The following is a 288358-nucleotide window of genomic DNA, read 5'->3' on the forward strand; positions in this document are numbered from 1 at the left end:
ATAGAGATTCACCTTCTTATATGGAATGCATTGTGGAATCCAGTTGAATCTAAAACCTCTTTAAATTTTGACATAAAAGTTGGCATGACAGCATGCCAAAGACAAAAAACAGAATCACATACACTTGGGAAAATATTTCTAGTTGTTCTCTAGTGATATGACAGACCTGTTCATGCCTGTTGTTAAGGAGCTTGGTCCTAGATAAGGAAGAGATATATAAGGGATTCAATGTTGACATTTCCTCTCAGTTGCAAAGATCCATTGCTCTAGAAAAGGGAAAATTTGTTAGAAGTTATTACTCCCAAATCAACGAAGCGATATCCCAGTTTACCAGATTCCATATAGCCAAGGCAAGATAGAAATCCGTATTTCTGCTAATAGGAAAGAAATTCCACATCATCAGTGGAGAAAAGGAAGCAAACCCCTTCCCACATGGGAGGAAGTTTTTCTTTGCTTTGTTTTTAAGAAACAGTTAAGTTTTCAAGAAACTTGTATAAACTTTCAAAGAGATAATTTAGAGAAAAATGCATGGTCCTTCAGTGTGAAACACATGAAGACCTGTAAAAAAGAAAGAAAATTTGTATCTGAACATAAGTTAGATGTGTAAGTGTGCGTCTCTCTCCAGTCCAACTCCTTGCAATCCAATGAGTGTAGCTCACCTGGGCTACAATTCTGTCAATGGGATTTTCCAAGCACGAAACCTAGAGTGGGTTGTCATTCTCTACTCCATTAAGTTAGATGTATAAAGCTGAAGAAAAACATTACCCAAGTATTTTATTGCATCTTTTTCAAGATAAAGCAAGCTGCATAAGCTCTCTGCTCCAGAAAGTCTCTCTGAAATTCCAAAGTTGCACTTGTGAAAAGGGCAGGTTTACAAACTTATGGACTGGGATGAGTAAAGGCATAGAAAAGTCAAATTAAACAAAAAAGGGAAATGTTTAACAATCTGGATTATTTCACAATTCCTTGAGTCTTTTTTTTTTTCCCCTAAGCCCCAAAACAGAATAAATTCCATCCTTTACTGCTTCAACACGTCATGCAGGAGAAAAAGGTAAAAAAGAAGGAGTAGAGTGCCGAGAAGTGGGTCATAAATCTGTGCATCTGAATCAGTAATTTTATTACATTTTCATTTTTTTTCTAGAAATCATCTCCAAGAACTTCCTTCTAACTCTAATAATGCTGCAGATCTTGTGTTGCCTTGGTGATGTCAGTAAAGTGGCGAATGAGATAGTGTCCCTGATTATCCCTCAGGGCTCCGAAGAATCGATGCTTTTGAATTGTGGTGTTGGAGAAGACTCTTGAGAGTCCCTTATACTGCAAGGAGTTCCAACCAGTCCATTCTAAAGGAGATCAATCCTGGATGTTCATTGGAGGAACTGATGCTAAAGCTGAAACTGTAATACTTTGGCCACCTCATGCGACGAGTTGACTCATTGGAAAAGACTCTGATGCTGGGAAAGGTTGGGGGCGGGAGGAGAAGGGGACGAAGGAAAATGAGATGGCTGGATGGCATCACCGACTCTGTGGACATGAGTTTGAATGTACTCCGGGAGTTGGTGATGGACAGGGAGGCCTGGCTTGCTGTGATTCATGGGGTCGCAGAGAGGCGGACACGACTGAGCGAGTCAACTGAACTGAACTGAACTGAATCCAGTGTTAATCTTTGTTTTAGGAGATTCTAGAGATCAGGTATTGGCATGTTCCAAATGGACACAGAAAGCATACACATGAAGAACCAGTTGGAGATTAAGAACTTTAATCATTTATTCCTCCTGGACATGGTGTTCAAGATCAATACGTACTAGACACAGTATTAGTCTTTGTATCTATCACTAAAGTATGAAGTACAGGTTTATGCTGGTTTAAAGAGGGGATGGGTGTACATATGAGCATAAGTGACCATGAGGTAGTCATGCAGGGGCTGGTTGGTGACATTCAATGAATGTAAAGATGAGGACAATGAATCCATATTGTAGCATGCTGCTAGAACTATGCAGAACTACGGCTGCTGGTGCTGGATTTCAAAGATGTCTTCAACATGTTCCCCACTAGGTCCTTTTACCTATTCCACATTTTATGCTATCCCTCTAAGAAATGTTCAGGGAGGAGAAAATACCACTAGATTGCTGCCATGAAGCTAGAGCTAATGTATGTGCTGGAGTATGGACTTGGCCAAGCAGCAGTCTCCTCCATTCGTACTACTAATTCCAGGCAAACTGAAAATACAACGTTACAAGAGTAAAGCAGATAGGGCCCTGGAAAGTGTGCTTATTAACATTTTAACTGCACAGAAGAGACATCAGAACATAATCCTCCTCCACTTAAGCATTTCTGATGAGTTTCACACCTAAATGAAAAGATGTTTCTAATCATGTCTGACATCGCTGCTCACTGCACATGTCCACACATGACCAGTCATTCAAGCTCCCTTAAGCTCCATGTTTTATTCTTCCCCTGTTCTGTGCCTTATCAGGGTCCTTCATTTTGCCTGAATTGCCCTTCACTTCTTTCACAATTTCTCCTACCAAATGCTGATTTTTTTAATGCCTTCTTCAGGTGTAATTTCATCTTCAGAAGCTTTCTGAAACATTTATAAGCTTCCCCAAATATATCAGCATCTATAGTGTGACTACTCTCTCTCTCTCTCTCTCTATATATATATATATATATATATATATAACACATATTCATTACAATCATTATTCACTATCTCTTCTATTAAGACAAAGACTTAAAATAATGTGAATAGTACTTTATTTCACTCATTCATATCACTTATACATTCCTGACATAGGCATATATAGATTGTTTTTTCTGATGAATAGCCACAGGTAGGGTGAGAAGCCTGAAAAATACATTGTATACTGCTCATCTATGACATATTCATCAAAGAAATCTACACTAGACATTTAGAGCCTTAACATAATGTAAACGTCCAGATGTTCAATATGAATTTAGAAAAGGCAGAGGAACCAGGGATAAACTGCCAGCATCTGCTAGGTCATAGCAAAAGCAAGAGAATTCCAGAAAAAAAAAAAAATCTACTTTTGGTTTCCTGATGACATCAAAGCCTTTGACTGTGTAGATGAAAAAAAATCTGTGGAAAATTCTTCAAGAAATGGTAATGCCAGATCCCCTTCCTGGCTTCCTGAGAAGTCTGTATGTAGGTCAAGAAGTAAAACTTAGAACCAGACGTGGAACAACAGACGGATCAAAACCTGCAAAGGGGATATGACGAGAAATATTGTCACTTTGCTTATTTAACATATATGCACAGTACATCATGCAAAGTGCCAGGCTAAATAAAGCACAAGCTGGAATAAAGATTACCTGAAGAATTATCAATAACCTCAGACACTCAGATGATACCTCCGTTATGGCAGAAACTGAGGAGGAACTATAGAGCCTCTTGATGAAAGTGAAAGAGTAAAGTGAAAAAGCCGGTTTATAACTCCACTTGCAAGAAATGAAGATCATAGCATCCAGTACCATCACTTCATGGCAAATAGATGGGAAAAAATGGAAACAGTGACAGACTTTATTTCCTTGGGCTACAAAATCACAACAGACACTGTAGCCGTGAAATTAAGACACTTCCTCCTTGAGAGAAAAGTTATAACCAACCTAAATATCATATTAGAAAGCCGAGACAATTTTTGCTGATAAAAATCCATCTGCTTAAAGCTATGATTTTCCCAGTAGTCAGGTATGGATGTAAGAGTTTGATTATAATAAAAACTGAGCACAAAACAATTAATATTTTTGAACTGTTCTGTTAGAAAATACTCTTGAGAGTCCCTTGAACAAAAGGAGATCCTAGTAGTCAATCATTAAAAAAAAAAAAAAAATCAGTCCTGAATATTCTTTGGAAGGACTGATGCTGAAGTTGAAACTTCATTATTTGGCCACCTGATGTGAAGAAATGACTCTTTACAGAATACTATGATGCTGAAAATAAAATGAAGGCAGGAGAATATGACAAAAGATGAGATGATTGGATGGCATCATTGACTCTGTGGCTCTCAGTATGAGTAGGATCTGACCATTGTTGGTGTGGTAGGGAAGTGTGGCATGCTGCAGTCCATTGGGTCACAAAGAGTCAGACACAGTTCACTGACTGAACTGAATGAAAAAATAAACAAAAAACAAAAACGGTGCCTAATCTGAATGTGATTAGTGACAGTTATACTACAGCTACTGATACTGATGCTGAGGAGAATACAGAAGAATTAAGGATAATGATGTCAATGATAACAATTGCTTATACACAATGTCAGTTTGCTTCGTGTACTTCGTTGTCCATTCTTATGGAAATGTAATCCTAACAATAGCTTCAGAATTTGCTGCAATTTATTCAGGTCAATATTGTCTGAGGAAGCCTCATACTAAAACTTGCTGGACTTTAACAAGCAACTTCATTTATATGGCTGTTTCTTCACCTGTATACATAAGATATTGGATCAGTTTAGCAGTTGTTCACCTCTAAGCTTTAACCTTTTCTTCCTCAGATGACATTGTATACACCAGAAAAAATTTAAACTATTCGAGTTGATTTATGAAATGAATGTGGGCCTGCAAAACTTTGATTTCTAATTTTTCTTTTTCCTGCAATCTTTATAATCAAGACATCTTCCTATAACTTCTAAATTATTTTATGTTTGGCTATTTTCAATAGCAAACATTTGACTATTTTGCTCCTTAGAAACCTTCCAGCTCATAAGTATTTAGCTTTGTGCAGCTCCCATTGTAACAGGGTATGCAGTTTAGAGAAGGTTGATTTTACAGCCTGGATTAGTAGAAGTCGTCATCAAAGAACCATTCAATAGAATTGCGCCAAGGATCTTGAACTTTGAGTATGGTGGTTAGTCAGTGGAGTCCTCATTGTCATTGACCTATACAGTTCAGACACAAAAAGATATCTGCTTGCAATGTTGGAGACCCTGGTTCAATCCCTGGTCAGGAAGATCACCTGAAGAAAGAAATTGCTACCCACACCAGTGTTCTTGCCTGGGAAATTCCAGGGACAGAGGAATCTGGGGTGGGGGGGGGTGAGGGGCGGTACAGTCCTTGGGGTCACAAAAATCAGACACGTCTAAGCCACTAACACTTTCCCACTCTGTTAGTACTTTGGTATGGGTGGCTTACTGGAAAAGTATAGTGGTCCAGAGATCAGAGGTAGACTCTGACTCATGCAATAAATAGGAAGATCAATGGCGAAAAAGAAAAAGAAAGAAAAAGAGAACTCACCCAATGTGGCTTGCTGGGAAAACTGTACCAGACTATTCCTCTTTAATATTATACCAAAAACGTTCCTTTAAAAATTAGGCAACATTCAACTTTACAAATCCTGGCCACTAATACATGTAAAAGACTTCTTATTCTGGAAAACTGCCTTTGGTTACATGAAAGTCGCCTCATCTGAGAGGTGAAAATCCCATTTCCATTGGTAAAATTTTGACAGGGATAACATGGAAGGAAATGACTGAATAAAAAGTGAGATAAAGTGTAATGTAAATTGGTTTCCAGTTGAGATTTTACTTGCTTTTCCACTGCTTTATCTTGCTTCTCTCATTACATGTCTCCTGAAAATCTTCACCATTAAGTCCCATCAACAGCAATCACGGACACTGATTTAAGGGATTCTTATGGAAAATGTTCCCACCACAGAATAGAAAATGCATACCATTCACCAAAATAGGAAAGGGAAAAACATTCATACTCTAGCATCAATTTCTCTTAATGAGACATGTTGCTCTTTCTGCCATTTACTATCCCTGATGGAGACCTCTGAAATCTCTCTGTTTTACTTTTTTAGGTTCCTTATTCACATAAGTCATTGAAAAATATGTTTTCCTTAGAAGATGATGACTTTTTTTTAGCTGATCTTGGGAAGGACACCCATTGTTAATGATTTTAATTTGTAAATTATATCTACTTTTTCAGAGGGTTAGGATCTTAACAATCTTGCTTCCATCCAGAATTTCTCAAGATGAATATGTTTAATAAACGTGTTTTTTATTGATCCCATAAGTCCTTATTCAGACTTTTTTTTTTTTTCTAAATACAGATCTCTACTCCTGAAGCAAGGCGAGTAAAATCAAAATGAAAAATAGACATGGGCTCTGAGTGATTATTCCAATTGGAGTCCACAGTCTATCAAAAAAATTGAACAGCTCAACTAAAATAGTAATCTTATAACAATCTGTAAAGTGAGAAGAAAATTTCATGAGTAATTTAAAATCATATCTCAAAGGCCATTAACAAAAAAAAAAAAAAAAAAAAATCACGGAGAGCAGAAGAATGGCAGATTCACAGGTAGTGAGACCAAGAAGAACAGAACAAAGACTGAAAGTTCAGTATGACTGAATAAAAGGAACAGTGGGAAGATTGATAATTACTAGCTTATTGTGAACAATGTCAGATTCCTGATCTGTGAAGAAACAGGTTTTGTTTCGGGTACAGGGATCACACTTGATCATCCATGAGCTTGTGTGTAGCAGAATTTTATCCAAGAATGAAACGAGACAGAGAAAGCTTCTGACATAGACATCAGAAGGGGGACAGAGAGTGCCCACTGACTAGTCTAAGAGAGCTATATACTATTTCATTTCGTCATTAAAATAAATCCACAGAATTACTCAAGGTTGTAAAAAAGTTAACCAGGCCATTCATAATTTACATTTTAAGGTAATAGGATTAGAATCTACCAGACCCACTATCATAGTATACATTTTAATATCGTTTAGTCAGAATGCTTTCTGTTCTCAAGCAGGATACAGTGTTGTTTTAGGAATAATGATAATAAAAATAAAGAGATTGTCCTTTCCTACTCCTTGAGAATGCCAGGCGTCTATTTCCTCTTCAAGAACTTCAAACTCTTTCCCCTCCTCAGGGCCTCTGGACTTATTATACTCCTAATCGATCTGATCACATGGACCACGGCCGAATTTGGTCCACTGGAGAAGGGAATGGCAAACAACTTCAGTTCCTGCCTTGAGAACCCCATGAACAGTTTGAAAGGCACAATGATAGGATACTGGATGCGGAATTCCCCAGGTCGGTAGGTGCCCAGTAAGCTACTAGAGATCAGTGGAGAAATAACTCCAAAAGAAATGAAGGGATGGAGTCAAAGCAAAACCAATACCCAAATGTGGATGTGACTAGAGATAGAAGCAAGGTCTGATGCTGTAAAGAGCAATATTGCATAGGAACCTGGAATGTTAGGTCCATGAAACAAGGCAAACTGAAAGTGGTCAAACAGAAGATGGCAAGAGTGAATGTAGACATTCTAGGAATCAGTGAACAAGAATAGACTGTAATGGGTGAATTTAATTCAGCTGACCATTATATCTACTACTGTGGGCAGGAATCCCTTAGAAGAAATGGAGGAGTCATCATGGTCAACAAGACAGTCTGAAATGCAGGACATGGATAAAATCTTAAAAATGACAGAATGATTTATGTTCGTTTCCAAGGCAAACCAATGAATATTACAGTAATCCAGACCTATGCCCCAACCAGTAACACTGAAGAAGCCGAAGTTGAACAATTCTATGAAGACATACAAGATTTTTTGGAACTAACACGCAAAAAAAGATGTCCTTTTCATTATAGGGGACTGGAATGAAAAATTAGGAAGTCAAGCAACACCTGGAGTAACAGGCAACATTGGCCTTGGAGCACGGAATGAAGCAGGGCAAAGGCTAATAGAATTTTGCCAAGAGAGGGCACTGGTCATAACAAAAACCCTCTTCCAACAACACAAGAGAAGACTCTACACATGCACATCACCAGATGGTCAACACTGAAATCCGATTGATTATATTCTTTGCAGCCAAAGATGGAGAAGCTGTATACAGTTAGCAAAAACAAGAGCAGGAGATGCCTGTGGCTCAGATTATGAACTCCTTATTACCAAATTCAGACTGAAATTGAATAAAGTAGGGAAAACCACTAGATCATTCAGATATGACCGAAATCAAATTCCTTAGGATTATACAGTGGAAGTGAGAAATAGATTTAAGGGACTATATCTTATAGATAGATTGCCTCATAAATTATGGATGAAAATTCGTGACATTGTACAGGAGAGAGGGACCAAGACCATCCCCATGGAAAAGAAATGCAAAAGGCAAAATGGCTGTCTGAGGAGGCCTTACGTATAGCTGTGAAAACAAGAGAAGTGAAAACAAAGGAGAAAAGGAAAGATATCAACATTTGAATGCAGAGTTCCAAAGAATAGCAAGGAGAGATATGAAAACATTTCTCAGCAATCAATGCAAAGAAATAGAGGTAAACAGCAGACTAGGAAAAACAGGAGATCTCTTCAAGAAAATTAGAGTTTCCAAGGGAATATTTCATGCAAAGATGGGCTCGATAAAGGACAGAAATTGTATGGACCTAACAGAAACAGAAGATATTAAGAAGAGGTGGCAAGAATACACGGAAGAACTCTACAAAAAAGATCTTCACAACCAAGATAATCACGATGGCGTGATCACTCACCTAGAGCCAGACATCTTGGAATGTGAAGTCAATTTGGTCTTAGAAAGCATCACTACGAACAAAGCTAGTGAAGATGATGGAATTCCAGTTGAGCTATTTCAAATTCTGGAAGATGATGCTGAGAAAGTGCTGCACTCAATATGCCAACAAATTTGGAAAACTAAGCACTGGCCACCAGATGGAAAAGGTCAGTCTTCATTCCAATCACAAAGAATGGGAATGCCAAAGAATGACCGCACAATTGCACTCATATCACACGCTAGTAAAGTCATGCTCAAAATTCTCCAAGCCAGGCTTCAGCAATATGTGAACCGTGAACTCACAGATGTTCAAGCAGATTTTAGAAAAGGCAGAGACACCAGAGTTCAAATTGCCACATCAGCTGGATCATGGAGAAAGCAAGAGAGTTCCAGAAAAGAATCTATTTCTGCTTCATTAACTATGCCATAACTTTTTACCGTGTGGATCACAATAAACTGTGGAAAACTCTGAAAAAGATGGGAATACCAGACCACCTGACCTGCCTCTTCAGAAACCTATATGCAGGTCAGGAAGAAACAGAACTGTACATGACACAACAGACTGGTACAAAATTGGAAAAGGAGTATGTCAAGGTTCTATAGTCACGCTGCTTATTTAACGTATATGCAGAGTACATCATGAGGAACGCTGGGCTGGAAGAAGCACAAGCTGGAATCAAGATTTCCGGGAGAAATATCAATAACCTTAGATGTGCAGATGGCACCACCCTTATGGCAGAAAGTTAAGAGGAACTCAAAAGCCTCTTGAAGAAAGTGAAAGAAGAGAGTGAAAAGTTGGCTTGAAGCTCAACATTCAGAAAACAAAGATCATGGCATCTGGTTAAATCACTTCATGGGAAATAGATGGGGAAACAGTGGAAAGCGTGTTAGACTTTAGCTTTGGGGGCTCAAAAATCACTGAGGATGCTAATTGCAGCCATGAAATTAAAAAACGCCTATTCCTTAGAAGGAAAGTTATGACCAACCTAGATAGTATATTAAAAAGCAGAGACATTGCTTTGCCTACAAAGGTCAGTCTAGTCAAGGCTAAGGTTTTTCTGGTGGTCACGTATGCATGTTAAAGTTGGTCTGTGAAGACGGCTGATCGCTGAAAAATTAATGCTTTTGAATTGTGGTGCTGGAGAAGACTCTTGAGAGTCTCTTGGGCTGCAAGAAGAACCAACCAGTCCATTTTAAAGGAGGTCAATCCTGGGTTTCATTGGAAGGACTGATGCTGAAGCTGAAACTCCAATACTTTGGCCACCTCATGTGATAAGTTGACTCACTGGAAAAGACTCTGACGTTGGGAAGAATTGGGGGTGGGAGGAGAAGGGGAGGAAAAAGAATGAGATGGCTGGATGGAATCACCAACTAGATGGACTTGAATTTGACTGAATTCTGGAAGTTAGTGATGAACAGGCAGGCCTGGCATGCTGTGATTCATAGGGTCACAAAGAGTCGGACACTACTGAGCAACTGAACTGAAACGAAATGAATTGATGAATTGATTCTCTTTTTATCCTCTTTTCTTTTTTAGGAGAATTACTTTGTCAAGGAAAAGTGGTGTCCTTTTCATCCCATAACTACTTCCTGAAGTGATGGGGCTTCATCCCTAAATTTATCAGCATTTCTTCTAACCCTCATATTGAGTCTGTGGTCCAGAGGTGCCAAGTAATATTTGGGAGAGGCTGCGGCAATTGTAGCAGACTGTACATTTGTGACTTAAAAACTTTCACACAGTTAGAAACAAACCCTGTTATAAAGTTAGAGATGAAATATAAAATAGTCATTAAACCAAATTAAAGCCCAATCAAAATCAAGAGTTACATTATGTCCATAGTTACATGAGTCCATTTTAGGACTTATAGGTATCTTCAGATCAAGAATTATCACATAGGATTTTTGTGTTGAAGTCATTCACAGAGTTGAAAAAAGGCCTTTCCTTGAATTGAAGAATCCCAACAATGGAGGCTGCCTTCAACTGATGAGAAGGTGGAAAAGCTGAAACCTGAGTCACATAGTTAATTCTATAGCTTGAGGATCTATGCTAATATCTGTGCATAAAATTGGTGTGTCATTGAGAAAATCCATTTTTTTTTTTTTTTTTGCAGAGGGGTGGGGAGTCTGAGCCTCCATTAAAGGTACGGGTAAATTTTCAACTAATGGTTCTCTGTTTCCTGAGTTAGCTTATGTAGATGCCTCTTAATGATATCGTTACACTTTTTCTACCTTTCCTGAAGATGGGAGTTGGGTTAGTGATATTCTATTCATATAACTTTTCACACTCCTGCAGTTACAAAAGTTTTGAAAATGGAGCCACTGTTGCTCTGAATTGTAGAGTTTAAGATTCCACTTACATCATGAGAAGTCAGTACAGTAAGATTTTGTCCATTCCTTAAACTCAGGCTGTAACGAATACTGCTTTTGACATGAAAAGAGGTCTTTGAGCATGGTATACACAGGGTCTTTGAGGTTAGTAACAACAGGAACAGCATTTGCGCTCGACCCATACTTTTCCCATCAGCCCACATCCTAGCATTTACATTATTGTCCATATTAAAAAAAGGGTTCTGTATTATGAAAACAGGGGCCTGGATCTTGTTCAGCATATTCCTCCCCAAAGGGATAAGAGAGGCTCTGGCATTATTAGAAACCCATGAGGAAATAAAAGACAATCCGAGTTGCAGCTTAATGGATGAATGAAATAACAGCGTTTGGCTCATCCTGACAGCTCCATTATAACAGTGGATGGGAGGAAATTGGACCAGAGGCTTCAGTGAGTACAGAGAAACTTGCGGTGGCTTCCAAAAGGAATCAACAGATTAGCACCCGCACAGTGCTTAATACATGGTGTTCTTAAGATACTATTAAGATGAGGGCTTTTGTGTTCTCCCAATCCTCTTGAGAGTTTGATGACTGGGGCCTATATCTCAGAGGTCAGTGTCTCTCTAGTGTGGTCTTTTGCAGACAAGACAGGGAGCCAGAGGTGTCTTGGATGCCTGAAGGGAATCCCTCTGGAGATGCCCATCCCTTTTCACCTGTGTCTCTCTGATTTTTTTTCTCAGGCTGTTTCAGAGCAGTTCTAACAGACATTGTTGGGGCTTCAGTCTTTTGCCGAATTTTTTATCTCTGTTTCCTCTCCATATTCTTTACAATGATATAGCATCTGAAATGTTTGAAACAGTTGTTCAAGGTTTCAGTCCAGTTCAGTAGCTCCGTTGTAACTCTTTGCCACCCCATGTATCACATCACACCAGGCCTCCCTGTCCATCACCAACTCCTGGAGTTCACTCAAACTCATGCCCATCGAGTCGGTGATCACATCCAGCCATCTCATTCTCTGTGGCCCCTTCTCTTCCTGTCCCCAATCCCTCCCAGAACCAGAGTCTTTTACAGTGAGTCAATTCTTCACATGAGGTGGGCAAAGTATTGGAGTTTCAGCTATAGCATCAGTCCTTGCAATGATCACCCAGGACTGATCTCCTTTAGAATGCACTGGTTCGATCACCTTGTAGTCCAAGGGACTCTCAAGAGTCTTTCCCAACCGCACAGTTCAAAAGCATCAATTCTTTGGCTATCAGCTTTCTTCACAGTCCAACTCTCACATCCATACCTGACCACTGGAAACACCATAGCATTGACTAGACAGACCTTGTTTGGCATAGTAATGTCTCTGTTTTTTAATATGCCTTCTAGGTTGGTCATAACTTTCTAAGGATTAATTTTGTACAATTACTTGTTTTCGTAAATTATGGAAGACATCTGGAGCCAAATGAGAGAGAAATCTATTTTTAGATTAATTTATCTTTCTGTATTATTAAGGTGAATGTCAGTAAAATTATGGAGAGATTCCCGTAGTCTATATAGGAATGTACTAGAATTTCCTTGTCTCCCTATTCTATGTCAGCCAACTTAGCATAGTTTAAAATCAGTGGGGGGGGGGTGAGGGGTGCGATCCTAAGATGGTAGAGGAATAGGACGGGGAGACCACCTTCTCTCCCACAAATCCATTCAAAGAACATTTGAACACTGAGCAAATTGCACAAAACAATTTCTTTACTCTGGCAGAGGACAAAAGACACCCAGAAACGGAGTCAATTTTCTTCAAAGGAGGTAGAACAGAATATAAAAGATTAAAGGAGAAAAAAAGAGTTAGTGATGGAGATCCATCCCAGAAAGGGAGTCTTAAAGTGGAGCAGTATCCAAATACCAGAAACCCTCTCTCCGGCAGATCTGTGTGGTGATTTGGAATCTCAGAGGGCAACGAACCTCGGAGGAAAAACACATACATACATATATAAATACAAAAAACCCACAGATTATGTGGCTAACAACAACACTCAGCAGAGAAGTACGCCCAGACACTCGCATCTACCACCAGGGAAAAGGAGGCTGAACAGTGAAGAGCAGGCTACATTGCTTAATGTAAGGACCAGGCCTGAATGCCCTGAGGGCAATCTGACGGAGCTATCATGAGAAAACAACTTTAACTGTGTGATAGCTAGGTAAGGGAGTGAGGGGTGGAAAGGGAGGGAGATCTATCCCGCAAAAAGACCTAACATACTACAATGGACTGGAATGGGTGAATTTAACTCAGATGACCATTATATCTACTACTGTGGGCAGGAATCCCTTAGAAGAAATGGAGGAGCCATGATGGTCAACAAGAAAGTCCGATATTCATGACTTGGATGCAATCATAAAAACGACAGAATGATTTCTGTTCATTTCCAAGTCAAACCATTCAATATTGCAGTAATCCAAGCTTATGCCTCAATCAGTAATGCTGAAGAGTCCTAAGTTGAATGATTCTATGAAGACCTACGAGACCTTTTAGAACTAACACCCAAAAAAGATGTCCTTTTCATTATAGGGGACTGGAATGCAAAAGTAGGAAGTCAGGAAACACCTGGCAAATTTGGCCTTGGAGCACAGAATGAAGCAGGGCAAACAAAGACTAATAGAGTTTTGCCAAGAGGAGGCACTGGACATAACAAAAACCCTCTTCCAACTACACAAGAGAAGACTCTGCACATGGACATCACCAGATTGTCAGAACCGAAATCTGATTGATTATATTCTTTGCAGCCAAAGATGGAGAAGCTCTATACAGTTAGTATAAAGGCCAGGAGCTGCCTGTCGCTCCAATTATGAACTCCTTATTGCCAAATTCAGACGGAAATTGAAGAAAGTAGGGAAAACCACTAGACCATTCAGATATGACCTAAATCAAATCACTTATGATTATAAAGTGGAAGTGAGAAATATCCGGGACTAGATCTGATAGATAGATTGCCTGATGAACTATGGATGAAAGTTCGTGACATTGTACAGGAGAAATGGACCAAGACCATCCCCAAGGGAAAGAAATGCAAAGAGCAACATGGCTGTCTGAGGAGGACTTACATATAGCTGTGAGTAGAAGAGAAGCAAAAAGCAAAGGAGAGAAAAAAAAGATATAAGCATCTGAATGCAGAGCTCCAAAGAATAGCAAGGAGAGATAAGAAAGATTTCATCAGTGGTCAATGCAAAGAAATAGAGGGAAACAACAGATTAGGAAAAACAAGAGATCTCTTAAAGAAAATTAGAAATATCAAGAGAATATTTCATGCTAAGATGGGCTCGATAAAGGACAGAAATGGTGTGGATATAAGAAAAGCAGAAGATATTAAGAAGAGGTGGCAAGAATACACAGAAGAACTGTACAAAAAAAGATCTTCACGACCAAGATAGTCAGGATAACGTGATCACTGACCTAGAACCAGACATCTTGGAATGTGAAGTCAAGTAGGCCTTAGAAAGCATCACTACGAATATAGCTAGTAGAGGTGATGTAATTCCAGTTGAGCTATTTCAAGTCTTGAAAAATGATGCTGTGAAACTGCTGCACTCAATATGCCAGAAAATTTGGAAAATTCAACAGTGTTCACAGGACTTGAAGAGGTGAATCTTCATTCCAATCCCATAGAAAGGCAATGTCAAAGATTGCTCAAACTACCGCACAATTGCACTCATCTCACACGCTAGTAAAGTCATGCCCAGAATTCTGCAAGCCAGGCTTCAGCAATATGTGAACCGTGAAATCCCAGATGTTCAAGTAGGTTTTAGAAAAGGTAGAGGAAACAGAGATCAAATAGACAACATGCGCTGCATCATGGAGAAAGCAAGAGAGTTCCAGAAAAAACATCAATTTCTGCTTCATTGACTACGCCAAAGCCTTTGACTGTGTGGATCACAATAAACTGTGGAACATTCTGAAAGAGATGGGAATAACAGACCACATGACCTGCCTCTTGAGAAACCTGTATGCAGGTCAGGAAGCAACAGTCAGAACTGTACATGGAACAACAGACTGGTTTCAAGTAGGAAAAGGACTAGGGCAAGGCTGTATATTGTCACCTTGCTTATTTAACTTATATGCAGAGTACATCATGAGGAACGCTGGGTTGGAAGAAGCACAAGCTGGAATTAAGATTGCTGGGAGAAATATCAATAACCTCAGATATGCAGATGACACTACACTTTTGGCAGAAAGTGAAGAGGAACTCAAAAACCTCTTGATGAAAGTGAAAGAGGAGAGTGAAAATGTTGGCTTGAAGCTCAATATTCAGAAAACAAATATCATGGCACCTGGTCCCATCACTTCATGGGAAATAAAGGAAAAACAGTGGAAAAAATGTCAGACTTTATTTTTTGGGGCTCCCAAATCACTGCAGATGCTGATTGCAGCCATGAAATTAAAAGATGCTTACTGCTTGGAAGGAAAGTTATGAGCAAACTTGATAGTATATTAAAAAGCAGAGACATTACTTTGCCAACAAAGATCTGTCTAGTCAAGGCTATGGTTTTCCCATGATCATGTATGGATGTGAGAGTTGGACTGTGAAGATAGCTGATCGCCAAAGAATTGATGTTTTTGATGTGTGGTGTTGGAGAAAACTCTTGAAATTCCCTTGTACTTCAAGGATATTCAACCAGTCCATTCTAAAGGAGATCAGTTCTGGTTCATTGGAAGGACTGATGCTAAAGCTGAAACTCCAATACTCTGGCCACCTCATGCGAAGAGTTGACTCACTGGAAAAGACTCTGATGCTGGGAAAGGTTGCGGGTGGGAGGAGAAGGGGATGACAGAGAATGAGATGGCTGGATGGCATCACCAACTCTGCGGACACGAGTTTGAGTGAACTCCGGGAGTTGGTGATGGACAGGGAGGCCTGGAGAATTGGTGGCTGCTTTTAGGCCTACTATGGTGTTATCAGATTTTACTCTCTAGTCAAGGTTGTATCTTCTGTGATTCATGAGGTCGTGGAGAGTCGGACACGACTGAGCGACTAAACTGAACTAAACTGAACTGAAGCTCCAATTGTTTTCAAGATTTTGAATCATTTTCAGTATCATTTTTTGGAATTCTTTATCGTGTAGTTTCCCAATCTCTTCCTCTTTTATTTGGGTTGGTGGGCATTTATCCTGTTCCCTTACTTGTTGAGGAGGAGGAGTCTGGTGGTCTACAGTCAATGGGATTGTAAAGAGTCAGACAGGACTAGGCGACTTCACTATTCATTTTGTCTTGTTTTACTATTAGGATGATTGTAGTCTTATAGAATGAGTTTGGAAATTTATCTTTCTATTCAATTTTCTGCAAGAATTTGAGTAAGATAGGTGTTAGCTGTTATCTACATTTTGGGGAGAATTCATCTGTGAATTCGACTGATCCTTGGTTTTTGTTTGCTAGATTTCTGATTACAGTTTCAATTTCCTTGCTTGTGGTGGATCTATTAAGATTTTCTATTCATTCATGGTTCATGTTTGGCAAATTAGACTTTTCTACGAATTTTTCATTTCTTCCAAGTTGCCCATTTTATTGGTATATAGTTGCTGATAGTCTCTTATGATCCTTTGTATTTCAGTGTTGTCATTTGTGATTTCTCCATTTTTGTTTCTAATTTTGTTGATTTCATTCTTCCCTTTTGTTTCTTGATGAGCTTGGCTAATGGTTTGTCACTTTTATTTATGTTCTCAAGAACCAACTTTTCCTTCTTCTTTTTTTTTTCCTATGTTCTCTTTTTTTTTTTTTAATTTCTGCCCCAATTTTTAAGGTTTCTTTCCTTCTATTAACCCTGGGGTTGTTAATTTATTCCTTTTCTAGTTGTTTTAGAGGTGCAGTTTATTCAAATCCCTTATGAGTATACAGTGGAGGTAAGAAATGGATTTAAGGGACTCGATCTGATAGATCGACTGCCTGATGAACTCTGGACGGAGGTTCGTGACATTGTACGGGAGACAGGGAAAAGACCATCCCCATGGAAAAAAAAATTGCAAAGAAGCAAAATGGCTGTCTGAGGAGGCATTACAAATAGCTGTGAAAAGAAGAGAAGCGAAAAGAAAAGGAGAAAAGGAAAGATGTAAGCATCTAAATGCAGAGTTCCAAAGAATAGTTAGTAAGAAAGCCTTGCTCAGCCATCAATGCAAAGAAATAGAGGAAAACAGAATAGGAAAAACAGGAGATCTTTACAAGAAAATTAGAGATATCAAGGGAACATTTTATGCAAAGATGGATCGATAAAGGACAGAAATTGTTTGGACCTAAAAGTAGAAGATATTAAGAAGAGGTGGCATGAATACACAGAAGAACTGTACAAAAAAGATCTTCACGACCAAGATAATCACGATGGCATGATCACTCATGTGGAACCAGACATCACGGAATGTGAAGCGAAGTGGGCCTTAGAGAGCATCACTACGAGCAAAGCTAGTGGAGGTGATGGAATTTCAATGGAGTTATTTCAAATCCTGAAAGATGATGCTGTGAAAATGCTGCATTCAATATGCCAGCAAATTTGGAAAACTCAGCACTGTTCACAGGACTGGAAAAGGTCAGTCTCCATTCCAATCCCAAAGAAAAGGAATGCCAAAGAATGCTCAGACTACAGGACAATTGTACTCATCTCACACACTAGTAAAGTCATTCTCCAAATTCTCCCAGCCAGGTTTCAGCAATATGTGAACCGTGAACTCCCAGATGTTCAAGCAGGTTTTAGAAAAGGCAGAGGAACCAGAGATCAAATTGCCAACATCCTCTGGATCATGGAGAAAGCAAGAGAGTTCCAGGAAATTATCTATTTTTGCTTCATTGACTATGCCAAAGCCTTTAACTGTGCGGTCACAATAAACTCTAGAACATTCTGAAAGTGATGGGAATATCAGACCACCTGACCTGCTTCTTGAGAAAACTGTATGCAGGTCTGGAAGCAACAGTGAGAACTGGACACGGAACAAGAGACTGGTTCCAAACAGGAAAAGGAATACGTCAAGGCTGTATATTGTCACCTTGCTTATTTAATTTATATGCAGAGTACATCATGAGGAACGCTGGGCTGGAAGAAGCACAAGCTGGAATCAAGATTGCTGGGAGAAATATCAATAACCTCAGATATGCAGATGACAACACCCTTATGGCAGAAAGTGAAGAGGAACTCAAAAGCCTCTTGATGAAAGTGAAAGAGGAGAGTGAAAAGGTTGGCTTGAAGCTCAACATTCCGAAAACAAATATCATGACATCTGGTCCCATCACTTTATGGGAAATAGATGGGGAAACAGTAGAAACAGTGTCTGATTTTATTTTTTGGGGCTCCAAAATCTCTGCAGATGCTGATTGCAGCCATGAAATTAAAAGACACTTACTGCTTGGAAGGAAAATTATGACCAACGTAGATAGCATATTAAAAAGCAGAGACATTAGTTGGCCAATCAATGTCTGTCTAGTCAAGGCTATGATATTTTCCCGTTTTCATGTATGGATGTGAGAGTTGGACTGTGAAGAAAGCTGATCGCTGAAGAATTGATGCTTTTGAACTGCGTTGCTGGAGAACACTCTTGAGAGTCACTTGGACTGAAGAGATTCAACCAGTCCATTGTAAAGGAGATCAATACTGGGTGTTCATTGGAAGGACTGATGCTAAAGCTGAAATTCCAATACTTTGGCCACCGCATGCGAAAAGTTGACTCACTGGAACAGTCTGATGCTGGGAGGGATTGGGGGTGGGAGGAGACGGGGACGACAGAGAATAAGATGCCTGGGTGGCATCACCGACTTGATGGACATGAGTTTGAGTGAAGTCCGGGAGTCGGTCATGGACAGGGAGGCCTGGCGTGCTGTGATTCATGGGGTAGCAAAGAGTCGGACATGACTGAGCGACTGAACTCTACTAAACTGAACTAAGTGTGAAGTGCGGTTATTCAGTTGAGTTTTCTCCTGTTTCTTGAGGTAAGTCTGTAGTGTTATGAACCTTCCCTTAGCACAGGTTTTACAGGGTCTTATAGGTTTTGGGTTGTTGGGTCTTAATTTTTCACTCCTTTCTATGCATATTTTTATTTTTTTTTTTCCTCTGTGATTTTTTGGTTATTCAAAAGACTCCATATGTTGGCATTTTTAATTTTTTTTCCTGTAATCGAGATCTAATATTACTGCATTGTGGTCAGAAAGGATGATTGGAATGGTTTTAATTGTTTTTGAATTTACCAAGGCTAGATTTATGGCCCAAGATATGATCTATCCTGGAGAAGATTCCATGTGCACTTGAGAGAAAGGCGAAATTGATTGTTTTTGAGTGAAATGTCCTATAGGTATCAACTAGGTCTACTGGTCCATGGTGGCATTTAAAGTTTGTGTTTCCTTGTTAATTTCTGTTTAGTTGATCTATCCATATGTTTTAGTGGGATATTAAAGTCTTCTACTATTATTGTGTTATTGCTAATTTCCCCTTTCATACTTGTTAGCATTTGCCTTACATAGTCCAGTGCCCTATGTTGGGTCCGTATATGATTGTCATTGTTAGATCTTCTTCTTGGGGTGATCCTTTGATCATGATAGAGTGTTCTTCTTAGTCTCTGTTCATAGCCTTTATTTTAAAGTCTATTTCATCTAATATGAGTATTGCTACTCCAGCTTTTTTATATTTTTGGTCTCCATTTGCATGTAATATGTTTTTCCATCCCTTCATTTTCGATCACTATTTTATGTCCCGTATTTTGAAGTGGGTCTCTTGTAGAGAGCATATATCGTGGTATTGCTTTTGTATTCATTCTTCCAGCGATTGTCTTTTGTTTGGGATATTCAACCTATTTACATTTAAGGTAATTATTGATATTAGTATCATATTGCCAATTACTTTGTTGTTTGTGGTTCGAGTGTATATACCATTTCTGTGTTTCCTGTCTAAGATTCTTTAGCATTTGTTGAAGAGCTTGTTTGGAGGTGCTGAATTCTCTCAGCTTTTACTTGTCTGTAAAGGTTTTGATTTCTCCTTCATATTTGAATGTGATCCTACCCAGGATCTCTTTCATCACTTTAAATATGTCCTGTCATTCCTCCTGACCTGAAGAGTTTCTATTGAAAGATCAGTTGGTATTCTTATGGGAATCCCCTTGTGTGTTATTTGTTGTTTTTCCCATGGAGATTTTAATATCTGTTCTTTGTGTTTGATTGTTTCTAATTTACTGATTCGTGGAGCTTGTGTCGGTGTTCTTATGGGTGGAACTGTGTTTCTTCTCTCTGGATTGCAATGAAGTATCCAGTAGTGAGATTTGAGATGTCTATGCGATTGGAGTGACTTTGGGAAGCCTGTATATTGAAGCTCAGCACTATGTTCCTGTGTTGCTGGATAATTTGTGTGGTATGTCTTTCTCTGGAACTTGGTGACTCTTGGGTCATCTTTGCTTTCAGTGTAGGAATGGAGGTTTTCGGATCATCTCTTATCATTTAATATTCCCTGAAGTCAAGAGTTCTTTGCTGTTCTCAAGTTTTGGGCTTAAGCCTCCTGCTTCTGGTTTAGAGTCTTATACTTACAGTAGCCTCAAGACTTCTACATCCATACAGCACCAATGATAAAACTTCTAGGTTATTGATGAAAAGACTCTCCACAGCGAGGGACATCCAGAGAGGTTTGCAGTTACAAGGAGAAGAGAAGAGAGTGGAGGGAGATAGAAGTGACCAGAAGGCGGAGAGGGGGAATCACAAGGGGAGAAAGCAATCGAACCAGTAACCTATTTTCTATGTGCTCTTCACAGTCTGGAACCCTCAGAGAGGCTCACAGAGTTATATGGGGAAGAGAAGAAGGAGGAAGGAGATAGAGGTGAAATGGCTGAGAAAAAGGGAAATAAAAAAGACAGGGATAGATCAAGGTATTACTTTCTTCTCCACAGCCCAGAACACACAGCGAAATTCGCAGAGTTAGGTAGAGAAGAGAAGGTGGAGGGAGGAAATAGAGGCCACCTGGTGGAAAAAAGGAGAATCAAAAGGGGGAGAGAGTAATCAAGCCAGTAATCACACTCCTAGATAAAAATGGGTACTTAAGATTAGATTCGTAAAGGTAAAATATTGATAACTACCAAAAAGCAAATATCAAAAATCTAAAGTAGAAGTTGGACTCACAAAAATTCAGTATTAAAAAACAAAAGAAAAAAAGTATATTTTGGGGTTTTTGTTTTTGTTTAATATTGTAGTTTTGACGGCCTAACCTCTACTTTTTTGGATGGGTAAGGTAATAATATGTTATAAAAATGAAAATTAAAGGCAGTACAGAGGACTTAAAAAATAATTAAAAAAAAATGAAAGTAGTAAAAATACATCTCTCTGGAGCTGTTTCAGACAGTGTGGGCTCAGTTCAGTTTCAGATCGCTCCTTGTTCCAGCTTAGATCTTGTTCTCAAGATCTAAAGTACACCTCCAGTGTAGTTGTTGTTATCTACAGGGGGTATTCTGTTTCATCTGTCCCTTCCAACGTGGTTCCTTCTGTTTGCTTGGTTTCTTCTGTTCGCTGCTCTCTTCAGTGTCCAATTTCCACTCTAACATAAGGGTGAGAAGTGTTCTCTTATTCAAGCTCACTTTTTCAATCATGCTGTGAGGAGGGAGGAACACTGCAAACAAATATCAATGGCGTGTGTGGGGAGTGCTCGCAGTGCCTTGGACACCCTGGGTTTGCCCCTGCTCTTGGTTGTTTGCTTTCCTAGTCTACACTACTCAGGCTCCAGATTACTCTTCAGGGAGCGGGCCCCAAGTTGCGTGCACTTTCCTGATCTAGGCCACTCAGGGCCAGGTTCTCTGGTACTCCCCAAAGTTACAGATTGAGTTGGGCTTTTTTTTGTTTGTTTGTTACACTTCCCAGTCCTGAACAGCTGAGACAACAAGGTGTTTGGTTAGTGTCCTCTCCCTGGCAGTAAGATCACCTTATCTCTTCCCCGGTCCCAGCCTCTTGGTTTACTGGGTAACAGTGTGTACCATCTCTGCTGTGTCTTTACTGGGGTACTGATCTCTCGCTCTGGCACTCCTGGTGGATGTCAACTGTCTAGAATTCCAGGAAGTCTTGGTTAGCAACTGGAAGACTGCTCACAGTTTGATTGGGAATGCTGTCTCTGGGACTGAATTTGCCCCTTTCTTGCTCTGGCTACCACCCTCCTGCCCCCTCCTCCTGCGGTGGATGGGCTGGTCCACATCCGGCACATTCTGCTCTGGTATTTGCTCCGTCCTTTGTTCTGTGAGTGGGCCCGGCAGTATCTCAAGTAAGGGCTTTTCTGGGATAGTTCTCTTTCCCTTTCTCTTCGCACCCCCTCAGATTGCCCTCAGGACATTTGAGACTGGTCCTTGTCCTAAGCCATGCAGCCCACTCCTCCCTATTCAGCCCACTCTTCCTGGTGATGGATGCAAGTGTCTGGGGTAGGCACGTAACCTGTGGGTTTTATGTATGTATATATGTCTGTATGTATTGTTTTCCTAGGTACATTGCCCTCTGAAATTCCAAAACTCCCGACAGACACGCTGGAGAGAGGGTTTCCTGGTGCTTGGAAACTTTTTCCTCTTTAAGATTCCCTTGCCAGAACGGCTCTCCATAGCTAACACTCCTTTTATTTTATATTCTGCCCTACCTCATTTTGAAGAAAATTGGCAGCATTTCTGGGTGCCTGATGTCTTCAAGCCAGTGTTCAGAAATTATTCTGTGGACTTTGTTCAGCGTTCAAATGTTCTTTTGCTGGATTTTTGGGGGAGAAATTGGTCTCCCAGTCCTATTCCTCTGCCATTTTAGGATGACACCCCAGCCCCACCCACTGACTTTAAATTATTCCAAATTGGTTGACATAGAATAGGGAGAGAAGGAAATTCTGGTACATTCCTAAATAGACTACGGGAAGCTCCCCATAATTTTACTGACATTCACCTTAATATTACAAAGGAAGAAATAATTTTAAACATAGATTTCTCACTCATTTTACATCAGATGTCTGCCATTAGTTATGAAAACAGGTATTTGGGCCAAATTAAACCTTAGGAAAACTGTTACAGATATTTCAGATGGTATATTATAGTAGAGAATATGAGGATGAGAATAGAGGTGGGGCCAGCAAAAGCCTGAAGCCCCAACAATGTCTATTAGAACGGCTCTGAAACAACCTGAGAAAAATAACCAGAGGGACACAGGTGAAAAGGGATGGGCTTGCTATTACTGAGGAAAGGAGGGATATTTCAACAAGTTTTCCCCTCAGGCATCCAAGGCACCTCTGGCTCCCTGTATCATCTGCAAAGAACCACACAAGAGAAGAGACTTACCTCTGAGATATATGCCCCAGTCATCAGACTCTCAAGAGAATTGGGACCACACACATGTCCCCATCTTAATAACATCTGAGGAACACTAGGTATTAAGCAATCTGTGGGGGCTAATCAGTTGATACCTTTTGGAAAACAGGGCAAGAGTCTCTGTGCTCACTGAAGCCCCATGGTCCACTTTCCTCCTATCCTCTATTATACTAAAGCTATCAGGATGAGCCAAAAGCTATTATGTTCTGTTCAGTTCAGTACAGTAGCTCAGTCATGTCCGAATATTTGTGACCCCATGAATCACAGCATGCCAGGCATCCCTGTCCATCACCAGCACCTGGAGTTCACTCAAACTGATGTCCATCAAGTCAGTGATACCTTCCAGCCATCTCATTCTCTGTCGTCCCCTTCTCCTCCTGCCTCCAATCCCTCCCAGCATCATCAGAGTCTTTTCCAGTGAGCCACCTCTTCACATCAGGTGGTCAAAGGACTGGAGTTTCAACTTTAGCACCAGTCCTTCCAATGAACACCCAGGACTGATCTCCTTTAGAATGCACTGGTTGAATCACCTTGCAGTCCAAGGGACTCTCAAGAGTCTTCTCCAACACCACAGCCCAAAAGCATCAATTTTTGGCAATCAGCTTTCTTCACAGTCCAACTCTCACATTCATAATGACCACTGGAAAAGCCATAGCTTTGACTAGATGGAACTTGGTTGGCAAAGGAATGTCTGTTTTTTTTATTATGCTACATAGGTTGGTCATAACTTTCATCCCAAGGAGTAAGTGTCTTTTAATTTCATGGCTGCAATCAGCATCCACAGTGATTTTGGAGCCCCAAAAAATTAAGTCTGACACTGTTTCCCCATCTATTTCCCATGAAGTGATGGGACCAGATCTTAGTTTTCTGAATGTTGAGCTTCAATCCCACCTTTTCACTTTCCTCTTTTACTTTCATCAAGAGGCTTTTTCGTTCCTCTTCACTTTCTGCCATAAGGGTAGTGTCATCTGCCTATCTGAGGTTATTGATATTTCTCCTGGTAATCTTGATTCCAGCTGTGCTTCTTCCAACCCTGAGTTCCTCATGATGTATTCTGCATAGGATTTAAATAAGCAGGGTGCTAATATACAATCTTGATGTATTCCTTTTCCTATTTGGAACCAGTCTGTTGTTCCATGTCCAGTTCTAACTGTTGCTTCCTGACATTAAGATGAAACTAGAACTCTGTGTTATTTCCTCATGGGTTCCTAATGATGCCAGAGTCTCCTTTATCCCTTTGGGGGGTAAATATGCTGCGCAAGTTCCAGGCCACTGTTTTCATGAATATGGAACCTTTTCTTTTAAAATGAACAATAATGTGAATATTAGGGAGTGGGCTGATGGGAAATGTATGGGTAGAGCACAAATGCTGTTCCTGTTATTACCAACCTCATAGACCACACTCAAAGACCTATTCTCACGTCAAACGTTGTATCCATTACAGCCTGAGTTTAAGGAATGAACAAAATCTTAGTGTACTGACTTCTCATGATGTAAGTGGGATCTTGAACTCTACAATTCAGAGCAACCCTATTTTTAAAGCTGTTGTAACTCAAGGAGTGTCAAAAGTTTTAGGAATACAATATCACTTACCCAACTCCAATCTTCAGGAAAGGTAGATAAAGGGTAATGGCATCATTAGGAGGAATCTACATAAATTAACTCAGGAAACACAAAACTGTTGGTTTAAATGTACCCACACCTTTAGGGAAGGCTCATTCTGCCCCCGCCCAAAAAAGCGGATTATCTCAATGACAGACATTTTTATGCACAGCTATTGACATAGATCCTAAAGCTTTAGAATTAACTCTGTGATTCAGCTTTCAGCTTTTCAAACTCCTCATCAAGTGAAGGGGGTTCCCCATGGTGGGATTCATCACTTCAAAGAAAGGACTTCAACTCTGTGAATACCTTCAACAACAACAATAATATATGTCACTTTTTCTTGACCTGAGGACATCTAAAAATCCTAAAATGGAGTCATGTAACTATGGACATAATGTAACTCTTAATTTTGATTGTGTTTTAATTTGGTTTAATGACTATTTTATCTTTCATCTCTAACTTTAAAGCTGATTTGTTTCTAACTGTGTGAAAGTTTTTAAGTTACAAGTGAACAGGCTCCTACAATTGCCACAGCCTCTCCAAACTATTATTGGGGCCTCTGGTCTAGAGACTCTCAATATGACGGTTAGAAGAGATGCTGATGAATTTAGGGATGAAGCCCCATCACATCAGGAAGTAGCTATGGAATGAAATTGACAACCTTTTCCCATGGCAATATAATTCTCCTTAAAAGAAAAGGGGATAATGAGAGAGTTAATTCCTAGGTGGAATGATAAGTCCAGAGACCCTGAGGAGGAGAAAGAATTTGAGGTTCTCGAAGAGGAGATAGAGGCTTGGAATTCTCAAGCAGTAGGAAAGGACAAGCTTTTATATTTTAATTTTTCTCCTATATTTCTTAGTAAGTATTATATAACAACATTGTATCCTGCTTGGGAACAGTTTCTCCTTCTTGAAAACATTCTGACTAAACTTGATATTAGAATGTATATTACAGGAGTGGGTCTGGTAAGTTCTAATCCTGTTACTTTAAAATGTAAATTGTAGAAGTGGTCTGGTAAACTTTTTTACAACCTTGAGACATTCTTTGGATTTATTGTTATAACAAAATTAAATAGTATATAGCTCTCTTGCTTAGACTAGTCAGGGGCACTCTATGTCCCGATTCTGATGTCTATGTCAGAAGCTTTCTCTGTCCTGTTTCATTCTTGGATAAAATTCTGCTACGCAAAAGCTCATGAGTGATAAAGTGTGGTACCTGTTACTGAGGCAAAATCCTGTTTCTTCAGCGATCAGGACTCTGACACTGTTCACATTAAGCTAGTAATTCTCAGTCTTCCCATTGTTCAATTAACTCTGTTTTATTCAGTCACACTGAACTTCCATTCTATGTTCTGTTCTTCTTGGTCTCACTGCCTGTGCATCTGCCATTCTTCTGCTTCCCTTAATTTTTATCTTTTTGTTAATGGTCTTAGAGATATGATTTTAAATCACTCATGAAGTTTTCTTCTGACTTTACAGATTGTTATAAGATTACTATTTTAGTTGAGCTGTTCAATTTTCTTTGATAGATTGTGTTCTCCGATTGGAATTAACTATCATATCCCATATCTATTTTTCCTTCTGACTTTACTCGCCTTGCTTCAGGAGTAGAAGTCTCTATTTAGGGAGTAAAAAAATGTCTGAATAAGGACTTATGAAATCGACAAGAAACACATATATTAAACAAGTTCATCTTAAGAAAATCTGTATGGAAGCAAGATTCTTAAGATCCTAACCCTCTGAAAAAGTAGTATATAGTTTACAAATTAAAATCACCAACATTGGGTTTCATTCCCTAGAAGAGCTAAAAAAATTGTCATCATCTTCTAAGGAAAGCATTTTTTACAATGACTTATGTATTTCAGAGGTGTGTATCAGGGATAGTAAATGTCACAAAGAACATTTTTCATTAACAGAAATTGATGCTTGTGTATGAAAGTTTTTTGCTTTCCTATTTTGGTGAATGATATGTATTTTCTATTCTGTGGTGGGAACGTTTTCCATCAGTTCAGTTCAGTTCAGTTCAGTCGCTTGGTCGTGTCCTACACTCTGCCACGTTTTCCATAACAATCCCTTAAATCAGTGTTCATGATTGCTGTTCATGGGACTTAATGATGAGGATTTTCAGGAGACATGGAATGACAGAAACAAGATAACGCAATGATAAAGCAAGTATAATCTCAATTGGAAACCAAATTGTACTACACTTTATCTCACCTTTTATTCAGCCATTTGCTTCCATGTTATTCCTGACAAAATTTTACCAATAGAAATGCATTCTTACCTCTCAGATGAGTAGGCTTTCTTTTGACTAAAGCAGTTTTCCAGAATAGAGAGTCTTTTACAGGTTTAGGTGGCCAGGATTTGTAAAGTTGAAGGATACCTAATTTTTAAAGGAAGCTTCGTGGTACAATATTAAAGGGAAATAATCTTGTCGTTTTGCCAGAAAGCCACACTGGGTGAGTTCTCTTTTTCCTTCTTTCTTTCTTTCTTTTTTTTTTTTTTTTTCCTCATTGGTTTTCCTGTTTATTGCATGCCTGAGTCAGAATCTACCTTTGACCTCTGGACCATAGTATTTTACAGGAAGCCACCAATACCAAACTATTACCAGAAAAGGAAAGTGTTAGTGCCTCAAAAATGTCTTATTTTTTGTGACCCCATGAATCACATCATGCCAGGCCTCGTTATCTATCACCTACTCCCAGAGTTCACTCAAAATCATGCCCATCACGTCTGTGATGCCATCCAGGCATCTCATTCTCTGTCATCCCATTCTCTTCCTGCCCCCAATCCCTCCCAGCATCAGCGTCTTTTACACTGAGTTAGCTCTTCGCATGTGGTGGCCAAAGTATTGGAGTTTCACCTTTAGCATCAGTCCTTCCAGTGAATACACAGGACTTATCTCCTTTAGAGTGGACTGGTTGGATCTCCTTGCAGGCCAAGGGACTCTCAAGAGTCTTCTCCAACAGGACAGTTTGAAAGCATCAGTTCTTCTGTGCTCAGCTTTTATTATAGTCAACCCTCACATTCATACATGACTACTGGGAAAAGCATAGCTCTAACCAGATGGACTTTTGTCGGGAATTAATCTCTCTGCTTTTTAGTATGCTATTTGGGAAGGTCATAGCTTTTCTTCCAAGGGGCAAGTGTTTTAATTTCACTGATGCAGTCAACATCTGCAGCGATTTGGAGACTAAGGATATAAAGTCTGCCACTGTATCCATTGAATCCCATCTATTTGCCATGAAGTGATGGGACGAGATAATATACCTTCATTTCTTGAAAGATGAATTTTAAGATAGCCTTTTGACGTTCCTCTTCATCTTTATATCCTCTTTATCTCTTTTGAACTCTCCACTTTAAAAAAAATCAAGATTTGGTAGGAAAAATATTAAAAGAAGGGAAGGACAATTCAGGCAAAATGAAGGACATTGACAAGGCACAGAATATGAGAAGAACAAAACATGGAGCTTAAAGGTATCTGAATGACTGGTCATGTGTGGACATGAGCAGTGAGCAGGAATGACAGAAATGATTAGAAATGTCTTATCATATAGGTAGTGAAATTCATGAGAAATGCTTAAGTGGAGTCGTGTTAGGTTCTGATGCCTCTTCTGTGCAGTTAAGATGTTAATAAACATCTTAATAAACACAGATTTGATGACCCTATCTGCTTTAGTCTTGGAACGCTCTATTTTCAGCTTACGTGGAATTTGTAGTACCAATGGAAAAGGTGTTTCTTGGTGAGTCCGTACTCCAGCACGTACATTAGCTCTAGCTTCATGGCAGCACACTAGTCGTATTTTCTTCTCCCTGAACATTTCTTGTAGGGATAGTATAAAATATGGAATAGGTGGTAGTACCTAGTGGGGGATATGTTGAAGCCATCCTTGAAGTATAGCACCAGCAGCCATTGTTCTGCATAGTTCTAGCAGCATGCTACAATATGGATTTATTTTCCTCAGCTATACATTAATTGAATTTGACACCAACCGGCCCTTGCATCACTACCTCATGGTCAGTGATGCTTCTGTGTACACCCAGACCCTCTCTAAACCAGCACCAACCTTTACTTCATACTTTAGTGAAAGATACGAAGACTAATAACATGTCTAATACTTATTGATCTTGTTGTAAACCATGTCCAGGAGAAATAAGTGATTAAACTTATTAATCTGCAACTGGTTCTGCATTCCTATGGTTTCTGTGCCCATTTGGGACTTGCCAATGCCTGATCTCTAACATCTCCTACAACAAAGATCAACACTGGATATATTGTCCTATTCCTGGAGCCCTGAGGGATAATCAGTGTCACTATCTCATTGGCCCCTTTACTGCAATCACCAGGGCTACACAAGGTCTGCAGCATTATTAGAGTTAGAAGGAAGTTCTTGGAGGTGAATTCTGGAAATATAAATGAAAATGCAGTAAAGTTACTGAGTCAGATACACAGATTTATGACCCACTTCTTGGCACTCTACGCCGTCATTTTACCTTTGTCTCCTGCTTGAAATGTTGAAACAGTAAAGTATGGAATGTATTCGGTTTGGGGGCTTAGAGCTAAAAAATGGGACTCAAAACATTGTGAAGTAATTCACATTGTTAAACATTTCCCTGTTATGCTTAGTTGGTCTCTTCTATATTTTGACTCATCCCAGTCCACAAGCGTGTAAACTTGCCTCTTTCACAAGTGCAACTTTGGAAATGCAGAGACACTGTCTGGAGCCAAGAGCTTATACAGTTTGCTTTATCTTGAAAAAGATGCAATAAAATACTTGGGTAATGTTTTTCTTCAGCTTTACATGCCTAACTTAATGGAGTAGAGAATGGCAACCCACTCCAGGTTTCGTGCCTGGAAAATCCCATTGACAGAAGGGGCAGGAGGGTTACACTTATTGCTTTGCAGAGTCACACAGGACAGAACACACACACTTACACATTTACTTGTGTTCAGATACAAATTGTCTTTCTTTTTAATAGGTCTCCATGTGGTGTACCCTGAAGTTAGTAAGCATTTTTCTCTAAATTATCTTTGTGTATTTTTATACACTACTGTTTCTTTTAGAGATGCCGGCCCTGGCAATGCAGATGCGAGATATGCCGGCCCATGGCTGGATGGCATCACCGACTCTGTGGACATGAGTCTGAGTGAACTCTGGGAGTTGGTGTTGGACAGGGAGGCCTGTCGTGCTGTGATTCATGGGGTCGCAAAGAGTCGGACACGACTAAGTGACTGAACTGAACTGTTTCTTTTTCTAAAACAAAACAAACAAACTACCTCCCTTTTGGCAAGAGGTTTGTTTCCTTTTCTCCACTGATGTTTTGGATTTTCTTTCCTATTAGCAGAAATATGGATTTCTATATTGCTTTGGCTATATGGGATCTGATAAACTGGGATATTGCTTCGTTGATCTGGGAATAATAACCTAGAACAAAATTTCCCTTTTCTAGAGCAATGGAAATCTCTGGAATTGAGAGGAAATGACAACACTGAGACCCATATATATCCCTTCCTTATCTAGGACCAGGCTCCTTAATGACAGACATGATCGGGTCTGTCATATCACTAGAGAGCCACTAGAACTATTTTCTAAGTGTGTGTGGCTCTGTTTTTTGTCTTTGGCATGCTGTCATGCCTACTTTTATGTCACAAGTTAAAGAGGTTTTAGATTCAACTGTATTCCACAATTCATCCATACAGGAAGGTGAATCTCTATAATATTCTTTCACTCTGAGCCTCTAGACCTTGCCAGAGAATGTATCAGGAAGACTGAGAGTCCCGTTTCTGAGGGAGTTCTCAAGCATTAGTGAAGTTTCCCCAGGATTTTAGTATATTTCCCGTTTTCATACTATAATAAGTTTTATAAGATACATCAAGTGTGGTCACAATTGTCTCAATGAGTAACATATAAGAAGTACTGATAGAGGTATCTGGAGGCTCAGGAGAAGATGAATATGACATGAAGGAGATGAAACGATGCCCCTCACATTCCTATATTTCCTAGTGTCAGAAGTAATGGGATTAACTGATTGCTAGACTAAAACAAATGGAGATGACCAATAAGGCCATAAGTAATCCTGTCATGAGACTAAGGAATAAGTTGAAATGTGTCATTTAGATTTGGAATACAGCAGGATCTTAATATGTAGGCAGGATAATTATGAAGGAAGAAACTTAATGAGAATTAGATGGGAGAAATAGGAAGTTACTGATACCTATGACAAGTGACAGTAGTCTTGTATGGGTGTGAGAATTGGACTATAAGAAAAGCTGAGCGCTGAAGAATTGAATTGTGGGGTTGCCGAAGACTCTAACTGTGCTTGCTAAAAGAAATCAGTCCTGAATATTCTTTGGAAGGACTGATGCTGAAGCTGAAATTCCAATCATTTGGCCACCTAATGTGAAGAACTGACTCACTGGAGAAGACCCTGATATTGGGAAAGATTGAAGGCAGAAGGGGAAGAGGACAACACAGTATGAGATGGTTGGATGGAATCATGGACTCAATGGACATGAGTTTCTGAAATCTCTGGGAGTTGCTGATAGGCAGGGAAGCTATGGGGTCACAAAAAGTCACACATGACTGAGAGCCGGACTGATGACAAATGATATGTTTACAAGTTTTGCTGATTTCTCTCCAGAGTTTTCCCCACACTACTGTGTCAGTCTGCCAACTTATGGCTCACTTTCCCATGACTTTTCTTTATTTGCAACACTCTTCAGAAGTTGGCTTGTCTGTTCTTTTGCATTTCATCTTCCTTTCATTTATTTGAGTGTGTCTGGTATGGCAGGGGTAGTTACTATAAAATAGGCTATATTAAGTATCAGGAAGTCATTCAGCAACATTGGTACAGTTGGGAAAATTAGAAAAAATATCTAATACAAAAATGGGACTTACAAGTGTGTACTTTCTTCGTTTTGTATCAGTATAGAAGTATTCAAAGAGAAAAAAAAAAATTCCAGGACTGTTGTTTATGATTTTGTAATTGAAATATTATGAGGAAACTCCCATAAGCCTCTCATCCTTACAAATGAGAGGACAGACAAAATGGAAGCCACAATTGAAGAAAACTTACCAAAGTGATCACTTGGACAGAGTTTTGTCTAACTCAATGAAGCTCTGAATCATCCTATGTAGGGCCACCCAAGATGGTCAGGTCATGGTGGGATTTCTCATGAAACATGGTCTACTGGATACATTAACGTCAAACCTCTTCGATATTCTTGTCTTGAGAACCCCATGCACAGAATGAAAAGGTAAAAAGAAAGGTCACTGAACGGTGAATTCCCAAGGCTGCTAGGTGCTCAATATGAACGATTGATGGATGGAGGTTCATAACACTGTACAGGAAGTGGTGATCAAAATCATCCCCAAGAAGAAGATATGCAAAAAGGCAAAATGGTTGTCTGAGGAGGATTTTCAAATTTCTTTCTTTCTACCAAAGAAGAGAGGGAAAGACGATAGGCAAAATGAAAAGATATGTCCATCTGAAGGCAGAGTTACAAAGAAGAACAAGGAGAGCTAAGAAAGCCTTCCTAAGTGATAGATATAAAGAGACACATGAAAACAACAGACTGAGAAGAGCTACAGATCTCTTCCAATAAAGTAGACATAACAAGGGAATATCCCATGTAAAGATGGGCAGGACAAGACAAAAGGGTATGGACCTAAAGGAAGCAGAAGGTGTTAAGAAGAGGTGGCAAGGATTCACAGAAGAACTTTAGAAAAAAGATCTTATGATAACCACAGTGGTGTGATCACTCACCTTGAGCTAGCTATCATGGAATGTGAAGTCAAGAAGGTCTTACAAAGCATCACTACAACAAAGCTATTGGAGATGATGGAATTCCAGTTAAACTATTTCAAATCCCAAATAATTAGCTGTACATAATATGCTAGCCAGTTAGGAAAAATAGCAGTGGCTACAGGACAAGCAAACATCAGTTTCATTCCTATTTCAAAGAAATGTTACAGAAAACATTTTGAAATTTTCACACAGTTACACTCACCTCACACGCTATCAAAGTAATGCTCAAATTCTCCAAGCTAGTCTACAAGAGTAAGTACACTGATAATTTCCAGATGTTCAAGCTGAATTTAGAAGAGGCAGAAGAACAAGAAAACAAATTGGCAATAGTCATTGGACCATAGAAAATACAAGAGAATTCCAGAAAACACAAATTTACTTCTACTTCATTTATTATGCCAGGGACTTTGATAGTGTACATCAGAACAAACTGGAAAATTCTTAATCAGACAGAAATACCAGACTACTTCATCTGCCTTGTGAGAAATCTGTATACAGGTCAAGAGGCAACAGTTAGAAAGAGACAAGGAGAAATACACCTGTTCCAACTTGCAAGGAAGCAGTTAATGAGGCTGTATATTGTCACGCTGGTTATTTAAATTATATGCAGAGTACATGATGCGTAATGCTGAACTGGATGAAGCACAATATGGTATCAGGACTGCTGGTAGAAACAGCAATAACCTCAAATATACAGATAACACCACCGTTCATGCAGAAAATGAAATGTAGCTAAAGAACTTCTTGGCGAGACTGAAAAATCTGTCTTAAAATCCAACATTCAATAAATGAAGATTGTGGCACGCAGTCCCATTACTTCATTACAAATAGATGTGGAAACAATGTAAACAGTAAGAGACTTAATTTCCTTGCGCTCCAAAATTACTGCAGTTGGTGACTGTAGTCATGATTTCAAAGAGCCTGTTTCTTTGAAGGAAAACTATGATAGGGTTAGAAAGTGCATTAGAAAACAGACACAGTACTTTACCAACAAATGTCTATGGAGTCTAAGCTATGTTTGTTCCTGTAGTCATGTATGTATGTATGTGAGTGTTGGACCACAAAGAAAACTGAGTGCAGAACTGATGCTTTTGAACAGTGGTGTTGGAGAAGTCTCTTGAGAGTCACTTTGATTGAAAGAATATCAAGCCAGTCAATCCTAACGGAGATCAGCCACAAATATTCATTGGATGGACTGATACTGAAGCTGACGCAAAGTTCAAATTCAATGGAAAAGACGTTGATACCCGGAATATATTGCAGGCTAGAGGAGATGGTTGGATGGCATCACCGATTCAATAAACATGAGTTTGAGAAACTGCAGGAGTTGGTAATGAAAAGGGAAACCTGTCATGTTGCAGTCCATGGGAGTGACAAAGATATGAATCATCCACTGAAGATAACTCAATTAAAATATTTCTGAAAGACGTGTCATCTATGGGTGAATCATGGCTCCAGCTCTATTAAGTATGCTGTGTGTTGGAACAAATCTGATAGAGAAGTCTCCTACAAGTCCCCCACCCAAAAAGTACTATCCCCTGAATTTCTAAGTGGTGGCACTGAACTTGGTCTACTATAGTATTCTGAGGTCTGCAAATTGTTAAACTTGGCTGAGGCCAAAGATCACATTAGTTTGTTAAATATTTGAAAAGCATCCTCTAGGTCTGCAGGCAGGTTTGGCATTGTTTCCACCAAATTAAACAGTCAGATCCAAGCTCTAAAATCTCTTTTTGATTCTGCTGTCCATCTTCTTCCATCTAATCAACGACTTGTGGAACTCTCTGTCGCTTGCCCTGGAAATGTTCTGTGTTCTTTCAGTCTTAGTCATCTTCCAAGAGTGCATGTATATTGTCCATATTTTGAGCTGTCAGAAGATTGAATGGAAACATTTGAGAAATGGAAATTTGAACCTGCAAACAGGCCTGAACTGAAACTTCTTGATTAAGTTCCATAGAGGGAACCTGCACTGCCTTATTAGTGATTTGAATTCTATGGTCATCTGGGAGATGACCATTTTCTCTCTGAAACTGGCACTAAAGTCTTCTATATGACTTCACTTTGGTTGTACGACAGATCCAAGGTGTTCTCTACCTGGTACTGTTACCTACAAATATTATCAATTATGTATGTCTTGGACATGATGTGCTGGAGCGCAGACTCTGTCTTTTAAATTTGACTAAGATAGAAGGTCAAGAGGTTTAGTTTTTTTTTTCCCCTCTAGTTGGTGAAAATGAAGTTGCTCAATCGTTTATGACTCTTTGGGACCCCACGGACTGTAGCCTACCAGGCTTCTCCATCATTGGGATTTGCCAGGGAAGAGTACTGGAGTGGGTTGCCATTCCCTTCTCCAGGAAATCTTCCTTACCCAGGGATTGAACCCAGATCTCCCGCATTATAGGCAGACGTTTTACAATCTGAACTACCAGGGATGTGGCCTCTAGTTGATAGTGGACTTCAAATCTATTCTCTCCATCAATACTGGGGATATGTGTCTGGCATGGGCTGCAGGTGTTAGTGGTGAACTTGCCGGGAGCTGTGGTACTGCTGCTCATAACAGCCCTTTGTGTGGCTGAGGACCATCTATGCATCTCCTTTGGTTGGAGCCCTTCAGTTTGGATTGAATTTTATTCCTGTTTATTTAAGATATCTAGTCTAAAACCTAGAACGGTGGTCTCTTGGGTTTCTCAGGCATCTAGAGGGTTGGTGATAAGAGTGGCAGTCATAAACCACAAATCCTGCCATAGAGATGCTGATGCCAATATCCCTGGCCAATTGTCTGGTGTAAAGGGCAAGGTGGCTCCAACGTTTTGGGAGGATTTGTTATTCTCTAGGCTGCCCCATAGCTATTGAAGCCTAGTGTCTTGGTTTGGGAATGTTTAGGTTGGCATGGTTACCACAACTTCACAACTTTGTGATTTCCCCAAAGCAATAGGAAGCAAAACCTAAGCCACTACCACTTTTCTCCTAGGGAATTAAACATGATGTATGAAAAAGATAAGTGGAGAGGGTTGTGTATTTTCAATGTCAGCCTGTTTCCCCTTGTGTTTATTTTCTTCTACCAGTTCCTGTAAACTATGATCTTTCTAATATTTCCTATGTCATCTTTAACCATGAAGCAGGAATACATTTTAACACAGCTGAATCTCTAAAGAAAGAATGAAAACTCTTAAGGAGCAATAGGACTTTGTGGGGGTAATGAGTCAATGGACAAGTGAGTTCTTTGTCAGTTTCCATTCCCTGAAAACTTATGTAAGAAAAGGAGAATTCTTTTGGTATTGACAGATGTTTTTCAAGAGAAGTGCATATATTGGTTTGGTAAAGTTGCCATAACAAAGTGTCCTATACCAGGGAGCTTCAATAAATATGCTCCAAACTTCTAAGGTTCAAGGCAGTAATCAAATTCAGCTGATTTGTTTTCTTCTGAAACCTCTTTTGGATTTTTCCTGGCCATTTTCTGGTTTTGTCTTCACATAGTAATGTTTCTGTTTTTTTCTCTGACTGATCTGCTTTTCTTATAAAGTGCCAAACATATTAACTCAACTACCAATCTAGAGGTCCTATTTCCAAGTAGGGTCAGAAAGAACTGCAATATCCTCACAGTTTCACTAAATATAAAGTACAGAGAGTTAGAGCTTCAACATACGAATTTCGAGAGAAAACAACTCACTGTATAATATTGAGTCTCTTCTTTCCATTTGGTACTGATGTATATGCATCTGTTTACGATGTTCACACCAGTAGACAGGACTCCTGAACCCAGAAAGCAGCTGGTTAAAAAAAATGTGTTGTGCAGGTATAATATAGATGAAACCAGATTTCCGTTTTTGTTTGTTTGCTTGTTTGTTGTTAACCCATCTAGAAATCCTCACCACAAAGACATAAGGAAAGGAAAAAAATTATGTTTGTAAATGAATAATAAGACATAAGATGATGCTCATGATAAGGAAACTTCTAAAGAATTGTAAAGACAAAGAGATATACTCTATATGTTTATGCTAGCAAATTAGTTCATTACAGAATTTTCAAACTAACAGATAGACTTTAAATAAGATTTAATGACAACATTTTTTCAATTTGTCTAGATTCACCTGGTAATTAGGGTAGCCATCAGCCTTTCCTAGTACATTGAAGCTCAGCACTATGTTCCGGTGTTGCTGGAGAATTTGTGTGGTATGTCGTTCTCTGGAACTTGTTGGCTCATGGGTGACCCTTGCTCTTAGTGTAGGTATGGAGGATTCGGATGATCTCTTATTGGTTAATGTTCCCTGATGTCAGGAGTTCTCTGGTGTTATCAGGTTTTGGGCTTAAGCCTCCCGCTTCTTGTTTAGAGCCTTATTCTCATAGTAGCCTCAAGACTTCTACCTCCATACTGCATTAATGATAAAACTTCTAGGTTAACAATGAAAAGACTCTCTACAGTGAGGGACACCCAGAGAAGTTTGCAGAATTACATGGAGAAGAGAAGAGGGAGGAGGGAGATCGAGATGACCAAAAGGCGGGGAGGGGGAATCACAAAGGGAGAGAGCAATCGAGCCAGTAAACGATTCCCTATGTGCTCTCCATAGCCTGGAACCCTCAGAGAGGCTCACAGAGTTATATGGAGAAGAGAAGAAGGAGGAAAGACATAGAGGTGAAATGGAGGAAAAGAAGGGGAATCAAAAGGAGAGAGATAGATCAAGGTAGTACTATTTTCTCTAGAGCCCAGAATACACAGAGAATTTCACAGAGTTGGGTAGAGAAGAGAAGGTGGAGGGAAGAAATAGAGGTGACCTGGTGTAGAAAAAGGAGAGTCCAAAGGGGAGAGAATAAGCAAGTCAGTAATCACACTCCTTGATAAAAATGGATACTTAAGGTTAGATTTATAAAGGTAAAAAATTGATAACAAGTACCAAAAACCAAAGATTAAAAATCTAAATTAGAAGTTGGACTCTCAAAAATACAATATTAAAGCAAAACAAAATAAAAAAAATATACTTTGGGGGATTTTGCTTTTGTTTTTGTTTAATGTTGTAGTTTTGGTGGTCTAACCTCTACTTTCTTGGTTTGGGTAATGTAATAGTATGTTATAAAAATGAAAATTATAGGCAGAATTGAGATCTTTAAAAATAAAAATTAAAAAAAAAAAAGATTGTAGTAAAAATACATCTAGGAATTCCTCTGGCGCTGTTGCAGAGAGTGTGGGCTCAGTTCAGTTTCAGATAGTTCATTTTTCCAGCTTAGACAATGTAAGTCCCTTCCAGTGTAGTTGCTGTTATCTACAGCGTTTATTCTGTTTCACCTGTCACTTCCAACATGGTTCCTTTTGTTAGGTTGGTTTCTTCTGTTCGCTGGTCTCTTCAGTGTCTAATTTCCACCTTAAAATAAGGGCGAGACGTGGGCTATTATTTAGACTCACTTTTTCAATCATGCAGTGTGGAGGGAGGAACACTGCAAACAAATATCACTGGCGTGTGTGGGGAGTTCTTGCAGTGTCTTGGACACCCTGTATTTGCCCCTGCTTTTGGTGTGTGAGGTTTCCCAGTCTACACTGCTCAGGCTCCAGATAACCCTGCAGGGAGCAGGCCTCGAGTTGTGTGCACTTTCCTGAACTAGGTCACGCATGTTCAGGTTCTCTGTTACTCCCCAAAGACGCAGACTCAGTTGGGTTTTTCTTTGTACCCTTCCCATTTCTGAACAGGTCAGGCAGCCAGGTGCTTGGCGAGTGTGCCCTCCCTGGGCAGTGAGTGCGTCTTATCACTTCCTGTGTCCCAAATGCTTGGTTTACTGGGTGATAGACTGAACCATTTCTCGTGTGCCATGTGTCTCCACTGGGGAGATGATCTCTAGCTGGCACCCTCCCAATGGATGTCAACTGTCTAGAATCCCAGGAAGTCTTGGTTAGTAACTGAAAGCCTGTTCCCCGTTTGATAGGGAATGCTTTCTCTGGGACCGAGTTTGCCCGTTTCTTGCTCTGGCTTCCACCTGTCTTCCTCTTGCAGTTGATGGGTTTTCCACATCCTGCTAACTTTCCACTGGTATTCGCTCAGTCCTTTGTTCTCTGAGCTGACCCGGCAGTACCTTCAGTTCAGTTCAATTCAGTCGCTCAGTTGAGTCCGACTCTTTGCAACCCCATGAATCACAGCACCCGAGGCCTCCCTGTCCATCATCAACTCCCGGACTTCATTCAAACTTATGCCCATCGAGTTGGTGATGCAATCCAGACATCTCATTCCTGTCCTCCCCGTCTCCTTCTGCCCCCAATCCCTCCCAGCATCAGAGTCTTTTCCAGTGAGTCAACTCATCTCATATGGAGGTCAAAGTATTGGAGTTTCAGCTTAGGCATCAGTCCTTCCAATGAACACCAAGGATTGATCTTCTTTAGAATGGACTGGTTAGATCTCCTTTCAGTCCAAGGGACTCTCAGTTGTCTTCTCCAGCACCACAGTTCAAAATCATCAATTCTTCAGCGATCAACTTTCTTCACAATCCAACTCTCACATCCATACATGACCATGGGAAAAACCACAGACTTAATTATGACTACAAATCTGGACCTTGGTTGGCAAAGTAATGTCTCTGCTTTTTAATATATTATCTAGGTTGGTCATAACTTTCTATCCAAGGAGTAAGCGTCTTTTAATTTCATGGCTGCAATCCGCATCCGCAGTGATTTTGCAGCCCACGAAACTAAAGTCTGCCACTGTTTCCACTCTTTCCCCATTTATTTCCCATGAAGTGATGGGACTAGATGCCATGATTTTTGTTTTCTGAATGTTGAGCTTCAAGCCAATCTTTTCACTCTCCGCTTTCACTTTCATCAAGAGGCATTTTCGTTCCTCTTCACTTTCTGCCATAAGGGTGGTGTCATCTGCATATCTGAGGTTATTGATATTTCTCCCGGCAATCTTGATTCCAGCTTGTGCTTCTTCCAGTGCTGCGTTCCTCATTATGTACTCTCCATATAAGTTATATTAGCATGGTGACAATTAGGTTATTGAAATTTCTCCTGGCAATCTTGATTCCAGCTTGAGCTTCTTTCAGCGCCGGGTTCCTCATGATGTACTCTGCAAATAAGTTAAATTAGCGTGGTGACAATATACAACATTGACGTACGCCTTTTCCTGTTTTGAACCAGTCTGTTGTTTCATATACAGTTCTGTTTCTTCCTGACCTGAATACAGGTTTCTCAAGAAGCAGGTCAGGTGGTCTGGTATTCCCATCTCTTTCAGAATGTTCCACAGTTTATTGTGATCCACAGAGTCAAAGGCTTTGGCATAGTCATTGAAGCAGAAATAGATGCTTTTCTGGAACTATCTTGCTTTCTCCATGATCCAGCGGATGTGGCAATTTGTGTGCTTCAGCCTTTTCTAAAACCTGCTTGAACATCTGGGAGTTCACGCTTCACATATTGCTGAAGCCTGGCTTGGAGAATTTTGAGCATGACTTTACTAGCGTGTGAGATTAGTGCAATTGTGCGGTCGTTTGAGCATTTTTTGGCATTGCCTTTCTTTGGGATTGGAATGAAGACTAACCTCTTCAAGTCCTGTGAACACTGTTGAATTTTCCAAATTTCCTGGCATATTGAGTGCAGCACTTTCACAGCATTGTCTTCCAGGATTTGAAATAGCTCAACTGGAATTCCATCACCTCCACTAGCTTTGTTTGTCGTGATGCTCTCTAACGCCCACTTGACTTCACATTCCATGATGTCTGGCTCCAGGTGAGTGATTATGCCATCGTGATTCTCTTGGTCTTGAAGATCTTTTTTGTACAGTTCTTCTGTGTATTCTTGCCACCACTTCTTAATATCTTCTGCTTTTCTTAGATACATACCATTTCTGTCCTTTATCAAGCCCATCTTTGCATGAAATATTCTCTTGATATCTCTAATTTTCTTGAAGAGATCTCTTGTTTTTCCTATTCTGTTGTTTTCCTCTATTTCTTTGCATTGACCACTGATGAAATCTTTCTTATCTCTCCTTGCTATTCTTTGGAACTCTGCATTCAGATGCTTATATCTTTTTTCTCTCCTTTGCTTTTTGCTTCTCTTCTTCTCACAGCTATATGTAAGGCCTCCTCAGACAGCCATTTCACTTTTTGCATTTCTTTCCCTTGGCGATGGTCTTGGTCCCTGTCTCCTGTAAAATGTCACGAACCTTCATTCATAGTTCATCAGGCAATCTATCTATCAGATCTAGTCCTTTAAATATATTTCTCACTTCCACTGTATAATCATAGGGATTTGATTTCGGTTATATCTGAATAGTCTAGTGGTTTTCCCTACTTTCTTCAATTTCCATCTGAATTTGGCAATAAGGAGTTCATAATCTGAGCCACAGGCAGCTCCTGGTCTTCTTTATATTAACTGTATAGAGCTTTTCCATCTTTGGCTGTAAAGAATATAATCAATCAGATTTTGGTGTTGACCATCTGGTGATGTCCATGTGTAGAGTCTTCTCTTGTGTAGTTGGAAGCCGGTGTTTGCTATGACTAGTGCCTCCTCTTGACAAAACTCTATTAGCCTTTGCCCTGCTTCATTCTGTGCTCCAAGGCCAAATTTGCCTGTTACTCCAGGTGTTTCTTGACTTCCTCCTTTTTCATTCCAGTCCCCTATAATGAAAAGGACATCTTTTTTGGATGTTAGTTCTAAAAGGTATCGTAGGTCTTCATAGAATCATTCAACTTTGGCCTCTTCAGCGTTACTGGTTAAGGCATAGGCTTGGATTACTGTAATATTGAATGGTTTGACTTGGAAATGAACAGAAATCATTTTCTCGTTGTTAAGATTGCATCCAAGTCATGAATTTCGGACTGTCTTGTTGACCATGATGGCTCCTCCATTTCTTCTAAGGGATTCCTGCCCACAATAGTAGATATGATGGTCATCTGAGTTAAATTCACACATTCCAGTCCATGGAAATATGTTAGGTTTTTTTGCGGTATAGGTCTCCCTCTCTTCCCACCTCTCACCCCCTTCCTTGGCTATCAGAAGGTTAAAGTTGTTTTCTCATGATAGCTCCATCAGATTGCCCTCAGGGCATTCAGGCCTGGTCCTTAAGCTAAGCAGTGTAGCCCGCTCTTCGTTGTTCAGCCTCCTTTTCCCTGGTGGTAGATGCGATTTTCTGGGGGTACTTCTCTGCTGGGAGGTGTCGTTACGCACATAATATGTGGGGTTTGTTTATGTATATACATATGTATGTGTTTTTCCTCCCAGGTTCGTTGCCTTCTGAGATTCCAAAACTCCACACACATCTGCTGGAGAGAGAGTTTCTGGTATTTGGATACTGTTCCACTTTAAGACACCCTTTCTGGGATGGATCTCCATCACTATCTCCTTTTTCTCTGCTTTTATCTTTTATATTCTGTTCTACCTCCTTTGAAGAATATTGGCCCTTTTTCTGGGTGTTTTTTGTCCTCTGCCAGTGTAAAGAAATTGTTTTGTGCAATTTGCTCAGTGTTCAAATGTTTTTTGAATGGATTTGTGAGAGAGAAGGTGGTCTCCCCGTCCTATTCCTCTGCCATCTTAGGATCGCACCTCTCACCGCCCACTGATTTTAAACTATGATAAGTTGGCTGACAGAATAGGGAGACAAGAAAATTCTAGTACATTCCTATATAGACTACGGGAATCTCTCCATAATTTTACTGACATTCACCTTAATACTACAGAAGGAGAAATTATTCTAAAAATAGATTTCTCACTCATTTGGCTCCCGATATCTGCCATAATTTACGAAAACAGGTAATTGGACAAAATTAAACCTTAGAAAATTATGACAAACCTAGAAGGCATATTAAAAAACAGAGACATTACTATGCCAAACAAAGTCCATCTAGTCAATGCTATGGTTTTTCCAGTGGTCAGGAATGGATGTGAGAGTTGGACTGTGAAGAAAGCTGATAGCCAAAGAATTGATGCTTTTGAACTGTGCTGTTGGGAAAGACTCTTGAGAGTCCCTTGGACTCAAGGTGATCCAACCAGTGCATTCTAAAGGAGATCAGTCCTGGGTGTTCATTGCAAGGACTGATGCTAAAGCTGAAACTCCAATACTTTGGCCACCTCATATGAAGAGTTGATTCACTGTAAGAGACTCTGGTTCTGGGAGGGATTGGGGACAGGAGGAGAAGGGGCCACAGAAAATGAGATGGCTGGATGTGATCACCGACTCGATGGGCATGAGTTTGAGTGAACTCCAGGAGTTGGTGATGGACAAGGAGGCCTGGTGTGCTGTGATACATGGGGTCGCAAAGAGTTACGACGGAGCTACTGAACTGAACTGAAACCTTGAACAACTGTTGCAAACGTTTCAGATGCTATATTTTTGTAAAGAATATGAGGAGGAAAATAGGCGTAAAAAATTGAGCAAAAGACTGAAACCCCAACAATGTCTGTTAGAACTGCTCTGAAACAGCCTGAGAAAAATAACCAGAGGGACACAGGTGAAAAGGGATGGGCTTGCTATTACTGTGGAAAGGAGGGGCATCTCCAGAGGGGTTCCCTTCAGGCATCTAAGACACCTCTGGCTCCCTGTCTTGTCTGCAAAAGACCACACTAGAGAGAGACTGACCTCTAAGGTATAGGCCCCAGTTATCATACTCTCAAGAGGATTGGGAGCACACAAAAGCCCTCATCTTAATGATATCTTAAGAACATCATGTATTAAGCGCTGTGCGGGGGCTAATCTGTTGATTCCTTTTGGAAACCACGGCAAGTTTCTCTGTGATCACTGAAGCCTCTGGTCCAATTTTCTCCCATCCACTGTTGTAATGGAGCTGTCAGGATGAGCCAAATGCTGTTATTTCATTCATCCATTAAGCTGCAACTCGGATTCTCTTTTATTTCCTCATGGGTTTCTAATGATTCCAGAGCCTCTCTTATCCCTTTGGGGGAAGAATATGCTGAACAAGGCCCAGGCCTCTGTTTTCATAATACAAAACCCTTTCTTTTAATATGAACAATAATGTAAATGTTAGGGTGTGGGCTGATGGGAAAAACTATGGGTCGAGCACAAATGCTGTTCCTTTTGTTACCAACCTCAAAGACCCTGTGTATACCATGCTCAAAGACCTCTTTTCATGTCAAAAGCAGTATCCGTTACAGCCTGAGTTTAAGGAATGGACAAAATCTTACTGTACTGACTTCTCATGATGTAAGTGGAATCTTAAACTTTACATTCAGAGCAACAGTGACTCCATTTTCAAAACTTTTGTAACTGCAGGAGTGCCAAAAGTTATATGAATAGAATATTACTAACCCAACTCCCATCTTCAGGAAAGGTAGAAAAAGTATAACGATATCATTAAGAGGCATCTACATAAGCTAACTCAGGAAACAGAGAACCATTAGTTGAAAATTTACCCGTACCTTTAACGAAGGCTCAGACTTCCCACCCCCCTGCAAAAAAAAAAAAAAAAATGGATTTTCTCAATGACACACCAATTTTATGCACAGATGTTAGCATAGATCCTCAAGCTATAGAATTAACTATGTGACTCAAGTTCCAGCTTTTCAACCTCCTCATCATATATATATGACATATGGGGAGAAGGCGATGGCACCTCAGTCGAGTATTCTGGTTGGCTGCCATCTATGGGGTCGCTAAGGGTCGGACACGACTGAGCGACTTTAATTTCACAATGATATATGGATATATATATATATAACAACGAAAAGAATTTATGCTTTTGAACTGTGGTGTTGGTGAAGACTTGAACGTCCCTTGGACCTCAAGGAGATCCAACCAGTCAATCCTAAAGGAGATCAGTCCTGGTTATTGATTGGAAGGAATGATGTTTAAGCTGAAACTCAAGTATTTCAGCTACCTGATGCGAAGGGCTGACTCATTTGAAAAGATCCTGATGATGGTAAAGATTGAGGGCAGGAGGAGACAGGGATGACAGAGGATGAGACAGTTGGATGACATCACTGACTCGATGGACATGGTGGGTGGACTATGGGAGTTGGTGATGGACAGGGAGGCCTGGCGTGCTGCCGTTCATGGGGTCGCAAAGAGTTGGACATGACTGAGCAACTGAATTGAACTGAACTGAATGATATACAGGTAAATCAGATTAAAAACAATTCTTATGAACATCAATAGTATCTGAACGTGCACGACCAAATATAAGTATTAAAATTAATTGCAAAAGATTTTCTGGTGTTCTTGATACTGAATCCGATATTACTATTATTACAAAACATTTATTGCCCAAACCTGGGCATTTACAAATGAATTCTTGTTAAATTGCAGGAGTATCTCAAACTAAAGTACAGGAGGCTTACTAAAATGTCCAAATATATCCACGTGAGTGACCAGAAAGCCAACCTGCAACTTTAAAACCTTATATGATCGATGCTCCCCTTAATTTAATAAGAAGAGATTTACTTATGCAATGACAAAATCAAGTATATATTCCATATTTTTCCTACGGGCCACTGCTCATTTAATAAACAATATAATTATTAAAATAACTTTGAAATATGACGAGCCTATTTGGACAGAGCAGTGGCCCCTTACAAAAGTTGGACTGTGAAGAAAGCTGAGCGCCAAAGAATTTATGTTTTTGAACTGTGGTGTTGGAAAAGACTCTTGAGAGTCCCTTGGCCTGCAGAGAGATCCAAACAGTCCAATCTGAAGGAGATCAGTGCTGAGTGTTCATTGGAAGGACTGATGCTAAAGCTGAAACTCTAATACTTTGGACACCTCAGGAGAAGAATTGACTCACTGGAAAAGACTCTAATGTTGGGAGGGATTGGGGTTGGGAGGAGAAGGGGATGACAGAGAATGAGGTGGCTGGATGGCATCACCGACTTTGTGGACATGAGTTTGAGTGAACGCCGGGAGTTGGTGTTGGACAGGGATGCCTGGCACGCTGTGATCCATAGGGTGGCAAATAGTCAGACACGACTGAGCAACTTAACTGAACTGAACTGAAGGAACTACAATGGAGGATACACAATTGAAATTAAAACATATTGAGGAATCATGTTCTCCTTGGAATACTCCCATTTTAGCGATAAAGAAGAAATCTAACAAATGGCGTCTTTTAACTGACTTTTGAAAGATTAATGCATCCATGAAACCTATCTGTGCAGTGCAACCATGAATTCCATCACCTGCCACTATTCCTCAAAACTGGCATATTATTATCATAGGCTTGCAGGATTGATTTTTTACTATACCTTTACACCCGCTAGACCGAGAAATATTTACTTTCTCCCTTATCCTAATCATATCAGGCCTCACAAATAGTATCAATGGACTGCATTGCCTCAAGGAATGATAAATTCTTGCGCCATGTTTCAATGTTGTGTAGCCAAAGCTCTTGAACCTGTGCGAAAGCAATTTCATAACTATGCTATTGTTCACTATACGGATGATATATTGTTTTCAGCTCCTTCTATTTTAGAAACTCAGCAGATGTTTAATGTAGCTCAACAACACTTAAAAGAGTTTCGATTAATCTTTGCCCCTGAATAGATTCAATCCTCTGCACCTTACAATTACTTGGGATTTAATGCTATTAGACAATGTATCACTCCTCATCTTGCACAGACTCGTGTTGATAAATTATCAACCTTGACTGATTTTCAAAAATTTTAGGCATATAACCTGGAGTAGACCTACTTTGGGTATTGCAGAGTATCAACTGACTTATTTAACACTTTAAAAGGAGTTTCTGATCAAAATAGCCCTCGTTCACTCTCCCAAGAGGCACGAGAAGAATTCTGCATAATGCAAAAGAAACTGCAAAAGCAAATTCTTTCTCCTATCAGACTTGAGATACCTTTAGAGTTATTTACCCTTCCCTCTCTCCAGTCCCCTACAGGACTTCTTGCCCAGCAAGAACGCCTGATAGAATGGATATATACCCTTTTTTACAGGGACAAGATCACTTACACTCTCTCTTGATTTGATTGCTAAAGTAATTATCAGTGGGAAAAATAGAACTGGAGCTCTAATTGGCTCTGGTTCTTATAAAATTGTAATTCAGTTCAGTTCAGTTCAGTTCAGTCGCTCAGTCGTGTCCGACTCTGCGCGACCCCGTGAATCACAGCACGCCAGGCCTCCCTGTCCATCACCAACTCCCGGAGTTCACTCAAACTCATGTCCACAGAGTCGGCGATGCCATCCAGGTATCTCATGCTCTGTCGTCCCCTTCTCCTCCCGCCCCCAACCTTTCCCAGCATCAGAGTCTTTTCCAGTGAGTCAACTCGTCGCTTGAGGTGGCCAAAGTGTTGCAGTTTCAGCTTTAGCATCAGTGCTTCCAATGTAGTACCTATTAGTAAATCTCAATTTGAGAGTGGTTTGCAAACTTTTACTATCTTCCAAATAGCCTTTTGAAAATATTCTGGAAATTTTCATTTCATTATCCTTTAACACACTTTGCAATTTGTTCAAAAGTACTGAATATATTATCTGTCGCATTGTCACATCACAACCTACACCTCAAGCTGATGTTTTTTTATATCAGATCAGTTCAGTCGCTCAGTCGTGTCCGACTCTCCGCGACCCCATGGATCATAGCACATCTGGCCTCCCTGTCCATCACCAACTCCAGGAGTTCCCTCAAACTCATGTCCACAGAGTCGGTGATGCCATCCAACCATCTCATTCTTGGTCGTCCCCTTCTCCTCCCGCCGCCAACATTTCCTAGCATCAGAGTCTTTTCCAGTGAGTCAACTCGTCGCATGAGGTGGCCAAAGTATTGGAGTTTCAACTTTAGCATCAGTCCTTCCAAAGAACACCCAGGATTGATCTCCTTCAGAATGGACTGGTTGGGTCTCCTTGCAATCCAGGGGACTCTCAAGAGACTTCTCTAGCAGCACTGTTCAAAAGCATCAATTCTTTGGCGATCCGCTTTCTTCACAGTCCAACCCTCCATCTGTACATGACCACAGGAAAAACCATTGCCTTGACTAGACGGACCTTGGTTGGCAAAGTAATGTCTCTGCATTTTAATAGGCTATCAAGGTTGGTCATAACTTTCCTTCCAAGGAGTAAGCGTCTTTTATTTTCGCGGCTGCAGTCAGCATCTGCAGTGATTTTGGAGCCCCCCCAAAAATAAAGTCTGACACTGTTTCCACTGTTTTTCCATTTATTTCCCATGAAGTGATGGGACCAGATGCCATGATATTTGTTTTCTGAATGTTGAGCTGCAAGCCAACCTTTTCACTCTCCTCTTTCACTTTCATCAAGAGGCTTTTTCGCTCCTCTTCACTTTCTGCCATAAGGGTAGTGTCATCTGCATATCTGAGGTTATTGATATTTCTCCCAGCAATCTTGATTCCAGCTTGTGCTTCTTCCAGCCCAGCGTTCCTCATGATGTACACTGCATATAAGTTAAATAAGCAAGGCAACAATATACAGCCTTGACGTAGTCCTTTTCCTACTTGGAACCAGTCTGTTGTTCCATGTACAGTTCTGACTGTTCCTTCCTGACCTGCATACAGGTTTCTCAAGAGGCAGGTCAGGTGATTTGGTATTCCCATCTCTTTCAGAATGTTCCACAGTTTATTGTGATCCACAGAGTCAGAGGCTTTGGCATAATCAATGAAGCAGAAATCGATGCTCTTCTGGAACTCTCTTGCTTTCTCCATGATCCGGGGATGTTGACAATTTGTTCTCTGGTGCTTCTACGTTTTCTAAAACCTGCTTGAACATCTGGGAGTTCACGGTTCACACAATGCTGAAGCCTGGCTTGGAGAATATTGAGCATGACTTTACTAGCGTGTGAGATGAGTGCAATTGGTGCGGTCGTTTGAGCACTCATTGGCATTGCCTTTCTTTGGGACTGGAATAAAGACTGACCTTTTCCAGTCCTGTGGCCACTGCTGAGTTTTCCAAATATGCTGGCATATTGAGTGCAGCACTTTCTCAGCATCATCTTTCAAGATTTGGAATAGCTCAACTGGAATTCCATCACCTCCACTAGCTTTGTTCGTAGTGATGCTTTCTAAGGCCCACTTGACTTCACATTCCAAGATGTCTGGCTTTAGGTCAATGATGACGTTATCGTGACTATTTTGGTCGTGAAGATCTTTTTTGTACATTTCTTCTTTGTATTTTTGCCTCCTCTTCTTAATATCGTCTGCTTCTGTTATATCCATACCATTTCTGTCCTTTATCGAGCCCATCTTTGCATGAAATGTTCCCTTGGAATCTCTAATTTTCTTGAAGAGATCTCTTGTCTTTCGCATTCTGTTGTTTTCCTCTATTTCTTTGCATTGATCACTGAGGAAGGCTTTCTTATCTCTCCTTCCTATTCTTTGGAACTCTGCATTCAGATGTTTATATCTTTCCTTTTCTCCTTTGCTTTTCACTTGTCTTCTTTTCACAGCTATTTGTAATGCCTCCTCAGACAGCCATTTTACTTTTTGCATTTCTTTTCCATGGGCATGGTCTTGGTCCCTGTCTCCTGTACAGTGTCACGAACCTTCGTCCAGAGTTCATCAGGCACTCTCTCTATCAGATCTAGTCCCTTAAATCTATTTTTCACTTCCACTGTATAATCGGCGTCTCCAGCAACGCAGACACGAGAGACGCCATCCCCGGCGCAACCGACCATGCAAAGAGGCGCGGCCGTGAGGAGGTACCCCAAGACTGAGGCCAGGGCCAGTGGACGAGAGGAGCTACCCCACCTCCAATAGGCCGTGGCTGTGCGGGCGCAGGAGGGCCGAGAGGAGCTACTCCACCTTCAAGGTCAGGAGGGGAGTCCTTGAGGAAATACCCCTCATCCAAGTTAAGCTGCAGCGGCTGCACTTTCTTGGAGCAGCTGTGAAGAGATATCCCACGCCCAAGGTAAGAGAAATCCAGATAAGACGGTAGTTATTGCGAGGGGGCATCAGAGGGCAGAAACACTGAAATCATAATCACGGGAAACTAGTCGATCTGATCACATGGACCACAGCTGAATGTGGTCCACTGGAGAAGGGAATGGCAAACCACTTCAGTATACTTGCCTTGAGAACCCCATGAACGGTATCAAAGGGCAAATTGATAGGATACTGAATGAGGAATTCCCCAGGTCGGTAGGTGCCCAGTATGCTACTGGATATCAGTGGAGAAATAACTCTAGAAGAATGAAGGGATGGAGCAGAAGCAAAACCAATACCAATTTGTGGATGTGACCGGTGATAGAAGCAAGGTCTGGTGCTGTAAAGAGCAATATTGCATAGGAACCTGGAATGTTAGGTCCATAAATCAAGGCAAATTGGAAGTGGTCAAACAGGAGATGGAAAGAGTGAACATAGACATTCTAGGAATCAGTGAATTAAAATGGACTGGAATGGGTGAACTTAACTCAGATGACCATCATATCTACTACTGTGGGCAGGAATCCCTTAGAAGAAATGGAGGAGCCATCGTGGTCAACAAAAGAGTCCGAAACACAGTACTTGAATGCAATCTTAAAAACGACAGAATGATTTCTGTTCGTTTCCAAGGCAATATTACAGTAATCCAGACCTATGCCCCAACCAGTAACGCTGAAGAAGCCGAAGTTGAACGGTTCTATGAAGACCTACAAGACCTTTTAGAACTAACATCCAAAAAAGATGTCCTTTTCATTATAGGGGACTGGAATGCAAAAGGAGGAAGTCAAGAAACACCTGGAGTAACAGGCAAATTTGGCCTTGGAACACGGAATGAAGCAGGGCAAAGGCTAATAGAGTTTTGTCAAGAGAACGCACTGGTCATAGCAAACAGCCTCTTCCAATTCCAACACAAGGGAAGACTCTACACATGGACAACACCAGATGGTCAACACCGAAATCAGATTGATTATATTTTTTGCAGCCAAAGATGGAGAAGCTGTATAGAGTTAGAGAAAACAAGACCAGGAGCTGCCTGTGGCTCAGATTATGAATTCCTTATTGCCAAATTCAGACTTAAGTTGAAGAAAGTAGGGAAAACCTCTAGACCATTCACATATGACCTAAATCAAATCCCTTATGATTGTACAGTTTTCTATATAGACGGGACTAAAAATGTTAAAGCCTCATTCTGGTCTCTCGAAGAGTGAAACGTTCTTTATACTAAATCTCACTCTTCTCGACAAAATGAATTATATGCTCTCATTCAGGTTATTCACCTACATCCTTACCATATTAATATAGCTTATGATTTTTTATATTCAATATTTGTATTACAATCTATCGAAACTTCAATCACAAATTCTAATCAGTCTATTATTCAACATTTTATCCAACTACAATCTCTTATTAAGAACTGCACTTCCTCTACCCATATTACCCATATCCGAGCACATTCTTGTTTTCTGGCCCTGTGGCTCATGGCAACGAACAAGCTGATAAGCTTGTCGTTTTGCTGCTCCTGAAGAGCCACATGATCTATTTTGCAATAATGCTGGTTCATTCCACCAAATTTGGAAAATTCCATACTGCCTTGCTAAAGAAATTATTATTAGTTGCCCTACTTGAAGGCCCTTACATCTTCGATCTATTGCGCAAGGCATTAATGCTCAAAGATTACATCCTAACGAACTATGGCCAATGGGTGTAATGCATTGTCCTGAAATTTCTCGCTCTTCCTTATATGTCTCAATCGACACAAATTCCTTTTTAATATGGGTCACACCTCTTCAAGGTGAGGCTACACGACATGTTGTAACCCACCTGTTAACTTGTTTTCCTATAATGGGAACACCTAGTTTTATAAAAACAGATAAAAAAAAAAAAAAGCCCTGCCTATATTTCTTGGCAATTCAAACAATTCCTACAATCATTTTCTATTAAATATATTTCAAGCATCACTTATAATCCACAAACAATTCTTTTTTAAAACTGGAAACTGTAACATTTTATTTTTTTTTTTAATCGGAGGCGAGTTACTTTACATTAATATATTGGTTGGTGTTGCCATACATTGACACGAATCTGCCCCGGGTGTACATGTGTTCCCTTTCTTGAACCCCCAGCCCACCTCCCTCTTCCCCATATCCTCCCTCCAGGTCATCCCCGTGCACCAGCCCCGAGCATCCTGTATCATGCCTCGAACCTGGACTGGTGATTCAGTTCAAATAATATACATGTTACAATGCCATTTTCCCAAATCATCCCACCATCACCCTCTCCCACAGAGTCCCAAAGACTGTTCTATACACTTATGTCTCTTTTGCTGTCTCGTATACAGGGTTTAGGCTCCCATCTTTCTAAATTCCCTACATATGCATTGGTATACTGTATTGATGTTTTTCTTTCTGGCTTACTTCACTCTGTAAAATAGGCTCCAATTTCATCCACCTCATTGGAACTGGCAAAAATGCATTTTTTTGATGGCTGAAAAATACTCCATTGTGTAGATGTACCAGAGCTTTCTGATCCATGCATCCGCAGATGGACATCTCGGTTGCTTCCATGTTCTCCCTATTATAAGCAGTGCTGCAATGAACATTGGAGTACATGTGTTTCTTTCATTTCTGGTTTCCTCAGTGTGTAAGACCAGGAGTGGATTGGCTGGATCATATATCAGTTCTATTTCCAGGTTTTTGAGGAATCTCCACAGTGTTCTCCATAGTGGCTGTACTAGTTTGCATTCCCTCCAACAGTGTAAGAGGGTTCCCTTTTCTCCACACCCCCTCCAGCATTTATTTGCATGTAGACTTTTGGATAGCAGCCATTCTGACTGGTGTGAAATGGTATCTCATTGTGGTTTTGATTTGCATTTCTCTGATTATGAGGAATATTGAGCATTTTTTCATGTGTTTGTTAGCCATCTGTTTGTCTTCTTTGGAGAAATGTCTGTTTAATTCTTTGGCCCATTTTTTTAACTGGGTCGTTTATTTTTCTGGAATTGAGCTGCAGGAGCTGCTTGTATATTTTGGAGATTAATTCTTTGTCAGTTGATTCAGCGGCTATTAATTTCTCCCAATCTGAAGTCTGTGTTTATACCTTGCTTATAGTTTCCTTTGCTGTGCAGAATATTTTCATTTTAATTAGGTCCCATTTGTTTATTTTTGCTTTTATTTCCAATATTCTGGGAAGTGGGTCTTGGAGGATCCTGCTGTGATTTATGTCAGAAAGTGTTTTGCCTACGTTCTCCTCTAGGAGTTTTAGAGTTTCTGGTCTTACATTTAGTTCTCTAATCCATTTTGCGTTTATTTTGGTGTTTGGTGTTAGGAAGTGTTCTAGTTTCATTCTTTTACAAGCGGCTGACCAGTTTAACCAGCACCACTTGTTAAAGAGACTGTCTTTACTCCATTTTATTTTTTTGCCTCCTTTGTCAAAGATAAGGTGTCCGAAGGTGTGTGGATTTATCTCTGGGCCTTCTATTTTGTTCCATTGATCTATATTTCTGTCTTTATGAGAGTACCATATTATCTTGATGAATGTGGCTTTGTAGTAGAGCCTGAAGTCCGGCAGGTTAATTCCCCCAGTTCCATTCTTCTTCCTCAAGATTGCTTTGGCTCTTCGAGGTTTTTTGTATTTCTATACAAATTGTGAGATTATTTGTGCTAGTTCTGTGAAAAATATCGTTGGAAGCTTGATAGGGATTGCATTAAATGTATAAATTACTTTGGGTAGTATACTCATTTTTACTATATTTATTCTTCCAATCCACGAACACGGCATATTTCTCCATCTATTAATGTCCTCTTTGATTACTTTCACTAGTGTTTTATAGTTTTCTATGTACAAGTCTTTTGTTTCCTTAGGTAGATATATTCCTAAGTATTTAATTCTTTTCGTTGCAACAAAGAATGGAATAGTTTCCATAATTTCTCTTTCTATTTTCTCATTAAGTGTATAGGAATGCAAGGGATTTCTCTCTGTTGATTTTATATCCTGCAACTTTACTGTATTCGCTGATTAGCTCTGGTAGTTTTCTGGTAGAGTCTTTAGGGTTTTCTGTGTAGAGGACCATGTCATCAGTGAACAGTGAAATTTTACTTCTTCTTTTCCAATTTGTATTCCTTTTATGTCTTTTTCTGCTCTGATTGCTGTAGCCAAAACTTCCAGAACTATGTTGAACGGTAGTGGTGATAGTGGGCACCCTTGTCTTGTTCCTGACTTTAGGGGAAATGCTTTCAGTTTTTCACCATTGAGGATAATGTTTTCTGTGGGTTTGTTATATATAGCTTTTATTATGTTGGGCTATGTCCCTTCTATTCCCACTTTCTGGAGGGTTTTTATCATAAATGGATGTTGAATTTTGTCGAAGACTTTCTCTGCACCTACTGAGATAATCATATGATTTTTATTTTTCAGTTTGTTAATGTGGTGTATTACGTTGATTGATTTGCGGATATTGAAGAATGCTTGCATGCCTGGGATAAAGCCACTTGATCATAATGTATGATCTTCTTAATGTGCTGTTGGATTCTGATTGCTAGAATTTTGTTAAGGATTTTTGCATCTATGTTCATCAGTGATATTGGCCTGTAGTTTTCTTTTTTGTGGGATCTTTACCATGTTTTGGGATTAGGGTGATGGTGGCCTTATAGAATGAGTTTGGAAGTTTCCCTTCCTCAGCAATTTTCTGGAAGAGTTTGAGTAGAATAAGTGTTAGCTCTTCTCTAAATTTTTGGTAGAATTCAGCTGTGGAGCCGTCTGGCCCTGGGCTTTTGTTTGCTGGAAGATTTCTGATTACAGCCTCTAATTCCATGCTTCTGATGGGTGGGAAGGCCGCCCTGCCTCCCTACCCATACCCCGCCTGCTGGAGGGTGGTGCGGGCATCTGTGCCGCTTCTCTGCTGAGAGTTTCCTCTGGGCACTTAGTCTGTGGGTTTTAATTATTTATTTCATTATTAATTAAATATTTATGTATGTATGCGTTTTTCTCCCAGTTCTGTGGCCCTCTGAAGTTCCAAGGCTTGCCACAGACACACCAGTGATACCAGGTGTTTGGAACCTTATTTTTTTTTTTTTTTCTTTCTTTCCTTTCTTTCTATAAGCCTCCCTTCCTAGGACGGAGCTCCGTCCCTCCCTCTTTTGACTCTCTTTTTATCTTTTTTACTATTTCCTACCTCCTTTCGAAGATTATGGGCTCCTTTTCTGGGTGCCTGTTGTCCTCTGCCGGTATTCAGAAGTTGTTTTATGGGATTTAATCAGTGTTCTAATGTTCTTTTGCTGATTTTGTGGGGGAGAAAGTTGTCGCCCTGTCCTATTCCTCTGCCATCTTCCTGTGCTCCCTAAACTCTCCACAAGCACAAATTAAAAAAGTAAATATAGAGGGGGAATACACAGGATCATTTTTGTGTTCCTTATCCAGAGCAGACTTTCAGTTCAGTTCAGTTCAGTTCAGTTCAGTTCAGTCGCTGGCTCAGTTGTTTCCGATTCTTTGTGACCCTATGAATCACAGCGCGTCAGGCCTCCCTGTCTATCTCCAACTACCTGAGTTCACTCCACCCATGTCCATCAAGTCGGTGATGTCATCCAGCCATCTCATTCTCTGCTGTCCTCTTCTCCTCCTGCCCACAATGCCTCCCAGCATCAGGGTCTTTTCAGGTGAGTCAACTCTTCACATGAGGTGGCCAAAGTATTGGAGTTTCTGCTTCAGCATCAGTCCTTCCAATGAACACCCAGGACTGATCTCCTTTAGAATGGACTGGTTGTGTCTCCGTGCATTCAAGGGACTCTCAAGAGTCTTCACCACCACAGTTCAAAAGCATAAATTCTGTGGCTACAAGCTTTCTTCACAGTCCAACTCTCACATCCATACATGACCACTGGAAAAACCATAGCCTTGATCTGAGGGACCTTGGTTGGCAAAGTCATGTCCATGCTTTTTAATACGCTATCTAGATTCCAATGCAATATAATCTCTAATCTTAAAATTATCGTTAATGCAGCTTTGTTTGTTTTAAATTTTTTAAACTTATCGCAAGGAGATATTTTGACAAAAGCAGAAAACCGTTTCCTGAAACTGAAGGACACTTCTCTTCCTCTACCTATTTTGTATCAAGACGGGGTGACTAAACAGCGGATGTGGAAAATTAATATTACCAGGAAAGGGACACGCTTGTATTTCTCCAGATGGATCCAACGAAGTCATTTGGTTCCCTCTTCAGAAGATTCACCCAAGGAAGCTAAGATAGAGAGAAAAAGGTGAAATCCCCGGGAGGAGGAGATTTCAGTACAAGCCATGCCGGCTTTTAAACTTTCTAGGAAATGCCACACTCGACGTCATCGAGCTCATCATCCCCCTACTTGGAGACAGATAAAAACTCTTATTAATCAACCTGAAAATCTGGGTTCTCAACAGGAAATGACCTGGGATTCTGAGAATATTTTTGTGGCTACAATTGCTTTCCTTGCTTTTGCTTTCCCCGCTCAGGCTGACTTGAATAATCACACTTATAGGGCTTATATACCTAAGCCCCAGTTATTGCAAGTTGTAGAATGGACAGATATAGGACCTGTCATATCCACTAATGACAGAGTACATATGCCTCCTCCTTGGAGATTGGAGGGGCCGGCTCCTCTCTTCCTGAGGAAGATGGAAGACTAATAAACATTTCTCTAGGCTATGAAATCCTTCCTTTGTGCATGGGCCCAGGAGAATTATGTATTAATGTTAGTCAACAAAAGTGGACTTTCATCCTGCCTCCAAAAAAGAATTTCAGTACACTGCTTAGACTGTTTACCACCCTGTCCCTTTATGAAAACCATGTCAATACTACCAAATCTTTCGGACAAGGACAAAAGTTGAAATGTAAGGGGTTTACGTATAAGGACTTTACATATGTTCCTGTTTACTGGGATAGATGTCAAGCTAAATCAGGGAAATTAATGTTTTTGGCCAATTACACCATTGTTGATTGGGGAACCCAATCATCTAACTGCTCAGATGATCTTAATAATACAATGTGTGATATGCTACTCAAGAAGAATGGAAGATTACCAATAGTTCAATGGAAAACTTCCATGACAAAGGACTCTTTGGCTGGATTGACAGTGAAAGGGCAACTCCTCGCCCTCGAATCATCCTCAATATATGAATTGGACCTGAACAACAGGACATTTGGAAACATGATGCACGTACTTAAAAACTTGGAACTTGGACTGGATATGCCACAGGGACCAGTCGTTGTCATAGTAACTCTTCCTTCCGTTATAATCATTCATATTTTATACAAGCTTCCATCCCCCTTCCTTTTGTTATAGCCATAGGGAACTCACAGTTTAATAAGACTTTATGTTCTGTCACTTGTATAGATTGCAAATTGTATACTTGTCTAAATTCCTTTAAAATAAATGAATCCCCTTTGAGTCTTCAATCTCGGTGTAGTCTCTGGTTACCGAGTAGATCTCCAAATACCCTGGGAAGAAGGTCCCATGGTAGGACTTGCCTCCCGGTTACTCTCTAAATTACTCCAATGATCTAAGCGATTCATTGGATGGTTAATTCTTGGCATTTTGGGATTAATAGCCATTTGCATCACTGCTGCAGTTGCAGGCATTGCTTTACAAACCTCAATTCAAACCCAAAACTTTATTCAAATTTGGACTAAAGATGCTGATACTATGTGGGCCACCCAGGCTCAGATGGATGAGGATGTTCAGGGTAAAATACAAGAATTAAAAACAGGCAGCCAGTGGGTCAGAGAACAATTAATACATTTCAAAAAGCAAGTATTATTAAAATGTGATTGAAGAGTTTTGCATTACTCCTGTTTGGTTCAACAATAGTGCTTACAACTGGGAACAAATCAAGTTTCATTTACAAGATACACATAATAATGCTCCTTAAATATACAATTGTTGCAAGAGAAAATCTTTGAAATCTTCTCTAAGAGTCTATCCTCTTCCAAAAATTTGGAAACCTTACTGATCAGCTAGCTGATCAATTATCTGGGTTAGTCACTTGAGGATGATTTCAAAGCATTACACTTCGTATTGGATCTGGAGCTATAAAGCTGATAATTATCATGGTCATTAGTATCTGTAGTATACAGATGCCTTTCAACTAAAATGTTCAAACTAAACAGACTCAATTGGTCAGTGCCTTTTTCACAGAAGTATATGCAGTCACCCCCAATTATGAAAAAATAAAACAGGGAGAATCGCCAGGGGACGTTCAACTTTAAGGGATCCAATAGGTTTTCTTCCTTTGTGTAGCATTTCTCAAGGACTGTGTTCATTCTCAGTTACTGCAAAACAGGGACGAGCAGAGCTGCACGCAGTCCTCAGTACTGGGATCATGGGAGAGGACACCTGCTTGGATTCCCTTCAGTGTCTCCCTTCAGTGACCTTGAACGTAAAGGATTATCCATTTTGTTGCAACTGGTGGAATTTCATTATTTTTAATGGCAGAATAGTAATTTTATTATAGATATATAAACCTGCGTTTCTGCAAAAAAAAAAAAAAAAAAAAAGCACGCTAGTTTCACTTGAGTCTTCTGTCCCCTGCATCCTTCTTCTTGTCAACTCCAGTCACCAGATCCGGGTTTACAAAGACCGTGACGTGGGTTTAGTTGAGTGATGACACCATCATGATTATCTGGTCATGAAGAGTATCTTTGTTGAGTTCTTCTGTGTATTCTTGACACCTTTTAATTGTTGCTGTTTCTGTTAGGTCTCCAATATTTCTGACCTTTGTGGTGCATTTCTTTATATGAAATATTCCCATGGTATCTTTAATTTTCTTGAAGTGATCTCTAGTCTATCTGATTCTATTGTTAACCTCTATTTCTTGGCATTGATCAATGAGGAACGTTTTCTTTTCTGCCCTACTTATTCTTCAATATTCTACATTCAAATAGGTATATCTTTCCCATTCTCATTTCACTTCCACTTCTCTCTCTCCTTTTTCTTTTTTTCTTATTCTCAGCTAGTGTAAGGTGTCTTCGAAAACCGTTTGCCCTTGTGCATTTCTTTGTCTTGGGGATAGTCTTCATTGCTGCTCCTGTACAATGTCACGAACCACTGCCCTTAGTTCTACAAGAACTCTATTAGATTTCCAATTATAATCAAAAGGGCTTTTATTTAGATCACACCAGAATGATCTAGGGATTTTCCCTACTTTTGTTGAAATCAGTCTGAATGTTTCAGTATGAGCTGATGATCTGAGCCACAGTCTGCTCCCGGTTTGTTTTGGATGGCTACATTAAGCTTCTCCATCTTCAGCTGTAAAGCATATAATCAGTTTGATTTTGGTATTAACCGTCTTCTTGTGTGCATGTGTAGAGTCGTCTCATGTGTTGTTGGAAAAAGTTTCCTATGACAGTCCCTTGTCTTGGCAGAACAGTGTTAGACATTGCCCTGGTTCATTTTGTAGCCAACGGCCAAACTTGTCTATGACTCTAGCTATCTCTTGATGTCCTACTTTTGCATTCCAGTCCCCAATGATGCAAATGATATCTTTATGGGTGCGTGTGTGTGTGTGTGTTAGTTCTAGAAGATCCTATTGGTAAACATAGAACCACTCAACTTCAGCTTCTCACCGACCTTCAGCTCAATTTCTACTTCAACATTGCTGGTCAGGACATAGATTTGGATTATTGTGCTATTGCATAGTTTGTCTTGAGAATCAGCAGAGATCTTTCTGCATTCTTGAGAAGGCACCCAAGAACTGCATTTCACACACTTTTTTTGACTGTGAGTGATACACCATTTCTTCTCTAGGGATTCTTGCCCACCGTGGTAGATAAAATGGTCATCTCAATTAAATTTGCCCATTCCAGTCAATTTTAATTCACTGATTCCTGAAAGGTTGAAGTTCACCGTTGACATCCCCTGTTTGACGAATTCCAAGTTAATTTGAATCATGGACCTAACTTTCTAAGTTCCTATGCACTATTGTTCTTTACAGAATGAGACTTTACTTCCATCACCAGTCACTACCACAGCTGGGTGTTTTTTGTTTTTTGCTCTGGTTTCGTCTCTTCATTACTTTTGGAGTTACTTCTCCACTGATTTCCAGAAGCATATTAGGACACCTACCAACCCGGGGAGTTCATCTTTCAGTGTCCATTCTGTTTGCCTTTTCATACTATTCATGGGGTTTCAAGGCAAAATACTGAAGCTGTGCCATTCACTTCTCCATTGGCCCACGTTTTCTCAGAACCCTCCATCATGACCCATCCATCCCGGATGGCCCTACAGAGTCTAACTCATAGTTTCATTGCATTAGACAAGACTGTGGTCCACTGCATCAGTTTGGTTAGTTTTCTGTGGTTGTGCTTTCCATTACGTCTGCCCTCTAACGGATAAGCATAAAAGGCTTATAGAAGCTTTCTGATGGGAGGGACAGACTGTGAGTGAACCTGAGTCTTGTTTAGATAGGTGGGGCCATGTTCAGTAAAGCTTTAATCCGATTTTCTGTTGCGGGGAGGGGTGGGGAGGGCTGTGTCCAGCCCTGCTGTTTGAACTGAGGACAAACTTTGGTATGAGAACTGTACTTGTGATCTTCTTCAAAAGGGCTTGTGCAAGCACTGATGTATTCAGTGCCCCTCATCCTCCTGCAGCCCACTCTCGGCCCACACTTACAGGCAAATCTGGCTCAGGATTTTGTGGGGACACTGCTCCTTATGCTTGGCTGCTGGTGCACACAAGATTTTGTTTGTGCCTTCCAACTGCTTCAGTTCTGTGGAAGTTCTGTAATCAAGTCCTCCAAAGTCAAATTTCCTGTGGGGTTCTCAATCCCTTTGCCAGACCCCCAGGTGAGGAATTGTGCAGTGCTCCTAGAACTTCCTTAACAGTACGAGAATTTCTTCGGCATATTTATTTTTCAATTTGTGGATGTCTGCTAGCTGCCTTTATTGTGGATTGAATGGAAAACTCCTCCAAGAGGGCATATGCCATAAACTGCATGACCCAGGTCTGTAGCAGCCAGAGACCCTCTCCCCTGTCAGGCTACTGCTGACCCATGCCTCTGCAGGAGACACTCAATCACTGAAAGACAGGTCTGACTCTGTGTCTGGAAGTCTCTGCGTATTTGTGCACAAAATGTTTTCTATGAGCCCTCTGAGTGTGGCTGGAAGGTATTGATTCTAAACACAAAGTCCCCCCTCCTACAGTCTTCTTGGGATGTCTCCTTCCCCACTGGACATGGTGTACATCTTTTTGGTGGGACCTGACATTCTCTTGTCCATCATCATTCAGTAGCAAGCTGCAATTTTGGAGCTCTCTCAGGAAAAGATAAGTGAACACCCTTCTACTTGGCTATCTTTGCTCCCTCACAGGCACACACTGGCAAAGGGGAAAAATCATATACCCCACGGCTGCACTTTCTTCACCTTTCTACACCGCCAGTTATGCATGAGCACCTGGATGGATTGCATGCTCGCACACGGTATGCTAGGATGCCTGTGGTTTCAGAATGAAGGAGCCTACCTGATCATGTCATTTGTCTCACACGATGCTATTATTGGCCGCATCAGCGAGGGAGTTTGCTGCCTGATGGACTGGTCTGAGGCAGCAGTAGGCCAGGGCCTTCCTCTAACGTGTAAAAATTCTCCAGTGCAGTAGGCTATCTTTCTGTTCCTCCTCCTTCCAGTCTCTGTTCGTTTCGGAAGGACCTTGACCTCTTCACCGTCATGGATCCTGTTATAGCCATGCCCACCATTTCCACAGGATACCCCACTTCCCATAGACTAAAGGGTTCAAAGGCTATGCTTTAAGATACCCACACCATTGAATTTACACTGGGTGAGTTCTCAAAACTTCCCCATCTGCTTCCTGGTAGAAATACACACATCAACGTGGCACAAACTGTGAGCTTCTTTATGTCTCTTGAGGTAAACCCAGATTTATTGACCCACCTTTCCTCATTCCTGTGCTGAACAGGAGCACCTCAGAGATGCAAGGGCCAGTCTTCCCCAGTCTGTGGACGCCTCGTGCCTCCTTCTGCTTGCTGCATGCCTCGTGATTTCTCACCTTCATCTCTACGTCGGATGTGGTTGGACACACAACCACATACAGAAACATACACAAACACCGCCATGTCTACCCACGCATGTACACACAAATGTTCAAAGGCACAGGGAAACATAACAAACAGGGACCATAGGTGTTTCTGTAGCTGAAGAACCAGTGCTTCATATCAAATTTAGAGAACTCCATATTTCTCCAAGGGAAGTTTCCATTCTGATCTCCAATATGAAATACAGAGGAGTCCAACTTCCAAAGTGGAGAATTAACACCTATGATTGAATGCAGTCAATACAGAGCATTTAACATTTCATGGAAGAAATTTTGTTTCGATATAATTTGAGAAATATGACAAACTCTAAACTTGATGAAGAAAGAGTGGGCCCTGATTTTCATTTGTGCAAGAGAGATCATTCCAAATCCATACTGGATCTCGATATCTTCAGAAACCAGTGCCAAGATTTTCATATGAGAAATATACAGAACTCCAAATTAAATGCCAGAAAACCACATGTAGATTTTCATACATGAGTAATAGAGAATTCCATATATCACGTAAGAAAGATAGAATCCAGATTTTCATAGAGTGAAATAAAAAACACAATTATCATGGAGTAATACTATCACTATATTTGCATGTAAAAGTATAGGTAATGCTATACTTGAGTTAATTTAAGTTCAGTCTCTCGGTCATGTCCAACTCTTTGTGATCCCATGGACTGCAAATTACGACACTTCACTGTCCAACAGCAATTCCTGGAGCATTCTCAAACTCATGTCCATCGAGTCGGTGATGCCATTCAACCATCTTATCCTCTGTCATCCTCTTCTCCTCCTGGATTCAGTGTTTCCCAGGGTCTTTCCGATGAGACAATTATTTGCATTAGGTGGACAAAATTGGAGTTTAAGCTTCAGAATAAGTCCTTCCAATGAATATTCAGTACTGATTTCCTTTAACCTCCTTGCTGTCCAAGAGACACTAAAGAGTCTTCACCAACAACACAGTTTTAAAGCAACAATTCTACTGCTCTCAGTTGTCTTTAGAGTCCAAATCTCACATCCATAGATGACTACAAAAAAAAAAAAAATCATAGCTTTGATTAAGAGGATATTTGCTCACAAAGCAATGTCTCTGCTTTTCAATATGTTGACTTGGCAGGTCATACCGTTCCTTCCAAGGAGCAAGAATCTTTTAATTTCATGGCTGCAGTCACCATCTGCAGTCATTTTGGAGGCCCACAACAAAATAAAGTCTCTCTGTGTTTCCATTGTTGCTCCATCAGTTTCCCAAGCATAGATGGAACCAGTTGTAGTTATCTTCGTTTTCTGAATGTTGAGTTTTAAGTGAACACTGAACTCCCCTTTCTCTTTCACCAAGAGACTCTTTAGTTGTTCTTCACTTTTGCCGCAAATGTAGTGCCATCTACCTTTCTGAGGTTATTGATATTTCTCACAGAAACCTTGACCCAAACTTTGCCTCATGCAGTCTGGAATTTAACATCTTGCACACCACCTAGAAGGTAACTAGGCAGGGTGACAATATGTAGCCTTGGCATAATTCTTTCCTGTTTTGAAAGCACCCTGTTGTCCATGTCCAGTTCTAACTGTTGCTTCTTGACCTGGATACAGATTTCTCAGGAGGCAGGTCAAGTAGTCTGGTAATCCCATCCCTTTAAGAATTTTCCACAATTTACTGTGATCCACTTATGGCAGAAAGTGAAGAGGAATTCAAAAGCCTCTTGATGAAAGTGAGAGAGGAGAGTGAAAAGGTTGGCTTGAAGCTGAATATTCAGAAAGCAAAAAACAGTGGAAACAGTGTGAGACTTTATTTTTGGGGGCTCCAAAATCACTGCAGATGTTGATTACAGCCAGGAAATTAAAAGACGCTTACTCCTTGGAAGGAAAGTTAGGGCCAAGCTTGATAGTACATTAAAAAGAGACATTACTTTGCCAACAAAGGTCCGTCTAGTCAAGGCTATGGTTTTTCCCGTGGTCATGTATGGATGTGAGAGTTGGAGTTGGACTGTGAAGAAAGCTGATAGCCGAAGAATTGATGCTTTTGAACTGTGGTGTTGGAGAAGACTCTTGAGAGTCCCTTGGACTGCAAGGAGATCCAACCACTGCATTCTAAAGGAGATCAATCCTGGGTGTTCATTGGAAGGAATGATGCTAAAGCTGAAACTGCAATACTTTGGCCACCACATGCGACGAGTTGACTCACTGGAAAAGACTCTGATGCTGGGAACGGTTGGAGGCGGGAGGAGAAGGGGACGACAGAGAATGAGATGGCTGGATGGCATACTCTGTGGACATGAGTTTGAGTGAACTCCGGGTGTTGATGATGGACAGGGAGGCCTGGCGTGATGTGATTCAAGGGGTCGCGGAGAGTAGGACACTATTGAGCGACTGAACTGAACTGAACTGAACCGAACTGACAAAGCCTTTATACCAAAGGCTTTGGTATAAACAATGAAGCAGACATACACGTGTTTTTTTGTTTGTTTGTTTGTTTGTTTTTTTTTCCTGGAGACCTCTTGATCTTTTGATGGGACCTCGGATTTTGGCAATCTGATCTCTGTTTCCTTTGCCTGTTCTAAATCCTCTCTGAAGTTCATGGCTCACGTACTGTTCAAGCCTCGCCTGGGTAATTTTTACTATTACTTTGCTACTATTTGAGTTAAGGCCATTGCGTGTTAGTGTGAACAGTTTATGGCATTGCCTTGCATTGGAATGAAATAAAAACTGAAAGTTTCCAGTCCTGTGGCCACTGCTTCGTTTTCCAAATTCCTTGCATACTGAGTGCAGCACTTTGAGACAATCATTTTCCAGGCTACGACATAGCTGAACTGGAATTCCCTCATTTCTACTAGTTTTGTTCATAGTGAAGTTTCATAAGGATGGCTTGACTTCACATTACAAGAGGACTGGCTCTAGGTGAGTGATCACATCATCCAGGTTACTGACTCATGAAGATCCTGTTAAAATAGTTTTTCTGAGTAACCTTGCCACATCTTCTTAATATCTTCTGCTAAATTGACGTCCATGCAATTTCTGTCCTTTATTTTGAGCATCTTTTCATGAAATGATTCCTTGGTATCTCTAATTTTCTTGACGAGGTCTCTAGTCTTTCCCATTCCATTATTTTCCTCTATTTCTTTCCACTGATCACTGAAGAAGGCTTTCTTATCACTCCTTCTTATTCCTTGAACCTTTGCATTCAGATTGTTATATCTTTAATTTTCTCCTTTGTTTTAGCTTCTTTTCTTTTCTCATCTATTTGTAAGACATCTACAGCAAACCATTTTGCCTTTTTGTATTTTTTTTTTTTTTTGAGGAGGGTTTTGATCACTGCCTATTGTACAATGTCACAATCCTCTGTCAGTAGTTCATCAGGCATTCTTTGTATCAGATCTGATCCTTTGAATCTATTTGTCACTTTCACCGTGTCATCATAAGGGATTTGATGTAAGACATACCCGAATGTTCTAGTGGTTTTCCCTACGTTCTTCAAATTAACTCTTGCTTTGGCAATAAGGAGTTCAAGATCTGAGGCACTGTCCACTCCCAGTCTTGATTTGCCTACTCTACAGATCTCCTGCATCTTTGGCTGTGAAGGAAAAATCAATCTGGTTTCAGTTTTAACCATATGATGAGGAACATTTGTAGTATCCTCTCGTGTTCCCAGAAGAGGATGTTGCTATGAGCAGTGTGTTCTCTTGGCAAATCTCTGTTAGCCTTTGGAAGACTTCATTCTGTACTCCAAGGCCAAATTTGCCTTTTACCCCCAGATATCTCTTGACTTCCTACTTTTGCATTCCATTCCCCTGTGATGGAAAGGTCATCTTTCCTGTCTGTTAGTTCTACAAATTCTTGTAGGTCTTCATAGAATTGTTCCATTATAGCTACTTTAGCATTACTGGTCAGGGCACAGACTTGGATTACTGTGCTATTGAATGGGTTCCCTTGGAAAGAAACAGAGATCATTCTGTCATTTTTCAGACTGTCACCAAATACTACATTCCAGACTCTTTTTTTTTTTGACTATGATGGCTACTCCATTTCTTCTGAGGGATTCTTTCCCACTGTAGTAGACATAATGGTCATCTGAGTTAAATTCATCCATTCCCGTCCATTTTAGTTCACTGATTCCTAAAATGTCAATGTTCATTCACTCTTGACATTGCCGTTTTGACCCCTTCCTATTTACCTTGATTCATGGACCTAACCTTTAAAGTTCCTATGCAATCTTGCAAGGGGAATTTGTTTTTGCTTTGGCTCCATCGCTTCATTCTTTTTGGAGTTTCTTCTGCCCTGATCTCCTATATCATATTGGGCAGCTATCAACCTTGGAATTTGTCTTTCAGTATGCTATATTTTGCCTTTACATGCTGCTCATGGAGTTCTTCAGGCAGGAATACTGACGAGGTTTTCCATTCCCTTCTCCAAGGACCACGATTCGTCAGAGCCCATTACCATCACCCGTCCATCATGGGTGGCCCTACAAGCATGACACATAGTTTCACTGAGTGAGTTAGACAAGGCTGTGTCCCATGTGATCAGTTTGGTTAGCTTTCTGAGATTATGGTTTTCATTCGTTCTGCCTTCTGACAGATAAGGTCAAGAGGTTGTGGAAGCTTCCTGATGGGGAAGACTGACTAAGGGAAACTGGTTCTTGTTCTGACAGGTAGGGCCATGCCAGTTCAGTGGCTCAGTCATTGACAAATCTTTGTGGCCCTATGCACTGCAGCATGCCAGTCCGCCCTGTCCATCACTAACTCATCGACTTTACACAAACTCATGTTCATTAAGTCAGTGATGCTCTCCAATCATCCCATCTTCTGTCTACTGTTATCCTCCCACCTTGAATTTTTCCGAGCATCAGGGTCTTTTCCAATGAGTCAGTTCTTTATACCCCGTGACCAAAGTGTTGGAGATTCAGCTTCAGCACCAGTCCTTCCAATGAATATTCCGGACTGATTTCTTTTAGGATGTACTGCTTTGATCTCCTTGCCCTCCAAAAGACTCTCAAGCCTCTTCTCCAACATCATAGTTCAAAAGTATCAATTCTTTGGTGCTCAGCTTTCTTTAGAGTGCAAATCTCCCATCCATACATGACTACTGGTAAAACCATAACTTTGACTAGACAGAAATATTTTGGAAAGTAATCTCTCTGATGTTTGATATGCTGCCTAGTTTGGCCATATTTTTCTACAAAGAGAAAGCATCTTTTATTTTTATGGCTGCATTCCCAATCTGCTGTGATTTTGATTACAGTTCCATTCCCCAAACCGCACCACTGGCAAAAAAAAAAAAAAAAAAAAAAAGTCTCACATTCTTTCCATTGTTTCCCCTTCTATTTGCCATGAAGTGATGGGACCGGTTGACATCATCATTGTTTTCTGAATTTTGATTTTTATGTCATCTATTTCAATCTCCAATTTCACTTTCATCAAGGGGCTCTTTTGTTCATCTTCCCTTTCTGCCATAAATATGGTGCCATCACCAGCTAAGAGATTATTGATATTTCACCTGTCTATCTTGATTCCAGTGTGTGCTTATTCAACCAGGCCTTTCACATGATGTAATCTGCACATAATTTAAATAAGCAGCATGTCAGCATACAGCCTTGACATACTCCTTTCCCATTGGATTCAGATTGCTGTTCCATTTCCAGTTCTAACTGTTGCGACTTGACCTGCATACAGATTTTTCAGGAGGCAGGGCAGGTTGTCTGGTATTATCATCTCTCGATAAATTTTCCATAGTTTGTTGTGACCCATAGTCAAAGGCTTTGGTGTAGTCAACGATGCAGAAGTAGACCTTTGTCTTCTGGAACCCTCTTCCTGTGTTGCTGATCCAAAGACTATTGACAATTTCATATCTGGATCCTCTGCCTTTTAAATATCAAGCTTGAACACCTGGAAGTTCATGGTTTACGTACTGTTGAAGCCTGCTTTGGAGAATTTCAATCATTATTGTGCTCGTGTGTAAGACGATTGCATTTGTGTGGTAGTGTGAAAATTCTTTGGCACTGGCTTTCTTTAAGATTGAAATGAAAACTGACCTCCTTGTATAATTATGGATCATTAATATGTGTATATTAAAAAAAAATCCCAATATTCAATTATGTTTATTGTCCACTTAGTTTTTAAAGTAAATTATGAAAAAGGAGTAAAGAAGAAAAAAGAATTCTGCATGGTGTTCTCTGATGACCTAAATGTGAAGGAAGTCTGAAAATTCAGGGATTCATGTACACATAAGTGTCCTTCATTTTGACATAGTAGAAAAAAATCTAAGATAAGATTGTATAATTTTTATAAAACAAGATTGCTTAATGCAATATTACAAGTCAACTGTACCTCAAGCAGTGAACAAATAAATGGTTCCACCATTTGCAATATTTTGGTCCTTGAGAACATGACGGTAAATAAAATATTTCAGTTACAATGTGACAGAAACTTTAATCACGTGATGGTGTTTGTAAAAATATCTGAATTTTTAAAAAGTGAGTTAAAAGTGGTTATCAGAGCCTGTTCAAAATGGACCATGATTGTTCAAGTTACCAACTTGTATCGTAGGTCAAATATTTCTCCAAGAAAGGTGTCTAATAGAGACAGGACGGACATAAATCTGCAGATCTTAACTCAAGATTATTAGTGAAGTTGGAAGTACAACTGCAACCACAGTCACACGTTCAATGGAGTGCAGTGGAATATACATTGCTCCCATTCTCAGGGCCCTCTAGGCCTTCTACCCTAGGGCTGGGTAGCGAAAGGCAGAGTTTCTGGACAGGCAAAAGACTATGCATTGCAGAGGCACAGTACCCTTGATGGAGCCATTCACTGGCCTCCACCAGGGTTCGAAGAAGTAGCCACACGTCCGATGCTCCCCTCCATGACCTAATGGCTGTGGCAAACTGTAAGGGTAACAGTCTATGACACCCAGCCCCCTTTTGGATAGTATGAGGAGACCGAGGACCAACTGTGTTTCGGGCACCTGACTCCCTCATTAAAATGACTGGACAAAGTATGAGAACCTTGGAAATAGAAGGACACAGAGAACAGACAGCTTCCCCTTCAGCTGGGACTGGGCACTGATGGGAGAACCAAGACCAGACGTTCAGATCTAGCCTACGCCCAGACAGGATAACCACCCTTCAGAGGGAAACCCTCCTTCTAACCAGGATGTTGGATGATGAAAGTCGTTTTAGGAGATTTCCTTTCAGAATACGGATTGATATTTTCTTCAGTACAGGTTTACAGAGACAGTATTACTTGACTGTGACCTTACCTCAATAACAGAAGTAAGAGAACCTGACAGCAAGATATTTGCAACACCTTATCACAACCCTCACTTACCTTTCCTCTAAGTGAGTTGGGATTGAGGAGTTTGGTGTAATTAAAGGAATAAGCCACATATCTTGCATTATTGTGCAATGAAAACCTCTAGTATGTAAACGTCAATCTTTGAAAATATCTTAGCCTAATAATATTGGGTATTTTTAGCAGTAACATCTATGTCTCACTTCTGTGGATGAGAGAGTGCCTCATTTCAAAACCACATTCTTTCATGTGTACATGAGAAGTTTATCCTTTTCCAGTATAAAACAAATTAACTGGTGCACTGGGATGAACTAGAGGTATGGGATGCGGAGGGAGTTGGAGGGGGGTCTAGATGGGCAACATATGTACACCCGGGGTGGATTCATGTCAATGTATGGCAAAACCAATACATTGGAAAGTAATCAGCCTCCAATTCAAATAAATACATTTAAAATAATAATAGTAATAAAAACAAATTAGCAAACACTGATGGCTACCCCAATGATCAAGTTAATTAAGGACCAGATTGCTGTGACAGATGTCATCAGGTCTATTTGAAGAATACTTATAACTTTGAAAATATTGTAATGAACTGATTTCCAAGTAGATATATATATATATATGTATTTTGACTTTACAACAATTTTGTAGTTCGTATATGTGCATCACAGTTTGCTTTAATACTTATACAAAATAAATATTTTTCTTTCCCTAATGTCTTTATGTTGAGGATATGGAGGTTGGCAAGAAACTGAATCTTGTTCACAGTTGATTTAGTCCCCAAAATCCCATTTTTCTTGACAATCTGCTTTCTGAATTGGGTAGATCTGATTAGTGGGGGGAACACTCAGAGACAGATTAGTATACCACAGTAACAAGTGAAAACAAGAAAATCAATATTGTAGAATAATTTTGTCCTCTCAAAATGTGTACTTTGAAGACGATGGCATCACCGACTCGATGGACATGAGTTTGAGTGAACTCTGGGAGTTGGTGAAGGACAGGGAGGCCTGGCGTGCGGTGATGCATGGGGTCACAGATAGTCGGACATGACTGAACGGCTGAACTGAACTCACTGTACCTTGTACAGAGTCAAAATTGTGAGCAATGTATAATTGCTTTCTGAACCTTTTTGCCAATAGGGTTTTTAGGTAGATATTTTGATATACAGGACTGGGTTTTTACAAGGAAAGGAGAGCAGACACAGAAAACACAGAGACATTAATATGTGGAGACAAAGCCATGTGAAGATGTTTTATCATCCAAAAGAGGCCTCAGAAGAAAGAAAATCTTGTAACCCTTTGATTACTGGCTAGATCCCTGGAAGTATGAGAAAATCTTTATTGAAGCTACCTGCTATATGGCATGCTGTTACAACAAACCTTGAAAAGACATACACCACTACCTCTTGAAAATAAGCTTTAAAGTTCAAAAGAAGCCTACAGTTCATACCCAGGTTCTCACAGAAAGGAAACTGTTAAAGAACTCTCTGACCCATAAACTGATAATGTTTTCAGAATTTTAATGGGAAAAACCCCATTCTCCATTGCAAAGAGAAGTACAAAGTACTTACGAATAAATTTACCTAAAGAAACAAAAGACCTGTATTTATATATAGAAAACTAAAACACTGCAGAAATAAAGATAATAGAAACAGACCGAGAAATATGTCAGCTTCTTAGATCAGAAGAATCAATATGTGAAAATGAATGTTGTTGTTTCCACAGAACAAGAACAAACAATTTCAACCTCTAAAAGTTAAAGCAATCTTGAAAAAGAAGAATGGAAATAGTGGGATCAACCTGCCTGACTTCAGGTCATACTACAAAGCTACAGTCATCAAGAAAGTAAGGTACTGGCACAAGACAAAAATATAGATTAATGGAACAATATAGAAAGCTCAGAGATATATCCACACACATATGGACACTTTATCTTTGACAAAGGAGGCAGAAATATATAACGGAGGAGAGAAACCACTTTAAAAAGCAGTGCTGGAGAAAATGGTCAACAACCGTAAAAAGAATGTGCTAAAACACATTCTACCACCCTATACAACAATTCACTTAAAACGGATTAAAGATATAAACGTAAGTCTAGAAACTATATAACTCTCAGAGGAAAACGTAGGTAGAACAGACTGTAACACAAATCACAGCATGATTCTCTGTGGCCCCCCTGAGTGATGGAAATAAAAACTAAAACAAACATGGGACCTCATTAAGCTTGAAAGTTTTACACAATGAAGGAAACAATATGCAAGCTGAAAAGGCAGCCTTACCAATGGGAGAAAATAAGAGTAAAGAAAGTAACTGAAAACAAAGTAATCTCCAAAATACACAAGCAGCTCATGCAGTTCAATACCAGAAAAATAAGCAATCCATCAAAAAGTGGCACAAAGAATTAAAGAGATTTCTCCGAAGGAGACATACAGATGTCTAACAAACACAGGAAAATCTGCTCAACATCACTCATTATCAGAGAAACGCAAATCACTACTACAGTGAGGTACCGTTTCACACGGGTCTAAAGCTACCATCAAAAACTACCATCAAAAAACTCTACAAGCCAGCAATGCTGGAGAGGGAGCAGAGAAAGGGAACCTTCTTACATTGTTGGTGGGAAGGCACTATGGAGGACAGTGTGGAGGTTTCTTACAAAAAAAAAAAAAAAAGAAAGGAAATAGAATTACCATGAGACACAGTGATCCCACTTCTGGGCATACACACCAAGAAAACTAGAATTTAATGAGACATATGTGCTCCAATGTTCATTGGAGCACTATTGACAATAGCTTGCACTTTTGAAACAACCTTGATGTCCGGTTCGAAGATGAATGGTTAAGGATGATGCTGTCTATATACACAATGGAATATTCAGCTATTAAAAAAGGGACACGTTTGAGTCAGTGCTAAGAGGTGGATGAAACTGGAACCTACTATACAGAGGGAAGCAAGCCAGAATGAGAAACACCAACGCAGTATACGAAACCTTATATATGAAATTTAGAAAGAGGTAACAACGATGCTATAAGCGAGACAATGAAAGTGATACATATATAAATAAAAGAATTTGGGACTCTGTGGGAGAAGGCGAGGGTGGGATGCTAGGAAAGAATAACATTGAAACATGTATATTATCGTATGGAGAACAGACAACCAGTTGAAGGTCGTTGAATGAAGCAAGGCATGCAAAACTGGTGCTGCGGGACAACCGAGAAGGATGAGTCCATGAAATAGGTGACTGACATAATAGTGTGGAGGAAGCTCTGATGAGAATTCAGTAACCATGAAACAAGTTCACTTGTCTTACAGGAAAAGAAAAAGTCTCTTTTTCTCCCTGTTAGCTCTCATTAACTCTATCCACTCGTCAATACGCAGCCTAGCGGGGATGAACCAGTTTGATGTCAAATCTAAACCGGACATTCCAACTTCTACCTTAGGTTCATGACATGAATGCTTATGACTTCATCGTCATCCACTTTTCTTTTACTGTAGCAATGAGTAGTCTAACGCACTGTGACTGAGGCCTTCAAGTATGTCACTGTGGAGCCCATCCTTTCTTCTTCCTAACATCATCTCCATGTTCCCCTGAGCATCAGGTACCTCCATAAGGACTTCTTTGCTGTTGCTCATGAAGGCAACTGAACAACCCTCATGACCTCTTATCAATCTCATTAAAGTGTGAAATAGACAAATATGCTAAAAAGACCTGGAAAACTTCCCTAATACTGAGAACGCCTTCAGAAAAGGGAGTCCCAGCCTTCCTGATAAATTCTTGGTAAAGGTCCTGTAACTTGTGGGAAAGAATATAAAGAATATGCTCACTCTTGCTATGGAAAGAAATGGGTAATACGATGGAATTAATAAGTCCTTTCACATGTGACATAAAAAATGATGAGACAGCATGGGAAAGACAGACACAAAGCCACATATATGTGGGGTGAAAGTTCTTGGGTTTTTTCGCTCTACGACAGACCTGTTAAATGCATAAAGCAGCCTGCTCCTAGAAAGGAAGAGGTATATGTTGGTATCAAGATTATCATTTCCTCTCAGTTCCATATCTTTCCATTGTGATCCTTACTTGTCCAGACAAGTAAAACTTAAATTAGAGTTTATCATTCCAAAATAGGAAATGAAACATCCCAGTGGACCAGATTCTCTAAAGTCAAAACAGTGTCTTTATTTCGTATACTAGGAAAGAAGTTTCAATTCTTGGATGGTAAAGAAGAAGCATAAGACTCTCCTCATAGGATATGTTTTTGTTTCCTTCTTGGTCATCTTTCTTCTTTCTTTGAAGGTAAAAGACAGGCAGTGAACTTTAATACAGTCACAGAGATAATTTAGAAAAATGTTAAGCCCTTCAGTGTGAGCGATACAAAGTCCTATGAGATAATAAATAAACACAATTGCATCTCACACTACGATACATGTTTGTTTATATGTTCAGTCTTGTCCAACTCTTTGCAACCAAATGAAATGGAGAACACCAGGCTCCTCTGCTCATGGGATTTACCAGGCAAGATAGTTGCTTCCTGTGGCCATTTCCTACTCCACTGTTAGACGTATGGAATGAATGAAAATATTACCCATGAATTTTCTTGCATCTCTTTCAAGACAAAATAAATTATACAGGCTCTTTGCTTGAGTGAATCTTTCCGAAATTCCAAAGATGCAATTGGGAATGAGAAATGGTTAAAATATTGTGGACGCTCATGATCACAGCAAGGCTGATACAAATTAAAGGAAAAGGTAAACCTCGAAACCTGACCTACCTTAGAATTTAGTGAAGCTCAATTTTTGTTAAACATATACCAACAAAAGTTCCCTTCTTTATGTCCTTTTAACAGCTAAAGATGGAGAAATAGGTAAATAGATGGAGTAGAGCTCAGAGAAGTGGGACAGAAATCTCTGTATATGACCCAGACAGTTTTCAAGGGTTTCACCTTTGTTTGCTTGCCTGTTTGCTTGTTTGATTTTAAAGAACTCATTTCCCAGAACTTCATAGAAACTGAAGATCTTGTGTCACCTTGGTGTTGGCGGGAACCATGACCACGAGCAAGTGGCACTGGTTTTCCCTCAGGGCTCCAGGTATAAATCACTATGTCCAGTGCTTAAGTTCTCCGTAAGAGAAGCCACAAATCTAATATCCGAAATCGGTGGGATCATGAAAATAACAAGAGAGCTCCAGGAACAAACAAACAAATAAACATATTCTTCTACTTCGTTGTTTATAACAAAGGTTTTGACTGTGTGGATCACAACAAATGCTGGAAAATTCTTAAAGTGATAGGAACACCAGATCACCTGACCCGCCTCCTAAAATATCTGTATGCAGACCAAGAAGAACCAGTTAAGTATTGCAATTTCATCTTCAACATCAATCACTCCAGTGAACACCCAGGACTGATCTCCATTAGGATGGACTGGTTGGAGCTCCCTGCAGTCCAAGGGACTCCCAAGAGTCTTCGCCTCCCCTACAGTTCAAAAGCATCAATTCTTCAGCGCTCAGATTTCTTTAAAGTCCAACTCTCACATCCATACATGCCCACTGGAGAAACCATAGTCTTTACCAGACGGACCTTTGTTGGCAAAGTAATGCCTCTGCTTTTTAATATGCTGACTAGGCTGGTCATAACTTTCCTTTGAAGTAATAAGTGTCTTTTAATTTTATGGCTGCAATCACCATTGGAGCCTAAGAAATAGTCAGCGACGGTTTTCACTGTTTCCCCACCTATTTGTCATAGAGCGATGGGACCAGATACCATGATCTTAGTTTTCTGAATGTTGAGCTTTAAGCAAACTTTTTCACTATCCTCTTTCACTGTCATCAAGAGGTTCTTTAGTTATTTTTCACTTTTTGCCGAAAGGGCGGTGTCGTTGGCATATCTGACGTTGTTGATATTTCTCCCAGAAACCTTGATTCCAGCTTGTGCTTCCTCCAGCACAGCACTTCTCATGATGTACTCTGCATATAAGTTAAATAAGCAAGGTGATAACATACAGCCTTGACTTACTCCTTTTCCTATTTTGAACCAGTCTGTTGTTCCATGACCAGTTCTAACTGTTGTTTCATGATCTGCATATAGGTTTCTCAAGAGGCAGGTCAGGTGGTCCGGTATTCCCATCTCTTTCAAATTTTCCGCCATTTATACTGATCCACCCAGTCAAAGGCTTTGGCATAGTCAGTAAAGAAGACAGAGATGATTTTCTGGAGCTCTTTTCTGGATGTTGGCAATTTGATCTCCGGTTCCTCTGCCATTTTTAAAACCAGCTTGAACATCTGGAAGTTCACAGTTCACGTATTGCTGAAGCTTAGCTTCAAGAATATAGAGCATTATTTTACTAGCATTTGAGATGAGTGCAATTGTACGGTAGTTTGCACATTCTATGGCATTGCCTTTCTTTGGGATTGAAATTAATATTGCTCTTTTCCACTCCTGTGGCCACTGCTGAATTTTCCAAATTAGCTGGCCTATTGAGTGCAGCACTTTTAAAGCATCATCTTTCAGGATTTGAAAAAGCTCAACTGACATCCAAACACCTACACTAGCTTCGTTCGTAGTGATGCTTCCTAAGGCCCACTTGACTTCACATTCCAAGAAGTCTGGCTCTAGGTGAGTGATCACAGCATCGTGATTATCTGGGTCGTGAAGATCTTTTTTCTACAGTTCTTCTGTGTATTCTTACCATCTCTTCTTTATATTTTCTGTTTCAGTTAGAACCCTACCGTTTCTGTGCTTTTTTTTTTTTTTTTTCCTGTGGTTTTTTAAGTCCATCTTTGCATGAAATGTTCTCGTGGGATCTCCAATGTTCTTGGAGTGATCTCTCGTCTTTCGCATTCTATTGTTTCCCTTCTTTTTTTGCACTGATCCCTGAAGAAGGCTTTTTTTTCTCTCCTTGCTTTTCCTTAGAAATCTGCATTCAAATGTATATATCTTTCCTTTTCTCTTTTGCTTTTTGTCTCCCTTGTTTTCAAAGCTATTTGTAAGGCCTCCTCAGATAGCCATTCATTTTTTGCGTTTCTTTTCCTGGGGATGGTCATGATCCCTGTCTCCTGTACAATGTCCGGTACCTCCATCCATAGCCCATCAGGCACTCTGTCAATCAAATCTAGTCCCTTAAATGTATTTTGCACTTCCAGTGTATAGTCATAAGGGATTAGATTTAGGTCATACCTGAATGATATAGTGGTTTTCTCCATTTTCTTCAACTTCTGTCTGAATTTGGCAATATGGAGTTCAGGATCTGAACCACAGTCATCTTCCTGTCTTCTTTTTGCTAAATGTATAGAGCTTCTCTATTTTGGCTGCCAAGAACATTATCAATCTGATTTCAGTGTCGACCATCTGGTGATGTCCATGTGTAGAGTCTTCTCTTGTGTTGTTGGAAGAGGGTGTTTACTTGACCCGTGCGTTCTCTTGGCAGAACTCAATTAGCCGTTGCCCTGTTTCATTCTGTATTCCAAGGCCAATTTGCCTGGTACTCCATGTGTTTCTGGAATTCCTACTTCTACTTTCCAGTCCCCTATAATGAAGAGGACATCGTTTTTGGGTGTTAGTTTTAGAAGGTCTTGTAGGTCTTCATAGAATTTTCAACTTCAGCGTCTTCAGTGTTACTGATAAGAGCAGAGATTTGGATTATTATGACAGTAAATCCTTTGCCTTGGAAAAGAACAGAGATCATTCTGTCATTTTTGAGACTGCACCCAAGTATTGCATTTTGGACTCTTTTGTTGACTATGATGGCTACTCCATTTCTTCAAAGGGATTCCTGCCCACAGTAACAGATTCTCCCATTCCATCTTAGTTCACCGATTCCTAGAATGTCAATGTTCACTCTTGTCATCTCCTGTTTGACACTTCCAATTTGCCTTGACTCATGGACCTAAAATTCCACGTTTCTATGCAGTATTGTTCTTAATAGCATCAAACCCTGCTTCCATCACCAGTCCCATTCACAACTGGTTACTGATTTTGCTCTGGATCAATTGCTTCATTATTTCTGGAGTTATTTCTCCTCTGACCTCTAGAAGCATATTGGGCACCTACCGAAATCTTTCAGTGTCCTCTCTTTCTGTTTTCATGGATATCATGGGGTAATCAAAGCAAAATACCGAAGTGCTTTGCCATTGCCTATGACAGTGGACCATATTCTTCCAATCAGGTGAAGAGTTGTCATCAGGTAGAGAAAATTTCTTCTTGGAGAAAACTCTATTGCAAATCTAGACATTGTATTTAGCAGAGACATTCACCTTGGTAACAAAGGCCTCCACTTCACACGCCCCTGTTTTTCATCCAGTAGTCATGTGCAGATGTGAGAGCTGGAATATAAAGAAAACTGAGAAAAGGAGAAATGATGGCTTTCAACTGTGCCGCTGCCGAAGACTCTTCAGTTCAGCTCAGTCACTTAGTCGGGTCTGACTCCTTCTGACCCCATGAATCACATCACACCAGGCCTCCCTGTTCATCACCAAATCCCGGAGTTCACTCAAACTCATGTCCACAGAGTCGGTGATGCCATCCAGCCATCTCATTCTCCGTCGTCCCCTTCTCCTCCCGCCCCCAACCTGTCCCAGCATCAGAGTCTTTTCCAGTGAGTCAACTCGTCGCATGAGGTGGCCAAAGTATTGCAGTTTCAGCTTTAGCATCAGTCCTTGCAATGAACATCCAGGATTGATCTCCTTTAGAATGGACTGGTGGGATCTCCTTGCAGTCTAAGGGGCTCGCAAGACTCTTCTTCAACACCACAGTTCAAAAGCATCAATTCTTTGGTGATCGGCTTTCTTCACAGTCCAACTCTCACATCCATACATGACCACGGGTAAAACCATAGCCTTGACTAGACGGACCTTGGTTGGCAAAGTAATGCCTCTGCTTTTTAATATACCATCAAGGTTGGTCATAACTTTCCTTCCAAGGAGTAAGCGTCTTTAAATTTCATGGCTGCAATCAGCATCCGCAGTGATTTTGGAGCCCAAAAAATAAAGTCTGACACTGTTTCCACTGTTTTTCCATCTATTTCCCATGAAGTGATGGGACCAGATGCCATGATCTTTGTTTTCTTAACCTCGAGCTTCAAGCCAACCTTTTCACTCTCCTCCTTCATTTTCATCAAGAGGCTTTTTAGTTCCTCTTCACTTTCTGCCATAAGGTTAGTGTCATCTGCATATCTGAGTTTATTGATATTTCTCCCAGCAATTTTGATTCCAGCTTGTCCTACTTCCAGCGCACTGTTCCTCATGATGTACTCGGCATATAAGTTAAATGAGCAAGGTGACAATATGCAGCCTTGACGTACTCCTTTTCCTATTTGAAACCGGTCTGTTGTTCCATGTAAAATTCTGACTGTTGCTTCTTTACTTGCATACAGGTTTCTCAAGAGGCAGGTAAGGTGGTCTGGTATTCCCGTCTCTTAGAACTTTCCACAGTTTATTGTAATCCACACAGACGAATGTCGTCCAGTGGAAAAGGAAATGGCAAATCACTTCAGTATGCTTGCCTTGAGAGTCCAATGAACAGTATCAAAGGGAAAAATGATAGGATACTGAATGAGGAATTCCCCAGGTCGGTAGGTGCCCAGTATGGTACTGGATATCAGTGGGAAAATAACTCTAGAAGGAATAAAGGGATGGAGAAAAAGCAAAAGCAATACTCATTTGTGGATGTTACCGGTGATAGAAGCAAGGTCCGGTGCTGTAAAGAGCAATATTGCATAGGAACCTGGAATGTTAGGACCATGAATCAAGGCAAATTGGAAGTGGTCAAACAGGAGATGGCAAGAGTGAACATAAACATTCTAGGAACCAGTGAACTAAAATGGACTGGAATGGGTGAATTTAACTCAGATGACCATCATATCTACTTCAGAGGTCAGGAATTCTTTAGAAGAAATGGACTAGCCATCATGGTCAACAAAAGAGTCCGAAATGCAGTACTTGGATGCAAGCTTAAAAACGACAGAATGATTTCTGTTCGTTTCCAAGAAAACCATTCAATATTACAGTAATCCAGGCCTATGCTCCAACCAGTAACGCTGAAGAAGCCGAAATTGAACGGTTCTATGAAGACCTACAAGACCTTGTAGAACTAACATCCAAAAAAGATGTCCTTTCCATTACAGGGGACTGAAATGCAAAAGTAGGAAGTCAAGAAACACCTGGAGTAACAGGCAAATTTGGCCTTGGAGCACGGAATGAAGCAGGGCAAAGGCTAATAGAGTTTTGTCAAGAGAACACACTGGTCATAGCAAACACCCTCTTCCAACAACACAAGAGAAGACGCTACACATGGACATCACCAGATGGTCAACACCGAAATCAGATTGATTATATTCTTTGCAGCCAAAGATGGAGAAGTTCTATACAGTTAGCAAAAACAAGACCGGGATCTGACTGTGTCTCAGGTCCTAAACTCCTTATTGCCAAATTCAGACTGAAATTGAAGAAAGTAGGGAAAACCACTAGACCATTCACATATGACCTAAATCAAATCCCTTATGATTATACAGTGGAAGTGAGAAATAGATTTAAGGGACTCGGTCTGATAGATCGAGTGCCTGATGAACTCTGGACAGAGGTTCGTGACATTGTACAGGAGACAGGGACCAAGACCATCCCCAAGAAAAGACATGCAATAAAGCAAAATGGCTGTCTGAGGAGGCATTACAAATAGGTGTGAAAAGAAGGGAAGTGAAAAGCAAAGGAGAAAGGGAAAGATATAAACCTTTGAATGCAGAATTCCAAAGAATTGCTAGGAGAGATAAGAAATCCTTCCTCTGTGATAAATGCAAAATCATAGAGGAAAACAACAGAATACGAAAAACAAGAGATCTCTTCAGGAAAATTAGAGATTCCAAGGGAACATTTCATGCAAAGATGGGCTCGATAAAGGACAGAAATGGTATGGACCTAACAGAAGCAGAAGATATTAAGAAAAGATGGCAAGAGTACACAGAAGAACTGTATGAAAAGGATCTTCACGACCAAGATAATCACGATAACGTGATCACTGACCTAGAGCCAGACATCTTCGAATGTGAAGTCAAATGGGCCTTAGAAAGCATCACTACGAACAAAGCTAGTGGAGTTGATGGAATTCCAGTTGAGCTATTTCAAATCTTGAAAGATGATGCTGTGAAAGTGCTGCACTCCGTATTCCAGCAAACTTGGAAAACTCAGCAGTGGCCACAGGACTGGAAAAGTTCAGTCTTCATTCCAATCCCAAAGAAAAGCAATGCCAAAGAATGCTCAAACTACCGCACAATGCACTCATCTCACACGCGAGTAATGTCATATTCAGAATTCTCCAAGCCAGGCTTCAGCATTATGTGAACCGTGAACTCCCAGATGTTCAAGCAGGTTTTAGAAAAGCCAGAGGCACCAGAGGTCAAATTGCCAACATCCGCTGGATCATGGAGAAAGCAAGAGAGTTCCAGAAAAACACCTTTTTCTGCTTCATTGACTATGCCAACTCCCAGAGACCACCCGAACTCATGTCCACTGATCGGCAATGCCATCCAAACATGTCATCCTCTGTCATCCCCTTCTTCTCCTGTCCTCAATCGTACCCAACATTAGGGTATTTTCCAATGAGTCATCTCTTCACATCAGGTGTCAAACTATTGGAGTTTCAACTTCACCATGACATAGTCCAATGAATACCCAGGGCTCATCTCCTTTAGGATGGACTGGTTGGATCTCCTTGCAGTCCAACGGTCTCTCAAGAGTCTTTTTCCATCACCACAGTTCAAAAGCATCAATTTTTCAGCACTAAGCTTCCCTTACAGTCCAACTCTCACGTTCATATATGACCACTGAATAAATCATAGCCTTGACTAGATGGACCTTTGATGGCAAAGAAATGTCCCTGCTTTTTAATATGCTATCTAGGTTTGTCATAACTTTCCTTCCAAAGAGAAAGCGTCTTTTAATTTCATAGCTGCCATCACTATCTGCAGTGATTTTGAATCCCGAAAAGTTAAAGACTCTTAGGGGGCCCTTGGACTGCAAGGAGATTTAGCCAATTCATCCTAAATGAAATCAAACATAAGTATTCATTCGAAGGACTAATGATGAAGTTGAAAGTTCAGTTTTGGCCAGCTGACGCAAAGTGTCAATTCACTGGAAAATTCATGATGCTTTTAAAGTTTGATGACAGGAGAGGAAGGGAGTAATGGAGGATAAGATGGTTGGACGGTATCAGAAAAACAATGGACATGCATTGGCACAAACTCTGGGAGATACTGAAAGATAGAAATGCCTGTTGTGCAGCAGTCCATGCCGTCACAAAAGAGTTGAAGACAACTTGTTGACTGAAAAATGACACTCAATGTCTCTAGTGTTACTTCTTCAAATCACTCTATGATTAAATACTTAATGAAAGTAGTAACAAATAACAACTAAGGTGGTATAATAGCAGATGGTGCAATGCATTTTTTGTAAACAAATATGGGAACTGTAGGGTCTGAAAGAAATAAATCTTAGGATTGAATGAATTTTAAATATTACTGTAAGGGAGCAGATAGGAAGATGGGAAGATGGAGGAGGAATAGGACGGGGTGACAACTGTCTCCCTCAGAAATTCATCAAAAGAAAAATTGAACGCTGAGTAAATCCAACAAAACAACTTCTGAATGCTGGCAGAGGACATCAGGCAACCAGAAAAGCAGGCCATTGTCTTTGAAAAGAGGTAGGAAATAATACAAAAGATAAAAAGAGAGGTAAAACAGGGCGGGATGGAAGTCCATCCCAAGAAGGGAGGCTAGAAGTTTCCAAGCACTTGGAAACACTCACTGGCGAATCTGTGACAACTCTTGGAACCTCAGAGGGCCACATAACTGGGAGGAACAATAAATAAATAATTAAAACCTACAGACTACGTGTCCAGTGGTAACTCCCAGCAGAGAAGAAGTGCAGCCGCCCGCACACCCCACCAGCAAGCAGGGACTGGGCAGGGAGGGGCGGGCTGCATCCCTTAGAGTAAGGACAGGGCCTGAATGCCCCTAGTGCAATCTGAGGGTGCTAACTTAAGATAGCTAAGCAGACTGTGGGATAGCTAGCCCTCAAAAAGGCGAAAAGCCCCAAGATAAGACACCACCAGACCCACTCACAGAACAAAGGACTAAACAGAGCTAGATAGCTGCGGTCAGCCCATCCACCATCCCCCGCTGAAACAGGCAGGGAAGTACAGCCAGAGACAGAAGCAGACAATCACGGTCCTAGTGAGGCATCCAATACCAAGCTGCATGCAGGCTTCGTTGCTAACCAAGACTTCTTGGGTTCTGGTCGGTTGATATCCATTGAAAAGGTGCGCTGGTTGTACACCCAGAAAACTGAACAGCAGGGACTGGGGAGGCAATAAGTCACAGTGACCCCGCTGGCCAAACACCTGCTCACCTGAGCTGCTCAGACTGGGGAAGGGCACAAAACGCAGGCCCAACCAAGTCTCTGCGTTTGTGTAGTACCCGAGTACCGGAACCTGGGCGGTTTAGACCAGAGATGTACATCCAACCCAGTGCCGGCCTTGGACGGTTTGCAGCAGAGAAACCTAGAGCCTGTGCAGTGTAGACTGGGACAGCACACATGCCAAGAGTGGGGGCAAACCCAGTGTGGCTGAGACACGGCAAGCACTCCCCACAGATGCCGTTGATATTTGTCTGCAGCTTACCTCCCACCCCACAGCACGACTGATGGGTGAGCCTAAAAAAGTGTCTACCACAGCCCCCTTGTGTCAGGACGGGAATTAGACACTGAAGAGACCAGCAAACAGAAGCTTAAACAGAAGGAACTGAGTTGGAAGAGACAGATGGAGAAGTCTTGAGCCTACTGCAAGAATACCAGAGCCAGAGGCTTAAGCACAAATCCTGAGAACACCAGAGAACTCTTGTTCCAGGGAATATTAATTGATAGGTGCTCATCAAATGCCTCCATCAGTTCAGTTCAGTTCAGTCACTAAGTCGTGTCCGACTCTCCACGACCCCATGAATCACAGCACGCCAGGCCTCCCTGTCCATCACCAACTCCCGGAGTTCAATCAAACTCATGTCCACAGAGTCGGTGATGCCATCCAGCCATCTCATTCTCGGTCGTCCCCTTCTCCACCCGCCCCCAACCTTTCCCAGCATCAGAGTCTTTTCCAGTGAGTCAACTCGTCGCATGTGGGGGCCAAAGTATTGCAGTTTCAGCTTTAGCATCAGTCCTTCCAATGAACACCCAAGATTGATCTCCTTTAGAATGGACTGGTTGGATCTCCTTGCAGTATAAGGGACTCTCGAGAGTCTTCTCCAACACCACAGTTCAAAAGCATCGATTCTTCAGCGATCAGCTTTCTTCACAGTCCTAGTCTCACATCCATACATGACCACGGGAAAAACCATTGCCTTGACTAGACGGACCTTGGTTGGTAAAGTAATGCCTCCATACCTACACTGAAACCAGGCAACACCCAAGGGCCAACAAGTTCCAGAGAAAGACATACCATGAAAATTATCCAGCAACGCAGGAGAATAGACCTGAGCTTCAAAATACAGGCTGCCCAAAGCCACTCCAAATCCACTGACATCTCATAACTCATTACTGGACCCTTCATTCCACTCCAGAAAGAAGAAATCAGCTCCATCCACCAGAACACCGGCACAAGCTTCCCTAACCAGGAAACCTTGACAACCACCCATCCAAAGACACACACAGCAATTAAACTACACAATAAGGAAAACTCCACAGACTGCCAAAAGATGGAAAGGCCACCCCAAACACAGCAATATAGGCAAGGTGAAGAGGCAAGGAAATACCCAGCAAGTAAAGGAACAGGGTAAATGCCCACGAAAAAAGAAAACAAAAGAATAAGATATGGGGAATCTATCTGATATAGAATTTCCAATACTGATAGTGAAAATGATTCAAAATCTTGAAAACAAACTGCAGTTAAAGATAAACAACCTGGCGACAAGGATCGATAAGACGCAAGAAAGGTTTAATAAGGATCTAGAGGAAATGAAAAAGAGTCAATATACAATGAATAATGCAATAGATGAGATCAGAAACACTCTGGAGGGAACCGAGAGTAGAATAACGGAGGCAGAAGACAGTTGTTAAGCGAGCTAGAAGATAGAACTATAGAAATAAATCAAACAGAGCGGAAAAAAAAAACGAATTAAAACAATTGAGGACAATCTCAGAGACCTCTGGGACAATGTCAAGTGCCCCTACATACGAATCATAGAAGTCCCAGAAAAAGAAGACACAAAGAAAAACCATGAGCGAATATTTGAAGAGATAATAGTTGAAAACTTCCTTAAAATGGGGAAGGAATTTATCACCCAAGTCCAAGAAACACAGAGAGTCCCTAACAGGATAAATCCAAGGGGAAATACTCCAATACAAACATTAATCAAATTAACAAAGATCAAACACAAGAACAAATATTAAAAGGAGTAAGGGAACACCAACAAAAAACACACAAGGCGATTCCCATAAGGATAACAGTTGATCTTTCAGCAGAAACTCTTAAGACCAGGAAGCCATGGCAAGAAATACTGATCAGATCAGATCAGATCAGATCAGTCACTCAGTCGTGTCCGACTCTCCACGACCCCATGAATCACAGCACACCAGGCCTCCCTGTCCATCACCAACTCCCGGAGTACACTCAAACTCATGTCCACAGAGTCGGTGATGCCATCCAGCCATCTCATTCTCCGTCGTCCCCTTCTCCTCCCGCCCCCAACCTTTGCCAGCATCAGAGTCTTTTCCAGTGAGTCAACTCGTCGCATGTGGTGGCCAAAGTATTGCAGTTTCAGCTTTAGCATCACTCCCTCCAATGAAGATCCAGGATTGATTTCCTTTAGAATGGACTGCTTGGATCTCCTTGCAGTATAAGGGGCTCTCAAGAGTCTTCTCCAACACCACAGTTCAAAAGCATCGATTCTTCGGCGATCAGCCCTCTTCACAGTCCAACTCTCACATACTGAAAGGGATGAAAAAATAAAAAATAAAAACTCTACAGCCAAGATTACTATACCCATATCTCATTCAAATATGAAGGAGAAACCAAAAGCTTTACAGACAATCACAGGCTGAGAGAATTCAGCATCACCAAACCAGCTCTCCAACAAATGCTGAAGGATCTTCTCTAGATAGGAAGCATAGAAAGGGTGTATAAATTTGAACCCAAAACAATAAAGAAAATTGCAACGGTATCATACTTACCAATAATTACCTTAAATGCAATTGGATTAAATGCCCCAACCAAAAGACAAATACTGGCTGAATGGATACAAAAGCAAGACCCCTATATATGTTGTCTGCAAGAGACACACCTCAAAATAAGGGACACATACAGACTGAAAGTGAAGTGCTGGAAAAAGTTATTCCACCCAAATAGAGACCAAAAGAAAGCAGGAGTAGCAATATTCATATCAGATAAAATAGACTTTAAAATAAAGGCTGTGAAAAGAGACAAATAAGGACACTACATAATGATCAAAGGATCAATCCAAGAAGAAGATACAATTATAAATATATGCACCCAACATAAGAGCACTGCAATATGTAAGACAGTTACTAACAAGTATAAAAGGGGAAATTAACAACAACACAATAATAGTGGAAGACTTTAATACCCCACTCACCCCTATGAATAGATCATCTAAACAGAAAATTATCAAGGAAACACAAACTTTAAAATACAATAGAACAGTTAGACCTAATAGATATCTATAGGATATTTCACCCCAAAACAATAAATTTCTCCTTTTTCTAAAGCACACACAAGGGTGCCCAATCTCACCACTACTGTTCAACATAGTTCTGGAAGTTTTGGCCACAGCAGTCAGAGCAGAAAAAGACATTAAAGGAATTCAACCTGGAGAAAAAGAAATAAAACTCTCAGTGTTCGCCAATGACATGATCCTCTACACAGAAAACTCTAAAGACTCTACCAGAAAACTAATCAATGAATGCAGTAAAGTTGTAGGATTTAAAATCAACACAGAGTAATCCCTTGCATTCCTATACACTAATAATGAAAAAATAGAAAAATAAAATAAGGAAACTATCCCATTCACTGTTGCAACGAAAATAATAAAATACATAGAGATATATCTACCTCAAGAAACAAAAGACTTCTATATAGAAAACTATGACACTGGTGAAAGAAATCAAATAGGACACTAATAGATGGAGATATATACCGTGTTCGTGGATTAGAAGAAAAAATATTGTGAAAATGTATATAATACCTAAAGTAATCCATACATTACATGCAATCCCTACCAAGCTACCAAGGGTATTTTTCACAGTGTTAGAACAAATAATCTCACAATTTGCATGGAAATTCAAAAAACCTCGAATAGCCAAAGTGATCTTGGAGAAGAATGGAACTGAAAGACTCAACCTGCCAGACTTCAGGCTCTACTACAGAGCCACAATCATCAAGACAGTATGGTACTGGCAATAACTCAGAAATATTGATCAATGGAACAAAGTAGAAAGCCCAGAGATAAATCTATGCACCTATGGACACTTTATCTTTTACAAAGGAGGCAAGAATATAAAATGGAAAAAAGCCAGTCTCTTTAACAAGTGGTGTTGGAAAAAGTGGTAAAAGAGTGAAATTAGAACACTTCGTAACACCATTCAGTTGAGTTCAGTTCAGTTCAGTCGCTCAGTCGTGTCCGACTCTCCGCCACCCCATGAATCACAACACGCCAGGCCTCCCTGTCCATCACCAACTCCAGGAGTACACTCAAACTCATGTCCACAGAATCAGTGATGCCATCCAGCCATCTCATTCTCCGTCGTCCCCTTCTCCTCCCGCCCCCAAACTTTCACAGCATCAGAGTCTTTTCCAGTGAGTCAACTCGCCGCATGAGGTGGCCAAAGTATTGCAGTTTCAGCCGTAACACCATACACAAATATAAACTCAAAATGGATTAAAGATCTAAATGTAAGTCCAGAAACTATAAAACACCTGGGGGAGAACATAGGCAAAACACTCTCTGACATAAATCACAGCAGGATCCTCCATGACCCACCACCCAGAATATTGGAACTAAAAGCAAAATAAACAAATGCGACCTAATTCAAATGAAATCCTGCACAGCAAAGGAAACTATAAGCAAGGTGAAAAGACAGCCTTCAGAATAGGAGAAAATAATAGCAAATGAAAAAAACTGACAAGGAATTAATCTCCAAAATATACAAGCAGCTCCTGCAGCTCAATTCCATAAAAATAAATGACCCAACCAAAAAATGGGCCAAAGATCTAAACAGATATTTCTCCAATGACGACATACAGATGGCTAACAAAGCACATGAAAAACTGCTCAATATCCCTTATAATCAGAGAAATGCAAATCAAAAGCAAAATGAGATACCATTTCACACCAGTCAGAATGGATGCTATTCAAAAGTTGACATGCGATATATGCTGGAGAGGGTGTGGCGAAAAGGGAACCCTCTTACACTGTTGGTGGGAATGCAAAGTAGTACAGCCACTATGGAGGACAGTGTGGAGATTCCTTAAAAAACTGGAAATAGAACAGCCATATGATCCAGGAATCGCACTCCTGGGCATACACACCGAGGAAACCAGATTCGAAAGAGACACATGTACCACAATATTCATTGCAGCACTGTTTATAAGAGTGAGGACATGGCAGCAACCTAGATGTGCATCTGCAGACGAAAGCTTTGGTACATATACACAATGGTGTATTACTCAGGCATCAAAAAAATACCTTTGAATCAGTTCTAATGAGGTGAATGAAAGTGGAGACTATTATACAGAATTAAGTAAGTCAGAAAGAAAAAAACCAATACATTATAGTAAAGCATATATATGGACTTTAGAATGGTGATAATGATAACCCTGTATACGAGACAGCAAAAGAGACACAGATGTATAGAACATACTTTTGGTCTTTGTGGGAGAGGGTGAGTGTTGGATGATTTGGGAGAATGGCATTGAAACATGAATCATATCATATGTGCAACGAATCGACAGTCCAGGTTCGATGCATGATACAATGCTCAGGCTGTTGTACTGGGATGAACCAGAGGGATGGGATAGGGAGGGAAGTGGGAGGGGGGTCACGATGGGGAACACACGTACACCTGGGGCAGATTCATGTCAATAGATGGCAAAACAAATACAATAATGTAAAGTTCAGTTCAGTTCAGTCGCTCAGTCGTGTCCGACCCTCCGCGACCCCATGAATCACAGCACGCCAGGCCTCCCTGTTCATCACCAACTCCTGGAGTTCACTCAAATTCGTGTCCACAGAGTCGGTGATGCCATCCAGCCATCTCATTCTCGGTCGTCCCCTTCTCCTCCCGCCCCCAACCTTTCCCAGCATCAGAGTCTTTTCCAGTGAGTCAACTCGTCGCATGAGGTGGCCAAAGTATTGCAGTTTCAGCTTTAGCGTCAGTCCTTCCAATGAACACCCAGGATCTATCTCCCTTAGAATGGACCGGTTGGACCTCCTTGCAGTCCAAGGGGCTCTCAAGAGTCTTCTCCAACACCACAGTTCAAAAGCATCAATTCTACGGCGATCAGCTTTCTTCACAGTCCTAGTCTCACATCCATACATGCCCACGGGAAAAACCATATCCTTGACTAGACGGACCTTGGTTGGCAAAGTAATGCCTCTGATTTTTAATATATTATCAAGGTTGGTCATAACTTTCCTTCCAAAGAGTAAGCGTCTTTTAATTTCATGGCTGCAATCAGCATCTGTAGTGATTTTGGAGCCCAAAAAATAAAGTCTGACACTGTTTCCTCTGTTTTTCCGTCTATTTCCCATGAAGTGATTAGCCTCTAATTAAATAAATTTAAAAAAGAAAAAAAAATTCCTTTAATGATACTAATTAAATTGCCTCAACTAAAACGCCTCCAGATTAGTTTTAACAGCTAACATGGTAGAAACAATTATGTTTCTCAACTAAAAATACGTTGTATATATACAGTAAATACCACTTTAAGTAGCTTCAAGACTCATATCTTGTTTCAAGTTGATTCAAAAGGTTGTTAAACGTCAAATACTATATCCTCCAGCTGTTTTCAACTTCAAAAAATAAAGCTTCTTCAACAATTTGCTATCTCAATTTTAAATTCTGTTTTAGCTACATATGGTAACATGCTTTCTAGGTCACATGATTTAATCTTCCATATTGCCAATAAGTGAAAATTTTGGAATACCTTGCTCAAAAGAGAGATGTTGTTTTCTTCTTCCAGAAAGTCAGATAGTGAAGCAGATCTTTGAAGAGGTTGTTGCTTTTTACTAAACCCATAAACGTTCAGCTGTCAAACTAAACATTTCATATTATTGGTTTCAAATATCGTGAAAGGTGCCTTTCTTTCCAAGACTTCTTCCTTGAAGAGTTCTTCATTGATCACTATGCAAGTGTCACTCTCATCCCACCAAATAGATTCAAATTGATCACTTTCCACTCTATTGCACAATTTTTGTGGAAAAGTAAGTCAAAGAAAATCATTCAGTTCACCTCTTTCAGAGACAGAAAATGTGTAATGTGGTCTTTTCATCAGAACTGCCTCAGACAAAGCCTGAAAAGCATATTTTTCAATAATAGATCACAAAACCGAGTCTCCAGCAAGTGTATAATCATGCAAAGGTCTGATGGAGGTTTTTGAACCAGTGGATTCATCGTTAAGAGGCACATCTTGAATTTCTGAAGAAATTTGTGCCATCTCAGAAAAAACTTTCTTCAAACAGTTTTCTCATTTGTGTGATTTTACACACTGAAAATTCAAATGCTGCCTGGCTGGCCTACAGAGGGAAACTCCCAGACCATCACAGTGTTTCAAAAAGTCACTGATCTCCTAGCAATGGACCGGTCACTGTGACATCACAAAGTCACTAGTCTCCTAGCAATTGAAGCGTAATGTTCAACCAGTGTTTACTTCAGCATAAACTGAAAATACAGGCTCCTTACACAAATCGCAACCAAAACCATGAACCTGCAAAATCTCATTCCTAAGGAATTTTTATATGGATAAATCACATCAGTAAATCTATTTGGTTTCTGAAATAAAAGTGTTTCTCGGTGGTGGCCGAGAGGAGCTACCCACTCCTGAGGCCAGGAGTGGTGGCCGAGAGGAGTTACTCCACGTTCAAAATCAGGAGGGGGTGGCCGTGAGGAGATACCCCTCGTCCAAGGTAAGGTGCAATGGCTGTGCTTTGCTGGAGCAGCCGTGAAGAGATACCTCACAACCAAGGTAAGAGAAACCCAAATATGATGGTAGGTATTGCGAGAGGGCGTCAGAGGGCAGACACACTGAAATCGTGATCACAGTAAACCAGTGGATCTGATCACACGGACCACAGCCTTGTCTAACTCAATGAAACTAAGCCATACTGTGTGGGGCCACCCAAGATGGGAGGGTTATGGTGTAGAGGTCTGACAGAATGTGGTCCACTGGAGAAGGGAATGGCAAACCACTTCAGTATACTTGCCTTGAGAATCCCAAGAACAGTATGAAAAGGCAAAATAATAGGATAGTGAATGAGGAAATCCCCACGTCGGTAGGTGCTCAATATGCTACTGGAGATCAGTGGAGAAATAACTTCAGAAAAGGTGAAGGGATGGAGTCAAAGCAGAAACAGTACCCAGTTGTGGATGTACCTGGTGATAGAAGCAAGGTCCGATGCTGCAAAGAGCAATATTGCTTAGGAACCTGGAATGTTAGGTCCATGAATCAAGGAAAATTGGAAGTGGTCAAACAGGAGATGGCAAGAGTGAACATAGAGATTCTAGGAATCAGTGAACTAAAATGGACTGGAATGGGTGAATTTAACTCAGATGACCATTCTATCTACTACCGTGGGCAGGAATCCCTTAGAAGAAATGGAGTAGTCATCATGGTCAACAAAAGAGTCCGAAATGCTGTACTTGGATACAATCTCCAAATGAACAGAATGACCTCTGTTCATTTCCAAGGCAGACCATTCAATATTACAGTAATCAAAGCCTATGCCCCAACCAGTAACGCATAAAAAGCCGAAGTTGAACGGTTCTATGAAGACCTACAAGATCTTTAGAACTAACACTTTAGAAAGATGTCCATTTCATTAGAGGGGACTGGAATGTAAATGTAGGAAGTCAAGAAACACCTGGAGTAACAGCCAACTTTGGCCTTGGAGCACCGAATGAAGAAGGGCAAAGACTAATAGAGTTTTGCCAAGAGAACACACTGGTCATAGCAAACAACCTCTTTCAGCAACAGAAGAGAAGACTCTATACATGAACTTCACCAGATGGTCAACAGAAAAAACAGATTGATTGTATTCTTTGCAGTCAAAGTGGAGAAATTCTATACAGTTAGAAAAAACAAGACCAGAGCTCACTGTGGCTCAGATCATAAACTCCTTATTGCCAAATTCAGACGTAAATTGAAGAAAGTAGGAAAAATCACTAAACCATTCAAATATGACTTAAATCAAATCCCTTATGATTATACAGTGGAAATGAGAAATAGGTTTAAGGGACTAGATCTGATAGATAGAGTGTCTGATGAACTATGGATGGAGGTTCATGACATTGTAAAGAAGGACAGGGACCAAGACCATGCCCATGGAAAAGCAATGCATAAAAGCAAAATAGTTGTCTGAGGAGGCCTTACGAATACCTGTGAAAAGAAGAGAAGCGAAAGGCTGAGGAGAAAAAAATATATAATCACCTGAATGCAGAGTTCCACAGAATAGCAAGGAGAGGTAAGAAAGCCTTCCTCTGTGATCAATACAATGACATAGAGGAAAACAACAGAATGGGATTGACAAGAGATCTCTTGAAGAAAATTAGAGATACCAAGGGAACATTTCATGCAAAGATGGGCTCGATAAAGGTCAGAAATTGTATGGACCTAAGAGAAGCAGAAGATATTAAGAATAGGGGACAAGAATACACAGAAGAACTGTACAAAAAAGATCTTCACAACCAAGATAATCACGATGGTGTGATCACTGACCTAGAGCCAGACATCTTGGAATGTGAAGTCAAGTGGGCCTTAGAAAGTATCACTAAAGACAAAGGTAGTGGAGGTGATGGAATTCCAGTTAAGCTTTTCAAATCCTGAAAGATGATGCTGTGAAAGTGCTGCACTCAATTTGGAGCAAATTTGGGAAACTCAGCAATGACCACAGGATTGGAAAATGTCAGTCTTCATCCCATTCTCAAAGAAGGGCAATGCCAAAAAATGCTCAAACTACCACACAATTGCACTCATCTCACACGCTAGTAAAGTCACGCTCAAAATTCTCCAAGCCAGGCTTCAGCAATATGTGAACCTCCAGATTTTCCAGCTGGTTTTAGAAAAGGCAGAAGAACCAGAGATCAAATTGCCAACATCCTCTGGATCATGGAAAAAGCAAGAGAGTTCCGGAGAAACATATATTTCTGCTTCATTGACTATGCCAAAGCCTTTGACTGTGGGAATAACAACAAACTGTGGAAAATTCTGAAAGAGCATGGAACACCAGAACACCTGACCTGCTTCCTTAGAAACCTGTATGCAGGGCAGAAAGAAACAGTTAGAACTGGACATGGAACAACAGACAGGTTCCAAATAGGAAAAGGAGTACGTCAAGGCTGTATATTGTCACCCTGATTATTTAACTTCTATGCAGAGTACATCATGAGGAACGATGGGCTGGAAGAAGTACAGGCAGGAATCAAGATTGCTGGGAGAAATATCAATACCCTCATATATGAAGATGGCATCACCCTTATGGCAGAAAGTGAAGAGGAACTGAAAAGCCTCTTGATGAAAGTGAAAGGGGTTAGTGAAAAATTTGGCTTGAAGCTCCACATTCACAAAACTAAGATCATGGCACCTGGTCCCATCACTTCATGGGGAATAGATGGGGAAACAGTGTCAGACTATATTTTGTGGCTCCGAAACCACTGCGGATGTTGCTTGCAGCCATGAAATTAAAAGACGCTTACTCCTTGGGAGGAAAGTTATGACCAACCCAGATAGCATATTAAAGAGCAGTGACATTACTTTGCCAACAAAGGTCCGTCTAGTCAAGGGTATGGCTTTTCCAGTGATCATAATGGATTTGAGTGCTGGACTCTGAAGATAGCTGATCGCCAAAGAATTGATGCTTTTGAACTGTGGTGTTGGAGAAGACTCTTGAGAGTCTTGGACTTCAAGGAGCTCCAACCAGTCCATTCTAAAGGATATCAGTCCTGGATGTTCATTGGAAGGACTGACGCTAAATATGAAGCTCCAATACTTTGGCCACCTCATGCGAAGGGTTGACTCACTGGTAATGATTCTGATGCTTGGACGGATTGAGGGCAAGAGGAGAAGTGGACGACAGAGAATGAGATGGCTGGATGCCATCACCGACTCGATGGAGGCGGGTTTGAGTGAACTCCGGGAGTTGGTGATGGACGGGTAGGCCTGGCGTGCTGTGATTCATGGGGTCACAAAGAGTTAGATTCGACTGACTGACAGAACTGAACTGAACTGAACTGAATTGAACTCTTACCCAACCAAACTTGGGTTACTCACTTCTGTGCAATAGTTTATTGTGGAACCAGGCAAGGTGTCCTAGCAGCTGGTGTTTCAAAGACCCACACTCCCCAAATACTTTCAGGGGAACTATCTTTTTGACAGAGTGAGGTTAGGCATGGGGTGTGTGATTAGTTTGGGAACATTCTACTAGTGGCCTGTTCCTGAGGATATTGGGAGTCGACATCATTGACCATCTGGTTCCAACTACTCTGTGGTCTAGGTACTTACATTTCAGCCTGGTTGGGGCTTTAGTATCTCTAAAACTGTTCACAGACTGTTATCTATGGCCCTTGAGGAGGAACTAAAGATCCTTGACTTTGCTTAATGTTCAAGAATCATTATTCTATATTGCTTGATCATTTTCCTTTGTTTCTGGCTTTTCTAGTTTCTCTGATTAAAATTACTCTGGGAACACAAGGAAGTCTAGAATCTCCTACTCCTCTCTCTTGGTTTTCATAGTTTTCAATCTTAAGACGGGACTGCTTAGAACAAGAAATGAAATAAAGTGTTGGATTTAGAGCGTGATCATAACTGTGACTGAAAATCTCAGTTGCAGGTTCGATTTCTGTCCCAGCTCTTGGAGTGTTTGAATTAACTACAACTTTGGCTATTTCATGATGAGATTGAGCGTGGAACTGGAAATGAATCTGACATCACTATTTTTTGTTATGCAAACATATCCGTCTACTTTATATAGATATATGTATATCTATTATGTATATATATATTTTCTATAACTTTATTTTTGTCATTAAACTGGACAAACATTTGAAAATTGGTAGCTATTTACTAAAAGAAAAGAGGGGAGTGATATAAAGGAGTTCTCGTATTTTTTCCACTTACGTATATTCAATAACCGAGTAGACAGTTGGTGATGGACAGGGAGGCCTGGCGTGCTGTGATTCATGGGGTCGCGGAGAGTTGGACACGACTGAGTGACTGAACTGAACTGAACTGAACTGAGACTTTTGAATAATTCTACTTTTGGGTTTTAATTTTTTTCCATTGCTGCTTTGCCTAACAGGAATTAAAAGCCATTGTACATTTTTAAATACACATACACACATGCAGATATGTGTATATATATGTATATGTCAAAATATAATTTTAGACAACTTTATTTAGGTGGTCAAAGTCTTTGCTTGTTCCCAAGATCTTTAATGAACTGTTTGGGAAGCCCAGTGTTACTTAATAACTTTCTGGCTGAATAATATAGATCCTATTCTGAAAGGCTGTCCCTTAATGGAGCTGGTCAGCAGTATGCTTTCTATAATAGTGATGGGGTTCATACATATGAGGACACCTTGAGCCCATAAAACTGCAACTCTCATTTACTTAGAGATATTGTTCTAAGACTGCTGTTCCTCTCCTCACGTTGGATATAATTTTAAACATTCAAATTAATGGGTTAAACGGATGCACCAGGCACTGTGCATAGATCATAATCAGGCTCTATGGCTAGCTGAACACTGAAATTATATGATGTGTACATTAAAATAACTCTTCCATAATTCAGTGTGTACATTTTTATTTCATCACTTTAAACTTCTGGTACCAAATATTTGAGTAGAAATCATTGATGATCAAAACTTCTCTCCCTTCATGACACAGTGGTTCGGCTTCCTGTCCGCCTCCACATCATATCATTATTTCTTGTCCTCCTTTGTATTTTTGTAGTTGCCACATTAGAGATAACATGAAGAGGCTCAATATATTATGTTAATAGAGAAATGTATTATAGGCTGTGTATATTGTCAACATTTTACAGAGTTGTCACAGAAGCATGGCACAAATGCTCCAACAGGAAACTTAAAACCAGCAGTATTATATATGATGAGTAACGATCATCTTAGAATACTCTTAGAAAACAATTTCTTATCCAAAACACTGAGGGGAAAAAATGGTACAAGAATAAAAAAATGCTCAATGTTGATAGGAAAACAGGATAAACAGTACACTTGAATTCTCAGTATTACACAAAGTAAGATGATAGCATCTGGTCCCACTGCTTCATGGGAAATAAAGGTGGAAAAGGCAGAAGCAATGACAGATTTCCTCTTTTGTGGCTCTATATTCACTATGAATGTGACGGCAGTTATAAAATTAGAATACAGGTGCTTCCTGGAAAAATGGCACTCACACATTTGGTAAGCGTGTTAAAAAGTGAATAGTTGACTTGACCAAAGGGGGCACACTGAGTACACTAATGGTCTTTCCAGTAGACATGTACAGATGTGAGAACACCAAACTGCTCTGCTGGGGATGACTTGTGAGCCTCCATTAGATTGCAAGGAGATCAAGCCATCCAAACTTAAAGGAAATCAACTCTGAAGATTCATTAGAATCACTAATGTTGAAGCTATGTCTCCAAAGCTTTGACCACCTGAGCAAAGAACTGACTCATGAGAAAAGACCCGACTCATGAGAAAAGACCCTGATTCTTAGGAGCCAATTAAATCTTGTTTCATGATTTGCATGAGAGAGGAGGAGAAGAGTGTATAGCTTCACTAATTCAATGGACATGATCTCAAGCAGACTCTGGAAGATGGTGAGGGGCAGAGAGGCCTTGTGTGCTGCAGTCCAAGGGGACACAAAGAGTCTGACAAGACTTTGTGACTGAACAACGACAAGATTTCAGTTAATAAAATGGATCTTCCAGGGTCTCGGTGGGGGTCTCATCATGTTAGAGGAATAGGAGCCTGAGTCCACTTTCTCCCACACAAATCCATCAAAGGATAGATTGCACATGGAACACCTTCCAGAAACAAATTTGTGACCAATGTTGATGGGCCCTAGAAACCGATAAAGGAAAACCAGTCTCTTAAAAAGTAGGTAAGAAAAAATAAGTAATGAAAGGGGGAAAATGTTTTTAGGGATTGAGACTCGCCTTGGAGAAGGAGTCTTAAAGAAGGAGAAATTTGCACAAAATTGGAAACCCTCTCTCATAGGTGTCAGTCGGGGAAGAAATAGAACGGAAGAGAGGAAGAATAAAAACACAGATTATGCCAATAAATGCAATCACTGCCCTGAGGACAATGTGCGAAGCTAAGGTAACACGCAAACATAAACTATGGGGACACTAGAGACAGAAATTTTAGAAAGGACCTTTCCTGTGAGAAGGCTCTAAGGCCACATCTTGAACCATGCATACTCACAGAACAGAAGATTGTGCACTAGAAAATACCAAAGGAGACCAAGCCAGTGTCCATTTAAGACCCATTCCTCCACGGAGGGAGAGAGGAACGTGTACGACTGCCAGAGGAAGAAGGAAATAGGCTCATAGAATCTTGGCCCCAGACACATTCCCCTGCCAAGCTCTAAGCTGGCTGACAGTTGCTAGTGATGAATTCCTCACTTCATGGACAGTTCACATAGCCCAGACACATGACAGCCTGGGGTCAGTTAGCCTGAGGAGACGCATGGCACACTTGAGACTGTGCCCTCTACAGACACAGGCAGCAAACTGAGTGGCTGAGACCAGAAAGTTGCTTAAGATGCATGGACCACCTGGGACTGTGCCTTGCTTCCAACCAGTCACCCGAGGTTTTGGACTTGGGAAGAGCACAAAGCACATAGCTAATAGTGGTCATGGCCCTTGCCAAGCACCTAACTGCCTGATTGGCTGAGAAGTGCATGAAACACAGGGCCCACTTGGGACTGTGCCCTCATGTATCAACCAGGAGTCTGAGCAGGGTGGACTCAGAAAGTACATGCCACATTTGTCATTGGCAAGCCCGATGTGATCAATAGACCTCAAGCACCCCCCCATCCCAATGGCCTTTGTTTCCTGTGTCCCACCTCTCACCCCCAAATACTGAACAGGTGAGGTCGAATAAGAGGCTACTGCACCCTCGTTTCATGGTGAAAACCAGATATGGAGAGGCTTTCAAATAAAAGAAGGAAATATAAACAAAGAAGCATATACCAACCCAGAAGTGACAGGTTAAACGTAATAAGTCTGCAATATACGGCCAGACTGTTCCAGTGAGGAACAACAGTCACCTTTGACAAGTACAAGCTTCAACAAGAGACTGTCTGACACTGTATTGACACCAAAAAGCACACAACTACTTTAAAATTCTGAGATCTATTTCCTCTGTTCTTTTAAAATTTATTTATTTTATTGGAAGGCTAATTACTTTCTAATATTGTATTGGTTTTGCCGTACATTGGCATGAATCTGACCCAGGTATTCATATGTTCCCCAACTTGAACCCGCCTTCCACCTCCCTCCCCATCCCATCCATCTAGTTCATCCCCGTACACCAGCCCCGAACACCCTGTATCATGCATCGAGCCTGGACTAGCGATTCGTTTCACATATGATAATATACATGTTTCAATGCCATTATCCCATCATCCCACCCTCGCCCTCCCCCACAGAGTCCAAAAGACTGTTCTATACATCTGTGTCTCTTTTGCTGTTTCGTATACAGGGTTATCCTTATCACCTTTCTAAATTCCATATATATGCCTTAGTGTACTGTATTGGTGTTTTTCTTTCTGGCTTACTTCACTCTGTATAATAGGCTCCAGTTTCTATATGATTTCTTTAACTTTAAAATATTTTAGTCCTTTATTATAACCTAAACTTTTATTTCTATTAACTATTATAAGCTTTCAAGCAAAACACACGTAAATCTATTTTTTAAACACTTTTTATATATGAGAGAATGAATTTGGACTCCGTTTTCTTTTTTTACACTGTTTAAACAAGTCTATATTTTATTTTTGGTTCTTAATTTTACTTTCCAAAAATTGATATCAATGTTGTAACTTTAGTAACAAAATCTTTACGATCTGATGTCACTAATGGATTCGTTTTCCCGAATTGATTGTTCTCTCCCGTTTCAACTCTCCCATAACTCCTCCTAGGCATCTCTTTCTCCCTCATCTCCTCCTAGGCATCTCTTTCTCCCTCTTTCCTTTTCTCTGCTGTCTGAAATTCTGTGAATCCCTTTGATTCTTTCGGGATGAGGAGAATTGTGCCACCATTAACCTCCGGTTTTATCTTCTGTATTGCATGGATTTTTGATTTTACTGCAACCTGGGAACAGAAACCCAGAGGCCAGGGCGTCGATTCCAGAACTTTAGATCAACATTGAACTCCTTACCTCAAGGAATATTAAAGGACAAGCACACACCCCAGAGTTTCCGTGTCTACATGGAAAGCAATCTCCACACTTGAGTCAGTAAGTTCAGTACAAGAGAACCCACAGCTATTCTCCAGTAAAAGAGAAACACAACAATGAATATTATAAAAGCCATACCAGACCCACAAACACCCCAAAGCACAGTCCGTGGACAATTCATTGCACTTCACAGAGAAGAGATACAGATTTGTCTGCCAGTGAACACACACAAATGATCGGAAACATTAAACCTCGAGAAGTCATTGGTCCAATCCCACCCACAAAAGACAGGTTCCACAACATAGTGGAGCTATAATTCTCAGGCCTGCAGAAAAGGGACCCAAATCACAGTAATCGAAACAGAATGAAAAGGGAGAGAAATATGCAGCTGCTGAAGGTAAATTACCAAAAAACCCACAAAAACAAAGAAAAGAAGAGGAGTTAGGAAGTTTTCCTGAAAAAGAATTCAGAATAATGAAAGTAAAGATAAAAATCTTGAAAGATATGTAGAATTGCCAGTAAATACACTGGGGGACCGGAATGAGTAGAAAGAAACATGTTTAACATGGATCTAGAAGAAATAAAGAGTCAAGCAGTAAAAATCAATACAATAACTGAGATTAACAACACCCTGGAAGGAACCAACAGTAGAATAATTGAGACAGAGAAAGAACTAATTAGGTGGAGGCAGAAAGGAGGAAATAAATGAAGCACAGTGAGGTGTGCAACAAAAACAACAAGTTAAACAGGTAAAGCGCAGCAGTGATAAATGTCCCACAATGATAAGCTTAGGTGTCGAGAAGGAGAACACCAAAACAAAAAGGGGTGGGGTACTTGGAAGATTCTTGAGGAAGTAAACTTTGAAAGCACCCTTAAATGAGTCAAGCCGAAACAATTGGGACCAGATATGAAACAACTGAATGTTCAAAACCGGGAAAAGAAAGTGACAAATCTCTGTATTGTCACTCAGCTTATGTGAATCTACATTAGAGTATACTATTAAAATACCAGATGAGTAAATCACAAGCTTGCATCAAGGATTGGGAGAAACATAAACAGCCTCAGATTATATAGATGACAACACTGAAACAAATAGAAAGTGAAGAAAAAATAAAGAGTCTTTTGATGAGGGTGAATGAGAAGAGTGCAAAACCAAGCTGACAACTCAACATTCATAAAAACAAAGCAAAAGGCATCTGGTCCCATCACTACTCTGCAAATAGAAGGGGTAAACATATGAACTTCCAGATTTCCAATTGGGTATCAGAAAAGGCAGAGGAAAGAGAGATCAAATTGCCAACATCCGATGGATCATGGAAAAAGTAAGAGAGTTCCAGGAAAACATCTCTTTCTGCTCTACTGACTATGCAAAGACTTTAACTGTGTGGATCTCAATAAATGGTGGAAACTTTTGGAAGAGATGGGAATACCAGATCGCCTGACCTGTCTCTTGAGAAAACTGTATTCAGGTCAGGAAGCAGCAGTTAGTGCGGGACATGGAACAACAGACTGGTTCCAAATAGGAAAAGGAGTATGTCAAGGCTGTATATTGTCATCCTGCTTATTTAACTTATATGCAGAGTGCATGATGAGAAACACTGGGCTGGAAGAAGCACAAGCAGGAATCAAGATTGCCTGGAGAAATATCAATAAACTCGAATATGCAGATGACAGCACCGATACGGCAGAAAGTGAAGAGGAATTAAAAATCTTCTTGATGAAAGTGGAAGAGGAGAGTGAAAAACTTGGACTAAAGCTCAACATTCAGAAAGTTAAGATCATGGCATCTGGTCCCATCACTTCATGAGAAATAGATGGAGAAACAGCGGAAACCGTGCCAGACTTTATTTTTTAGGTTCTAAAATCACTGCAGATGCTGATTGAAGCCATGAAATTAAAAGACGCTTACTCCTTGGAAGAAAATTTAAGACCAATTTAGATAGCATATTAAAAACCAGAGACATAACTTTGCCAACAAAGGTCGGTCTAGTTAAGGCTGTGTATTTTCCAGTGGTCAATATGGATGTGAGAGTTGAACTGTGAAGAAAGTTGAGAGCAGAATTGATGCTTTTGAACGGTGGTATTGGAGGAAATTATTGAGAGTCCCTGCAAGGAGATCCAACCAATCCGTTCTACAGGAGATTAGTTCTGGGTGTTCACTGGACGGACTGAAGCTGAGGCTCAAACTCCAATACTTTGGCCACGTGATGTGAAGAGTTGATTCATTGGGAAAAACTCTAATGCTGGGAGAATTGGGGGCAGGAGGAGAAGGGGATGGCCGAGGATGAGATGGCTGGATGGCATCACCAATTCGACGGACATGAGGTTGAGTGAACCCCAGGAGTTGGTGATGGACAGGGAGGCCTGAAATGCTGTAATTCATGGGGTAGCAAACAGTAGGACACGACTGAGACTGTTCTGAACTAAACCGAAATATGTGGATACAGTGACAGGCTTCATTTTCTATGGCTCGAAAATTACTAAGAATAGTGATTGCAGTCATCAAATTAGCTGTTACTTGCTTTTGGATGTAAAAGCTCTGACAAACCTAGACATTGCATTAAAATGAAGACATACCACATTATTAATTCTCAGTTAAATATAAATGTCAAAGATGGTTACCCTTGTCTAACTCAAAGAAACTAAGCCACGCCTGTGGGGCCATCCAAGACAGGCAGGACATGGTGGAGAAATAAGACAGAATGTGGTCCACTGGAGAACGGAATGGCAAACCACTTGAGTATACCTGCCTTGAGAACCCCAAGAACAGTATGAAAAGGCAAAGTAATAGGATACTGAATGAGCAATTCCCCAGCGTGGTAGGTGCCCAGTATGCTCCTGTTGATCAGTGGATAAAAAACTCCAGAAAGAGGGAAGGGATGGAGCCAAAGCAAAAACAGTACCCAGGTGTAGATGTTACTGGTGATAGAAGCAAGGTCCGATGCTGCAAAGAGAAATATTGCATAAACCTGGAATGTAATGTCCGTGAATCAAGGCAAACTGGAAGTGGTCAAATGAGATGGCAAGAGTGAATCTGTGAACTAAAATGGACTAAATGGGTGAATTTAACTCAGATGACTCAGATGATTATATCTGCTACTGTGGGCAGGAATACCTTAGAAGAAAGGGAGGAGTCATCATTGTCAACAAAAGAGTCCGAAATGCTGTGCATGGATGCAGTCTCCAAAACGACAAAATGAAATGTGTTCATTTCCAAGAAAAACCATTCAATATTACAGTAATCCAAGGCTATGCACCAACCAGTAACGCTGAAGAAGCTGAAGTTGAACGGTTCTATGAAGACCTACAGAACTTTTAGAACTAATACTAAAAAAAAAAGATGCCCTTTTCATTATAGAAGTTTGGAATGTAAAAAGTAGGAAGTCAAGAAACATCTGGAGTAACAGGCAAACTTGGCCTTGGAGCAGGGAATGAAGCAGGGCAAAGGCTAATAGAATTTTGCCAAGAGAACGCACTGGTCATAGCAAACACCCTTTTTCAACAACACAAGAGAAGACTCTACACATGGACATCACCAGATGGTCAACACCGAAATCGGATTGATAATATTCTTTTCAGACAAAGACAGATAAATTCTATACCGTTAGCAAAAATAAGACCAGGAACTGCCTGTGGCTCAGATCATGAACTCCTTGTTTCCAAATTCAGACTTAAAATGAAGAAAGTAGGGAAAACCACTACACCATTCACATGTGACCTAAATCAAATTCCTTATGATTATACAGTGGAAGTGAGAAATAGATTTAAGTGACTAGATATGGTAGATAGAGTGCCTGATGAACTCTGGACGGAGGTTCTTGACATTGTATAGGAGACAGGGACCAAGACCATGCCCATGGAAAAGAAATGCAAAAAAGCAAAATGGCTGTCTGAAGAGGCCTTACAAATAGCTGTGAAAAGAAGAAAAGTGAAAAACAAAGGAGAAAGGGAAAGATATAAGCATCTGAATACAGAGTTCCAAAGAATAGCTAGGAGAAATAAGAAAGCCTTCCTCAGTGATCAATGCAAGGAAATAGAGGAAAAGAAAAGAATAGGAAAGACAAGAGATCACTTCAAGAAAATTAGAGATACCAAGGGAACGTTTAATGCAAAGATGGGCTCGATAAAGGACAGATATATTATGGACCTAAGAGAAGCAGAAGATATTAAGAACAGGTGGCAAGAATACACAGAAGAACTATACAAAAAAGGTCTTCACAACCAAGATAGTCACGATGGTGTAATCACTGACCGAGAGCCAGACATCTTGGAATGTGAAGTCAAGTGGGCCTTAGAAAGCATCACTACGAACAAAACTAGTGGAGGTGATGGAATTCCAGTTGAGCTACTTCAAATCCTGAAAGATGATACTGTGAAAGTGCTGCACTCAATATGCCAGCAAATTTGGAAAACTCAGCAGTGGCCACAGGACTGGAAAAGTTCAGTCTTCATTCCAATCCCAAAGAAAGGCAATGCCAAAGAATATTCAAACGACCTCACAATTGCATTCTTCTCACACACTAGTAAATTCACGCTCAAAATTCTCCCAGCCAGGCCTCAGCAATATGTGAACCATGAACTTCGAGATGTTCAAGCTGGTTTCAGAAAAGGCAGAGAAACCAGAGATCAAATTGCCAACATCCTCTGGATCATGGGAAAACTAAGAGAGTTCCAGAAAAAAACATCTATTTCTGCTTCATTGACTATGCCAAATCCTTTTACTGTTGGGATCACAACAAACTGTGGAAAATTCTGAAAGAGATGGGAATACCGGACCACCTGACCTGCCTCTTGAGAAACCTGTATGCAGGTCAGGAGGCAACTGTTAGAACTGGACATGGTACAACGGACTGATTCCAAATAGGAAAAGGAGTGTGTCAAAGTTGTATATTGTCACCCTGCCTATTTCACTTCTACGCAGAGTACATCATGAGGAACACTGGGCTGGGAGAAGCACTGGCTGGAATCAAGATTGCTGGGAGAAATATCAATACCCTCAGATATGAAGATGACATCACCCTTATGGCAGAAAGTGAAGAGGAACTCGAAAGCCTCTTGATGATAGTGAAAGAGGAGAGTGAAAAAGTTGGTTTGAAGCTCCACATTCAGCAAACTAAGATGATGGCATCTGGTCCCATCACGGCATGGGAAATAGATGGGGAAACAGTGGAAACAGTGTCAGACTTTATTTTTTGGGCTCCAAAATCACTGCGGATGCTGATTGCTGCCATAAAATTAAAAGAAGATCACTCCTTGGAAGGACATTTCTGACCAACCTAAATAGCATATAAAAGAGCAGAGACATTACTTTGCCAACAAAGGTCCGTCTAGCCAGGGCTCTATTTTTTCACGGGATCATGTATGGATATGAAACTTGGATTGTGAAGAAAGCTGATAGCCGAAGAATTGATGCTTTTGAGCTGTGGTGTTGGAGAAGACTCTTGAGAGTCCCTTGGACTGCAAGGAGATCCAACCAGTCCATTCTAAAGGAGATTAGTCCTGGATGTTCATAAGAAAGACTGATGCTGAAGCTGAAGCTCCAATACTTTGGTCACCTGATGCGAAGAGTTGACTCACTGGAAAAGACTCTGATGCTGGGAGGGATTGGGGGCAATAGGAGAAGGGGACGGCAGAAAATGAGAGGGCTGGATGTCATCACCGTCTCTATGGAGGTGGGTTTGATTGAACTCAGGGAGTTGGTGAAGGACACGGAAGCCTCGCATGGTGTGATTCAGGGGTTTCAAAGAGTTTGACACGACTGAGGGACTGAACTCAACCTGAATTGAACTGAATGATGGTAATGTTGGAGGCTATGGGATGTTGTTGAGTAATGTATATAGCTTTTGACAGCTAATTTATTTAGCACCTTTTATTGCTAATTCAGGAAATACTTAAAATACTTCATTTGGCAAGCACTATGTCATCACTTCATGGGGAAATAGATGGAAAACAGTGGAAACAGTGTCAGACTTTATTCTTGGGGGCTCCAAAATCACTGCAGATGCTGATTGCAGCCATGAAATTAAAAGACGCTTACTCCTTGGAAGGAAAGTTATAACCAACATTGATAGTATATTGAAAAGCAGAGACATCACTTTGCCAACCAAGGTCCGTCAAGTCAAGGCTATGGTTTTACCCGTGGTCATGTATGGATGTGAAAGTTGGACTGTGAAGAAAGCTGATCGCTGAAGAATTGATGCTTTTGAACTGTGGTGTTGAGAAGACTCTTGAGAGTCCCCTGTACTGCCAGGAGATCCAACCAGTCCATTCTAAGGGAGATCAATCCTGGGTGTTCATTGCAAGGACTGATGCTAAAGCTGAAACTGCAATACTTTGGCCACCTCATGCGACGAGTTGACTCACTGGAAAAGACTCTGATGCTGGGAAAGGTTGGGGGAGGGAGGAGAAGGGGACGACTGAGAGTGAGATGGCTGGATGCATCACAGACTCTGTGGGCATGAGTTTGAGTGAACTCCGGGGTTTGGTGATGGACAGGGAGGCCTGACGTGCTCTGATTCATGGGGTTGCGGAGAGTCGGACACGACTGAGCGACTGAACTGAACTGATCGCTTAGCTGCTGTGAAAGATACATAAGGCAACTTGGGTACAGATACAACACATAGAAGAATTGGACATCTGTGGTTAACTTGGTAGGAAGGAAGACAGGTTATTTCAATTCCCAAGTAAGTGTTTAGGAAAAGTTGTGAAATGTGGCTTATTATGACTGAAAATATGTTGCCTGATTGTAGCTCTAGAAATTATGTGAAACAGATAGATAATGAAGCTTGTAATGGAAAGAAATATCATGCCTTCCAAGAACTGATTACCTTGCTGAGATGCTGCATTCACCACAAGGATTTAAGTCTATCTTTGTAGGAACAGCAAAGCAACATCAAAATATACATGAGGAAATATAGGGTGGTGTGTTGGTGGGAGGAAATAAAGGCATGACATAAGGAGAGCAGAGCAAGAATGACCCTTTTTAATACAACTTGTAAAATGCCTATCTTTTGCTGACTGTGGTGCAATCATTGACTATGTCATGTTATCTTTGGCATCCCATCATGGTATGTTAGTGATCATGATTATCGAGTAGACTAAATCTATATTTTCAAGTGAAACACATTTTTTTTTTTTAATGCAGAAAACCTTCTGCCTAACCTCTTAGCTTTCTTTGCAATGACTGGTATAATATAATAAAACTGAGAAAGCATTAAAATATATACACTCATTTGCTGTTTCTAAATTTGATTTGTATCTGATCCTTCCCCCATACCATCCTATCTTAGACACCCAGTCTGTTCTGCCTGGATGATTTCAGAAGTCAATTTATTTACATTTTGTCTTTTACATTGTTTGCATTTTCTATTTTTTCAAACAATTCATTAGGTGTAATGTACCTATGATGCATACTGAATGTTTCCTTGAACAGAAAATTTAATATTACAGCAGAGCAAAGTATCCAGGAACTGAAATGCTCATTTACTCTTAATTATTTCAAAGTGAAATTGACACTATGAAAATGAACATATAACTTTATTCTTCAAATAAGAGAATTGTAGGAATTTGTTGACATCTCCCAACATTAATTTAATCTTCAGTATCGTGCATAATCTGACACCTAATTGGTACACCAGTTGTATTAGGATGATTTTTAAATAATGAAGACGATTGATGTATTGACCTAGAAAGAGAGGCAACAATGCATCAGAAATCTCCGGTACTGGGAAACATGAATGGGCTGCGTGTTTTATTTTAGGGAAAGGTTTGTCATGGACTGCCACATGACCGTACACACCTGGAAAGGTAGACGTTTTCCACACTCAGTCCAAAATCACTGTTGCATAATGGAGATACAATATGGTACTGCAAAATAGAAGTAGACATAGCTGCCACATTATGTCAAATAGACACTGCAGCCATTTGGCGTATAGCAGCTGCTAGGTGAAACACCGTGAACAGTGCTCCACCTAGATTGTGGGATGGAGAGGGAGATGGGAGAGTGTTCCGGAAAGGTTATATATATATATATATATATATATAAATATATATATATATATTTCTATGCCTGATTTATTTTGAATTCTGATAGAATACAGAAAAGTTCGATAAAACAATTACCCTTCCATTGAAAAAAAAAATGAGAGAAACAGCAGGGTGATCTATCACAGTATGCTCTTGTGGTCTAACTGATATTGATGATGGAGAAAAGAAATAATTTCAAGTTAGGGCACTTATATCAGCAACTATCTGGACGGCAGAACGCTATAGTATGAATGGCACACTTAAACTTCTGCAGGCTGAAAATACATTCACTTCTCTAGTTCCAGGATTGAAGTCAGAATTATGACCATCCACATTACCCGTTGCTTGAACATGCTTCTTCTTCTTATCTCGGATTAATGAAGATACTGTAGAGACATTTTTCTGATCAACTCTTCTTTTGATTCTTACTGAATGTGAGGATAACCTCGTTCAAAATATGGTTATGATAGAACTGAAACTAAAACCAAAGGGGGAAATATATTTCATAACTCTTTCAATCAAGCTAGATCAGAAAAACAAAGAAAATGGATTCCTTTAATCATAAAATATAAACAGTATCAAATAATCCCCTTCCGTTAGTAGTTTTAAAAACTTACATAGTCGTAGAAATTATGATCCTCAAGTGAAATATGTTATAAGTCTATGGTAAATATCATTTAAATACCATTAGTATTTGAAATTTTCCCAATTATTTTTTGGTCAAAATATAATTTAACCCATTTTTATTAACCTGGACAAACAAATGACACCAAATGTTCAAAACTGAAATCAGATTGATTTTATTCTTTCAGTCAAAGATGGAGAATCTCTATACAGACAGCAAAAACAAGACCAGGAGCTGACTCTGGCACAGATTGTGAACTCCTTGTTGCAAATGCAGACTGAAATCGAAGGAACTGGAGAGAAGCCCTATACCATTCATATATGACATAAGTCAATTCACTTATGACTATACAGTGGAAGTGAGAAATAGTTTTAAGGGACTAGATCTGACAGAGAGGGTGCCTGATAAATTATGGGTGGAGGTTCATGACATTGTCCAGGAGAGAGGAATCAAGATCATCCCAGAAAAAGAAATGAAAAAAGCAAAATGGCTGTCTGAGGAGGCCTTACAAATGGTTGTGAAAGAAGGGAAGTGTAAAGAACAGGAGAAAAGGAAATTTATACCCATTTGAATGTAGAGATCCAATGAATGGCAAGGAGAAATAAGAAAGACTTCCTCAGTGATCAATGCAAAGAAATGGAGGAAAGCAATAGAATGGGAAAAACTAGACATATCTGCAGGATAATTAGAAATACTGAGGCAACATTTCATGTAATGGTGGGCTCAATAAAGGACACAAATGTTAGGAACCAAAGAGAAGCAGACGATATTAAGAAGAGGTGGCAAGAATACACAGAAGAACTGTACATAGAAGATCTTCAGGACCCAGAAAATCACGATGGTGTGATCATTCACGTAGAGCCAGACATCCTGGAATGTGAAGACAAGTGGGCCTTAGGAAGCGTCACTATGAACAAAGCTAGAGTAGGTGATGGAATACCAGTTGAGCTATTTCAAATCCTAGAAGATGATGCTGTGAAAGTGCTGCACTCAATATTCCAGCAAATTTGGAAAACTCAGCAGTGGCCACCGGACTGGAAAATTCAGTCTTCATTCCAATCTCAAAGAAAGGCAATACAAAAGAATGCTCAAACTACAGCATAGCTGCTCTCATCTCACAAGCTAATCATGCGTTGCTAGAAACTGTCTTTAAAAACTAAAACGTGACTGACCTACAGAGGCCCGTAGAGTCATATCTCTGGTCTTTCCAAAGGTATGTACAGATATGAGAACACCAAGTGATTACTGACTGTGAACTGCTCTGCTGGGGAAGACTTGTGAGATTCGTTTGAACTGCAGGAATACCAAACAAATGAATTGTAAAAAAATCAACTTTGAAGACTCATTTTGAAGGACTGATGCTGAAAATAAAGCCCCAAACTTTGTCCAGTTGAGGCAAAGAGCTGACTCATTAGAAAAGACCGTGATATATAGAAAGTGTTGAAAGCAGGGGGATCAGTAGGTGAGAGAGGATGAGACATCTGGAGAGCATCAGCGATTCGAAGGACATGATCTCGGAGAAACTATGGGAGACAGTGAGGGACAGAGAGGCCTCTTGTGCTAGAGTTCAAAGGGATACAAAGAGTCAAACATGGCTTAGTGGCTGAAGAACAATAGCATTTCAGTTAATAAGATGGGTATTGACGGATGGCAGTTGGTCGCAAAATATCAGAGGAATAGGAGGACAAGGCCACTCCCTCCCCAACAGATTCATCTAAGCATCGACTGCACATGGAAGAACTTCCAGACAACAAATTGTGAACACTGTTGAATGGCCCAAGATACCCAGAAGTCAAACATGTTTTCCTTTGAAAAGGAAGTAGGAAAAAATAAAAGAGACACAAAGAGAGACAAAGTATTTAGGGGCTGAGGCTATTTTTGGAGAGGAAGTTGTAAATGAGGAGAAGCTTGCAGACAATTGTGAAACTTCTCAGAACAGTGACAGTGGAGAACTCTGGGATTGCTTAGAGCAACATAACCAAGGGAAAGAAAAACAAAAGCAAATGTGCCTAACTGTAATTTCCAGCAGAGAAAAAAAATCAGATACACCTGTCCACCATCATTGAGGTGGACCTAGGAGGGATGCCCGGACTGTATCACCTGCCCTATGATAAGGACCCTGTTTTAATGGTCTGGGGATGATCTGACAGGTCTAAGGTGACGTAGCAACCTAATCCATGGGAACACCAGAGACAAAAATGCAAAACAGTCCTTTCTTGAGATAATTCTCTATGACGATATAGGGAAAACAGACACTCACAGAACCAAAGATTGCACATTCAGTTCATTTCATTTCAGTGGTTCAGTCGTGTCCGACTTTTTGAGACCCCATGAATCACAGCACGCCAGACCTCCCTGTCCATTGCCAACTCCCGGACTTCAATCAAACTGATGTCCATCGAGTCTCTGATGCCATCCAGCCTTTTAATTCTTTGTCATCCCTTTCTCCTTCTACCCCAGTCCCTCCCAGCATCAGAGTCTTCCAGTGAGTCAACACTTTGCATGAGGTGGCCAAAGTATTGAAGTTTCAGCTTTAGCATCAGTCCTTCCAATGAACACCGAGGACTAATCTCCTTTAGAATGAACTGGTTGGATCTCCTTGCAGTCCAAGTGACTCTCAAGAGTCTTTTACAAAATATCAAAGATGTGCAAACAGGCTTCCATTTATGGCCCTGTCCTCCACGGAGGCAGAGAGGAATGTTTGCATCAGACCAAGGCAGAAGGCACGAGGCTGCAGTTATATCAGCCCCAGAGACCACATCTGCCACCAAGCCCTGAGCAGGCTGCCGTTTGCTAATCATGTTTTCCTGGGTTCATGCTTAGTTCACATAGGTCAGGAGTGTCAAAATATGACTTCAGCATCCCTCTGGAGATACATGGAATTCTTGCAAAGTTCACATAGGCCAGGAGGGTCAAAATATGAGTTCAGCACCCCTCTGGAGACACACGGAATTCTTGCAAAATTCAGGGAAATATGAATGGCCTGCCTATTGTAGTTTAGGAAAAGGTTTGTCATGGGCTGGCACATTATCCTATACACCTGGAAAGGTAGAAGTTTCCACCCTCAGTCCAAAATCACTGTTGCATAATGAAGTTACGATGTGGTACTGCAAAATAGAAGCAGACATATCTGCCAAAATATGTCAAGTAGACATTGCAGCCATTTGATATAGAGCAGCTGCTAAGTGACACCCAGTGAAAATGCTCAACTTAGATTGTGAGATGGAGAGGGAGATATGAGGGTGTTCCGAAAGGGAGGGGATATAGGTATATCTATGCCTGATTTATTTTGAGTTCTGGCTGAATACAGCAAAATTCGGTAAAATAATTCAGTTTAGTTCCGTTAAGTTCAGTTGCTCAATCTTGTCCGAATCTCCGCGACCCCATGAATCACAGCACGCCAGGCCTCCCTATCCATCACCAACTCCAGGGTTCACTCAATCTCATGTCCAGAGAGTCGGTGATGCCATCCAGCCATCTCATTCTCTGTTGTCCCCTTCTCCTCCCGCCCTCAAACTTTCCCAGTATCAGAGTTTTATCCAGTGAGTCAACACGTTGCATGAGGTGGCCAAAATATTGAAGTTTCAGCTTCAGCATCAGTCCTTCCAATGAACACCCAGGATTGATATCCTTTAGAATGGACTGGTTGGATCTCCTTGCAGTTCAAGGGACTCTCAAGAATCTTCTCCAGCACCACAGTTCAAAAACATCAATTCTTCAGCGATCAGCTTTCTTCACAGTCCAAATCTCACATCCATACATGACCACGGGAAAAACCATAGCCTTGACTTGACGGACATTGGTTGGCAAAGTAATGTCTCTGCTTTTTAATATACTATCGAGGTTGGTCATAACTTTCCTTCCAAGGAGTAAGCGTCTTTTAATTTCATGGCTGCAATCAGCATCTGCAGTGATTTTGGAGCCCCCAAAATTAAGTCTGACACTGTTTCCACTGTTTTTCCATCTATTTCCCATGAAATGATGGGACCAGAAACCTTGATCTTTGTTTTATGAAGATTCAGCTTCAAGCCAACCTTTTTACTCTCCTCTTTCACTTTCACCAAGAGACGTTTGAGTTCCTCTTCTCTTTCTGCTGTAAGGGTGGTGTCATCTGCATATCTGAGCTTATTGATATTTCTCCCAGCAATCTTGATTCCAGCTTGTCCTTCTTCCAGCCCAGCATTCCTCATGATGTACTCTGCATATAAGTTAAATAAGCAAGTTGACAATATACAGCCTTGACGTACTCTTTTTCCTATTTGGAACCAGTCTCTTGTTCCATGTGCAGTTCTGACTGTTGCTTCCGGACCTGCATACACGTTTCTCAAGCGGCAGCTCAGGGGTCTGGTATTCCCTTCTCTTTCGGAATTTTCCACAGTTTATTGTGATCCACACAGTCAAAGACTTTAAAACAATTACCCTTCCATTAAAAAATCAATAAGAGAAATAGCAGCTTGATGTATCACAATATTTTCTTGTGGTCTAACTAATATTGATGATGGAGAAGAGAAATAATATCAAGTTAGGGCACGTGCATGAGCAACTATCTGAACGGTAGAACGCTTTAGTATGAATGGCACAGTTAAACTTCTGAAGTCTGAAAATACATTTGCTCCACTAATTTCAGAACTGAAGTCAGAGTTATGATCACCAATATTACCCATTGCTTTAATATGCTTCTTCTTCTTATCTCGGAATAATAAAGATACTGTAGAGACATTTTTATGATCAACTCTTCTTTTGATTGTTACTAAATGTGAGGATAACCTCGTTCAAAATATGGTTATGATCGAACTGAAACTAAGGGGAGCATGAGAAGATGGCGGAGGAATAGGACAGGGTGACCATTTTCTCCCCCACAAAATCAGCAAAAGAACATTTGAACACTGAGTAAATCCCATAAAACAACTTCTGAATACCGGCAGAGGACATCAGGCACCCAGAAAAGCGGCCCATAGACTTCGAAACAAGGTAGGAAACAGCATATAAGATAAAGAGGTACAAAAGAAGGAGGAAGGGAGCTCCGTCTTCGGAAGGGAGGCTTAAAAAAAAAAAAGAGAGAGAAGTTTTCAAACACCTGGAAACACAGGCGACTCTGTGGATAGCCTTGGAAACTCAGAGGGCCACATAACTAGGAGAAAAGAGCCATAAATAATTAAATCGCACAGACTCAGTGCCCAGAGGAATCTTTCAGTGGAGAAGTGGTGTAGACGCCCACACCCACCACTAGCAGGTGGGGGCCGGGCAGGGAGGCGATATGTCAGCGCTTAGAGAGAGGACAGGGCCTGAACGCCCCAAGGGCAATCTGAGCGCTCTAACAGGAGCAAAGCAGACTGTGCAGCGAAAAGCCCCATCCTAAGAGTCTTCCAGTCCTGCTCACATAACAAAGGACTGAGCAAAGCAAGCCGGCTGTGGGCAGCCCATCCCCCAGCTCCCGCCGGGACAGGCATGGAGGGCAACCAGCTCCAGAAGGGGCAGCTGCGGCCGCAGACAGGCTTCCCATACCAAGCTGCAGTCAGGCTTCCTTGCTAACCAAGACTTCTTGGATTTGGGCCAGTCAATATTTACCCGAGAAAGTGTTCTGGTTGTACACACAGAAAACCAAGCAGCAGGGACCGGGGAGGCGATAAGCCACAGCGACCACGCTCGCCAAACCCCTGGTCACCTGAGCTGCTCAGACCGGGGAAGGCACAAAACACAGGCCCAGCCAAGTCTGCGCTTTTGTGGAGTACTCGCGGACCTGAACCTGAGTCGCTCAGACCTGGGAAGTGCATGCAACCCAGCACCGGCCAGGGACAGCAACTGGCAGACAACCAAGAGCCTGAGCAGCATAAACAAGGAAAACACACACGCTGCGAGAGGGCGCATTCCCACAGTAGTCGAGACACTGTGAGCACTCCCCACAGATGCCAGTGATATTTGTTAGCAGCATTCCTCCCTCCCCACGGCAGGACCGAGCAGGTGAGCCGGTGTCCACCACCAGCCCCTGGTGTCAGGATGGGAATTAGACACTGAAGAGACCAGCAAACAGAAGAGATTTTACAATAGAAGGAACTGCCTTGGAGGTAACAGAAGGAGAAGTCTTGATCCTACTGCAAGAATAAGACTGAAAACCAGAGGCAGAGGCTTAAGGTCAAATCCTGAGAACACCAGAGATCTCCTGTTTCAGGGAACATTAATTGATAGGTGCCCATCAAATGCCTCCATACATAAACTGAAACCAGGCACAACCGAAGGGTCAACAAGTTTCAGTGAAATAAATACCACACAAATTCTCCAGCCACACAGGAAAATAACCCTGAGCTTCAACATACAGGCTGCCCAAAGCCACCCCAAACCACTGACATCTCAAACTCATTACTGGACTCTCCATTGCAATCCAGAGAGAAATCCAGCTCCACCCACCAGAACACTGAAACAAGCAAACCAAATTAGGGAACCTTGACAAGTCACCCATCCAACCCCACACACAATGAGGTAACTACAAAATAAAGAGAACTCCACGAACTGCCAGAAGACGGAAAGGCCACCCCAGGCACAGTAATATAAGCAAGATGAAGAGGCAGAGAAACACCCAGCAAGTAAAGGAACAGGATAAATGCCCACCAACACAAACAAAAGAGGAAGACATAGGGAACCTACCTGATAAAAAATTTCGAATTTTAATGGTGAAAATGATTCAAAATGTGGAAAGCAAAAAGGAGTTACAGATAAATAAAGTGGAGAAAAGGATTGAGAAGATGCAAGAAATGTTTAATAAGGAATTAGAGGGGAAAAAAGAGTCAATATACAATGAATAATGCAATAGATGAGATCAGAAACACTTTCAAGGAAACAAACAGTAGAATAACGGAGATAGAAGACAGTATAAGTGAACTAGAAGATAGAATTGTACAAATAAATGAAACAGAGATGGAAAAAGAAAAACAACTTAAAAGAAATGAGGACAATATTAGAGACTTCTGGGACAATGTTAAACGCCCCAACATTCGAATCATACGAGTCCCAGAAGAAGAAGACAAAATGAAAGACCACGAGAGAATACTTGAGGAAATAATAGTTGAAAATTTCACTAAAATGGGGAAGGAAATAATGACCCAATTCCAAGAAACCCAGAGAGTTCCTAACAGGATAAACCCAAGGCGAAATAACCCAATTCACATATTAATCAAATTAGCAAAGATCAAACACAAAGAAAAAATATTAAAAGCTGCAAGGGAAAAACAACAATAACACACAAGGGGATCCCCATAGGGATAACAGCTGATCATTCAATGGAAACTCTTTAGGCCAGGAGGGAATGGCTAAATATATTAAAGTGATGAAAGAAAGTAACCTACAGCCCAGATGACTATACCCAGCAAGGATCTCATTCAAATATGAAGGAGAAATCAAAAACTTTACTGACAAGCAAAAGCTGAGAGATTTCAGCATCACCAAACCAGCTCTCCAACAAATATTAAGCGATCTTCTCTAGACAGGAAACAGAAAGGGTATATAAACTTGAACCGAAAAGAATAAAGAAAAAGGCAATGGGATCATACTTATCAATAATCACCTTAAACGTAAATGTGTTGAATGTCCCAACCAAAAGACAAAGGCTGGCTGAATGGACACAAAAACAAGACCCCCGTATATGTTTTCTACAAGAGACCCACTTCAAACTAGGGACACATACAGACTGAAAGTGAAGGGCTGGAAAAAGACATTCGACGCAAATAGAGACCAAAAGAAAGCAGGAGTAGCAGTACTCATATCAGATAAAATAGACTTTAAAACAAAGACTATGAAAAGAGACAAAGAAGGAAAGTACATAATGATCAAAGGATCAATCCAAGATGAAGATATAACAATTATAAATATTTATGCACCCAACGTAAGAACACCACCATATGTAAGAAAATTACTAACAAGTATGAAAGGGGAAATTAACAATAGCACAGTAATAGTTGGAGACTTTAAAAGCCCACTCACACCTATGGATAGGTCAACTAAACAGAAAATTAACAAGGAAACACAAACTTTAAATGATACAATAGACAAATTAGTCCTAATAGATCTCTATAGGACATTTCACCCAAAAACAATGAATTTCAACTTTTTCTCAAGGGCACACAGAACCTTTTCCAGGATAGATCACATCCTGGGCCATAAATATAGCCTTGGTACATTCAAAAAAATTGAAATCATTCCAAGTATCTTTTTTGACCACAATGCAGTAAGATTATATCTTAATTACTGGAGAAAAACTATTAAAAATGCCAACATATGGAGGCTGAACAACACACTGCTGAATAATGAACAAATAATAGAAGAAATCAAAAGAGAAATCAAAATATGCATAGAAATGAATGAAAATGAAAACAGAACAACCCTAAACCTCTGGGACACTGTAAAAGCAGTGTTAAGAGGAAAGTTCATAGCAATACAGGCACACGTCAAGAAACAAGAAAAAAGTCAACTAAATAACCTAACTCTACATCTAAAGAAACTAGAAAAGGAAGAAATGAGGTAACCCAGGGTTAGTAGAAGGAAAGAAATCGTAACAATTAGCGCAGATATAAATGCAAAAGAAACAAAACAGACCATAGCAAAAATAAACCAAGCCAAAAGCTGGTTCTTCGAGAAGGCAAATAAAATTGACAAACCACTAGCCAGACTCATCAAGAAACAAAGGGAGAAGTACCCAATCAATAAAATTAGAAATGAAAATGGAGAGATCACAACCGACAACACAGAAATACAAAGGAATATTAGAGAATACTATCAGCAATTATATGGCAATGAAATGAATAACTTGGAAGAAATGGACAAATTCTTAGAATAGTAAAACCCTCCAAAACTGAACCAGGAAGAAATAGAAAATCTTAACAGACCTAATTCCAACAGACGGAATTAGAGGCTGCTATTAGAAATATTCCAGAAGACAAAAGCCCAGGTTCAGAGGGCTTCACAGCTAAATCCTACCAAAAATTTAGTGAAGAGCTAACGCCAATTCTGGTGAAACACTTTCAGAAAATTGCTGAGGAAGGGAAACTTCCAAACGCATTCTATGAGGCCATCATCACCCTAATCCCAAAACCTGGTAAAGATCCCACAAAAAAAGAAAACTACAGGCCAGTATCACTGATGAACATGGATGCAAAAATCCTTAACAAAATTCTCGCAATCAGAATCCAACAACACATTAAGAAGATCATACATCATGACAAAGTGGGCTTTATCCCAGGAATGCAAGGATTCTTCAATATCCACAAATCAATCAATGTAATACACCATGTTAACAAACTGAAAAATAAAAATTATATGATTATCTCAATAGATGCAGAGAAAGCCTTTGACAAAATTCAACATCCATATGATAAAACCCCTCCAGAAAATGGGAATCGAAGGGACATATCTCAACATAATAAAAGCTATATATGACAAACCCACCTCAAACATTATCCTCAATGGTGAGAAACTGAAAGCATTTCCCCTAAAATCAGGGACAAGACAAGGGTACACACTGTCACCACTACTATTCAACATAGTTCTGGAAGTTTTGGCTACAGCAGTCAGAGCAGAAAAAGACATAAAAGGAATACAACTTGGAAAAGAAGAAGTAAAACTTTCAGTATTCGCTGATGACATGATTCTCTACACAGAAAACCCTAAAGACTCTACCAGAAAACTACTAGAGCTAAGCAATGAATACAGTAAAGTTGCAGGATATAAAATCAAGACAAAAATCCCTTGCATTCCTATACACTAATAATAAGAAAACAGAAAGAGAAATTAAGGAAACTATTCCATTCACTGTTGCAATGAAAAGAATTAAATACTCAGCAATATATCTACCTACGGAAATAAAAGACTTGTACATAAAAAACTAGAAAATACTAGTGAAAGTAATCAAAGAGGACACTAATAGATGGAGAAATATATAGTTTCCATGGATTGGAAGAATAAATAGAGTAAAAATGAGTATACTACCCAAAGTAATTTATACAATCAATGCAATACCTTTCACGCTACCAACGATATTTCCCCCAAATCTAGAACAAATAATCACACAAATTTTTTGAAATACAGAAAACCTTGAATAGCCAAAGCAATCTTGAGGAAGACGAATGGAACTGGGGGAATTAACCTGCCAGACTTCAGGCTCTACTAAAAAGCCACAGTCATCAAGACAGTATGGTACTGTCATAAAGACAGAAATATAGATCAATGGAACAAAATAGAAAGCACAGAAATAAATTCACGCACCTATGGACACCTTATCTTTGACAAAGGAGTCAAGAATATAAAATGGAGAAAAGACAGTCTCTTCAACAAGTGGTGCTTGGAAAATTAGTCAGCCACTTGTAAAAAATGAAACTAGATCACTTCCTAACACCACACACAAAAATAAACTCAAATTGGATTAGAGATCTAAATGTAAGACAAGAAACTGTAAAACTCCTAGAGGAGAACATAGGCAAAACACTCTCCGACATAAATCACATCAGGATCCTCCATGACCCACCTCCCAGAATTCTGAAAATAAAAGAAAAAATTTAACAAAATGGGACCTAATTTAAATAAAAAGCTTCTGCACCGCAAAGGAAACTATAGGCAAGGTGAAAAGACAGTCTTCAGAATAGGAGAAATTAATAGCAAATGAAACAACTGACAAAGAATTAATCTCCAAAATATACAAGCAGCACCTGCAGCTCAATTCCAGAGGAAAAAAAAAAAATGACCCAATCAAAAAATTGGTCAAAGAACTAAACAGACATTTCTCCAAAGAAGACATAAAGATGGCTAACAAAAACATGAAAAAATGCTCAACATCCCTCATAATCAGAGAAATTCAAATCAAAGCCAAAATGAGATACTATTTCACACCAGTCAAAATGGCTGCTATCCAAAAGTCTACATGCAATAAATGCTGGAGAGGGTGTGGAGAAAATGGAACCCTCTTACACTGATGGTGGGAATGCAAACTAGTAGAGTCACTATGGAGAACAGTGTGGTGATTCCTCAAAAAATAATCCAGCAATCACACTCCTGGGCGTACACACTGAGGAAACCAAAATTGAAAGAAAGACATGTACTCCAATATTCATTGCAACACTGTTTATAATAGCGAGGACATGGAAGCAACCTAGATGTCCATCTGCAGATGGATGGATAAGAAAGCTCTGGTACATATACACAATGGAGTATTTTTCAGCCATCAAAAAAATTCATTTGAGTCAGCTCTCATGAGGTGGATGAAACTGGAGCCTATTATACAGCATGAAGTCAGCCTGAAAGAAAAACATCAATACAGCATACTAATGCATATATATGGAATTTAGAATAATGTTAGCTTTAATCCTGTATCAGTTCAGTTCAGTTGCTCAGTCGTGTCCGACTCTCTGCGACGCCATGAATCACAGCACGCCAGGCCTCCCTGTCTATCACCAACTCCCGGAGTTCACTCAAACTCATGTCCACAGAGTCGGTGATGCCATCCAGCCATCTCATTCTCTGTCGTCCCCTTCTCCTCCTGCCCCCAACCTTTCCCAGCATCAGAGTCTTTTCCAGTGAGTCAACTCATCGCATGATGTGGCCAAAATATTGCAGTTTCAGCTTTAGCATCAGTCCTTCCAATGAACAGAGTTTTCTCCAACACCACAGTTCAAAAGTATCAATTCTTCCGTGATCAGGTTTCTTCACAGTCCAACTCTCATATCCATACATGACCACGGGAGAAACCATAGCCTTGACTAGACGGGCCTTTGTTGGCAAAGTAATGTCTCTGCTTTTTAATATACTATCTAGGTTGGTCATAACTTTCCTTCCAAGGAGTAAGCGTCTTTAAATTTCATGGCTGCAATCAGCATCTGCAGTGATTCTGAAGCCCCCCAAAATAAAGTCTGACACTGTTTCCACTGTTTTGCCATCTATTTCCCACGAGACATCAAAAGAGACATAAGTGTGTAGAACAGCCTTTGGGACTCTGTGCGAGATGGTGAAGGTGGGATGATTTGAGAGAATGGCATTGTAGCATGTACATTATCATATGTGAAATGAATCACCAGTCCAGGTTCGACGAATGATACAGGATGCTTGGTGCTGGTGCACATGGATGACCTGGAGGGAGGATATGGGGAAGAGGAAGTTGGGCTGGGGGTTCAAGACGGGGAACACATGTACACCCAGGGCAGATTTGTGTCAATGTATGGCAAAACCAACCAATATATTAATGTAAAGTAATTTGCCTCTAATAAAAAATAAATAAATAAAATGAAAAAAACAATAAATAAATTAAAAATAGAACTATACATATAGAAAAAGAACTGAAACTAAAACCAAAGTGGGAAAAAATATTTCATAACTCTTTCAACCAAGAAGATCAGAAAAATGAAGAAAAATATATTCTTTTATTCATAAAATGTAAATTTTATCAAATAATCCCCTTCCATTAGGAGTTTTAAAAACTTACATAGTCGTAGAAATTATGATCCTCAAGTAAAATATGCTGTAAATCTATGGTAAATGTCATTTAAATACCATTAGTATTTGAAATTTTTCCAATTTTTTTTTTGGGGGGAAAAAAGAAATTTAAGCCATTTTTATTAATCTGGCCAAAAAATGACAGACAGAAGACATCATCAAATGCTCAACACTGAAAACAGATTGATTTTATTCTTTCAGTCAAAGATGGAGAATCTCTATACAGCCAGCAAAAACAAGACCAGGAGCTGACTGTGGCACAGATCATGAACTCCTTGTTGCAAAATTCAGACTGAAATTGAAGAAAGTGGAGAAAACCACTATACCATTCATGTATAACATAAGTCAAATCCCTTATGACTGTACAGTGGAAGTGAGAAATAGTTTTAAGGGACTAGATCTGACAGAGAGGGTGCCTGATAATTTATGGGTGGAGGTTCATGACATTGTCCAGGAGACAGGAATTAAGATCATCCCCCAGAAAACGAAATGCAGAAAAGCAAATTGGTTGTCTGAGGAGGCCTTACAAATAGCTGCATAAAGAAGGGAAGTGAAAAGCAAAGGAGAAAAGAAAATTGATACCCATTTGAATGTAGAGTTCCAAAGAGTAGCAAGGAGAAATAAGAAAGACTTTCTCAGTGATCAATGCAAAGAAACAGAGGAAAGCAATAGAACGGGAAAGACTGTACATAAAAGATCTTCAGGACCCAGAAAATCACGAAGGTGTGATCACTCACCTAGAGCCAGACATCCTGAAATGTGAAAACAAGTGGGCCTTATTAAGCATCACTAAGAACAAACTTAGTGTAGGTGATGGAATTCCAGGTGAGCTATTTCAAATCCTGGAAGATGATGCAGTGAAAGTGCTACACTCGATATGTCAGCAATGAAAAACTCAGTGGTGGCCACAGGACTGGAAAAGTTCAGTTTTCATTCCAACCCCTAAGAAAGGTAATGCCAAAGAATGCTCAAACTGCACCATAATTGCTCTCATCTCACATGCTAATCAAGCGATGCTAGAAAGTGTCTTTAAAAACTAGAACATGACTTGGCCCATAGAGGCCCGTAGAGTCAGATCTCTGTTCTTTCCAAAAGTATGTACAGATGTGAGAACACCAAGGGATTACTGATTGTGAACTTCTCTGCTGGGGAAGACTTGTGAGATTCTTTTAAACTGCAGGAATACCAAACAAATGAATTGTATATAAAATCAACTTTGAAGACCGTTTGGAAGGGCTGATGCTGAAAAAAAAAGCCCCGAAGCTTCGTCCACCTGAGGCAAAGAGTTGACTCATTAGAAAAGACCGTGATCTTTAGAAAATGTGGAAAGCAGGAGGATCAGTGGGTGAGAGAGGATGAGACTTTTGGATTACATCAGCGATTCATAGGACATGATCCCAGGGAAACTATGGGAGACAGTGAGGGGCAGAGAAGACTGATGTACTGGAGTCCAAGGGGATACAAATAGTCAAATATGGCTTAGTCGCTGAAGAACAACAGCATTTCAGTTAATAAAATGGGTCTTGCAGGATGGCAGTTGGTTCCAAAATATCAGAACAGTAGGAGGACAAGACCACTCTCTCCCCAGCAAATCATCTAAGCATCGACTGCACATGGAAGAGCTTCCAGAAAACAAACTGGGAACACTGTTGACTGGTCCAAGTTACCCAGAAGTCAAAATGTTTTTTCCAAAGGAGGTAGGGAAAAATAAAAGAGACACGAAGAAAGACAAAATATTTAGGGGCTGAGGTTGGTCTCGGAGAGGAAGTTTTAAATGAGGAGAGCTTGCAGATAATTGTAAACCCTCTCAGGACAGTGACAGTGGAGAACTCTGGGATCGCTTAGAGCAACATAACCAACGGAAAGAAAAACAAAAGCAAATGTACCTAACGGTAATTACCAGTGGAGAAACATCTCAGATACTCCTCCACCATCATTGAGGTGGACCTGGGAGGGATGCCTGGCCTCTATAATCTGCCCTATGATAAGGACCCAGCTTTAATGCTCTGAGGATGATCTGACAGAGCTAAGGTGATGTAGCAACCTAAACTATGGGAACACCAGAGACAAAAATTCAAAAAAAGGACCTTTCTTGAGAGAAGTCTCTATGGTCACATAGTGAAAACAGACACTCACAGAACAAGAGATTGCACATTACAAAATATCAAAGATGTGCAAACAGGTTGTCATTTATGGCCCTTTCCTCCAAGGAGGCAGAGAGGAATGTTTGCATCAGACAGAGGCAGAAGGCACGAGGCTGCTGTTATATCAGCCCCAGAGACCCAATCTCCCACCAAGCTCTGAGCAGGCTGCCAGTTGGTAACCATGTCTTCCTGGGTTCATGCTCAGTTCCCATAGGCAAATAGGGTCAAAATATGAGTTCATCACCCCTCTGGAGACACACGGAATTCTTGCAAATTGTCCTTCTGGAAAAGCCAACAATGAAGGAAATTTACATGGCTGAAAACAGCCTGGAGTTAAAACTCCCCTCCAGGTCATCCCCACCGTTCTATGAAAAGCAAAGAACTCTCTCACCTGAAGAAAGTAAATGGACATTAAGGATGATTACACCCAGCTTCCAGCAGGTCCAGCTTATGCCTGATCTCCAAAATTCCTTGACCCAGCCATTTAAGTGATAACTACTCCAAACAAACTTGGAGAAGAACAGATTCCCTTAAGACAGTGACTTTCCACGTATTTGCCTGTATATGTGCATACAATTTTATTGGGTTTGTGCAGCAGCTCATTAATGTGACTGGTGCTCTTTCTTGCCTAATTAAAGGTGATCTGTTCCTGAAAAGTGCCAGTCTCATTCTTTTTCTGAACCTTGACTTCTCTAACTCCCTTACCCTACAACAAACCAAGTGGCTGGGACCTGATAGGTACATAAGATGCATGACTTACCTTAGACAGTACCTTGCCTGCCACACAGTTGCCTGAGCAATTTGGATCCGGGAAGGAAACAAAGCATATAACCGATCATGTTCAGTTCCCTTGCAGAGGACCTGAGAGCCTGAGCGGCATAGACATGGGAAGGGCATGAAACACAAGGCCCACTTTGGGCAGTGCCCTCACGGATCACTCAGGACGCTGAGCAGTGTGAACCGAGAAAGTCCATGTCACCTACTGCAGTGGCAGGCCCACTGTGGTCCATCTACCTTAAGCACCCCGACCCATATATCGCATCAGTATTTATTTTCAATGTCCTACCCTCACCACTGCACCACTGAGCAAGTGAAGTCATATAAGGGCCTGCTGACCCCTAGTGTTATGGTGCAAACTAGTCATGTGTAAACTTGTCAGGGAAGAAAATTGCATATGAGGAAGCAAAAAATTAGCAAGAAGGGTGAACTAGCCCAGAATTGACAGGTGCAATAAATTGAAAATCTGAAGTTAATGCAGAAAATGTGCAATTCAGGACAACAATAGCTTTTGATAACAAGTCAGTTAGTTTGTCCTTCAGTCCAGTTGGTTAGTAGTATCCGACTCTATGTGACCCAATGAATCACAGCATGCCAAGCCTCCCTGTCCATCACCAACTACGGGGATTTACTCACACTCATGTCCATTGAGTCAGTGATTCCATCCAGGTATCTCATCCTCTGTCATTCCCTCCTCCTTCTGCCCCCAATCTTTTTAAGCATCAGATCTTTTTCCATTGAGTCAACTCTTAGCATGATGTGGCCAAAGTATTGGAATTTCACCTTTAGCATCAGATTTTCCAGTTAACACCCAGGATTGATCTCCTTTAAGATGGACTGGTTGGACCTCCTTGCAGTCCAAGGGTTGGAAAAAGAGACCATCTGACACTGATCTGATACCACTAAGCTCACGGTAACTCTAGAGAAATTGTTAGATTATTTTTTATTTTATTCATGTTTTTATTAATGAAATTTTTATCTATTCTTTATCATTCCCTTACATTCATTTCTATATACTACATTACAAGTTTGAGAATTATTTTGGCTTCTATCATTTTTCAAGTATTTATAGTACTTTATATAGATAGCATGTTAAAAAGCAGAGACATTACTTTGCCAACCAAGGTCCGTCTAGTCAAGGCTATGGTTTTTCCAGTGGTCATATATGGATTTGAGAGTAGGACTGTGAAGAAAGCTGATCGCCGAAGAATTGATTCTCTTGATCTCTGGTGTTGGAGAAGACTCTCGAGTGTCCCTTGGACTGGAAGGAGAGTCAACCAGTCCACTCTAAAGGAGCTCAGTCCTGGGTGTTCATTGGAAGGACTGATGATAAAGGTTAAACTCCAATACTTTGGCCACCTCATACGAACAGTTCACTCCCTGGAAAAGACTCTGATGCTGGGAGGGATTGTGGGCAGGAGAAGAAGGGGACGACAGAGAATGAGATGGCTGGATGGCATCACCAACTCGATGGACATGAGTTTCAGTGAACTCCGGGTGTTAGTGATGAACAGGGAGGCTTGGCGTGCTGTGCTTCATGGCGGCACAGAGTCAGACATGGCTGAGCGACTGAACTGAATTGAACTGGACACTTATTCTACTCAAATTTTTCCAGAAATTTGCAGAGTAAGGGAAATTTCCAAACTCATTCTATGATGCCACCAACACCCTAACACCAAAACTAAAGATGCCTTAGGAAAAGAAAACTACAGTCCACTAACACTGATAGACATAGATGCAAATATCCTTAAAAAAAATCCTAACAAATAGAATCCAAAACCATTTTAAAAAGATCATACTTCATTACCAAGTGAGCTTTATCTCAGGGATCCAAGGATTCTTTAATAACTGCAAGTCAATGTAATACACCATGTTAACATATTAAATGATAAAAACCATATGATTATCTAAAGAGGCAGTGAGGTCTTAGACAAAATTCACCATTCATTTATGACCAAAAAAAAAAAAAAAAACAAAACACCAACCCTCCAGAAAGAAGGAATATAAGGAATATACCTCAACTTAATAAAAGTTACGTTTCACAAACCCACAGTAAAGATGAACCTCAATGGTGAAAAATTGAAAGCATTCCCCCTAAGGTCAGGAACAAGACAAGAATGCCCTCTCTCATCACTACTATTAAACACAGATTTGAAAATTTTAGCAACAGCAGTCAGAGAGGAAAAAGAAATCAAAGGAATTCCTACTGGAAAAGAAGAATGAAAAATCTCACTCTTTGACGGTATCTTGATCTTCTACTTAGAAAACCCTAAAGACTTCACCAGAAAATGGCTAGAGCTAAGCAATAAACATGGTAAAGTTGCAGGATGTAAAAGTAACACCCAGAAATTCCCTGCATACCTATACACTAACAATTAGAAAACAGAAAGATAAATAAAGGAAACATTCCCATTCACCATTGAAATGAAAAGAATAAAATTCTTAGGAATAAATTTACCTAAAGAAACCAAAGTCCGATATACAGAAAACTAAAAAACACTGATGAAAGAAATCAAAGAGGAAATAAATAGATGTTAGAAATATACCATGTTTATGGATTAGAAATGTCAAAATAGTGAAAATGATTATACCACCTAAAGCAATCTATAGGTTCAATGCAATCCCTATCAAGCTACTGATGGTATTTTTCACAGAACTATTAACAAATAATGTCACAATTTGTATGGAAATACCAAAAACCATAGCAATCTTGAGAAGGACAAATGTACCTGGAGGAATGAACATACTTGACTTCAGGCTATTCAACAAAGCTGTAATCATCATGACTCTATGGTACTGGCACAAAGACAAAGTATAGATGATTGAAAGGACAACTTCTCTTTGACAAGGGAGGCAATTATATACACTGGAGAAAAGTCTCTGAAATAAGTGGCGCTAGGAAAACTTGTCATCCACGTGTAAAAGAATGACACCAGCAATGAGGAACCATCTCAGGACGGTCAGAATGGATACTACCCAAAAATATACACAAAATAAATTCTGTACTGGAGTGGAGAAAGGAAGACCCTCTTACACTGTTGGTGGGACTGCAAACTAGTACAGACACTATGGAGAACATTGGGGAGATTAGCTAAAAATTTGGAAACAGTACTGCCATATGGTCTAGCGGTATCACTACCTGACATACGCACCAATGAAACCCAAATTGAAAGAGACACGTGGACCCCAATGTTCATCACAGCACTGTTTATAATAGCCAGGGCATGGAAGCAACATAAATGTCCACTGGCAGAAGAATGGATAAGAAATCTTTGGTACGTATACACAAAGGAATATTACTAAGTCATTAAAAAGATTTAATTTGAATAAGTTCTAATGAGGTGGATGAAACTGAAGTCTACTACAAAGACAGAAGTAAGTCAGAACAAAAAACACCACTACGGTACACTAATGCATATAATGGAATTTCGAAATATGATATCAATGACACTATAGGCGAGACGGCAATAGAGACACAAATGTGTAGAACAGTCTTTAGGATTCTGTGGGAGAAGGCGAGAGTGGGTTGATTTGAGAGGACAGCATTGAAACATGTATATGATCATATGTGAAAATGATCATCAGTTCGTGTTCGATACATGAGACAAGGTGCTCAGGGCTGGTGCATGGGATGACCTGGTGGTTTGTGATGGGAGTGAGGTGAAAGGTATGTTCACATGAAGAACAAATGTAAACACATGGGTGATTCATGTCAATGTATGGAAAACTCACTTTAATATTATAATTAGCCCCCAATTAAATAAATATTTTTTAATGTACTAAAAAATGCCTGTTGGACTTCTTCAGGGATCCAGTGGCTTAAGAATTTATCTGTCAATGCAGGGGACATGGGTTTGAATCTTCTTCTGAGGAGACCTCACATACTATCAAAGTAAATAAGCCTGTGTACCCCCAACTACTGAACCTGAGAGTCCTAGAGCTTGTCCTCCGAAAGAGAAGGCATTGCCATGAGAAGCTAGCTCATTGCAATGAAGATTAACCCAAATTACTGCAACTAGAGAAACTTTGTGGACAGCAATGAAGACTCAGTGCAGCCGTAAATAAATAAATAATTACTAAAAATTATGAATAAATGAACTGTAAATACACAAACTTCTGCCATGTAATATGAAATTTTTTTAATTTCACTGAGTATGCAGATGTTGATTTACTGCTTGAAATATGGAATTCCTGTATTTCAAATATGTAAACCAAGGGACGTATTTCTAAACAAAATATAAATTGTCTATATTTCATATATAAGTATCTTGGTGTAGATTTTCCTATATGATTCTCTAAATTTCACATATGAGAATCTAGGTGTCAATTCTATTTGAAAGTTGGAATTCTCTATGATTCACATTTGAAATTCAGGATGGTTATGTTTGCTACTGTGAACGTGGAATTCCCTAATTTTGTATGAATATCTGGGTGTAGATTTTATAGATGAAGAATGCAAGTTTCTGTATTTCAATTCTTTACCATCAAAGTCACCAGGGAACTTTAGTAGATTTAGGAAAACCTCCAAGAATTTATAAAATTAACACCAAAAATAGATGTCCTTTCACCATAGCTGACTGTGAGGTAAAAACAGGAAGTCAAGCTATAAGTGGAGTAACAGAGAAGTTTGCATTTGGGGTACAAAGTGATGCAGAACAAAGGGTAAAGGTAGAGTTTTGCAGAGAAAGGTTAAAAATGGAAAAAGCGACAGTGTTCATGGGCTCCAAAATCACTGGGGACCGTGATTACAGCCATGAAAATAAAAGACTCTCACTCCCAGGAAGAAAAGCTATGACAAACCTAGACACAATATTCTTAGAAGCAGAGATATCACTTTGTCGATAAAGGTTCATATAGGCAAAGCAGGTTTTTTTCCCAGTCGATATGTATGGATGCCTCTCATTTGTAGCCCTACACAGCATGTCTTTGTTTAACTGAGTTACACAAAGCAGTGGTCCATGTGATGGATTGATTAGGTTTCTGTGATGGTGGATTCCATCTTTCTGCCCTCGAATGCCCTCTCTCATCACCTACCATCTACTGGGGGTTCTCTTACTTTAGTTGTGGAGTAATTCTTCACTGCTCCTACAGCAAAGAACAGTCTCTGATCCTTATGTTGGATGTGGGATATCTCCTCTTGACAGCTGGCTGCTTAAATGCCACACAGCCACAGCTCGCTGCTACAGCCATTTTGGAAAACTCAGCAATGACCAAGGATTGGAAAAGGTCAGTGTTCATTCCAATCCCAAAGAGACACAATGCCAAAGAATACCCAAGCTATTATACAATTGCCTTCAACTCATGTGCTAATAAAGTAATGCTCAAAATTCTCCATGGCAGGGTTCAACAATATGTGAACCGTCAACTTCCAGATGTTCAAGCTGGTTTTGGGAAAGGCAGAGGAATCAGAGATCAAATTGCAGACATCTGCTGGATCTCTGAAAAAACAAGAGAGTTCCAGAAATCATCTATTTCTGCTTTATTGACTATGCCAAAGCCTTTGACTCTATGGATCACAATAAACTGTGGAAAATTCTTCAAGAGATGGGAATATCAGACCACCTGACTTGTCTCTTGAGAAACCTGTATGCATGTCAGAAAACAACAGTTAGAACAAGGCATGGAAGTAGGTCAAGGCTATGTTGTCACCCTACTTATTTAACTACATGCAGAACACATCATGAGAAATATGTGTTGTATGAAGCAGAAGTTGGAATCAAGACTACATGGAAAATATCAATAACTGTAAAGATGCAGATGAAACCACACTTATGACAGAAATTGAGGAAAATCTGAAAGCCTCTTAAGGAAAGTAAAAGAAGAGAGTGAAAAAGTGTCTTTTTGTTTCACATCACCTGTACATTTGCCATCTTTACTACTTGAAATATGGAATTTCTTATTTCACATAGGGAAATCAATGCCTATATTCCTATTTGAAATATAAATTCTCTACAATTTACATAAGAATACTTGATGAAGATTTTTTTCCTACATTACATATAGAATTTTCTACACTTCACAGTTGAAAATCAGGAGAGTTATTTTTCCTACAAGGAATAAGGAGTTCTCTTTCTTGAACATGAACCCCTGGGTGCAGAATTTCCTACATGAAAAATGGAAGTCTCTGCTTTTCAATTCTTCACCTTCTATGTTACCAGGGAACTTTAATGGTTTTAGGAAGACCTGCAAGTCTTTCTAGAAATAACACCGATAAAAGATGTCCATTTAATTATAGGGTTCTGGAACATAAAAACAGAGTAAAGAGATACCTGGTGCAATGGGGATGGTTGGGGTTGGTGTATGAAATGAGGCAGGACAAAGAATAGTAATGTTTTGGCAAATAGAAAGGGTAAAAATGAAAATAGATACAGACAGTTTTCTTCGGCTCCAAAATCTCTGGAGACAGTGATCACATCCATGAAAAGAAAAACCCCTGCTCCTGGAAAGAAAAGCTATGATAAGCCTAGACATAATGTACTGAAAAGCAGAGACATCTCCTTGGCATCAAAGGTCTTTATAGTCAGAGCTATGGTTTTACCCGTATACATGTACGGATGTGCTAGATTCACTATAAAGAAGGCTGAGTGCCAAAGAATTGAGGCTTTGCAAATGGGTGCGAAAGATGTGTCTTCAGAGACACTTGTCCAGCAAGGAGATCAACCCCATCAATCTTAAAGTAAACTAACCCTAAATATCCATTGTAAAGACGGATGTTGAAACTGAAATTCCAATATTTTGGCTACCCTGGTGTGAAGAAATAATACATGGGAAAAGATTGAGTTTATGCCTTGTCTCTAAAGAAATAATAAGAATTATTGACTCTGATATGAGTAGATGGAGGACAGGAGGAGAAAGGGACGACAGAGGATGAGATGGCTGGTTGGCATCACCGACTCAATGGACATGATTTTAGGTAAACTCCGGGAGTTGGTGATGGACAGGGAGGCCAGGTGTGCTGCGGTTCATGGGGTTGCAAAGAGTCCAACATAACTTAGCAACTGAACTAGTGGAATTTGGAATGCAGAAACTAGGAGTCTTTCGCAAAAAGAGACACAGTGGTAAAACAGTTTATAGACTATGAGGGAGTAGGCGAGGGTGGGACAATATGAGGGAACCACATTGAAATATGTTTATTACCATACGTCAAATAGATGATCAGTGCACACTCAATACATTAAGCAGGACATTCAACACTGCTTTTCTTAAATTGTGCAGAACAATGGGTGAGGATTGAGGTGGAAATGGATTCATGTGTTGTGGGATATATACACCGCGGGCTGATTCATATCAATGTAAGTCAGAAAAACCCTACAAAATTGTAAAGATTAAAACAAATTAATTAAATCATTAAATTAAAGATTAAAGCAAGTTAACTAAATCCAAGAAAATAATATATATTTCATATTTTATACATGAAGGGTAGGGAAGTAATGTAGACCGTGGAAAACTGATTTCTGGCACCTTCGTTCATCAAGAGGAAAGAAAAATCAGTCCATTTGGGCATAATCAAGCTTCCGATGTTAACTACGCAAATATTTTAGGAGATCATTTCTCTCACAAAGTCCCAGTGTGTACCACACTATGTGAGGGAGTGTCCTGGCTGATGCTAGGCAACACACTAGCGAGGATGTTCCCCTGTATGTTTCTCACATGTGTGGAACGTTTCTAAAGTGCAGCTGGCTCACCATCTGGGCTTCCTTCTCCAGACTCTACACATTTTCAAAGAATCTTGGCCTCTTCTAAATCGTAGGTCCTATTACCATGACCTCCATTTCCACAGGCCAGTACATGTCTCAAAGACCGATGGGTCCACAAGCAATGGATTCAAAGCCCCACCGTACTTGATTTACTCTGGGTGACTCTTCAAACTCTCCAATCCCATTTCCAAGTACAAACTCACCCCACGATAGAGCAGAGATGTTGAGCATGTTTATGTCTCTTAGGTAATTCCAGATTTGAGGAGCCATCTTCCAGTTATCAATGACCATCATTTCCTCATTCCTCTCCGGGACTGTGGTACCACAGAAATTAATTGACCATTCTCCCCAAGTCTGTGGATATCTCCTTTTCTAGTTGCTTCATATCTCACATCTTTGGTCTTCACCTATGTGTCTTTAGTGGGCTGGACATACTCACACAGATAAGCAGGCACAAATACAGTTGACACAAACACATGTAATACATCTACACACATATGCAAAACACAGGGACACAAAAGTAAACAGGGAACACTCACGTTTCAGGAGCTAAAGATGCTGTGTCCTGCAATGTGGGAGATAACATCAGCAGGCACAATGGCTTGCCTTTTGAGATACCTGTCCATTTCCTCCAACATCTGCTCAGTAGTATCTCCAACTAGCCTGAAGTCACTTCCAGCATTGCCTGTGTGGCAGTGGAGAAAGGCTAAGCAGTGAATATGTAAATTCACAGAATATGCCAAAGTCAACACAAAAATGCAGTGGGACACCAGAGAGAAACCCCTACCAACTGACAGGGCTTCCTAGGATGAGGGTTGGGAGTGAAGAGCTCAGGTGATTTCAAACTGATTGAGCAGCAGGATGTCTGGTGGCAGCAGGTCTCAGGGGAGGATGATTCCAACAAAGGTGCCTTGCCTCCATCAGAGTCACCCAGGACTCTCAGGGTGTAACCACAGATCCTTTGAGTGTGGCTTTTACACATTAAGTCCCCAAGTCTCAAGTCTCAGCCTACCAGCTGCTACCTGCATGACCTGAATCCAGGCTCTGCAGTCGGCCTGCGTGAGCCTGAGTTTTCCCATTTGGGAAAGGAGAGTGTCTTGGCCTCCATACTTCAGGTCTCACCTCCTGACCCCCTTACAACCCGTGATTCTCTCAGTTACTTTGAGGTAGTATTGCAAAGGATCAAACCACAGATCTTCACCAATGGACTTCTGGCAATACGAGCATGTTCAGCATGGGCCTTGTCAGGCCCCAAAGTCTTCCATGAGTAGCCAACAAATCCAACATCAATTGCCAATCCGAAGAAGGCCCACTGCAACCCCACTTCAGAAATCATGAGTCAGCTGATAACCTTGAGGATTTCTTTTGTGTACTTTCTTTTCCCTTATTCCATTTCACTTTCTTTTCGACTTTCCATTTAATTTTGATATGTCTTCATTTCAGTCTCCATGCAACTTTCTGGAACTCTCTGTTCTTTATCTCCCTAGATTTCTAAGTTTCTTTCTTTCTTCAGGTTTTGGAACTGATCAGCCATAATTTTATCTATATCATATCAACTGCTTTTTATTTCTTCCTTTCTGAGACCCCAAATATCGCAATGCTGCTATTTTTATATTGTCAAATAGATTATTTAAACTGGTCTTTATTTGTAAATTTGCTCATCTATTTGCAATTCTGCTTCGGTGTTTTTCTCTATAGAATCTTCCAGGGCACAAACGCATTCTTCTGTGTCACTTTTTCTCTATTATTTCCTTCTAATGTGCTTTCTATTTCATTATTTTATTCTTCATGAGCGCTTTTTTTCCCATATTATTTCTCATTTCTTGTTAAAATGTTTTCTTTGTCCATCTGCATTTTTCTTTATCTGATTTTGCATTCTTGTTACTCAGGCTTCAAACTGTATCTGTTAAATGATTTCTCTATTTCATGTGTGATGTATTCCTTTTTTTGTTTTTCTTTCTCTTTTTTTTTTCCATTGGAATCAAACAGGCAAGACTTCTCAATTTATCTTTCTCCTTGTGCAAAAGGTGAATTGAAACAATGACTCTTATTGTAAAGGTGGTGGCTTTATATATGGCCAGTCGGTGTAATATACATTTGCCCTGTGACTTTGGTTTGAGAGCTGGACATGACAAGAGTGGGCGTCCTGTGACACCCCAGTGTGTTCAGGCAGTGTTCACATAGGAAGGACACGGGGTTGGAGATAGTGGGCGTAGTTCCACTGACAGGTATTATGGGGCTTTTCTTCTCAGTATCCAATAATTCGACTTGAAGTTGGGATTTTTCTCCCAGGTTTCGGGAGCGGAACTCTTGAGGGCTGAGTCTGAACTGATTCTGTTTGTCCTGCGTTCATTCTCTTCCCTGTCTCCGTTCCGTTCCGTTCCGTCACTCAGTCATGTCTGACTCTTTGCGACCCCGTGGACTGTAGCCTTCCAGGCTTCTCTGTCCATGGGATTCTCCAGGCAAGAATACTGGTGGGTTACTGTTTCCTTCTCCAGGAATGGAAGATTCACCCCCAGATGGGAGCATCTACAGAGCAAGAAGAACTAGAGTATGTGTTGAGTGTTATTTGGGGCATGAGATACACATAGTGATGGTCCTGCGAACTGGCCATCATTCTGAGCAGATTCACTCCGATTCTTCTGCCTTGTTTCAGAAACAAATAAATGTGTACATGTTCTTCACTAGTGGACTTCAAGTTTCTTAGAGCCTTGCTGTTCATTACAAACCAGCTTCATTCCAAGTTTTCACCAGCAGAGTGGACTCATCTTCCTGATGTCAGATCCCAGGCATTGGGACCCATTATACACTCCTAATGTGTCACGCTGTGATGATTCCCCAAGCCCATAATATCCATCTCCTTATATGTGTCCTTTCTTGGGGCTCAAGTACCAACCTGACTGCTTATCCTCCCTTGTTTCCTGACTCTACGCACATGTTTATACAGCATTGGTTGTATAGTGTCTTTTGGCTATAAAGTTAGCTGTGTCTTCTTATTTTTCAGTCAGTGGCTCTAAATGTAGAGGCAGTTTTAATGGTGCTGATTGGGCCTTCACCTATTCCACCAGCTTCTACTTTCCCAATAATTTGGCTGTTCTATCCAGCACTTCTAAGTATTATATTAAGGGAGAGCAGAATTGTAGAGGTTGTTCCATTATAATGCCTCATTGTTTTTCAGGGTTTTGTAAAGAATGATCTTGCACTAAAATGGTAAGCTTTTGGCCAGTTGTTCTATGCATTTCCCTTGCCAAATGGAATCATGAAGAAATCATATTGGATGTCATTCTATGATTTGGTGAGCAGGTGGAAGTAGATAGTGAAATGATTCGTAGGGGAAAATAGAAAGAACACTGTCTTAGAGTGTAAAAGCTTGAGAACTGCCAAAGAGAACCAACATGAATTTTGAGGCGAGGATAATAATTTGCATATGAGGATGAAGACTCAGTGTGTAAGAGTTCAGCCAGGGGAGGGCATGGAGCTTTTTTCCCTATTTTGCAGACTCCTTGGCTGGTAGCACTTTAAACAGTGTCTCTATGAGAAGGCTGTTATAATACTCATGTAATCTAGCTGCGTTGGGTTGAATTCGCCAAATACTATTTGTTAAAGAGACCACTGTTGAGTATTCTTCGAAGTAAAGAGCTTTCACTGATCAGAATCATTGAAATCTATTAATTGCAGGAAAACGAGGATAAATTTGTAAGGAATGTGTTTATGTTTCTTGAAGAGGAATCATGTAAAAGTCAATGATTATGGCTTTAGAGTTAAAAGGCCCAACAGAAGGGAGCAGTGGGTAGATTAAGTCATTCTAAAAGGGTGATCATGAGAAACAACCTAGGAATCTGTCAATGAGCATATATTTGCAAGACTCCTTTTTGTCACCTTCTTAAGGAGTAAGAGCTTCTTACAGTGAACACGCTTAGCCAATTGGGTCATACTGTCTTTTACTAGAGAGATGCCAGAGTCCAGGTAGAATACAACAAACCTCCAGGAAGATTGCATTGTTTATCATGATGGTGCTGCTACTTTCAAATGACACTGGTACGTGTCATTCTGAATCCATTGGCCCCAAATGACTCCACGAAGCCCAAGAAAATGTTGAAGTAAGTTATCCTTTCTTCTTAAGTATGGGAACCTAAAGGCCCTCCAGGGTCTAAGCCTGGGGGAAAACACGTCAGGCTGAATTTTTCAAAGGGTTTTACTGTCAGGTATTTGTTGTGTCTCAGCTGCCAAGTCGTGTCCTTGTCATCACCGTTTGCCACCCTAGGTACTGCAGCATGCTACATTTCCCTTTCCCATACTATCTCCTGCATTTTGTCCAAAATATGAGTTTAGGCTTCTCGTAAAGCTATCATTTCAATTACATCAGCAAATAATTCTAGTCGGCCTGGGCATCTATACCACTTGATCTTGTAGGAGTGGTGTACAGAGAAATCGTACCTGGTGTGGGCTCGTTAGGGCCTTGAAGTCTGGATAAAAAGGAGAAACACACAGAATGCCTCTATTGTCTTTTTCTTTGCATGGAGACATTGTATTCCTAACACAATGGTATGTCACTTGTCCTGTTTAAGTATTGGTACTACACATTGACTTTGTTTTTACCAGTAGAAATCTCTATTTTCCTTACATGAGAATATATATTTCCTCATATTTACAGCTTATACCATGACAGCTATATTAAGAAGAGGTGGCAAGAACACCGAGAAGAACTGTACCAAAGAGATCTTCATGATTCAGATATTCCACGATGGTGTGATCACTCACCTAGACACTGATATCCTAGAATGTGAATTCAAGTGTGCCTTAGGAAGTCTCATTAGGTACCAAGCTAATGGGTATAATGGAATTTCAATTGAGCTGTTCCAAATCTTAAAAGATGATGCTGTGAAAGTGCTGCACTCAATGTAAAAGCAAATTTTTGAAATTCAGCAGTGGCCATAGGCCTGGAAAATGTCAGTTTTAATTCCAATTCCAAAGAAAAGCAATGCCAAAGAATGTTCAAATTACCACACAATTGCATTCATCTCACAAGCTAATAAAATAATGCTCAAAAATCTCCAAGCCAGACTTCCACAACACATGAACTGTGAACTTCCAGATGTTCAAGCTGGTTTTATTAAAAGGCAGAGGAACCAGAGATCAAATTGTCAACATCTTCTGGATCATTGAAACAGAAAGTTATTTCAGAAAGATAAACAAACATAAACGTATTTCAGCTTTATTAACTCTGCCACAGCCTTTGTGTATATCACAATAAACTGTGGTCAACTGTTCAAGAGATGGAAATACCAGGCCCCCTACCTGCCTTTTGAGAAATCTGTATGCTGTTCAAGAAGCAATTGTTAGAACTGGACATGGAACAATAGACTGGTTCAAAGTAGGAAAAGGAGCGTGTCAACGCTGTATTGTCACCGTGATTATTTAACATATGCAGAGTACATCAAGAGAAATGTTGGACTGGATGAAGAACTAGCTGGAATCAAGATTGCTGAGAGAAATATTGATAACCTCAAAGATGCAGATGACAGCACCTTTACGGCAGAAAGTGAATAAGATCTAAAATTCTCTTGATGAAAATGATAAAGAAGAGTGAAAACGCTGGCTTAAAGCTAAACATTCAGAAAACTAAGATCATGGCATATGATTCTATATCTTCATGCAAATAGATGTGGAAACAGTGGAGAAAGTAGATGACTTTATTTTGGGGGGCTCTAAATTAAACTACAGATGGTGACTGCAGCCATGAATCTATCTATATATTTATTTATTTTTTTTAAATTTTATCTGGAGGCTAATTATGTATATGGTTTTTGCCCTATATTTTCATGAATCAGCCATGGGTGTACATGTGTTCCTAATGCTGAAACCCCTTCACCTCCTTTCCCATTGACCCCTCAAGTTCATCCCAGTACAGGAGCCCTAAGCACCCTGTCTCATGCATCACACCTGGACTGTTGATCTCTTCCAAACATGATAATATACATGTTTCAATGTTATTCTCTCAAATCAGCCCACCCTCACCTTCTCCCACAGAGTCCAAAAGACTGTTCTATATATCCGTGTCTCTTTTGCTGTCTTGCATATAGGGTCATTGGTACCATCCTTCTAAATTCCATAATATGCATCATTATACTGTATTGATGGTTTTCGTTCTGACTTACTATAAAGGCTCCAGTTTCATCCACCTCATTAGAATTGGCTCAAATGTATTCTTTTTAATGGCTGAGTGATACTCCATTGTATATATGTACTACAGGTCTCTTATCCATTCATCTGCTGATGGGCATCTAGGTTGCTTCCATGTCCTGCGTATTATAGACATGTACAGCCAAGAAATAAAAGACACTCCTTTGGAGGAAAGTTATGACTAACCTAGACAGCATCTTTAAAAGCAGAGATAATACTTTGCCAACAAAGGTCCATCTAGTCAAAGCTATGGTTATTTTGGTAGTCATGTATGGATGTGAGAGTTGGAATATAAAGAAAGCTGAGTGCAGAAGAATTGATGCTTTTGAACTGTGGTGTTGGTGAGGACGCTTGGGAGTACCTTGGATGCAAGGAGATCCAACCTATCCATCCTAACGGACATCAGTCCTGACTGTGCATTGAAGGACTAATACTGAAGCTAAAGTCAAATACTTTGACCATCTGATGTGAAGAGCTAACACATTTGAAAAGACTTTGATACTGAGAATGACTTAAGGCAGGAGATAAGGGTACACAGGATGAAGTTGTTGGATGTCTTCACCGACTCAATGGACATGAGTTTGAGTAACCTCCAGGAGTTGGTGATGGACACAGAAGCCTGGTGTTCTACAGTTCATGGTGTCACAAAAAGTCAGACACCACTGACAAACTGAACAGAACTAAACAGAACTGACAGCCTTTCCTTAGGCAGTAATGTTAGCCTTGGGACCCAATCCACCCTCCTTAAAAATCCTTTGCCTTGAAGTGTGGAGAGACATCACACACACACACACACACACACACATACCCACACACACTAATAGGCCATTTCAGTTCCGTTCTGTTCAGTCGCTCAGTCATGTCCGACTCTTTGAGACCCCATGAATCACAGCATGCCAGTACTCCCTGTCCATCACCACCTTCTGGAGTTCACTCAAACTCATGTCCATAGATTCGGTGATGCCATCCAGCCGTCTCATTCTCTCTCGTCCCCGTCTTCCCCCACCCCCATTTTTTTTTAGACCATTATAACTATCTGTCCAACCAACTCATTAAACGATATGGCTCTCAGATTGCTACTCTGTGGAACACATTGACTTGTTATTGCCCTAGTGTCACCCATAGTAGTGACAATAGTCCTCCAGCAGCATGCTCGCTTCCTTGTCATTATTACCACCTGAGAAAACTAAGTACTTGGCCAATTTCATGTAAAGGATATTCTCCTGGGCTTATTTCAGGGACAACCATGCAGTATTCTTGATTATCCATTGTTTTTGATCATTCCGAGACCATTTACTGAGGTACTATTGGCTTGAATCCTGAGGCTTTATCGTTTCCTCTACTCCTTGCTTTAAGTTTTCACAACATTTCCCCAACAGAGACAGTGGGGCATTCCTTGTCATTTTTATTATAATTTTGAGACATACCTTATTATCAAACAGTGACAAACACTTCAAAACCAAACTTTCTTTCTCTCAGATCCTAGAGAATATCACAACACATCTATGAGCATAAGCAAACTTGACAGAAAAGAAATAACATGGCCCTGGAGTTCTGCATTTTTTTGTCCTGATGTGGAGTACCACAGGTTATGATGTTTTCCATTCTGTCACTGAATTCAAAGAATAAAAAGGAAAATTAACATAATAACAAGAATTAAAGTGAGGGGAGAAAGGAGTATGGTCCTTCAAAATTTTCCTTATCTAGGTCAGTCAGGACTTTCTAAACTGGTTACTTGATGGGTGAGGTGATATGGCGGTTTTATCAAGTTGTCAAGTTGTTTTGTATAGTTGTATACTTGACATCACCAGTTGGTTGACGCCGAAATCAGATTGCTTGTATTCAGTTGAGTTCAGTTCAGTCTCACAGTCGTGTCTGACTCTTTGCGACCCCATGAATCACAGCATGCCAAGCCTCACTGTCCATCACCAACTCCCGAAGTTCACACAAACTCATGTCCACCGTGTCGGTGATGCCATCCAGCCATCTCATTCTCTGTCATCCCTGTCTCCTCCCGCCCCCATTCCTTCCCAGCTTCAGAGTCTTTTCCAGTAAGTCAATGAGGTGGCCAAAGTATTGCAGTTTCAGCTTTAGCATCAGTCCTTCCAATGAACACCCAGGATTGATCCCCTTTAGAATGGAATGGTTGAATCTCCTTGCAATACAAAGGACTCTCAAGAGTCTTCTCCAGCACCACATATCAAAAGCATAAATTCTTTGGTGATCAGCTTTCTTCACATTCCAACTCTCACATCCATACATGACCACTGGAAAAACCATAGCCTTGACTAGACAGACCTTGGTTGGCAAAGTAATGTCTCAGCTTTTTAAAGTGCTATCTAGTTTGGTATCCAACTTTCCTTCCAAGGAGGAAGCGTCTTTTAGTTTCCTGGCTGCAATCAGCATCCTCAGTGATTTTGGAGCACAAAAAAATAAATTCTGACACTGTTTCCACTGTTTTTCTATTTCCCATGATGTGATGGGACCAGATGCCATGATCTTTGTTTTCTGAATGTTGAGCTTCAAGACAACCTTTTCACTCTCCTCTTTCACTTTCATCAAGAAGCTTTTGAATTACTTGCTGCCAAAGATGCAGAAGTACTATACAGTCAGAAAAACAAGACTGGGAGCTGACTTTGCTCATATCATGAACTCCTTATTGCCAAATTCAGTCTGAAATAGAAGAAAGTGGAGAAAACCACAAGAACATTCTGGTGTGACCTAAATCAAATCCCTTATGACTATACAGTGGAAGTGAGAAATAGGCTTAAGGGACTAGATCTGACACAAATATTGTCCGATGATCTATGGACAGAGTTTTATGACAGTGTATTCGAGACAGAATTCAAGACCATCTGCAAGAAAAGGAAATAAAAAAAAAAATGAGCAAAATGACTCTATACGGAGGCCTTACAACTGGCTGTGAAAAAACAGGAAGCAAAAAGCAAATGGAAAAAGGAAAGATAGACCCTTTTGAATGCAGAGTTCCAAATAAAAGCAAGGAGAGATAAGAAATACTTCCACAGTGATCAGTGAAAAGAAATAGAAGAAAACAATAGAATAGGAAAGACTAGAGATCCCTTCAAGAAACTAGAGATAACTAGGGAATATTTTATGCAAAGATGGTATCAAGAAAGGACAGAAATGGTAGGGCCCTAACAGAAGGAGATGATATTAAGAAGAGGTGGCAAGAATACACAGAAAGGTACAAAAAAAAAAAAACAAAAACACTTCATGACACAGATAATCACGATGGTGCTATTACTCACTTAGAGCCAGATATCCTGGAAAGTGAAGTCAAGTGGGCCTTATGAAGCATAATTAAAACAAAGATACTGGAGATGATGGAATTCCATTTGAACTATTTCAAATCCTGAAAAATGATGCTGTGAAATTGATGCACGCAATATTCCGGCAAACTTTCAAAACTCAGCAGTGGACACAGGGCTGGAAAAGGTCAGATTTCACTCCAATCTCAAAGAAAGGCAATCGCAAAAAATGCTGAACTACAACAAAATTGCACTCATCTAACACACTACAGCCAGGCATCAGTAACATGGGATCTGCGAACTTCCAGATGTTCAAGGTGGAATTAGAAAAGGCAGAGGAACTAGAGATCAAATGGCCAACATCCACTCGGTTTTTGGAAGAGCAAGAGAATTCCAGAAAATCACTATTTCTGCTTTATTGACTATGACAAAGCCTTTGAATTGTGGATCACAATGAAACGTGGAAAATTCTTTAAAATATGGGAATACCAGGCCACCTCACCTGCATATGAAGAAACTTGTCTGAAGGTCAGGAAGCAATATATAGAACTGGACATGGAACAACAGATTGGTTCCAAATAGTAAAAGGAGTAAATCAAAGCTGTATATTGTCACCCTGCTTATTTAACTTATATGTAAATTACATCATAAGAAACACTGGGCTGTAGGAAACACATGCTGGAATCAAGATTGCAGGGAGAAATATCAATAACCTCCGATATGCAGATGACACCACCCTTATGGCAGAAAGTGAAGAAGAATTAATAACCTCTTAATGAACGTGAAAGAGGAGAATAAAAAGTTGGCTTAAAGCACACCATTCAGAAACTGGTCCCATCACTTCACGGCAAATAGATGGGAAACAGTGGAAACAGAGGCTGACTTTAGTCTTCTAGGTTCCAAAATCACTGCAGAAGGTGATTGCAGCCATGAAATTAAAAGACGCTTACTTCTTCGAAGGAAAGTTATGACCAATCTAGACAGGATATTAAAAAGCAGAGAATTACTTTGACAACCATAGTATGCCTAGTCAAGGCTATGTTATTTCCAGTAGTCATGCATGGATCTGAGAGTTGGACTATAAAGAAACCTGAGTGCAGAAAAATTGATGCTTTTGAACTGTGGTGTTGGAGATTATTGAGAGTCCCTTGGACTTCCAGGAAATTCAACCAGTTTATCCTAAAGTAGATCTGTCTTGGTTGTGCATTTTAAGGACTGATGCTAAAGCTGAAACTGTAGTACTTTGGCCATCAGATGTGAAAAGCTGACTCATTTGAAAAGACCGTGATGCTGGGGAAGATTGAGTAAGAGGAGAAGGGGATGACAGAGGATTAGACGGTTAGAGGGTATCATCGACTCAGTGGACATGGGTTTGGGTGGACTGAAGTTATTGGTGATAGGGGGTCGAAAAGAGTCAGACACGACTAAGCGACTGAACTGAACTGAGCTGATAGTTGATTTGAGAAAAGTACCTTTAAACTGGATGCCTTATTAAAATTCAGATTTTCTTGTACCTACAGCCATCATGGGAATGTAATTCAACATATCAGTATAACCGGTTAAAGATTTTGTAAAGCTTGAATTCCTGTGAATGAAGAGCTATTGCTTTTTTAAATAAGTAAAGGAGATTTAAAAGAGCACACAGACTGCCATTCATCCATAATATATGGCAATAGGTAAAAGACGTTGTGTGACAAATATAATGAATATTTAAAAAAAAACACAATGCAATAGAATTAAATACAAAAAAAAAAAAAAAAACCAACAACACTGTAATATATAAAATGCACAAGTACATAGCATGGGTCAACTAGACAGAGTTGATTGAGGATGGTTCTGCCCCAACTCTTTTCAGGTAATTTTTTTTGGGGGAAAATTATTCAACCATTAGACATGCACATATGCAGCAAAATATAATGTACACTCAGTTTTATTTTTATTGCTGTTTTCTTCATAAGTGTGTTATGAATTTGAATGTAATATTCTGAGATTTGCACTGCATTTGTCATTAAGGTCTACACATTTACAGTTCTACTTTTGACTTCCAAGGTAATGTAAGATTCATTAGGAATAATAATGTTTATAAAAAAGTTAATATACTTTTAAAGCTTAATTTTTTTAGAGCATACTTGCTTTCCAATTTTTTGTTAATTTTTCCCCTAAAGAAAAACTAGGGAATACTGCAGTTCTTCACGTCATAACGACTAGTAAACGAGATAGTGACTAAAGAGCAACCATATATCTATCTCCATGTTTTTGACTTCTATCTAAATCTGGTCACCACAGTGCATTAAGACTTCCCTGTCCAGTGGTCATGTATGGATGTGAGAGTAGGACTATGAAGAAAGCTGATCGCCGAAGAATTGATGCTTTTGAACGGTGGTGTTGGAGAAGACTCTTGAGAGTCTCTTGACTGCAAGGAGATCCAACCAGTCCATTCTAAACGAGATCAATCCTGGGTGATCATTGGAAGGACTGATGCTAAAGCTGAAACTCCCATACTTTGGCCACCTCATGGGATGAGCTGACTCACTGGAAAAGAGTCTGATGCTGGGAGGAATTGGGGATGGGAGGAGACGGGAAAGATAGAGAATGAGATGGCTGGATGGCATCACCGACTCGATGGACATGAGTTTGAGTGAACTCCGGGTGTTGATGATGGACAGGGAGACGTGGCGTGTTGTGATTCATGGGGTCGCAAGGAGTCAGACACGACTGAGTGACTGAATAGTACTAAACTGTGCTCCACGTATAGATCAGAAGTATATCTGTGTCTGTTGTAATCTCCTAATTCCTACCACCACCAGGCATTTCATCCTTGATAACCGTATATTTTTTCTCCATTACCGTGTCCCTATATGCTTCTCATAAAGAATCATCTATTACGGTTTTACCTAGATCCCTATATATTTGTGTTTATATGCGATATTTATTTTCCTTTTTTGACTTAGCTTCAATGTATCTGACACTGTCTCTGCCCTTCTATATCAATACAATTTATCTGATTTCATTCTATCTTAAGACTCGGGGATGTATGTACCAACTCATTTTATCCATTCCTTTCTAGATGAATGGATATTTCTGTTTCTTCCATGTCCTGATACTGCAAATATTGCTGCCATTAATATTGAGGTTGTGCATCATTTGGAATTATGATTTTCCTCATGAAAATCAATGATAATTATTGGAATTTCTTGATCATTTGGTAGCTTCATTCTTATTTTTAAAAGATCCCCTATATTCTTTCCTAACAACAGTACAGGATTGTTCTGCTTACTCAGCACCCTCTCCAGCATTTTTTGTGTGGATGTTTTTCTTTGATAATGGTTATTTAGACAAATTTGAGTTGATACAACCATTGAAGACTTTATTTCCCTTTCTCTCACAGTTAGTGATGCTGATCTTTACAAATTTATTGGACATCTGTATGTCTTTTAGGAGAAATGTCTATTTCATCATCTGTTCATTTGTTCCATTTGGGTTGTTCATTTTGCTGTTATTAAGCCACATGAGCTGCTTCCATATGTTGGAGACTCTTCTGTTGTCATTATTGTCAGTTGCAAATGTTTTTCCCATAATGAGACTTCATTTCTGTCTTGCTTATTGGTTTCCTGTGAAAAATATCTAATTTTAATTATATCTCTTTATATATTTTTGGTTTTATTTTCATTACCCAAGGAGGTAGGTCAAAAAATAAAAATGCTGCTGCACTTCATATCACAATGTATTTTAACGATGCTTTCCTCAAATATTATTGATTAACATTTTCTGGCCTTATATGTAGATCTTTAAACTATCTGGAATTTGTCCTATCCTATGGTGCTAAGGAGAGACTAAATGTGATCCACTGGAGGAGGGAATGCAAATCACCCCATTATACTTGCTACGGGACCTCTATGAACTGTACAAAAAAGACAACCAGGTGTGACACCAAAAATTTAGTCTATCAGGATGGTTCACTTCAGTTCAGTTCAGTTGATTCACCCAGTCGTGTCCGACTCTTTGCGACCCCATGAATCACAGGACGCCAGACCTCCCTGTCCATCACCAACTCCAAGAGTTCACACAAACTCATGTCCATCGAGTCGGTGATGCAATTCAGCCATCTCGTTCTCTGTCGTCCCCTTCTCCTCCCACCCCCAAACCCTCCTAACATCAGACTCCTTTCCAGTGAGTCAGCTCATCGCATGAGGTGGCCAAAGTATGGAAGTTTCAGCATTAGCATCAGTCCTTCCAATGAACACCCAGGATTGATCGCCTTTAGAAAAGACTGGTTGTATCTCCTGGCGGTACAGGGGACTCTCAAGAGTCTTCTCCAGCACCATCGTTCAAAAACATCAATTCTTCGGTGATCAGCTTTCTTCACAGTCCAACTCTCACATCCATACATGACCACGGGATAAACCATAGCCTTCACTAGATGGACCTTGGTTAGCAAACTAATGTCTCTGCTTTTTAAAATGCTATCGAGGTTGGTCATAACTTTCCTTCCAAAGAGTAAGAGTCTTTTAATTTCCTGGCTGCAATCAGCATCTGCAGTGATTTTGGAGTCCAAAAAAATAAAGTCTGACACTATTTCCACTGTTTCCCCATCTATTTCCCATGAACCAGATGCCATGATCTTTGCTTTCTTAATGTTGAACTTCAAGCCAAATATTTCACTCTCCGTTCACTTTCATCAAGAGGCTTTTGATTTCCTCTTCACTTTCTGGCATAAGGGTGGTGTCATCTGCATATCTGAGGTTATTGATATTTTGCCTGGCAACCTTGATTCCAGCACAGCGTGCCTCATGATGTAGTCTGCATATAAGTTAAATAAGCAGGGTGACAATATACAACCTTGATGTACTCCTTTTTTCCTATTTGGAACCAGTCTGTTTTTCCATGTCCATTTCTAACTGTTGCTTCCTGACCTGCATAAAGTTTTCTCAAGAGGCAGATCAGGTGGTCTCGTATAACCATCTCTTTCAGAATGTTACACAGTTTACTGTGATCCACACAGTCAAAGACTTTGGCATAGTCAATGAAGCAGAAATAGATGTTTTTCTGAAACTCTCTTGCGTTCTCCATGTTCCAGCGGATGTTGGCAATTTGGTCTCTGGTTTCTCTGCCTTTTCTAAAACCTGCTTGAACATCTGGAAGTTCACGGTTCATATATTGCTGAAGCCTGACTTGGAGAATTTTGAGAATGACTTTACTAGTGTGTGAGATGAGTGCAATTGTGCAGTGGTTTGAGCATTCTTTGGCATTCCCTTTCTTTGAGATTGGAATGACAACTGACCTTTTCCAGTCCTGTGGCCACAGCTGAATTTTCTAAATTTGCTGGCATATTGCGTGCAGCACTTTCACAGCATCATCTTTCAGGATTTGAAGTAACTCAATTGGAATTCCATCACCTCCACTAGCTTTGTTGGTAGTGATGCTCTCTAAGGCCTGCTTGACTTCACATTCTAAGATGTCTGGCTCCAGGTGAGTGATCACGCCATCGTGTTTATCTTCATTGTGAAGATCTTTTTTGTACAGTTCTTCTGTGTATTCTTGCCACCTCCTCTTAATATCTTCTGCTTCTGTTAGGTCCATACCATTTCTGTCCTTTATCAAGCCCATTTTTGCATGAAACGTGCCCTTGATATCTCTAATTTTCTTGAAAAGGTCTCTTGCTTTTCCCGTTCTGTTGTTTTCCTCTTCCTCTATTTCTTTGCATTGATCACTGAGGAAGGCTTTCATATCTCTCCTTGCTATTCTTTGGAACTCTGCATGCAGATGCTTATATCTTTCCTTTTCTCCTTTGCTTTTCGCTTCTCTTCTTTTCACAGCTATTTGTAAGCCCTCCTCCGACAGCCATTTTGTTATTTTACATTTCTTTTACATGGGGAGGTCTTGGTCCCTGTGTCCTGTACAATGTCACGAACCTCCGTCCATAGTTCCTCAGGCTCTCTATCTATCAGATCTAGTCCCTTAAATCTATTTCTCACTTTGCCTGTATAATTATAAGGGATTTGCTTTAGGTCATATCTGAATAGTCTAGTGGTGTGCCCTACTTTCTTCAATTTAAGTCTGAATTTGTCAGTTCAGACTTAAAGGAGTTCATAATCTGAGTCACATTCAGCTCCTGGTCTTGTTTTTGCTAACTCTATAGAGCTTCTCCATCTTTGGCTACAAAGAATATAATCAATCTGATTTCGGTGTTGAACATCTGGTGATGCCCATGTGTATAGTCTTCTCTTGTGTTGTTGGAAGAGGGTGTTTGCGATGACCAGTGCGTTCTCTTAGCAATACTCTATTAGGCTTTGCCCTGCTTCATTTCGTGCTCCAAGGCCAAATTTGCTGTTACTCTAGGTGTTGCTTGGCTTCCTACTTTTGCATTCCAGTCCCCTATAATGAAAAGGACATCTTTTTTTTTTTGGGTACGTGCGTAATATGCTAGTTGGGAGGAGCGGAGGTTAATAACTAACTTTTACAGAAAGCAGTAAGTGGTTGCCATAAAGTGGAAATAAACCTCATTTTATATGTCTAGTGATGAAATTAAAACAGAAGGCTGTAAAGAACAGTATTGCAAGGTAACCTAGAATTTTAGATCCATGAACAATTTAAATTGAATGATGTATAAAAAGAGATTGCAACAGCTAATTCATTGGAAAATATCCTGGAAAAGATTGAAAGCAGCAGGAGAAGGGGGAAACAGGGATGAGATGATTGGATGGCATCACCTATGCAATGGGTATGAACTCGGGAAAATTTCAAGAGGTGGTGAGGGACAGGAAGGACTGTCATGCTGCAGTTCATGGCATCCCAAAAAGTCAGACACGACTCGGCCACAGAAGAATAACCAGGTCGTTTTCTAACTGTATTCTAATACTTTTAGCTGTCCTGATTTTCCAGCTTACCTTGTAAAATATATTATCTTCTTTCCATTGCATATTGTTGCCTTCTTTGTCAAAGATTAAGTGATCATTTGGGCAAGAGATTAGTTTAGGGTTTTCTATATGTTCCATTGGCTTTAATCCCAATATTGTGCTAATTGCACGCCATGTTCAAAACTATATGTTTTTTGTATAGACTGAAGTGAGGAGTCCTGAAACTCAGTTTTTCTTTCTCAAGTTTGCATTGTTATTCAAAATCTTTGTGTTTCCATCAAGTCGTAAAGATTTTTTTTTTTTTTTGGTTCTATTCTGTGAAAAATGTCATTGGTATTTTATTAGGGATGACACTAATTTTTTAAACTCCTTTTGTAGTGTAGTCATTTTCACATATTGATTTTTACAGTCCAAAGAATAGTATAGCTCTCATTCCATTTCTGTCACCTTTTTTAAAAAATTAACTTATCTATTTTATTTGGAGGCTGATTACCTTAAAATATTGTAGTGTTTTAGCCATACATTGACATGAATCAACCATGGGTGTTCATGTGTTCTCCATCCTGAAACCCCTCCAACTTCCCTCTCCATCCCATCCGTCAGGGTCATTCCAGTACACCAGACCTGCTCACCCTGTCTCATGCATCAAACCTGGACTGGTGATCTATTTCATATATGGTACATACACATTTCAATGCTATTCTCTCAAATCATCCCACCCTCGCCTGCTCCCACTGAGCCCAAAAGCCTGTTTTTTACATCTGTGTCATGCTAAAGCTGAAACTGAAATACTTTGGCCACCTCATGCGACGAGTTGACTCACTGGAAAAGACTCTGATGCTAGGAAAGGTTGGGGGCGGGAGGAGAAGGGGACGACAGAGAATGAGATGGCCGGATGGCATCACCGACTCTGTGACCATGAGTTTAAGTGAATTCCGGAGTTGGTGATGGATAGGGAGGCCTGGCATGCTGTGATTCATGGGGTCGCGAAGAGTCGGACACGAATGAGCAACTGAACTGAACGGAACTGAACTGAATCTTGTGCAGTCTCAAATACAGGGCCATTGTTACCATTTTTCTAAATTCTTTATGTGTTATTATTCTGTATTGCTGTTTTTCTCTCTGACTTAGTTTACTCTATATAATAGGCTCCAGTTTCATCCACCTCATTAGAACTGATTCAAATGCATTCTTTTTAATAGCTGAGTAATATTCCATTGTGTATATGTACCAAAGCTTTCTTATCCATTCATCTACCAATGGCTATCTCGGTTGCTTCCAAGTCCTGGCGGTTGTAAGCAGTGCTGCAATGAACTTTGGGGTACACACCTCTTTCTCAATTCTGGTTTCCTCAGTGTATCCCCAGCAATGGGATTGCTCTGTCGTATGGCAGCACTATTTTTCCAGTTTTTTAAGGATTCTCCACCCTGTTCTCCATAGTGACTGTACTAGTTTGCATTCCCACCAACAGTGTAAGAGGGCCCCCTTTTCTCTGCACCCTCTCCAAAGGATGTGACATCTTTTATTTGGATCATCCATACCTTATTCTTTCGGCACAATACTCCTTTTTCTGTTTCGGCAGGGTTACTCCCAAGTATTTTATTTTTCCTGTTACAATGATGAATCAGATTATTTCCTTAATTTTTTGTTTTTGGTTTTCTCTTGTAATTTATAGGAATGAAGGAGATTTCTTCCTGTTTATTTTTTATCCAACAACTTCCCTAAAATCATTGTTATTAATTTTCTGTTGCCATCTTAGGATTCTCTGACACAATAACTAATGTCAAAAAAAAGTGACAGTTTTACCTCTTCTTTTTCAGTTTGCTGGTAATTTTTTTCTTCTTCTTCTTCACTGATTGCTGTAGCTAGGAGTCCCAAGATTATGTTGAATAGCAGTCGTGAGGGTGGCAAACTTTGTCTTTTTCATGACCTTAGGCAACATGCTTTCAGTTTTCACCAAGGAGAAGCATTTTAGTGTTGGGTTTATACATACATGGCCTTTATTAATTTGAAGATGATCATGTCTGTTCCCACGTCCTGTTCTGCCTTTTACATAAATAAGTGTTTAATTGTGTCAAAGTTGCTTTCTGCATCTATATTTTAGATGTCTTCAAGAGTTCTCTTTGGAAAGTTTTGTTATCTTTCAGTGTTCTTTCTCCTCTGGCCACCTGATGCAAAGTGTTGTCTCATTAGAGAATGCTCTGATACTGGGAAAATTTGAAGTAAAAAGAGAAGTGGGTAGCAGATGATGAGAGGGTTAGATAGCATTACCAACTCTGTGGACATGAGTCTGAACAAATTCTGGGAGAAGGGAATGTAAGACTGATGGGACACAGTCCATGGGGAGACAAAGGGTTGTGCATGAATAACTGACTGAACAACAATAGCAAAACATTCTTTCCTGTTACTGACAGTAGTAGTTATTAGTGACTACTTCATTTTCTCTCCCACAATACCCTATCTATATATCAATTGCACTAATTTCACCACGTACCATGCAAAGATTCAGCCACATTTGCTGTCATTATTGTCCCACAAATGGTCAGAAATTTATGTGATTTCTCAACTACACATGATCCAGTGGTCTCCGAGCCATTCTCCAGCATCCATTTATGTTCCTTCCTATCTTGCTATGGCCAGAGAAAATTGTCACTCACTAGTGAAGCAATGCGCTAAATAACAAGTTCTTGAGAATAAATGCCCTTTCAGGATTCTGTATTCTAACTTTGTCACAGTCTTCACATTGTTGGTTTGTCCCATTTCTTCAGTCACACTGAAGTTTCAGTCTGTGTTCTGTTTTTCTCAGTCTCAGTGTCTGTGCTAACACTGTTTTCTCTTTTCCTTGATGTTTCTTTTTAATTAATGTCTGTGAGATCTTATTTTAAATTCCTCAGGAAGTTCTTTTTCACTTTACAAAGCATTTTGTGATTTTAACTTTAGATTGACCTTTTCGATGAGCTTTAATAGACTGTCCTCTCCAAAAGGAATAAATTATGACAACCGGCATCTATTTTTGCTGTGATTCTACTCACCTCTATTCAGGCGTAAAGGATTGTATTTTAATAATACAACTTGAATTGATGTGCATCTTAGTCACTGAATCATGCCCAACTCTGCAAACTCATTGACTTCAGCCCAACAAACTCGTCTGCCCATGGACGTTTCCAGGCAAAGATATTGGAGTGGATTGCCATTTCCTTCTCCAGGGCAACAAGAATACTGGAACTACGAAATATAATTTTTCAGCTAATAAATTCTGAATTTGCAGAAAGAATTCACCTGAAAGGAAAAGAGTATCTTGATTGCAAGTTAAAATCACCAACTTTTGTTGTCTATCCCACAATCAGGTTAAATAAAAATCATTAGCTTATCTGAAGAGCATATTTTTTTCCATTTTTAATATGGCTAAGAATATACAAAGGAAAGTAAAAAGAAATAGCAAATAATGGCATTTCTCTTCAAGAGAAATTGAGGCTAGAATATGAATCTATCTCACTTTCTTTTTCTTGGTGAATGTTATTTGGCATTCCCAGTGGTAATTTTTCATCAAGGTCCCTTAAATCATGGTCCTGTTTTTCAAGTGAATTATTGGTGAGGATTTTCAGGAGAAACGAAATGAGCTAAGCAAGATACAGCAGAGTGAAACTAAATCTAATCTCAAGTGGAGGCGAAATTGCACTGGGTGCAGAATTTTCTACATCAAATGTATAATTGTGTATATTTTACATATGAAATTCCTAGTGCAGATTTTTATCTTCATATATAGAATTCTTGATACATCATACATGAAAATCTGAATGAATATTTCATTAAAACACATGAAACTTTGCATATTTGAAATGCAAGGATTCTTCAATATCCGCAAGTCAAACAATGTAATACACCACATAAACAAAATGAAAAATAAAAACCATATAATTATCTCAGTAGATGCAGAGAAAGCCTTTGACAAAATTCAGCATCCATTTATGATCAAATCCCTCCAGAAGGCAGGAATAGAAGGAACATTCCTCAACATAATAAAAGCTATATATGACAGATCCTCAGCAAACATTATTCATAATGGTGAAAAATTGAAAGCGTTTCCCTGAAGTCAGGAAAAAGGCAAGGGCGCCAACTCTCACTACTACTATTCAAGATAGCTCTGGAAGTTTTGGTCACAGCAACCAGGGCAGAAAAACACATAAGACGAATCCAAATTTGAATAAACATAAAACTCTTAGTGTTTGAAGATGACCTCATCCTCTACACAGAAAACCCTTAAGAATCTACCAGAAAACTACTAGAGCTAATCAAAGGATACAGTAAAGTTGCAGGATATAAAATCAACACACAGAAATCTCTTGCAATCCTATTCACTAATAATGAGAAAATAGAGAAAATAAGGAAATAATTCCATTCACCACTGCAACAGAAAAAATAAAATACTTAGGGATATATCTACTTAAAGAAACAAAAAACCCTATATATAGAAAACTAAAAAAACACTGGTGATAGAAATCAGAGAGGACACTAATAGATGGAGACATATACCCTGTTCATGGATTGGAAGAATAAATTTTGCGACAATGAATATATTACCCAAAGTAATTTATAGGTTCAATGTAATCCCTATAAAGCTACCAACAGTATTTTTCACAGAGCTAGAACAAATAATATCACTATTTGTATAGAAATACAAAAAACATCGAATAGCCAAAGCAATATTGAGAAAGAAGAATGGAACTGGGGTAATCAACCTGCCGGACTTTAGGCTCTACTACAAAGCCACAGTCATCAATACAGTATGGTACTGGCATAAAGACAGAAATATAGATCAATGGAAGAAAATAGAAAGCCCAGATATAAATCTATGCACCTAGGGACACCTTATCTTTGACAAAGTTGGCAAGAATATTCAATGGAGAAAAGACAATCTACTTAAAAAGTGGTACTGGGAAAACTGGTCAGTCACTTGTAAAAGAATGAAACTAGACCACTCCCTAACACCATACACAAAAATAAACTAAAAATGGATTAAAGATCTAAATGTAAGACCAGAAACTATAAAACTCCTAGAGGAGAACATAGGCAAAACACCCTACGACATAAATCACATCAGGATCCTCCATGACCCACCTCCCAGAATATTGGAAATAAAAACAAAAATAAACAAATAGGACCTAATGAAAAGTAATAGCTTCTGCACAGCAAAGGAAACTATAAGCAAGGTGAAAAGACAGCCTTCAGAATGGGAGAAAATAATAGCAAATGAAGCAACTGACAATTAATCTGAAACATATGCAAGCAACTCCTGAGCTCAACTCCAGAAAAATAAATGGCCTAATCAAAACATGAGCCAAAGAACTAAAGAGACATTTCTCCAAAGAAGACATACAGATGGCTAGCAAACATATGAAAAGATGCTGAACATCACTCATAATCAGAGAAATGCAAATCAAAACCACAATGAAGTATCATTTCACGCCAGTCAGAATGGCTGCTATCCAAGGGTCTACAAGCAAAAAATGCTGCAGAGGGTGTGGAGAAAAGGCAACCCTCTTACACTGTTGGTGGGAATGCAAACTAGTGCAACCACTATGGAGAACAGTCTGGAGATTCCTAAAAAACTGGAAATAGTACTTCCATACGACCCAGCAATTGCACTCCTGGGCATTCACACTGAGAAAACTAGAATTGAAAGATACACATGTACTCCAATGTTGATCGCAGCACTGTGTATAAAAGTCAGGACATGGAGGCAACCTGGATGTCCATCTGCAGATAAATGGATAAGAAAGCTGTGGTACATATGCACTATGAAGTATTACTCAGACATTAAAAGGAATGCATTTGGATGAGTTCTAATGAGGTGGAAGAAACTGGAGCCTATTATAAAGAGTGAAGTAAGCCAGAATGAAAAACATCATTACAGTATACTAATGCATATATATGGCATTCATAAAGATTATACTGATAACCCTGTATAGGAGACAGCAAAAGAGACACAGATGTATAGAATAGTCTTTTGGGCTCTCTGGGAGAGGGCGAGGGTGGGATGATTTGGGAGAATGGCATTGAAACATGTATATTATCATATGTGAAATGAATCGCCAGTCCAGGTTCGATGCATGAAACAGGATGCTCAGGGCTGGTGCACTGAGATGAACCAGAGAAATGAGATGGGGAGGGATGTTGGAGGAGGGTTCAAGATGGGGAACACATGCATACCAGGGGCAGATTCAAGTCAAAGTATGGCAAAACCAAAACAATAATATAAGGTAAAATAAAATAAAATAAAAATAAAAAAGAAATGTAGTGTATTCCAGATAGTCAGATTTTCACATGTGTAATAACGAAAAATCGTTAGAAAATTATTGCCCAGATTTGGAATATGAAATATAGAAAAGTACACATCACATGTCGGAATATCCTCGAGCGGATGTTCATATGTGAAATACAGAGTTTTCCATACTTCATTATGGAAATTATGAGACTCCATTTTCAATATGAAATGTAGATGATTCCCAATTTCACTTAAGAAAATCTGTGATTACATTGCCATATGTCATATGCAGAGAAAACCATATTTCATAACATTCTGCACTAGGATTTTCATCTGTGTACAGAGAGAATATCATATTTCATATAGGAATTATTGAACTTAGATTAACACACATGAACATAGAAAACTCCATTATCCAGAGACCGCTAGTCACTCCCAGGTTTCCAAGTGTGAAATATAAGGATTCTACCTTTCACGTTGGAAAATCAGCACCAAGATTTTTTTATGTGGAATGTAAAAAATTCTACATTTCATGACAGAACATTTTTACACAATGTTCATCATACAGGAGAACCAGATAGTTGCTTTTCTTATGTGAATATCAACATAAAATTTTGTATGTAAAAACAGAGAAAAAATGTCATGCTATCTGTAAAATACACAGAGTTGCATTTGGGATGACTGATTTTAGAATTTTGCCTGGGAAATATAAACATTTCCAAATTTCACCTATTTTTTTTTTTTTTTGCCTAAATTTTCATATGTGAAATACAGAGAATGTTATTGGTCACAGAGGAAAAGAAAATCCCACCCACGTTTTAAATGTGAAAGAGTATTCCGTTTTTCATGTAGGATAAGTTGTGTCTAGATTCTCACATGTTAGTTATACACAAGGATGTTATATTTCTTGTTCAACAAAAACACTATGCCCAAAATTTTATATTTTGAATGTAGAAAAAGTCATGTTTCAGTAGAGAATGTGTCCCCAGATTTTCTCAGGAAAAAAAAAAAGAAGTCTATCTATGTTATACTTTGGCCACCTCATGTGACGCGTTGACTCACTGGAAAAGAGTCTGATGCTAGGAGGGTTTGGGGGTAGGAGGAGACGGGGACGACAGAGAATGAGATGGCTGGATGGCATCACCGACTCGATGGACATGAGTTTGAGTAAACTCCGGGAGTTGGTGATGGACAGGGAGGCCTGGTGTGCTGTGGTTCATGGGGTCGCAAAGAGTTGGACACGGCTGAGCCCCTGAACCAAACTGAACTGAAAGGTAATTTGTGTCCAGGTTTTCTTACGCTAAACATAGAGATTTTCATATTTCATGTAGGAAAATCAGAGTGCAGCTTTTCATGTGTCACGTTGAAAAGTCTTCATATTACATGTAAGATAAGATATGTTCACAATTTCATATGTGAAATATACAGTATTCCATATTTCAGGGAGAATATCTGATACCCAGTTATTCATATTTGAAATGTAGAGACTTCAAAATTCCGTGTTAAAATTGCAGCTCCGTTGTTCATTTATCATGCACAGAAAATTCCAAACTTATATAATTAAATGTTGTGTTCAACTTTTCAAATGTGAAATAGTGTTCATTCCACAGTTCATTAGAATAATATGCCCTCTGCACTCAGACTACCAAATTAAAAATATAGGAATGTCACGCTTCATGCTTGAAAATATGAAGTTATATTTTCATATGCAAAATATCAAAGGTCCATAACATATGTATGAATATCTTTGTGCAGTCTTGTTTATAAGCATTCAGATTTTCTAATTACATGTTTGAGAATGTATCCACATGTTCTCCTATTTAAGAAAAACACACACACACACACAACTCTATTTCAGGTCTCAACACTGAACCTATAATGCTATATGTGAAATTCACAGTTCCTATTTCAGATAAAATTTCACCAGCCTTTCTTTGTCCAAATATGCAAAGTTTCACGTGTTGTCAGAAAACATTGATTCAGGTTTTTTATATTTGATAAATCGAGAATTCCAAATATGAAGATGAAAACTTGCACTAGTATGTTCGTTTGTAAAATATACATATTTACACATGAGTTGGTGATGGACCGGGAGGCCTGGCGTGCTGTGATTCATGGGGTCGCAAAGAGCCAGACACGACTGAGCGACTGAGCTGACCTAAACTGAACTGATACATTTGATGTAGAAATTCTACACCCAGTGCAATTTTGCCTCCACCTGAGATGGATTTAGTTTCACTCTGCTGTATCTTACTTCCCTCATTCCTTTCTCCTGAAAATCCTCACCAATAATTCACTTGAAAAACAACTATGGACCTGGATTTAAGGGATCTTGAAAAAAATTTACCACTAGGAATGCCAGATAACATTCACCAAGAAAAAGAAAGTGAGAAAGATTCATATTCTAGCCTCAATTTGTCTTGAAGAGAAATGCAATTATTTGTCTCTATTTACTATCTATGATATAGGTCTCTGAGGTTTCTTTTTGCTTTTTTTAAATATTCCTTAGTCATATTAATAATTGAAAAATATGCTTTTCAGAAAAGCTGATGATTTTTTCTTACCTGATTTTGGGACAGACAACAAAAGTTGGTGATTTTAGCTTGCAATCAAGATACTTTTTTTCTTTTGAGGGAATTAACTCTTCAAGTTCAGAATTTATTAAATTTTATCAGTTAAAATTTTGATTTCTTATTAGTTCCAATGTTCATGTTTTCCAGGAGAAGGAAATGCTATCCACTCCAGTATCTTTGCCTGGAAAAGTGCATGGATAGATGAGCCTGATGGACTGCAGTCCATGAGGTTGCAGAGTTGGGCATGACTCAGTAAGTGACTAATTTGTACATCCATTCAGATTGGATTATTCAAATACAATCCTTTATGCCTGAAAACAGGCGAGTAAATCACAAGCTAAAATAGATGTGGGTTGTCATAATGTATTCCTTTTGGAGAGGACAGTCTATCAAAGCTCGTCAATCAGGTTAATCTAAATTTAAAATCTCAAAATGATCTGTAAAGTGAAAAAAAGTTTCAGTGGAATTTAAAATAAGATCTCACAGGCATTAATCATAAAAGGAAAATCAAATAAGACAGAAGAACCGTCTCTGCACAGACAGTGAGACTGAGAAGAACAGAACACAGCCTGAAATTTCAGTGTGATTGAAGAAATGGGACAAACGAACAATGTGAAGACTGAGACAAAGTTAGAATACAGAATCCTGAAAGGGTATTTATTCTCAAGAACTTGCTTTCTAGCGCATGACTTAGCTAGTGAGTGACAATTTTCTCTGGCTATAGCAAAGTAGAGAGTTTTTGAGGAACATAAATGGATGCTGGAGAATGGTTCGGAGACCACTGGATCATGTGTAGTTGAGAAATCACATAAATTTTGGACCATTTGTGGGACAATAATGACAGCAAATGTGGCTGAATCTTTGCATGGTATGTGGTGAAATTAGTGCAACCGAGATATAGATAGGGTATGGTGGGATAGAAAATGAAGTAGTCACGGATATCTACTACTGTAAATAACAGGAAAGAATGTTTTGCTATTGTTGTTCAGTCAGTTATTCATGCCCATCCCTTTGTCACCCCATGGACTGTGTCCCATCAGTCTTACATTCCCTATCTCCCAGAATTTGTTCAGAGTCATGTCCATAGGGTTTGTGATGCTATCTAACCCTCTCATCATCTGCTACCCACTTCTCTTTTTACCTTCAATTTTTCCCAGTATCAGAGCATTCTTTAATGAGACAACACTTTGCATCAGGTGGCCAGAGGAGAAAAGACCAATGAAAGATAATAAAAGTTTCCAAGGAGAGGTCTTGAACACATCTAAAATACAGATACAGAAAACACTTTTGACAAAATTAAGGACTCATTTATGATAAAAGCTGTACAGGAAGTGGGAACAGAAAGGATCATCTTCAACTTAATAAAGGCCATGTATGAATAAACCCAGCACTACGATGTTTCTCAGAGGTGGAACCTGAAAGTATGTTGCCTAAGGTTGTAAAAAAGACAAAATTTGCCACTCTCATCACTGTTATTCAACTAATCTTGGGACTCCTAGCTACAGCAATCAGTGAAGGAAAAAAAAAATTACCAGCAAACTGAAAAATAAGAGGTAAAACCGGCACTGTTTGCTGACAGAAGTTTCTGTTTCAGAGACTCCTAAGATTGCACCAGAAAATTAATAGACAATGACTTTATGAAAGTTGTTTGGAAAAGAAATAAACAGGAAGAAATCTCCTGCATGACTATAAATGACCAGAGAAAACCAATACCAAAAATTAAGGAAACAATCTGATTCACCATTGTAACAAGAAAAATAAAATCCTTGGGAATCAGCCCACCTAACCAGAGAAAAGACTCGTAACCCGAAAAGAATAAGGTATGGATTAGACAAATCAGAGATGACACAAATGAAATGAGACATATATATTCTTTGGACTATAAAAATCAATATGTGAAAATGGCTACACTATAAAGAAGAGTTTACAGATGCAATTTCATCACGATTAAATTACTAATGACATTTTCCACAGAAATAGAACAACAACAACAAGAAAAACTTTACAACTTGATGGACTCACAAAGACTGATTAACCAGGCAAACTGAAGAGAGAAAAACTGAGCTGCAGGACTCAGGTTTCCTCACTTCAGTCTATAAAAATCTATAGTTTTAATCATGACATGCAATTGGCACAATATTTAGATTAAATCCAATGGAACAGATAGTAAACCCTAAGATAATCTCTTGCCCAAATGATCACCTAATCTATGACAAAGGAGGCAACAATATGCAGTGGAAAGAAGAAACTATATTTGACAAGTTAAGCTGGAAAATCTGGACAGCTAAAAGTAAAAGAATACAGTTAGAACAGCACCTGGTTATTCTGTGGCCGAGTGGTGTCTGACTTTCGGGATGCCATGAACTGCAGCATGCCAGTCCTTCCTGTCCTTCACCACCACTTGGAGTTTGCCTGAGTTCATATCCATTGTATAGATGATGCCATCCAATCATCTCATCCTTGTTTTCCCCTTCTCCTGTTGCCTTCGATCTTTCCCAGAATCAGGGTCTTTCCAATGTGCTGGCCGTTGCCATCTCTCATTATACCCCATTCAATTTAAATTGTTCATGGATCTAACATTCCAGGTTGCCCTGCAGTACTTTTCTTTTCAGCATTTCATTTACTTTCATCTCCAGACACATAAACAATGAGGCTTATTTCCACTTTGGGGCAACCACTTACTGCTTTCTGGAAACATTAGTTATTACCCTTTGCTCCTCCCACGCAGTATATTTGGCACCTACCATCCTGGGAGACTCATCTTTTGGAGTCATACCTTACTGCCTTTTTATATAGTTCATGGAAGCCCCATAGCAAGTATAATGGGGTGGTTAGCCATTCACTCCTCCAGTGGATCACATTTAATCACTCCTTTCAGTTCAGTTCAGTTCAGTCACTCCTTAGCAGCATAGAAAATACAAATTCAAGACGGATTAAAGACCTACGTATAAGGCCAGAAACTGTAAATCAATAATATTTGAGGAAAGAATAGGTAGAATACATTGTGACATGAAATGCAGCAACAACTTTTCTTTTTGACCTACCTCCTTGGGAAATTTAAAAAGAAATTAAATAAAGAGACCTAATTAAACTTAAATATTTGGCACAACCAACCAATAAGCAAGACAAAAATGAAGTCTCATTATGGAAAAATCATTTGCAGCTGAAGATAATGACAACAGAAGAATCTCCAAAATATGGAAGCATCTAATGTGCTCAATAATAACAAAACAAACAAACCAATTGGAACAAATGAATAGATGATAAAATAGACATTTCTCCTAAGAAGACATACAGATGTCCAATAATATTGGAAAATATGCTCAGCATTACTAACTGTGAGAGAAATGGAAATAAAATCTTCAATGGGGGTATCAACTCACATTTTTCTGAATACTCATATACATATGAATATATATATATATATATATATATATATATATATATATATATATATATATATATATATATAAAATTCCTCACAAAACAAATGCTGTAGACATTTGTGGAGATGGTGTGGAGTATACAGAACAATCCTGTTCTGTTGCTAGGAATGCACATTGATCGATTAAAATGGAGAATAGAACGGGGTTCCCGTAGAAATAAGAATAAAGCTACCATGTGATCAAGAAATTCCAATAATTGCCAATAATTTTCATGAGGAAAATCATAATTCCAAAAGATGCACAACTTCAATATTGATGGCAACAGTATTTGCAATAGCAGGCCATGGCAGCAACAAAAATATCCATCTAAAGAGGAATGGATAAAATGAGTTGGTACATACATACCAGAGTCTTAAGATGGAATGAAATCAGGTAAGGTGCATACATGTAGAAGGACAGGGACAGTTTTAGATACAATGAAGCTAAGTCAAAAGAGGAAACGAAATATCATATATGAACACAAACATGTGGGATCTAAGTAAAACTGTAATAGATGATTCTCTATGAGAAGCATAGATTGGGACACAGCAATGGAGAAGAAATATACACTTCTCAAGGATGAGATACCTGGTGGTGGTAACAAATGGGAGATTACAACAGAAACATATATATTTTGATCTATATGTACAGCCAGGGAAGTCTATTTAATGCACTGGGGTGAACAGATTTAGAAATAAGTCAAAAACATGGAGATAGATATGTGGTTGCTGTTTAATCACTATCTTGTTTTGTTGCTTATGACTTGAAGGACTGCAGCATTCCCTAATTTTGCTTTAGGGGAGAATTTAAAATAATGTAAAGCAAGTATATTCCAAAAAAATTTCAGTATTAAGGTATAATAACCTTTCTTAAACATCAATATTTTTAATGAATCTCACATTATCTTGGAAGTCAAAGGTAGAACTGAAAATGTGTACACTTAATGACAAAAGCAATGCAAACCTCAGAAAGCTATATCTAAATTCATAACACATTTATTAAGAAAACATCAATAAAAATTAAAGTGAGTGTACATTATATTTTGCTACATATGTGTAGGTCTAATGATAGAAAAAATTTCCCCGAAAGAAAAGTTACCATAAAAGAGGTGGAACAGAACCACCAACAATCAACTCTGTCTGGTTGACCCATGCTATGTTTTTGTACATTTTATATATTCCATTGTTTTTCAGTTCAGTTCAGTTCAGTCGCTCAGTCGTGTCCAACTCTCCGCGACCCCATGAATCACAGCACGCCAGGCCTCCCTGTCCATCACCAACTCCCGGAGTACACCCAAACTCATGTCCACAGAGTCGGTGATGACATCCAGCCATCTCATTCTCGGTCGTCCCCTTCTCCTCCCGCCCCCAACTTTTCCCAGCATCAGAGTCTTTTCCAGTGAGTCAACTCGTCGCATGAGGTGGCCAAAGTATTGCAGTTTCAACTTTAGCATCAGTCCCTTCAATGAACATCCAGGATTGATCTCCTTTAGAATGGACTGGCTGGATCTCCTTGCAGTATAAGGGACTCTCAAGAGTCTTCTCCAATACCACATTTCAAAAGCATCGATTCTTCGGCGATCAGCATTCTTCACAGTCCAACTCTCACATCCATACGTGACCACGGGAAAAACCATTTATTTTGTTGTATTTAATTCTATTGCATTGCTTCTTTGAGATGTCCACTGTATTTATCACACAATGTCTTTTACCAATCTGTTATGGATGAATGGCAATCTGTGTGCTCTTTTAAATCTCCTTTATGATTTACTTTTAAGAGCAATAGTTCTTCATTCACAGGAATTTCAGGTTTACAAAATATTTAACTCGTCATATTGATATGTTGAAATACATTCCCATGATGGCTATAGGTAAAAGAAAATCTGAATTTTACTAAGGCATCCAGTTCAAAGGTATCCTTTGCAAATCAACTATCAGTTCAGTTCAGATCAGTCGCTCAGTCATGTACAACTCTTTGTGACCCCATGAAACATTCCAGGCCTTCCTGTGAATCACCAGCTCCCGGAGTTTACACAAACTCATGTCGATTGAGTCAGTGATGCTGTCCAGCCATCTCATCCTCTGTCAGCCCCTTCTCCTCCTGGCCTCAATGCCTGCCAGCATCAAGGTCTTTTCCAGTGAGTCAACTCTTCACATGAAGTGGCAACATATTGGAGTTTCAGCTTCAACATTAGTCCTTGAAATGAATACCCAGGACTGATCTACTTTAGGATGGGCTGGTTGGATCTCCTTGCAGTCGAAGGGACTCTCAAGAGTTTTCTCTAAAACCACAGTTCAAAAGCATCAATTCTTCAGCACTCAGCTTTTTTCACAGTCCAAATCTCTCATCCATTCGTGACCACTGGAAAAAACATAGCCTTGACTAGACAGACTTCTGTTGGCAATGTCATGTCTCTGCTTTTTAATATGCTATCTAGGTTGGTCATAACTCTCCCTCCAAGCAGCAAGCATCTTTTAATTTCATGGCTGCAGTCATCATCTGTCGTGATTTTAGAGTCCCACCAAAATAAATCTGACACACTTTCCCCTGTTTCCCCATCTATTTCCCATAAAGTGATGGGACCAGAAGCCATAATCTTAATTCTCTGAATGTTGATCTTAAGACAACTGTTTCACTCTTTTCTGAAAAACAGGTCAGGTGGTCTAGTATTTCCATTTCTTTCAGAATTTTCCACAGAATAAACTGTGATCCACACATTGAAAGGCTTTGGCATAGTCAATAAAGCAGAAATAGATTTCTTTCTGGAACGCTTTGCTCTTCCAATGATCCAGCAGATGTTGGCAATTTGATCTCTGGTTCCTCTGTCTTTTAAAGCTGGTTTGAGAAAAGGCAGAGGAACCAAGATCAAATTACCAACATCTGAACTATATACAGATCAGATGTCTTGCCAGAAAATCTGCACCCTGGTTTTTCATGTGAAATGAACAAAAATCCTTATTTCATGTAAAAACGTCCTCATCATTTTTATATGTGAAATATAGAGAATTCCATGAGGTATATCTGCTAGCAGACATAAATATTGATATACAGTGAATTTCATGTATCAGCTAGAAATAGCTACACCTAAATGGTGAAATAAAAAAATTAAAGACTACCATATTTCATGTCAGAAAGTAAGTTACTTGGTTTTATATGTGAAATTTAGAGGATTCCAAAAATCACATGAGACTATCTGCACTCATATTTTCATGAATTAATTGCTGAGGTTCCATATTTCATGAAATTTTCACACGTGAAATATACAGATTTCCATAGGTCATGTGGGGAATCCAAACTCTAGAAATTCACATGTTACTATAGAGATGTACACATTTCCCCGTAGTAATATTTGCACCCAGACTTTCATGTGACACATAGAGTTTATTTCGTATTTCAATTTGGGAAAACTTCACGTGGACTTTCATCAATGAAATACACAGAATTATATATTTAAATAGGGAAATCAGGTATCAAACAGTCAGACAAGAAATAAGTCGATTCTTTATTTGTCTGCTCATCCAAGATCTTAAATTCTGAATCATCAGTTCAGTTCAGGTGCTCAATCGTTTCTGACTTTTAGCGACCCCAAGGACCACAGTACGCCAGGCCTCCCTGTCCATTACCAACTCTCAGAGTTTAAGCAAACTTATATCCATTTAAGCCATGATGCCATATAACCATCTCATTCTCTGTCATCCCCTTCTCCTGCCTTCAATCTTTCCCAATATCAGGTTCTTTTCAAATGAGTCAGCTCTTCTGAATCATGGACAATTCCATATTTTATGTGTGAAATATCTGAAACAGGTTTTCCAATGTGAATAATAGCAATAGCAAGCCACTTCAGTACTCTTGCCTCGAAAATCCCATGGATGGAGGAGCCTGGTGGGCTGCAGTCCATGGGGTTGCTAGGGGTCGGACACAACTGAGCGACTTCACTTTCACTTTTCACTTTCACACATTAGAGAAGGAAATGGCAACCCACTTCAGTGTTCTTGCCTGGAGAATCCCAGGGACGGGGGATCCTGGTGGGCTTCCATCTATGAGGTCACACAGAGTCAGACATGACTGAATTGACTTAGCAGTAGCAGTAGCAGTTGTAATTCATATGAGCAAATCTGTCCTCAGATTTTAAAGTGTGAAGTATACCAGATTCCATATATCTTGTCGGAAGATTCTTTTGGTGAAATATAGAGAATTTTATTGCTCAAATATGAAAATCACATTGTCTCATATGAAATAGAAGATTCCATTTTTTTGTAGCAAAATCGATGCCATTTTTCAAATATGAAATGCACAGCAATCTGTATTGCATGAAAGAAAGCAGCACACAGATTTTCAAATGAGAAATCTGAAAATTACGTCAAGATTTTCCTATATCATGCAGAAAACTCTATGTCTATACTTCCATTTGATATACAGAAAATTCCCTACATTTAATTGAAAAATCTGTCCCCAGATTTTCATATGTGAATTATAGAGAGTTGCATAGTTCATGTCCTAAAACCTGCAGGTAGTAGTTCTGATGTGAAACTGAGAATTTTATCTTTCATGTAGAACTATCTGGTGTGATTTCAATTTATGAAACAGAAAATTCAGTAATGCATCCATAATCACATGTTATTTCACATAAGAAATGTATCCCTAGATTTTTGTATTTTAAATGTAAAATATTTCATGTCATTTTTCAAGGCCATATTCCATGTCAAGATATTTTAAATCAGAGAGAAGGAACAAGATGGCGGAGGAATAGGATGGCGAGACCACTCTCTCCCCCACAAATTCATCAAAAGAACATTTGAACGCGAAGTAAAGTCCACAAAACAACTTCTGAATGCTGGCAGAGGACGTTAGGCACCCAGAAAAGCAGCCCATTGTCTTCGAAAGGAGGTAGGAAGAAACATAAAAGATAAAAAGCGAAACAAAAGAAGTAAAGACAGAGCTTCGTCCTGGGAAGGGAGGCTTTAAAAAGAGAGAAGTTTCCAAACACCAGGAAACACTCTCACTGGCGAATCTTTCGCGAGCCTTGGAAGCTCAGAGGTCCACATAACCCTCTTTTTTCTTTTAAGATTTTTTTTTTTAAACCAACAGATTACCCACCAAACGGTAACTCCCAGCGGAGAAGCAGCGCAGACGCCTGCATACGCCATTAGCAAGCGGGGGCTGGGCAGGGAGGAGCCGGCTGAACTGCTTAGAGAGAGGACTGGGCTTGAATGCTATGAGAACAATTTGAGAGAACTGGGGAGAACAAAGCAGACTGTGGGACAGCTTCCCCATGAAAAGGTGGAAAGCTCTAACCTAAGACTCGGCCAGCCCCGCTCACAGAATAAAGGACTGAGCACAGTGAGCCAGCTGCGGCTGGCCCATACCCCATCCCCCGCCGAGACAGGCCAGGAGTGCAGTCAGAGCCGGAGCGGGCAACCGCGGCCCCAGAAAGGCATCTGATACAAACTGCAGACAGGCTTGTTGCTAATCAGGACTTCTTGGACTCGGGCCGGTCGATATCCCCCTGAGAAAGTGCGCCAGTTGTACACCGAGAAAACTGAGTGCCGGGGACTGGAGAGGCAATAAGTCGCAGAGACAGTGCTCGCCAAACACCTGGTTCCCTGAGCTTCTCGGACCAGGGAAGGCACAAAACGCAGGCCCAACCAAGTCTGTGCCTTTGTGGAGTTCCTGAGAACCTGAACTTGAGCTGCTCAGGCCTGGGAAGTGCATACAACCCATCGCCGGCCTCGAACAGTTCCCGGCAGAGCAACCTAGAGCCTGTGCAGTGTAGACTGGGACAGCATACGTGCTGTGAGCGGGGGCAAACCCAGTGTGACCGAGACGCTGCAAGCACTCCCCACAGACACCAGAGATATTCGTCTGCAGCGTTCCTCCCTTCCCAGAACAGGACTGAACAACTGAGCCTTCAAAAGTGTCCACCCACCCCTTAGTATCAGGGAGGAAATTAGACACTGAAGAGACCAGCAAACAGAAGCTAAAACAGAGGGAACCACCTTGGAAATGACAGATAGAGATGTCTAGAGGCTACTCTAAGAATAAGACCAAAAACCAGAGGCAAGAGGCTTAAGCCCGAATCCTGAGAACACCAGAGAACTCCTGACTCCAGGGAACATCAATCGATAGGAGCTCATCAAACGTCTCCATACCTACACTAAAACCAAGCACCACCCAAGATCAACAACTTCCAGAGCAAGACATACCATGCAAATTCTCCAGTAACACAGGAAACTAGCCCTGAGCTTCAATATACAGGCTGCCCAAAGTCACTCCAAACCCACTGACATCTCATAACTCATTACTGGACACTTCATTGCACTCTAGAAGGACTTAGAGGAAATAAAAAAGAGTCAATATGCAATGAATAATGCAATAGAAGAGATCAGAAACACTCTGGAGGGAACAAACTGTAGAATAACAGAGGCAGAAGACAGGATAAGCGGGCTAGAAGAAAGAATTGTAGAAATAAATGAAACAGAGAGGAAAAAGAAAAACAAATTAAAAGAAATGAGAACAATATTATCGACCTCTGGGACAATGTTAAACGCTCCAACATTCGAATCATAGGAATCCCACAAGAAGAAGACAAAAAGACCATAAAAGAATACTTGAGGAGATAATAGTTGAAGACTTCCCTAAAATAGGGAAAGAAATAATCACTCAAGTCCAAGAAACCCAGAGAGTCCCCAACAGGATAAACCCAAGGCGAAATACTCCAAGACACATATTAATCAAATTAACAAATATCAAACACAAAGAACAAATATTAAAAGCAGCAAGGGAAAAACAGCAAATAACACACAAGGGGATTCCCATAAGGATAACAGCCGATCTTTCAACAGAAACTCTTCAGGCCAGGAGGGAATGGCAAGACATACTTAAAGTGATGAAAGAAAATAACCTACATCCCAGACTACTGTACCCAGCAAGGATCTCATTCAAATATGAAGGAGAAATCAAAAGCTTTACAGACAAGCAAAAGCTGAGAGAATTCAGCATTACCAAACCAGCTCTCCAACAAATGCTAAAGGATCTTTTCTAGACAGGAAACACCCAAAGGGTGTATAAACTCGAACCCAAAGCAATAAAGAAAATGGCTACGGGATCGTACTTATCAATAATTATCTTAAACGTAAATGGGTTGAATGCCCCAACCAAAAGACAAAGGCTGGCTAAATGGATACAAAAACAAGACCCCCATATATGTTGTCTGCAAGAGACCCACCTCAAAACGAGGGACACATACAGGCTGAAATTGAAGGGCTGGAAAAAGATATTCCATGCAAATAGAAACCAAAAGTAAGCAGGAGTAGCAATACTCATATCAGGTAAAATAAACTTTAAAACAAAGGCTGTGAAAAACGACAAAGAAGGAAACTACATAATGATCAAAGGATCAATCCAAGATGAATATATAACAATTATAAATATTTATGCACCCAACATAGGAGCACTGCAATATGTAAGACAATTACTAACAAGTATGAAAGGGGAAATTAACAACAATGCAATAACAGTGGGAGATTTTAATACCCCACTTACATCTATGGATAGATCAACTAAACAGAAAATTAACAAGGAAACACAAACTTTAAATGATACAATAGACCAGTTAGACCTAATAGATATCTATAGGACATTTCACCACAAAACAATGAATTTCACCTTTTCTCAAGCGCACACGGAACCTTTTCCAGGATAGATCACATCCTGGGCCATTAATCTAGCCTTGGTAAATTCAAAAAAAGTTGAAATCATTCCATGCATCTTTTCTGACCACAATGCAGTAAGATTAGATCTCAATTACGGGAGAAAAACTATTAAAAATGCCAACATATGGAGGCTGAAAAACACCCTGCTGAATATTGAACAAATCATAGAAGAAATCAAAAGAGAAATCAAAATGTGCATAGAAATGAATGAACATGAAAACCTCTGGGACACTGTAAAAGCAGTGCTAAGGGGGAAGTTCATAGCAATACAGGCACACATGAAGTAACAAGAAAAAAGTCAAGTAAAAAACCTAACTCTACCTCTAAAGCAACTAGAAAAGGAAGAAATGAAGAACCCCAGGGTCAGTAGAAGGAAAGAAATCGTAAAAAGTAGGGCAGAGATAAATGCAAAAGAAACAAAAAAGACCATAGCAAAAATCAACAAAGCCAAAAGCTGGTTCTTTGAGAAGGTAAATAAAATTGACAAACCCCTAGCCAGACTCATCAAGAAACAAAGGGAGAAGAACCAAATCAATAAAATTAGAAATGAAAATGAAGAGATCACAACTGACAACACAGAAATACAAAGGATTATTGGAGAATACTATCAGCAATTATATGGCAATAAAATGAATAACCTGTAAGAAATGGACAAATTCCTAGAAAATTACAACTTTCCAAAACTGAACCAGGAAGAAATATAAAATCTGAACAGACCCATCACCAGCACGATACTAGAGGCTGTAATCAGGAATTTCCAGCAAACAAAAGCCCAGGTCCAGATGGCTTCACAGCCGAATTCTACCAAAAACTGAGAGAAGAGCTAACACCTATTCTGCTCAAACTCTTCCAGAAAATTGCTGAGGAAGGGAAACTTAAAAACTCATTCTATGAGGCCACCATCACCCTAATCCCAAAACCTGGTAAAGACCCCACAAAAAAAAAGAAAACTACAGGCCAATATCACTGATGAACATAGATGCAAAATTCTTAACAAAATTCTAGCAATCAGAATCCAACAACATATTAAGAAGATCATACATCATGACCAAGTGGGCTTTATCCCATGAATGCAAGGATTCTTCAATATCCGCAAATCAAACAACGTAATACACCACATTAACAAACTGAAAAATAAAAATCATATGATTATCTCAATAGATGCAGAGAAAGCCTTCGACAAAATTCAACATCCATTTATGATAAAAACCCTCCGGAAAGTGGGAATAGAAGGGACATACCTCAACATAATAAAAGCTATATATGACAATCCCACCTCAAACATTATCCTCAATGGTGAAAAACTGAAAGCATTTCCCCTAAAATCAGGATCAAGACAAGGGTGCCCACTCTCCCCACTACTATTCAACATAGTTCTGGAAGTTTTGGCCACAGCAATCAGAGCAGAAAAAGCCATAAAAGGAATACAAATTGGAAAAGTAGTAAAACTGTCACTGTTCGCTGATGACATAATCCTCTACACAGAAAACACTAGACACTCTACCAGAAAACTACTAGAGCTAATCAATGATTACAGTAACGTTGCAGGATATAAAATCAACACACAGAAATCCCTTGCATTCCTATACACTAATCATGAGAAAATAGAAAGAGAAATTAAGGAAACTATTCCATTCACTGTTGTAACGAAAAGAATTAAATACTTAGGAATATATCTACCTAAGGAAACAAAAGAATTGTACATAGAAAACTATAAAACACTACTGAAAGCAATCAAAGAGGACACTAATAGATGGAGAAATATACCATGTTCATGGATTGGAAGAATAAATATTGTAAAAATGTGTATACTACCCAAAGTAATTTATACATTCAATGCAATCCCTATCAAGCTACAAACGATATATTTCACAGAACTAGAATAATCTCACAATTTGTATGGAAATACATAAAACCTCGAATAGCCAAAGCAATCTTGAGGAAGAAGAATGGAACTGGGGGAATTAACCTGCCGGACTTCAGGCTCTACTACAAAGTCACAGTCATCAAGACAGTATGGTACTGGCATAAAGACAGAAATATAGATCAATGGAAGAAAATAGAAAGCCCAGATATAAATCCATGCACCTATGGACACCTCATCTTTGACAAAGGAGGCAAGAATATAAAATGGAGAAAAGACAGTCTCTTTAACAAGTGGTGCTGGGAAAACTGGTCAGCCACTTGTAAAAGAATGAAACTAGAACACTTCCTAACATCGTACACCAAAATAAACTCAAAATGGATTAGAGAGCTAAATGTAAGACCAGAAACTCTAAAACTCCTAGAGGAGAACGTAGGCAAAACACTCTCCGACATAAATCACAGCAGGATCTTCCAAGACCCACCTCCCAGAATATTGGAAATAAAAGCAAAAATAAACAAATGGGACCTAATTAAAATCAAAAGCTTCTGCACAGCAAAGGAAACTATAAGTAAGGTGAAAAGACAGCCTTCAGAATGGGAGAAAATAATAGCAAATTAAGCAACTGATAAAAGATTAATCTCCAATATATACAAGCAGTTCCTGCAGCTCAATTCCAGAAAAACAAATGACCCAATCAAAAAATGGGCCAAAGAACTAAATAGACATTTCTCCAAAGAAGACATACAGATGGCTAACAAACACATGAAAAAAATGCTCAACATCCCTCATAATCAGAGAGATGCAAATCAAAACCACAATGAGATAGCATTTCACACCAGTCAGAATGGCTGCTATCCAAAAGTCTACAGGCAATAAATGCTGGAGAGGATGTGGAGAGAAAGGAGCCCTCTTACACTGTTGGCGGGAATGCAAACTAGTACAACCACTATGGAGAACAATGTGGATGTTCCTCAAAAAACTGGAAATAGAACTGCCATATGATCCAGCGATCGCACTCCTGGGCATACACACCAAGGAAACCAGAATTGAAAGAGACACATGTACTCCAATGTTCATTGCAGCACTGTTTATAATAGCCAGGACATGGAAGCAACCTAGATGTCCATCTGCATACGAATGGATAAGAAAGCTTTGGTACATGTACATAATGGAGTATTATTCAGCCATTAAAAAGAATACATTTGAATCAGTTCTAATGAGGTGGATGAAACTGGAGCCTATTATACAGAGTGAAGTAAGCCAGAAAGAAAAACACCAATACAGTATACTAACACATATATATGGAATTTAGAAAGATGCAAATGATAACCCTGTATACGAGACAGCAAAAGAGACACAGATGTATAGAACAGTCTTTGGGACTCTGTGGGAGAGGGTGAGGGTGGAATGATTTGGGAGAATGGCATTGAAACACGTATGTTGTCATATGTGAAACGAATCACTAATTCAGGGTCAATGCATGTTATAGGATGCTCGGGGCTGGCATACGGGCATGTCCCAGAGGGAGGATAAAGGGAGGAGGGAGGTGGGAGGGGGGTTCAGGAGGGGGAACTTATGTAAACCCGGGGCGAATTCATGTCAATGTATGGCAAAACCAACCAATATAATATTGTAAAATAATTTGACTCCAATAAAAAATAAATTAATTACAAAAAAAAAAGATATTTTAATTCAGATTTTGGTACATGAAATATTGAAACTCATAGTTTACAAGGAAAGTTCTGTACCAAGACATCCATTTATGAAGTAGAGAAAATTCCATATTTCATGCAGGAATATCTAATTTTTCTATGGACAAAAAAGGATCTCCATGTTTCAAGTTCGACAATCTCATCCCGATTGATATATGTGAAATACAGTTGTTGGTGATATTCTGTCACTCAGTCACGTTCAACACTTTCCAACACCGTGGATGGCAGCACTCCCGACCTCCCTATCCTTTACTGTCTCCAACACTTTGGTGAGACACATGTTCATCGACTTAAGTGATGCTGTCCAACGATCTCACCCCCTGTCGCCCCATTCTCCTCCTGTCCACCATCTACCCATATCAGAGCCGATAATATTTTTTTTTTTTTTTTGTTTTCAGTGGCAAGGCAGAACCTCAATCTTTTCCCATGTATTATTTCTTCACACCAGGGTAGCCAAAGTATTGGAATTTCAGTTTCAACATCAGTCTTTCCAATGGATGTTTAGGGTTAGTTTCCTTTAGGATTGGTGGGGTTGAACTCCTTGCTAGACAAGGGTCTGTCAAGAGTCATCTTTAGCACTCAGCTGCAAAGCCTCAATGCTTTGTAACTCAGCCTTCTTTATAGTGAAGCTAGCACATCCGTACATGTCTTCTGCTAAAACTGTAGCCCTGACTAAAGGGACATTTATTACCAAAGAGATATCTCCGCTTTTCAGTACATTGTGTCTATGTCTAGACTTATCATAGATTTTCTTCCCAGGAGAAGGGGTCTTTTATTCTCAGGGATGTGATCACTGTCCCCAGAGATTTTGGAGCTAAAGAAACCTGTCTGTCACTATTTTCATTTTCGTCCTTTCTATTTGCCAAAACATTGCTAGTCTTTGTCCCACCTCATTTCATACACCAAGGTCAAACATGCCCATTGCACCAGATATCCTTTGATTCTCTGTTTTTACATTCCAGAACCCTAAGATGAAATGGACATCTTTTCTCAGCTTTAATTTTAGAAAGAGCTTATAAGTCTTCCTAAAACCATTCAAGTTCCCAGTTAGCATAGATGGTAAAGAATTGAAAAGCAGAGATTTCCATTTTTCATGCAGGAAAATCTGCACCCGTATGTTCTTGTTTAAGAAAAGGAACTCCTCATTCCTTGTAGGAAAAACAACTATCCTGATTTTCATCTGTGAAAGGTAGAAAATTCTATATGTAATGTAGGAAAAAATCTTCACCAAATATTCATATGTAAATTGTAGAGAATTGATATTTCAAATAGGAATATAGACATTGATTTGCCCATGTTAAATAAGTAATTCCATATTTCTAGTAGGAAATTTGGCACCTGTATAGGTGATGTGAAACAGAATGATTTCATACTCCATGGAAAAAAGCACCATGCCTAGAGTTTCAAATACAGAAAATACAGAAATCCATATTTCATGTAGGAAAATCAGCGTGAGATTTTCATTTGTGAAATACAGACAATTGAAAATTTGGGCCCATATTTTGCTAAATAGAATATAGGAAATTCATTTTTTCATGGATTCCATCTGCGATAGAGTTTTAATGTGTGAAATACAAAGAATTCCATACTCAAAGGAAGAAAATCAGTGCCCAGATTTACATATGTGAAACAATCAAAATCCTTATTTTGCGTACTAAAATCTACGGCTAGCATTTAATAAGTGAAATACACAAAATTCCAGATGTCATGTAGGAAATTTAGCATCCAGTTATGTATAGGTGAAATACATTAATTTCCCATTTTCATGTAAAAAATATGCATACATATTTTCACATGAAGTAAAGAGATTTTCATTATTTTTTTCTTTTCTTCTTCTTCTTCTTCTTCTTTTTTTTTTTTTTTTTTTACTGCAAAGACTTTTATTTTTACTCAAAATGATACAGAGAATCATTGAGGGGTACTGAATGGTGGAATAAAATGAATTGACAGGATACAGTGACAGAACTGAAGCTTTCTAACTCTGCTGGTAGAGTAGACGCTTGAGAGTTCCTTGGACTGCAAGGAGATCAAACCAGCCAATCCTAAAGGAAATCAGGCCGGAAATTTCATTGGAAGGACTGATGCTGAATCTGAAGCTCCAATACTTTGACCACCTGAAGCAAAGAGCCAACTCATTGGAAAAGGTCCCGATGCTGGGAAAGATGGAAGGCAGGAGGAGAAGGGGATGACAGAGGGTGAGAAGGTGGGATGGTATCACCGATTGGATGAACATGATTTTGAGCAAACTCTGGGAGTTGGTGATGGACAGGGAAGCCTGGTGTACTGCAGTCCATGGGGTCACAAAGAGTCAGACATGACTTAATGACGGAAAAACAATAAATAAAGAAGGTTAGCAGTAATGAAGTCTTGAAAGACTCCAGTATAAGTGAAGAAGATGAGAAGTGTTCAAATGCTAGATTTGCCAAAGACTGAAATGTGGCCTGTGAAAGAAGAAAGTCAATGATGACTGTGCCTTTTTTTTTTTTTTTTTAAACAGTTGGAACTGAGTTGACATTTTTTGACTAAAAGACTAAAGCAGGTTTTGGAGTCAGGCAAGAGACGTGCTAAATTGGAGACAATTATTAGTCAATTATGTAGAAATATCTAGGGGATTAGAAGTTTCTTTTTTAGAAGAAAGAACTATCTTATGAAAGTATCTTTTAAATTATTATAAGAGAGTTTCCCAGCTTCTGTCATTTGAATAAGTCCTTGGTGGGATCTAGAATGCTGACCTTCTTCCAGACTCAGTATACTTAAAACCCATACTGAAAAAGCCTACATTGTCCAGTTGAGGACCTGTTTCCACATCTCTTGGGGTGTTATTTTGTCCCCTCTTGTTCAAAATAGATAATTGCCTTCTGCATCAAACTGAATTGTATGCAGTACTTGTACCAGTCTGAAATGGACCACATTAAGAAAGAAAAGACTGGATATGATGAATGTCCAAACTCTATTCTCAATAAAAAAAAAATGCCCTATTCGCCTAGCAGCACTGGGTTTTAGCCTTGTAATTCCTACAGTGATGTTTTCCCAGTGGTCCTGTTTGACATACTTAGCTCTAGGGGTTTCTTGCTGGACATACTGATTTGTGACATGAATTAGAAAATTTGATAGAACAGGAGACCCTCTGGGTGTATGCAATGGCCTGTAGGTACATGATCAGTCCCTATTTACAAAGTCTGAGCTGATTTGTGGGTAAAGGGATTAACTAGAGATTGAGCAAGGTAGTCACAGAGGTTAAAGTTTAGACAGAAGGGCTCCCAGCACAACGTTTGTCAAGTACAGGGATGAAGTAAGAACTATACTTCAATTCTGACATTGAAATGATTATTTAAAGTGAGGGAAACCCTCCCTAATTCTTCAAAGCAAACTTTATTTGTTCTTCCTAAAGTATCTATTAAATGACTATGTATTGAGATCCAACTGAAGATATACAATATTAGCTACACACGTTGTTAAGCATAGTGTTCTGGTGACATTCAGCAGCGTTCAGTAATTAGTTTAATGAAGAGGTGTAAAAGTATACTAGTTACCCAGATGTTAATTTGCAGTAACATATGCTGCCTGATTTTGGAGGGTTCTTGAATGAACTACAACCAGTAAGATTTTTTACTTAATTAGGAATCATTGTGTGTGTGTATGTATGTGTGTGTGTGTGATTCCCACCATTAGAACCATTAGAACCATTGTTTAATGTGCTCTAAACTTTGGGAACACTCTTGGTAACGTCATTCCTATGACTTTAGGCACTATACAGGAGACAGGATGAAATCTACCTTTCTGTGGGATGCCTTAATTCGTGCATAGTTGTAGGCAATGCAGAGAGGGGAAGATTCACGCTGTAATATGCAGCTAAAAAAGAGATGGAAATGTACTCTCCCACTGCATATTGCATCAGCCATTCCTTCCAAGTTTTGGTAAACAAATGTGTTATCCCTCACCAAATGGATTCACAAACAATTGAAAACGAGACTGTGCACGCTTTTGGCTAAGACCAAGTGAGATTTCCATTTTCATTCTGGAAATTGAGGGTTGAGAAATTCACGTATGCAATATAGAGAATTCCATATTTCGTACAGGGAATTTACATGCATACATTTGTATTTGAAACACTGAGTTCTGTGCTTCACGTAGAAACATTTTGCCCGTATGCCAATATGCGACCTACAGAGAATACCCTATTTAGAGATGGAATTCTCTCTAAAGAGAATTACAGGTGAAGAATCTCTAATTAAGGGATATCAAGGTCAGCATTCCGCTATAGGACATGACTCATCAGTGCAGGGGCATTGAAGTCAGCTCATTTACTGTACAGAGGCCCTTTCAAAGTGGTTCTGCTTTCTTCCTGCTTCCACATGAGAACACGTGCCAGCTAACCCTATCACCTCAGCCCTGTGGAGATGGGAGCAGCAGAAGGATCATCCTAAGCCATTCACTGCAAAGCACTGATGTTTAAAAATTTTGTGAAGATTTGAGAGATGTTGGAAACTGGCAAATTCTGAAGGTTCAGTTCAGTTCAGGCCCTCAGTCGTGTCCTACTATTCATGAGCCCATGGCCTTCAGTATGCCATACCTCCCTGTATAGCATCAACTACAGGAGTGGGCTCAAACTGATCTCCATTAAGTCTGTGATGCCATCAAACCATCTCATCCTCTGTCATCCCATTCTCCTCCTGCCTTCAGTCTTTCCCAGCATCAGTGTCTTCTCCAGTGAGTCAGTTCTTTGCATAAGGTGGCCAAATTACTGGAGTTTCAGCTTCAACATCAGTCTTTACAAAGAATACTTAGGACTGCTCTCTTTTAGGATGGACTGGTTGGATCTTCTTGAAGTCCAAGAGATTCTCAAGGGTTTTCTTCAACACCACAGTTGGAAAGCATCAGTGTTTCCGTGCTCAGCTTTCTTTATATTACAAATCTCACAATCATACCTGACTAGTGGAGAAACCATAGCCTTCATTAGATGGACCTTTGTTGACAAAGTAATGTCTCTGCTTTTTACTATGCTGTCTACATTGGTCATGTTTCCTTCAAAGGAAGAAATGTCTTTTAATTTCATGGCTACAGTCACCATCCGAAGTGATTTTGGAGCCCAAACAGTTAAAGACAGCTGCTTTTTCGCTTCTTTCCCCATTTATTTGTCATGAAGTGATGGGACAAGAGGCCATGATCTTCGTTTTCTGAATGATGAACTTTAAGCCAGAATTTTCACTCTCCTCTTTCACTTTCATCAAGAGGCTCTTTAGTTCTTTTTCACTTTCAGCGATAAGCGTGGTATGATATACACATCTGAGGTTATTGATATTTCTCTTGGCAATCTTGTCTCCAGCTTGTGCTTCATCCAGCCCAGTGTTTCTCATGATGTATTCCGCATATAAGTTAAATGAACAGGGTGACAATATACAACCTTTTCCTATTTGGAACCAGTCTGTTGTTCCATGTCCAGTTTTCACTGATGCTTCCTGATCTGCCGGCAGATATTCAGGAGGTAGGTCAGGTAGTCTGGTATTCCCATCTCGTTCAGAATTTTCCACAATTTATTGTGATCCACACACTCAAAGGCTTTGGCATAGTCAATAAAGCAGAAAGAGATGTTTTTCTGGAACTCTCTTGCTTTTTTGATGAGACATAGGATGTTCGTAATCTGATCTCTAGTCCCTCTGCCTTTTCTAAAGCCAGCTTGAACATCTGGAAGTCCATGATTCATGTATTGCTGAAGCCTGGTTGGAGAATTTTCAACATTACTTTACTCATGTGTCACTTGAGTGTAACCGAGTGGTAGTCTGAGCTTCTTTGGCATTGCCTTTCTTAGGCAATTCTACTCAACAGGCAGCATCAGCTTATGCTACAGAGCCATCAGGGTCCCAAACCTTACATAAAAGAAAGATGTACCTGGTCCTGTGGCTGAAAGAGTACTGCTGCATTTGAGAAAGACAGAAAGCTCTTTGTAGGGGCTCTGCATACCCCATCTCTTTGCTTTGTAATCTGGGCCATTCTGTTTCTTGGCTGCTTTGCATCTCCCTCAATGGCCCTGAGTGCTCTCTTGCCGCCACTCTGACATCCTTGGGCTTGATTCCCTGGCTTCAAACTGCCAGCCAGGCCAGTTCTGGCAGTTCGCATGCAGTTTTGGGCCAGTGAGTGTAGATACAGACACAGATACATCCAACACAAAAAGGAAATTTTCACAGATGCAGAACTACACCTTTACTTGTCCAGGATAATGGACTTGGGTAAGGACCTCTCATTTTCTCTGGTGGTTTTCTTCCATTTACTTGTGAATCAAGTTAGTGTCCTCTTCTACCTATACTGTTTATTCTGGAAGGCTACAGAATGTTGGGACATGTCATGAGGAGGACTGACCTGCACAGAGTTGGGTGGGCTGGAAGTGCTCATGGTGAACAGCTGAATGAGTGGTGCTATTCTGTATTCCTCCATCGTATTGACTGGTTCACAGTGCCAGTCACACTGGCATGATTCCATTCCATGCACTTTTCTTCCAGCAACCACACCAGAATAACATGGGGCTTTGGACTGCACTGACTTTAAGCACCCCATCTCAGCAAGGTCTCTCAAAATCATTGTTTGTCAATGTCATGCACTTATGGCAGGCCCAGTACCCACTCAGGCCCAAGACTTCTGAGAGAGGTGCCCCTGTGCCTGCTAATTGTGAAAGAGCCTGTTTGGAGATATTTTCACTCCCCCTCCCCCTATGGTTATCTCCCGGTAGCAGGGAAAGGCCAAATCGGGGCCTTCAAAAGGCCAAAGAGAATGTGACAGGACTGTGTCTGAAGCACTATAATGAAGAAGGTACATATGAATCCAAAGGACCTCTGCTGAAACAAGTCACTGAACGTGAAGCCCAAAAGGTCAGGTGGCTTCCATTTTTGGCAACACCATAGTTTACTTCTACCCACACATACACAGAATCCCCACAGAGATCACACCCTGGGGAGCCTGCCTGCCCTGGGCCCACAACTCATTGTGCAGAAAGTGGCATTCCTCTCCCAAGAGGGCATGATTCCAGGCCAGGCCTCCCTAACTTGCTAAATGCCAAGGCTCTCTTTCTGTTGCCCTCATGAGCCTGTGGTAGATCTTCCTATAGCTCAGGATCCCTGCCAGGCTTTTAGCTTATGGAGTAAGTGAACCATGAATTCAGCTAAAGTTTTGGCTGGGGGACAACCAGATGCCCGCTTAAATTCCAGTCTCCTTGTGAGTCTCATGGTGCACATTCGACTCAGGATTACCGTAACAAAATCAGAGATTGTCCTCCAGTGAGACTTTCAGAACCATCTCTCAAGTGCAGCGAGACATTTTCCCTCTCTGCCATCCACAGCCAAGGATGAGATCCCAGAGAAAGAAAGGAATTTATGTCAGGATTTTTAGCCAAGAAGTGGAACATCTCTGTGACGACTGCTATTCCCTTCTCCCCAAGCCTGAAAACCTGAAGGTTCTGAACTGCTTTCATGGGCATCAAAGTCTTCCACTGTCCTAGGATCCCTTGATGCAAACAGCCCACCACCATTCAGTTCAACTTATTTCTGTCCCTCATTCATCCTACACTTTGTGACCCCATCAACTGAAGCATGCCAGGCTTACCTGTTTATCTATAGCTCTCAGAGCTTGCTCAAATACATCTCCATCAAGTGGTGATGCAATATCTCTCTTGCTATTCTTTGAAAAACGGTGATGCCATCCAACCTTCTCATTTTTTGTCGTCCAAATCTCATTCTGTCATCAGTCTTTCCAAGTATCAGAGTGTTTTACAGTGTCTGTTCTTCACATCAAGTGGCCAAAATACTGAAGTTTCAGCTTCAGCATCTGTCTGAATACTCATTACCAATTTCTTTTAGGATTCACTTGTTTCTTCTACATGCAGTGCAAATCTCAATCATCTTTTCCAAGAGGATCGGTCAGCTTTAAGGTCCAAATCTCACATCCATACCTGACTGCTGGGAAATCCATAGCTTTGACTAGATGGACCTTTTTCAGTAAAGTAATATCTCTGCTTTTTAATATGCTGTCTATTTACGTCATAGCTTTTATGGCCGCAGTCACCATCTACAGTGATTTTGAAGTCCAAGATAGGAAAGCCTGTCATGGTTTCCAGTTTCCTCATCTCTTTGCCGTGAAGAATTGGGACCAGATGCCATGAACTTCAGTCATTGAATGTGCAGGTTGAAACCAAAATTTTCACTCTCCAATTTTATTTTCATTAAGAGATTTCTTAGTTTCTCTTCACTTTCTGTCGTAATGGTGGTGTCGTCATATATCTGCGTTTGTTGCTATTTCTCTTGGCAAACTGGATCCTAACTTGTTCTTCATGCAGCTTGGCATTTCACATGACGCAGTCTACAAAACTAAACAGGGTGACAATATACAGCGTTGACTGTCTACTTTCCCCAACTTTGGAACCAGTCCAATGTTCTCCATCCATGATAACTGTTGTTTCATTATCTTCATAGAAGTTTCTCAGGAGGCAGGTCAGGTGGTATGATATTCCCATCTCTTGAAGAATTTTCCACACATTTTGTGTTCCACAAGCCATGTTTTGACATAGTCAATAAAGCAGGGGATGTTTTTCTGGAAATTGCTTGCTTTTTTGAGCATACAGTGGGTATGGAAAATTTGATCTCTGGTTCCTCTGCCTTTTGTAAATGCAGCTTGAACCTCTAGAAATTCTTATTTTACATACTGTTGAAAACTTCCTTGGAGAATTCCGTGCATTACATTTTGCTTTATGTGAAACGAGTGCAATTGTGTGTTAGTTCAAAGACTCTGACATTGTCTTTCTTTGGGAATGCGATGAAAAGTGATCATTTTCAGTCCTGTGGCCACTGCTGAGTTCTCCAAATTTGCCTTCATATTTAGTGCAGCACTTTCACAGCATCATATTTTAGGATTTGAAATATCTCAACTGGATAGCCATTACCTCCACCAGATTTGTTCTCACTAATGTTTCCTAAAGACTTCTAGACTATGCATTCTAGGATGCCTGGGTCTAGGTGAGTGATGATACCATCGTGCTTTTCAGCATTGGACGTTTTCTTTGTGTAGTTCTTCTGTGTATTTTTGCCACCTTTTCTTATATTTCTGCTTGTCTTTCTTCCCTAAATGTGTGTCCTTTATTCTGCCCTTTATTGCATAAAATGTTCCCCTGCTATATTTAATTTTCTTAAGGACATCTCTAGCCTTTCTTAATCTATTGTTTTCCTGTATTTCTTGGCATAGATCAATAAGAAAGATTTTCTTATAAACCATAACAATTCTTCAAAACTTTGTATTTAGGTGTGTGTAACTTTCCTGTTCTTGTTTTCCTTCCACTTCTCTCTCTCTCTCTTTCTCTCTCTTTTTCTTTCCTTTTCCTCAGCTGCTGCTTTTAAGGCTTCTTCAGGTAACCATTTTTCCTTTTGCATTTCTTTCTTCTGGGGATATTCTTCATTGCTTCATTTTGTACAATGTCACAAACTTCTGCATAATCTTCTCTCTCAGATATAATTCCTTGAATCAATTTGCATTTGCAATTACAATCAAAATATATTTTATTTAGATTATACTTGAATGATCAAGGGGTTTTCCCTACTTTCTTCAATATAAGAATGATTTTTTCAACGTGTGTTGCTGATGTAAGCCACAGTCAACTCCCAGTATTGTATTGACTGAATTTATAGACTTCGGCAATACGTGAATTGTGAACTTCTATATGTTCAAGCTTCTTTTAGAAAAGACAGAGGAACCAGAAATCACATTGCCAACATCCGCTCAATCATCAAAAAAGCAAGAGCATTCCAGAAAACAAATGTATTTCTGCATTATTGACTATGCAAAGCCTTTGACTGTGTGGATCACAATAAACTGTGGGAAATTCTGAAAGAGATGGGAATTGCAGACTACCTGACCTACCTCTTGAGAAACCTACATACAGGTCAGGAATCAACAGTTAGAACTGGCCATGGAAAAACAGACTGGTTCCAAATAAGGAAAGGAGTGTGTCAGAGCTGTATATTTTCACCCTGCTTATTTAACTTATATTCAGAGTACATAATGAGAAACGCTGGGCTGGAAGAAGAAGCTGGAGTCAAGATTGCTGGGAGAAATATCAATAACCTGAGGTATGCAGAAGACACCACCCAAATGGCAGAGGGTGAAGAGGAACTGAAAAGCCTCTTGATGAAAGTGAAAGAGGAGAGTGAAAAAATTGGCTTAAAGTTCAACTTTCGAGAACTAAGATCATGGCATCTGGACCCATCACTTCATGGATCTGGATGGGGAACAGTGGAAACAGTGTCAGGATTTACGTTGGCGGGCTCCAAAATCACTGAAGATGGTGATTATGGGCATGAAAGTAAAAGACATTTACTCCTCAGAAGGAAAGTGATAACTAACCTAGATATTATATTAAAAAACAACGACATCATTTTGCCAACAAAGGTCCATCTAGTCAAGGCTATTGTTTTTCCAGTGGTCATGTATGGATGTGAGAGTTAGATGGTGAAGAATGTTGAGTGCCAAAAAATTGATGCTTTTGAACTGTGGTTTTGGAGTAGACTCTGGAGAGTCCCTTGGACTGTGAGGAAATCCAACCAGTCCTAAAGGAATGATTTTAAAGGAGATCAGTGTTTTGTGATCTTTGAAAGGGCTGATGCTAAAGCTGAAACTCTAATACTTTGGCCATCTCATGCAAAGATTTGATTCGATAGACAATACCCTGATGCTGGGAGGGATTGGTGGTAGGAGGAGAAGGGGATGATAGAGGATGAGATGGTTGGATGGCATCACCCACGCAATGGATATGAGCTTGAGTAACTCTAGGAGTTCGTGATTGACAGGGAGGCCTCTTGTGCTTCGGTTCAGGGGGTGGCAAAGAGTTGGGCACGACTCAGGTACTGAACTGAACTGAACTGAACTGAACTGAACTGAAAGAGATTCACTATCCTCTTCTTCAGTGTATATTATCAGTTTGATTTCGGTATTGATCATCTGATGATGTGCATATGTGGAGTCATGTCTAGTGTTGTTGGAAGAGGGTGTATCCAATGACAGTAACTTGTCTTGGCAAAACTGTCAGGTTTTGCCCTGGTTTATTTTGTACCCGAAGGCCAAACATGTCTGTTACTTTAGGTAGTTCTTAATTTCCTAATTTTCCATTCCAGTCCTGTATGTTGAAAATAGCATCTTATTTTGTGGGTGTAAGTCCTAGAATGTCCTACTGGTAATCACAGACCTACTCAACCTCAGCTTCACCCTGACCTTCAGCTCAACTTCCACTTTAGCATTCCTGGTCATGACATAGACTTGGATTACAGTACTATTGAATGGTTAGCCTTGAAAATAAGCAGAGATATTTCATTTTTATATTGCAATCAAGTACTGCAATTCACACTCTTTTTATTGATGAAGGTAGCTTCTTCCATTTCTTCTCTAGGGATTCTTGCCCACTTTAGAAGATAAAATGGTCATTTGAATTAAATTTGTCCATTCCATTCATAAACAAATGGATTGCTGAAACTTTGATCTTCACACTTGTCATCTCCTGTTTGACCACTTAAAGTTTACCTTCATCATGGACCTAACTTTGTAGCTTCCTATGAAATATCATTCTTCAGAGCATCAAACTTTACTTTTATCACCACTCACATCCACAATTCGGTGTTGTTTCTCCTTTGGCTCCATCTCTATTTTCTCTGGAGTTACTTCCTCACTGAATTCCAGAAGTAGATAGGACACCGACCAACCTGGAGAGTTCATCTTTCAGTGTCCTATCTTTTTGGCTTTTCATATCGTTCATTGGGTTTTCTAAGCAAGGATACTTAAGTGGTTTTCCATTCCCTTCTCCAGTTGACCACATTTTGCTAGAGTTCTCCACCATGTCCAATCCATCCTGGGTGGCCCTACCTGGCATATTTCATAATTTCATTGAGGTAGACAAGGCTGTGATCCATTTGGACAGTTTGGTTAGCTTTCTGTGATTGTGCTTTTCATTCTCTCTGCCCTCTGATGGATAAAGATAAGAGGCTTATGAAAACATCCTGATGGGAGAAACAGAATGAGTGAGCCTCGGTCCTGCTCTGATATGTGGGGCCATATTCAGTGAATCTTTAATCCGATTTTCTCTTGATGGGTGTGGCTGTGTTCAGGTCTCATTGTTTGAACTGAGCCCAAACTATCATATGGGAAACGAAAGTACTTGTGACCTCCTTCAAAAGGATTTGAGCAAGCACTCTTGTATTCAGTTCCCGTGACTACTCTGCATCCCACACTTTGCTGGAGACTCCTGGACACTCACAAGCAAGTCTGGCTCAGTCTCTTTTGGGGACACTGCTCCTTATTCTTGACTCCTCATGCACGCAAGGTTTTGTGTGCGCTCTCCAACAGTCTGTTTCACTCCTGTGGAAGTTGTATATTCAAATCCCACTGGCCTCCGAAGTCAAATTCCCTGGGCTTCTCAGTCCCTTTGACAGATCGCCAGGTTGAGAAAACTGTAAGAGTCCTAGAATTTCCTTAAATGTACAAAACTTTCTTTGGAATAATCATCCTTCAACTTGTGCATTGTGTGTTAGGCGGCTTTTGTTAGCTTGTAAGGTGACCTCCTCTGAGAGAGTTTATGTCACAAACTGCATGACCAGGTCTGTAGCAGGCAGAGCCTCTCTTCCCTGTCAGGGAATTGCTGACCCATGCCTCTTCAGGAGACATTCAATCACTCAAATGCAGTTCTGACTCTGTCTCTGTGTGGTCTCTGGGTATAGGTGCACAAAATGTTTTATTGAGCACTTGAGGCATCGCTGGTATTTATTGATTCTAAATGCAAATTCACTGCTCCTACATTCTTATTAGTTTTCCTTTGCCCTTGGACATCTGTTGTTGTTGTTGTTTTCTGTGGGACCCAACATTCTCTTGTCAAAGGTCCTTCAGAAACAAACTGTGATTTTGGACTTCTCACGGGGAAACTTTGTTTCACACTGTTCTACCTTCCCATCTTCGCTCCCTCACGGGCACACACTACCAAAGAGGGAAATGTCTCCATCCCACATCTGCACTTTCTTCAACTTTCTGAGCTTTCAGATAGGCAGGAAGTACCTGGACAGGGCCAAGGTCACCCTGTGTTTTCTTGGATGTGTGTGGTTTCACAATTAAGGATTTTACCTTTTCATGTCATTCGTCTCACATGATGCTATTGATCACTCATAAAGAGAGAGTGTGCTACGTGATTGGCTGATCCGAGGCAGCACTCTCCCAGGGCCTTCCTCTAATTTGGAAATCTTTTTGCAGTGCAGTAGGTTTTCTCTCTGTTTCTCCTCCTTTCAGTTTCTACTCTTTTCTGAAAGACCTTCACCATTTCATACTCTTATTTCCAGTTATAGCCGTGTCCACCATTTCCACAGGCTAGCCCACTTCCCCCACACTGAAGGGTCCACAGGCTATGTTTTCAAAGCCCCACACCACTGGAGTTATATACTGGATGACTCTTCAAGTGTTCCACATCCTCTTCCTGCTACAAACACACATGACCACAGCAGAAACTATGAGATTCTGCATGTCTCTTGATGTAACCCCAGATTTGTGAATGCACAGTACTGAGTTGTAACTGGTCATCCTTTCCTCAGTCCTGTCTTGAGCAGGCAGGACCACCTCAGAGATGCATGGACCAGTCTGTGAATGCCTGGTGCCTCTTTCTGTTTGCTCCATATCTCGTGGTCTGTGATTTTCATCTCTGTGTCATCTGTGATTGGATGCACATCCACACAGGAAAACACACAAACACAGGAAACAAGCCTACGTGGCTAGACACACACAAATGTGCAAGATACATTGAAACATAGGCAAACAGGGCACATAGGTGTTTCTGCAAGTGAAGAACCAGTGCTTCATATGAAATATAGAGATTTCCTTATTTCTTATAGGAAAATATCCATTCTGAACTCAAATATGAAGTGTACAGAAGTCCAAATTCCATTACGGAGTCTTCCCCCCATGTTTTGATACAATAAATACAAGCCATTTCCCACTTCATGGAATCCATTCTTTGTTTTGGGATATGTTTTCAGAAATACATCTCTCTACTTATGAAGAAACAGTGGTGTCTATATTTTCACTTGTGCAGTAGAGATAGTTCCAATTTCATACTGGTTTTCCATGTCTTCAAAAAGCAGTGCTAAGATTTTCATGTGTGAAATTTCCAGAACTTCACACTTAATAGTAGAGAACCACCACACAGATTCATGTATGAGGTGTAGACTAGTCTACATTTCACACTAAAAACAAAACAAACAAAAAGAAAAAAAACAGCTTCCAGATTTTCTTAAAATGAAGAAAAAAAATGCAGTATATCATGGAGTAAAACAAGCATCACCATATTTGCACGTAAAAATGTAGGTAATTCTCCATTTAAGTTCAATTCAGTCCAGTCTCTTAGTCGTGTTCAACTTTTGCGACCCCATGAACTGCAGCTTGTCTTGTTTCCCTGTCAATCACCAACTCCCAGAGATTACTCAAACTCATGTCCATCGAGTCGGTGACGCCATCTAACCACCTCATCTTCCGTCATTCTCTTCTCTTATTACCTTCAATGTTTCCCAGGATCAGGTTCTTATCCAATGAGTCAGTTCTTTGCATCAGGGGTCCGGATTATTGGAGTTTGTGCTTCAGCATCGGTGCTTCCAATGTATATTCAGGACTGATATCCTTTAGCCTTCTTGCAGTCCAAGAGACTCTCAAGGGTCTTCACCAATGCCACATTTTAAAGGCATCAATTCTTCCATTCTCAGCTGTCTTTACAGTCTAAATTTCACATTCGTGCATTACTGCAGGAGAAACCATCGCTTTGACCAGGTGAAACTTCGCTGGCAAAGCAATGTCTCTGCTTTTCAATAGGCTGTGTAGGTAGTTCATAGCTATTAATCCAAGTACCAAGTGCTTTTAATTTTATGGCTGCAGTCACAATCTTCAATCATTTTGGAGCCCCCCAAAATAAAGTCTATCAGTATTTCCATTGTTTCTCCACCCATATTTTAAGCAGGGATGGGACCATATGACATGACCTTAGTTTTCTGAATGTTGAATATTAATTCAAAATTTTCAGTCTCCTCTTTAATTTTCATCAAGAGGTTCTTTATATCTACTTAATTTTTGTCATAAGAGTGATTTCATTTGAGGCTGTTGATATTTCTTGCAGCAGTCTTTATTCATGCCTGTGCTTCTTAAAGTCTGGCATTTAGCATGTTGTACACTACATATGAACTATGGATGAAAGTTTGTGATATTCTACAGGAGACAGGAACCAAGACCATCCCCAAGAAAATGAAAAGCAAAAAAGCAAAACAGCTGTCTGAGAAAACCTTACAATGTTCTATGAAAAAAAAGAGAAGCCAAAAGCAGAGGAGAAATGGAAAGATTTATCCATTTGATAGCTGAGGTGCAAAGAATAGCAAGGAGAGTTGAGAAAGCCTTCCTGAGTGATCAATGTAAAGAAATAGATAGGAAAAATAGAATGAGAAAGACGAGAGCCCCTTTAAGTAAATTTGAGATACCAAGGGACTATACATGCAAAGAAGGGCTCGATAAAGAACCAAAATGGTGTGGACCTAATGAAGCAGAAACTATTTAGAAGAGCTTCAACAAATATTCAGAATTGTTCAGAAAAGATCTTTCAGTTCAGTTCAGTTCAGTCGCTCAGTCGTGTTCGACTCTCCGCGACCCCATGAATCACAGCACGCCAGGCCTCCCTGTCCATCACCAACTCCCAGAGTTCACTCAAAATTCACAATGATGTGATCACTTACGCTCACCTATGGCCAGACATCCTGGAATGGGAATTCAAGTGGGCTTTAGGAAATATCACTATGAACAAAGCCAGTGGAATTGACAGAATTTCAGTTCAGGTATTTCAAATCCTAAGAGATGATGCTGTGAAAACGTTGCACTCCACATGTCAGCAAACTGGGAAAACTCAGCAGTGACCACAGGACTGGAAATGATCAGTTTTCATTCCAATCCCAAAGAAATGCCAAAGAATGCTCCAAACTACCGCAATTCCACTCATCTCACAAGCTAGAAAATAATGTTCAATATTCTCCAAGCCAGGATTCATAAATGGGTGAACCGTGTACTTCCAGAAGTTCAAGGTGGTTTTAGAAAAGGCAGAGAAACCAGAGATCGAACAGCTAACATCTGCTGGATCATCAAAAAAGCAAAAGAGTTCCAGAAAAACATCTCTTTCTTCTTTATTTCCTATGCAAAAGCCTTTGACTGTGTGGATCTCAATAAATTATGGAAAATTCTGAAAGAGATCAGAATACCAGACCACCTGACTTGTCCCTTGAGAAACTTGTTTGCAGGTCAGGAATCAATAGATAGTACTGGACATGGAACAACATCTTGGTTCCAAATAGGAAAATGAGTATGTCAAGGCTGTACCTTCACCCTCCTTATTGAACTTTTATGCAGAGTATATCATGAGAAACGCTGGGCTGGGAAACACAAACTGGAATCAAGATTGCTGGGAGAAATATCAACAACCCAGATATGCAGGTGACACCAGAATTATGACAGAAAGTGAAGAACAACTAAAGAGTTTCTTCATTAACATAATGAGGAGAATGAAAACGTTGGCTTAAATTTCAACTTTTATCAACTCATGTTATGGCCTCCAGTCCCATCACTTCTGGCAAATAGGTGGGGAAAGAGTGGCTGCCAATATTTTCTTTTCCCCAGGGGGAGGCTCCAAAATCACTGCAGATCGTGATTGTAGCCATGAAATGAAAAATGCTTACTCTTTGGAAGGAAAGCTATGATCAACCTAGACAACACAAATAAAAAGCAGAGACCTGAATTGCCAATAAACTCTGTTTAGTCTAGCTATCGTTTTTCCAGTAGTCACGTATGGATGTGTTATTCGGACTATAAAGAAAACTGAGTGCCAAGAATTGATGCTTTTGAACCGTGGTGTTGGAGAAGACTCTTGAGTGTCCATTGGACTGCAAGGATATCCAACCAGCCAATCCTAAAGGGGATCAGTCCTGGATGTTCATTGGAATGACTGATGTTGAAGTTGAAACTCCAATACTTTGGCCACCCGATGCAAACAACTGACTCAATGGAAAAGTTCCTCACACTGTGAAAGTTTGAGGGTAGGAAGAGAAAGGGATGACAGAGAATGAGATGGTTGGAAAGTATCACCGATTCAATGGACATGACTTTGGGTATACTCAAGAGGTTGATAACGGACAAGCAGGTCTGGCGTTCTGCAGTTCATGGGTCACAAATAGTAGGACACGACTGAAAGACTGAAGTGATTATTACATACAATTTAAATAAGCATGGTGACAATATGGACAGCACGATGTGGGTGAAGCTGTCCTGCTTCCAGACCACAATATCTTGGTACCTGTAGGGGCTCTCAGTCTGCTTCACGCTGAAGCACATCCTCTTGTCAAAGGGCTGGTCTCGCCTGTCCTTGATGAACTTCCTTTTGCCGGCTGTGATGCCCCTAACAAATGTCTGCAGGGTGGTGGTCCCGATGGCCGTCAGCGTGTCCATGAACAGGGACTTGCCTTTCCTGTTCACCGTCAGCCCCATAGTCATGCCCGATTCAAGGGCCAGACACCTGTGGCACAAGTCGGTGTATCAGGAGCTGGTGCCCCATCTGAGCCTGCTCAGCCCCTGGACCCAGGAGGGCCCCGACCAGATTCTGGAACGATGCCTCCAGGGCTGGGGAGTTCTCCCGTCCCTGCTCCACAGTGTCTGGCTTCTCAAGGCTTTCATTCTGAAAGCCGTCCACCCCACTCCTGCTCTTGATGGGGCACTTGGACACGAGCATCTTGAAGCCTGCTGGCCGGGTCCATGTTGTTTTGGGGTCTAGGCCCAGAGAGGGGATCTTCGGAACATCAGGCTGGCAGCAAACAGCGGGCTACCCTTGGCCTCATGCCCCTTGCCAACAACTAGTGCTCTGGAGGCGGCCTTGAGAAGCTGCTCTTGCTGCTTCTGGAGATCTGCTTCTGGGCATGGTTTGGGGAGGTCTGGTTGCTTCTGCTGAAATTGCCCTACTTCTGCATCTTTCTCAGGCACCGTTTGAGGTCATGAATGTGATACTTACAGTACACCAGTTGCTGCTCAAGAGGCCCTGAGCAACCCTATATATCTCCCTCCCCATGGGGCCACACCCTTATTCTTTTTTCGTTTTTGAAAGAGTTAAAAAATCTTAGTTTCATTCAGCCCGTTTTCACAGCTGAGTGTTTATTCTATAAAAAGTTTACAGATTGTTCAGTTTACATATATATTTGAAACTACAGAATGAAAAAAGTGGGCCCCACACGTGCAAAAATACTGCAATGACCAAGCCAAGTAAAGACAGATTTGCACTCTGTAAGCTCCCTGTGAGTCCAGGAGGTAGTCGGTTCGAAGTAGAAACTTCAAAACTGTACAAAAATACGGTTTTGATTTCATTTCCCTCTGTACATTCAATATGATTACAAGCTCAGAAGCCTGCCGGGGGGCACAGGCTTCTGGAATCGTCCCCACCCCTGGCGACAATGCAGATGTCTAGGTACACAGGGCACTCTTGGACAGCATCCACTACTTGGTATACTGTGGAGACGTGAAAGCTGAGCCCAAGAATATGAAACGTCGATATAATATGGCAGTTCTCTTAAAAAGGTGGTTCTGCATTTAACAGTGTGCCAACAGAATTTTAACTTATTAAATAAAATATATTCTAAGTGAACCTAAAAATTACATTTTATACACATAAAAATGCATCTTATTTGTGGTGTAAGCGCAAGGCCCGGCTCCCAGAGGGCCTGGCAGGGTGGTGGTTTCGGCTGCCAGCTGCGCGCAGGGCGAGGCACGCTGGATCAAGACATGCGGGGGGTTGGTGAGCATGAGGCCCTGCAGGATAGGGTCGCTGCCACGGCGAGGCGCCCCACCGCACCAAGCCCAGGGCGGGCAGAGGCCGGAGCACGGGGACCCCAGTCGCCTTCACCCGCCCGGTCCAGGGAAGGCCACACTCAAGGAGTGGCCCCACGTCTAAGGGACGGCGAAGAGTGGCGACCACAGGGCCTGAGGACAGAGTGCTCCCCGAAACCCGCCTCCGCACCGTGCCTGCCCCTAGTAGGCTAGTGACCTTATTCTGGCTGCACTTTCAAAACTGGTTCCTGGCCGCATTTGATTCTCCACCTGGTGAGCCCGCTTCGTATTTGTGGCCATCGTTTAAGACGCAGCAGGAAGGAGCCAGGTTGATACCTGGCCTCTAGCTTCTTCTGTCTCTTCCCCCAGCTCTGCCTTCCAGGGACACGGCCACCCTCCGGGAGAGGAGGCCCAAGCACGAGGCAGTCGGGACAGGAATTGAATGGCAATCCACGTCCCAGAAGTTTTCAGTGTAAGAGACCTGCTGGGGGAGCTGGTTCCCATGTCCCCATATTCTGCTGCTCCAAGAAAGTGCAGCCGCTGCACCTTACCTTGGACAAGGGGTATCCCCTCAAGGCCGCCCCTCCTGACCCTGAAAGTGGAGTAGCTCTTCTCCGCCCTCCTGTGCCCACGCAACCACCACCTATTGGACGTGGGTTAACTCCACTCGGCCACTGGTCCTGGCCTCAGGCGTGGGGTAGCTCCTCAGGGTCATGTCTCTTTGCATGGTTGGTTGCTCCGGGGCCGGCGTCTCTCAAGTCTGCGCCGCCAAGTAGGTATTGCGAGGAGGCATTAGAGGGCAGACACACTGAAATCATAATCACAGAAACTAGTCAATCTGATCACATGGACCATAGCCAAATGTGGCCCACTGGAGAAGAGAATGGCAAACCACTTCAGTATACTTTCCTTGAGAACCCCATGAACAGTATCAAAGGGCAAAATGATAGGATATACTGAATGAGGAAATCCCCAGGTCGGTAGGTGCACAGTATGCTACTGGAGATCAGTGGAGAAGTAACTCTAGAAGGAATGAAGGGATGGAGCAAAAGCAAAACCAACACCCAGCTGTGGATGTGTCCGGTGATAGAAGCAAGGTCCGATGCTGTAAGAGCAATATTGCATAGGAACCTGGAATGTTAGGTCCGTGAATCAAGGCAAATTGGAAGTGGTCAAACAGGAGATGGAAAGAGTGAACATAGACATTCTAGGAATCAGTGAATTAAAATGGACTGGAATGGGTGAATTTAATTAGATGACCATTAAATCTACTACTGTGAGCAGGAATCCCTTAGAAGAAATTAAGTAGCCATCATGGTCAACAAAAGAGTCCGAAATGCAGTACTTGGATACAATCTTAAAAACGACAGAATGATTTCTGTTCGTTTCCAAGGCAAACCATTCAATATTACAGTAATCCAGGCCTATGCCCCACCAGTAACACTGAAGAAGTCGAAGTTGAACGGTTCTATGAAGACCTACAAGACCTTTTAGAACTAACACCCAAAAAAGATGTGCTTTTCATTATAGGGGATTGGAATGCAAAATAGGAAGTCAAGAAACACCTGGAGTAACAGGCAAATTTGGCCTTGGAGCACGGAATGAAGCAGGGCAAAGGCTAATAGATTTTGTCAAGAGAACGCACTGGTCTTAGCAAACACCCTCTTCCAACAAAACAAGAGAAGACTCTACAAATGGACATCACCAGATGGTCAACACCTAAATCAGATTGATTATAATCTTTGCAACCAAAGATGGCTAACTCTATACATTTAGCAAAAACAAGACCAGGAGCTGACTGTGGCTCCGATCATGAACTCCTTATTGCCAAATTCAGACAGAAATTGAAGAAAGTAGGGAAAAGCTCTAGACCATTCAGATATGACCAAAATCAAATCCCTTATGATTATACAGAAGAAGTGAGAAATAGATTTAAGGGACTAGATCTGATAGATAGAGTGCCTGATGAACTCTGGACGGAGGATCGTGACACTGTACAGGAGACAAGGACCAAGACCATCCCCATGGAAAAGAGATGTAAAAAAGCAAAATTCCTGTCGGAGGAGGCCTCACAAATAGCTGTGAAAGGAAGAGTATCGAAAAGGAAAGGAACAAAGGAAAGATATAAGCATCTGAATGCAGAGTTCCAAAGAATAGCAAGGAGAGATAAGAAAGGCTTCCTCGGTGATCAATTCAAAGAAATAGAGGAAAACAACAGAATAGGAAAAACAAGGGATCTCTTCAAGAAAATTAGAGATTCCAAGGAAACATTTCATGCAAAGATGGGCTCGATCAAGGACAGAAGTGGTATGAACATAACAGAAACAGAAGATATTAAGAAGAGGTGGCAAGAATACACAGAAGAACTGAACAAAAAAGATCTTCACGACCAAGATAGTCATGATAATTTGATCACTGACCTAGAGCCATACATCTTGGAATGTGAAGTCAAATGGGCCTTAGAAAGCATCGCTACGAACAAAGCTAGTGGAGGTGATGGAATTCCAGTTGAGCTATTTCAAATCTTGAAAGATGATGCTGTGAAAGTGCTGCACTCAATAAGCCAACACATTTGAAAATCTCAGCAGTGCCCACAGGACTGGAAAATGTCAGTCTTCATTCCAATCCCAAAGAAAGGCAATGCCAAAGAATGTTCAAATGACTGCACAATTGCAGTCATCTCACACGCTAGTACAATCATGCTCAAAATTCTCCAAGCCAGGCTTCATCAATATGTGAACCGTGAACTCCCAGATGTTCAAGCAGGTCTTAGAAAAGGCAGAGGCTCCAGAGATCAGATTGGCAACATCCGTTGGATCATGGAGGAAGCAAGAGAGTTCCAGAAAAACATCTATTTCTGCTTCATTGACTATACCAAAGCCTTTGACTGTGTGGATCACAATAAACTGTGGAAAATTCTGAAAGAGATGGGAATACCAGACCACCTGAACTGCCTCTTGAGAATCCTGTAAGCAGGTCAGGAAGCAACAGTCAGAAATGTACATGGAACAACAGACTGGTTCCAATAGGAAAAGGAGTACATCAAGGCTGTATATTATCACCCTGCTTATTTAACTTATATACAGAGTAAATCATGAGGAACGCTGGGCTGGAAGAAGCACAAGCTGGAATCAAGATCAATAACCTCAGATATGCAGATGACACCACCCTTATGGCAGAAAGTGAAGAGGAACACAAAAGCCTCTTGATGAAAGTGAAAGAGGAGAGTGAAAATGTTGGCTTGAAGCTCAACATTCAGAAAACAAAGATCATGGCATCTGGTCCCATCACTTCATGTGAAATAGATGGGAAAACAGTGGAAGCAGTGTCAGACTTTATTTTTGGGGGGCTCCAAAATCACTGCAGATGCTGATTGCAGCCATGAAATTAAAAGACGCAACCTTGATAGTATATTAAAAAGCAGAGACCTTACTTTGCCAACCAAGGCCTGCCTAGTCAAGGCTATGGTGTTTCCCGTGGTCATGTATGGATATGAGAGTTGGACTGTGAAGAAAGCTGATCACCAAAGAATTGATGCTTTTGAACTGTGGTGTTGGAGAAGACTCTCGAGAGTCCCTTGTACCACAAGGAGATCCAACCAGTTCATTCTAAAGGAGATCAATCCTTGGTGTTCATTGGAAGGACTGATGCTAAAGCTGAAACTGCAATACTTTGGCCACCTCATGCGACGAGTTGACTCATTGGAAAAGACTCTGAATCTGGAAAAGGTTGGGGGATGGAGGAGAAGGGGACGACAGAGAATGAGATGGCTGGATGGCATCACCGACTCTCTGTACATGAGTTTGAGTGAACTCCAGGAGTTGGTGATGGACAGGGAGGCCTGGCGTGCTGTGATTCATGGGGTCGCGGAGAGTCGGACACGACTGAGCGACTGAACTGAACTGAAGTGAATCTACTTCATAGAGCTTATTTGTGTTTCTTCCAGCAATATTAATTCAAGCTTGTGAATCATCCAAATTGGCATTTCGCAAGTTTTACACTGTATAGAGGTTAATTAAGCAGGGTGGCAATATGCAGCCTTGGAACAATCTTTTCCTGATATGGATATAACCTGTCGTCCCATATCCTGTTGCTTCTTTTCCTGGATATAGATTTCTCGAGAGGTAGGTCAGGTGGGCTGGTTTTCCCACCATTTTATTATTATCATTATTAGTTAACAACTTGTTGTGATCCCCACAGTCACAGGCTTTGGCATAACAATGAAGCAGAAATAGAGGTTTCGGTTTTTCTTATTTTTGGAGATCTCTTGCTTTTCTGATGATTCCCATGGATATTGGCAATTTAGTCTTTTTTTCCCTACCCTTGTCTAAATCCAGCTTGAACATGTGGAAGTTCATTGTTCATGTACTGTTGAATCTGGAAGGGAGAACTTTGAGCATTACTTTTCCAGCATTTGACATGAGGGCAAATCTGTGGTAATGTGAACCTTCTTTGGCATTGGACTGAAAACCGAAGTTTTCCAGTCTTGGGACAATTGCTGAGTGTTTCAAATTTGCTGGCATATTGAGAGTAGCACTTTCACAGAATCATCTTTTAGCCTGTGAAATAACTTAACTGGAATTCCATCAGCTCCAATAGTTTTCTCCATATGATGCTTCATAAGAATTCAGTTCAGTTCAGTTCACTTCAGTCGCTCAGTCGTGTCTGATTCTCTGCGACCCCATGAATCACAGCACTCCAGGCCTCCCTGTCCATCACCAACTCCCGGAGTTCACTCAAACTCATGTCCAAAGAGTCGGCAATGTCATCCAACCATCTCATTCTCTGTCGTCCCCTTCTCCTCCAGCCCTTTCATAGCATCAGAGTCTCTTTGAGTGAGTCAACTCATCCCATGTAATGGCCAAAGTATTGCAGTTTCAGCTTTATCATCAGTCCTTCCAATGAACACCCAGGATTGATGTCCCTTAGAATGGACTGGTTGGATCTCCTTGCAGTACGGGGGACTCTCAAGAGTCTTTTCCAGCAGCACAGTTCAAAAGCATCAATTCTTCAGCGATTAGCTTTCTTCACAATCCAACTCCCACATCCATTCATAACCACGGGAAAAACCATAGCTTTGACTAGACAGACCTTTGTTGGCAAAGTAATGTCTCTGCTTTTTAATATACTATCAAGGTTGGTCATAACTTTCCTTCCAAGGAGTAAGTGTCTTTTAATTTCATGGCTGCAATCTTACTTGGCTACATATTCCAAGATGTCTGAGTCTAGGTGAATGATCCCACCATCGAGGTTATCTGGGTATTGAAGATCCTGTTTGTATAGTTTTTCTGTGTATTCTTGACACCTCTTTTTGATATATTCTGCTTCTATTAGGTCCATACCATATCTGTTCTTTATTTTGACCATCTTAGCATGAAATGTTCCTTTGTTATCTTTAATTATCTTGAAGAGATCTCATCTTTTCCATTCCAATTTCCCCCTCTATTTCTTTGCATCTTTCAGTGAGGTAGACTTTCTTATCTCTCCTTCCTGTTCTTTGGAACTCTGCACACACGAATATATCTGTCCTTTTCTCCTTTGTTTTAGCTTCTGTTCGTTTCTTAGCAACTTGTAAGGTATATCCAGACACCCATTTTGCCTTCTTGCATTTCTTTTTCTTGAGGATGGTCTTGATCACTGCCTTTTGTACAACTTCACAAACCTCTGTCTGTATGTATTCAGGAAATCTACCAGATCTAATCCCTTGGATCTATTTGTCACTTTCCCTTTTTAATCATAAGGGATATGATTTAGGTCCTACCTGAATAGTCTAGTGGTTTCCCTACTATTTTAAATTTAAATCTGAATTTGGCAATAAGGAGTTCATGATCTGAGCCACAGTAGATCCCAGTCTTATTTTTGCTGACTGTATATAGTTTCTCCATCTTTGGCTGCAAAGAAAAGAATCAGTCTGGTTTCAGTTATGACCATCCGGTTATGTCCATGTATAGAGTCTTGACTTGTATTGCTGGAAATGAGTGCTTTCTGTGAGCAGTGTGTTCCCTTGGCAAAGCTCTGTTTCTTTTGACTGGATTCATTTTGTCCTCCAAAGTCAAATTTGCCTGTTACACCAGGTATCTCTGGATTTCCTAATTTTGCATTCCATTCCCCTATGATGAAAAGGATATCTTTTATGGGTGTCACTTCTAGAAGTTCTTGTAGGTCTTCACAAAGCTGTGGACTTAACATTCCAGGTTCCTATGCAATATTAATCTTACAGCATCAGAATTCATTTCATCACCAGTCACATCTGCAACTGGGTTCTGTTTTCACTCTGGCTCCATGCCTTCATTCTTTCTGTCGTTTCCTCTCCACTGATCTGTCATAGCATATTTGTCAAAGACCAACCTTGGGAGTTCCTCTTTCTGTATGCTATATTTTGGATTACATGCTGCTCATGGGCTTCTCAAAGCCGAAATACTGAAGCGGTTTTCCATTCCCTTCTCCAAGGGCCATATTTTGTCAGAACCCTCCATTATGACCCATCCATCTTGGGTGGCCCTACATGCCTGGTTCATAATTTCATTGAGTTAGACAAGGCTATGGACCAAATGATTAGTTTGGTCAGTTTTCTGTGGTTATGATTTTCATTCTGTCTTCCTTCTGATAGATAAAGATAAGAGGCTTGGGGAAGCTTCCTGATGGGAGAGACTAACTGAGGGGAAAACTGGTTCTTATTCAGATGGACAGGTCCATGTTCAGTTGAGTTCAGTTTTGTGGCTCAGTCATGTTCAAATCTTTGCATCCCCATAAACTACAGCATGTCAGTCCTCCTTATTCTTCACTAACTCACTGAGTTTACTCAAACTCATGTCCAATGATTCGATATGCTCTCCAGTTATATTCTGTTGCCCCTCCGCCTCCCACATTGTACCTTTCCCAGTATCAGGGTCTTTTCCAATGAGTCAGTTCTTCACATCAGCTGGCCAAAGTATTGGAGTTTCACCTTTAGCCCCAGTCCTTGCAAGGAATATTCAGGACTGATATCCTTTAGGATAGTCTGGTTGGATTTCTCCTAGCCATCCAAGAGACTCTCAAGAGACTTCTCCAACACCACAGTTCAAAAGCATTAATTTTCCTGCTCAGCTTTCTTTATAGTCCAACGCTCACATCCATGCATAATTTCTGGATAAACAACAGCTTTAACTAGATGCAAATTCCATGTAAAATTACAACACTAAATTTTCATATCTGAAATAAGTACAGTTCATCGCTCCTAAGACAATATGTATCCTGGTTTTCACGTGTGAAAGAACAAAAAATCCCACCTTTCCATGTCCAAAATTCCTCAGAAGTTTTCCATACATCAAATATAGAGAATTCATTAGTGCATATCGGAGACTCTGCTTACAAATTTAAATATGTGAGCTATACAGTATTCCTTACTTCAGTTAGAAACATCTACATCTAGATGATGAAATATAAAATATACAGAATAGCTTGCTTTGGGCAGTTTTCTTAGTTTATTTATTTTTAACTTAGGGATAATTATTTTACATAATTTTATTTTCTATTAAACCTTAGCTTTCTCTTGAGAATACTGTACTTCATGCAAGAAAATATGTGCCTTGATTTTTACACATGAAATAACGTACATTCCATAATTTATGTAAGATTTTCTAGTACCCACATTTTATGCATGAGTTCCACATATTCTATCATGCTGGAAAGTCTAAAACCAGATTTTTAAAAGGGAAATAAAAACAATTACATATTTCATGTAACAAAAACTGTGCTCAGGTTTAGGTCTTGGAAATACTGAGAATTTCATATTTAATGTGGGAAACGGACACACAGATTTTCTAATGACATATTTACAGAATTTCAGAGCATCATGTAGTAAAATCTGCATTCAGAAATTCATAAGTGAACTCCATGTTTCACGGAGGTAAAAATGACATCGAGATTTCCATATGTGAAATATGCAGATCTTATATTTCATGTCGGAACATCACAGCCTAGAAATCCAAATTTTACTCCAGTGATTTACCCGTTTCATGTAGAAATATTGACACCCAGATTTTCAAAAGTAAATATAGATTTTTTTCATATATCATGTAGGGATATCTTCACCCAGCCTTTCAAAATTTAATATAGAGAATGCTAAATTTAAGTAGGGAATTATGTGGCCACATTTTCTTACAGGAAACATAGATTCATGTACATTTCCTGTTTGGCACAGATCTAAACGAATCATGGAATATTGCAAAAATTATGTATGAAAATCTGACACAAATTTTCTAATGTGAATAACTGAGAATTCATATTCCATATTTGATTCCTGTCCCAAGTTTTTCAAATGCAAAATATACAGTATTCCATAATTCACGGAAGAAATTCCATATTTCTATTTGGTGAAATAAAAAGAAATTCATAGCTCAAGCGATTTTTCTATATGATACATAAAATTCCATATTTATTGTAGGGAAATAGATGCCTGATGTTAAACACACAGTATTGCCTATTTCTTGAAGGAATGTTAGCACACAGATTTTCAAATGAGAAATATAAAAAATTCCACTACTCAAGTTGAAAATCGGTGACGGTAATTTAAGACTTGAAATGGAGACTTTCATATTCCCTGAATAGAACTCTGCATTCAGAGTTTCATAACTGTAATATTAAAAATTGGATATTTCATTCAACAAAATCTTCATATGTGATACACCAATAATTCTCATGTTGGAAACTTGGTCCCCAGATTTTCAAATATGAATTATAGAGACTTTCATAATTCATGTCTTAAAATCTGCCCCTAGATTTTCATATGTGAAACTGAGAATTTCCTCTTTCCTGAAGGACTGTCTGCTGTCAAACTTCAACACAAGAAACAGAAAATTCGACAGTGTGCCCATAATCATATGTGAAATATATCACATAAGGACAAGCATACTATGACTTTCACATTAGAAATGGAAATACTCCATATTATATGTAAACATATTTTCATTAAAATTTGGGTGCCTGAGTAATTGAATCCCTCATAGTTTAAGAAGTAAAATATCCAACCAGACTTTCATAAATGAAATAGAGAGACGTCCATCATTCATAAAGAAGCATGTAATTTTTCTAAAGGCATATACAGAATTCCATATTTCAGGTTCCAAAATCTCCTCCTTATTGACAAATGTGAAACCGAGTTGTTGCTATTTTTCAGTTAATCTGTCATATCCAACTCTGCAACACCGTGGACAGCAGTACTCCAGGGTTCCCTGACCTTCCGTGTCTCCAACATTTTGCACAGACTTATGTTTGTTGAATCAAGATATTACCGTCTCTTGAAGAATTTTCCAGTTTACTGTGATCCAGAGAGTCAAAGGCTTTGGCATAGTCATTAAAGCAGAAATAGATGTTTTCTGGAACTCTCTTGTATTTTCAGAGATCCAGCGGATGTTTACAATTTGATCTCTGATTCCTTTGCCCTTTTCCAAAACCAGCTTGAATATCTGGAAGTTCACGGTTCACATATTGTTGAAGCCTGCCTTGGAGAATTTTGAGCATTATTTTACCAGCACGTGAGATGAAGATCTTTGTTTAATAGTTTGAGTATTCTTTGGCATTGCCTTTCGTTGCGATCGGAATGAAAATTTACCTTTTCCATTCCTTGGCCATTGCAGAGTTTTCCAAATTAGTTGGAGCAGCGAGTTGTGGCTGTGTGGACCCGGAGCAGCCAGCAGTCAAGAGGAGATATCCCACACCCAATGTAAGGAGCAGAGGTTGTGTTTTGCTGTAGGAGCAGTGAAGAGATACTCCCCGTCCAAAGGAAAAGAAACCCCAGTAAGATGGTAGGTGCTGACAGAGGGCATTTGAGGGCAGAAAGACTGAAACCACCATCACAGGAACCTAACAAATCCATCACATGGACCACCACCTTGTCTAACTCAGTGAAACTAAGACATGCTGTGTAGGGCCACACATGAGAGGCAAGCATACATATCCACTGGGAAAGAACCTAGCTTTGCCTATATGCACCTTTGTTGACAAAGTGATGTCTCTGCTTCTCAGTACATTGTGTTTAGGTTTGTCATAGCTTTTCTTCCTGGGAGCAAGAGTCTTATATTTACATGGCTGTAATCTGTCCCCAGTGATTTTGGAGCCTATTCACTGTCTGTCGCTGTTTTCATTTTAAACCTTTCTATTTGCAAAATTATGCCTTTAGCCTTTGTTCTGCATCACTTTGTCCCCCAAGTCCAAACTTGCCTGTTACTCCACGTATCACTTGACTTCCTGTTTTTACGTCACAGTTAGCTAGGATGAAATGGAAATCCCTTTTCGGTGTTAATTTTATAAAATCTTGGAGGTTTTCCTAAATCTATTAAAGTTTCCTGGTAGCTTTGATGATAAAGAATTGAAAAAAAGAAACTTGCATTCTTCATTTACAAAAATCTACACCCAGATTTTCATACAAAATTAGGGAATTCCACATTCACAGTAGGAAATATAACCATCCTGCATTTCAAATTTGAATTATAGAAAATTCCAACTTTCAAATAGAACTGACAACTAGATTTTCATATGTGAAATTTAGAGAATCATATAGGAAAATATACACCAAGATACTTATATATGAAATATAGACAATTTATATTTTGTTTGAAAATATTGCCCTTGATTTTCATATTTGAAATACAGGAATTCCATATTTCAAGTGGTAAATCAACACCTGGACAATCAATAAATACAAAAAATTCATATTACATGGAAGAAATTTATGTATCTAGATTTCATTTATTCATAATTTTTAGTATTTATTTATTTATTTACGGCTGCACCGAGTCTTCATTGCGGTGCAGAAAGTTTCTCTAGTTGCAGCAATTGGGGACTACTCTTCATTGCAATGAGCTAGCTTCTCATGGCAGTGTCTTCTCTTCCCGCGCACAAGCTCTAGAGCTCTCAGGTTCAGCACTTGGGGGCACACAGGTTTATCTACTTTGCTAGTATGTGTGGTCTCCTCAGACCAAGGATAAAACCCATGTCCCCTGCATTGACAGGCAAATTCTTAAGCCACTGGATCACTGGAGAAGACCAACAGGTTTTTTTTTTTTTTTTTTTGGTACATTAAAAAAAAAAACTTACTTATTTAAATGGGGGCTAATTGTAATATTGAGTGGGTTTTCCATACATTGACATGAATCAGCCATGTGTTTACAGTTGTTCATCATGTGAACATTCCTTCCACCCCACTCCCATCCCAAACCTCCAGGTCATCCCAGTGCACCAGCCCTGAGCACCTTGTCTCATGTATCGAACCCGGACTGGTGATCTGTTTCACATATGATCATATACATGTTTCAATGCTATCCTCTCAAATAAACCCACTCTCACCTTCTCCCACAGAGTCCTAAAGACTGTTCTATACATTTGTGTCTCTATTGCCGTCTCATCTATAGTGTCATTGATATCATATTTTGAAATTTCGTTATATGCATTAGTGTACCATAGTGGTGTTTTTTGTTCTGATTTACTTCTGTTTCTGTAATAGGCTTCAGTTTCATCTACCTCAATAGAACTGATTCAAATTAAATCTTTTTAATGACTGAATAATATTCCTTTGTGTATATGTACCAAAGATTTCTTATCCATTCTTCTGCCAGTGGACATCTAGGTTGTTTCCATGTCCTGGCAATTATAAAGAGTGCTGTGATGACCATTGGGGTACACGTGTCTCTTTCAGTTCTGGTTTCCTTGGTGTGTATGTCAGGCAGTGGGATTGCTAGGTCATATGGCAGTACTGTTCCCAATTTTTTACCTAATCTCCACAATGTTCTCCATAGTGCCTCTACTAGTTTGCTGTTCCATCAACAGTGTAAGAGAGTTCTCCTTTCTCCACACCACTCCAGAATTTCTTTTGTGTAGACTTTTAGGTAGTATCCATTCTGACCAGCATGAGGTGTTACCTCTTTGCTGGTGTCATTCTTTTACACTTGGATGATCAGATTTCCTAGTGCCACTTGTTTAAGAGACTTTTTTATTTTTTTCAGTTGTAGATACTTGCCTCCCTTTTCAAAGAGAAGTTGTCCATAGGTGTGTGGCTTCATTCCTGGGCTTTTTATTTGTTCCAATGATCTATATTTTATCTTTGTGCCAGTACCATAATGTCTTGATGATTACAGCTTTGTTGTATAGCCTGAAGTCAAGCAGGTTCATTCCTCCAGGTCCATTCTTCCTTCTCAAGATTGCCTTGGTTATTCGAGGTTTTTGGTATTTCCATACAAATTGTGACATTATTTGTTTATAGTTCTATGAAAAATACCTTTGGTAGCTTGGTAGGGATTGCATTGAATCTATAGATTGCTTTAGGTAGTATACTCATTTTCACTATTTTGATACTTCCAATCCATAAACATGGTATATTTCTCCATCTATTTATGTCCTCTTTGATTTCTTTCATCAGTGTTTTTTTTTTTTTTTATATATATATATGTCTTTTGTTTCTTTAGGTAGATTTATTTCTAAGTATTTTATTCTTTTTATTTCAATGGTGAATGAGAATGTTTCCTAAATTTGTCTTCCTGTTTTCTAATTGTTAATAAATAGGTATGCAGGGAATTTCTGGGTGTTAATTTTACATCCTGCAACTTTACTATATTTATTGCTTCAGTTTAGTTCAGTTCAGTTCAGTCGCTCACTCGTGTCTGACTCCTTGGGTCCCCATGAATCACAGCACTCCAAGACTCCCTGTCCAACACCAACTTCCGGAGTTCACTCAAAGTCATGTCCATCGAGTCGGTGATGCCGTCCATCCATCTCATTCTCTGTTCTTCCCTTCTCCTCCCTCTCCCAATTCTTCCCAGCATCAGAGTCTTTTCCCTTGAGTCAACTGGTCGCATGCGTTGGCCAAAGTATTGGAATTTCAGCTTTAGTATCAGTCCTTCCAATGAACACCCAGGATTGATCTCCTTTAGAATGGATGGTTGGATCTCCTTGCTGCCCAAGGGACTAACAGAGCTAGTCATTTTCTGGTGGAGTCTTCAGTGTTTTCTATGTAGAGGATCATGATATCGGCCAAGACTCACAGTTTTAATTATTCTTTTCCAATAGAGATTCCATTTATTTCCTTTTCCTCTCTGATTGCCTGGTAAAAACTTCTAAATCTGTGTTTAATAGTAGCGGTGAGAGTGGGCATTCTTGTCTTCTTCCTGACTTTAGGGGGACTGCTTTCAATTTTTCACCACTGAGGATCATCTTTGCTGTTTGTTTGTCATATATAGCTTTTATTATGTTGAGGTATGTTCCTTCTATTCCTTCTCTTTTTTTTTTTTATCATAAATGAATGTTGAATTTTGTCAAAGACTTTATTGAGATAATCATATGCGTTTTATCATTCAATTTGTTAACGTGGTGTATTACGTTAATTGACTGGAAGATATTAAAGAATCCTTGGATCCCTAAGATAAAGCTCACTTGGTCATGATGTATGATCTTTTCAAAATGCTGTTGGATTCTGTTTGTTAGGATTTTGTTAAGGATTTTTGCATCTACGTCCATCAGTGTTATTGGAGTGTAATTTTCTTTTCTTGTGGCATATTTGTCTGGTTTTGGGGTCAGGGTGACAGTGGCCTCATAGAATGAGTTTGGAAATTTCACTAACTGTGCAAATTTGCTGAAGAATTTGAGTAGAATAAGTGTTCAGTTCAGTTCAGTTCATTCACTCAATCGTGTTCGACTCTTTGTGATCCAATGAATCACAACACGCCAGGCCTCCGTGTCCATCACCAACTCTCGGAGATCACTCAAACTCACCTCCATTAAGTGGGTGATGCCATTCAGCAATCTCATTCTTTGTCATCCCCTTTTCCTTGGCCCCCAATCCCTCCCAACATCAGAGTATTTTCCAGTGAGTCAACTCTTTGCATGAGGTGGCCAAAGTACTGGAGTTTCAGCTTTAGGATCAGTCCTTCCAAAGCACACCCAGGACTGATCTCCTTTAGAATGGACTAGTTGGATTTCCTTACAGTCCAAGGGACTCTCAAGAGTCTTCTCCAACCCCACAGTTCAAAAGCATCAATTCTTCAGCAATCAGCTTTCTTCACAGTCTAATTCTCACATCCATACGTGACCACTGGAAAAAACATAGCCTTGACTAGACAGACCTTGGATGGCAAAGTACTCCCCCTGCTTTTTAATATGCTATCTAGGTACGTTATAATTTTGCTCCCAAGGAGTGAACATCTTTTAATTTTATGGCCGCAATCAGCATCCGCAGTGATTTTGGAGCCCAAAAAATGAAGTCCGACACTATTTCCAATGTTTCCCGAACTGTTTCCCATGAAGTGATGGAACCAGATGCCATGATCTTCGTTTTCTGAATGTTGAGGTTCAAGTCAACTTTTTCACTCTCCTCTTTCACTTTCATCAAGAGGCTTTTGAGTTCCTCTTCACTTTCTGCCATAAGTGTGGTGTCATCTGCATATCTGAGGTTGTTGATATTTCTCCCGGCAATCTTGATTCCAGGTTGTGCTTCTTCCAGATTAGGGTTCCTCAGGATGTTCTGTGCATCTAAGTTAAATAAGCAAGGTGACAATATACAACCTTGACGTACTCCTTTTCCTATTTGGAACCAGTCTGATTTTCCATGTCCACTTCTAACTGTTGCTTCCTGACCTGCATACCGATTTCTCAAGAGGCAGGTCAGGTGGTCTGGTATTCCCATTTCTTTCAGAATTTTCCTCAGTTTGTTGTGATCCATAGAGTCAAAGGCTTTGGCATAGTCAATGAGAAATAAGTGTTAGCTCTTGTCATTTTTTTTTTTTTTTTTAAGGGTTCAACTGTGAAGCCACCGGGTTCTGGGCTTTTGTTTGCTGGAAGAATTATGACTACAGTTTCTATTTCCGTGCTTGTGACATGTCTGTTAAGTGTTTCTATTTCCTCCTGCTTCAGTTTTGGAAAGTTATACTGCACTAAGAGTTTGTTCATTTCTTCACAGTTGTACATTTTATTGGCATATAGTTACTGATAGTAGTCTCTTATGATCCTTTGTATTTCTGTATTGTTTGCTGTAGTTTCTCCAGTTTCATTTCTAATATTGTTGATTGATTTTTCTTCCTTTCTTTCTTGATGACTATGGATAATGTTTTTTTTTTTTTTTTCAATTTTATTTTTCATCTCATTGAACCAGCTTTTATATTTGTTGATTTCTGCTATGTTCTCCTTTGTTTCTTTTGAATTTGTTTTTCTCCTAATTTTTATAATTTCTTTCCTTCTACTAGCCATGGCATTTTTCATTTCCTCCTCCAGGTGAGGAAACATCCCTGTTTATTTTGTCACCCTAACCTTGTGGGGCCAGGTGCAGCGGGAGAATAAACCAAAACTATCCTTTGTAGAATCCTGATACCCAAGCCAAGATTTAATAGACTAGTTCTGGAAGGCAGAGAGCCTGATGAACTATGAATGTAGGTTTGTGACATTGTACAGGACAGAGATCAAGACCATCCCCAAGATACAGAAATTCAAAACAGTTAAATGCATATGGGGAGCCTTTACAAATAGTTGTGAAAAGACGGGAAGTAAAAAGCAAAGGTGAAAAGGAAATGTATACCCATTTGAATGCAGAGTTGCAAAGAATTGCTGGGAGAGATAAGAAAGCCTTCCTCAGCGATCAATGCAAAGAAAGAGAGGTAAATAATAGAATAGGAAAGACTAGAGATCTCTTCAAGCAAATTAGAGAATCCAAGGAAAAATTTCATGCAAAGATGGGCTAAATAAAAGACAGAAATGGTACAGACCCATCAGAAGCAGAAGATTATAAGAAGAGGTGGCAAGAATGCACAGAAGAACTGTACAAAAAAGATCTTGGAAATTGAAGTCAGGTGGGTCTCTGTAAGCATCACTATGATCAAAGCTAGTGGATGCGATGGAATTCCAGTTGAACTATTTCAAATCCTGAAAGATGATGCTGTGAGAGTTCTACATTCAGTATGCCAGCAGATATGGAAAACACAGCCATGGCCACAGGACTGTAAAAATTCAGTTTTCATTCCAATCCCAAAGAAAGTCAATGCCAAATAATGCTGCTATCTATGGGGGGCGTATCAAAGAATCACCCCAAGGACATTATTTGGTCACTGAACCAAAAAACTCATCTGATTTTAAAAGCCTTTCCAAATTTCCACAGGATGTGTTTTCATCCATGCACAGACCCTTAAATGAGACCTTTCAGGCAGTGATGCCAGTAATCACACTATCCACTCTTCTTGCATTTTGTGGAGCCATCTGTGGCCAGCAACTTTAGAATGAAAAGTATTAGTGTCATTTATAAGTACCAACACCCTCATTATAAACAATGCAATGTCGCTGGAGGTTTGCTCCATTCTTCCTGGCCTCAGGCTTCTCTCGTTAAGAATAGTACTCCAGTCTTACCCAATTGGCTGAAATTGCATCTGTTCACCTAGTCCTTAGGGATGCCACAACAAAATGGGTTCTCAAAAATATATCCACATTCACAGATTCCTATACTGTGGCTAATGCCCCCCCTGCCCTCCCCCCCCCCATAAATTGATTTCACCTGCTTACTGCTCCTTTCTCCTGGGGACTCACACACACTGCTGCCACAATCACTAATACTCACACAAGATTCCTACTCAAGACAGGTAATTGCTTCCCTTAAGTAATTTATTCTTGTTTCCTTGGAATCAATAGATATCACTGACTCTGGTCAGTGAAACCACTCCAACTCTCAGAAAACTCAACAGCGGACACTTCAACAAAAAATTCTTTCATATTTTCAATGCAAAGGAATTTGCTTATTGAATGCCATAGCAAGCTTCTTAAAGAGATACTCCTAAAAGTGATTCCAGAAATGGATAAAAAAGAAGCCCTTTGTCCTCATCTTGCTAAACTCTCACACCCTGAGTCTTCTTCCTCACATAGAAATTTTTCTATTCTCCCCAGATTCCACGTTGGGTATTTTTTAGGCAATAATCAAGTTTTGATACTCTAAGACAATGTTCTAATTTGTCCTATGATTCTACTTCCCCAGTCTGATATAATTTTAGAATCACTTCACTACGCACTACATGGGTGAACCTCAAAAATGACAGAATGATCTTAGTTCATTTCCAAGGCAAACCATTCAAAATCACAGTAATGGTAGTCTCTGCCCTGAATTCTGATCCTGAAGAAGTTCAGATTCATCAGTTCTGTGAAGACCAAGAACATCTCCTTGAGTTAATAGGAAGTGAAAAATGTCCTTATCATCATAAGGGATTGGAATGCAAAAGGACAAAGTCAAGAGATACCTGGAATAGCAGGCAAGTTTGGCCTTGGAATACAAGATGAAGCAGAACAAAGACTGATCAAACTTTGTCAAGAGAATGTACTGGTCAAAACAAAGATCCTTTGACAACCACACAAGAGATGGCTTTACACATGGACATCACCAAATGGCTCCTAATAGTGTCAACCTGACTATATAATCACAGGGAGAAGTGTATAAGGTCAGGGGAAAAAGAAAATCTGGACCCCACTATGGATCAGATCATCAGTAACAATCTGCCAAATTCAGAAGGTCAGGTGCACAACTACTAGGCCAGCCAGGGACTAGAAAATCAAATCCTCTATGAATATGCAGTGCAGGTGGCAAAGAGATTCCAGGGTTTATATCTAGTAAACAGAGCACCTCAAAAACTAGGGAAGGAGGTCCAAAATATTGTACAGCAAACAGTGAGTGAAACAATGCCAAAGAAAAAGAAAAGCATGGAGGAGGATGTACAAATAGCTGAGGAAAGAAGAGCAGCAGAAAGCAAGTGGAAAAGGCAAAGGTACCCAAACAAAGTTCAGATTTCCAGAGAAGAGAAAGGAGATGTAAAGCACTCCTGAAGTACACAATTCAAAGATATAGAAGAAATCAAAAGAAGGGGAAAGACTAAAAAAATCTCTTAAAAAATCTGAATATATAAATGCAACATTTCATCCACAGGTGGGCTCAGTAAAGGACAGAAAGTTGAAAGGCCTAAAAGAAGGAAAAGAGATCAAGATAAGATGGAGAGCATACAAAGAACTTTAGGACAAAAAGATCTTACTGCCCCAGATAAGCAGGACACTGTGATGAATCCCACAGAGCCAGCCATTCTGGAGTGTGAAGTCAAGTGGGCCTTACAAAGCACTGCTGTCAACAAAGCTAATGTAGGTGATGGAATTCTTTCAGTGCTGCATAAAATTCCAAATATTGATGCTATGAAAGTGTGACATTCAATATGTCAGCAAATGTGGAAAACTTAGCAGTGGTCACAGAACTAGAAAAAGGAAATTCTTACCCCAGTCCGCAAGAAAGACAGTACTAAAGAATGATAAAAACCACTGCACAACTTCACTTGTCTTTCAAGCAGGTAAAGTTATGCTCAAAATCCACTAAGCTTCTCTTCATCATTCCATGAACTGAGGAACTCCAGATGTTCAAGCTGCGTCAGACACATCAGAGGAATAAGAGTTGAAATGGTCACAATTTGTTGGATTTTAGAAGTCATAGAAGTACTAAATTTCGTTGATCACTCTCAGAAAATTTGGAAACTCAGCAGTGGCGACAGGAATGGAAATTGTCAACATTCATTTCAATTCCAAAGAAAGGCAGTGCCAAAGAATGCGGAAACTACCACACAAATGCACTCATCTCACATGCTAGTAAAGTGATGTTTAAAATTCTCTTAGCCAAGCTTAAGCAATATGTAAACCATGAACTTCTAGATGTTCAAGCTGATTTTAGAAGAGGTAGAGGAACCAGAGATCAAATTGCTAATATCTGCTAGTTCATCAAAAAAGAAAGAGACTTCCATAGAAACATCTATTTCTTCTCTATTGGCTATACCAAAGCTTCTGACTGTGTGGATCACAATAAACTATGGAAAATTCCAAATGGAATGGGAATACGAGGCCACCTGATCTGCCCCTTGAGAAATCTGTATGAGGGTCAGGAAGCAACATGTTAGAATGGACATGACAACAGTCTGCTTCCAAATAGGAAACGGGGTACATCAAGGCTGTATGTTATCACCCTACTTATTTAACTTATAGGCAGAGTACATCACGTGAAATGCTGGGCTAGAGGAAGCACAAGATGGAAGCAAGATTGCTGAGATATATTTCACTAACCTGAGATATGTACATGACACCACCCTTTTGACAGAAAGTAAAGAAGAAGTAAAAGAGCCTGTTGATGAAAGTGAAAGAGGAGAGTGAAAAAGTTGGCTTAAAGCTAAACATTCTGAAAACTAAGATCATGGCACCCGGTCCTATAACTCCATGGCAAATAGAAGGGGAAAAATGGAAGTCAGTGACATATTTTATCTTTTTGGGCTCTAAAATCACTCCAGATGGTGACTTTGGCCATCAAATTAGAAAACAAATATTTCTTGTCAGAAAAGCTGTGAGAAATCGAGACATGTGTGAAAAAGAAAAGATACCAGTTCGCTCACAAACTTTGGTATAGTCAAGTCTATGGTCTTTGCGGTATTCACATAGAGTTGATTGAGCAGGACCACAAAAGTGGCAGAATCCTGAAGAATTGATGCTTTTGAATTGTGGTATTGGAGAAGATTCTTGAGAGTTCCTTGGACAGCAAGGAGATCAAATTAGTCAATCGTCAAGGAAATCAGCACAAAATACCCATTGGATGAACTGCTAGTGAAGCTGAAGGTCTAATACTTTGTCCATTTAATGCAAAGAGCCAACTCATTGGAAAAGACCCTGATAATAAGAAGTACTGAAGATAGAAGGAGAAGGGTGTGACAAGAATGAGTGTGTTGGATGGCATCACTGCCAATGCAATAGATATGAACTTGGGCAAGCTCCTGGAGATGGTGGTGCCTATTGAGGCTTGCCTGATGCAGTCCATGACATCACAAGGAGTCAGATATGAATTTGCCACTAAACAACAAAAGGGAGCCTCCTAATTGCACTTTCATCTTTATCTCTCAAGATTTTCAAGCAGCACCTATAAAGGATAATATATCCTCTCCATTGTATATTGTTGCCTCCTTTGTCATAGATTAGGTAAGCATTTGGACAAGAGATTATTTCAGGGTCTTCTATATGTTCCATTGGGCTGTATTCCATTTTTTTTTTTTTTTTGCAAGTTTCATGCTGTGTGGATGACTATAACTTTGTATTACAGACTGAAAGCAGGAAACCTGTTTCCTCCAGGTCTGTTTATTTTTCTCATGATAGCATGGCTATTCAAGGTCTTTTACATTTCCCAACAAGTTGTAAAAAAAAAAAAATTATCTAGTTCTGTGAAAAATGTCATTGGCAATTTCAAAGCAATTGCTTTGAATATGTAAACTGTTTTTTGTCGCACAGCCATTTTCACAGTATTGATTCTCCAAGTCAAAGAGAATGTTATATTTATCCATTTATTTTGTCACCCTTGATTTATTTCCTCCATTCAATTCAGCACACAAATCTTTTCCCAGGTTTACTTTTGGGAATTTTATTCTTCTTGCAGTGGTGACTGGGATTCCTTTCTTAATTTGTTTTTGATGTTAGTTTATAGGAATGCCAGAGATTGCTGTGTGTTAATTTTATAGCCAGACACTTCCCTGAATTCATGGAGTACTGCTAGTAATTATCTGGTTGTATGGTAGGATTCTCTGTGCATAGTATCATATCATCTGCATACAGTGACAGTTTTACCTCTTATTTTCCTTTTCATTTGAAACTTTTTTCCTTCTTCTTCCTATTCTCTGATTGCAGTAGTTAGGTGTCCCAAGACTGTGTTGAGTAACCATGGTGAATAGGAAGCATCTTTCTCTTATTCATGAATTACGGGTCATGGTTTCAGAATTTTACTATAGAGAACACTGTTTGTGGTGAGTTTATCCATAAATGGCCTTTATTAGGTTAAAGAAGATTCCCTCTATTCCCTCTTCCTCTACAGGTTTATTCATAACTAGGTGTTAAATTTTGTCAAAAGCTTTTTCTTAATCTATATCCTAAACAGATTCAACACCTCCCCTTGGAATACTTAGGTATCTTTCGGTTTGTTTGTTTGTTTTTCCTCCTTTGGCCACATGATACAAAGAGCTGACCCATTAGATAGTGTCCTGATGCTGGGAATGATTGAAGGTAAAGGAGAAGTGGGTAGCCAATGATGGGATGGTTAGATAGCATCACTGATTCTATGGACGGAAATCTGAAAAAATTGTGGTAGATAGTGAAGGGAAGCCTGACAGGCTAAAGTCCATGGGGTGGCAAAGAGCCAGAGCTGACCTAATAACAACAAATGTTCTCCTTCTGTTCATGACAGGAGTAGCTTTTTTTTTTTTTTTACTGCTTCATTTTCTATCCCACCTCACCCTGTCTAGATTCTACTTATGTTATATTGGCTCCTTATCATGTTGAGATTCAGCCACATTTTGCTATTTTTATTGCCACCCACATGGCCCAACATTTGTGTGATTTTAAACTCCACATGTTTCAGTGGTTTCCTAACAACCAGCATCCTGATATTTTCCTGACACACTGATGTTTCATTCTGTTCTGTTCATCTCGGTCTCACACTGTGTGCATATGCCAATTATCTATTTCCCTTGAATTTTCTTTGCCGTTAGTGTATATGAGACATTCTTTTAAATTACTAATGAAGATTTTTTTTCTTTGTTTTGCACATTCTTATGTGATAACTATTCCATATTGACCTGCTTTATGTTCTTTGATATGATATGTTCTCCAGTTGAAATAGACAATCAAATCATATGATTATTTCTGTTTATGATTTACTCACAGCTGTTCAGGATTAGAGGCCTCTGTTTCAAAAATACAGCCTAAATAATGAAACAAATAAGAAACAAAACTTAAGCATATAAATCTTAATAAATTCTAGATTTGAAAAGAAAATTATCTCCAAGAAAGGAGTATATTGTTTGCAAGTTAAAACTGCCAACTTTGTCTATTCATCCCTAGATCAGCCAAAAAATATCATCAGCTGCTTTGAAAAGCATATTTTTAAATGATGATTAAGGCAAATGTCAGATGAAACAATGGACAAAGAACTAATCTGAAACCTATACAAGCAACTCCTGCAGCTCAATTCCAGAAAAATAAACGACCCAATCAGAAATTAGGCCAACGAACTGAGCTGACTTTTCTCCAACGAAGACATAGAGATGGCTAACAAAGCAAATCAAAACCACAATAATGTACCATTCCATACCAGTCAAATTGACTTCTATCCAAAAGTCTACAAGGAATAAATTCTGGAGAGGTTGCAGAGAAAAGGGAAGCCTCTTACACTGTTGGTGGAATGCAACCTAGCACAGCAACTATGGAGAACAGTGTGGAGATTCCTTAAAAGATAAAACTGCAATAGGACTGCCATATGATCCAGATTACACTGCCTGGCATACACACTGAGGAAACCAGAATTGAAAGAGACAGGTGTACGCCAATCTCCATTGCATCACTGTTTATCATAGACAGGGTATGCAAGCAACCTAGATGTCCATTCGTTGAAGACGAATGGATAAGAAAGCTGTGATGAATATACACACTGGAATATTCACTTCAGTTCAGTACAGTCTCTCAGTAGTGTCCGACTCTTGCACCCCATGAGTCTCAGCACGCTAGGCATCCCTGTCCATCACCAATTCCCAGAGTTTACACAAACTCATGTCCATCGAGTTGGTGATACCATCCATCCATCTCATCCTCTGTCATCCCCTTCTCCTCCTACCCACAATCTCTCCTAGCATCAGGGTGTTCTGCAATGAGCCAACACTTCACAGAAAGTACCCAAAATATTGACCCAGATTCAGCATCAGTCCTTTAATGAACACCCAGAACTGATCTCCTTTAGGATGAACTGGTTGGATCTCCTTGCAGTCCAACGGACTCTAAAGAATCTTCTCCAACAACACAGTTCAAAAGCATCAATTCCTTGATGTTCAGCTTTCTTCAAGTTCAACTCTCACATCCATACCTGACCACTGATAAAACCAGAGCTTTGACTGGACAGACCTTTGTTGGCAAATTAATGTCTCTGTTTTTTTATATGCTGTCTAGGATGATCATCACTTTCCATTCAAGGAGGAAGTGTCTTAATTTCATGCTGCAATCGCCACCTACAGTGATTTTTGGAAACCAAAAAAATAAAGTTTGACACTGTTTCCACTGTTTCCCCATCTCTTTCTCATGAAGTGATGGGACCAGATGCCATGATCTTAGTTATTTGAATGTTGAGCTTTAAGCCAACTTTTTCACTCTCCTCTTCCACTTGCATCAAGAGGCTTTTTAGTTCCTCTTCACTTTCTGCCATAAGCGTGATGTCATCTGCATATCTGAGGTTATTGATATTTCTATCGAGAATCGTGATCCCAGACTGTGCTTCCCGACCAGCGTTTCTCATGATGTACTCTGAATAACTAAAATAAGCAGACTGACAATATATAGCCTTGATGTACTCTTTTTCGTATTTGGAACCAGTCTGTTGTTCCAGTAGTAGAATATTACTCAGCCGTTAGAATCAGTTCTAAAGAGTGGGTGAAACCAGAGCCTTACTTAGAGAGTGAAGTAAGCCATAAAGAAAAACACCAATAGCGTATACTAATGCATATTTGTGGACTTGAGAAAAATGGTAATGGTAACCCTATATGCGAGACAGCAAAAGAGACACAGCTGTAAAGAACAATCTTAGGACACTGTGGGAGAGGATGAGGGAGAGATGATATGGGAGAATGACATTGAAACATGTAAATTATCACATGTGAAAGAAATTTCCAGTGCATGTTCGATGCATGATACTGGATGCTCAAGGCTGGTGCACTGGGATAACCCAGAGGGATGGGATGGGAAGGGAGGTAGGAGGGAGTTTAAGGATGGGGAACACATGTACACCCATAGGAGATTCATGTCAATACCTGGCAAAACCAATACACTACTTTAAAATAAAAAAAAAGAAAAAAGAAAACTGCAAATAAAAAAGGATTAGAACATATAAAAGCAAACAAACAAAACGAAATTCAGAATTCTACATCAGGAATGCTAAATAAAAACAGACAGGGGCATTTTTACTTTAGAGAAATTGTGGTTAGAGTAAAAATATTTTTCACTTTCCTTTTCCTGGTGAATGGTATTTGCTCTTCAGTAGTGGGAATGTTTTCATCAGTATCCCTTAAATCAGGGTCCATAATTACTCTTCAAGTGACTTATTGCTGAGGATTTCAAGGAAAATGGAAAGAGGGAACAAAGATATATCAGAAGGAGTACAGAATCTAATATTAAGTGTAGAACAATTTGCACCACTTTGTATATAAATTTTCAAAAGTTTTTCTCACTTTGAATTAAGCCATTTGTTTCCAAGTCACTCACTGTTTAAGTTTTACCCATGGAAATGGGATCTTCTCCTCTCACACGAGGAGGCTTTAATGTGACCAAAGGAAATTATTTTCAGACTAGGGAGCCTTTTAAAGAGATTAGCGGCCAGGGCTTGTAGAGCTTGAAGGGTGCCTAATTAAAGAGACCTGGGTGGGACACTGTAAAAGACAGATAGTCTGGACACAGTCTCCCCAGCTTGCCACGCTTCATCTATCTTTAAAAATTTGTTCTTTTTACTTATCATACTCCTGAAATAGAGGCTACCTCTGATCTTTGGACCACTAAATATGGGAAGAAAGCCTACTAAGGAGCAAAATAACCAAGTGATTGGTATTGAAAATACCTAAATATGAAAGAGCTTAACAGTTCCAAGAAAATGGTTTGATTATGAGAAAAATAAAAATTAGAAGACAAAGATTTGCAGGCCCACATTAGTAGATATAATGGTCATCTTAGTTAAATTCACCCATTCCAGTCCATTTGAGTTCACTGATTCCCAGAATGTCGATGTTCACACTTGCCATCTCCTGTTTGACCACTTCCAATTTGCCATGATTTATGGACCTAACATTCCAGGTACCTAAGAAACATTGCTCTTTACAGCACTGGATCTTGCTTCTATCACTAGTCACATCCACAAGACGGCTTTGTTTTTGCTTTGGCTGTATTCCTTCAGTCTTTCTGGATTTATGTCTCCACTGATCTCCAGTAGCATATTGGGCACCTACCAACCTGGGGAATTCCTCATTCAGTATCCTATCATTGTGCCTTTTCATACTGTTCATGGGGTTCTCAAGGCAAGTATACTGAAGAGGTTTGCCATTCCATTCTGCAGTGAACCACACTGAGTTAGACAAGGCTGTAGTCTGTGTGATCATATCGACAGGTTTTCTGTGATTATATTTTCAGTGTGTCTGCCAGCTGATGCCCTCTCACGTTACCTACCATCTTACTTGGGTTTCTCTTACTTTGGATGTGGGGTATCTCTTTACAGTTGCTCCAGCAAAGCACAGCCACTGCTCCTTACCTTGGACAAGAGGTATCTCTTAACTACCGTATCTCCTGACCTTGAGTATGGAATAGCTCGTCTCGCCCCTCCTGCGCCTGGGCAGTCGCCACCACTTGGACATGGGGTTGCTCCTCTCAGCCACAACCCAGAGCTCGGGCAAGGGGTAGTTCCTCTTGGTCATGCCTCTGCGTGGTCCATCGCACAGCCGGCATCACTTCTGCATGGTCTGTCATGCAGTTTTGCCAAGAGATCGCACTGGTCATAGCAAAAACCCTCTTTCAACAACATAAGAGAAGACTCTACACGTGGAAATCACCAGATGGTGAACACTGAAATCAGATTGATTATATTCTTTGCAGCCAAAGATGGAGAAGCTCTATACAGTTAGCAAAAACAAGACCAAGAGCTGACTATGGCTCAGATTATGAATGCCTTATTGCCAAATTCAGACATAAATTGAAGAAAATAGGGAAAACCACTAGACCATTCAGATATGACCTAAGTCAAATCCCTTATGATTATACAGACGAAGTGAGAAATAGATTTAAGGGACTAGATCTGATTGATAGAGAGCCTGACGAACTATAGACGGAAGTTCGTGACATTGTACAGGAGAGAGGGATCAAGATCATCCCCACTGAAAAGAAATGCAGAAAAGCTAAATCACTGTCTGGTGAGGCCTTACAAATAGCTGTGAAAAGAGGAGAAGTGAAGAGCAAAGGAGAAAAGGAAACATATAAGCATCTGAATGCAGAGTTCCAAAGAATAGCAAGGAGAGATAAGAAAGCCTTGCTCAGCGACCAATGCAAAGAAATAGAGAAAAACAACAGAATAGGAAAGACTAGAGATATCTTCAAGAAAATTAGAGCTACCAAGAGAACATTTCATGGAAAGATGGACTCGATAAAGAACAGAAATTGTATGGTATGGGTTCTTAATAGAAGCAGGAGAAATGGAGAAGTGGCAAGAACACAGAACTGTCCAAAAAAAAAAGATCTTCCCGACCAAGATAATCATGATGGTGTGATCACTCATCTAGAGCCAGACATCTTGGACTGTGAAGTCAAGTGGGCCTTAGAAAGCATCACTAGGAACAAAGCTAGTGGAGGTGATGGAATTCCAGTTGAGCTGTTTCAAATCCTGAAAAATGATGCTGTGACAGTGCTGCCCTCACTATGCCAGCAAATTTGGAAAACTCAGCAGTGGCCACAGGACTGGCAAAGGTCCGTTTTCATTCCAGTCCCAAAGAAAGGCAATGGCAAAGAATGCTCAAACTACTGCGCAATTGCACTCATCTCACATGCTAGTAAAATCATGCTCAAAATACTCCAAGCCACTCTTCAGCAATACGTGAAGCGTGAAGTCCCAGATGTTCAAGCTGGTTTTAGAAAAGGCAGAGGAACCAGAGATCAAATTGCCAATGTCCACTGTTTCATGGAAAAAACAAGATAGTTCCATAGAAACATGTATTTATGCTTTATTGACCCATTTCTTTTTTCAGTCATTTGTTATTTAGGCATTGAGCTTCATGAGCTGCTTTTGTAGTGTAAGGATTAACTATTTGTCAGTTACTTCGTTTCCTGTTATTTCCTCTGTTTCATAGGGTGCCTTTTCACATTGCTTATAGTCTCCTACTGATCGCTATAGTAAAAGAGCGGATATCAAACGAAGTCATAAGTAATCCTGTCAGTCAAGTAAGGAAGAAGTTGAAATTTGCAGTTTAAATATCAGAGGAAGCTGGTTAATGACCTGTTAGCAGTGTATGTGATGAGGGGAGAGACTTGATGAGACCTCAGTGGGAGAAAAATGGATTTCTTGATATCTACAACAAATAAGATATGTACAAGGATTGCCAATTTCTCATCAGAGCTTCTTCCACACTATTATGTCAATCAGTCATCTAATGGTCTACTTTTCCATGGTCTTTCTTGATCTCCAACACTTCTCAGGAACTTGGCTTAATTTACTGTTATTTTCTCCGTTTCAAAGGGTGCCTTTTCACATTTCTTTTAGGTTCCTTCATTGTACAAAAGCTTTTAACTTCAATTAGGTCACATACGTTTGTTTGAGTTTTATTTCTGTTTCTCTGGGAGGTGGGTCAGAGAGCATCTTGCTGAGATTTACGTCAAAGTGTGTCCTGCCTACATTTTCCTCTAAGAGTTTTATAGTTTCTAGTCTTATATTTAGATCTTTAATCCATTTTGAGTTTAGTTGTGCATATGCTGTTGGAAAGGGTTATGGTTTCATTCTTTTACAACTGGTTGATGCTTTTTCCCTCAGCACCACTTGTTAAAGAGATTATCATTTATCCATTGTATATTATTACCTCCTTTGTCAAAATTAAGATGCCCATGTATGTGTGGATTTATGTCTAGGCCTTCTATTTTGTTCCACTCATTTAGATCTCTGTCTTTGTGCTACTGTCTTGATAACTGTAATTTTGTAGTATAGTCTGAAATCAGGCATGTTGATTACTCCATTTCATCCTTCTTTCTCAGGGTTGCTTCTGCTTTTAGAGGTTTCCCTGGGTTTGTATATTTACTGTGAAAGTATAAATACTGTGAAAATGTTTGTTCTAGTTTTGTGAAGAATACTATTGCTTACTTGGTAAGAGTTGCATTGAACCTATAGATTGCTTCGGTTTGTGTACTCATTTTCACTATATTATTTCTTCAAGTACATCAACCTGGTATAATTCTCTGTCTCATCTTTCTTTCATCATTTTTTTTTATAGTTTTCTATATATGCATATAAGTCTTTTTGTTTCTTTATGCAAATTTACCGCTAAGTATGCTATTCTTTTCACTGCAACGCTGAACAGGATTTATTCTATTTCTATTTACTCATGGTTAATGTATAGCAATGCAAGCGGCTTCTGGGTAATAATTTATAACCTGAAGCATTTTGATATTCGTCAATTAGCTCTAGTAATGTTCTTGTGGTGTCTTTAGGGCTTTCTACGTAGAGGATCATGTCGTCTGCAAATAGTGAGAGTTACTTTTTTTTTTTAACCAACCTGGATTCCTTTTTATTTCATTTTTTTCTCTGACTGTTGTGTCTAGGACTTCCAAATCAATGTTGAATAGTTGTGGTGAGAGTGAGCACCCTTGACTTGCTCCTGATTTTATAGGAAATTCTTTCAATTTTTCACCATTGAAGATACTGTTTGGTGTGGGTTTCTCATATATGGCTTTTATTGTGTTGATATATTTTCCTCTTTCTTAAACTTGCTTTCTGGAGAGTTATCATAAGGAGGTGTTGACTTTTGTGGAAGACTTTCTCTGCATCTACTGACATAATCATATTGTTTTTAATCTTTCTGTTTAATATGGTGTATCAGATTGATTTGCAAATATTAAGGAATCCTTGCATCCCTGGGGTGATGCCCACGTGCTTCTAAGGTAATGATGTATGACCTTTTTGATATGTTTTTGGATTCTGTTTGCTAGAAGTTGCAGGAAAATTTCTGCACCTATGTTTACCAAAATGTTTAGTGACATTAGCCTGCAGTTTTCTTTCTTTGTTGCATTTTTGTCTGGTTTCGGTATTAGGGTGATAGTGGCCTCGGAGAATGAGTTGGAAAGCTTATTAGCCTCTGCAATTTTCTGGAAGAGTTTGAGTTGGTTAAGGCTTTGTTCTTCCATAAACCATTAGTTGGTAAATTCAAAAAAAAAAAACAAAAAGTAGGATTCACCTGTGAAGCCATCTGGTCCTGGTCTTTTGATCGTTGAAAGATTCTTGATTACAGGTTTTATTTCCGTGATTCTGATTCATCTATAAGATTTTCTACTTGCTCGTCCATTTATGGACAGTTATTCTTTTCTAAGATTCATACCTTTGTTATGCCTGTGTTTTCTGTTGTGATTACTATATTTTCATCTGTAATTTTATTATTTGGATTCTTCTCCACCACACCAGCACCCCCCCCCTTTTTTTTCTTTTTTCCTTGGCCACTCTGCCTAATGCTTTGTCTTTGATTTATATTCTCAAAGAACCAGATTTTCATTTTATTGAGTTTTGCCATAGTCACTATTGTTTCTTTTTCACTTATTTCTGTTCTGATTTTTATGATTCTATTCATTCTACTAACTTGGGGGTTCTTTTCTTCTTTTTGTGTTTGCTTTAGATGTAAAGGTAGCCTCTTTCTTTGATGTTCATCTTCTTCTTTGAGGCAGATTTATATGCTATGAAACTCCTTCTTAACACTGCTTGTTACTGAAACCCAAAGTTTTGGGTTGTCGTGTTTTAATTTTCTTTTTGTAATTTTATTTATTTTATGGAGGCTAATTAGTTTACATTATTGTATTGGTTTTGCCATACCTTAACATGAATCTGCCCCAGGTGTACATGTGTTTTAATTTTCCTTTGATTGAATTTAAATTTGATTTCCTTTTTGACTTTTTCTGTGATCTGTTGCTTATTCAGATGTCTGTTATTTAGCCTCCATATGTTTGGAGATTTATTTAATTTTTCTTCTGTGTTTGACACCTATTCTTACTTCATTGTGATTGGAATAGATGTTTGAAATTCTTTCACTTTTCTTTCTTTCTTTCTTTTTCTTTTTTTTGTTTGAATTTAGCAACGGTAGTTTTATGGACTGGGATTTGATCTTTCCAGGAGGCTCTTCCATGTGCACTTGAGGAAAGGTGTGTCCATTACTAATGAGTGTAATGCCTATATATAGCAATTAGGTGTAACTAGACAATTGTGCTATTTAGGAGACCCTCAATATGTAAGGTAAATGCAAGCAAGTAGAAAAGAGGAACTTAACAGTAATACAATTATAATGGGGGCTTTTATATCCCACTCACACCTATGGACACTTCAACTGAAAAGAAAATTAGCAAATAATCATGAGCTGTAAATGTTCTTTTGTAGGTTGTCTGTTTTTACACTTATTGCAGTGCCTTGGGTACGGGAGGAGGAGGTACTCTAAAGTTGGCCATGTTTAGAAGTGGCAGGAATTTACCCAGCATAATTGGTAGAGTTGGAAAATTGATAGAAAAGTCCTAATACAAAGATGTGACTTCCAAGCTATTGCTATCTTCCATTTCTATGAGTCGAGAAGTACTCACCAAGAAAGTGAAATCCCTGATATGAGGGTATATGATCTCAAAATTGAAATATGCCTAAGAGAACAGTCTATATGCATAAAAATGAGTCCTGGTTAGAGCCCTATTAATTATGCTAAGTGTTAGAACATGTCTGATAGACCACATCCCCCGCAAGTCTCCCAGAACCTCCCCTAAATTACTATCTCCTGCATTTCTAAGCTATGGCACTGTACTTGGTATAGTATCATAGGCTGAGGCTTTAAGATTGTAAAAGTTCGTTGAGGACAGAGACCACATTAATTTATTACCTTTGGAAATATCTCCCCAAGACCTGAAGCCAAGTCTGGCATAGCTGCCACCACCTAAAAGGCCAGATTCTAACTCTGAAATCTGCCCTTAATTCTCCTCTCCAACTTCCCCCATCTTATCACCAACCAGTGGTGTCTTTTGTCCCTTGCTCTGGAAAGATTCTTTGTTCTTACAGTCTTCTTCATCGTTCAGGGGTGACTACCCATTGTCTGTATTTCAAACTCTCTGCTGATTGAATGAACATAATTTAGGAATGGCAATCAGAGGCTGCAGACAGGCCTGTACAGAAGCTTCTGAAGTTACATAGTGGGAATCTGCACTGACATATGGCTACGTTGAATGTTATTAGTGACTTGAATCCTATCAACTGAGTCATCTGGGAGATGAACATTTTCTCTGTGAAACTGTACAAAGGATTTCTGTATGACTTCTCTATAGTCTCCTATATCTGGTACTGTTCCCTCCAAATATTCCCAGTTGAACAAACCTTGGCCTGATGTGCACACATTCTGTCCTTTAGGCTTGGCTAAGACGGGAGGTTCATAGATCTTGTTAGCCCAATTTCTCAAGTTGGTAGAGGACTCTGTATCAATACTGGGGCATGTCCCTTGAATGGCTGCAGGTGTTAACAATGAACTTGCCTGGAGCTGTGGTTTTGCTGCTCTAATGGCCCTTCTTAGAGCTGAGGAGCATGTGATTATCCATAGGCCCTTCAGTTTGGACTGGTATTTATTTGTTTATTTTTATCAGTTGTGCACTTTGCAAACTAGAATTGTGGTCTTTTGGGGTTCTCACAAATCCAGAGGACTGGCAGTAAGACTGGGGGCCATAGATGAAAACTTTTAGAAAGGGACTTCATCTCACCTGGAAAACTCTCTGTAGGAAAGGCCCAGGTGGCTCCAACACATCGTGGGAGACCTTGTGATCCTCTAATCTCCCTAAAGGCTACTGCAGCCTATTGTCTTGGTTAAGGGAGGTTAACGGAGCTGCGATTGCCATGATGTGTTTGCTTTGTGTCATCACTAAATCAATAGGCAGCAATGCCTTGGTCACTGCCCTTTGCAACGACCAGTCCTCAGGACTGGTCAGGTCTTATCCTCGGGATTTAGAAGGAAATCAGTGGGAAGGATTAAAGGAGAGTTCTGTATGTTGTTGACTAGGTCATTCTGCCTTCCTGATGTGCTTCCTTTCTTCTATCCTTTTCTCTAAATTATGCCCCTTCCATAGTTTCCTAGGAGATCTTACCCATTTAATAGAATGTTCATCCCAGCTGAATTTCTGAGGAAACAGTGAAAACACTTAGGGAGCATTAGGAATCTTTGAGGATTTGCAGTTGATGGGTAAGAGTGTTCTTTACCACTTTCCTTTCCCTGAGAACCTAAGTAAGTACGGTGAATTCTGTTAAGTCACTCAGTCCTGTCCAAATTTTTCTGACCCCATGGATTGTAGCCTGCCAAGCTTCCTGTTCATCAGCAACTCATAGAGCCTGCTCAAACCCATGCCCATCGAGTCACTGATTCCATCCGAGCATTTCATCTTCTGTCTTCGCTCTCTCCTCCAGCTTTCTATCTTTCTCAGCATCAGGGTCTTATCCAGTGAGTCAGTCCTTCCCATCAGGTGGCCAACATATTCAAGTTCCAGTTTCAGCAACAGGCCTTCCAATCAGTATTCAGGACTGATTTCCCTTAGAATTGACTGCTTTGATCTCCTTGCAGTCAAAGGGACTCTCAAGAGTTTTCTCCAACACCACATTTCAATAGCATTGATTCTTTGGAGGTCAACTTTCTTTCTAGTCCAATTCTCACTTCTATTTGACTCTGTACGTAGCTTTGACTAGACCGAACTTTGTCTGTTTTATAATATGCTGTCTAGCCTGGTCATAACTTTTCTTCTAAGGAGAAAGTGTATTTTGATTTCATGACCAGAGTCACCATCTGCAGTGATTTTGGAGCGTCCTCCCCCAATAAAGTTTCTCACTGTTTCCAATGTTTCCCCATCTTTATGACATGAAGTAATGAGACCAGATGCCATGATTCTCATTTTGGATGTGGTGTTTTAAGTCATCTTTTTCATTCTCTTTCACTTTCCTCAAGAGACTCTTTAGTACTTTCGAAGTTCTGCCATGTGAATCGTGTCATCTGCATATCTGAGGTTATTGATATTTCTCCAGAAACCTTGATTGCAAACACTGTTGCATCCAGCGTGGCCTTTTGTATGATTAACTCTGCATGTAAGTTCAATAAAGAGGGTGACAATATACAGCTTTGACGTGCTCCTTCCCCAAATCCTAACCAGTCTGTTCTTCCATGTCCTGTTCTAACTGTTGCTTCTCGACCTCCATACAGTTTACTCAGGAGGCATATAACATGGTCTAGTAGTCCCATCTTTTGTCGAATTTCTCATTTTGCTATGATCTACCCAATCAAAGTCTTTGGCATTGTCAAATAGGAGTAGATGTTTTCCTGGTGTTTTCTTGCTTTTTTCATTCCCCAACAGGTGTTGGCAGTTGATCTCGGGCTCGTCTGTCCTTTTTAAATCCAGCTTGAACATGTGAAAGTTCATAGTTCACATTCTGTTGAAGCCTGGTTGGAGAATTTTGAGCAGTACTTTGCGAGCGTGTGAAATGTGTGCAACTAAGCCGTAGCATGTACATTCTCTGGATTGCCTTTTTTGCAGTTGGAATGACAACTGACCTTTTCCAGTACTCTGGCCACAGTTGAGTCTTCCAAATTTGCTAGCATATAGATGGCAGCACATTCCTAGTATCATCTTTTAGAATTTGAAATAGCTCGACTGAATTCCATCACCACCACGAGCTTTGCTTGTAGTTCAGTTCAGTTCAATTCAGTCGCTCAGTCGTGTCCGACCCTCCACGACCCCATGAATCACAGCACGCCAGGCCTCCCTGTCCATCACCAACTCCCGGAGTACACACAAACTCATGTCCACAGAGTCGGTGATGACATCCAGCCATCTCATTCTCCGTCGTCCCCTTCTCCTCCCGCCCCCAACCTTTCCCAGCATCAGAGTCTTTTCCAGTGAGTCAACTCGTCGCATGAGGTGGCCAAAGTATTGCAGTTTCAGCTTTAGCATCAGTCCCTCCAATGAACATCCAGGATTGATCTCCTTCAGAATGGACTGGTTGGATCTCCTTGCAGTATAAGGGACTCTCAAGAGTCTTCTCCAACACCACAGTTCAAAAGCATCGATTCTTCGGCGATCAGCCTTCTCACATCCATACATGACCACGGGAAAAACCATTGCCTTGACTAGATGGACCTTGGTTGGCAAAGTAATGTCTCTGCTTTTTAATATACTATCAAGGTTGGTCATAACTTTCCTTCCAAGGAGCAAGCGTCTTTTAATTTCATGGCTGCAATCAGCATCTGCAGTGATTTTGGAGCCCAAAAAAACAAAGTCTGACACTGTTTCCACTGTTTTTCCATCTATTTCCCATGAAGTGATGGGACCAGATGCCATGATCTTTGTTTTTGCTTGTAGTTATGCTTCCTAAATCCCACTTGACTTCACATTCCATGATGTCTGACTCTAGGTGAGTGATCACAGCATTGTGCTTAACTTGGTCATGAAGAACTTTTGTGTATCATTCATTTGTGTATTTTTGCCACCTCTTCTAAATAGCTTCTGCTTCTGTTACATCTGTACCATGTCTGTCCTTTAATGTGCTCCTCTTTGAAGGCAATTTTCCCTTGTTATCTCTGATTTTATAGGAGGGATCTGAAGTCTTTCCCTTTCTCTTTATTTCCTCTATTTATTGGCATTGATAACCGAGGAAAGTTTTATCTCTCTTTGCTATTCTTTGGGACTCTGCATTCAAATGTGTATAGTTTCCTTTTCTCCTTTTCGTTTAGCTTGCCTCCTCTTCTCAGCTCTTTGTAAGGCCACGTCACTTTGCTTTTTGCATTTCTTTTTCATGGGGATGGTCTTGATCACTGGTCTTGATCATTTGTACAATGTCACAAATCTCCACCTATAGGTCTTCAGGCACTCGATCAGTTATAATCCCCTGATTCTGTTTACCACTTCCACTGTATAATCATAAGGGCTTTGATTTACATGTGTAAAATATATAAATTCCCTGTTTCATGTAGGGAAATATTCACCCAGGCTTTCATCTAAGAAATACAGAGAACTCTATATGGTATTAGGGAAATACATGAAATATAGCTGTTCAATGTTTGACAGTTTAGCACAGGTCTTAATTTCTGAATCATCGAAAATTCTCTATTTTACGTTTACAAATCTGGGAAATTTTTTCATGCGTGAATAATTGAGATTTCATATGAGAACCTTTCTCCCCAGATTTTCAAATATGAAATACACAGATTTCCAAATCTCCTATCAGAAGACCTTCATTCAAATTTTCTTGATGGAAATACAGATAATTTCATAGCTCAAGCATGAAAATCTGTGGACAAATTCTATATGTCTAGTAGGAAAATTAGTGCAAGTTTTTCACATATTAAATGGACAGTATTCAGTATTTCATGAAGGAAAGACAACACAAAGATTTTCAAATGAGAAATATGAAAATAATCTCATATTTCATGTTAGAAAACCTGTGACCATATTTTGATATGTGAAATGGACATTTTCATATCTCCTTTAACAGAATCTGCATCCAGATTTTCATGGCTCTAACGTGAAAAATTCCAGATTTTATGCAGAAAATCCTGTGTCCATGCTTTCATGTGTGATGTATAGAGAATTCCATGATTCAAATTGGAAAAACTGTCCCCAGATTTGTATATGTGAATAATAGAGAATTCTGTATTTCACCTACTGAAACCTGCATCTAGATTTTCATATGTGAAACTTAGAATTTCACCTTTTATGTAGGACTATCTCGTTTCAGATGTCTATGCTTGAAACAGAAAATACCTTCATCAAGAGACTCCTTGGTTCCTATTGTTCTTCTGTCATTTGGGTGTTGTCACTGGGATAACTAAGGTTATTCGTATCTCCAACATAAATTTTGTTTCTAGCTTGAGCTTCATCTCGGATTTTATTTTTCATGATGTTCTCAGAAAGAGAAGTTAAATAAGTAGGGTAACAATACATAGCTTTGACATAGTCCTTTCCCGATTTTGAACCAGTTTATTGTCCCATGTCCAGTTCTAACTGTTACACCTTTACTAGCACGCACATTTCCCAGGAGACAGGTAAGAAATTCTGGTATTCTTATAGCTAGGAATTTTCCACAATTATTTTCCCTTTGTTTTGGTTTGTGTGTGATTCACAGTGTCTTAGTCATGCACAGAGACAATTAAGCAGATACAGATGATTGTATGGTATCCCCTTTCTTTTTCTATGATCCAAATATCAATTAATGTGTACCTCTTATGATTAAATCACTAACTACCTATTTTGTTTTGTTTGTTTTTTATTTTAATTTTGTATTTTGGTCATTGCTGCTATTGTGGTTTTCTCTCTTTTACAAGTATTCAAGTAGGAACTGGTAATTTCCTGTGTTTGCCTTCTTATTCTACAAGATTTAAGTTATGGTCATGGCAGTCTCTGACCTTTGACACCCAATGAATGGAGTTAAGCTTTGAGATCCAAAATTAGACATCTGTGCTGTGGGAAAATTTCAGGAATGTTAAAAAAAATAAAAAAGCTAGATATATTCAAGTGCTGACTTTTTGAGCTCCATTATGCTATTATATTTTACGTGGAAAGTTCTGAATTTCTTTATGCTGATGAAAATTCTTCATTAAGAGAAATTTCCAAAGGCGAAAGAAAAGCAGTAACAACAACAAAATGCACTTGATTGCATTTGGAAGTCAAAGTAGTACCACTTATGTGTGTATGTATGCAACCTCCCACCAAACAGAGTAATTCATGTTAACTAATGTTTCATGTTTTGCTTTCAAGGATAAAAGAATAATAGAGCTTGCCAGGCAAAACAGAAGTTCCAAGAAGACAAAAATTTAGGTGGACGTGAAATGCAACTCTCTCAAAGAATGGATCACAAATACTACTTCTACACTGACAACAGTTCTCCCAGAGCATCCGATAAATACCAGCAGAAGACCCGGGTCACCAGAATGTCCCTTGAGGGTTTCAGATATACTGGGGTGGAAAGGAAATAAGATGGAAGAAAGAAGGTAAGAGGAAGCAAGACAAAACCTGCACCTTGGGGTGGGAGATGGAGAAGCAGGGAAGAGATTTCCAGAACGAGGCAAGACGCTTCACTAAAGTGTACATTACTTGGGCTGAAAGGAAGCAAGGAGGAACAGCTAATGAAATATAAATTGTATAGAACAAGAGTCACACAGACAATGTGTGTCATGGCCCTATACGGCCCAGACTACAATGCAGCTCAACCAGTGTGCATGGGGTCTGGCAGCTGGAACACTGGATTTAGAAAGCCATCCTGGGAGAGGACTGCTCTTGACTATGTGGAGATAGCCTAATGGAGCAGGTACGAGTAGATATGTAGCAGGGAATGCATTTTGAGTATTCCCAAACTGCCAAGGAGGCAGGGCTTTACTGCTGATCACACTCAGGAGGTAGAGACACGTTTTTTGCCCCTGCTCTTCCCACCTGTTAACACCGACTGCAAGGCAATAGAGAAAGACCAGCCAAAAGTACCACTCATTCCAAATTTCTTATGCCCATGGCTGCTGGCTCCTATTCAAAATTGGCACCACCAGGGTTCCAGCATTCCAAGCAGCTATACCGCTCCTGTGCTCACCAAGGCAGATCCCAACCAACGACCTGTGCAACCCAGGGCTGATGCCTCACACCACACAACAAGTAAGACAGAAACACAAACCAAATCATCAGCAGAAAGACTGGCTAATGTCAGACTAATCCCATAAACACCTGCAAATGACATGAACATACATGGTCCCACCATTAATGAGAGAAGTGTCAGCTGCAGACTCAAGAACATAGTTTCCAGTCTCTCCCACTCCAAAGCCCATACTAGTCACTCAACCAACTTTATCGACTTGGAGTGGAGACGAGGAGCAATAACTATAACGCAGCAGTCTGAGAAGAAATGACCATTAACACAGAAAGTAGGGATATATGAAGACAGAAAAATATGTTGTGGGCAAAGGAATGTGGTAAAAATTCAAAACACAATGAAAGAAAAAACGGGCAGCCTCCCTACAAAATACTTGGAAGTAACGATAGTAAAGGTGAGAAAAGCATTCCTTAGATAGAATGGAGAAAAGACGAGAAACATTTTTGAAGGGCCTAGAAAAACGAATAAGTAACAAAAAATAATTAACAATGGACATTAATAAAAATGGACATTGGTCTCCAATAGGCTAATACACACTGTTGTACTGCTGAAGCCAACACAACTTTAGGAAGCAATTATCCTCCAATTAAAAACATGAAGTTTAAAAAGAAACACAACCGTTCAATGGCAAAAGAGACCTGACAAAGTTAAATGATATGTATAGAACATTTCAACCAAACAGAGAAAAATATGCATTTTTCTAAAGCGAAAATGAAATAACTCCAGGATATATCACAAACTGACTCTTAAGTCAAGCCTCAGTAATTTTAAGGTAATGGTTATTGTAATTATTTTTTTTTTAAAACCCACAATGCTATGTTTTACATACCAGATATGAAGGCAGAGACTGTAAAAATCACGAATCCATGTAGGCTAACAAATACACCTCTACATGGCCAAGAGATCCCTGATTAAAACAGAGAGAAAATTAAAAAAAATATTTAGAAGAAAATAATATTAAAAGCATGATTATGTGAACGTTGTGGAACATGCTAAAGCAGTAAGAGAGTGATGTTGATAAATACTACACATCCCAAGTAATTAACATAATATTAAATCTAAAGCATTTAGAGAAAGAAGAAAAAGCAGACAAAAATCCCCAAAGTGAATACAAGGGACAAAAATGATAAAAAAAAAAAAAAATCAGCAGAAATTAAAGAAAATACATGATGAAAGAAAATAGCCAAAATCAATATCTTTAAAAGGGGTCTCTTGGAGAGGATAGACAAAATAGATAAATCATGGTCCAGACTTATGAAGAAAAAAGGGACAAACACTTAAATCAATCAAATTTGACATGACAAAGCATGACATTATAACGGATACCACAGAAATAACAAAGAATCGTAAGAGACTACAGCAAACAACTGTAAGTCAATAAAATCCAGGGTCTTGAATCCATGGATAAATCCTCAGAAATTCAACGAAGAAGAAACAGAGAATATTAACCCAACAATGGTAAGCACTAATATTGAAACTGTGATAAAAGTTTTCCAATTGATAAAATTAAGGCAGATGGCTTCACATGGAAATTTTACAAACCAGTCAGAAAACTGCTAACACATGGACTTCTGAAACACTTCTAAAATTCTAGAGTGGAAGAAAACCCCACAAACTCTCCTACAAGGTAACCATCACTCCAATGCCAACACCAACATAACAGAGAAAAGGGAAGTTAGACCTATATCACATAGATGAACAGAGGCAAATATCCTTAGCAAAATACAAGCAAAAAAATCCACCAATACCTTAAAAAGACTGAACACCATTACTAAGTGGGGGGTATATGACAGATACAGAAACATTTTCAGAAGCTGCATATCAATGGGTCAGTTCAGTTCACTTCAGTCTCTCAGTCATATCCGACTCTTTGCGACGCTATGAATGAGAGCCCGCTAGGATTCCCTGTTCATCACAATGCTCGGAGTTCACCAAACTCATATCCATGGAGTTGATGATGCCATCCAGCCATCTCATTCTCTGTCTCCCTTTATCCCCTGGACCCCAACCCCTCACAGTATCAGGATCTTTTTCTAAGAGTCAGCTCTTCCCAGCAGGTGGACAAAGTATTGGAGTTTCAGCTTCAGCATCAGTCCTTCCAATGAACACCCAGAACTGATCTCTTTAGAATGGACTGGATGGATCTCCTTGCAGTCCAAGGAACTCTCTAGAGGTGTCTCCAACACCACAGTTCAAAAGCGTCAATTCTTCGGCGATCAGTTTTCTTCACAGTCCAACTCTCACATCCATACATGACCACGGAAATAATCATAGCCTTGACTAGACAGACCTTGGTTGGCAAAGTAATGTCTCTGCTTTTTAATATGATATCTACGTTGGTCAAAATTTTCCTTCCAAGAACTAAGCGTCTTTTAATTTCATGGCTGCAATCACAATCTTCAGTGATTATGGAGCCCCAAAAAATAAAGCCTGACACAGTTTCCGCTGTTTCCCCATCTATTTCCCACGGAGTGATGGGACCAGATACCGTGATATTATCTTTCTGAATGTTGAGCTTTAAGCCAACATTTTCACTCTCCTCTTTCACTTGCATCAAGAGGCTTTTTAGTTCTTCTTCACATTCTGCCATAAGGGTGCTGTCATCTGCATATTTGAGATTATTGATATTTCTCCTGTCAATCTTGATTCCAGCTTGTGCTTCTTCCAGCCCTGCATTTCTCATACGTGCTCATCATATAAGTTAAATAAGCAGGGTGACAATATACAGCCTTGACATACTCCTTTTCCTATTTGGAACAAGTCTATTCTTCCATGTCCAGTTGTGACTGTTTCTTCTTGACTTGCATATAGGTTTTTTAAGAGACAGTTCTGGTATTTCCATCTCTTTCAGAATGTTCCACAGTATATTTTGATCCACACAGTCAAAGGCTTTGGCATAGTCAATAAAGCAGAAACAGATATTTTTCTGGAACTCCCTTGCTCCTTTGATGATCCAGCTGATGTTGGAAATTTGATCTCTGGTTCCTCTGCCTTTTTGTAACCAGCTTGCGCATCTGGAAGTTCACAGTTGACATTTTGCTGAAGCCTGGCTTGGAGAATTTTGAGGATTACTTTACTAGCGTGGGAGTTTCGTGTAATTGTGAGGTTGTTTGAGCATTCTTTGGCATTGCCTTTCTTTGGGATTGGAATGAAAACTGACATTTTCCAGTCCTGTGGCCAGTGCTGAGTTTTCCAAGTTTCCTGGCATATGGAGTACAGCACTTTTAAAACATCAAATTTCATTATTTGCAAGAGCTCAACTGGAATTCATCACCTCAGCTAGGTTTGTTCATAGTGATCCTTTCTAAGACCCACTTGACTTCACATTCCAGGATGTCTGGCTCTAGGTGAGTGATCACACCATCATAATTATCTGAGTCATAAAGACTTTTTCGTACAGTTTTGTGTATTCTTGCCACCTCTTCATAATATCTTCTGCTTCTGTTAGGACCATACAATTTCTCTCCTTTATTGACCCCATCTTTGCATGAAATCTTCCCATGGGTTCTCTAATTTGCTTGAAGAGATCTCTAGTCTTTCCCATTCTATTGCTTTCCTCTCTTTCTTTGCATTGGTCGATGAGGAAGGCTTTCTTATCTCTCCTTGCTATTCTTTGGAACTGTGTATTCAGATGCTTATATCTTTCATTTTCTCTTTTGCTTTTCGCTTCTCTTCTTTTCACAGCTATTTGTAAGTCCTCATCAGACAACCATTTTGCTTTCTTTGCATTTCTTTTCCATGGGGATGGTTCATCCGACATTCTATCAGATCTAGTCCCTTAAATCTATTTCTCAATTCCACTGTATAAACATAACGGATGTGATTTAGGTCATACCTGAATGGCCGAGAGGTTTTCCCTACTTTCTTCAATTTAAGTCTGAATTTGTCAATAAGGATTTCAAGATCTGAGCCACAGTCAGCTCCTGGTCTTGTTTATGCTGACTGTATAGAACTTCTCCATCTTTGGCTGCAAAGAATATAATCAGTCTGATTTCAGTGCTGACTGTCTGTTGATGTCCATGTGTAGAGTCTTCTCTTGTGATGTTGGAAGAAGCTGTTTGCCTGTTTGCTATGACCAATGCATTCTCTTGGCCAAACTCTATTGGCCATTGCCCTGTTTCATTCTGTACTCCAAGGTCAAATGTATCTGTTACTCCAAATGTATCTTGACTTCCTACTTTTGCATTCCAATCCCCTATTGAAGGATTGAAACCATATGATCACTTCAATAGATGCTGAAAAATCTTTCATATATTCCAACAATCATTTGTGATAGAAACTCTCCAACAATTGAACATAGTAAAAACTACTGCAATTAACAAAACCACACAAATCAAAACTATGAAGTATCACCTTGACCATTCCAAATAGGCATCATTAAAAAAAAAAAATCTATAACAGCCCTGCTGGTCCAGGGGCTAAGACACCATGATCCCAATGCAGAGGTCCCAGGTTTGATCCCTGGTCCTGGAATTAGATTCCACATGCAGCGATTGAAGTTTGTTGCAGCCAAATAAAGAAGTAAATATATACATGTATAAATATATTTATATGATTGCATACTAATATATGAAGGAGAAGGTATGGAGAAAAGAGAAACCCCCTGCCTATAACCCAATAACCCCACTGTTTGCCATACACTAAAAGGAAACCTTAAACAAAAAATACATGTGTATGCCAGTAACCATTGTAAAACCATTTAGAGTAGCCAATAAAGGGAAGCAACCTCAGTGTCCATCAAACGAAGAATGGATAAAGAAGCTATAGTCCATATATAGGATGGAAAATTACTCACCCATAAAAAGGGAGAAAGTTGGATTATTTGCAGGGTTGCAGATGAATCTAGAGCCTATTACACAGTGAAGGAATTAGAAAACAGAAAGACCAATATTGCATATTAATATATATAAGTGGAATTTAGAAAACAGTTACTGAAGAACCCATTTGAAGGGTAGGAAGAGATGCAGTCATAGAAAACAGACTTGTGGACACAGTGTGGGAAGGAGAGAATGGAATGCATTGACAAATTGTACAGACATGTAAAATACCAAGTACGTAGTAGATAACTAGTGCTATGGAGAGTTCTAGTGGAGTGGGTTGTGGGGTAGGAGAGGAGGTACAAGAGGGAAATGGGAGGACCGCTCAAAAGGGAGGCTCAGCTATATTTACTAATAACTGATTTATTTCGCTGGGCCGCAGAAATTAGCACAACATTGTAAGTTAATTATGTTCCAAGTTTTAATCATTTTGTTTCAATTGAAGAAAGGAAATCAGTCCTTGGAAAACTTGTGAAATTGACAAATAAAGTATCCAGGGCATGTCAAGTAAAATATGTAGACTGCTTTAGTATGTATAGACTTAGCAAAAATAAACAAACAAACTTAAAATGCAGAACTAAGTTAGCCAGAATAAGTTCAGACTCTACACTTAAGTGTCCCTTCACTTCACTAATTTGTCATAAACATAAAGAATGGGTTCCTAAAATAAAGCAAACAAACGTGATATGTTTTCATAAAATGATGTCACATTTTATGATTTTATGAATCCATGAATCCCCTCAAGTTTTAATAAGTAATAGCAGACCTTTGACTTTCACAACTATGGTAAGTAGGAATTAGTAAGCATAGGTTAAAACTGAGGTGCTGAACAAGAATCCCTTATATCGCAATACTAGAATGTGTGCTTCTGCTGCTGCTAAGTCACTTCAGTCGTGTCTGACTCTGTTTGACCCCATAGATAGAACCCCACCAGGCTCCCCTGTCCCTGGGATTCCCCAGGCAAGAACACTGGAGTGGGTTGTTATTTCCTTCTCCAATGTGTGAAAGTGAAAAGTGAAAGGGAAGTCGTTCAGTCGTATCTGAGCCTTAGCGACCCCACGGGCTGCAGCCTACCAGGCTTCTCCATCCATGGGATCTTCCAGGCAAGAATACTGGAGTGGCTTGTGTGTGCTCCGAGAATGCATGCTACTGACTGGGAAAAATGCATAGCCTAAAAGTGGAGAATTGTATTTTCTTCAGCAGGACTTTCATCCTAAGAAGGATTTTATCGTGAGGAGTAACTTCTCAAGTATTGCCAAAAGACTGCTCTGAACAAGGATAGATGGAGCCAGGTTTTACAAAAGTTTTGGTACAATGATCAGGTATGGAGAATGTCCAAATATTATGGTTAATGAAGAAACACTGGACACCACAAGTGAATGAATTGACATATTTTTTACTTCTGGGAATATGCAAAAATCTGGGCTCCTTGAAATAATTCCTTTGATAAACACCTTAACTAGGTCTAGTATCTATTCTTTCTGTCTGGAATCAGTCCTTCAGGCAACACTGGTGGCAGCTGCAGTAACTAAGGACTTGATCAGTTCAGTACAGTTCAGTTCACTTCAGTCGCTCACTAGTGTCCGACTCTTTGCCACCCCATGAATCACAGCATTCCAGGCCTCCGTGTCGATCACCAACTCCCAGAGTTCACTCAAACTCATGTCCATCGAGTTGGTAAGGCGATTCAGCCATCTCATTCTCTGTCGCCCCCGTTTCCTCCCACCCCCAATCTCTCCCAGCCTCAGAGTCTTTTCCAGTGAGTCAACTCGTCGCATGAGGTGACCAAAATATTAGAGTTTCAGCTTTAGCATCAGTCCTTCCAGTGAACACCCAGGATTGATCTCCTTTAGAATGGACTGGTTGGATCTCCTAGCAGTCCAAGGGACTTTCAAGTGTCTTCTCCAACACCACAGTTCAAAAGCATAAATTCTTCAGTGATCAGCTTTCTTCACAATCCAACTCTCTTGATACAAGTCCTTAATTGCAAGGACATATCTGAAATTGTATACCTCCTGTGAAGAAGGCTGACACCAGTCAGAATAGCTGCTATCCAGAAGTCTTACACTGTTGGTGGGAATGCAAACTAGTACAGACACTATGGAGAACAGTGTGGAGATTCCATTAAAAACTGGAAATAGAACTGCCATATGATCCAGCAATCGCACTCCCGGGTGTACACACTGAGGAGACCAGTATTGAAAAATACACATGTACTCCAATGTTCATTGCAGCACTGTTTATAATAGCGAGGACATGGAATCCACCTAGATATCCATCTGCAGATGAACGGATAAGAAAGCTTTGGTATATGTACACAATGGAGTATTTTTCAGCCATCATAAAGAATGCATTTGAATCAGTTATAATAAGGTGGATGAAACTGGAGCCTATTATGCAGAGTGAAGTAAGCCAGAAAGAAAAATATCAATACAGTGTACTAACTCATATATATGGAATTTAGAAAGATGGTAATCTTAACCATGTATACAAGATAGCAACAGAGACATAGGTATATAGAACAGTCTATGGGACTCTGTGGTAGAGGGTGAAGATGGGATGATTTGGGAAAATGGCATTGAAGCACGTATATTGTCATATGTGAAATGAATCACCAGTCCAGGTTCGACGCATGATACAGGATGCTCGGGGCTGGTGCACGGGGTTGATCGGGAGGGAGGATATGGGGAGGAGGGAGATGGGAGGGTGGTTCAAGAAGGGGAACACATGTACACCCAGGGCGGATTCATGTTAATGTATGGCAAAACCAACCAATGTATTAATGTAAAATAATTAGCCTCTGATAAAAAAAAATAAAAAAGTTGCAATATCCCCCAAAATAGATAGAAAATATATAATTAATATAATCATTGGAATGACTGATGCTGAATCTGTGACTCCAATACTTGGCCACCTGATGTGAAGAACTGACTCATTTGGAAAAACTTGTTGCTGGGAAAGTTTGAAAGCAAGACGAGAAGTGGGCAACGGAGGATGTATGGTTGGATGGCATTATCAACTTAATGGACAGGAGTTTGAGAAAACACCGGGAGTTGGTTTTGGACAGGGAGGCCTCAGATCAGATCAGATAAGTCGCACAGTCGTGTCCGACTCTCCGCGACCCCATGAATCACAGCACGCCAGGCCTCCCTGTCCATCACCAACTCCCGGAGTACACTGAAACTCATGTCCACAGAGTCGGTGTTGCTATCCAGCAACCTCATTCTCCATTGTCCTCTTCTCCTCCCGCCCCCAACCTTTCCCAGCATCACAGTCTTTTCCAGTGAGTCGACTCGTCGCATGAGGTGGCCAAAGTATTGCACTTTCAACTTTAGCATCAGTCCCTTCAATGAACATCCAGGATTGATCTCCTTTAGAATGGACTGGTTGGATCTCCTTGCAGTATAAGGGACTCTCAAGAGTCTTCTCCAACACCACAGTTCAAAAGCATCGATTCTTCAGCGATCAGCCTTCTTCACAGTCCAACTCTCACATCCATACATGACCACGGGAAAAACCATTGCCTTGACTAGACGGACCTTGGTTGGCAAAGTAATGTCTCTGCTTTTTAATATACTATCAAGGTTGGTCATAACTTTCCTTCCAAGGAGCAAGCGTCTTTTAAATTCATGGCTGCAATCAGCATCTGCAGTGATTTTGGAGCCCCCAAAAATAAAGTCTGACACTGTTTCCACTGTTTTTCCATCTATTTCCCATGAAGTGATGGGACCAGATGCCATGATCTTTGTTTTCTGAATGTTGAGCTTCAAGCCAACCTTTTCACTCTCCTCTTTCACTTTCATCAAGAGGCTTTTGAGTTCCTCTTCACTTTCTGCCATAAGGGTAGTGTCATCTGCATATCTGAGGTTATTGATATTTCTCCCAGCAATCTTGACTCCAGCTTGTGCTTCTTCCAGCCCAGCGTTCCTCATGATGTACTCTGCATATAAGTTAAATAAGCAAGGTGACAATATACAACCTTGACATACACCTTTACCTATTTGGAACCAGTCTGTTCCACAAATTGCCAACATCCGCTGGATCATGGAGAAAGCAAGAGAGTTTCAGAAAAACATCTATTTCTGCTTCATTGGCTATGCCAAAGTCTTTGACTGTGTCGATCACAATAAACTGTGGAACATTCTGAAAGAGATGGGAATCCCAGAGCACCTGACTTGCCTCTTGAGAAACCTGTAGGCAGGTCAGGAAGCAACAGTTAGAACAGGGAGACCTAGGATGCTGCAATCCATGGGGTGGCAGAATCAGATACGACTGTATGACTAAGCTGAATATACTTAATGCCTTTTGTTTCATACCATTTTTTATTTAAAGTCTGTTTTGTCTACTATTATGACACTCTATTACTTATTGTTTGCATAAAATGTTCCTTACAATATATTGTTGAGAATCTCTTGAATTGTAAGATTTGTCTCTTTGATAGTCTATCTTTGCCATATTAAAAAAAAAAAATCCATTTTCCCATCTTCTAGTTTACCATCTTAAAGTGTGTGTTTTGTTGTTGTTGTTATTTATTTTACTAAATAACATTTAGAGTGACTTTAAGAAGTATTTTGAGATATTTTCTTTGATGTTGTTCAGTCATTCAGTCATGTCCAACTCTTTTGTCACTCCCTGGACTTCAGCACACCAGGCCTCCCTCTCTTTCACTGTTTCCCATAGTTTGCTCTAACACATGTCCATTGAACTGGTGATGCCATCCAAGATTCTCACCCTATGTCACCCTCTTCTCCTCCTGTCCTCAATCTTTTCCAGTATCATGGTATTTTCTAAAGTGGGCTCTTATCAACAGATTGGCAAAATCCTCGAGTTTCAGCTTCAGCATTAGTGCTTCAAAAGTATATTCAGGTTTGGTTTCCTTGAGGATTGATTGATTTGATCTCCTTGCAGTCCAAGGGACCCCTAAGAGTTTTCTCCAGCACCTCAGTTTGAAGGCATCAGTTCTTCAGCTCTCAGCCTTCTTTAGATTACAATTCTCACATCTGTGCAGAGGTTTGTGACTGAGGAGGTTTTTGTTAATAAGCTCGTGTCAATTCTTTTTAAGACAAGATCTAGGTTTGTCATAGCTTTTCCTCCAGGAAGCAAATGTCTGTTAATTTCATGCCTGCAGTCACCATTCACCGTGATTTTGGAGCCCAAGAAAATTAAGTCTGCCACTGATTCCATGGTTCCACCTTCTTTCTTCCAAGTAGTGATGGAACCAGGCACCCTGTGTTGGTCTTTTGAATGCTGAGTTCTCAGCAAGGTTTCTACTCTCCTCACTCATCCTCATCAAGACACTCTTTAGTTCCTTTTCACTTTCTCTTTTTACAGTGTTCCCATCTGTATATCTAAGAGAGTTGAAGTTTATCCCAGAAACCTTGATTCCAGTTTATTATTCATCCATCCTGACATTTGGAATAGTATAGTCTGCATATATCTCACATAAGCAGAGTGATTATGTGCAGTCTTCTTCCTCACCTTTCCCAGGTTTAAAATGGTCAATTGTTCCATGCCTTGTTCCAACTCTTGCATCTTGTGCTGCATACACATTTCTCAGATGATAGTAAGAAGGTTTGTGACTCCAGTCTCTTTCAAACTGTTCACAGTTTACTTTGATACACACAGCCAATGTCTTTAGTGGAGTCAGTGAAACAGAAGTAAACAATTTTCTGAAATTATCTTGTTTCCTCTAGGATCCAGTGAATGTTTCCTAATTGTTCTCTGGTTCATCGATTGTTTCCAAGTCTAGCTTTCACATCTGGAAGTTCTTGGTTTATGTTCTTTTGAAGAATTTTGAGTTTTACACAGCTAGCATGTGAAAGAAGCAACAGTGCATGCTGGTTTGAACATTCTTTGGCATTACCATACTTTGTTGTTGGAATGAAAACTGACCTTTTCCACCCTCATGGCCACTGATGAGTTTTCCAAATCTGATGACATATGAACTCAGTGTCGCAGTTTAACTGCATCATTAAGAGTTTGGCAGTTTCATGTTAATGAATACTCAAAGTTTTGCTTAAACCATTTGGTTTCTACTTCATATCTGAATGAGATCCTTGTTGGTGTTAGGTTTGGCTCATTCATCATTTTGAGAATGTTCTACCATCCTCTACTGGCCTGAAGAGTTTCTATTGAAAGAGCAGCTGCTATCTTTATGTGGATCCACTTGTTATGATACTTATATCTTTCTTCTTGCTGCTTTTAATATTTGTTTTTTGTATTTAAATTTGCAGTGTTTTCATTTTTTTTTCCTCTTACACACCCCAATGTGTTTTGTTTATTTCCTCCTTTCTGCTGCTGCTGCTGCTAAGTCACTTCAGTAGTTTCCAACTCTGTGCGACCCCATAGACAGCAGCCTACCAGGCTCCTCCGTCCCTGGGATTCTCCAGGCAAGAACACTGGAGTGGGTTGCCATTTCCTTCTCCAATGCATGAAAGTGAAAAGTGAAAGTGAATTCATTCAGTCGTGTCCGACTCTTCGCGACCCCATGGACTGTAGCCTACCAGGCTCCTCTGTCCATGGGATTTTCCTGGCAAGAGTACTGGTGTGGGGTGCGATTGCCTTCTCCTTTCTTCCTCCACCTAATTAGTTGTTTCTCTGTCTCAGTTATTCTACTGTTGGTTCATTCCAGATTAACAGATGTTGTTAATCTCAGTAATTGCATTGATTATTATCAATTGATTCTTCTTTACTTCTTCTAGATCCATGGTAAACATGCTTATTTCTTCTCAGTAGGGCCTCCAGGTATTTACTAGCAACTCTATTTAGCTTTCAAGATGTTAGACATCTTTACTCTCATCATTCTGAATTATTTTTCAGGAAGACTTCCTATTCCCTCTTCTTTTGTTTGTTTTGGTGTGTTTTTATCATGTACCTTTAGCAGTTGCATAATTCTCTCCCTTTTCATTTTGTTTAGATTACAGCGGTTTGAAGCCCTTTCTGCAGGCTGAAGGGTTATGGATCCAATTTACTGTGGAAGCTGATTTTGTGTGTTGGATTGGACCAGTAAGTTTCCAAGGTTTAATGTTTGGTGGATCTTGTGCCTGTGGTCTGTCAGGAAGCGCTAGGTCACTTCTCTATGAAGTGCAATGAATTATCCTGCAAGGTGCTTTGCAGGGTCTGTGGCTTTGGTATGCCTTCAGGTAGCACTTTTATATTGTTTATTTTTGTGTTTCTGCTTTGCTGAAGAATAGGTGCGGGTTGACTTGCACTGAAATTGCTGGCTTCAACTAGGGGCTTGATTTCCATGTAAGCATGGAAACTTTTAAATGTGCTTCTCTTTTAGTGTTCCTTGGTGTCAGGAGTTCAACAATGATCTAAAGATTGAGAATTGACCTCGTGGCTTCTGGGGTTTGGTCCCTGAGTTAAAGAAGCATCAAGAATTCTGCATCCTCAGACAGAAGATAAATTCCAAGGTTTATGGTGAAGCAATATTCCATAGCCAAAAACAATCAAAAGGATTCATAGAGTTCTTTGGAGCAGAGCAAAGTGAGGTGGGAGATAGAGGTTTCTAGGAGAAGAAAAGGGAGAGTAAAAAGGCCAGCATGCAATCAACTCAGGAAATAAATCCATAAGTAAAAGTAGATTCTAAAGATAGAATTCCTAAAGGTATAAACATTGATTAATAAAAAGTTTCAAAAGTCAAAGATTAAAAACCAGGAATAGAATTCAAACTACTGTCAGTTCAGTTCAGTCGCTCAGTAGTATCCGACTCTCTGTGACCCCATGGATAACAGCATGCCAGGCCTCCCTGTCCAACACCAATTCCCGGAGTTCACACAAACTCATATCTATCGAGTCGGTGATGCAATCCAGCCATCTCATTCTCTGTTGTCCCCTTTTCATCCTGCCCCCAATCCCTCCCAGCATCAGAGTCTTTTCCAGTGAGTCATATCTTCGCATGAGGTGGCCAAATTATCGGACTTTCAGCTTTAGCATCAGTCCTTCCAGTGAACACCCAAGACTGATCTCCTTTAGAATGGACTGGTTGGATCTCCTTGCAGTCCAAAGGACTCTCAAGAGTCTTCTCCAGCACCACAGTTCAAAAGCATCAATTATTTGGTGATCAGCTTTCATCACAGTCTAACTCTCATCCATACATGACCACTGGAAAAACCATAGCCTTGACTAGACAGACATTGTTTGGCAAATTAATGTCTCTGATTTTTAATATGCTCTCTGTATCTATATAAACTACTATAAATACTGGAAAAATGATAGAAACCAAAATAATTCTCAAACTTGTAATGTAGTATATAGAAATGAATGTAAGGGAATGATAAGGAACCAAAAAAATTTTTCATAACAAACATGAATAAAATAAGTTGTTCATAGACTATCCTGCAGTGATTTATGTCAGAAAGTATTTTGCCTTCGATTTCCTCTAGGAGTTTAGGAGTTTCTCGTCTTATATTTAGAGCCTTAATCCATTCTGAGTTTATTTTTTAGTGTGGTGTTAAAAAGTGTTCAAATTTCACTCTTTTACAAAGTGGTTGACCAGTTTTCCCAGTACCATTTGGTAAAGAGATTGTCGTTTCTTGATTGTTTACTCTTGCTACCTTTGTCAAAGAATCCATAGTTGTCTCAATTTATGTCTTGGCTTTCTGCTTTATTCTATTGATCTATATTTTTGTCTTTGTCCAGTAGCATACTGTCATGATGACTGTAGCTTTGTGGTATAGTCTGAAGTCAGACAGGTAGATTTCTCCAGGTCCATTCTTCTTTCTCAAGCTTGCTTTGGCTAGTCAAGGTTTACTGTTGGTTTGTTTCCCCATACAAATGGTGAAGTTATTTTTCCAATTATTTTTTAAAAAAATACCGTTGGTAACTTGATAGGGATTGCGTGAATCCATAGATTGCTTTGGGTATTGTACTCATTTTTACTATACTGATGCTTTGAATCCATGAAAATGGTATATTTCTCCATATACTTGTGTTATCTTTGATTTTTTTCAGTGTTTTATAGTTCTCTATGTAGAGATCTTTGTTTCTTTAGGTAGATATATTCCTGAGTATATTAATCTATTCTCTGCAATGGTGAATGGAATTGATTCCTTAATTTCTTTCTGTTTTCTCATTGTTAATGTATAGGAATGCAAGGGATTTCTGTATGCTATTATTATATCCTGCCACGATACAATATTCACTGATTAGCTCTAGTAATTTTCTGCTGGTGTCTTTATTTATTTATTTTTTATAAAGGATCATGTTCTTTATAAACAGGGAGAGGCTTATTTGCTCTTTCTCAATCATTCTTTTCATATATTTTTCTTCTCTGATTGCTCTGGCTAAAACTTAAACAATTATGTTGAATAGTAGTGGTGAGAGTGGCCACACGTCTTATTCCTGACATTGAGAAATGCTTTCAATTATTCATCATTGAGGATACTGTTTGCTGTGATTTTATCATATATGGCTTTTATTATATTCAGGTATGTGCGTTCTATGCATGCTTTCTGGAGGATTTCATCATAAATTGATGTTGAATTTGGTCAAAGGCTTTCTCTGGATTTATTGAGAAAATCGTATGCCTTTTTTTGTTTTGTTTTGTTTTTATGTCTCAATGTATTAACCTGGTGTAATCCATTGGTTGATATGCAAATACTGAAAAATCCTTGCATCACTGCTTTAAAGCTCCCTTGGTCATGATGTGTAATCTTTTAATATGCAGTTGAATTCTGTTTGCTAGAAATTTGTTGAAGATTTTTGCATCTGTGTTCATCACTGATATTGGCCTGTAGATTTCTTTTTTTGTGGCATCCTTGTCTGGTTTTGGTATTAGGGTGTGCCATTACATCTTGGCTGATGTTGGGGTCTTCTCTCAATTTCCACTCACCATGTGGCCTTTCACCACCACTGCACAGGCAAAGGTTGTAATGGCTTAAGGCTGGTTCAGGTCAATACTGAAGGGTTGTGGGAAGAAATGGTAAAGAATACCAAAAGGGCAGGATACAGTGCCTAGAGACATTTTCACTACTGGAACACCTGTGCCTCCGTGTGTGTGTGTGTATGTGTGTATCCAGCCCACTGAAGATGCCGACAAGAAGACAGCAGTAGATGAATTTTGGGGCAACCCGAAGAGGAGGCACAAGGCATCCACAGACAGCAGGAGACTGGTTAATATATTTCCACAGTGCCCCTGTTCAGGACTTGAAATTGAAAAGAATGGCTGATGATAACTCAGGACAGTGGTTCCACAAATCTGGAATGACCTTAAGAGACATAAACACACTCAGAATGTTTGCTGTGTTGTTGTGTGTGTTTGTACTGGGAGGAAGGTGTTGAGGTTTTGAGGAGTCACCCACTGGTATGGGGCTTTTAAACCACAATCCTTGGACCCCCTAAAGGGCCTACTGTGAGCTGAAACACACGGCCTTTCACAAACGGAAGCTCCACTGGGGCAAAAAAGATCCTGGTTTAGAATTGTATTCCTTATGTGGAGCTTGTGGAATTCACGACAAAAATCACTGCAAATGGTGGCTACAGCCAGGAAGTTCAAAGATGCTGGCTTCTTGTCGGAAAAGTTATGAACTTCTTAGACACGTGTTAAAAACAGGGACATTACTTTGCAGCAAATGTCCATCTAGTAAAAGCTATGGTTTCCCAGGTAGTCATGTAGGGATGTGAATGTTGTTCTTGAAAGAAAGCTGAGCCTGGAAGATTGGATGCTTTTGAACTGTTCTGTTGGAGAAGATTCTTGAGAGTCCTTGGGAAAGCAAGCAGATCCAAGTGGCCCATTCTAAAGGAAATCAGTTCTGAATATACATTGGAAGGACTCAGGCTGAAGCGGAAACTAAATAATTTGGCCATCTGATGCAAAAAACTGACTAACTAGAAAGGTCCCTGAGGCTAGGAATGATTGAATGCGGGAGGAGAAGGGAATGACAGAAGAGGATATGAGTTTGCATGAACTATGGAAATTGGTGATGGACATGAAGGTCTGGCCTGCTGCAGCCCATGGGTTCTCAAACAGTCAGACAGGACTGAGTGACTGAACTGAAAAGAACTGATAGATAATTTAATATTGAATGGAGGACGAATGAATGCCCATATTTTCAGAGGTGACAAACAGGGGATTACATATATCGTGTAGGAAAATGTGCACAGAGAAATTCCTTTCCGTGATATAAAGAACTCAAAATTCCATTCCCTGTACACTGATTTCCATATTGGCTGCAGGGAAATCTGTGCCAAGCTTTTCAAATGACACATATAGGGTACTCCATCTCATGACATATAAAATGTAGAAATTACAGCACTCATATTTTCAAATTAGAATATAAAGCATTCCCTATGTCAGAAATTAAACCTGGGCTCATATTTTAATAAGGAAAATAGAGAGAATTCCACAGAGCACTCAAGAGAAGAAAGTCTACACCGAGCTATGCATATCTTACACATCGCATCTGTCCTGTCATAGGGAGAAAAATCAGTGTTCAGATTTCTTATATGGGATGTAAGGATTCTGCATTTCCTACAAGAATATCTGAGGTAAGATTTCCATATTAGAAATATGGGAAATTCACATATCACGGTGAATATATGTAACCAAATTTTTATATCCGAAATATGTACACTTCATATGTACTCTTACATAATCTATAGACTTGTTTCCATATGAGAAATGAAGAAAGCCTCAATTTTCCATATCACAAATTCCTCATCAGGTGAATTAAAAAGAATACATATGCAATAGAGAGAATTCCGTATTGCATGTAGAAAACTCTTCTTGCAGATTTAAGTATGTGAGATACGCAACCTTCCATATTTCCTTTAGAAACTTCGACACCTAGATGGAGAAATATGGCCCATAAAACACAGGATTTCATGCAAGAAAACAAATGCCTTGATTTTCTATGTGAAATTTCAGTTCAGTTCAGTTCAGTTCAGTCGCTCAGTCGTGTCCGACTCTCCGCGACCCCATGAATCACAGCACGCCAGGCCTCCCTGTCCATCACCAACCCCCGGAGTACACTCAAAGTCATGTCCACAGAGTCGGTGATGCCATCCAGCCATCTCATTCTCCGTCGTCCCCTTCTCCTCCCGCCCCCAACTTTTCCCAACATCACAGTCTTTTCCAGTGAGTCAACTCGTCGCATGAGGTGGCCAAAGTATTGCAGTTTCAGCTTTAGCATCAGTCCCTCCAATGAACATCCAGGATTGATCTCCTCTAGAATGGATTGGTTGGATCTCCTTGCAGTATAAGGGACTCTCAAGAGTCTTCTCCAACACCACAGTTCAAAAGCATCGATTCTTCGGCGATCAGCCTTCTTCACAGTCCAACTCACATCCATACATGACCACGGGAAAAACCATTGCCTTGACTAGACGGACCTTGGTTGGCAAAGTAATGTCTCTGCTTTTTAATATACTATCAAGGTTGGTCATAACTTTCCTTCCAAGGAGCAAGCGTCTTTTAATTTCATGGCTGCAATCAGCATCTGCAGTGATTTTGGAGCCCCAAAAAATAAAGTCTGACACTGTTTCCACTGTTTTTCCATCTATTTCCCATGAAGTGATGGGACCAGATGCCATGATCTTTGTTTTCTGAATGTTGAGCTTCAAGCCAACCTTTTCACTCTCCTCTTTCACTTTCATCAAGAGGTTTTTGAGTTCCTCTTCACTTTCTGCCATAAGGGTAGTGTCATCTGCATATCTGAGGTTATTGATATTTCTCCCAGCAATCTTGATTCCAGCTTGTGCTTCTTCCAGCCCAGCGTTCCTCATGATGTACTCTGCATATAAATTAAATAAGCAAGGTGACAATATACAACCTTGACGTACACCTTTTCCTATTTGGAACCAGTCTGTTGTTCCAATGTGAAATTTAGATAATGCAAAATTCAGGGGAGATGATCTGCACTTAGCTTCATGAATGAATTATGGAGGTTTCACATTTCATGATGGGAAAATCTGCACACAGATTTTCATCAGCGAAATAAAGATAATGATATTATGTGTGATAAAATCTGGGCTCAGCATTAGAGCTTGGAAGGACTGAGAGTTTCATATTTAATGTAGGAAAATGGGTTACATGATTTTCAACAGAATTTCAAAACTTCATGCAGTAAAATCTGCACACAGAGGCAGATGAATGGGAAAAGAATTTATCGTGCCTATAAGAGAGTCTGATGTTAAGAAGGATTGGAGATGGGAGGAGAAGGGGATGACAGAGAAAGAAATGGCTGGGTGGCATCACCGATTCGATGGACATGATTTTGAGTGAACTCCCGAGTTGGTGATGGACAGGGAGGCCTGGTGTGCTGTGATTCATGGGGTCGTAAAGAGTCGGAGAAGGAAATGGCAGCCCACTCCAGTGTTCTTGCCTGGAGAATCCCAGGGACGGGGGAGCCTGGTGGGCTGCCGTCTATGGGGTCACACAGAGTTGGACACGACTGAAGTGACTTAGCAGTAGCAGCAAAGAGTCGGATACGACTGAGTGCCTGAACTGAACTGAACTGATGCACAACAAAGCAGTATTACTCAGCTGTATAAGGGAATGCATTTTACTCCTTTGAACGAGATTTATGGACATGGAAACTCTTATATAAATTCAGAAAGAGAAAAATCAATACTGAATATCAATCCATGTATTTGAAATTTATTTTTCTTCAAGGTTTTCCATCTATTTTTTTTTTCAAAAACAATTTTAGGAAAATTTACTTAAAAACAACCTTATCTTAAAATGGAGTAACTTTGGTTTTACAAGCAGCAAGTAAAGTACAGAACCAAAAATTCATTACAGGAGCATTAAGTTCTACATTAGGTCACAGAGTCTAATCTGAAATCATACCCATAATATCATTTTTCAGGATATCTTTGAATTAGTTATTTCCCAAGATGTCTGAACCATAGCTACTCTATTTTGATTTTTAATTGTAAAAAAAAAAAATTTAATAGCCAAAGCAGATTTCACCATTAATGACGTCAGTGTTTTTCTAGGTATGAGAAGATGCAAGAATTGGAACTCATAAAACCTTTTTCTGAAAAGATCTAACTATCTGAAGGTCTGTTCTGCCAGTTTTTTGTTTTTATTTTCAGAGCACAGAGTGCCTCATTCCTGATTTTCAGACTGAACTTCTTTCAGGGGGTGTTGAAGGTCAGCAGCTTGCAATGGTCATGATGTATTCTTTATAGAGGCAGCTGGCAAGGACCAACTTCCAGTCAGCAGAGTCACTTCATAGCCACATATCTGACCCTGTGACACCATTTCATGGCCATTGTGTCCCGCAGTGCTGGGAAGGCTCATTTCCAGGTCTAGGGAAGTGACGGGCCACTGAGTGTGCAAAAATTGGATCAGGTCTTGCAAGTAGCAAAAGTCTCTGGACCACTGTTTCACTAGCCTCCTTGTCCAGGAAAATATTTCCCCTTGATGCTTTTTCCCATACCCAGAGTCACATTATTACAATTATTGATTTCATATGGAACAGTCAGTTCAGAATTATGATCCAGCAATCGCACTCCTGGGCATACACACCGAGAAAACAAGAATTGAAAGAGACATATGTACTCCAATGTTCATTGCAGCACTGTTTATAACAGCCAGGACATGGAAACAACATAGATGTCCATCTGCAGAAGAATGGATAAGAAAGCTGTGGTACATATACACAATGGAATATTACTCAGCCATTAAAAAGAATGCATTTGAATCAGTTGTAATAAGGTGGATGAAACTGGAGACTATTATACAGAGTGAAGTAAGCCAGAAAGAAAAACACCAATACAGTATACTAACGCATATATATGGGATTCAGAAAGATGCAAATGATAACCCTGTATAAGAGATAGAAATAGAGACACAAATGTATAGTACAGTCTTTGGGACTCTGTGGGAGAGGGTGAGGGTGGGATGATTTGGGAGAATGGCATTAAAACATGTTTGTTGCCATATGTGAAACGAATCACCAGTTCATGGTCGATGCGTGTATTTGAAATTTTATGGGAACTGACAATCCTACATAGTGAACATCGAATAAGACACGGACATAAAAAACAGACTTGTGGACTGAGTGGGATAAGGTGAGGGTAGGATGATTTGAGAGAATAGCACTGAAACTTAAATATTGCCATGTATATGTAAAATAAGTGATCAGTGGGAAATTGGTAGAGGAAGCAGGACCCACAAATTCGTGCTCTGGGACAACCAAGAGGGAGTGAATGGGGAGGAAGTTGGGAGGGGATTAAGGAAGGGGTGTGTGTGAGGAACACATGTATAGCTTGGGCTGATTCATCTTATTAATGCAAAAACCCTCACAATATTGTAACGTAGCTACCATTCATTACAAGGAATAAATGAATGAAAAGATTATTCACCGTACTATTGCACAATGGCCAGGAACCTCGAAACGATTGTGGGAGGAGAGAGAGATGCCAAGCACATCCAAAGTAAGTGCGATGATGAAAAGAGAAACGAATGATGGATAGTGAGGCACAGCTCTGTACAAAGGAGACTCACTGATTTCTTCAGAAGAGTGATAGTATTTGAGCCCAAAATGAGGAAACACCTGTAGTTGGGGTCTTGGTTGTGGAATGAGAGTTCAGAGGCACAGTGCAGCTGAGTCATCTGTAAATCTGAGAAGTGACTTTTGTAGGTCAGGCTGCTTCATCTACCCCAAGATTCCCTAGTAGAAACCTGTTATTCAGTTGGTGTATGCACATGCTGTCTCAACCAGCTTCCCTCATGCACTGGTGTCACACTGTGTTACACAGATGCTCAGTTTCTCCACAAGGGAAATAAATGACCCAGATTCCTGGAAACATGCCTGTGAGTGGCCATCCCACAGTCTCCTCACCTGGCCTCCTCTCAGTTATCTCTCATGGTGTTGCCTTCTCCCTAGTATTAGTCCTAGTAGTCAGAACTAGTACTGAGAGTTTTGGGCTCGAGAACCTCAATGATGATATGCCTGGGAAACCAGCAAAGTCAGCAGAAGGTTGGTCAGACCCTGAGCTCACCGAGTACTCCTAAGTGAACTGCCAATTCTGTTCAGGCACAGAGAGAGCCCACGTCTACAATCCTGCTAGATCCTGCTAAATTTTGGTCACAGAACAACCTGAAAAATTTTATGCTGTTGCTATAATTGTGGTGCCTGTAGGACTGTGATTTATGTTCAAGTCCCTCGTGCCACTGAATTGGAGGGGAATGTCTTGCTGATTCAGGATGCTCCAGGACAGAAAGGGTATGGGGGAAGGACCTAAATCACCTACCAAGGTTAACCTATCCCTTTCTGTCCCCACTCTCCATATCCAGGGTGCTGCCTCATACCAGTGATGCTGGCTACTGCTTAACAATCAGTTCACTGCCATGGCTTCTTGCGAAAGAACAGTGTGCTGTTACATCAATCCGTGGGTTGCCTGAGTTCCTCCACTTGCCAGGACAAACTCAAGGTAGGCGGGGTGTGAAACCTCATTACATGAAAGCTGTCCTTTCCTCTTTTCAGGGGCAAAATGTGTACCCACCCCTTCACACTCACCATCCTTTCGCATGACATTGTCTCCAGTCTGATATTCAAGTTCATCATGTAGCAGTAAAGCATGTCTTCACGGTATCTAATCAAGGCTGTCATCTGGAAATGGTTTACAAACTGCTTTGGGTCAAGGAGTCTCTAGATGATAGAGGTGACAGGGCTGGAAGACAAAATCCAGTCTAGCATCATCCGACATCATCTGAATTTAATTTGCGACTTGTAACGAGTCACCTTCTGCTCACCCAGAATGTATGAAGGCCAAAACCCCTAGTCTGTGCATATCAAACTCTTCCCCAAAGGAGGTGCTGTTCTATCTGAAGGCCCTGAGATCCATCTTCAGGTCAGTTCAGTCACTCAGTCATGTCCGACTCTTTGCGACCCCATGTATCACAGAACTCCAGGCCTCCCTGTCCGTCACCAACACGGGAGTTCACTCAAAATCATGTCTATCGAGTCGGTGATGCCATCCAGCCATCTTTTTCTCTGTCGTCCCCGTCTCTTCCTGCCGCCAATCCCTCCAGCATTAGAGTCTTTTCCGTTGAGTCAACACTTCACATGAGGTGGCCGACGTTTTGGAGTTTCAGCTTCAGTATCAGTCCTTCCAATGAACACCCAGGACTGATCTCTTTTAGAATGGACATTCATCTTGGACTCCTGAAAATTAGCTTATTCCTGGAAAACACAGCCTGCTCACTAGGACTAACATGAGCACTTAGACATCCCAAAAACCTCACCCCCAAATTCACTCAGTGTTTTGGATGGGAAGTGTGTAGCACACAACCCATTTTTCTGAAGAGTCTGTCCCTGGTGCTAATAACAATTCTGATTAAGACAGCTGCAAGGACAGGCCAAGCATCAGTTTGTGCTCATCAGAACAACAGGGCCATCACCCGTAAATCAGGAACCGATTTGTAGGACTGCAGCCAACACTCATTATCCAGTAAGTATATTTTGTACCCATGCCTCCAGATCTGCAACTCTTTTTCTCATAGCCCAGATAAAATGGATGCGACAGCACCCAATGGGCCCACAGATTTGAACAAGAAGTGGCAGATTCCCCGTGCATGGAATTTTTCTGTTCTAGGCAGGTCTTCCGCTTCTGACCAATCCTGGGTTTCATCAGAGATTAGGTCCCTTGACATCCACAGGGAGGACTTCGAGAGCTTCATATCACTTGATTAACTGTTAGTGACTCCTCAAACCCTCCACATGTGCTTCCCAGTATAAACATACAAAACAACACAGCAGAAATTGTGAACTTCTTTATTTTTCTTGATGTAATTACCAATTTGTGGACCCACTGTCCTGAGTTTACACTGGCCATCTGGGAAAGAGTGCACAAAGAAATTCATAAATGCAATATAAAAAATTTAGTATTTCCTTCCACTGTATTGAATTCCATATTTCATGCAGGAAAATCCATGCCTAAAATTTCAACTGTTTTATATATAGAGTATTCTTTTACATTACATATTTATGAATAACAGCACATATATTTGCAAATGTAGACTATGAACCATTCCCAATTCAGAAATTACACCTGGGCTCATATTTTAATAAGGGAACTACAGATAATTCCACATTTCAGGAAGGAATATAAACACCTAGCTATTTATATGGGAAATAGAGCATCTGGCATGGCAAGAGGTGAAAAGTTGGTGTCCAGATTTCTTTTCTCAAATACAAGGTTTCTCTACTTCATATAAGTATATCTGATGTAAGATTTCCATATTGAAACATAGAATGTTCCATATTTCATGGACAAATCTGCACTCAAAGTGTATGTCTTATTGCACACTCTGTAGTTTGGTTTTCATATGGGAAAGGAACAAAATTCCAAAATTTCCACGTCAAAAATCTCCTTGTCAGGTTAATTAAAGTGAATATATGAAATATAGAGAATTCCATATTGCATGTAGGAAACTCTGCTTTCAGAATAAAGAATATGAGATACAGAAAACCCCATATTTCAGTTAAATACATCAACACCCAGATGGAAATATATGACATATAAAGCATACCTTATTTCATGAAGGAGGTAGATGAAACTGGAGCCTATTATACAGAGTGAAATAAGCCAGAAAGGAAATAACCAATACAGTATACCGACACATATATATGGAATTTACAAAGGTGATAACGATAACCCTGTATACAAGACAGCAAAAATTACACAGATGTATAGAAGTCTTTGGACTCTGTGGGAGGGGGCGAGGGTGGGATGATTTGGGAGAATGGCATTAAAACATGTATATTATCATTTGGAAGTGAATTGCCAGTCCAGGATCGATGCATGATACAGGATGCTCGGGGCTGGTGTACTGGGATGAACCGGAGGGATGGGATGGGGAGGCAGTTGGGAGGGGGGTTCAAATGGGGAACACAGGTACACCCAGGGCAGATTCATGCAAAGTATGGCAAAACCAGTGCAATAATATAAAGAAATTAGCCTCCAATTAAAATAAATAAATTTAGAAAAACAAATAAAATAAAATATCTTATTAAAAAAAAAGAAAAGGTGTGCCTTAAATTTATATGTGAAATTTAGATGATTCCAAAATTCTGGTAAGATTATCTGCACCCATTTTCACGAATGAACCTCAGAGGTTCCATATTTCATGTGGGAAAAACTGCACCCAGTTTCTCAGTGGTGACTTAGAAATGATTTTATATTATATATGAGTATGTGATAAAGTCTGTACTCAGAGTTAGATCTTGGAAATACTGAGTATATCATATTTAATATAGGAGAAAGGACACACTGATTTTCTACAGAATTTCAAATCTTCTTGTAGCAAAATGTAGAGATAATAGTAGATAAATGGATAAGGAAGATGTGGTCTAATACTCAGCTCATCTATTGCACTCAGCTATAATAGTGAATGCATTTGACTCACTTCTAACGAGGTGGATGAACATGGAGCCTCATTTACAGAGTAAAGTCAGAAAGAGAAAGAAGAATACTGAATATCAATGTATGTATTTGGAATTTAAACAGATGTTACTGACAATCCTATATACAAGGCATCCTATAAGAGTCAGACCTAAAGGATAGACTTCTGAACTGAGACGGATAAAGCGAAAGTGGGATAAGATTTGCGACACTAGTGCAGAAATACAGACATTACCATATAAATGTGAAATAAATGACCAGTGTGAGTCTGACACAGGAAGCTGGAGACACAACATCGTGCTCTGGGATAACCCAGAGAGAGGGAGTGGGCAAGAAGTTGGGAGGGGATTCGGGAATTGTGTGTGTGTGCGGAACACCAGTATGCCTAGGGCTGATAAATCTTGATACATGGCAATAAACCATTACAATATTGTAAAGTAATTACCCTCCAATTGCACGAAATAAATTAATAAAAAGTTTATTCACCGTAGTATTGCACAAAGGCCAGTAATCTCAGAAGGACTGGGGATGTCAGAGAGATGCAAAGGAAATTACAGGTTAAATGCGATCAAAAAAGAGAAACCAACTGTGGAATGTGGCTCATGTGTTTGTACAAATTGACACACTAAATTTTGTGAAAAGGGACTTTTAAGAGCAATAGTACCTGAACCCAAATTTAAGTCGAGACTCTGGGCGGGGTTGTTGGCCATTGAATGACAGCAGAAAGGCTCAGTGAAACCGAGTCGTTTTGCAATCTGAGTAGTGAGTTTGGTCGGTTAAGGTGCTTCGTCTATCTCAGTCTTCCCTAGTGCATAGTTCTTCACACTTCTGACTAATCCTGATTCCTTTTTGTCCTGTGTCACTCTGTGGTCCATGGAGGATCAGTTTCTCCATAAGGTTAATAAATGACCCACATTCTTGTAAACAAAAAAGTCATTGCCAAGCCTCCAGTCTCCTCACTTGGCCTTCTCACAGCCTTCTTCCTCAATTACTACTGAAATGGTTTTGGACATAGATTCTTAATGATGATCTTCCAGGAAACAAGCAAAGTCCGCACAAGGCTCGTGAGATGCTGAGCCGCCCTGTTCGCTGGCAATTTCTCCACATCAATTGCCAATTTTTAGAGGCTCAGTTTGATCCCACAACTGCACTCCTGCTAGATCCTTCAATTTTTGCCTGAGTACCATTCTAACAGATTTCAGGTGCTCTAGCAATGACAGTGGCTGTTTTCATTATCATCAATCCTTAGAAGGTAACAGGCAAGAAGACCAGTGGTATTCAAATGGGAGAAATAGGCCACAAGTATCAGACATTTTTTATCTCTCTTAAGTGGCAGGAGGAAGCAAACTATAAATTTTAGATTGTTTCCCCTTCTGTATACAGATTTAAAAGGAGGTTTCTTTTAAAATTCTGTGCTGCCTTGAGGACACCTGATTAGAACTGAACTTAAATTTCTCAGGTCTTAATCCAACCAATGCCTTTTTTATAAGGAAATGATTTCCTTAAGCTATGTTAATGAACTATACAATTTCCCTTTGCTATGTCTTTTTCAATACCGTTCTGCCTAAGATTCATAACCTACTTGACAAAGCAGAATGTTTGTCTAACATAAATTTTCGCTACAGTTCAGTTCAGTTCAGTTTAGTCGCTCAGTCGTGTCCGACTCTCCGCGACCCCATGATTCACAGCACGCCAGGCCTCCCTGTCCATCACCAACTCCCGGAGTTCACTGAAACTCATGTCCACAGAGTCGGTGATGATATCCAGCCATCTCATTCTAGGTCGTCCCCTTCTCCTCCCTCCCGCAACCCTTCCCAAGTTATGGTAATTAGATGATGTGTTTGCTGGGAAAGCTAAGCCATTTTATGGCACAGAACAAAACAGATTGCGTCAGTGTTATCTCAAAATGTATGTTATGGGTGAGGATCTCTGATTTTTGAGACATTTTCTTTCTCTAATTAGCGTCCTGCTAGTACCTGTGTAAACTTTGACTAAAGAGAGGCAAAGGGTCACTCTTTCTGCCCCCTTCTAATGTCTATGTCTAACTCTTTTTCACTCTTATTACACAAAATAAAACCTTATTACACAAATGATCTGCATGATGAAGAATTCTAAGTGGCCACAGATTGAATTCCTGTCTTCCCCAGGCCACAAATCCAAGTACCTTTCAATGTAGCTCATAAGCAACTTTTCAAATCCTGCGTACCGCTGAGTTGTAATGGAATGAATTCCTCAGTATCCTGCAGGAGAAGGAGTGTGAAAGATGGATCAAAATCACTTGCCAAATTAAACCCACGCCTCTCTGCTCCTACCCTTGACATCCAGGGAGCTGTCTCTTACAACTGATGCTAATGAGATGCTCCTTAACAGTCATCTCATTCTGGAATTGCCAGGTGTTTTAACAGAACAAACTGACCTTGCAACACCTTGCTACTTTCTGGATAACCCAGAATTTCAAAAATAACTCTCTGGAAAGACTATTCTGGTACACAGTCTCTGGTCACTGATGACATACATTTCCTGCCAAACTGTATGGCTTCTATTCAAATGTGAGTCAAAAGCAGTCTTCTATAGTTATTCGCTCAGACATATAGGTATAGTGATTCCCAGGATGTTCTGGCACTGTGCCTTTGGTGATCGTAATTCCTGGAGCCCCCAATTCACTTGGCCCCTGTCTCCTGGCCGGTGCCATCACCCCTGGCCCTCTCCCACTCCTGTTCTTTCTGCTCCTCCTGAGCAACTCACCCCCAAGAAGTGGCAGGAAATATACAACTTTGGCCCAGAAGCCAGCGATGCCCTGGATGATGGCACTTCTCTGATTAAATGGATGTCTTCTCTTATCGCCCTTCCTCTGGAGCCATAGATAGGCTTTGGGGTCTTTCTCATTCTTGGAGCTCAGCTCCACCTGAAGGGACACCAACACCTTCTGTAAATTGCAGTGAGGGCTGGTCACTCTGGACACCTCTCCTTGGATGTTCCTGGCGCTACTCCTCCAGGTCCTGCTCATACTCCTGGAAGGACTCCTGCTCCTGCTCCTCCTCTGCCATCACTCGAACTTCCTCAAAGCAAGGTCTTCAACCAGCAGCTGGAACTCTTACCCAATTTCTGACACCAATTTCTGACACCTCTCCCTCGTTCAGGACCATGCTTTCCTCCACCGACTCGCCACTGATAAGAGTGGCCTCCTCACCCGGTGTGCCACCTTGTCCGTGAAACATTCCCAGATGGATCCACCATACCAGTGGGTCCAGAGTCCCATGTACCTTGCAGACCCACACTCACAACTAAGCAGATTCAGGTTGGTCCAGGGGTGCTCCCCCCTTCCTCTGGTCTCACTCTCTATGTGGCACTGGTATTGGCCCAGAACTGCAAAGGAACTGGACACCAAAGCACAGCAGTTTCCCATAAGCTCAGCCACTCCCCACTAATTGGTTTCTTGCCTACAACCTATGAGCAGGGAATGTGAAACATGCTTGTCCCAGGGTCTTGTGACATCACACATTCATAATGTGTTGGTGAGAGGGAACTCACTTCTACACCCTGACCTCTACACCCTATCATGAACCAATCAAACGGAATTGACAGGCCTTTTCTCACAGGAACAACGCCCTTGTAATAATGGGCAATCTGGCAGCAGTGACCCCGTTGCTAAAATTGGCTCAAGACAAAGTTGTGGTGAGTCCTCAGAAACTGTTTCAGTGGGCAACAATGGAGAAGAGCCTGAGCAGTGAGTGGGAAAACAGGGTCAGTAACAATCAAATCAAGGATTAGGAACCTGATGCTGTAACCCTCCTCAAGCCTGAAATTGCTTTTGGGGCAATGTGTGACTGCCTGTACCGATGGGTCCACTCTGGTGAGAGAAGGTAGCCCTGAGGGTCAGGGGTCCTCAACTTGGATTCAAACTGCAAGTCCTGGGCAGAGAGTGGGGTTGGGTGGCGCACACAATGACCTCGCCTTCTGTCAGCTGTTGCAGAGTCCATCCAAAAACTTGTGCCTTGGGTTACAATAGTGTCAGGAATGCAGTCAATCTCTGCGGAAGGAGTATAGCACTTCCCTTGGCTCTCTGTCTGGTCCCCACACGTACCCCCTAACCAAATCATCCTGGAAAACCTGGCCCAAAATCTGTCAGCTCCAGGCATAGGGACACTGATGTAAAGAGGGAACACAGGTGTTTCACTAGTTGAAATACCAGTGGGTCATATAAATTGAGAGATTTCCTTATTTTCTTGGAAAGTCTTCTCCATTCTGATCTTCAGATGTAAATGTAGAGAATTCCAACTTCCATGAAGAAGGATTAGTTCCTAGATTTTTATATGGGACGTATAGAGAATTTGATAGGGGGAAATTGTCCAGACATCTATGAGAAATACAAATATGTTCGTATTTCATGGGGAAAAAAATTGTTGTTTTGATATAAATGAACAATACGAAGAAGAATTTCATATTTCATGAAGAAACAGTGGTGGCCAGAATTTCATTTTTGAAATAGAGCTAATTCCAAACACATTTGGCCTTCCCATATCTTTATTACACATTTTGTCAGTAAAATTGATTGCCATGTTTATATAGGATGTATACAATTTCACAATTCAACCAGTAAAATGTAGGCGCCATTTTCACATATGAAATATCTAGAATTCCATATTGAGGAAGAAAAAATTTGTGTGTACTTATCCACATGTGAAACATACAAGATTCAATATATGATTAAAGACACATGTAAGTAGATTTTCAAACATGAAACAGATTTCTTATTTCACATAGAAAAAGCTACACCCATATTTTCTCATGTGAAACATAGAATATTACATAAATAATGCAGGAAAATCATCATTTAGGTTTTCCGATGCTTGAAGTAGATCATCCAAAGTTAGTGCTCTGCAACAACCCAGAAGAATAAGGTAGAGAAGGATGTGGGATGGGCTTGATGATGGAAAGGACACATTGATACCTGTGACACATTAATGTTGATAAATGACAGAAATCATCACAATATTATATAGCATTTATACTTCTGATATAATTTAAAAATATAGTTTAAAAAATGCAAAAGGAGAAAGGACTGTATTCATTAATTTATCATGACCTAAATGGAAAATCAGAGAAGGCAATGGCATCCCACTCCAGTTCTCTTGCTTGGAAAATCCCATGGATGGAGGAGCCTGGTATGCTGCAGTCCATAGGGTGACTAAGAGTCGGACACCACTGAGGGACTTAACTTTCACTTTTCACTTTTATGCACTAGAGATGGAAATGACACTTCACTCCAGTGTTCTTGCCTGGAGAAACCCAGGGATGGGGGAGCCTGTTGGGCTGCCATCTATGGGGTCGCACAGAGTCGCACACGACTGAAGTGACATAGCAGCAGCAGCAGCAAATGGAAAAATATTAAAAAGTAAATATGTACAGATGAAATTGATTCACTTTCACTTACAGCCAACAAAATTTTAGTGTGACTATAGTTCAATAAAAACTGGTGAAAAATACTGCATCAACTATACCTCCAACAAAGAGTAAATAAACGGTTGCCTTTCTGCACTATATATGTCATTGAGGACATTATGCTAGGTAAAGAACTTAAGTTAGCAGAAGCAAAATTTTGATAATCTCACGACGTTGTTAAAATACCTGAGTTATAGAAACAGAGAGTGGAATGTGGTTTCTAAGCTAGTGGAAATGAACCATGATGATCCAGGTTGCCAACTTTTAGTCACAGGTTGAATAATCTCAACACAGAAGACTGTAATAGAGGCAGGATGGACATGGAATGGCAGCCCTTAGGACAGGAACATAAGCGAACTTTGAAGTCCAACTCCACCGACAGAAAACTTCTCAGCAGAGTGTAGTGAAAGATGTATTGCAACCCTCCATGTTCTCTGGCCTTAGGCTGAGTAGCGAGCAGCAGAGTTTCAAAACAGACTGTGTCTTGCAGAGGGTCAGAGCACTTTCTAGAGCCACTCATGGTTGTGGCCTGGGTTTCAAAGTAATAACCAATGTGTCCTATCCCCACATTCATGACCTATGGTCGTGGCAATTTGCGTGGGTCACTGTCTGTGGGATCCGGTGCCCCATTTGGATAAACTGAGAAGACTGAAGGCCAACTGCATACTGGGCACATGTTTTCCTAATTGAAGATGTGTGGGTATAGTATGAGGATCTTGGTAAGAGGAAGGCAGAGAGAACTGAGAGATATCTCCTCAGCTGGGAGTGGGCACTTGTGGCAGGACCAAGAATGGGTGCTGGATGCATTTTTCCCAGACAGGAGAGCCAGCATGCAGAGGGACACCATCCTCCTTTCCAGGACCTTGGAAGGTGAAAGTCAAACGTGGGCCCCTTTCCTTTCAGGGTAGGAAATTTTATTTATTTCTGTGGAAGTTTACAGGAACACTGTTACCTGACACTGACCTTACCTCAAGAACAGAGGGTCTACAGGAAGATGGTTACAACAGCTAATCACACCCTTCCCTCAACTTCCCTATAAGTAGGCTTTGCTGAAAGCTGTGGGGACAGGTTCAGTTCAGTTCAGTTCAGTTCAGTCGCTCAGTCGTGTCCGACTCTTTGCGACCCCATGAATCACGGGGGGCCTGTGATTCACGCCAAGCCTGTTAGCGTTTTTCAAAGGTATAACCCACCCAATTTCTCAAAACAAAAAAAGCCCTGCAATAAAAACACCTTGGTTTTAAACACCTATGTTCTGATATTGCTTAGCCTAACTATGTTGGGCGCATGGCTATTTGGTAACAGTTGCACCTAATCTCTCAAGTCTTTAGAAGGTTGCTGACTATCTGAAACCCCATCCAAAACCACATTCTCTCATGAAAGTATGAGAATGTGTATTCTTCTATACAAAACGAGCTTGGAAAGGCTGATGGTAACCCCAATTACCAGGTGAATTTAAACAAACTGAAAAAATGTTGTCGTTAAATCTTACTTCAGTTCAGTTCAGTTCATTCACTCAGTCGTGTCCGACTCTTTGCGACCCCATGAATCACAGCATGCCAGGCCTTCCTGTCCATCACCAACTCCTGGAAATCACTCAAACTCATGTCCATTGAGTCGGTGATGTCATCCAGCCATCTCATTCTCTGTCGTCCCCTTCTCTTACCACCCCCAATCCCTTCTAGCATCAGAGACTTTTCAACTGAGTCAACTCGTCGCATGAGTTGGCCAAAGTATTGGAGTTTCAGCTTTAACATCAGTCCTTCCAAAGAATACCCAGGATTGATCTCCTTTAGAATGGACTGGTTGGATCTCCTTGCAGTCCAAGGGACTCTCACGAGTCTACTCCAGCACCACAGTTCAAACGCATCATTTCTTCGGTGATCAACTTTCTTCACAGTCAAACTCTCACATCCATACATGACCACGGGAAAAACCATAGCCTTGACTAGACGGACCTTGGTTGGCAAAGTAATGTCTCTGCTTTTTAATATGCTATCTAGGTTGGTCATCACTTTCCTTCCTAGGAGTAAGTCTTTTAATTTTCTGGCTGCAATCTATTAATTTTTAAAATTCTGTAATGAACTGATTTGCTCGCATAAACATATAGAGTATATCTTTTTGTCTTTACAATTTTTTAGTAGTTTACTTATCATGAGCATCATCTTATGGCTTAGTATTCATTCACAAACAGAAAAGTTTTCCTTCCCATATGTCTTTGTGGTGAGGATTTCTAGATTGGTTAACAATAGACAAGCAAACAAACAAAAACTAAAATTTGGTTTCATCTGTATAATCCATGCACAACCCATTTCTCTTAACCAGTTGCTCTTGGGTTCAGGAGTCTTGTCTACTGGTGTGAACATGGTAAACAGATGCATATATGGCAGTACAAAATGGAAAGAAGAAACTCTATATTATACAATACGTTGTTTTCTCTCGAAATTTGTATGCTGAAGCTCTAACTCTCTGTACTTTATACTTAGTGAAACTGTGAGGAAATTATAATTTTTTCTGACCCTATTTGGAAATAGGACCTCTAGATTGGTAATTGAGTTTATACAATTGGCACTTTATAAGAAAAGCAGATCAGTCAGAGACAAAACAGAAACATTACCGTGTGAAGACAAAGCCAGAAAATGGCCGGTAAAAATCCAAAAGAGGTCTCAGACGAAAACAAATCAGCTGACTTTAATTACTGCCTTGAACCTCAGAAGTTTGGAATACATTTCTTGACTCTCCCTGGTATAGGACACTTTGTTATGGCAGCTTTAGCAAACTAATACATGTGCTTCTCTTGAAAAGCATCTGTCAATTCCCAAAGAATCCTCCATTTCTTACACAAGTTTTCAGGGAATGGAAACTGGCAAAGAACTCACTTATCCATAAATTGATTACCCTCACAACGTCCTAGTGCTCCCTAAGAGTTATCATTCTTTCTTTAGAGATTCAGCTGGGTTAGAACTTATTCCTACTTCATGGTTAAAGATGACCTAGCACATATTAGCATGATCATAATTTACAGGAAGTGGTAGAAAATAAGCACAAGGGAAAGCAGGCTGACATTGAAAATATACAACCCTCTCCACTTATCTTTCCCATACATCATGTTTAATTCCCTAGGAGAAAAGTGGTAGTGACCAAGGCATTGCTTCCTAATGCCTTGGGAAAATCACAAAGATGTGATGTTATGGTAATCATACCGACCTAAACATTCCCAAACCAAGACACTAAGCTGCAGTAGCCATGGGGCAGCCTAGAGGACAACAAATCTTCCCATACTGTTGGAGTCACCTGGGCCTTTCCACCAGACAGTTGGCCAGGAATGTTTGTGTCAGCATCTCTATGGCAGAATTTGTGGTTTATGGCTGCCACTTTTATCACCAACCCTCTCGATTCCTGAGACACCCAAGAGACTATCATTCTAGCCTGTAGACTACTTATCTTAAAAATACAGGAATACAACCCAATCCAAAGTGAAGGGTTCCAACCCATGGAGATGTTAAATGGTCCTCAGACACACGAAGGGCTCTTATGAGCAGCAATACCACAGGTCCAGGGAAGCTCGCCATTAACACTTGCAGCCAATGCCATACACATATCCTCAGTATCAATAGAGAGGGTAGATTTGAAGTCCACTATCAACTAGAGGCCACATCCCTAGTGGCTCAGATGGTTAAGCATCTGCCTACAATGCGGGAGACCCGGGTTCAGTCCCTGGGTATGGAAGATCTCTTGGAGAAGTAAATGTCAACCCACTCCAGTATTCTTGCCTGGCAAATCATATGGACGGAGGAGCCTGGTAGGCTACAGTCCATGGGGTGGCAAAGAGTCATACACGACTGAGTGACTTCACTTTCACTTTCACCAACTAGAGGGAAAAAAGTTTTATATATATACCTTCTGTCTTAGTCAAGTCCAAAAGACAGAGTCTGTACTCCATCACATCATGCCCAATGCATACATAAGTAATAATTTTTGCAGGTAACAGTACCAGGTACAGGACACCTTTTAGCTGATGTGCAACCAAAGTGTAGTAATATAGAAACCTTTAATGCTAGTTTCAGAGAGGAAATGGTCATCTCCCAGTTGATACAGTCAATAGGACTCAAATTACTAATAACATTCAATTTGTCCATAAGGTATTGCAGCTTCCCTCTATGGAACCCAGTCAAGAAGTTTCAGTTCAGGCCTGTCTGCAGGCTCAAATTTCCAATTCTCAAATGTTTTCATTCAATCCTCAGACAGTTAATATATAGACAATCTACATGCCCTCTCGGAAAATGATTAAGACTGTAAGAACAAAGAACATTTCCAGGGCAAGCGACAGATGGTGCTAAAGGTTGGTGATTAGATGGAGGAAGATGGAGAGGAGAATGAAACAGAGATTTCAGAGCTTGGATCTGACTGTTTGAGTTGGTGGGAGCAACACCAAACCTGCCTGCAGACCTCAGAATGCTATACTAGACCAAGTGCAGTGTTACCACTTAGAAATTCAGGAGATAGTATTTGGGCAGGGGGGTGGTGGTCTTGTGGGAGAATTCTCTATTAGATTTCTTCCAACATATAGCATAGTTAATAGATCTGGAGCCATGGTTCACGTTTCGATAGCATGCTCTTTCACAAATATTTCAATTGAGTTATCTTCAGTGGATCTATCATGTCAAATCTTTGTGAACCCCATGGACTGCAACAGGCCAGGCTTCCCTGGTTGTCACCAAGCCCTGGAGTTCTTCAAACTCGTTTATTGAGTTGGTGCCACCATCCAACCTTCTCCTAATCTGCCATCCCCTTCTCCTCTGGTCTTCAATACATTCCAGGCATCAAGGTCTTTTTCAATGAATTCGAACTTTGAGTCAGCTGGAGCTTCAGTATCAGCCCAGCCAATGAATATTCGTAGTTGGTCTCCATTCGGATTGACTGGCTTGATCTTCTTGCACTGCAAGTGACTCTCAAGAAACTTCTCCAACACTGAAGTTCAAAAGCATCAGTTCAGCACTCAGCTTTCTTTATGGTCCAACACTCACATACATTCATACATGACTACAGGAAAAACTATAGCTTAGACTAGATAGACATTTGTTGGTAAAGTACTGTATCTGTTTTCTAGCCTTATCAAAACTTTTATTCAGGAACAAGGATATTTTAAATCATGACTACAGTTCCCATCTGCAGTGGTTTTGGAGCCCAAGAAAACTAAGTCTCTCACTGTTTCCATTGTTCCCCCATCTATTTGCAATGATGGACAGGGAGGCCTGATGTGCTGTGATTCATGGGGTTGCGGAGAGTCGGACACGACTGAGCGACTGAACTGAACTGAACTGAATGGGAGTGCATGCCATGATCTTCATTTATTGAATGTTGGATTTTAAGACAGGTTTTTTAGCTCCAAAATAGGTTCTTTTGTTACTTTTCATTTTCTGCCTGAAGTGTAGTGCTATCTGAGTATTTGAGATTATTGTTATTTTTCCTAGCACTCTTGATTCCATATTGTGCTTCATCCAGTTCAGCATTCCGTATGATGTACTCTGCATATAATTTAAATAATTAGGGTGACTACATATAGCCTCGGTCACCTGTTTTCTTGCAATTTGGAAACAATGTAATGCACCTTGTCTAGTTCTAACTGTTGCTGTTTGACCTGTATACAGATTTCTCACAAGGCAGATAAACTAGTCTGGTATTTCTGTTTCCTTAAGAGTTTTCCAGTTAGTTGTAATGTGCATTATCAAAGGTCCTAGCATAGTCAGTGAAGTAGAAGTAGATTTGTTTTTTTGGAAATTCTCTTTTCTATGATCCAGTGGGGGTTGCCAATTTGTTTTCTGGTTCTTCGGCTTTTCCTAAATTTAGCTTGAACATCTGGAATTTATCAATGCACTTACTCTTGAAGACTAGCTGGAGAATTTGATCATTACTTTGATAGAGTGTGAGATGAGTGCAACTGTGTGACAATTTCAACATTTTTTGCTATGACCTTTCTTTGAAACAGGAATGAAACTGAAGTTTTCTTGCCCTGTGGCCATTGCTATTTTCTTTTTTTTCCCCTAATTTGCTAGCATATCATGTACAGCACTTTCACATTCTCATTATTTGAGATTTGAAACCGTTTAGCTGGAATTTCATCATCTCCAATAACTTTGTTTGCAGTGATGTTTCGTAAGGCCTTCTTGACTTCGCATTCCAGGATAGCTAGTTCTAGGTGAGTGATCACACCACTGTCGTTACTGTAAGATCTTTTTTCTGAAGTTCTTCTGTGAATCCTTGTCACCTCTTCTTAATATCTTCTGCTTCCTTTAGCTCCATACACTTTTGTCTTATTCTGCCTATCTTTACATGGGATATTTCCTTGGTATGTCTAATTTTGAGGGAGAAATCTATAGCCCTTCTCGGCCATTGTTTTCGTATGCCTTTTTACATTTATCACTTAGGAAGGTTTTCTCAGCTCTCCTTGCTATTCTTTGTAACTCTGCATTCAGACGGACATATCTTTTCATTTTGCCTATCACCTTTCCCTTCTCTTCTTCTGTAGAAAGTAAGCAAATTGAAAGTCCTCCTCAGACAACCATCTTGCCTTTTTGCGTATCTTCTCCTGGGGGTGATTTTGATCACCACTTCCTGTGCAGTGTTATGAACCTCCATGCATCAGTCCATCATATTTGGCACCTGGCAGTCTTGGGTGTCTTTCTTTTCACCTTTTCATTCTGTTCATGGGATTCTTCTCAAGACAAGAATACTGAAGTGGTTTGACATTCTTTTCTCCAGTAGACTATGTTTCATGAGAATTCCCACCATGACCTGAATATCTTGGGTGGTTATACACAGTATGATTCATAGCTTCATTGAGTTAGATAGGACTCTGTCCAAGTGATCACTTTGGTAAGTTTTCTGCAATTGTGGCTTCTATTTTGTCTGTCCCCTGATGGATAAGGATGAGAGGCTTATTGGGGTTTCCTCATAATATTTCAGTTATGAAATCATATAACAACATACCTTGGATTTACATTTTTTTTTTCTCTTTGAATACTTCTCTACTGATACAAAATGAAGAGAGTACACACTTGGAAGTCGCATATTTTTATTAGATTTTTTACTAATTTTTCAAACTGTACCAATGTTGCTGAATGACTTCCTGCCTCTAAATATAACCTATTTTTTAGTAACTCCTCCTGCCATACGAGACACACACAAATAAATGGAAAGGAAGATAAAATGCAAAAGAACAGACAAACCAACTTCTGAAGAGTGTTGCAAATAAAGAAAAGCCATGGGAAAATCAGCCATAAGTTGGTTGACTGACATAGTAGTGTGAGGGAAACTCTGGAGAGAAATCAGCAAAACTTGTAAACAAATCATTTGTCATCAATCTAGTACAGTTCAGTCTCCAAGTCGTGTGTGACTCTTTGTAACCCCATGGATTACAATATGCCAGGCTTTGCTGCCTGCCCACCAGCAACTCCCAGAGATTTCTAAAACTAATGTCCATTGAGTCCATGATGCCATCTAACCTTATCTCATCCTGTGTTGTCCTTATCCCCTTCTGCCTTCCATCTTTCCCAGTAGCAGGGTCTTCTCCGGTGAGTCATTTCTTCACATTACATGGTCAAAGGATTGGAATTTCAGTGTCAACATCAGTCCTTCCAATGAATATTCGGAATGATTTCCTTTGGGATGCACAATTTGGATATCCTTGATGTCCAAGTGACTCTCAAGTCTTCTGTAACCCCACAATTCAAAAGCATCAATTCTTCAGTGATTAGGTTTTCTTGTAGTCCAGCTCTCACACCCATACAAGACCACTGTCACTTGTCATAGATATCAGTAAGTTCCTATTGATAACATCTGATTCTCATTATCCCTCCCTTCCTAATATATCTTGCCTACATATTAAGAACCTGCTGGATTTCAAATCTAAATGACACATTTCAACTTCTTCCTTATTCTCATGACAGGATTCCTTATGACCTTGTTAGCCACCTCCATTTGTTTTAGTCTAGTAATCAGCCTATCCCAATGCTTCTGACACCAGGAAATATAGGGATGGAAGGGCCATCCTTTTATTTTTTCATGTCATATCCATCTTCTCCTGAGCCTCCAGATACCTCCATCAGTACTTCTTATATGCTACTGATTAAGACAATTGTGACCACGCTTAATGTATCTTATAAAACTTATTAATGTATGGAAAAGGGAATTATGCTAAAACTAATGCTAAAAGCCTTAGTTCTCACTAATACTTGAGAACTCCTTCAGAAACCGGACTCTCAGCCTTCCTGATACATTCTCTGGCAAGGTCTAGAGGCTCAGAGGAAAAGAATATTATAGAGATTCACCTTTTTGTATGGAATGTATTGTGGAATATAGTTGAATCTAAAACCTCTTTAAATTGTGACATAAAAGTAGGCATGGCAGCATGCTAAAGACAAAAAACAGAGCCACATACACTTGGGAAAATAGTTCTAGTGGCTCTCTAGTGATATGACAGACCTGTTCATGTCTGCCACTAAGAAGCCTGGTCCTAGATAAGGAAGAGGTTTATGTGGATTTCAATGTTGACATTTCCTCTCAGTTCCAGAGATTTCCATTGCTCTAGAAAAGGGAAAATTTGTTAGAGGTTATTATTCCGAAATCAACAAAGCCATATCCCAGTTTACCAGATCCCATATAGCCAAAGAAAGAAAGAAATCCATATTTCTGGTAATAGGAAAGAAATTCCAAAACATCAGTGGAGAAAAGGAAGCAAACTTCTTGTCACATGGGAGGAAGTTTTTCTTTGCTTTGTTTTTAAGAAGCAGTCAATAGTCTATAGAACATTCACAGTGATAATTTAGAGAAAATTGCTTGGTCTTTCAGTGTGAAACATATGAAGACCTGTGAAAAAGAAAGAAAATTTGAACATCAGTTAGGTGTGTAAGTGTGTGTCTCTCTCCTATCCAACTCCTTGAAAACCAATGAGTGTAGCCCACCTGGGCTACAATTTTGTCAATGGGATCTTACAAGAATGAAACCTGGAGTGGGTTGTCATTCTCTACTACATTAAGTTAGGTGTATAAAGCTGAAGAAAAACATTACCCAAGTATTTTACAGCATCTTTTTCAAGGTAAAGCAAGCTGTATAAGCTCTCTTCTCCAGAGAGTCTCTCTGTAATTCCAAAGTTGCATTTGTGAAAAGGGCAGGTTTACATACTTGTGGACTGGGATAAATCAAGGCATAGAAGAGACAAATTAAGGAAAAAAGGGAAATGTTTAACAATCTGGATTACTTCAAAATTCCTTGAGTCCTTTATTTTTTCTCTAAGTCCCAAAACAGAATAAATTCCATCCTTTACTGCTTCTACACGTCAAGCAGGAGAAAAAGGTAAAAAGAAGGAGTAGAGTGCTGAGAAGTGGGTCATAAATCTGTGCATCTGAATCAGTAACTTTATTACATTTTCATTTTTTTTTTCTAGAGCTCATCTCCAAGAACTTCCTTCTAACTCTAATAATGCTGCAGATCTTGTGTTGCCTTGGTGATGGCAGTAGAGGGCCAATGAGATAGTGTCCCTGACTGTCCCTCAGGGCTCCAGGTATAAGGCAATGTATCCAGTGTTAATCTGTGTTGTAGGAGAGTCTAGAGATCTGGTAATGATATGTTCCAAATGGGCACAGAAACCATAGGCATGCAGAACCAGTTGCAGATTAAGAAATTTAATCACTTATTCCTCCTGTACATGGTGTTCAAGAAGATAATAAGATCTAGGCACAGTTTTAGTCTCTGTTTCTATCACTCAAGTATGAAGTACAAGTTTGTGCTGGTTTAAAGAGGGGATGGGTGTACATAGAAGCATAAGTGATCATGAGGTAATCATGAAGGGGCTTTTTGGTGTCACATTCAATGAATGTAAAGCTGAGGACAATAAATCCATATTGTAGCATGCTGTTAGAACTATGCAGAACTATGGCTGCTTGTGCTGGATTTCAAAGATGTCTTCAACATGTCCCCCACTAGGTCCTATCACCTATTCCATGTTTTATGCTATCCCTCCAACAAATGTTCAGGGAGGAGAAAATACCACTAGTTTGCTGCCATGAAGCTAGAGCTAATGTATGTGCTGGAATATGGACTTGGCCAAGCAGCAGTCTCCTCCATTCGTATTACTAATTCCAGGCAAGCTGAAAATACAACGTTCCAAGACTAAAGCAGATAGGGTCCTGGAAAATGCGCTTATTAGCATCTTAACTGCATAGAAGAGACATCAGAACATAATCCTCCTCCACTTAAGCATTTCTGATGAGTTTCACACCTAAATGATAAGATGTTTCTAATCATGTCTGACAACGCTGCTCACTGCACATGTCCACACATGACCAGTCATTCAGGTTCCCTTAAGCTCCATGTTTTATTCTTCCCCTCTTCTGTGCCTTATCAGGTCCTTCATTTTGCCTGAATTGCCCTTCACTTCTTTCACAATTTCTCCTACTAAATGCTGATGTTTTTAATGCCTTCTTCAGGTGTAATTTCATCTTCAAATGCTTCCTGAAACATTTATAAGCTTCCCCAAATATATCACCACCTATAGTATGTCTACACTCCACGTATTTATATATATTACACATATTCATTGCAATCATTTTTCACTATCTCTTCTATTAAGACAAAGACTTAAAATAATGTGAATAACACTTTTTATCACTCATTCATAGCACTTATATATTTCTGACATATATAGATTTTTTCTTTCTGATGAATAGCCACAGGTAGGGTGAGAAGCCTGAAAAATATATTCGATACTGTTCATCTATGACATATTCATCAAAGAAATCTACACTAGACATTTAGAGCCTTAAAATAATGTAAACTTTCAGATGTTCAATCTGAATTTAGAAAAGGCAGAGGAACCAGGGATAAATTGCCAGCATCTTCTGGGTCATAGCAAAAGCAAGATAATTTCTGAAAAAAAAAAAAATCTACTTCTGCTTTCCTGATGACATCAAAGCCATTGACTGTGTAGATGGAAAAAAAAAATGTGGAAAATTCTTCAAGAAATGGTAATGCCAGATCCCCTTCCTTGCCTCCTGAGAAGTCTGTATGTAGGTCAAGAAATAATACTTAGAACCAGACGTGGAACAACAGACTGATCAAAACTTGCAAAAGGGATATGTTAAAGAATAGTGTCACTTTGCTTATTTAACATATATGCACAGTACATCATGCAAAATGCCAGGCTAAATAAAGCACAAGATGGAATACAGATTACCTGAAGAATTATCAGTCCTCAGATACTCAGATGATACCTCAGTTATGGCAGAAACTGAAGAGGATCTATAAAGCCTCTTGATGAAAGTGAAAGAGCAGAGTGAAAAAGCCGGTTTAAAACTCCACTTGCAAGAAGTGAAGATCATAGCATCCAGTACCGTCACTTCATGGCAAATAGATGGGAAAAAAATGGAAACAGTGACAGACTTTACTTCCTTGGGCTACAAAATCACGACAGACACTTACTGTAGCCATGAAATTAAGACACTTCCTCCTTGGAAGAAAAGTTATGACCAACCTAAATAGCATATTAAAAAGCAGAGACATTTTTTTGCTGATCAAAATCCATCTGCTTAAAGATATGGCTTTTCCAGTAGTCACGTATGGATGTAAGAGTCGGATTGTAATAAAAACTGAGCACAGAACAATTGATATATTTGAACTGTTTTGTTAGAAAATACTCTTGAGAGTCCCTTGAACAAAAGGAGATCCTACTGGTCAATCATTAAAAAAATAATAATAATAATAAGTCCTGAATATTCATTGGAAGGACTGAGGCTGAAGTTGAAACTTCATTCTTGGACACCTGATGTGAAGAAAAGACTCTTTACAAAATACTATGATGCTGGAAATAAATTAAAGGCAGGAGGATATGACAAAATGGTATGATAAAAGATGAGATGGTTGGATGGGATCACTGACTCTGTGGCTATCAGTCTGAACAGGATCTGACCATTGTTGGTGTGGTAGGGGAGATTGGCATACTGTAGTCGATGGGGTCATAAAGAGTCAGACATGGCTCAGTGACTTAACTGAATGAAAAATAAACAAAAACAAAAACGGTGCCTAATCTGAATGTGATTCGTTACGGATATATTACAGATACTGATGCTGAGGAGAATACAGAAGAATTAGGGATAATGATGTCAATGATAACAATTGTTTATACATAATGTCAGTTTGCTTCGTGTACTTCGTTATCCATTCTTATGGAAATGTAATCCTAACAATAGCTTCAGAATTTGCTGCAATTTATTCAGGTCAACATTGTCTGAGGAAACCTCATACTAAAAGCTTGCTGGACTTTGACAAACAACATCCTTTATATTGCTGTTTCTTCATCTATATACATAAGATAGTGGATCAGTTTAGCAGTTGTTCACCTCTAAGCTTTAACCTTTTCTTCCTCAGATGACATTGTATACAACAGACAAAATTTAAACTATTCGAGTTGATTTATGGAATGAATGTGGGCATGCAAAATTCTGATTTCTAATTTATCTTTTTCCTGCAATCTTCTTAATCAAGACATCTCCCTATAACTTCTAAACTCTTTCATGTTTGGATATTTTCAATGACAAACATTTGACTATTTTGCTCTTTAGAAGCCTTCCAGCTCATAAATATCTAGCTTTGGGCACCTCCCATTGTAACAGGGTATGCAGTTTAGAGAAGGTTGATCTTACACCCTAGATTAGTAGAAGCCGTCATCAAAGAACCATTCAATAGAATTGCGCCAAGGATCTTGAACTTTGAGTATGGTGGTTAGTCAGTGGAGTCCTCATTGTCATTGACCTGTACAGTTCAGACACAAAAAATATCTGCTTGCAATGTTGGAGACCCTGGTTCAATTCTTGGTCAGGAAGATCACCTGAAGAAGGAAATAGCTACCCACAACAGTGTTCCTGCCTGGGAAATTCCAGGGACAGAGGAACCTGGGGTCGGGGGCGGTGAGGGGCGGTACAGTCCTTGGGGTCGCAAAAATCAGACACATCTAAGCCACTAACACTTTCCCACTCTGTTAGTACTTTGGTATGGTGGTTTACTGGAAAAGCCTAGTGGTCCAGAAGTCAGAGGTAGACTCTGACTCAGGCATGCAATAAACAGGAAGACCAATGGCGAAAAAGAAAAAGAAAGAAAAAGAGAACTCACCCAATGTGGCTTGCTGGGAAAACTGTTCCTGACTATTCCTCCTTAATATTATACCACAAAGGTTCATTTAAAAATTAGGCAACCTTCAACTTTACAAATCCTGGCCACGAATACCTCTAAAAGACTCCCTATTCTGGAAAACTGCCTTTGGTTACATGAAAGTCTCCTCATCTGAGAGGTGAAAATCCCATTTCCATTGGTAAAATTTTGACAGGGATAACATGGAAACAAATGACTGAATAGAAAGTGAGATAAAGTGTAGTATAATTTGGTTTCCAGTTGGGATTATACTTGCTTTACCACTGCATTATCTTGCTTCTCTCATTCCATGTCTCCTGAAAATCCTCACCATTAAGTCCCATGAACATCAATCATGGGCACTGATTTAAGGGATTCTTATGGAAAATGTTCCAACCACAGAATAGAAAATACATACCATTCACCAAAATAGTAAAGGGAAAAACATTCATAGTCTAGCATCAGTTTCTCTTAATGAGAAATTTTGCTCTTTCTGACATTTACTATCCCTGATACAGACCTCTGAAATCTCTCTATTTTCCTCTTTTAGGTTCCTTGCCCACATAAGTCATTGTAAAATATGCTTTCCTTAGAAGCTGATGACATTTTTTTAGCTGATCTTGGGAAGGACACCCAATGTTGGTGATTTTAATTTGTAAATGATATACTATTTTTTCAGAGGGTTAGGATCTTAACAATCTTGCTTCCATCCAGAATTTCTTAAGATGAACATGTTTAATAAGTGTTTCTTATTGATCCCATAAGTCCTTATTCAGATGTTTTTTATTTATTTTTTCTAATTAGAGACCTCTACTCCTGAAGCAGGTGAGTAAAAGCAAAAGGAAAAACAGACATGGAATGTGACTGTTTATTCCAATTGGAGACCACAGTCTATCAAAGAAAATTGAACAGCTCAACTAAAGTAGTAATCTTTTAACAATCTGTAAAGTCAGATTAGAAAACTTCATGAGTAATTTAAAATCATACCTCAAAGGTCATTAACATAAAGATAAAAATTAAGGGAAGCAGAAGAATGGCAGATGCACAGGCAGTGACACCAAGAAGAACAGAACACAGACTGAAAGTTCAGTGTGACTGAATAAAAAAGCATTAATGGAACAACAGGAAGATTGATAATTACTAGTTTACTGTGAACAATGTCAGATTCCTGATCTCTGAAGAAACAGGTTTTGTTTCGGGTACAGGGACCACACTTGATCACTCATGAACTTTTGTGTAGCAGAATTTTATCCAAGAATGAAATGGGACAGAGAAGCTTCTGACATAGACATCAGAAGGGGGACAGAGAATGCCCCCTGACTAGTCTAAGCAAGATAGCTATATACTATTTCATTTCGTCATAAAAATAAATCCACAGATTGACGCAAGGTTGTAAAAAAGTTTACCAGACCACTTCCATAATTTACATTTTAAGGTAACAGGATTAGATTTTACCAGACCCACTCCCATAGTCTACGTTCTAATATTAAGTTTAGTCAGTATGTTTTCAAGAAGGAGAAACTGTTCTCAAGCAGGATACACTATTGTTATATAATCCTTACTAAGGAATAATAATAATAATAATTAAAAGCTTGTCTTTTCCTACTCCTTGAGAATTCCAGGCCTCTATTTCTTCTTCAAGAACCTCAAACTCTTTCTCCTCCTCAGGGCCTCTGGACTTATCATACTGCCTATGAACTGACTCTCTTATTATCCTCTTTTCTTTTTAGGAGAATTACTTTGCCAAGGAAAAGCGGTGTCATTTTAATTCCATAACTACTTCCTGATGTGATGGGGCTTCATCCTTAAATTTATCAGCATCTCTTCTAACCATCATATTGACAGTCTCTGGTTCAAGTAATAGATGGGAGAGGCTGCGGCAATTGTAGGAGCCTGTACATTTGTAACTTAAAAACTTTCACACAGTTAGAAACAAACCCTGTTTTAAAGTTAGAGATGAAAGATAAAATAGTCATTAAACCAAATTAAAACCCAGTCAAAGTTAAGAGTTACATTATGTCCATAGTTACATGAGTCCATTTTAGGATTTTTAGATATCATCAGATCAAGAAGTGTCACATATGATTGTTGTTATTGAAGGCATTCACAGAGCTGAAAAAAGGCCTTTCCTTGAAGTGGAGAATCCCACCATGGGAAGCCCCCTTCAACTGATGGGGAGTTTGAAATGTTGAAACCTGAATCACATAGTTAATTCTAAACCTTTAGGATATACGCAAATATCTGTGCTTAAAAATAGTCTGTCATTGAGTTAATCTTTTTTTTTTTTTTTTTTTGGCGGAGGGGGCAGTCTGAACCTTCGTTAAAGGTATGGGTAAATTTTCAACTAATGGTTTTTTGTTTCCTGAGTTAGCTTATGCAGATGCCTATTAATGATATCGTTTCTCTTTTTCTGCCTTCCCTGAAGACTGGAGTTGGTTCATATAACTTTTGACACTCCTTCAGTTACAATAGTTTTAAAAATGGAGCCACTGTTGCTCTGAATTGTAGAGGTTAAGATCCCACTTGAATCATGAGAAGTCAGTACAGTAAGATTTTGTCCATTCCTTAAACTCAGGCTGTAATGGATACTGCTCTTGACATGAAAAGAGGTCTTTGAGCATGGTATACACAGTGTCTTTGAGGTTGATAACAACAGGAACAACATTTGCGCTCTACCCATACTTTTCCCATCAGCCCACACCCTAACATTTATATTATTGTTCATATTAAAAGAAAGGGTTCTGTATTCATGAAAACAGAGGCCTGGACTTGTTCAGCATATTCCTCCCCCAAAGGGATAAGAGAGGCTCTGGCATCATTAGGAACCCATGCGGAATTAACACAGAATCCTAGCTGCAGCTTAATGGATGACTGATATAATAGTGTTTGGCTCATCCTGACAGCTCCAATATAATAGTGCATAGGAGGAAAGTGGACCAGAGGCTTCAGTGAGCACAGAGAAATTTGCCACGGTTTCCAAAAGGAATCAACAGATTAGCCCCCGCACAGTGCTTAATACCTGGTTTCCTCAGATATTATTAAGATGTGGGCTTGTGTGTGGTCCCAATTCTCTGGAGAGTCTGATAACTGGGGCCTATACCTCAGAGGTCAGTCTCTCTCTAGTGTGGTCTTTTGCAGACAAGACAGGGAGCCAGAGGTGTCTTAGACGCTTGAGGGGAACCCATATGGAGATGCCCCTCCTTTCCACAGTAATAGCAAGCCCATTCCTTTTCAACTGTGTTCTTCTGCTTGTTTTTCTCAGGCTGTTTCAGAGCAGTTGTAACAGACATTGTTGGGGCTTCAGTCTTTTGCTGGATTTCCCCCCCTATTTTCCACCTCATATTCTTTACAATAATGTAGCATCTGAAATATTTGCAACACTTTTTCAAGGTTTCCGTTCAGTTCAGTCGCTCAGTTGTTTCTGACTCTTTGTGACCCCATGAATCACAGCACGCAAGGCCTCCCTGTCCATCACCAACCCCTGGAGTTCACTCAATCTCATGCCCATCGAATTGGTGATGCCATCCAGCCATCTCATTCTGTCGTCCCCTTCTTCTCCTGGCCCCAATCCCTCACAGCACCAGTCTTTACCAGTGAGTCAACACTCCACAAGAGTTGGCCAAAGTATTGGAGTTTCAGCTTTAGCATCAGTCCTTCCAATGAACACCCAGGATCGATCTACTTTAGAATGGACTGATTGGCTCTCCTTGCAGTCAAAGGGACTCTCAAGAGTCTTCTCCAGCACCACAGTTCAAAAGCATCAATTCTTCGGTGATCAGCTTTCTTCACAGTCCAACTCTCACATCCATACATGACCACTGGAAAAACCATAGCCTTGACTGGATGGACCTTGTTTGGCATAGTAATGTCTCCACTTTTTAGTATGCTATCTAGGTTGGACATAACTTTCTAAGGTTAAATTTGGTCCAAATACCTGTTTTCGTAAATTTTGGCAGAAATCTGGACCCAAATGAATGAGAAATCTTTTTTTAGAATTATTTCCCCCTCTGTAATATTAACGTGAAAGTCAGTAAAATTATGGAGAGTCTCCGTAGTCTATCTAGGCATGTACCAGAATTTCCTTGTCTCCCTATTCTATGTCAGCCAACTTAGCATAGTTTAAAATCAGTAGGGGGTGAGGGGGTGCAGTCCTAAGATGGCAGAGGAATAGGACGGGGAGACCACTTTCTCGCCCACAAATCCACTGAAAGAGCGTTTGCAAGCTCAACAAATTTCACAAAACGAATTCTTTACAATGGCAGAGGAAAAAAGACACCCAGAAATGTGGCCAGTTTTCTTCAAAGGAGGTAGGATAGAATATAAAAGATAAAAGGAGAGAAAAAAGAGCTAGTGATGAAGATCCATCCCAGGAAGGGAGTCTTAAAGAGGAGAAGTTTCCAAACACCAGGAAACCCTCTCTGCAGCAGGTCTGTGTGGAGTTTTGGATTCTCAGAGCGCAACGTACCCGGGAGGAAAAACACATACATACATAAATACACAAAACCCACAGATTATGTGCCTAACGACAACTCCCAGCAGAGAAGTACCCCAGTCACTCGCATCTACCACCAGGAAGAGGAGGCTGAACAGGGAGAAGAGAGATACATTGCTTAGGGTAAGGACCAGGTTTGAATGCCCTGAGGGCAATCTGAGGGAGCTCTCATGAGAAAACAACCTCAAATGTGTGATAGCCAGGGCCAGGGTGGGAGTAGGGGGTCGTGTGGGAAGAGAGAGAGAACAATCCTGCAAAAAACCCTAACCTAAGGTATGACCCGGCCAGCTCACAGAACAAAGGACTGAGCGAATACCAATGAAGAGTTAGGCGGAAGTGGACAGCCCATCAACTTCAGGAGTCAGGAGGGTGGAAGCCAGAGCAAGAAAGGGGCAAACTCGGCCCAGAGACGACATCCCCTATCAAACCATGAACAGAATTCCAGTTGCTAACCAAGACTTCCCGGGATTCTGGACAGTTGACATCCATCAGGAGGATGGCATCTAGAGATCAGCTCCCCAGTGGAGACACATGGGACACCAGAGATTGTGCACGCTATCACCCAGTAAACCAAGCGGCTGGGACACAGGAAGTGATAGGACGAACTGACTGCCCAGGGAATGCACAGTCGCCAAGCACCTGGTTGCCTGAGCTGTTCCGACCTGGGAAGGGTACAAAAAAAAAAAAAAAAAAAGCCCAACTGAGTCTAAGTCTTTGTGGAGTACCTGAGAACGTGAACCTAGATCAGGAACCTGCACACAACTGGGGGCCTGCTCCATGCAGAGTAATCTGGAACCTGAACAGTGTAGACTGGGAAAGCACACACACCAAAAGCAGGAGCAAACCCAGGGTGTCCAAGACACTGTGAGAACTCCCCACACACCAGTGATATTTGTTTGCAATGTTCCTCCCTCTTCACAACACGATTTTAAAAAGTGAGCCTAAATAAGAGATCAATTCTCGCCCTTATGTTAGGGTGGAAATTAGACACTGAAGAGACCAGCGAACAGAAGAAACCAAACAAACAGAAGGAACCACTTTGAAGTGACAGGTGAAACAGAATAAACGCTGTAGATAACAGCAACTACACTGGAAGGGCCTTAGATCACCTAAGCTGGAACCAAGAACTATCTAAAACTGAACTGAGCCCACACTGTCTGCAATTGCTCCAGAAAAATTCCAGGATTTATTTTTACTACAATAATTTATTTTTTAACTTTTATTTTTTAAGACCTCTATACTGCCTTTAATTTTCATTTTCATAACATACTATTACATTCAGTTCAGTTCAGTCTCTCAGTCGTGTCCGATTCTCCACGACCCCATGAATCACAGCACGCCAGGCCTCCCTACCCATCACCAACTCCCAGAGTTCACTCAAACGCATGTCCACAGAGTCGGTGATGCCATCCAACCATCTCATTCTTGGTCGTCCCCTTCTCCTCCTGCCCCCAACCTTTCCCAGCATCAGAGTCTTTTCCAGTGAGTCAACTCGTTGCATGAGGTGGCCAAAGTACTGCAGTTTCAACTTTAGCATCAGTCCTTCCAATGAACACCCAGGATTGATCTCCTTTAGAATGGACTGGTTGGATCTCCTTGCGGTAGAAGGAACTCTCAAAAGTCTTCTCCAACACCACAGTTCAAAAGCATCAATTCTTCGGTGATCAGCTTTCTTCACAGTCCAACTCTCACATCCATACATTACCAAGGGAAAAACCATAGCCTTGACTAGACGGACCTTTGTTGGCAAAGTAATGTCTCTGCTTTTTAATATATTATCAAGTTTGGTCATAACTTTTCTTCCAAGGAGTAAGCGTCTTTTAATTTCATGGCTGCAATCAGCATTTGCAGTGATTTTGGAGCCCAAAAAAATAAAGTCTGACACTGTTTCCACTGATTTTCTATTTCCCATGAAGTGATGGGACCAGATGCCATGATCTTTGTTTGCTGAATGTTGAGCTTCAAGACAACCTTTTCACTCTCCTCTTTCACTTTCATCAAGAGGCTTTTGAGTTCCTCTTCACTTTCTGCCACAAGGGTGGTGTCATCTGCATATCTGAGGTAATTGATATTTCTCCCAGCAATCTTGATTCCAGCTTGTGCTTCTTCCAGCCCAGCGTTCCTCATGATGTATTCTGCATATAAGTTAAATAAGCAAGGTGACAATATACAACCTTGACGTACTCCTTTTCCTATTTGGAACCAATCGGTTGTTCCATGTCCAGTTCTGACTGTTGCTTCCTGACCTTCATACAGGTTTCTCAAGAGGCAGGTCAGGTGGTCTGGTATTCCCATCTCTTTCAGAATTGTACACAGTTTATTGTGATCCACACTGTCAAAGGTTTTGGCATAGTCAATGAAGCAGAAATAGATGTTTTTCTGGAACTCTCTTACTTTCTCCATGATCCAGCGGATGTTGGCAATTTGATCTCTGGTGCCTCTGCCTTTCCTAAAACCTGCTTGAACATCTGGGAGTTCACGGTTCACATATTGCTGAAGCCTGGCTTGAAGAATTTTGACCATGACTTTACTAGCGTGTGAGATGAGTGCAATTGTGCGGTAGTTTGAGCATTCTTTGGCATTGTCTTTCTTTGGGATGGGAATGAAGACTGACCTTTTCCAGTCCTGTGGCCACTGCTGAGTTTTCCAAATTTGCTGGCGTATTGAGTGTAGCAGCACCAAAAAAGTAGAGGTTAGACCATCAAAGCTACAATATTTAAACAAAAGCATGATCCCCAAAATTATATATATATATATAGTTTTGTTTTAATGTTGTATTTTTGAAAGTCCAACTTCTACTTTAGATTTTTAATCTTTGCTCTTTGGTATTTGTTATCAATTTTTTACCTTTACAAATCTACTCTTAAGTACCCATTTTTATCTTGGAGTGTGAAACCTGGCTTGATTACTCTCTCCCGTTTGTACGCTCCTTTTTCTACACAAGGTCGCCTCTATTTCCTCCCTCCACCTTCATTTCTCTACCCACATCTGCGAATTTCTCTGTGTGTTCTGGGCTGTGCAGAAGATAGTACTACCTTGATCTATCTCTCTCCTTTTGATTCCCCTTTTTCTCCTCCATTTCACGCTATCTCCTTCCTCCCTCTTCTCTTTTCTGTATAACTCGGTGAGCCTCTCTGAGGGTTCCAGACTGTGGAGAGCACATAGAGAATGGTTTCCTGGCTCGATTGCTCTCTCCCCTTGTGATTCCCCCTCTCCACCTTCTGGTCACCTTTTATCTCCCTCCTCCCTCTTCTCTTCTTCATGTAATTCTGCAAACCGCTCTGGGTGTCCTTCACTGTGGAGTCTTTTCATCATTAACCTAGAAGTTTTATCATTTGTGCTGTATGGATGTAGAAGTCTTGAGGCTACTGTGAGAATAAGACTCTAAACCAGAAGCAAGAGGCTAAAGCCCAAATCCTGAAAACACCAGACAACTCCTGACTTCAGGGAACATTAACTGATAAGAGATCATCCAAAGCCTCCATCAATTCAGTCGCTCAATCGTGTCCGACTCTCTGCGACCCCATGAATCACAGCATACAAGTCTTCCCTCTTTATAACCAAATCCCGGAGTCCACTCATACTCATGTCCATCCAGTCGGTGATGCCATCCAGCCATCTCATTCTCTGTTGTCCCCTTTTCCTCCCGCCCCCAACCTTTCCCAGCGTCTGAGTCTTTTCCAGTGAGTTAACACGTCAAAGTATTGCAGTTTCAGCTTTAGCATCAGTTCTTCCAATGAACACCCACGATTCATCTCCGTTAGAATGGACTGGTTGGATCTCCATGCAGCAAAAGGGACTCTCAAAAGCATTAATTCTTGGGCGATCAGCTTTCTTCACAGACCAACTCTCATATTCACACATGACCACGGGAAAACCAAAGCCTTGACTAGACAGACATTGGTTGGCAAAGTAATGTCTCTGCTTTTTAATATATTATCTAGGTTGGTCATAACTTTCCTTTCAAGGAGTGTCTTTTAATTTCATGGCTGTATTCACCATCTGCAGTGATTTTGGAGCCCCCCAAAATTAACTCTGACACTCTTTCCATTGTTTTTCCATCTATTTCCCATGAAGTGATGGGATCAGATGCCATGATCATTGTTTTCCGAATGTTGAGCTCCAACCAACCTTTTCACTCTCCTCTTTCACTTTCATCAAGAGGCTTTTGAGTTCCTCTTCACTTTCTGCCATAAGAGTGGTGTAATCTGCATATCGGAGGTTATTGATATTTCTCCCAGTAATCTTGATTCCAGCTTGTGCTTCTTCCAGCCCAGAGTTCCTCAGGATGTACTCTGCATGTAAGTTAAATATGCAAGGTAACAATATACAGCCTTGACATACTACTTTTCCTATTTGGAACCAGTCTGTTGTTCCATGTCCAGTTCTGACTGTTGCTTACTGACTTGCATACAGGTTTCTCAAGAGGCAGGTCAGGTGGTCTGGTATTCCCATCTCTTTCAGAATTTTCCACAGTTTATTGTGATCCACACAGTCCAAGGCTTTGGCATAATCAATGAAGCGGAAATAGATGTTTTTCCGGAACTCTCTTACTTTCTCCCTGACTCAGCAGATGTTGGCCATTTGATCTCTAATACCTGTCTTTTCTGAAACCTGCTTGAACATCTGGGAGTTTACGGTTCACATATTGCTGATGCCTGGCTTGGAGAATTTTGACCATGACTTTACTAGCGTGTGAGATGAGTGCAATTGTGTAGGAGTTTGAGCATTCTTTGGCATTGCCTGTCTTTGGGATTGGAATGAAGAGTGACTTTTTCCAGTCAGTCCTGTGGCCACTGCTGAGTTTTCCAAATTTGTTGGCTTATTGAGTGCAGCACTTGCACAGCATCATCTTTCAAGATTTGAAATAGGTCAACTGGAATTCCATCACCTTCACTAGCTTTGTTCATACTGATGCTTTCTACGGCCCCCTTGACTTCACATTCCAAGATGTCTGGCTCTAGGTCAGTAATCACGTTATCATGACTATCTTGGTCGTGAAGATATTTTCTGCACAGTTCTTCTGTGTATTCTTGCCACCTCTTCTTAATATCGTCTGTTTCTGTTAAGTCCAAACCATTTCTGTCCTTTATCGAACCCATCTGTGTATGAAATATTCCCTTGGAATTTCTAATTTTCTTGAAGGGATCTCCTGTTTTTCCTATTCTGTTGTTTTCCTCTATTTCTTTGCACTGATCACTGAGGAAGGTTTTCTTATCTCTCCTTGTTATTCTTTGGAACTCTGCATTCAGATGCTTATATCTTTCCTTTTCTCCTTTGCTTTCGCTTCTCTTCTTTTCACAGCTATTTGTAAGGACTCCTCCGACAGGCATTTTGCTTTTATGCATTTCTTTTCCATGGGAATGATCTTGGTCCCAATCTCCTGTATAATGTCACGAACCTCCGTCCAGAGTTCATCAGGCACTCTATCAGATCTAGTCTCTTAAATCTCTTTCTCATTTCCACTGTATAATCATAAGGGATTTTATTTAGGTCATATCTGAATGGTCTAGTGTTTTTCCCTACTTTCTCCAATTTAAGTCTGAATTTGGCAATAAGTATTTCATGATCTGAGCCACAGTCAGCTCCTACCTACACTGAATGCAAGGATCACCCAAGAGCCAACAAGTTCCAGAGAAAGACGTACCACACAAATTCTCCAGCAACACAGGAACATAGTGCTGAGCTTCAATATAGAGGCTTCCCAAAGTCACACCAATCCCATAGACATCTCAAAACTCACTACTGGACACTTCATTGCAATCCAGAGAGAAGAAACCCAGTTCCACCCATAAGAATACCAACAAAAGCTCCATGACTCAGTAAATTAACAAAGATCAAATGCAACGAACAGATTTTAAAAGCTTCAAGGGAAAAACAACAAATAACACACAAGGGGATTCCCATAAGAACAACAGCTGATCTTTCAATAGAATCTGTTAAACTCAGAAGGGAATGGCAGGACACATTTAAAGAGATGAAAGAGAAAATATACAACCCAGATTACTGTACCCAGGAAGGATCACTTTCCAATATGAAGGTGAAATCAAAAGCTTTTCAGACAAGTAAAAGCTGAGAGAATTCAGCACCACCAAACAAGCTCTTCAACAAGTGCTAAAGGATCTTCCCTAGACAGGAAACACAGAAAAAGTATATAAATTCAAACCCTAAAGAACAAAGTAATTGGCAACGTGATACTACTTATCAATAATTACCTTAAATGTAAATGGGTTGAATATTCCAAACAAAAGACAATGACTGGCTGAATGGATACAAAACAATTCCATGAAATATGCTGTCTACAAGAGAGCTACCTCAAAACGAGGGACATATAAAAGTGACCGAAAATGAAGGTCTGGAAAAATCATTTTACACAAATGGAGATTAAAAAAAAAAAAAAACCACTAGTAGTGATACTCTTATCAGATGAAATAGACTTTTAAATAAAGTCTGTGAGAGAGACAAAGAAGGGCAGTACGTAATGATCAAAGGATCACTCCAAGAAGAAGATATAACAATTATAAATATAGATGGAGAAGGAAATGGCAACCCACTCCAGTGTTCTTGCCTGGAGAATCTCAGGGACAGTGGAGCCTGGTGGTCTGCGGTCCGTGGGGTCGCACAGAGTTGGACACGACTGAAGCGACTTAGCAGTAGAAACATAGGACATGGCAATATGTAAGGCAAATGCTATCAAGTATGAAAGTGGAAATTAACAATATCACAATAATAGTGGGAGACTTTAATAACCCACTCAAACCTATGGATAGATCAAATAAACAGAAAATTAACAAGGAAACACAAATTTTAAATGACACAATGGACCAGTAGACCTAGTTGATATCTATAGGACATTTCACTCTAAAACAATCAATTTTACTTTTTTTTCAATTGCACATGGATACTTCTCCAGGATAAATCATATCCTGGGCCATAAAACTAGCATTGGTAAATTAAAAAAAAAAAAAAAAAAAACAACTGAAATCATTCCAATCATCGTTTTTGACCATAGTGCCATAGATTAGATCTCAATTACAGGAAGGAAAAAAAAAAAAAAAAAACTATTAAAATGCCAACATATGGAGGCTTTTCAATAACCAAAAATCATAGAGGAAATAAAAAGAGAAAAATATACATAGAAAGGAGTGAATAATGAAAACACAACAACCCAAAACCTATAGGACACTTTAAAAGCTGTGCTAAGGGAAGGTTCATAACACTACAGGCTTACCTATGGAAGATCCCCAGAAGAGGGCATGGCAATCCACTCTAGCATTCTTGCCTGGAGAATTCCATGGACAGAGGAGCCTGGTGGTCCATGAGGTTGCAAAGAGTCAGACATGAGTGAGTGACTAACAATTTAATTTGCAGGCATGTTCATTAAGGGTCTTGGGCTGTGGCAGACTCCAAGCTTCAGCTGACTGAAATCTTGAGAATCAGAACGAGATGCTATCAACATCCCTTACATTCCAGCTGGTCTGGTGCAGATATAGATATCTATTCTTCTTCATATTGAGAGAGTAACAGGTAGGAAGGCCAGGGGTCTCCAAACGGAGGAAATAAACTGCAAGTGTCAGACATTTTTATCTCTCTTAAGCGGCAGGAGGAAGAAAACTAGATATTTTTTTCTTCTCTATACAAATTAAAAAAAAAGTTTCTCTTAAAATACTGTGTTGCCATAATGACTCCTGGTTTCACCTGAAGTTAACTATTCTCAAATCTTGAGTTAACCAATGCATTTTTCTTATGGAAATGTTGGTCTTAAGATATGTTAATGTACTAAGCATTTACCCCAGACTCTATCTTCAAGTCGGTTCCGCCAAATGGCTCAGGGCCTACTTGATAAACCTCTATGTTATACTCAGATATTGTTTCCTTAATCTATGCAAAATGAAACTATTTGTATGGTAATCTGCCCTTCTACAAGATTCAAGCTAATCATTTTATGGCCCAGGATGAATCATCTGGTGTCAAAATTATCCCAAATGCATCTTATATTTGAGGGGCATGGTGCCATTCGAAGCCTTAAGGCATTCCTTTCTTTCATTAACAGACAGCTGCTGCTGCTGCTGCTGAGTCACTTCAGTCGTGTCCGACTCTATGTGACCCCATAAACGGAAGCCCACCAGGCTCCCCCGTCCCTGGGATTCTCCAGGCAAGAACACTGGAGTGGGTTCACATTTCCTTCTCCAATGTGTGAAAGTGAAAACTGAAAGTAAGTCTCTCAGTCCTGTCCAACACTTAGCGACCCCACGGACTGCAGCCTTCCAGGCTCCTCCATCCATGGGATTTTCTAGGCAAGAGTACTGGAGTGGCTTGCCATTGCCTTCTCCGCTAGTGACTATATAACATCCAGCTGAAGACTAGCAGAGGGGGACTCTTTCTGCCCCCTTCTGATGTCTATGTCAGAAAGCTTTCTCTATCTCCTTTATCCTTTAATAAAACTTTATTACACAAAAGCTCTGAGCGATTAAGCCTCGTATCTGGCCCCGGATTGAATTCTTCTCCTCCGGAGGCCAAGATCCCAGTGTCTTTGTGTCATTCCGCAGGAACCTTTCAATATTCTTTCCCCTTATCAGTTCAGTTCAGTTGCTCAGACCTGTAAAACTCTTTGTGATCCCATGGACTGCAGTACTCCAGGCTACCCTGTCCATCAGTAACTTCCAGAGCTTGCTCAACTCATGTCCATCGAGTCGGTGATGCTATCCGCCCAAATCATCCTCTGTCATCCCCTTCTCCCACCTTCAATCTTTCCCAGCATCAGGGTCTTTCCCAATGAGTCAGTTCTTCACATCATTAGGCAAATTATTTGAGCTTCAGCATCAGTCCTTCCAATGAATATTCAGGACTGATTTCTTTAGAATGGACTGGTTAGATCTCCTTACAGTACAAGGGACTCTCAAGACAGTTCCCCAACACCATGGTTAAAGGCATCAATTCTTCAACACTCAATTTTCTTTGTGAGATTATTTTATGAGAGTTCAATTCTCTTATCCATACATGACTCCTGGAAAATACCACAGCTTTGACTAGACGGCATTTTGTTGGCAAAATGATGGCTCTGCTTTTGAATATGTCTAGGTTCCTCAGAGCTTTTCTTCCGAGGAGCAAGCATCTTTGAATTTCATGGCTGCAGTCACCATCTGTGGTGATTTTGGAGACTACAAAAATAAAGTCTCTCGGATTTCCATTGTTCCCCAATCAATTTGCCTTGAAGGAAGGAAAACAAATGGCATGATCTTCGATATCTGAATGTTGAGTTAAGCCAGCTTTTTAACTCTCCCTTTTCACTTCCATCAAGAGGCTCTTTCGTTCTGCTTCAGTTTCTGGCCTAAGGGCATTGTCATCTGGATAGCTAAGGTTATTGATATTTCTCCGAGAAATCTTGGCTTAAGCTTGTGCTCTGGCATTTTGCATGATGTACTCTGAACTAAGTAAACATGGTAACAATATATAGCTTTGACATATCTGTCCAATTTAAAACCAGCCCATTGTTCCATGTCTGGTTCTACTGTTGCTTTTTGATCTGCATAAAGCCTTCTCATGAGTCAGGGAAGGTGGTCTGGTGTTCGCATCTTTGGAGAATTTTCCAGCATTTTTTTGTGACTTACATTGCCAATGGCTTCAATTCAGTTCAGTTCAGTCGCTCAGTTGTATCCAACTCTTTGTAACCCCATGAATTGCAGCACGCCCGGCACCTCTGTCCATCACCAACTCTCAGAGTACGCTCAAACTCATGTCCATTGAGTCGATGATGCCATCCAGCCATCTCATCCTCTGTCGTCCCCTTCTCCCTCTGACCCCAATCCCTGCCAACATCAGGGTCATTTACAATGAGCAAGGTGGCCAAAGTATTGGAGTTGCAGCTTTAGTCCATAAGTCCATCCAATGAACACCCATGACTGATCTCCTTTTATGATGGACTGGTTGGACCTCCTTGCAGTCCAAGGCACTCTCAAGAGTCTTCTCCAACACCATAGTTCAAAAGCATGAATCATTCGGCACTCAGCTTTCTTCACAGTCCAACTCTCACATCCATATATGACCATGGGAAAAACCATAGCCTTGACTTAATGGACCTTTGTTGCAAAGTAATATTTCTGCTTTTTAATATGCTATCTAGATTGTTCATAAGTTTCCTTCCAAGGAGCAAATGTCTTTTAATTTCATGGCTGCAATCAACTTATGCAGTGATTTGGAGCCCGAAAAATAAATCCTGACACTGTTTCCACTATTTCCCCATCTATTTCCCATGAAGTGATGGGTCCATATGTCATGATCTCAACTTTCTGAATGTTGAGCTTAAACCCTTCTTTTTCACTCTCCGCTTTCACGTTCACCAAGAGGGTCTTTAGTTCCTCTTCACTTTCTGCCATAAAGGTGTTGTCATGTGCATATCTGAGGTTATTGATATCCAGGGAAACTTGATTCCAGTTTGTGCTTCTTCCAGCCCAGAATTTCTCATGATGTACTCAGCATATAAGTTAAATAATCAGGGTGACAATATGCAGCTTTGACATACTCCTGGGCATAGTCAATAAAGAAGAAATAAATGACCTGCCTCTTGAGAAACCTGTATGCAGGTCAGGAAGCAACAGTTAGAACTGGACATGGAACAACAGACTGGTTCCAAATAGGAAAAGGAGTACGTCAAGGTTGTATATTGTCACCTTGCTTATTTAACTTATATGCAGAGTACATCATGAGGAACGCTGGGCTGGAAGAAGCACAAGCTGGAGTCAAGATTGCTGGGAGAAATACCAATAACCTCAGATATGCAGATGACACTACCCTTATGGCAGAAAGTGAAGAGGAACTCAAAAGCCTCTTGATGAAAGTGAAAGAGGACAGTGAAAAGGTTGACTTGAAGCTCAACATTCAGAAAACAAAGATGATGGCACCTGGTCCTTTCACTTCATGGGAAATAGATGGAAAAACAGTGGAAACAGTGTCAGACTTTATTTTTTTGGGCTCCAACATCACTGCAGATACTGATTGCAACTATGAAATTAAAAGACGGTTACTCCTTGGAAGGAAAATTATGACCAACCTTGATAGTATATTAAAAAGCAGAGACATTACTTTGCCAACCAAGGTCCGTCTACTCAAGGCAATGGTTTTTCCTGTGGTCATGTATGGATGTGAGAGTTGGACTGTGAAGAAGGCTGATCGCCTAAGAATCGATGCTTTTGAAATGTGGTGTTGAAGAAGACTCTTGAGAGTCCTTTATACTGCAAGGAGATCCAACCAGTCCATCCTAAAGGAGATCAACCCTGGATGTTCATTGGAGGGACTGATGCTAAAGCTGAAGCTGCAATACTTTGGCCACCTCATGCGAAGAGTTGACTCACTGGAAAAGACTCTGATGCTGGGAAAGGTTGGGGGCGGGAGGAGAAGGGGACGACGGAGAATGAGATGGCTGGATGGCATCACCGACTCTGTGGACATGAGTTTGAGTGAACTCCGGGAGTTGGTGATGGACAGGGAGGCCTGGCGTGCTGTGATTCATAGGGTCGCGGAGAGTCGGACACGACTGAGCGACTGAACTGAACTGGACTGAACTGAACTGCACTCTCTTGCTTTTTCTATGATCCAGTGTATGTTGGCAACTCGATCTCTGGTTCCTCTTCCTTTTTCTATATTCAGCATGAATATCTGGAAATTCTTGGTTCAGTTTTGTTGAAACCTCACTTGGAGAATTTTGAGCATTATTTTACTAGCATGAGAGATGAGCACAATTGTTCAATAGTTTGAATATTCTTTGGCAGTAACTTTCTTGGGGATTGAAATGACAACTGATCTTATCTAGTCCTGTGAACACTGCCGAGTTTTCCACATTTGCCGGCATATTGATTGCAGCACTTTCACAGCATCTTCTTTTAGGACTTGAAAGAGCTCAGTTAGAATTCCATCACCTCCACTAGCTTTGTTCATAATGATGCTTCCTAAGGCCGATTTGACATCACATTCCAGGATGTCTGGCTCTATCTAGGTGAGTGATAACACCGTCGTGTTTATCTGGGTCAGTAGAGAGACGCCGGCCCCAGTGCAAAAAACCACGCAAAGAGGTGCGGCTGTGAGGAGGTACCCCAGGCCTGAGGCCAGGACCAGTGGCCGAGAGGAGCTACCCCATGTCCAATAGGCCATGGTTGTGCGGGCGCAGGAGGGCCGAGAGGAGCTACTCCACCTTCAAGGTCAGGAGGGGCGGCCATGAGGAGATACCCCTTATCCAAGATAAGGTGCAGTGGATGGGCTTATTTGGAACAGCTGTGAAGAGACATCCCAAGCCCAAGGTAAGAGAAACCCAAATAAGATGGTAGAATGAGAGGGGCTATCAGAGGGCAAACACACTGAAATGATAATCATAGGAAACTAGTCGATCTGATCACACGGACCACAGCTGAATGTGCTACACTGGAGAAGGGAATGGCAAACCATTTCAATATACTTGCTTTGAGAACCCCATGAACAGTATCAAAGGGCAAAATGATAGGATACTGAATTAGGAATTCCCCAGGTCGGTAGGTGCACAGGATGCTACTGGAGATCAGTGGAGAAGTAACTCCAGAAGGAATGAAGGGATGGAGCAAAAGCAAAACCAATACCCAGTTGTGGATCTGACCGGTGATAGAAGAAAGGTCCAGTGCTCTAAAGAGCAATATTGCATAAGAACCTGGAATGTTAGGTCCATGACTCAAGGCAAATTGGAAGTGGTCAAACAGGAGATGGCAAGAGTGAACACAGACATTCTAGGAATCAGTGAATTAAAATAGACTGGAATGGGTGAATTTAACTCAGATGACCATTATATTTACTACTCTGGGCAGGAATCCCTTAGAAGAAATGTAGGAGCCATCATGGTCAACAAAAGAGTCCGAAATGCAGTACTTGGATGCAATCTTAAAAATGACAGAATGATTTCTGTTCGTTTCCAAGGCAAACCATTCAATATTACAGTAATCCAGGCCTATGCCCCAAAAGTAACACTGAAGAAGTCGAAGTTGCACGATTCTGTGGAGACCTACAAGGCCTTTTAGAAATAACACCCAAAAAAGGTGTCCTGTTCATCATAGGGGACTGGAATGCAAAAGGAGGAAGTCAAGAAACACCTGGAGTAAGAGGCAAATTTGGCCTTGGAACACGGAATGAAGCAAGGCAAAGGCTAATAGAGTTTTCTCAAGAGAACGCACTGGTCATAGCCAACACCCTCTTCCAACAACACAAGAGAAGACTCTACACATGGATATCACCAGATGGTCAACACCGAAATCAGATTGATTATATTCTTTTCAGCCAAAGATGGAGAGGCTGTATACAGTTATCAAAAACAAGACCAGGAGCAGACTGTGGCTCAGATCATGAACTCCTTATTGCCAAATTCAGACTTAAATAGAAGAAAGTAGGGAAAACCACTACACCATTCAGATATGACCTAAATAAAATCCCTTATAATTATACAGTGGATGTGAGAAATAGATTTAAGGAACTAGATCTGATAGACAGAGTGCGTGATGAACTCTGGACAGAGGTTCGTGACATTGTACAGTAGATTGGGACCAAGACCATCCCCATGGAAAATAAATGCAAAAAAGCAAAATGGCTGTCTGAGGAGGCCTTACAAATAGCTGTGAAAAGAAGTGAAAAGCAAAGGAGAAAAGGAAAGATATAAGTATCTGAATGCAGAGTTCCAAAGGTTAGCAAGGAGAGATAAGAAAGCCTTCCTCAGTGATCAATGCAAAAAAATAGAGGAAAACAACAGAATAGGAAAAACAAGAGATCTCTTCAAGAAAATTAGAAATTCCAAGGGAACATTTCATGCAAAGATGGGCTCGATAAAGGAAAGAAATGGTATGGACCTTATAGAAACAGACGATATTAAGAAGAGGTGGCAAGAATACACAGAAGAACTGTACAAAAAAAGATCTTCACGACCAAGATAGTCACGATAATGTGATCACTGACCTAGAGCCATACATCTTGGAATGTGAAGTCAAGTGGGCCTTAGAAAGCATCACTAGCAACAAAACTAGTGGAGGTGATGGAATTCCAGTTGAGCTATTTCAAATCTTGAAAGATGATTCTGTGAAAGTACTGCACTCAACATGCCAGCAATTTTGGAAAACTCAGCAGTGGCCACAGGACTAGAAAAGGTCAGTCTTCATTCCAATCCCCAAGAAAGGCAATGCCAAAGAATGCTCAAACTACCACACAATTGCACTTATCTCATACGCTAGTAAAGTCATGCTCAAAATTCTCCAAGCCAGGCGTCAGCAATATGTGAACTTTGAAATCCCTGATGTTCAAGCATGTTTTAGAAAATGCAGAGGCACCAGAGCTCAAATGGCCAACATCTGCTGAGTCATGGAGAAAGCAAGAGAGTTCCAGAAAAACATCTATTTCTACTTCAATGACTATGCTAAAGCCTTTGACTGTGTGGATCACAATAAACTGGAACATTCTGAAAGAGATGGGAATACCAGACCACTTAACCTACCTCTTGAGAAACCTGTATGCAGATAAGGAAGCAACAGTCAGAACTGTACATGGAAAAACAGACTGGGTTCAATTGGGAAAAGGAGTACGTCAAGGCTGTATATTGTCACCTTGCTTATTTAACTTATATGCAGAGTACATCCTGAGGAACGCTGGGCTGGAAGAAGCACAAGCTGGAATCAAGATTGCTGGGAGAAATATCAATAACCACTGATATGTAGATAACACAACCCTTGTGGCAGAAAGTGAAGAGGAACTCAAA

The sequence above is a fragment of the Moschus berezovskii genome, chromosome Y (assembly GCF_049115385.1).
Source record: "Moschus berezovskii isolate FMDL1 chromosome Y, NW_MosBer_1.0, whole genome shotgun sequence".
NCBI classification, from domain to species: Eukaryota; Metazoa; Chordata; class Mammalia; order Artiodactyla; family Moschidae; genus Moschus; species Moschus berezovskii.